This window comes from Engystomops pustulosus, chromosome 10 (genome assembly GCF_040894005.1).
Source record: "Engystomops pustulosus chromosome 10, aEngPut4.maternal, whole genome shotgun sequence".
NCBI lineage: Eukaryota > Metazoa > Chordata > Amphibia > Anura > Leptodactylidae > Engystomops > Engystomops pustulosus.
In genome coordinates, this window is record NC_092420.1 from 92,469,501 (window position 1) to 92,757,858 (window position 288,358).

Here is a 288,358-nt window from a genome sequence, read left to right on the forward strand (position 1 = left end):
ATATTAGTAGTTTCTTCTCTATCCTGCGAACGAGCCGGCACAAGAACCAGCTCTTGTTTGTGAATAACGTGAGCCGGCTCCCGTCAGTGAGCCGATAGCTAACTAAGAAGAGCCGGATTCCGATCACTACATCATATAACAATGTATCAGTCTTCCTGCCTGGACACATGACAATAGTCAGGGGATGTCCGGGGCTCGGCAGGATTACCAGTGACCTGTGACTGTAATAGTTAATTCCTCTGGTTTGCAGATCTATTGAGCGGGTGTTTTGGATGTACGATATAATTACACGGCGCGGCCGGCGCCAGCCATACATCAGGGACGGTGGCATTTGTCTCTCCACAGGTTGCAATTGATCTTGTGCCAAAGTGGCATAATGTGTCTCTTACTCCGCTCACCGGCGGAATGCGAAAATGTCAGCGCATACACGACACCGCGACATTTACTGCACCGCAATCACGTGAGATCTGATCTATAAAACTCAGGAGACCACGTCTTCTTCCGCACCATGAGCCCCAGACACAAATATCGTAAGAGGAGTCTATGCTGCGGCTTGTACTTCCAAAATTATCTAGTGATCTTAGATTAGTAACAGGAAACTATCAGCAGGTGTTACCATGTAGACTACAGCCAGTGTTAGGTATTCTCCAAGTGCACTGGGGGCGTCCTCACACTGCTGTGCTCTGTGCTCTCTGTAGCCAATGATAGGTATTGTCTCTGGAGAGATGTGTAATCAGACCTCACACTGCTGTGCTCTGTGCTCTCTGCAGCCAGTGTTATGTATTGTCCCTGGAGAGATGTGTAATCAGACCTCACACTGCTGTGCTCTGTGCTCTCTGCAGCCAATGTTAGGTATTGTCTCTGGAGAGATGTGTAATCAGACCTTTGTGTATGGGAGTAGCAGGACTGTGATATATGGATTTATATTGCAGGATTGTAGCTTCTCCAAGTGCACTGGGAGCGTTTACTCGCACTGCTGTGCTCTGTGCAGGAAGTGTTAAAGGGAACCTGTCACCAGGAGAGCCATTTTTAGCACTCCCCCAGTCCCCACAGAGCATAGTACATGCACTGCCAAAGTGTTTTTGTATTAAAAATTGGTTTTACAGAAAAAAGATATGTTATATTGTACCTTTCATTAGCAACTGCTGTGTGACTAGGAAGTTGCCAATTGGGAGGGGTTGGAAAGGAGCAGTTTCCCCCCCACCCTTGGGAAACAGCTTCTCCATGTGAACTTTTCAAATATATGAAAACACCCATCACTGGGCTTTGCGACGCCCCCTGCTCCTCTACAGCCAATCCCGAGTGAGGGGAGTTATTCATATATTTGAAAAGGTCACATGTTTCCTAAGGGTAGGGGGGAACTGCTCCTTTCCAGCCCCTCCCAATTGGCAACTGCCTAGTCACACAGCAGATGCTAATGAAAGGTACAATATAACATATCTTTTTTTCTGTAAAACCTACTTTTTATACAAAAACACTTTGGCAGTGTATGTACTATGCTCTGTGGGGACTGGGGGAGTGCTAAAAATGGCTCTCCTGGTGACAGGTACCCTTTAAGTACTATCCCCGTAGAGAAGCGTAAATCAGACCTGTTGTATGTTGTTAGTAGCAGCAGTATTCGGAAGCATCCAATCCGGGTGTGTTTATCCTCCCCTCCAATTCTGGGACGTAATAACGGCGCTGGCTTGCTCGAAAGGTTTTTGTTTAAAAAACTTTTTTATTCAAGCCATAGACGGCAATAAAATTGATTTAACAATAAGAGGTTGTTAAAAGTTAAAAAGCGGAATGACGTGTTTCACGTTTGAACTAAGCTCTTCCTCAGATAGTTAGTAGCAGCAGGACTGTGTTATATGGATTTTTATTCCTGGATTGTAGCTTTTCCAAGTCTACTGGGGGGTGTCCTCACACTGCTGTTGCAGCGAATGTTATGTACTATCCCCAGAGAGAAGTCTAATCAGACCTGTTGTATGTTGTTAGTAGCAGCAGGACTGTGATATACGGATTTCTATTCCTGGATTGTAGCTTCTCCAAGTGCACTGGCGGGACGTGTCCTCACACTGCTGTGCTCTGTGCGTCCAGTGTTATGTACTGACTCCGGAGAGATGTCTAAAAAGAGCTTTGTGTATGTGGTTAGTAGCAGCAGGACTTTTTGGCAATGCCAGGACTTGTGTCTGTATCTGGTATTGGATTCATAAAGATCCATATTTATACTTCATACTATTTATCCCTATGAAAGAGCTGACAATTGGATTCGGAGAGTTGCTTACTGTGGTTAACCAGAAGATTAATTAACCAGTATTAATCACAGCCATAGTTTGTTGTGATGCAGTTCCCCCCTCTGACCACTGGGGGGGGGGGGGGGGTAACATTTGCAGCATAGCCTCCAGTTACTGTCTTGTCTCGAGCGCTTGATACAAGAATGCTATCCGTGCACTTCCCGCGCCTCCTCCGTCACCACAGTAAATATCAGGGATTATATCTTTAGCAATCACTTGGCTCCTGCTTTCATCCGGCTGCAATGTCCGGGGGCAGAGATGATCCATCCTACCAGCTCCTGCACGTATAACCTCCATCTTTATAAGGGGGTCAGGACATCTCCTCATGTGCAGGATGACCTCAGCACCTGCCGAAGCCTCCGAGGTGCCGCTGACGCCCCGATCATGTCATATTTATGTAAAGCAGAGACAAAACACAGGCTAGAAAAAAATGAATTTGGAAAAGGGATGGAGAGCGGAGCCGGTCCTCTACCTCCCGTCACCATAGCAACGCTGCAACCTGACGAGATGCTCGGTCTGATAGATGTCAGCGCGCACCGTCCTAGCACTGCCGCAAAACTCCGGACTCTAATATGCTTCATCGTGGAGATTTTTCATTTCATCCCCCCCATCCTCTTCACATAAGCCGTCCTGCTGGTTATGCTCGTTGACGTAAAAAGGGAATGGACGCCATCTTTCATACTGTCGCCTTGGACACGAGAATCGTGGGGGGTGCCCAGAGGGTGTCGACAACCAGCAGGGCCAGAGGTGGAACGAAATGTCCAGCAGCAGATATCTACATACTGAATGGACGGAACCACAGACACAAGGCTGGACCGTAAGGATTGGACCTGTAATGGCTGCCTATATCCATGTAGTCCAGCAATAAACAACAAGAATGCTACACTGGAAAGGACTATGGGTTGTCCATGGGTTGCGTCTGGTATTGAATGTGGATGAGCAGCACCGAAGCACACAACCTGTGGACTAAGGGGGAATCCAGATTCTGCTTGACTTTGTGAATACTATGAACCAACAAGTTTCACTGCAAAGTTGGGGTAAAGCAGCAGAATTCCTTGCTGTGATCCTCAGCTCGGCCACGTATCCTCACCCACATGGGTCTATCATGAAATAAATGAATATTTAGTGGATAAAGCAATGTATATAGAGTGCCTACTGCAGGTGCAGAGGTGGCAGTCACAACCAGACTCTTCTGCTGGCATAAGAAGCCGCCACATCAGACGGAACCTCCCTGTATGGCCTTATCCTCCTCCGGAGGTGGTACTTTGCCTGGGAGATGCGTTCCCACTACTGGATGATTCCCCACTTTCCCCCGACAAGACAACTAAGTTCTGGTTCATGATCGTTAAAACACATCCAACATGAGATAGGGGCCTATATCCATTATAGGGCGAAATATGCCTAATGTGAGAAGAGTAGAGCGAAGGACCAGCAGAGGAAGAGACTGTGAGAAGAGTAGAACGAAGGACCAGCAGAGGAAGAGACTGTGAGAAGAGTAGAGCGAAGGACCAGCAGAGGAAGAGACTGTGAGAAGAGTAGAGTGAAGGACCAGCAGAGGAAGAGACTGTGAGAAGAGTAGAGCGAAGAACCAGCAGAGGAAGAGACTGTGAGAAGAGTAGAGCAAAAGACCAGCAGAGGAAGAGACTGTGAGAAGGGAAGAGCGAAGGACCAGCAGAGGAAGAGACTGTGAGAAGAGTAGAGCAAAAGACCAGCAGAGGAAGAGACTGTGAGAAGGGAAGAGCGAAGGGCCAGCAGAGGAAGAGACTGTGAGAAGAGTAGAGTGAAGGACCAGCAGAGGAAGAGACTGTGAGAAGAGTAGAACGAAGGACCAGCAGAGGAAGAGACTGTGAGAAGAGTAGAGTGAAGGACCAGCAGAGGAAGAGACTGTGAGAAGAGTAGAACGAAGGACCAGCAGAGGAAGAGACTGTGAGAAGAGTAGAGTGAAGGACCAGCAGAGGAAGAGACTGTGAGAAGAGTAGAGCAAAGTACCAGCAGAGGAACAGACTGTGAGAAGAGTAGAGCAAAGGACCAGCAGATGAAGAGACTGTGAGAAGGGAAGAGCGAAGGACCAGCAGAGGAAGAGACTGTGAGAAGGGAAGAGCGAAGGACCAGCAGAGGAAGAGACTGTGAGAAGAGTAGAGCAAAAGACCAGCAGAGGAAGAGACTGTGAGAAGAGTAGAGCGAAGGACCAGCAGAGGAAGAGACTGTGAGAAGAGTAGAGCAAAAGACCAGCAGAGGAAGAGACTGTGAGAAGAGTAGAGCGAAGGACCAGCAGAGGAAGAGACTGTGAGAAGAGTAGAGCAAAAGACCAGCAGAGGAAGAGACTGTGAGAAGAGTAGAGCGAAGGACCAGCAGAGGAAGAGACTGTGAGAAGAGTAGAGCAAAAGACCAGCAGAGGAAGAGACTGTGAGAAGGGAAGAGCGAAGGACCAGCAGAGGAAGAGACTGTGAGAAGAGTAGAGCAAAAGACCAGCAGAGGAAGAGACTGTGAGAAGGGAAGAGCGAAGGGCGAGCAGAGGAAGAGACTGTGAGAAGAGTAGAGTGAAGGACCAGCAGAGGAAGAGACTGTGAGAAGAGTAGAACGAAGGACCAGCAGAGGAAGAGACTGTGAGAAGAGTAGAGTGAAGGACCAGCAGAGGAAGAGACTGTGAGAAGAGTAGAGCAAAGGACCAGCAGAGGAACAGACTGTGAGAAGAGTAGAGCAAAGGACCAGCAGAGGAAGAGACTGTGAGAAGGGAAGAGCGAAGGACCAGCAGAGGAAGAGACTGTGAGAAGAGTAGAGCAAAAGACCAGCAGAGGAAGAAACTGTGAGAAGGGAAGAGCGAAGGGCCAGCAGAGGAAGAGACTGTGAGAAGAGTAGAGTGAAGGACCAGCAGAGGAAGAGACTGTGAGAAGAGTAGAACGAAGGACCAGCAGAGGAAGAGACTGTGAGAAGAGTAGAGTGAAGGACCAGCAGAGGAAGAGACTGTGAGAAGAGTAGAGCAAAGGACCAGCAGAGGAAGAGACTGTGAGAAGGGAAGAGCGAAGGACCAGCAGAGGAAGAGACTGTGAGAAGAGTAGAGCAAAAGACCAGCAGAGGAAGAGACTGTGAGAAGGGAAGAGCGAGGTGCCAGCAGAGGAAGAGACTGTGAGAAGAGTAGAACGAAGGACCAGCAGAGGAAGAGACTGTGAGAAGAGTAGAGTGAAGGACCAGCAGAGGAAGAGACTGTGAGAAGAGTAGAGTGAAGGACCAGCAGAGGAAGAGACTGTGAGAAGAGTAGAGTGAAGGACCAGCAGAGGAAGAGACTGTGAGAAGAGTAGAACGAAGGACCAGCAGAGGAAGAGACTGTGAGAAGGGAAGAGCGAAGGACCAGCAGAGGAAGAGACTGTGAGAAGAGTAGAGCAAAAGACCAGCAGAGGAAGAGACTGTGAGAAGGGAAGAGCGAAGTGCCAGCAGAGGAAGAGACTGTGAGAAGAGTAGAGTGAAGGACCAGCAGAGGAAGAGACTGTGAGAAGAGTAGAGTGAAGGACCAGCAGAGGAAGAGATTGTGAGAATAGACCGAAGGAGCAACTTCTCCTTCACTTCTCGGCTCTGTACAAACAGAAGACACTTAATAAGGAACACTGATAAGATAAAGATTTACTTCCCTGAGATCAGAGTCCTTTTAAGCTTTCATTAAGTCACCGCTTTGTGCTTTTGCCCGTCACATGCCTCCTCATGGCACAATTTGCAGCCATTTACAGGAGAACACAAGTTGCTCCGAGAGCTGCGTCGAGTCAATCTCAAGCTCAGCCGCTTTCATCTACCTGCACTCGTGAAGGATCATTTCTCAAATTCTGCCATTTGTGGCACTCCAAGACCACAGTATGACACCGCGGAAAGCAATTCCGACTGTCAACATCTTCTGTGCCGGAGCGTCAGAGCCGATATTACTGCCTGCTCCCAAGTAGTAAAAAATTACTTATGCCACGTACAGAAATCCATGCACTTGGCCTCACTAAACCCAGAGCTGCTTCTCAGATTCAGTCTTATATTCAGTGCCCTCCACAAATCCCACAAGGAGAGAAGCCTCCTGCTCCGACAGCTCAGATGAGTCAACTGGTTACCACCTGATGCTAAAACCTTAGGACTCACAGGTGGAGCTCTACCAGTGTGCACACAGCACAAACTGGAAAACATTCCCATCCGGTCTCTTAAATGATGTCCATGCCTGTTGAGTTCAGATGGAAGACCCTGGAGTCAACATGTCATCGTTGACTGCTGAAGAAAAGGCTTCAAAGAAGAAAAAGAGTCTCGTCCAACATTGACTTTCCACAACGAGCTGTCATTACATAATCATCACCAGGTGTGACCACCTCTATGAAAACAGAGGTTTGCTCCTCGTCACAAGCATTTAGGAACATGAAGGAACTATAGACCTTGACTACTGAAGAAAGGGCTTTATAGAAGAAAAAAAGGAGTCTTGTCCAACATTGACTTTCCACAAAGAGGCAACAACTTTGTACTTGCAGAATCCATTTTTGGTAGTACTTGGTTACATGCCATTCATTACATGATCATCACCAGGTGTGACCACCTCTATGAAAACAGAAGTTCTAAGAGTTTGCTCCTCGTCACAAGCATTTAGGAACATGAAGGAACTATAGACTATAGACGTTGACTACTGAAGAATCTCGTCCAACAATGACTTTCCGCAACGAGCCGTCATTACATGATCATCACAAGGTGTGACCACCTCTATGAAAACAGAAGTTCTAACAGTTTGCTGTCACAAGCATTTAGGAACATGAAGGAACTATAGACGTCGACTACTGAAGAAAAGGCTTTATAGAAGAAAAGTCTCGTCCAACATTGACTTGTAATGAATGCTATGTAACCATGAATTCTGCAAGTACAAAGTTGTCTTTGGACACCTCTTTGTGGAAAGTCAATGTTGGACGAGACTTTTCTTCTATAAAGCCTTTTCTTCAGTAGTCGACGTCTATAGTTCCTTCATGTTCCTAAATGCTTGTGACAGCAAACTGTTAGAACTTCTGTTTTCATAGAGGTGGTCACACCTGGTGATGATCATGTAATGAATGCTATGTAACCATGAATTCTGCATGATCATCACCAGGTGTGACCACCTCAATGAAAACAGAAGTTCTAACAGTTTGCTCCTAGTCACAAGCATTTTAGGAATATGAAGAACTATAGACGGGGGAGGGGGGGCGTGTACTTTCTTATCTCGTGATTGTTTTTACGTCAGCGCTAATCATTTCCTCTTCACCTACATTTAATCACGAGGCCTCTGGGGATAATTCTGTGGTTTCTCCTTTCATGGTAAAATAATTTTCAGCTCTTTATAGAATATCTTCAGGAATCCTCGCAGTGAACTATTTATAGTAAGAATCTTCCCCAAATCTATAGCAATGTGCGGCGGATTACAGTGTCTGCAGCGAGACCACAGATCGGGGGCCACCGTGGAGCGCAGTATGATATGCAGAAACAAGTTATACTCCATTTGTCCTCATTAAACATCCTCTTTGATGTATAATAGTCGGGTTTTATCAGGCGTGATTGTCAGGGAGCGGAATTCCACTTGTCCCCCGGGAAGACCGAGGGAAGGCTCCGTAACATCGGCTTCTCAGGAGACGGATGGAGCCAAGTATAAATAATAAAAGGCATCAAGACTCAAACAGGAAGCCGGTGACTAATGAGGGCAGCAGCAAAACTATGTTACAAGTTTTGTAAGGAAGGAGGAAAACATTTCGGCTTATGGAGTTTTTATCGAAACCCTACGATCTACAGGACCATGTGTCAACCATGAGGACCAGGAGAGGACAATGTTTTGGTCTGCTAGGCACAATGTCACATTATAAGATCTCACAAGGGCTGCACTTGTTCCCTCCACCCTACTACAAAGCACAACATAATACGACCCTAGAAGTACCAACTACAGAAGTGCTCATAATACCACCCCAGAAACCCCAAATACTGGAGTGCTCATAATACCACCCCAGAAATACCAACTACAGGAGTGCTCATAATACCACCCCAGAAATACCAACTACAGGAGTGCTCATAATACCACCCCAGAAATACCAACTACAGGAGTGCTCATAATACCACCCCAGAAACCCCAAATACTGGAGTGCTCATAATACCACCCCAGAAACCCCAAATACTGGAGTGCTCATAATACCACCCCAGAAACCCCAAATACTGGAGTGCACATAATATCACCCAGAAACCCCAAATACTGGAGTGCTCATAATACCACCCCAGAAATACCAACTACAGGAGTGCTCATAATACCACCCCAGAAACCCCAAATACTGGAGTGCTCATAATACCACCCCAGAAACCCCAAATACTGGAGTGCACGTAATACCACCCCAGAAACCCCAAATACAGGAGCGCTCATAATATCACCCAGAAACCCCAAATACTGGAGTGCACATAACACCACCCCAGAAACCCCAAATACTGGAGTGCACATAACACCACCCCAGAAACCCCAAACACTGGAGTGCACATAATATCACCCCAGAACCCCCAAATACTGGAGTGCACATAACACCACCCCAGAACCCCCAAATACTGGAGTGCACATAACACCACCCCAGAACCCCCAAATACTGGAGTGCACATAATATCACCCCAGAACCCCCAAATACTGGAGTGCACATAATACCACCCCAGAACCCCCAAATACTGGAGTGCACATAATATCACCCCAGAAACCCCAAATACTGGAGTGCACATAACACCACCCCAGAAACCCCAAATACTGGAGTGCACATAATATCATCCCAGAAACCCCAAACACTGGAGTGCACATAATATCATCCCAGAAACCCCAAATACTGGAGTGCACATAATATCATCCCAGAAACCCCAAATACTGGAGTGCACATAATACCACCCCAGAAACCCCAAATACTGGAGTGCACATAATATCACCCCAGAAACCCCAAATACTGGAGTGCACATAATATCACCCCAGAAACCCCAAATACTGGAGTGCACATAATACCACCCCAGAAACCCCAAACACTGGAGTGCTCATAATATCACCCCAGAAACCCCAAATACTGGAGTGCACATAATATCACCCCAGAAACCCCAAATACTGGAGTGCACATAATACCACCCCAGAAACCCCAAACACTGGAGTGCACATAACACCACCCCAGAAACCCCAAATACTGGAGTGCACATAATATCACCCCAGAAACCCCAAACACTGGAGTGCACATAACACCACCCCAGAAACCCCAAACACTGGAGTGCACATAATATCACCCCAGAAACCCCAAATACTGGAGTGCACATAACACCACCCCAGAAACCCCAAATACTGGAGTGCACATGACACCACCCCAGAAACCCCAAATACTGGAGTGCACATAATACCACCCCAGAAACCCCAAATACTGGAGTGCACATAATACCACCCCAGAAACCCCAAATACAGGAGTGCTCATAATATCACCCAGAAACCCCACATACTGGAGTGCTCATAATACCACCCCAGAAATACCAACTACAGGAGTGCTCATAATACCACCCCAGAAACCCCAAATACTGGAGTGCTCATAATACCACCCCAGAAACCCCAAATACTGGAGTGCACGTAATATCACCCCAGAACCCCCAAATACTGGAGTGCTCATAATATCACCCCAGAAACCCCAAATACTGGAGTGCTCATAATACCACCCCAGAAACCCCAAATACTGGAGTGCACGTAATACCACCCCAGAAACCCCAAATACAGGAGCGCTCATAATATCACCCAGAAACCCCAAATACTGGAGTGCACATAATACCACCCCAGAACCCCCAAATACTGGAGTGCACATAATATCACCCCAGAAACCCCAAATACTGGAGTGCACATAACACCACCCCAGAAACCCCAAATACTGGAGTGCACATAATATCACCCCAGAAACCCCAAATACTGGAGTGCACATAATATCATCCCAGAAACCCCAAATACTGGAGTGCACATGACACCACCCCAGAAACCCCAAATACTGGAGTGCACATAATACCACCCCAGAAACCCCAAATACTGGAGTGCACATAATACCACCCCAGAAACCCCAAATACAGGAGTGCTCATAATATCACCCAGAAACCCCACATACTGGAGTGCTCATAATACCACCCCAGAAATACCAACTACAGGAGTGCTCATAATACCACCCCAGAAACCCCAAATACTGGAGTGCTCATAATACCACCCCAGAAACCCCAAATACTGGAGTGCACGTAATACCACCCCAGAAACCCCAAATACTGGAGTGCTCATAATACCACCCCAGAAACCCCAAATACTGGAGTGCACGTAATACCACCCCAGAAACCCCAAATACAGGAGCGCTCATAATATCACCCAGAAACCCCAAATACTGGAGTGCACATAATACCACCCCAGAACCCCCAAATACTGGAGTGCACATAATATCACCCCAGAAACCCCAAATACTGGAGTGCACATAACACCACCCCAGAAACCCCAAACACTGGAGTGCACATAATATCACCCCAGAAACCCCAAACACTGGAGTGCACATAATATCATCCCAGAAACCCCAAATACTGGAGTGCACATAATACCACCCCAGAAACCCCAAATACTGGAGTGCACATAATACCACCCCAGAAACCTCAAATACTGGAGTGCACATAACAACACCCCAGAAACCCCAAATACTGGAGTGCACATAATATCACCCCAGAAACCCCAAACACTGGAGTGCACATAATATCACCCCAGAAACCCCAAATACTGGAGTGCACATAATATCACCCCAGAAACCCCAAATACAGGAGTGCACATAATATCACCCCAGAAACCCCAAATACTGGAGTGCACATAACACCACCCCAGAAACCCCAAATACTGGAGTGCACATAATACCACCCCAGAAACCCCAAATACTGGAGTGCACATAATATCACCCCAGAAACCCCAAATACTGGAGTGCACATAATACCACCCCAGAAACCCCAAATACTGGAGTGCACATAATACCACCCCAGAAACCCCAAATACAGGAGTGCTCATAATATCACCCAGAAACCCCACATACTGGAGTGCTCATAATACCACCCCAGAAATACCAACTACAGGAGTGCTCATAATACCACCCCAGAAACCCCAAATACTGGAGTGCTCATAATACCACCCCAGAAACCCCAAATACTGGAGTGCACGTAATACCACCCCAGAAACCCCAAATACTGGAGTGCTCATAATACCACCCCAGAAACCCCATATACTGGAGTGCACGTAATACCACCCCAGAAACCCCAAATACAGGAGCGCTCATAATATCACCCAGAAACCCCAAATACTGGAGTGCACATAATACCACCCCAGAACCCCCAAATACTGGAGTGCACATAATATCACCCCAGAAACCCCAAATACTGGAGTGCACATAACACCACCCCAGAACCCCCAAATACTGGAGTGCACATAATATCACCCCAGAAACCCCAAATACTGGAGTGCACATAACACCACCCCAGAAACCCCAAATACTGGAGTGCACATAATATCATCCCAGAAACCCCAAATACTGGAGTGCACATAATACCACCCCAGAAACCCCAAATACTGGAGTGCACATAATACCACCCCAGAAACCTCAAATACTGGAGTGCACATAACACCACCCCAGAAACCCCAAATACTGGAGTGCACATAATATCATCCCAGAAACCCCAAATACTGGAGTGCACATAATACCACCCCAGAAACCCCAAATACTGGAGTGCACATAATATCACCCCAGAAACCCCAAACACTGGAGTGCACATAACACCACCCCAGAAACCCCAAACACTGGAGTGCACATAATATCACCCCAGAAACCCCAAATACTGGAGTGCACATAACACCACCCCAGAAACCCCAAATACTGGAGTGCACATAATACCACCCCAGAAACCCCAAATACAGGAGTGCACATAATATCACCCCAGAAACCCCAAATACTGGAGTGCACATAACACCACCCCAGAAACCCCAAATACTGGAGTGCACATAATACCACCCCAGAAACCCCAAATACTGGAGTGCACATAATATCACCCCAGAAACCCCAAATACTGGAGTGCACATAATACCACCCCAGAAACCCCAAATACTGGAGTGCACATAATACCACCCCAGAAACCCCAAATACAGGAGTGCTCATAATATCACCCAGAAACCCCACATACTGGAGTGCACATAATATCACCCCAGAAACCCCAAATACTGGAGTGCACGTAATACCACCCCAGAAACCCCAAATACAGGAGTGCTCATAATATCACCCAGAAACCCCAAATACTGGAGTGCACATAATACCACCCCAGAACCCCCAAATACTGGAGTGCACATAATATCACCCCAGAAACCCCAAATACTGGAGTGCACATAACACCACCCCAGAAACCCCAAACACTGGAGTGCACATAATATCACCCCAGAAACCCCAAACACTGGAGTGCACATAATATCATCCCAGAAACCCCAAATACTGGAGTGCACATAATATCATCCCAGAAACCCCAAATACTGGAGTGCACATAATACCACCCCAGAAACCCCAAATACTGGAGTGCACATAACAACACCCCAGAAACCCCAAATACTGGAGTGCACATAATATCACCCCAGAAACCCCAAACACTGGAGTGCACATAACACCACCCCAGAAACCCCAAACACTGGAGTGCACATAATATCACCCCAGAAACCCCAAATACTGGAGTGCACATAACACCACCCCAGAAACCCCAAATACTGGAGTGCACATAATACCACCCCAGAAACCCCAAATACAGGAGTGCACATAATATCACCCCAGAAACCCCAAATACTGGAGTGCACATAACACCACCCCAGAAACCCCAAATACTGGAGTGCACATAATACCACCCCAGAAACCCCAAATACTGGAGTGCACATAATATCACCCCAGAAACCCCAAATACTGGAGTGCACATAATACCACCCCAGAAACCCCAAATACTGGAGTGCACATAATACCACCCCAGAAACCCCAAATACAGGAGTGCTCATAATATCACCCAGAAACCCCAAATACTGGAGTGCTCATAATACCACCCCAGAAATACCAACTACAGGAGTGCTCATAATACCACCCCAGAAACCCCAAATACTGGAGTGCACGTAATACCACCCCAGAAACCCCAAATACAGGAGCGCTCATAATATCACCCAGAAACCCCAAATACTGGAGTGCACATAACACCACCCCAGAAACCCCAAATACTGGAGTGCACATAACACCACCCCAGAAACCCCAAACACTGGAGTGCACATAATACCACCCCAGAAACCCCAAATACTGGAGTGCACATAATATCACCCCAGAAACCCCAAACACTGGAGTGCACATAATATCACCCCAGAACCCCCAAATACTGGAGTGCACATAATATCACCCCAGAAACCCCAAATACTGGAGTGCACATAACACCACCCCAGAAACCCCAAATACTGGAGTGCACATAATATCATCCCAGAAACCCCAAACACTGGAGTGCACATAATATCATCCCAGAAACCCCAAATACTGGAGTGCACATAATACCACCCCAGAAACCCCAAATACTGGAGTGCACATAATATTACCCCAGAAACCCCAAATACTGGAGTGCACATAACACCACCCCAGAAACCCCAAATACTGGAGTGCACATAACACCACCCCAGAAACCCCAAATACTGGAGTGCACATAATACCACCCCAGAAACCCCAAATACTGGAGTGCACATAACACCACCCCAGAAACCCCAAATACTGGAGTGCACATAATATCACCCCAGAAACCCCAAACACTGGAGTGCACATAACACCACCCCAGAAACCCCAAATACTGGAGTGCACATAACACCACCCCAGAAACCCCAAATACTGGAGTGCACATAACACCACCCCAGAAACCCCAAATACTGGAGTGCACATAACACCACCCCAGAAACCCCAAATACTGGAGTGCACATAATATCACCCCAGAAACCCCAAACACTGGAGTGCACATAACACCACCCCAGAAACCCCAAATACTGGAGTGCACATAATACCACCCCAGAAACCCCAAATACTGGAGTGCACATAACACCACCCCAGAAACCCCAAATACTGGAGTGCACATAACACCACCCCAGAAACCCCAAATACTGGAGTGCACATAACACCACCCCAGAAACCCCAAATACTGGAGTGCACATAATATCACCCCAGAAACCCCAAATACTGGAGTGCACATAATATCACCCCAGAAACCCCAAATACTGGAGTGCACATAATATCACCCCAGAAACCCCAAATACTGGAGTGCACATAATATCACCCCAGAAACCCCAAATACTGGAGTGCACATATCACCCCAGAAACCCCAAATACTGGAGTGCACATAACACCACCCCAGAAACCCCAAATACTGGAGTGCACATAATATCACCACAGAAACCCCAAATACTGGAGTGCACATAACACCACCCCAGAAACCCCAAACACTGGAGTGCACATAATATCACCCCAGAAACCCCAAATACTGGAGTGCACATAATATCACCCAGAAACCCCAAATACTGGAGTGCACATATCACCCCAGAAACCCCAAATACTGGAGTGCACATAATACCACCCCAGAAACCCCAAATACTGGAGTGCACATAATATCACCCCAGAAACCCCAAATACTGGAGTGCACATAATATCACCCCAGAAACCCCAAATACTGGAGTGCACATAACACCACCCCAGAAACCCCAAACACTGGAGTGCACATAATATCACCCCAGAAACCCCAAATACTGGAGTGCACATAATACCACCCCAGAAACCCCAAATACTGGAGTGCACATAATATCACCCCAGAAACCCCAAATACTGGAGTGCACATAATATCACCCCAGAAACCCCAAATATTGGAGTGCACATAATATCACCCCAGAAACCCCAAATACTGGAGTGCACATAATATCACCCCAGAACCCCCAAATACTGGAGTGCACATAATATCACCCCAGAACCCCCAAATACTGGAGTGCACATAACACCACCCCAGAAACCCCAAATACTGGAGTGCACATAATACCACCCCAGAAACCCCAAATACTGGAGTGCACATAATACCACCCCAGAAACCCCAAATACTGGAGTGCACATAATACCACCCCAGAACCCCCAAACACTGGAGTGCACATAATACCACCCCAGAAACCCCAAACACTGGAGTGCACATAATATCATCCCAGAAACCCCAAATACTGGAGTGCACATAATATCACCCCAGAAACCCCAAACACTGGAGTGCACATAATATCATCCCAGAAACCCCAAATACTGGAGTGCACATAATATCATCCCAGAAACCCCAAATACTGGAGTGCACATAATACCACCCCAGAAACCCCAAATACTGGAGTGCACATAATACCACCCCAGAAACCCCAAATACTGGAGTGCACATAACAACACCCCAGAAACCCCAAATACTGGAGTGCACATAATATCACCCCAGAAACCCCAAACACTGGAGTGCACATAACACCACCCCAGAAACCCCAAACACTGGAGTGCACATAATATCACCCCAGAAACCCCAAATACTGGAGTGCACATAACACCACCCCAGAAACCCCAAATACTGGAGTGCACATAATACCACCCCAGAAACCCCAAATACAGGAGTGCACATAATATCACCCCAGAAACCCCAAATACTGGAGTGCACATAACACCACCCCAGAAACCCCAAATACTGGAGTGCACATAATACCACCCCAGAAACCCCAAATACTGGAGTGCACATAATATCACCCCAGAAACCCCAAATACTGGAGTGCACATAATACCACCCCAGAAACCCCAAATACAGGAGCGCTCATAATATCACCCAGAAACCCCAAATACTGGAGTGCACATAATACCACCCCAGAAATACCAACTACAGGAGTGCTCATAATACCACCCCAGAAACCCCAAATACTGGAGTGCACATAATACCACCCCAGAAACCCCAAATACAGGAGCGCTCATAATATCACCCAGAAACCCCAAATACTGGAGTGCACATAATACCACCCCAGAACCCCCAAACACTGGAGTGCACATAATACCACCCCAGAAACCCCAAATACTGGAGTGCACATAACACCACCCCAGAAACCCCAAACACTGGAGTGCACATAATATCACCCCAGAAACCCCAAACACTGGAGTGCACATAATATCATCCCAGAAACCCCAAATACTGGAGTGCACATAATATCATCCCAGAAACCCCAAATACTGGAGTGCACATAATACCACCCCAGAAACCCCAAATACTGGAGTGCACATAATACCACCCCAGAAACCCCAAATACTGGAGTGCACATAACAACACCCCAGAAACCCCAAATACTGGAGTGCACATAATATCACCCCAGAAACCCCAAACACTGGAGTGCACATAACACCACCCCAGAAACCCCAAACACTGGAGTGCACATAATATCACCCCAGAAACCCCAAATACTGGAGTGCACATAACACCACCCCAGAAACCCCAAATACTGGAGTGCACATAATACCACCCCAGAAACCCCAAATACAGGAGTGCACATAATATCACCCCAGAAACCCCAAATACTGGAGTGCACATAACACCACCCCAGAAACCCCAAATACTGGAGTGCACATAATACCACCCCAGAAACCCCAAATACTGGAGTGCACATAATATCACCCCAGAAACCCCAAATACTGGAGTGCACATAATACCACCCCAGAAACCCCAAATACTGGAGTGCACATAATACCACCCCAGAAACCCCAAATACAGGAGTGCTCATAATATCACCCAGAAACCCCAAATACTGGAGTGCTCATAATACCACCCCAGAAACCCCAAATACTGGAGTGCACGTAATACCACCCCAGAAACCCCAAATACAGGAGCGCTCATAATATCACCCAGAAACCCCAAATACTGGAGTGCACATAACACCACCCCAGAAACCCCAAATACTGGAGTGCACATAACACCACCCCAGAAACCCCAAACACTGGAGTGCACATAATACCACCCCAGAAACCCCAAATACTGGAGTGCACATAATATCACCCCAGAAACCCCAAACACTGGAGTGCACATAATATCACCCCAGAACCCCCAAATACTGGAGTGCACATAATATCACCCCAGAAACCCCAAATACTGGAGTGCACATAACACCACCCCAGAAACCCCAAATACTGGAGTGCACATAATATCATCCCAGAAACCCCAAACACTGGAGTGCACATAATATCATCCCAGAAACCCCAAATACTGGAGTGCACATAATACCACCCCAGAAACCCCAAATACTGGAGTGCACATAATACCACCCCAGAAACCCCAAATACTGGAGTGCACATAACACCACCCCAGAAACCCCAAATACTGGAGTGCACATAATATTACCCCAGAAACCCCAAATACTGGAGTGCACATAACACCACCCCAGAAACCCCAAATACTGGAGTGCACATAACACCACCCCAGAAACCCCAAATACTGGAGTGCACATAATACCACCCCAGAAACCCCAAATACTGGAGTGCACATAACACCACCCCAGAAACCCCAAATACTGGAGTGCACATAATATCACCCCAGAAACCCCAAACACTGGAGTGCACATAACACCACCCCAGAAACCCCAAATACTGGAGTGCACATAACACCACCCCAGAAACCCCAAATACTGGAGTGCACATAACACCACCCCAGAAACCCCAAATACTGGAGTGCACATAACACCACCCCAGAAACCCCAAATACTGGAGTGCACATAATATCACCCCAGAAACCCCAAACACTGGAGTGCACATAACACCACCCCAGAAACCCCAAATACTGGAGTGCACATAATACCACCCCAGAAACCCCAAATACTGGAGTGCACATAACACCACCCCAGAAACCCCAAATACTGGAGTGCACATAACACCACCCCAGAAACCCCAAATACTGGAGTGCACATAACACCACCCCAGAAACCCCAAATACTGGAGTGCACATAATATCACCCCAGAAACCCCAAATACTGGAGTGCACATAATATCACCCCAGAAACCCCAAATACTGGAGTGCACATATCACCCCAGAAACCCCAAATACTGGAGTGCACATAACACCACCCCAGAAACCCCAAATACTGGAGTGCACATAATATCACCACAGAAACCCCAAATACTGGAGTGCACATAATATCACCCCAGAAACCCCAAATACTGGAGTGCACATAATACCACCCCAGAAACCCCAAACACTGGAGTGCACATAATATCACCCCAGAAACCCCAAATACTGGAGTGCACATAATATCACCCAGAAACCCCAAATACTGGAGTGCACATATCACCCCAGAAACCCCAAATACTGGAGTGCACATAATACCACCCCAGAAACCCCAAATACTGGAGTGCACATAATATCACCCCAGAAACCCCAAATACTGGAGTGCACATAATATCACCCCAGAAACCCCAAATACTGGAGTGCACATAACACCACCCCAGAAACCCCAAACACTGGAGTGCACATAATATCACCCCAGAAACCCCAAATACTGGAGTGCACATAATACCACCCCAGAAACCCCAAATACTGGAGTGCACATAATATCACCCCAGAAACCCCAAATACTGGAGTGCACATAATATCACCCCAGAAACCCCAAATATTGGAGTGCACATAATATCACCCCAGAAACCCCAAATACTGGAGTGCACATAATATCACCCCAGAACCCCCAAATACTGGAGTGCACATAATATCACCCCAGAACCCCCAAATACTGGAGTGCACATAACACCACCCCAGAAACCCCAAATACTGGAGTGCACATAATACCACCCCAGAAACCCCAAATACTGGAGTGCACATAATACCACCCCAGAAACCCCAAATACTGGAGTGCACATAATACCACCCCAGAACCCCCAAACACTGGAGTGCACATAATACCACCCCAGAAACCCCAAACACTGGAGTGCACATAATATCATCCCAGAAACCCCAAATACTGGAGTGCTCATAACACCACCCCAGAACCCCCAAATACTGGAGTGCTCATAACACCACCCCAGAACCCCCAAATACTGGAGTGCACATAATATCACCCCAGAACCCCCAAATACTGGAGTGCACATAATATCACCCCAGAAACCCCAAATACTGGAGTGCACATAACACCACCCCAGAAACCCCAAACACTGGAGTGCACATAACACCACCCCAGAAACCCCAAATACTGGAGTGCACATAACACCACCCCAGAAACCCCAAATACTGGAGTGCACATAATATCACCCCAGAAACCCCAAACACTGGAGTGCACATAACACCACCCCAGAAACCCCAAATACTGGAGTGCACATAACACCATCCCAGAAACCCCAAATACTGGAGTGCACATAATATCACCCCAGAAACCCCAAACACTGGAGTGCACATAATACCACCCCAGAAACCCCAAACACTGGAGTGCACATAATATCATCCCAGAAACCCCAAATACTGGAGTGCACATAATACCACCCCAGAACCCCCAAACACTGGAGTGCACATAATACCACCCCAGAAACCCCAAATACTGGAGTGCTCATAACACCACCCCAGAACCCCCAAATACTGGAGTGCTCATAACACCACCCCAGAACCCCCAAATACTGGAGTGCACATAATATCACCCCAGAACCCCCAAATACTGGAGTGCACATAATATCACCCCAGAAACCCCAAATACTGGAGTGCACATAACACCACCCCAGAAACCCCAAACACTGGAGTGCACATAACACCACCCCAGAAACCCCAAATACTGGAGTGCACATAACACCACCCCAGAAACCCCAAATACTGGAGTGCACATAACACCATCCCAGAAACCCCAAATACTGGAGTGCACATAATATCACCCCAGAAACCCCAAACACTGGAGTGCACATAACACCACCCCAGAAACCCCAAATACTGGAGTGCACATAACATCACCCCAGAAACCCCAAATACTGGAGTGCACATAACACCACCCCAGAACCCCCAAACACTGGAGTGCACATAATACCACCCCAGAAACCCCAAATACTGGAGTGCACATAATACCACCCCAGAACCCCCAAACACTGGAGTGCACATAATACCACCCCAGAAACCCCAAACACTGGAGTGCACATAATATCATCCCAGAAACCCCAAATACTGGAGTGCTCATAATACCACCCCAGAAACCCCAAATACTGGAGTGCACATAATACCACCCCAGAACCCCCAAATACTGGAGTGCTCATAACACCACCCCAGAACCCCCAAATACTGGAGTGCACATAATATCACCCCAGAACCCCCAAATACTGGAGTGCACATAATATCACCCCAGAAACCCCAAATACTGGAGTGCACATAACACCACCCCAGAAACCCCAAACACTGGAGTGCACATAACACCACCCCAGAAACCCCAAATACTGGAGTGCACATAACACCACCCCAGAAACCCCAAATACTGGAGTGCACATAATATCACCCCAGAAACCCCAAACACTGGAGTGCACATAACACCATCCCAGAAACCCCAAATACTGGAGTGCACATAATATCACCCCAGAAACCCCAAACACTGGAGTGCACATAACACCACCCCAGAAACCCCAAATACTGGAGTGCACATAACACCACCCCAGAAACCCCAAATACTGGAGTGCACATAATACCACCCCAGAAACCCCAAATACTGGAGTGCACATAACACCACCCCAGAAACCCCAAATACTAGAGTGCACATAATACCACCCCAGAAACCCCAAACACTGGAGTGCACATAACACCATCCCAGAAACCCCAAATACTGGAGTGCACATAACACCACCCCAGAAACCCCAAATACAGGAGTGCACATAATATCACCCCAGAAACCCCAAATACTGGAGTGCACATAACACCACCCCAGAAACCCCAAATACAGGAGTGCACATAATATCACCCCAGAAACCCCAAATACTGGAGTGCACATAACACCACCCCAGAAACCCCAAATACTGGAGTGCACATAACACCACCCCAGAAACCCCAAATACAGGAGTGCACATAATATCACCCCAGAAACCCCAAATACTGGAGTGCACATAACACCACCCCAGAAACCCCAAATACTGGAGTGCACATAATATCACCCCAGAAACCCCAAATACTGGAGTGCACATAATATCACCCCAGAAACCCCAAACACTGGAGTGCACATAACACCACCCCAGAAACCCCAAATACTGGAGTGCACATAATATCACCCCAGAAACCCCGAATACTGGAGTGCTCATAATATCACCCCAGAAACCCCAAATACTGGAGTGCTCATAATACCACCCCAGAACCCCCAAATACTGGAGTGCTCATAATATCACCCCAGAAACCCCAAATACTGGAGTGCACATAATATCACCCCAGAAACCCCAAATACTGGAGTGCACATAATATCACCACAGAAACCCCAAACACTGGAGTGCACATAATATCACCCCAGAAACCCCAAATACTGGAGTGCTCATAATATCACCCCAGAAACCCCAAACACTGGAGTGCACATAATATCACCCCAGAAACCCCAAATACTGGAGTGCTCATAATATCACCCCAGAAACCCCAAACACTGGAGTGCTCATAATATCACCCCAGAACCCCCAAATACTGGAGTGCACATAATATCACCCCAGAACCCCCAAATACTGGAGTGCACATAATATCACCACAGAAACCCCAAACACTGGAGTGCTCATAATATCACCCCAGAACCCCCAAATACTGGAGTGCACATAATATCACCCCAGAACCCCCAAATACTGGAGTGCACATAATATCACCACAGAAACCCCAAACACTGGAGTGCTCATAATATCACCCCAGAACCCCCAAATACTGGAGTGCACATAATATCACCCCAGAACCCCCAAATACTGGAGTGCTCATAATACCACCCCAGAACCCCCAAATACTGGAGTGCACATAATATCACCCCAGAAACCCCAAATACTGGAGTGCACATAATATCACCCCAGAAACCCCAAATACTGGAGTGCTCATAATACCACCCCAGAAACCCCAAATACTGGAGTGCACATAATATCACCCCAGAAACCCCAAATACTGGAGTGCACATAATACCACCCCAGAAACCCCAAACACTGGAGTGCACATAATATCATCCCAGAAACCCCAAATACTGGAGTGCACATAATATCATCCCAGAAACCCCAAATACTGGAGTGCACATAACACCACCCCAGAACCCCCAAATACTGGAGTGCACATAATACCACCCCAGAAACCCCAAATACTGGAGTGCTCATAATACCACCCCAGAAACCCCAAATACTGGAGTGCACATAATATCACCCCAGAAACCCCAAATACTGGAGTGCACATAATACCACCCCAGAAACCCCAAATACTGGAGTGCACATAATATCACCCCAGAACCCCCAAATACCGGAGTGCACATAATACCACCCCAGAAACCCCAAATACTGGAGTGCACATAATATCACCCCAGAAACCCCAAATACTGGAGTGCACATAATACCACCCCAGAAACCCCTAATACTGGAGTGCTCATAATACCACCCCAGAAACCCCAAATACTGGAGTGCACATAATATCACCCCAGAACCCCCAAATACCGGAGTGCTCATAATACCACCCCAGAAACCCCAAACACTGGAGTGCACATAATATCACCCCAGAAACCCCAAATACTGGAGTGCACATAATATCATCCCAGAAACCCCAAACACTGGAGTGCACATAATATCACCCCAGAAACCCCAAATACTGGAGTGCACATAATATCACCCCAGAAACCCCAAATACTGGAGTGCACATAACACCACCCCAGAAACCCCAAATACTGGAGTGCTCATAATATCACCCCAGAAACCCCAAATACTGGAGTGCACATAACACCACCCCAGAAACCCCAAATACTGGAGTGCACATAATACCACCCCAGAAACCCCAAATACTGGAGTGCACATAATACCACCCCAGAAACCCCAAATACTGGAGTGCACATAATATCACCCCAGAAACCCCAAATACTGGAGTGCACATAACACCACCCCAGAAACCCCAAATACTGGAGTGCACATAATACCACCCCAGAAACCCCAAATACTGGAGTGCACATAATATCACCCAGAAACCCCAAATACAGGAGTGCTCATAACACCACCCCAGAAACCCCAAATACTGGAGTGCTCATAATATCACCCCAGAAACCCCAAATACTGGAGTGCACATAATATCACCCCAGAAACCCCAAATACTGGAGTGCACATAACACCACCCCAGAAACCCCAAATACTGGAGTGCACATAATACCACCCCAGAAACCCCAAATACTGGAGTGCACATAATATCACCCAGAAACCCCAAATACAGGAGTGCTCATAACACCACCCCAGAAACCCCAAATACTGGAGTGCTCATAATATCACCCCAGAAACCCCAAATACTGGAGTGCACATAACACCACCCCAGAAACCCCAAATACTGGAGTGCACATAATACCACCCCAGAAACCCCAAATACTGGAGTGCACATAATACCACCCCAGAAACCCCAAATACTGGAGTGCACATAATATCACCCCAGAAACCCCAAATACTGGAGTGCACATAACACCACCCCAGAAACCCCAAATACTGGAGTGCACATAATACCACCACAGAAACCCCAAATACTGGAGTGCACATAACACCACCCCAGAAACCCCAAATACTGGAGTGCACATAATACCACCCCAGAAACCCCAAATACTGGAGTGCACATAATATCACCCCAGAAACCCCAAATACTGGAGTGCACATAACACCACCCCAGAAACCCCAAATACTGGAGTGCTCATAATATCACCCCAGAAACCCCAAACACTGGAGTGCTCATAATATCACCCCAGAAACCCCAAATACTGGAGTGCACATAACACCACCCCAGAAACCCCAAATACTGGAGTGCACATAATACCACCCCAGAAACCCCAAATACTGGAGTGCACGTAATACCACCACAGAAACCCCAAATACTGGAGTGCACATAACACCACCCCAGAAACCCCAAATACAGGAGTGCACAAAATATCACCCCAGAAACCCCAAATACTGGAGTGCACATAATACCACCCCAGAACCCCCAAATACTGGAGTGCACATAATACCACCCCAGAAACCCCAAATACTGGAGTGCACATAATACCACCCCAGAAACCCCAAATACTGGAGTGCTCATAATATCACCCCAGAAACCCCAAATACTGGAGTGCACATAATACCACCCCAGAAACCCCAAATACTGGAGTGCACATAATACCACCCCAGAAACCCCAAATACTGGAGTGCTCATAATATCACCCCAGAAACCCCAAATACTGGAGTGCACATAATACCACCCCAGAAACCCCAAATACTGGAGTGCACATAATATCACCCCAGAAACCCCAAATACTGGAGTGCACATAACACCACCCCAGAAACCCCAAATACTGGAGTGCTCATAATATCACCCCAGAAACCCCAAATACTGGAGTGCACATAATACCACCCCAGAAACCCCAAATACTGGAGTGCACATAACACCACCCCAGAAACCCCAAATACTGGAGTGCACATAATATCACCCCAGAAACCCCAAATACTGGAGTGCACATAATACCACCCCAGAAACCCCAAATACTGGAGTGCACATATCACCCCAGAAACCCCAAATACTGGAGTGCACATAATACCACCCCAGAAACCCCAAATACTGGAGTGCACATAATATCACCCCAGAAACCCCAAATACTGGAGTGCACATAATATCACCCCAGAAACCCCAAATACTGGAGTGCACATAATACCACCACAGAAACCCCAAATACTGGAGTGCACATAATACCACCCCAGAAACCCCTAATACTGGAGTGCTCATAACACCACCCCAGAAACCCCAAATACTGGAGTGCACATAATACCACCCCAGAACCCCCAAATACTGGAGTGCACATAACACCACCCCAGAAACCCCAAATACTGGAGTGCACATAATACCACCCCAGAAACCCCAAATACTGGAGTGCTCATAATATCACCCCAGAAACCCCAAATACTGGAGTGCACATAATACCACCCCAGAAACCCCAAATACTGGAGTGCTCATAATATCACCCCAGAAACCCCAAATACTGGAGTGCACATAATATCACCCCAGAAACCCCAAATACTGGAGTGCTCATAATACCACCCCAGAAACCCCAAATACTGGAGTGCACATAATACCACCACAGAAACCCCAAATACTGGAGTGCACATAATACCACCCCAGAAACCCCTAATACTGGAGTGCTCATAACACCACCCCAGAAACCCCAAATACTGGAGTGCACATAATACCACCCCAGAAACCCCAAATACTGGAGTGCACATAATATCACCCCAGAAACCCCAAATACTGGAGTGCACATAATACCACCCCAGAAACCCCAAATACTGGAGTGCACATAATACCACCCCAGAAACCCCAAATACTGGAGTGCACATAATATCACCCCAGAACCCCCAAATACTGGAGTGCACATAATACCACCCCAGAAACCCCAAATACTGGAGTGCACATAATACCACCCCAGAAACCCCAAATACTGAAGTGCACATAATACCACCCCAGAAACCCCAAATACTGGAGTGCACATAATATCACCACAGAACCCCCAAATACTGGAGTGCACATAACACCACCCCAGAAACCCCAAATACTGGAGTGCACATAACACCACCCCAGAAACCCCAAATACTGGAGTGCACATAACACCACCCCAGAAACCCCAAATACTGGAGTGCACATAACACCACCCCAGAAACCCCAAATACTGGAGTGCACATAACACCACCCCAGAAACCCCAAATACTGGAGTGCACATAATACCACCCCAGAAACCCCAAATACTGGAGTGCACATAATATCACCCCAGAAACCCCAAATACTGGAGTGCACATAACACCACCCCAGAAACCCCAAATACTGGAGTGCACATAATACCACCCCAGAAACCCCAAATACTGGAGTGCACATAATACCACCCCAGAAACCCCAAATACTGGAGTGCACATAATATCACCCCAGAAACCCCAAATACTGGAGTGCACATAATACCACCCCAGAAACCCCTAATACTGGAGTGCACATAATACCACCCCAGAAACCCCAAATACTGGAGTGCACATAATATCACCCCAGAAACCCCAAACACTGGAGTGCTCATAATACCACCCCAGAAACCCCTAATACTGGAGTGCACATAATACCACCCCAGAAACCCCAAATACTGGAGTGCACATAATATCACCCCAGAAACCCCAAACACTGGAGTGCACATAACACCACCCCAGAAACCCCAAATACTGGAGTGCACATAACACCACCCCAGAAACCCCAAATACTGGAGTGCACATAACACCACCCCAGAAACCCCAAATACTGGAGTGCACATAACACCACCCCAGAAACCCCAAATACTGGAGTGCACATAACACCACCCCAGAAACCCCAAATACTGGAGTGCACATAATACCACCCCAGAAACCCCAAATACTGGAGTGCACATAATATCACCCCAGAAACCCCAAATACTGGAGTGCACATAACACCACCCCAGAAACCCCAAATACTGGAGTGCACATAATACCACCCCAGAAACCCCAAATACTGGAGTGCACATTAATAATACAGACCAAACAGTAAAAATAATGGAGACCCCTGAAGCAGATAATAATATGAACCAAGGTCCAGACAATGTATAACACAGACCAGTGCAGAGCGCCACTTGGAGCAGAAGACCAGGGATTGGTTATTTTTTTACTAGACCCGAGACCCTTGGGCGGCAGGAGGGGTGAAGGGCGGTTGCTGCATGTATTGGTTAGAGGATGGACTCACTTGAAGGTACAAGTGACTTATGTGGCTACAAAGCCTTCAAGGACATCTACCACCAGGATGAAGGATTGTAAACCAAGCACACTGACATACTGGTGTGAGCCCCATCCGACAGCATCTGCTCTTCATGTAGCTTCTTATGTCCACATTTCTACCAAAAAAAAGCATTTTAAATTTATGCAAATGAGACTGAGGGGCTCTGGGCTCCATAGGTGTTAATGGAACCTGGAGCCCCTTAGACTATTTTGCATCATTTTAAAGCCATTTTTTCCTAAAAACAAGAGTATACGAAGCTGAAAGAACAGCAGATCCTGCCAGATGGGGCACACACCAGGAGGCCTGTGTGCTTGGTTTACAATCCTTCATCCTGGTGGTAGATATCCTTTAAGATCTCCAAAATTATCATCGGATGTAAATTTCAGATTATTTTTGGACATCAAGATATTTAAAAAATATCCTCTCAAACCCCTAAAGCGTCTCCATCAGTGACAGGAGAGTTAGCAGGATCCTCAGCCTCGTCTATCTGTAAGTCATTTCCCGCACCCCAGGAGACATTCTCCGTACTCCCTCCATCACATAAGGGGAGTCAGGACTTGTTAGCAGTCCTGCCAGTCCCGGCAAACATTAGGTGAGCAAGGTGTGAACACGAGAAATTATAAAAAGCTGCTCAAGACAAAAGGAGCAGATGTTACACGCTGCACAATGCGGCGGGGAATGGTGAGTGCACCATGACGAGATTCAACGAGACAAGAGTCATCCCAGGTCACGCTGTACGTGGGAAACCTGTGAATGGAAACATTGGGAGAGCAAGCAGAGGAATTACTGCACAACATCACATCTCATAGACTGAGGAACAAGGAGATTGTCAGAGGAACCAAGAGGAGACTTCCCAACACTTTACCTTCTAACAAGTTGTATCTTCTAATTGTGGATAATTGACGAAACATGAGACAATGGAACATTACTTATCCTTTACTAACCTGGAGTTACATCCTGTATTATACCCCAGAGCTGCACTCACTATTCTGCTGCTGGTGCAGTCACTGTGTACATACATGACATTACTTATCCTGTACTGATCCTGAGTTACATCCTGTATTATACCCCAGAGCTGCACTCACTATTCTGCTGGTGCAGTCACTGTGTACATACATGACATTACTTATCCTGTACTGATCCTGAGTTACATCCTGTATTATACCCCAGAGCTGCACTCACTATTCTACTGGTGCAGTCACTGTGTACATACATGACATTACTTATCCTGTACTGATCCTGAGTTACATCCTGTATTATACCCCATAGCTGCACTCACTATTCTGCTGCTGGTGCAGTCACTGTGTACATACATGACATTACTTATCCTGTACTGATCCGGAGTTACATCCTGTATTATACCCCAGAGCTGCACTCACTATTCTGCTGCTGGTGCAGTCACTGTGTACATACATGACATTACTTATCCTGTACTGATCCTGAGTTACATCCTGTATTATACTCCAGAGCTGCACTAACTATTCTGCTGCTGGTGCAGTCACTGTGTACATACATGACATTACTTATCCTGTACTGATCCTGAGTTACATCCTGTATTATACCCCAGAGCTGCACTCACTATTCTGCTGCTGGTGCAGTCACTGTGTACATACATGACATTACTTATCCTGTACTGATCCTGAGTTACATCCTGTATTATACTCCAGAGCTGCACTCACTATTCTGCTGCTGGTGCAGTCACTGTGTACATACATGACATTACTTATCCTGTACTGATCCTGAGTTACATCCTGTATTATACCCCAGAGCTGCACTCACTATTCTGCTGCTGGTGCAGTCACTGTGTGCATACATGACATTACTTATCCTGTACTGATCCTGAGTTACATCCTGTATTATACCCCAGAGCTGCACTCACTATTCTGCTGCTGGTGCAGTCACTGTGTACATACATGACATTACTTATCCTGTACTGATCCTGAGTTACATCCTGTATTATACTCCAGAGCTGCACTCACTATTCTGCTGCTGGTGCAGTCACTGTGTACATACATGACATTACTTATCCTGTACTGATCCTGAGTTACATCCTGTATTATACTCCAGAGCTGCACTCACTGTTCTGCTGCTGGTGCAGTCACTGTGTACATACATGACATTACTTATCCTGTACTGATCCTGAGTTACATCCTGTATTATACTCCAGAGCTGCACTCACTATTCTGCTGCTGGTGCAGTCACTGTGTACATACATGACATTACTTATCCTGTACTGATCCTGAGTTACATCCTGTATTATACTCCAGAGCTGCGCTCACTATTCTGCTGCTGGTGCAGTCACTGTGTACATACATGACATTACTTATCCTGTACTGATCATGAGTTACATCCTGTATTATACTCCAGAGCTGCACTCACTGTTCTGCTGCTGGTGCAGTCACTGTGTACATAAATGAGATTACTTATCCTGTACTGATCCTGAGTTACATCCTGTATTATACTCCAGAGCTGCACTCACTATTCTGCTGCTGGTGCAGTCACTGTGTACATACATGACATTACTTATCCTGTACTGATCCTGAGTTACATCCTGTAAATCTTTTATTTTATATATAAAAATGAAAAACATTACAACAATAAACATAAATCAAGCCATAACTTCTGGCAAAACAAAACAATAATAATAATAACAAAACAATAATACAAACTAAAAGAGACTTACAAAAATCTCCTGGCCCAGCCACACACACACCACACAATCAGCATTATAAAACAAAACCTTCACCCAATCCCACCACCTAATTTTTTTTTTTTTTTTTTTTTTTTATATATAACTTTTTATAATAATTTTTTTTTTTTTTTTTTTTTTTTTCATAAATAACTAAAGAATACACAGCAAAAAAAAGACAAACAGGAAATAAAAACATTAAATATAACTAACTAAATCCCACGCCCATCACCCTCCCACCCAGACACTGGTCTAACGTCCAAAGTTCGCGCTATATAGTCCAGACCAGTGCCCAGGATCATATTGTCCAAATCCCGTCCACCCCCCTCCCAACCTAACACCCTAACACCAACACCCCAAAAACCAACCAAGCTATATACACATCAACTATAACTACATAAATACACACTGTACACAAAATACAAACACATTAAACATATCAACATATAACAAACCAACCACATAAAGCCCAGGTTCGGCGCCTGCAAGCCGCTACATCTCTATAACCTCAGATACAAAACAAAAATCTACAGTGTCAGCTTCAGCCCATCACCAGGAAAGGAGATGACAGACTAAGGGACACTAAAGGAGAACCCCCTCCAAAGGAGAGAGGCCCTCCCCGTGCCCCGCCTCTCATACTCCAGAGAGCGCACCTTCACCAGGTCACCCAGAATGTTCCTAACCACCTCATCCACCGGGAGGATTTTACGCTGCGTCGATACTAAACACCGTGCGTTCCACGTGTGGTACCTGACCACTAGACTGACTAAGAATAACGTGCAGCGGTCCCGGCCACCCAGGCCTCTGAATGCTCCATAGGCCCACTCCGCATAGGAGAGACCGGCCAACCCGGGCCAATGGATGGAAGCGCCCACCCGGTTGTACACCTCTGTGTTAAAGGGGCACTGAAGCAGGAAGTGGTCCATGCTCTCCAGCAGGCCACCGCACTCCTCCCGGGGACAACCCCTTTCCTCAGAGCTCCTACACTTCAGATTGTCCCTCACACACAGCTTTCCATGGAAGCAGCGCCAAGTCAAGTCCCAAAACTTCAAGGGGATCCTGATGGAATTCAAAAGACCTAAACCCACCCCAAGATCCCGACTTGGGCAATCCCTGAGGGCCAGAGGCTTCTGGAAATGGGTCAACAGAACCCTTTTGTCAAGGACTTTCCTCGACATGGTCCTGATCTCCCACATTCCCAGACCCCACCGGCGAATCACCTTCAGAACCGGGGTAGCGTAAGCCGGAAGATGCCCATGTGGTGTACGGAGATCCTTCACTCGCCCTCCTGTCTCCCATTCCTGGAAGAAAGGCCGAAACCATCCCCTGCAGGAGTATACCCACGGAGGAGCCCTCTCTTTCCAGAGGTTTGCAACATTGATCTTAAGAAAGGTATTCACTAGGAACACCACAGGGTTGACCATACACAACCCTCCTTGTCTCCTCGTGCGGTAAGTAACCTCCCTCTTGATTAGGTTCAGCCTATTCCCCCATAACAGCTGGAAGAACAGACTGTAGACCCGAGTCCAGAGGGGTTCTGGCAACATGCACACACTGCCCAGATATATCAGCAATGGGAGCAGGTAAGTTTTAATCAAGTTCACCCTTTCCCTGAGGGTCAAAGACCAACCCTTCCACTGGTCCACCTTCTGAGCGGCGATCTTAAGCCTGCCGTCCCAGTTTTGCATGGGGTAATCCCCCTGGCCAAATTCGATGCCGAGAACTTTGGCAGAGTCTTGGGGCCCTGGAAGAGTGTCCGGGAGATCAAAGCCTGGATCCCCCTCTCCCAGCCAGAGACTCTCACACTTATCCCGGTTGATCTTGGACCCAGAAGCCTCTGAGTAGCGGTCAACCTCTGACATCACCCATTGCGCCTCCCCTCTCGAGGACACAAAAACGGTGACATCATCAGCGTACGCTACCACCCTTAGAGTGGCTTCCGGTGCCGCCTGGTCCATCCCGACTCCCACCAACGGCCCACGATCAACCCTCCTAAGGAATGGGTCAATCGCGAACACGTATAGAAGTGGGCTCAGAGGACAACCCTGGCGAACACCAGACCCAACCTCAAAAGAGCGGCCAATCCAACCGTTCACAAGCGGGAAACTCTCTGCCCCTGCGTACAAAACCTTTAGCCAATTGACAAACTCCCCCGGCAGGCCATACCTCAGAAGGACAGACCAGAGGTACTCGTGGTTAACCCGATCAAACGCTTTTGCCTGATCCAAGGACAGCAAGTACCCCTTCCAGTTACCAGCCCTGCCCTGCTCCACTGCCTCCCGGACACAAAGCACAGCACTAAATGTACTGCGGCCTGGAACAGAGCAGTGCTGGGTCCCCGAAAGGAGCCGGGGCGCAAACTGCACCAGCCGATTAAACAGCACCTTTGCCAAAACCTTTCTGTCCGTATTGAGAAGCGCTATGGGACGCCAGTTCTCAATACGAGATCGGTCCTTACCCTTTGACAGGATGATCAGGGCTGACCTCCTCATTGACTTCGGCAGAGCGCCCGAGGAAAGACACTCATTGAATACCTCAGTCAAGAGGGGAACCAAGGCGTCCTTAAAGGTCTTATAAAACTCAGATGTTAAGCCATCCGGACCCGGCGATTTCTTGAGGGCGAGCCCTTCAATCGCCCGGCTGACTTCCTCTTCCCTGATCATCTCTGTCAAAACATCAAGAGAGGGGTCTACTCCTGGCTCAGGGACAGTTTCAGCCAGGAAATCCGACATCACATCCCGATCTAGATCCTTCCTGCCCAAGAGGTGTGAGTAGAAGGATCTGACGACCTCCAGAATCCCTGATCTGGACCTTTTCAGGGATCCCGTACTGTCAACCAGTCCCGTGACAACTTTACCATTCACTGACATCTTGCAGTTTCTGTAAGGGTCGGGCGAGCGGTATTTCCCGTAATCCCTCTCAAAAACCAAAGATGCGTGTCTATCGTACTGACACCTCTTCAGCAAGGATTTCACTCTGGAGATGTCCTCACGACTACCTCCAGTCGAGACGAGATGCTCGAGTTTCCTCCTCAGGCCCTGATACAGGCGGTACCTGTCCAGGCTCCTGAGGCTCGAGAGCTGGCGGAAGAATCTCGCCACCCTTTTCTTGAGCATCTCCCACCACTCTGACTTACTGCTACAAAGGCCCAGCAATGGTACCTGGCTCTGAAGAAAGTCCTCAAAGGATTGTCTTATCTCTGCTTCTTCCAGGAGAGACGAATTGAGCTTCCAGTAGCCTCTTCCCATCCGGGGGGTCTCTGTAACATTCAGAGAAAACAAAATTAGACAGTGGTCGGAGAACTCCACCTCAACAACAGAAACTGGTGAAGAAATGGCTTCCTCCTTTAAATAAAACCTGTCTATTCTAGACCTGCAGCTACCCCTATAATAGGTGAACCCCGCGTGGCCTGGGGTGTGCCGGATGTGGACATCCACCAGGCGAGCCTCACTAGCTATGCTATTAAGAGCGACGCTATCATAAGTCAGCTTGTCTCTGGAACCTCCCCTATCCTGGGACCTCGTGACAGCATTGAAGTCCCCTCCAAAGACCACCTGCCGACTTGTAAAAAGGTAGGGCTTGATCCTCATAAAGAGACACTTCCTGTCCCACTTGGACTGGGGACCATAGATGTTAATTAGGCGAAGTTCTTGTCCCTTCATGAGGACATCCAGGATCAGGCACCTCCCCATTTCTAACTCAATAACTCGTCGGCATTCTACCGGTGCGGTAAAAAGTACCGCCACTCCGCTATACGGCTCGGCCGCAAGAGACCAATAGGAAGGCCCGTGTCTCCATTCCCTCTTAGCTTTAAACACGGCCGCCAAATCTGGCAGCCTGGTCTCCTGCAAAAATAAAATGTCGGCTTCAACACGGCCGAGAAAATCAAAGGCCGCAAATCTAGCCGCATCAGACTTAATGCTGGCGACATTAATGGACACCAGCGTCAACGGAGTGGGTGCCGCCATCATGAGTGATTGAGTTAGACGGCTTTTTTCTTACTACCTCCCTTCCCTCTACTGTCCTCTGAAGATGATCCCTTTTCCCTTTTACCTTCAGAATTGGGGCAGCTTCTCTTTAATGAGATTGTGGTGTCCATATTATTACTGGCCCCCAAGGACCCACCCGGACCACCCTCTCCTTCGTCCTTGTCTCCTGACTCTGAGTCAGTCTCCCACTCTGAGGACCCAGCTTCCCCAGAGGATAGAGACTCGGCGCCCCCTGCAGGCTGCTCCGCCGCCACCTCCAGAACCCCACCCTCAGCTTCTCCTTCCGAGGAGGCGATCTCATCGAGGGTGAGGAACCGGTTGGAAAGCTCAACCAGAGGGGAGGAAGTTTTCCCTTCCTTAGGTACCTTAGATGCGCCGCGCTTTTTCTTTTTCTGCTTGCGCTTATTTTCTAGCCAAATCCTGTTATCCTCATCCATACTTTCATAATGGGAGGACGTGGAGGACATGGCACCTTTCTCGCGTTCCATCCTCCTGACCTCCTCATCCAACTCATCATCCCTCAGGGCCTCAGTAGCAAGACCAGCCTCTGAGGAAGGACCCAGGGTCACCCCAGCAACCTGAGGCTTCCCCAGTTCTCTCCCTTTTTGTCTGGCTTCAAGCCGCCTCAACTGAGAAGGTGACTTATTCTTGCTTTTCTTCACAGGCCCCTCAGCTCCTCCACCTCTGCTGGTACCTTCCCCAGCAGAAGCAACCTCATGGCTCTCCTCCACTGGGGTCACAACCGCATTGGCAAAGGAGCGAGGACAACGGCTGAAAGGGTGACCGAGCTCACCACACAGGTTACACCTAATGTCCTTACAGGATGCAGCGAGATGACCTAGCCCACCACACAAAGCGCACTTCTGCACTTGGCAGCTGGCGCTAAAGTGTGTGGGGTCACCGCACCCGTGACAGACCTTCGGCTGCCCCTGGTAGAAAATCAGGATTCTGTCCCGTCCAAGAAAGGCTGAAGAAGGAATGTGGGCGACTGTGCCGCCTGAACACTTCAACTTCATCATGAAGGTCCAGGCCCCAGACCAAATGCCAAATTCATCGCGGTTTTTCTGAGGTACCTGAACTACTTCGCCATAACGACTTAGCCAAGTCATGATGTCCATGCAAGAAAGTGACTCGTTACGGGTCAAAACGGTCACCTTCTTGACTGCGTTTTGGCGAGACACTGCTTGCACAGCAAAGTCTCGCCATGCGGGCTCGTTCTTTGCCAGCTCATAATTCGACCAGAAGAGCTCTAAGCCCTCCGGCCGAACAAAGCTGACATCGAACTCCGGAGTACCATAAGGATGTATCAGGGCAAAGATGTCACTAGCCCTGAAGTTCATCTTCAGGAGGAGCTCCACCACCCTTGACCTGGGTGGGCATGCGTCACTGCCCCTCCAGCGAAGACGAACCACATTCCTACGGGAAGCTCCGGGCCCAGTTGTGGGTAAAGACCATACAGTCTCTCCCCCCCTTTTCTCTTGGAAGGCTGCCAGGCCATGCCTGTCTGTCCAGAAGGACAGATCAACCTCTCTCCCCTCTACAGTGATTGACTTTTCCCCTCTCCTGAGAGCCTCCAGAAGACGCCTTTGCAAAACGCTGTTCCCAGAGCCAGGAGACAAGGAGTTAACTCCACTTGCCCCAGCAGTGACACTCGCATAGCTCCTTATGGGAGCGGCCACCACTGGGGGTGCAGAAGGTCCAGCACGCACAACAGGATCACCCCCCTCAGCACCATTCACCACCCCCACATTCACCACACTATGTGCATTACTGCCTCGCTTCCTTGCATCACTCACACCAGCTGGGCCAGGAGGACCTGGGGTTGCCTCGGCGTCACTGGGCACTGGGGGTAGAGCCACCTCCATAGCTGATACAGCCTGAGAAGAGGCAGCTCCAACCCCGATCTTAAAGGTGCCCTCTGCCTCATTGGCATTAACCCCTTGTTGTCCAGTAGTTTTTTTAATATTTCTGCTCTGCTGCTCGCTGGATGCAAGAGGCCACTTGCCCTTGCAGACTCCGGACAGTCTTTTTGTGCCCTCTCCAGGGTCTGATGATCCAATGCAAAACAACACTTTTCCTGCGCCTTTCTCTGCAGGCTGTTCGGGATGCTTGGGAGGCGCCGCACCACAAGCCCCAGCAGCCCCATCACACTGCCGCTGCTCACCGGAGCTAGATGCAGCCACAGTGCTAGGGGCCACAGGAGCCACCGCCACTGCCCCTGGCACCGGGCCACCCCCCCCTCCCACTGGGGGGCAGCACACAGTACCAGGACCTGCTGGATCGCCCTCACTGTCCGGCCTTTCGGCCGATGCCTTCCCTGCACCATCCTTGCTACTGCAAACAAGGCTGGTGCTCTGCGCCATGATGGAACGTGGCTTTGCACTCTCCCCGCACCCTGGCACCGAGTCCACTGCAGGATTCGTGCTGGGCTGGGTAACGGGGCCTACACGACAGGCTGGCACTGCAGCCCGCCCGGAGGGAACAGGGAGGGGACGAAACACCAGATTCACCTCCTGAGACGCCTTGGTCTTCTTGGGTCTCGTCTTCTTCCTCTTTTGGTCGTCACTCGGGATATCATCACCAAAGGAAAAGTTCTGGAGGTGAACTGGAGACTCAAGCTGACGTATCTGAGCCATTAGCGCCCCCCCCTGGCCGCTGTCATCACTTTCCTCCTCCAGGTTGGCAGAGCCGCAGCCTGATGGTAATGGCGCTTGCTCCGCAGGCAGCCTGTCGTGCGAGGCCTGCTGGTGTTGGTGCAGGCCACCAGACGGACACGGCTGGTCTTCCTCATCCTCCTCATCATCGCCATCATCCGCCTGGATCTGAAGCCCCTTCAGTTTTCTTAACTGCTCCTGGCGCATGTCATCAAACCGGGCATCATTCTCCAACTTTTCACGGAACGGACCGCTGTGCTCGCGGATTAGATGTCGCTTCTCCTGCAGAGCGGTGACCTCGGCTTTTAGTCTGTCTATGGTGGTAAGTAGATCAGACTTTTTCTTTCTCTGCGTAGCCACCCCCGCTAGGGCCAAGGTCTCCCTTATCTCCTCCTGGAGCCTCCTCAGCGCTTTTCCAGCTTCCTCGTACTCACGGAGGTGCTCAGCAATCCGGGAGCCATAGATGGTAGCAGACTCCCGGGCCTTAAGATCACCCCATGCTTTTTGCACACCTCCGTGAGCACCCAGCTTTCCAGCTGAACCACCCAGCTTTCCCGCACATACATCCAGCTTTCCAGGAGGAGCACTCAGGCTGATGTCACTTGCCTTGATCTTCTGTGTTCCGGAGACCTTGCGGCTTCCCTGGGTCTTGGGGGTGGCAGCCGAGGTCACATCGCTGCGTCCTTGGCTCCGGGCAGATCTTCTTACACCCTCCGATTTGGCCGGTAACTGGCTTCTCCTGCCCCCCGCCGGCCTGGTCCGGGAGACAGGAGCCTGGGATTTTCCTGCAGGATTCATCCCACAGAACCCACTCCCTCCCTGGGGAGGAGAGAGCAGGCCTGGGTGGATGGAGATTGCTCCAGGTGGTGCAGGAGCTCAGCAGCACACAACCACACCCGTCAGTAGCTCACAGCAAAATGAGTCAGCACGAACTATTCTGCTGCTGGTGCAGTCACTGTGTACATACATGACATTACTTATCCTGTACTGATCCTGAGTTACATCCTGTATTATACTCCAGAGCTGCACTCACTATTCTGCTGCTGGTGCAGTCACTGTGTACATACATGACATTACTTATCCTGTACTGATCCTGAGTTACATCCTGTATTATACCCCAGAGCTGCACTCACTATTCTGCTGCTGGTGCAGTCACTGTGTGCATACATGACATTACTTATCCTGTACTGATCCTGAGTTACATCCTGTATTATACCCCAGAGCTGCACTCACTATTCTGCTGCTGGTGCAGTCACTGTGTACATACATGACATTACTTATCCTGTACTGATCCTGAGTTACATCCTGTATTATACTCCAGAGCTGCACTCACTATTCTGCTGCTGGTGCAGTCACTGTGTACATACATGACATTACTTATCCTGTACTGATCCTGAGTTACATCCTGTATTATACTCCAGAGCTGCACTCACTGTTCTGCTGCTGGTGCAGTCACTGTGTACATACATGACATTACTTATCCTGTACTGATCCTGAGTTACATCCTGTATTATACTCCAGAGCTGCACTCACTATTCTGCTGCTGGTGCAGTCACTGTGTACATACATGACATTACTTATCCTGTACTGATCCTGAGTTACATCCTGTATTATACTCCAGAGCTGCGCTCACTATTCTGCTGCTGGTGCAGTCACTGTGTACATACATGACATTACTTATCCTGTACTGATCATGAGTTACATCCTGTATTATACTCCAGAGCTGCACTCACTGTTCTGCTGCTGGTGCAGTCACTGTGTACATAAATGAGATTACTTATCCTGTACTGATCCTGAGTTACATCCTGTATTATACTCCAGAGCTGCACTCACTATTCTGCTGCTGGTGCAGTCACTGTGTACATACATGACATTACTTATCCTGTACTGATCCTGAGTTACATCCTGTATTATACTCCAGAGCTGCACTCACTATTCTGCTGCTGGTGCAGTCACTGTGTACATACATGACATTACTTATCCTGTACTAATCCTGAGTTACATCCTGTATTATACCCCAGAGCTGCACTCACTATTCTGCTGCTGGTGCAGTCACTGTGTACATACATGACATTACTTATCCTGTACTGATCCTGAGTTACATCCTGTATTATACCCCAGAGCTGCACTCACTATTCTGCTGCTGGTGCAGTCACTGTGTACATACATGACATTACTTATCCTGTACTGATCCTGAGTTACATCCTGTATTATACCCCAGAGCTGCACTCACTATTCTGCTGCTGGTGCAGTCACTGTGTACATACATGACATTACTTATCCTGTACTGATCCTGAGTAACATCCTGTATTATACTCCAGAGCTGCACTCACTATTCTGCTGCTGGTGCAGTCACTGTGTACATACATGACATTACTTATCCTGTACTGATCCTGAGTTACATCCTGTATTATACCCCAGAGCTGCACTCACTATTCTGCTGCTGGTGTAGTCACTGTGTACATACATGACATTACTTATCCTGTACTGATCCTGAGTTACATCCTGTATTATACCCCAGAGCTGCACTCACTATCTGCTGCTGGTGCAGTCACTGTGTACATACATGACATTACTTATCCTGTACTGATCCTGAGTTACATCCTGTATTATACCCCAGAGCTGCACTCACTATTCTGCTGCTGGTGCAGTCACTGTGTACATACATGACATTACTTATCCTGTACTCATCCTGAGTTACATCCTGTATTACACCCCAGAGCAGCACTCACTATTCTGCTGCTGGTGCAGTCACTGGGTACATACATGACATTACTTATCCTGTACTGATCCTGAGTTACATCCTGTATTATACTCCAGAGCTGCACTCACTATTCTGCTGCTGGTGCAGTCACTGTGTACATACATGACATTACTTATCCTGTACTGATCCTGAGTTACATCCTGTATTATACCCCAGAGCTGCACTCACTATTCTGCTGCTGGTGCAGTCACTGTGTACATACATGACATTACTTATCCTGTACTGATCCTGAGTTACATCCTGTATTATACCCCAGAGCTGCACTCACTATTCTGCTGCTGGTGCAGTCACTGTGTACATACATGACATTACTTATCCTGTACTGATCCTGAGTAACATCCTGTATTATACTCCAGAGCTGCACTCACTATTCTGCTGCTGGTGCAGTCACTGTGTACATACATGACATTACTTATCCTGTACTGATCCTGAGTTACATCCTGTATTATACCCCAGAGCTGCACTCACTATTCTGCTGCTGGTGTAGTCACTGTGTACATACATGACATTACTTATCCTGTACTGATCCTGAGTTACATCCTGTATTATACCCCAGAGCTGCACTCACTATCTGCTGCTGGTGCAGTCACTGTGTACATACATGACATTACTTATCCTGTACTGATCCTGAGTTACATCCTGTATTATACCCCAGAGCTGCACTCACTATTCTGCTGCTGGTGCAGTCACTGTGTACATACATGACATTACTTATCCTGTACTGATCCTGAGTTACATCCTGTATTATACCCCAGAGCTGCACTCACTATTCTGCTGCTGGTGCAGTCACTGTGTACATACATGACATTACTTATCCTGTACTGATCCTGAGTTACATCCTGTATTATACCCCAGAGCTGCACTCACTATTCTGCTGCTGGTGCAGTCACTGTGTACATACATGACATTACTTATCCTGTACTGATCCTGAGTTACATCCTGTATTATACCCCAGAGCTGCACTCACTATTCTGCTGCTGGTGCAGTCACTGTGTACATACATGACATTACTTATCCTGTACTGATCCTGAGTTACATCCTGTATTATACCCCAGATCTGCACTCACTATTCTGCTGCTGGTGCAGTCACTGTGTACATACATGACATTACTTATCCTGTACTGATCCTGAGTTACATCCTGTAAATCTTTTATTTTATATAAAAGTGAAAAACATAACAATAATAAACATAAATAAAGCCATAACTTCTGGCAAAAGAATTACAAAAGAACAAATATAAACGAAAATAAACTTACAAAACCTCCTGGCCCAGCCACACACACTCAGCATGAAAACAAACAAAACCTTCACCCAGTCCCACCACCTAAATTTTTTTTTTTTTTTTTTTTTTTTTTTTTTTTTTTATATCAAAATACACAGCAAAATACACATAAATAAATAAACAAAAAAATAAACACAGAAATAACAATGAATATAACGGAAATAACATTAATAACAATAAATAACATAAAATATAACTAACTAAATCCCACGCCCATCACCCTCCCCCCCCAGACACTGGTCTAACGTCCAAAGTCCGCGCTATATAGTCCAGACCAGTGCCCAGGATCGTATAGTCCAAGTCCCGTCCACCCCCCTCCCAACCTAACACCCTAACACCAACACCCCAAAACCAACCAACCTATATACACACAAGAACTATAACTACATATAACTATATCACACTGTACACAAGATACAAACACATTAAACATATCAACATATATCAAAACCACATAAAGCCCAGGTTCGGCGCCTGCAAGCCCCTACATCACTATAACCTCAGATACAAAACAAAAATCTACAGTGTCAGCTTCAGCCCAACACCAGGAGAGGAGATGACAGACTAAGGGACACTAAAGGAGAACCCCCTCCAAAGGAGAGAGGCCCTCCCCGTGCCCAGCCCCTCATACTCCAGAGAGCGCACCTTCACCAGGTCACCCAGAATGTTCCTAACCACCTCATCCACCGGGAGGATTTTACGCTGCGTCGAAACTAAGCACCGTGCGTTCCACGTGTGGTACCTGACCACTAGACTAACTAGGAATAAAGTGCAGCGGTCCCGGCCACCCAGGCCTCTGAATGCTCCATAGGCCCACTCCGCATAGGAGAGACCGGCCAACCCGGGCCAATGGATGGAAGCGCCCACCCGGTTGTACACCTCTGTGTTAAAGGGGCACTGAAGCAGGAAGTGGTCCATGCTCTCCAGCAGGCCACCGCACTCCTCCCGGGGACAACCCCTTTCCTCAGAGCTCCTACACTTCAGATTGTCCCTCACACACAGCTTTCCATGGAAGCAGCGCCAAGTCAAGTCCCAAAACTTCAAGGGGATCCTGATGGAATTCAATAAACTCAAACCCACCCCAAGATCCCGACTTGGGCAATCCCTGAGGGCCAGAGGCTTCTGGAAACGGGCAAACAGAACCCTTTTGTCAAGGGTTTTCCTCGACATGGTCCTGATCTCCCACATTCCCAGACCCCACCGGCGAATCACCTTCAGAACCGGGGTAGCGTAAGCCGGAAGATGCCCATGCGGTGTGCGGAGATCCTTCACTTGTCCTCCTGTCTCCCATTCCTGGAAGAAAGGCCGAAACCATCCCCTGCAGGAGTATACCCACGGAGGAGCCCTCTCTTTCCAGAGGTTTGCTACATTGATTTTAAGAAAGGTATTCACTAGGAACACCACAGGGTTGACCATACACAACCCTCCTTGTCTCCTCGTGCGGTAAGTAACCTCCCTCTTGATTAGGTTCAGCCTATTCCCCCATAACAGCTGGAAGAACAGACTGTAGACCCGAGTCCAGAGGGGTTCTGGCAACATGCACACACTGCCCAGGTAAATCAGCAATGGGAGCAGGTAAGTTTTGATCAGATTAACCCTTTCTCTGAGGGTCAAAGACCAACCCTTCCACTGGTCCACCCTCTGAGCGGCGATCTTAAGCCTGCCGTCCCAGTTTTGCATGGGGTAATCCCCCTGGCCAAATTCGATGCCGAGAACTTTGGCAGAGTCTTGGGGCCCTGGAAGAGTGTCCGGGAGATCAAAGCCTGGACCTCCCTCTCCCAGCCAGAGACTCTCACACTTATCCCGGTTGATCTTGGACCCAGAAGCCTCTGAGTAGCGGTAGACCTCTGACATCACCCATTGCGCCTCCCCTCTCGAGGACACAAAAACAGTGACGTCATCAGCATACGCTACCACCCTTAGAGTGGCTTCCGGTGCTGCCCGGTCCATCCCGACTCCCACCAACGGCCCACGATCAACCCTCCTAAGGAATGGGTCAATCGCGAACACGTACAGTAGTGGGCTCAGAGGACAACCCTGGCGAACACCAGACCCAACCTCAAAAGAGCGGCCAATCCAACCGTTCACAAGCGGGAAACTCTCTGCCCCTGCGTACAAAACTTTCAGCCAATTGACAAACTCCCCCGGCAGGCCATACCTCAGAAGGACAGACCAGAGGTACTCGTGGTTAACCCGATCAAACGCTTTTGCCTGATCCAAGGACAGCAAGTACCCCTTCCAGTTACCAGCCCTGCCCTGTTCCACTGCCTCCCGGACACAAAGCACAGCACTAAATGTACTGCGGCCTGGAACAGAGCAGTGCTGGGTCCCCGAAAGGAGCCGGGGTGCAAACTGCACCAGCCGATTAAACAGCACCTTTGCCAAAACCTTTCTGTCCGTATTGAGAAGCGCTATGGGACGCCAGTTCTCAATACGAGATCGGTCCTTACCCTTTGACAGGATGATCAGGGCAGACCTCCTCATTGACTTCGGCAGAGCGCCCGAGGAAAGACACTCATTGAATACCTCAGTCAAGAGGGGAACCAAGGCGTCCTTAAAGGTCTTATAAAACTCAGATGTTAAGCCATCCGGACCCGGCGATTTCTTGAGGGCGAGCCCTTCAATCGCCCGGCTGACTTCCTCTTCCCTAATCATCTCTGTCAAAACATCAAGAGAGGGGTCTACTCCTGGCTCAGGGACAGTTTCAGCCAGGAAAGCCGACATCACATCCCGATCTAGATCCTTCCTGCCCAAGAGGTGCGAGTAGAAGGATCTGACGACCTCCAGAATCCCTGATCTGGACCTTTTCAGGGATCCCGTACTGTCAACCAGTCCTGTGACAACTTTACCATTCACTGACATCTTGCAGTTTCTGTAAGGGTCGGGCGAGCGGTATTTCCCGTAATCCCTCTCAAAAACCAAAGATGCGTGTCTATCGTACTGACACCTCTTCAGCAAGGATTTCACTCTGGAGATGTCCTCACGACTACCTCCAGTCGAGACGAGATGCTCGAGTTTCCTCCTCAGGCCCTGATACAGGCGGTACCTGTCCAGGCTCCTGAGGCTCGAGAGCTGGCGGAAGAATCTCGCCACCCTTTTCTTGAGCATCTCCCACCACTCTGACTTACTGCTACAAAGGCCCAGCAATGGTACCTGGCTCTGAAGAAAGTCCTCAAAGGATTGTCTTATCTCTGCTTCTTCCAGGAGAGACGAATTGAGCTTCCAGTAGCCTCTTCCCATCCGGGGGGTCTCTGTAACATTCAGAGAAAACAAAATTAGACAGTGGTCGGAGAACTCCACCTCAACAACGGACACTGCTGAAGAGATGGCTTCCTCCTTTAAATAAAACCTGTCTATTCTAGACCTGCAGCTACCCCTATAATAGGTGAACCCCGCGTGGCCTGGGGTGTGCCGGATGTGGACATCCACCAGGCGAGCCTCACTAGCTATGCTATTAAGAGCGACGCTATCATAAGTCAGCTTGTCTCTGGAACCTCCCCTATCCTGGGACCTCGTGACAGCATTGAAGTCCCCTCCAAAGACCACCTGCCGACTTGTAAAAAGGTAGGGCTTGATCCTCATAAAGAGACACTTCCTGTCCCACTTGGACTGGGGACCATAGATGTTAATTAGGCGAAGTTCTTGTCCCTTCATGAGGACATCCATGATCAGGCACCTCCCCATTTCTAACTCAATAACTCGTCGGCATTCTACCGGTGCGGTAAAAAGGACCGCCACTCCGCTATACGGCTCGGCCGCAAGAGACCAATAGGAAGGCCCGTGTCTCCATTCCCTCTTAGCTTTAAACACGGCCGCCAAATCTGGCAGCCTGGTCTCCTGCAAAAATAAAATGTCGGCTTCAACACGGCCGAGAAAATCAAAGGCCGCAAATCTAGCCGCATCAGACTTAATGCTGGCGACATTAATGGACGCCAGCGTCAACGGAGTGGGTGCCGCCATCATGAGTGATTGAGTTAGACGGCTTTTTTCTTACTAACTCCCTTCCCTCTACTGTCCTCTGAGGATGATCCCTTTTCCCTTTTCCCTTCAGAATTGGGGCAACTTCTTTTTAACGAAATTGAGGTGTCCATGTTATTACTGGCCCCCAAGGACCCACCCGGACCACCCTCTCCTTCGTCCTTGTCTCCTGGCTCTGAGTCAGTCTCCCACTCTGAGGACCCAGCATCCCCAGAGGATAGAGACTCGGCGCCCCCTGCAGGCTGCTCCGCCGCCACCTCCAGAACCCCACCCTCAGCCTCTCCTTCCGAGGAGGCGATCTCATCGAGGGTGAGGAACTGGTTGGAAAGCTCAACCAGAGGGGAGGAAGTTTTCCCTTCCTTAGGTACCTTAGATAGGCCGCGTTTTTTCTTTTTCTGCTTGCGCTTATTTTCTAGCCAAATCCTGTTATCCTCATCCATACTCTCATAATGGGAGGACGTGGAGGACATGGCACCTTTCTCGCGCTCCATCCTCCTGACCTCCTCATCCAACTCATCATCCCTCAGGGCCTCAGTAGCATGACCAGCCTCTGAGGAAGGACCAAGGGTCACCCCAGCAACCTGAGGCTTCCCCAGTTCTCTCCCTTTTTGTCTGGCTTCAAGCCGCCTTAACTGAGAAGGCGACTTCTTCTTGCTTTTCTTCACAGGCCCCTCAGCTCCTCCACCTCTGCTGGTACCTTCCCCAGCAGAAGCAACCTCCTGGCTCTCCTCCACTGGGGTCACAACCGCATTGGCAAAGGAGCGAGGACAACGGCTGAAAGGGTGACCGAGCTCACCACACAGGTTACACCTAATGTCCTTACAGGATGCAGCGAGATGACCTAGCCCACCACACAAAGCGCACTTCTGCACTTGGCAGCTGGCGCTAAAGTGTGTGGGGTCACCGCACCTGTGACAGACCTTCGGCTGCCCCTGGTAGAAAATCAGGATTCTGTCCCGCCCAAGAAAGGCTGAAGAGGGAATGTGGGCGACTGTGCCGCCTGAACACTTCAACTTCATCATGAAGGTCCAGGCCCCAGACCAAATGCCAAATTCATCGCGGTTTTTCTGAGGTACCTGTACAACCTCACCATAACGACTGAGCCACGTCATGATGTCCATGCAAGAAAGTGACTCGTTACGGGTCAAAACGGTCACTTTCCTGACTGTGTTTTGGCGAGACACTGCTTGCACAGCAAAGTCTCGCCATGCGGGCTCGTTCTTTGCCAGCTCATAATTCGACCAGAAGAGCTCTAAGCCCTCCGGCCGAACAAAGCTGACATCGAACTCCGGAGTACCATAAGGATGTATCAGGGCAAAGATGTCACTAGCCCTGAAGTTCATCTTCAGGAGGAGCTCCACCACCCTTGACCTGGGTGGGCATGCGTCACTGCCCCTCCAGCGAAGACGAACCACATTCCTACGGGCAGCTCCGGGCCCGGTTGTGGGTAAAGACCATACAGTCTCTCCCCCCCTTTTCTCTTGGAAGGCTGCCAGGCCATGCCTGTCTGTCCAGAAGGACAGATCAACCTCTCTCCCCTCTACAGTGATTGACTTTTCCCCTCTCCTGAGAGCCTCCAGAAGACGCCTTTGCAAAACGCTGTTCCCAGAGCCAGGAGACAAGGAGTTAACCCCACTTGCCCCAGCGGTGACACTCGCATAGCTCCTTATGGGAGCGGCCACCACTGGGGGTGCAGATGGACCAGCACTCACACCAGGATCCCCCTCAGCGCCATTCACCACCCCCACATTCACCACACTATATACATTACTGCCTCGCTTCCTTGCATCACTGCCTCGCTTCCTTGCATCACTCACACCAGCTGGGCCAGGAGGACCTGGGGTTGCCTCGGCGTCACTGGGCACTGGGGGTAGAGCTACCTCCATAGCTGATACAGCCTGAGAAGAGGCAGCTCCAACCCCGATCTTACTTGTGCCCTCTGCCTCATTGGCATTAACCCCTTGTTGTCCTGCAGTTTTTATAATGTTTGAGCATCGCTGCTCGATTGGTGGTAGAGGCCTCTTGTCCTTACAGACTCCAGACAGTCTTTTTGCCCCTTTCATATCTTCAGAGTTTGATGCACCAATACAGAATAACACTTTTCCTGCGACTTTCTCTGCAGGCTGCACGGGATGTTTGGGAGGCGCCGCACTACAAGCCCCAGCAGCCCCATCACACTGCCGCTGCTCACCGGAGCAAGCAACAGCGCTAAGGGCCACAGGAGCCACCGCCACTGCCCCTGGCACCGGGCCACCCCCCCCTCCCACTAGGGGGCAGCGCACAGTACCAGGACCTGCTGGATCGCCCTCACTGTCCGGCCTTTCGGCCGATGCCTTCCCTGCACCATCCTTGCTACTACAAACAAGGCTGGTGCTCTGCGCCATGATGGAACGTGGCTTTGCACTCTCCCCGCACCCTGGCACCGAGTCCACTGCAGGATTCGTGCTGGGCTGGGTAACGGGGCCTACACGACAGGCTGGCACTGCTGCCCGCCCGGAGGGAACAGGGAGGGGACGAAACACCAGATTCACCTCCTGAGACGCCTTGGTCTTCTTGGGTCTCGTCTTCTTTCTCTTTTGGTCGTCACTCGGGATATCATCGCCGAAGGAAAAGTTCTGGAGGTGAACTGGGGACTCAAGCTGACGGATCTGAGCCATTAGCGCCCCCCCCTGGCCGCTGTCATCACTTTCCTCCTCCAGGTTGGCAGAGCCGCAGCCTGATGGTAATGGCGCTTGCTCCGCAGGCAGCCTGTCGTGCGAGGCCTGCTGGTGTTGGTGCAGGCCACCAGACGGACACGGCAGGTCTTCCTCTTCCTCCTCATCATCGCCATCATCCGCCTGGATCTCAAGCCCCTTCAGCTTTCTCAGCTGCTCCTGGCGCATCTCATCAAACCTCGCATCATTCTCCAATTTTTCACGAAACGGACCGCTGTGCTCACGGATAAGATGACGCTTCTCCTGCAGAGCGGTGACCTCGGCTTTTAGTCTGTCTATGGTGGTAAGTAGATCAGACTTTTTCTTTCTCTGCGTAGCCACCCCCGCTAGGGCCAAGGTCTCCCTTATCTCCTCCTGGAGCCTCCTCAGCGCTTTTCCAGCTTCCTCGTACTCACGGAGGTGCTCAGCAATCCGGGAGCCATAGATGGAAGCAGACTCCCGGGCCTTAAGATCACCCCATGCTTTTTGCACACCCCCGTGAGCACCCAGCTTTTCAGCTGAACCACCCAGCTTTCCCGCACATACATCCAGCTTTCCAGGAGGAGCACTCAGGCTGATGTCACTTGCCTTGATCTTCTGTGAACCGGAGACCTTGCGGCTTCCCTGGGTCTTGGGGGTGGCAGCCGAGGTCACATCGCTGCGTCCTTGGCTCCGGGCAGATCTTCTCACCCCTTCTGCTTTGGCCGGTAACTTGTTTTTCCTGCCTCCCGCCGGCCTGGTCCGGGAGACAGGAGCCTGGGACTTTCCAGCTTGATTCATCCCAGAGAACCCACTCCCTCCCTGGGGAGGAGAGAGCAGGCCTGGGTGGATGGAGATTGCTCCAGGTGGTGCAGGAGCTCAGCAGCACACAACCACACCCGTCAGCAGCTCACAGCAGAATGAGAATGCACTCACTATTCTGCTGCTGGTGCAGTCACTGTACATACATGACATTACTTATCCTGTACTGATCCTGAGTTACATCCTGTATTATACCCCAGAGCTGCACTCACTATTCTGCTGCTGGTGCAGTCACTGTGTACATACATGACATTACTTATCCTGTACTGATCCTTAGTTACATCCTGTATTATACCCCAGAGCTGCACTCACTATTCTGCTGGTGGTGCAGTCACTGTGTACATACATGACATTACTTATCCTGTACTGATCCTGAGTTACATCCTGTATTATACCCCAGAGCTGCACTCACTATTCTGCTGCTGGTGCAGTCACTGTGTACATACATGACATTACTTATCCTGTACTGATCCTGAGTTACATCCTGTATTATACCCCAGAGCTGCATTCACTATTCTGCTGCTGGTGCAGTCACTGTGTACATACATGACATTACTTATCCGGTACTGATCCTGAGTGCACTCCAGAGGTGCACTCACTATTCTGCTGCTGGTGCAGTCACTGTGTACATACATGACATTACTTATCCTGTACTGATCCTGAGTTACATCCTGTATTATACTCCAGAGCTGCACTCATTATTCTGCTGCTTATGCAGTCACTGTGTACATACATGACATTATTTATTACATAATACAGGATGCAACTCAGGATCAGTACAGGATAAGTAATGTCATGTATGTACACAGTGACTGCACCAGCAGCAGAATAGTGAGTGCAGCTCTGGGATATAATACAGGATGTAACTCAGGATCAGTACAGGATAAGTAATGTCATGTATGTACACAGTGACTGCACCAGCAGCAGAATAGTGAGTGCAGTTCTGGAGTATCATACAGGATGTAACTCAGGATCAGTACAGGATAAGTAATGTCATGTATGTACACCGTGACTGCACCAGCAGAATAATAGTGAGTGCAGCTCTGGAGTATAATACAGGATGTAACTCAGGATCAGTACAGGATAAGTAATGCTATGAGAATAGTGAGTGCAGCTCTGGAGTGTAATACAGGATGTAACTCAGGATCAGTACAGGATAAGTAATGCTATGAGAATAGTGAGTGCAGCTCTGGAGTATGTGCACATTATCTGTAGCAGCACTGACCACCCCTCTTCTGGGCTCCTCCTGTAGGATACACATCATGGCCGGTCGGGTACCTTTAGGCATTGAAAGGGCATCCATTGAAAAAGAGATGGAGGAGACGTTCATAGAGAACCTGAGATACGCGGCTGATGTATTAGAGCAGGTAAGTTGGGTGAGGTAGGTGGACATGCTGCTCCGTGACTTGCAGTGACCTCCGTAGTTTCCTGCCCCCATGTACCGCGCTGTGCATTGGGTGTCGCACTTCTGTGGGGTAACTTCCTTCTCGCCCTCAGGCTGGGATTGTCGGTCTCATTGAACCTATAAACTGCCGCATTTCGGAGCCGCGCTATTTCCTGAACACCCCGCAGCAGGGTAAGTGAGGGGCCGGGGGCTCCTGCTGTCACGGTTTCCCGTTACTTCATGCGTCTCGTGTTCTTATTCCAGGGGCCACAATCTTAGAGAAAGTGGGGAGCCCCAGTGTGAAGCTGCAGCTGGTGAGGACGGGGCACGATTTTCTCCTTCTAGGGGTAGAACCTGCGCTGACACACTGTAACGGCTGCTTCTACGTTGCAGGATGTTTATCACTGGCAGATAATGGATGGAAATCTGACGGAGAACATTAAGAAGTATTTTCCACTGATCGGTAAGAAACGCGTCGTTACTATTATCACATTCACGGGGGGGAAACTTACAGAATGGACCGGGAGAAGAGGAGCACGGACTACCCCTCCAGAGGTAACCCCCTAGGCTGACACATTTCGGGTCAAAAACTTGTGTGCGTAATCTTCACATTTCAGGTACCAAATGTCTAAGACTTCAACATGATCTCCCCTTGTAATCCAGCACAAGGGCAATGTATTACGACTGTATGATCTTTCGGCCTGTCTGCAGTTCTGTGCTTTCCACTCCTGACCCATGATCTGATTTCCACTCCTGACCCGACTCCTGATCTGACCACTGACCCAAGATTTGAGTCCTGATCCATGATCTGATTCCTGACCTGACCCATGATCTGATTCCTGACCCGACTCATGATCTAAATCCTGACCCATGATCCGATTCCTGACCTGACCCATGATCCGATTCCTAACCTGACCCATGATCCGATTCCTGACCTGACCCATGATCCGATTCCTGACCTGACCCATGATCGGATTCCTGACCTGACCCATGATCCGATTCCTGACCTGACCCATGATCCGATTCCTGACCTGACCCATGATCCGATTCCTGACCTGACCCATGATCCGATTCCTGACCTGACCCATGATCCGATTCCTGACCTGACCCATGATCCGATTCCTGACCTGACCCATGATCCGATTCCTGACCTGACCCATGATCCGATTCCTGACCTGACCCATAATCTGACCTTGCTATAACTGTGCCCGCCCTGACCTCGGCTTGTATCCAACTCTTTCCTACCCCTTCGACGCTTCACACTCATGACTCTCATCCCTAAATAGTGGCGATCATGGAGGTCTCCGAGGTCCGATCTGTAAGGTGACCCGGGGTCACGGAGGTGTCACAGTGGATTCCTGGCGACTTGTGACGTTCTCTTGGCTGAGTGTTTGGTTCTGTGTTGGTGATTAGTGCGCTGTTGCGGTTTCCATATCCTCTGTTGTGCTGCTGTTGCAGGATAATGGCGCCTGCTAGTCAGGAGATAGATGCGCTGCGTCGCCCTCCGGGAACAATTTTCCGAGATTTATCCATGTAAATCAGAATAGTTTGTATCTGTATTGGCTCCTTTCTTCTGTAACTTCTCCTCCTCCCGTATCTCTGTGCAGGTCACGTCCAGGTGGCTCAGGTCCCACATCGCAACGAGCCAGACAGTCCCGGAGAGCTCAGCTACCCGTATCTCTTTGACCTGCTGCAGGAGCTGGGATACCAGGGCTACATCGGATGCGAATACAGACCCCGGGGTGAGTCACCGCTTTACATTTCCATCACTGGAGGGAACCCGGCAGTCACTGAAATACCCGGAATCTCCTGTGGACGGAATCCTCGTTTGCCAAACGGGAGAGGACACATCGGGGGTCATTTACTAAGGGCCCGATTCACGTTTTCCCAACGTGTTACCCGAATATTTCCGATTTGCGCCGATTTCCCCTGAATTGCCCCGGGATTTTGGCGCACGCGATCGGATTGTGGCGCATCGGCGCTGGCATGCACGCGGCGGAAATCGGGGGGCGTGGCCGAACGAAAACCCGACGGATTTAAAAAAAGAAAAGTGTTGCGGAGCTTGCACTTACCTTCACTAGGAATAGGTTGGTGAACTCCAGTGCATTCCGATGCTCTTCAGCGCAGCAGCGCCACTTGGTGGACGGCGGAGGAACTACCTTGATGAATCCCGGGCGGACCCGAATCCACCGCAGAGAACGCGCCGCTGGATCTTGAATGGACCGGGTAAGTAAATCTGCCCCATTGTCTTATAGGATTTGTCCCTAGATTGCATATTATCCCCTATGCACAGGAGTAGTGGGTTCTGACACTACTCAGGTCCGGTATAAAATGTTCTTCCTAGAATTTCCTCTCTTATGTGAAATCTCACACGTTTAACAATAAAACGTCTCCTCCAAAGTCAGGCAAATATGACTCTTCTCCCCTCAGTCTCACATGAGATGAGCTAAGTTTAGTGGTTGCAGGGGTAGTGTTACTTCAGAATCCACTTCTGTTCTATAGCACCTACAAAGCATGCTGCTGGTGCCATATTACAGGTAACAATCTCATTTTTCAGGCTTGTGGTTTGTGAGGTACTGGACATACAGGCAATGAAATAAGAGGTGGGAACTGTATCTTTATCTTACATAACCAACTATGTTTTTAGGTGCCTGTATCTCCAGGTCTGCAGATCACAGAACCATAGTCACCTGATGTGATTTGAAAGATGTAAATCTTATCTTTAATATGACACCAGAAATATATTTCTAGGTACTATAGAATACAAGAGAGGGGCTTCTGAAGTAGCATTACCCCCTGCAGTCCTTAAACTTGACTCATGAATATGCGGTGAGAAGAGTCATATTTGCCTGACTTTGGAGGGGATTTATTTCAGATAATATTTCATAAAATAGGGAATTCCAGAAAGTACACTTTATACCCGACCAGAGGAGGCTGCTAGTTTAGTGGTGCAAATCCATAATCCTCTTCACTGTCAGAGAGGAGGTGTGTGTTATCATAACATGCAGCCTCCTCTGCTCTGGCACCTCCTCTCTGACAGTAGAGAGGATTATAATGGTATCTCAGCAACCGTGAGGGCTATAAAGAAAATTCTAAGTGCCCCGGTAAATTATAGCATGTTGATCGCCATGTGACATAGCAAAATATCCTCTTTAAAGGATTCTTCAGACTCTGAGGTTAATGAATGGTGTTTGCTTAAAGGACATCTACCACCAGGATGAAGGACTGTAAACCAAGCGCTGACATACTGGTGTGTGCCCTGCTATTCTTTTAGCTTCTTATGCCCTTGTATTTAAGAAATAAAGGATTTAAAAATTTAGCAAATGAGCCTGGAGCCCTGCAGAGTCATTTGCATAATTTTTGAAACATTTATTTTTATAAGAACAAGGTCCTAAGAAGCTAAAAGCAGACCAAATCCTGCCAGGGTGGGAACACACCAGTATGTCAGTGTGCTTGGTTTACAAACCTTCATCCTGGTGGTAGATGTCCTTTAAGATACATAATCAGTATCAGATCAAGGGGGATCCCGGCGCTCTTCACTGATCAGCTGACCCCTATACCGTGGAGATGCTGTGCTGTTATAGGTTCATTGTCAGCTTCTTTCATTCCCCCAGGAGATACAGTGTCAGGACTCGGGTGGATGGAGGCACAAAGGAGGAGGCGCAGGAATCAGGACACAGCCGTGTAACCAGCCACAACCTCAGCTCGGTGTCTTTTATTGGGAAAGTTGGGTGCACGTTACAGCTCCAGCTTTCCCAGTGCCCTGTGTCATCTCCCATCAGACTCTTCTATAAGAGAACATCATTTATTCATATAATTAAGGTTCTGTTACATTTACATATCATTTACATAAAATCTTACAATTAATTTTCAAATTATCTCCACAATTGTCTTCATCAGTTTTATGCCTAAAAATAAAATAAGTCTCAGTCACTTGTGTAGCAGCAGTGTCGGGGGGTGCATGTCCCCCTTTATGTTTTCGGGTGCTATCACAGTAAGCCACTCCATAGGTTGAAGCAGGCGGTGTTGATCACAGACTCCAGGTGGTGGTAGGTGGACACCAGCTGCGGTAACGGACTCTCGCTATTCTGCGGCTGCTCCGGAAACGGCTCCCGAAACACGACCTTCAGACTCTGCGCCAAGAGACAAGCAATGGGGAAGATTAGCAACAAAAAGACAAGACGTGGCCACAACCCCCCCTCCCCGCCCCCCCCCTCCCCGTGCCAGAAATAAGATCAGTGCTGCAAAAGAGGCGGCACTGGTGGATATGAACATCTCAGCTGTGATGATGTCACTAGTGACTCCATGCTTTACACTGCAGGCTGCATCCAGCACAAGACAGACAGAAGAGCTTGTAGAGGGGTCATAACATGTGGAGCCCCTTCATCCATGTGACCAATAGCAGCTCTTTTTTTGGAGGACCCCAGTGCAATGTGGTAGTGATTTTGTATCAATTTCCAATTTTCAGAAAGTTGACTTGCCAGCATAAACTCTTAACGGAATAACCACCAAACTTTCCAAGACTCCTGCATAGCGATCTGCCTATATCTGCAGCAATACTGGGGGTAGTGCAGCACATAAACAAGGCTGGGAAAGCTGGGTGACCAGCAATAGGGTGACTTTTACAGTTGTACAGAGGTCATAGCAATTCAAAACTAGGCAGGCCTCCCTTTCAAGAGTCTGGGAAAGCTGGGTGATCAGACATACGGATGCTATAAGGCTTTTCCTTATACTTTATGGCTCTGGGAAAGCTGGGTGACGGTGACTCCTCTATTAGCAGGACGCTCTTTGTTCTGCATCTATATGGTACAATGTGTCAGTGCTGATACAGATTAAAGATAAAGATTCTCCACAGGACACAAAATAAAATGGCGACTCTGGGGCCCCCTCCTGTCAGGGGTCAGATTTCCCTGTATAAATGTACAGGACCCCTATACTGGTGATCAGTGGGGTCTTGGCAGACGCTCCAACACTTATCTACAGGTTAATCAATATTCTGTCTATAATGGATAGCTTTAACCGTCTAACAGTCACCTGTGAAAAGTATTGGGCCTGTACTAATGAGCAGTGCTGTTCTCTGGCAGCAAGCAGAGATCTTGGGGTAGAGCAGAACATGTGTGTCCAGATCAACCACCAAAATTTACTGCCAAGCCGACAACCACCCGCAATATAATCACCAGGATAAGAAGGAAACTAACCAAGTCCTTCAACTTTCTACAATTGGAATATTTTTACATTTTCACCATCTAGAAGATCTCTGCTTGCTGTGTATGAATGGAAACACTCCTACATCCCATAGTTGAAGTCTTCCACTACCCCTTACAGCTGAGAATCTGTTAGAATTGTCCTCAGTGTTTACACTTTCTGTTCCTAACGTCACTCACCGTTTTACCAGAATGAGAGTCCAGGAAAACCAGCACAAAGCAATCTGTGAATTTCTGGTTGAGGACGACCTGGAAAATTGAACGATGGTGTCAGTGCCCGAGACTGGAAACAACGCGACAGGAGAAGCAGCGCTCATTGCTATCAATAACATTCTACAGTACCGGCTTCCACCACCAGGGGGTGGATGTGTATGCAGCTCCATACACTGATGAACACAGATCTCCCCCTAGTGGTGGAAACAAGCAGCAGAAATATTTACATGTAAATGGCAATGAAAGTACCTTTACCTCTCCGGACACTCACCAGGTACTGGGTGCCACTGTCCGAGCTGAAGAAGTGCCTGCAGCTCTGCGGGAAGCGGCTCAGGAGAACCTTGATGAGGCTCTGATACCACTGGACATTCATGGACAAGAGGAAATCCTACAGAGCCAGAAGAAGAGTCAGTCATAGACAATGTCACATACAGCTCTGCTGTGCAGCACTACAGGGGAAGCAGTGTATGGGGATGTCATATACAGCTCTGCTGTGCAGCATTACAGGGGAAGCAGTGTATGGAGATGTCACATACAGCTCTGCTGTGCAGCACTACAGGGGAAGCAGTGTATGGAGATGTCACATACAGCTCTGCTGTGCAGCACTACAGGGGAAGCAGTGTATGGGGATGTCACATACAGCTCTGCTGTGCAGCACTACAGGGGAAGCAGTGTATGGAGATGTCACATACAGCTCTGCTGTGCAGCACTACAGGGGAAGCAGTGTATGGGGATGTCATATACAGCTCTGCTGTGCAGCACTACAGGGGAAGCAGTGTATGGGGATGTCATATACAGCTCTGCTGTGCAGCACTACAGGGGAAGCAGTGTATGGAGATGTCACATACAGCTCTGCTGTGCAGCACCACAGGGGAAGCAGTGTATGGGGATGTCACATACAGCTCTGCTGTGCAGCACTACAGGGGAAGCAGTGTATGGGGATGTCACATACAGCTCTGCTGTGCAGCACTACAGGGGAAGCAGTGTATGGGGATGTCACATACAGCTCTGCTGTGCAGCACTACAGGGGAAGCAGTGTATGGGGATGTCACATACAGCTCTGCTGTGCAGCACCACAGGGGAAGCAGTGTATGGAGATGTCACATACAGCTCTGCTGTGCAGCACTACAGGGGAAGCAGTGTATGGGGATGTCACATACAGCTCTGCTGTGCAGCACAACAGGGGAAGCAGTGTATGGAGATGTCACATACAGCTCTGCTGTGCAGCACAACAGGGGAAGCAGTGTATGGAGATGTCACATACAGCTCTGCTGTGCAGCACCACAGGGGAAGCAGTGTATGGGGATGTCACATACAGCTCTGCTGTGCAGCACTACAGGGGAAGCAGTGTATGGGGATGTCACATACAGCTCTGCTGTGCAGCACTACAGGGGAAGCAGTGTATGGGGATGTCACATACAGCTCTGCTGTGCAGCACTACAGGGGAAGCAGTGTATGGTGATGTCACATACAGCTCTGCTGTGCAGCACTACAGGGGAAGCAGTGTATGGGGATGTCACATACAGCTCTGCTGTGCAGCACTACAGGGGAAGCAGTGTATGGAGATGTCACATACAGCTCTGCTGTGCAGCACTACAGGGGAAGCAGTGTATGGAGATGTCACATACAGCTCTGCTGTGCAGCACTACAGGGGAAGCAGTGTACGGGGATGTCACATACAGCTCTGCTGTGCAGCACTACAGGGGAAGCAGTGTACGGGGATGTCACATACAGCTCTGCTGTGCAGCACTACAGGGGAAGCAGTGTATGGGGATGTCACATACAGCTCTGCTGTGCAGCACTACAGGGGAAGCAGTGTATGGGGATGTCACATACAGCTCTGCTGTGCAGCACTACAGGGGAAGCAGTGTATGGAGATGTCACATACAGCTCTGCTGTGCAGCACTACAGGGGAAGCAGTGTATGGGGATGTCACATACAGCTCTGCTGTGCAGCACTACAGGGGAAGCAGTGTATGGGGATGTCACATACAGCTCTGAGGTGCGGCACTACAGGGGAAGCAGTGTATGGGGATGTCACATACAGCTCTGCTGTGCAGCACTACAGGGGAAGCAGTGTATGGGGATGTGCGGATGTGACTAGAGGCACCATATAACAGCAGACCTGTGTATGCAGCTCTGGATGTGACTAGAGGTATAATATAACAGCAGACCTGTGCACAGAGCTCTGGAGGATACATATGGATGCAGCTTTGGGGGTGACTGGAGTGTAAGGCATAATAATCAGTGCAGTTACCAGCTGTGGGTCGATCTCGGCCACGCTCCGTCCGTGCACGGCGTCCAGCAGTTCCTTCAGTTCGCTGGAGCTGAGCTTCCCCAGGCGCAGCTTATCGGAGGAGAGCGGCTCCAGCAGGTACAGGCGCTTCCATAGGTTGTCCCTGCGGCAGTGGCACTTGGCGAGCTGCACCATTTCCATCAGCTGCCTCTTGGCGGCGCTCACCTCTGTACACAGCAGCGGGAAGAGGTGTGGATTATAGAGATTTGTGGAGCCGTTCCTGCTGGGGTCTCCCTCCCGGACGTCCTCTGGGCTCTCGATCTCCATCCTTTGGCACTTGAGCAGCTCCGGGGCCCCATCCACATCATGAGCGTCTCTCTGCAGCCGGGGAGGTTTCCTGAAGCGTCTCATGTCAGCCGTGAGACGTGGGAACAGCTCACGCTGACTCGTCATGATGACGTAGAACCGGAGTCTAACGAATGGAGGAGCAGAAAGGGTTAGTGAGGATAAAAGGAGTATAATACTCGGCGGTCACTGGCAGTCCCATAGACCGGCTCGCTGCTCTGGATGTGAATGGAGTAAGTATAGAATCATATCGGTGCCTACTCAACCTATTGCTCCATTCATTAAAGGGGAACCCTATGACGACAAGTTATTCTCTATCCACAAAATAGACATTAACAGCTAAGGGGGACAAATGTGCGTCCGGCAGCTCCAGGGGGTCCCCTGTCCCTCTATTGATCCATATAAAAATAACTTGCTAACAGTAGGATGCCCCTTTAAGGAGAATTGGATGCTGATCTTGTGATATGTGACCTGCCCCTCAGATAGTTCTTCCTGGTACCTCAGGACGTGTCTCTCCTGCTCCGTTTGCTCCTCGAATGGCGCGGCGCTGTGGCAGACCAGTAGCGATACATCAAAGTCGTCGTGGTGTTGGGTGCCCTCCGAATCCTTGTACAAACCCGAACTACAAAGGAAGGAGGAGGATCCTCATCATCATTCATGAAATGGACCTGACCCCAGAATCTGCCCCCTGGTGTGACCGCGGCACCTACCTGTTCCAGATGGACACCAGGCCGTACTCGTTCTGCTCGCTGCCACCGCCGCCGCTCTTCTTGCCGTTGCTGCCGTGGACAGAGGGACGGACCATGCGCAGGGGCTTCATGTGGTAGGTGCTGGCGTGGTCTGCGATGTAGTTGTACAGCTGGTGGGCAGCGATGATCTCGGTGGGCACGGACAGCAGGCCCTGGTACACGTGGTTGCGGCCGTACTTGGGGATGTCGGGGTGCTGGGAGATGAAGAGCTGCAGGAAGCTGGCCAGGTCGTAGCCCTGCCGCAGGGACATGCTGGACCCCAAGAGGTACTGGTGCACCACCCGCAGGTGGAAGTCATAGCTGAAGGAGTGCACGTGCATCAGGTCCCGCACCTTGTCACACTCCTCTGTGAAGAGCATGGAGAGCTACGGGGAGAGAGTAGAGTCACAGTCATCACCTCCGACACCTGACCCAATATTCATCAGCATGAACCTCGGCCTGCGCTACTCATCCTGGACCTCCAGTCTCTATTAACATCCAAAGCTGCATTCAGAACCGTATGACTGGACCCGACCTGTCCCCTCTGCTGTAATGCATACAGGAGATGTAGCGGCAACTCATTGTATATCCCCGGCATCACCATCCACAATGCACTGCAACTCAACTAAAATTACAGGGATGCAGCTCTGGATGTAACTGGAGTATAAGATATAATGTGATTTATATATCAGGAGTGTAGATTTACCAAGTGCACTGGGGTTGTGTGCTCACACTACTGTGCTCTGTGCAGCCAGTGTTATGTATAGTCCCTGGATAGATGGGTAATCAGACCATTGTGTATGTTGTTAGTAGCAGCAGGACTGTGAAATATGGATTTATATTCCATTTATTCCTCACACTGCTGTGCTCTGAACAAAAACTATTTAAGAGGGCTATGCAGCTGCTCAATGAAGAGAGCACAGAGGAATCTCCAGAGATAATACCCAACACTGGCTGCACAGAGCTCATCAGTGTGAGAACACGCTCGTAGTGCACTTGGAGAAGCTACAATTCTGGACTATAAATTCATATATCACAGTCCTGCTGCTACTAGCAACATACACAAAGGTCTGATTATACATCTCTCCAGGGACAATACATAACACTGGCTGCAGACTGTACATTCACACCTGCTGACGGGTTCCCTTTAATAGTATACTTAGCGATACTCCACGTCATATGTGTTTCTCCACATGTTTGGCCAATCAGGAGGCAGGAGTTGTGTGTACCATCACCTTGTGATGTCCTTGAGGCGCCAGATCCCTCTCAGACGGATTCCTTATGAATATTGGATCACCTAGAAGAAAGCTCTACCAAGCAGCACCGATGCCTCTCCCATGGGCATCCATACTGCCCCATCACCGGTCCACCACAGCGCCCCCTGTGATACTGATTGGAGCAGTATCAGAGCCATCACCGGTCTCCAGGCACTGCTTACACCATCCAAGCAGCCAAGATGGCAGATCCATCCCTCACCATCTGTGCAAAGAACCAGAACCAACACCAAAACGATGCGCAAAGCCCAGCACCAAGGAGGCAAAACCCGCCCCAACAAGCTCGGGGGAGAAGGAAGAGGCGGGCGGAGGTGCAGCGCTACATGAAGGGTTAACGTGACACCAGACAGGACGAGAGGTGAAAGCGGGAAACAGACCAGGGGGACGTACCGCGGACTCAGAGGCGCTCTCTATGGTACTCCTGCAATGGGACCGGATGGAGAACGTACCCTGACAAGAGAGGACGGAGACATGTACACAGGACAAAGCATCAACAATGCACAATCCGGGGAATCCTGCGCCTCCTTAAAGGGGCTTCTAGATGTAACACAAATATACAAGAAATACTCATCCTCCTTTGTTGGAAAAGACCTGGTTTACAGTCCTGGCTGGACTAGAAGTGAGGAGGGTCCAGTGACCACTCTGGACGGGTTATGCTGAGAGGTCACCAGAGCCTCCTAGATGCTCCTCAGCTCTCATACTGGGAGGTCACCAGAGCCTCCTAGATGCTCCTCAGCTCTCATACTGGGAGGTCACCAGAGCCTCCTAGATGCTCCTCAGCTCTCATACTGGGAGGTCACCAGAGCCTCCTAAATGCTCCTCAGCTCTCATACTGGGAGGTCACCAGAGCCTCCTAGATGCTCCTCAGCTCTCATACTGGGAGGTCACCAGAGCCTCCTAGATGCTCCTCAGCTCTCATACTGGGAGGTCACCAGAGCCTCCTAGATGCTCCTCAGCTCTCATACTGGGAGGTCACCAGAGCCTCCTAGATGCTCCTCAGCTCTCATACTGGGAGGTCACCAGAGCCTCCTAGATGCTCCTCAGCTCTCATGCTGAGAGGTCACCAGAGCCTCCTAGATGCTCCTCAGCTCTCATACTGGGAGGTCACCAGAGCCTCCTATATGCTCCTCAGCTCTCATGCTGAGAGGTCACCAGAGCCTCCTAGATGCTCCTCAGCTCTCATACTGGGAGGTCACCAGAGCCTCCTAGATGCTCCTCAGCTCTCATGCTGAGAGGTCACCAGAGCCTCCTAGATGCTCCTCAGCTCTCATACTGGGAGGTCACCAGAGCCTCCTAGATGCTCCTCAGCTCTCATACTGGGAGGTCACCAGAGCCTCCTAGATGCTCCTCAGCTCTCATACTGGGAGGTCACCAGAGCCTCCTAGATGCTCCTCAGCTCTCATACTGGGAGGTCACCAGAGCCTCCTAGATGCTCCTCAGCTCTCATACTGGGAGGTCACCAGAGCCTCCTAGATGCTCCTCAGCTCTCATACTGGGAGGTCACCAGAGCCTCCTAGATGCTCCTCAGCTCTCATACTGGGAGGTCACCAGAGCCTCCTAGATGCTCCTCAGCTCTCATACTGGGAGGTCACCAGAGCCTCCGAGATGCTCCTCAGCTCTCATACTGGGAGGTCACCAGAGCCTCCTAGATGCTCCTCAGCTCTCATACTGGGAGGTCACCAGAGCCTCCTAGATGCTCCTCAGCTCTCATACTGGGAGGTCACCAGAGCCTCCTAGATGCTCCTCAGCTCTCATACCTCGGCTGGTTTTAGTTGTCTAATGAGAGGTCTAGTGTATCCCACTATATGGTCCATTCAGTAGGACGCAGCCACAGAGGTATACAGCCAAAGTCCTCATGGTATACACCTCCATCAGATGAGCGCATGTGAACAGAGCCTAACATTTACCTGTACTGATACAATGTATCAGTTCCAGGTCCAGTGAGGATGATTCGGAATGTAACAAATCTCCCCTCTGATATCATCCGCTCCCTGGATTGGGGACACAACACTCACACTCTGACCCCCTGCTAGAGCACATCAAACATAAAGCATAAAATAGGAAGACACAAAGAGCCGCGAGGTACAGGTACAGGACAATCAGCCGAATAGAAGATCCTTACTAGTATATAACCTTGTAACACACATCAAAACAGGGCAGCAACCCCAGAATATTACACTAATAGAGGATACACAGAAAGTAAATCCCTGGTGCTGATCTCCATACACAGAGCGATAATCAACAGAACCAAAAATCCAAGATTACAACATCTGTACAGCCTATCCGTCACTAGAGAGCAGCGGTGCCATCACTGAGAATACAGCCTATCCATCACTAGAGAGCAGCGGTGCCATCACTGAGAATACAGCCTATCCATCACTAGAGAGCAGCGGTTACATCACTGAGAATACAGCCTATCCATCACTAGAGAGCAGCGGTGCCATCACTGAGAATACAGCCTATCCATCACTAGAGAGCAGCGGTGCCATCACTGAGAATACAGCCTATCCATCAGTAGAGAGCAGCGGTGCCATCACTGAGAATACAGCCTATCCATCACTAGAGAGCAGCAGTGCCATCACTGAGACTACAGCCTATCCATCACTAGAGAGCTGTGGTGCCATCACTGAGAATACAGCCTATCCATCACTAGAGAGCAGCGGTGCCATCACTGAGAATACAGCCTATCCCTCACTAGAGAGCAGCAGTGTCATCACTGAGAATACAGCCTATCCATCACTAGAGAGCAGGGGTGACATCACTGAGAATACAGCCCATCCATCACTAGAGAGCAGCGGTGCCATCACTGAGAATACGGCCTATCCATCACTAGAGAGCAGCGGTGCCATCACTGAGAATACAGCCTATCCATCACTAGAGAGCAGCGGTTACATCACTGAGAATACAGCCTATCCATCACTAGAGAGCAGCAGTGCCATCACTGAGAATACAGTCTATCCATCACTAGAGAGCAGCGGGGACATCACTGGGAATACAGCCTATCCATCACTAGAGAGCAGCGGTGCCATCACTGAGAATACAGCCTATCCATCACTAGAGAGCAGCGGTGTCATCACTGAGAATACAGCCTATCCATCACTAGAGAGCAGCGGTGCCATCACTGAGAATACAGCCTATCCATCACTAGAGAGCAGCGGTGTCATCACTGAGAATACAGCCTATCCATCACTAGAGAGCAGCGGTGCCATCACTGAGAATACAGCCTATCCATCACTAGAGAGCAGCGGTGCCATCACTGAGCATACAGTCTATTCATCACTAGAGAGCAGCGGTGTCATCACTGAGAATACAGCCTATCCATCACTAGAGAGCAGCGGTGCTTCCAGTACCTGAGAGTTGACGGACTGTCCCATCGGTATACGTGAACATTCAAGAGCATACTGCTTGACACAAAAGTAACATCCCTGTAATACAAACATAATGTATTAAAACAATGATTCCAGCACCACTATTCCCAGCATTCCCAGTCACTTCCCACTCTATAACCTGGAATGAGAGCTCCATGAGTACGATTCCTCCAGGCAGCGCCCTCTGCAGGTGATACGTGGTCACTGAAGAACTTGTACTCTGCTGGATAGAAACACAGTATAGATATAACTGAGGGTGGATAAAAAAAATCAGTGAGATAAGGAGCAGACACTAGATATCTCTTCACCTACTACACAACATCTTGCTGTAGGACTTACCTTAGGACTACCCTCAGTCCTAGGCTTGGCGGTTCTGTTCTCTGGAGCCAGGGAGACCACTGCCCTGATCCGCGCCGCGCTGTAAATAGGAGTAGATAATAAATGAAGAGCAGAAGACTGATGTGTCTCATTTGGTGTCTGGGACCCCTTTTTCAAGTAGGACCACCTAAATCTGCTCCTGGGATCCCCCATGAACAGATTGTTATCAAGTCAAATCACATAACTTTACAATGTGCAGACACTGAACAAGCAGAGGGTGCAGTAAGAAGTGTGAATACAGCTCTGGAGTTGCCTGCTCCTTCTTATTGGTCACCATGCAGTCACATGACGTCGCTTACCTGCGTGCAGGTGAGGCAGGACGAAGCTGCACCAGTATGAAGCCAATGCTCTGGAGGTACTGGATGTATTGCTGCATGAATGCAGTGCACAGCTCCTGCAGCCAGGGCTCCTCCTTAGCTTTGCTGGGGGGCATGTCTGCCGAATCACAGCTGTGACTACGATCTCTGCCGGATGCTCCCGAATCGTTAGATCGGTGTCTCTTCTAGAGGGAAGGAATATTAAGTGTAGGATTACCCTGTATACTGTGTATGTAACAGGCTGCCTGGTACTGGAAGGAAAGGATGAGAGTTGTAGTCCCCACCTTTCCTTCACTCCTGCCCTGGTCACTTTGGACTTGTGCTTGGAACGAAGGGTCGAATAGCAGCGGTGTGGCGCAGTAATGGACCAGCCGGGCCGATTGCTTCAGGGTGTCCAGGTCTGCAGCCTGCAAAAGACAAGTATCTGTAAAATAGTGCCGCCATAGTGCAGCATGGACTCTTCCCGGATGTATAGAATACAACGTCAACTATATAGCGCACACCATCACAAGGCTGAAACAAAGTTACACAAAGTTGCATTTATTAGAATACATTGATACATTTATCTTGCGAATATTTTGTAATCATTTAACTATGTACTGAGGGCAGTGTGCTGGATACCTATATACTGAGGGCAGTGTGCTGGATACCTATATACTGAGGGCAGTGTGCTGGATACCTATATACCGAGGGCAGTGTGCTGGATACCTATATACCGAGGGAGGTGTGCTGGATACCTATATACCGAGGGCAGTGTGCTGGATACCTATATACTTGGGGCAGTGTGCTGGATACCTATATACCGAGGGCAGTGTGCTGGATACCTATATACTGTGGGCAGTGTGTTAGATACCTATATACTGAGGGCAGTGTGTTGGATACCTATATACTGGAGGCAGTCTGCTGAATACCTATATACTGGAGGCAGTGTGCTGAATACCTATATACTGGGGACAGTGTACTGGATACCTATATACTGGGGGCAGTGCGCTGGATACCTATATACTGGGGGCAGTGCGCTGGATACCTTTATATTTGAAGGGGGGTTTATCATGTTTTTAAGCGGCCGTTCTGAATATTCATTGTTTAGGTTCTCTAGAATTTGTCCTTGGGGTGTGTCCAAACTGCTGTGCCCATAGGCTCCTCCCTAACTACTCTGAGTAAAAGCTGAAACAAGTTTCTGGTACTCTGAGTACACCGCACAAAGTGAAGGGGTTGTTAAGCATCTCAATGCAGAGAGCTGAGGGCACAGCTTTAGGAGGACATTGCCTCATTGCGCCTAAAGAAGCTACAAATCTATATATCACAGTCCTGTTGCTACTAGCAACATGCACAAAGGTCTGACAACACAGCTCTCCAGAGACCATACATAACACTGGCTGCAGAGAGCACAGCAGTGTGAGGACAAACCCCAGTGTACTTGGAGAAGTTACAAATCCATATATCACAGTCCTGCTGCTACTAACAACATATTTAAAGGTCTGATTACACATCTCTCCAGGGACAATACATAACACTGCTTTCAGAGAGCACAGAGCACAGCTGTGTGAGGACACCCCCCAAGTGCAGTTGAAGAAGCTACAATCCTGGAATATATCACAGTCCTGCTGCTACTAACAACAGGAGGCAGAAGTGTTACTCACACTGATCGGCATGTTAGACTGCGCTGATCTCTGCTGCCACGTCACAAACAGATTTTCGATCTTAAGTTGTTTCTCCACCTCTGTAAAAAGAAATGAGAACATTACATTAATGTAGCAATTACTTATTTGTATAAAGTTTACTCATTGTATCATCAATACTTCTGCAACTTGGGATAATTGCAAATGTTTATGCAAAAATGTGATTAATTTACAGAAAATGTAAATGCAAAACCATCGCAGCTTCTACAGCCCCCTCTGAGATCATTACTGGATCATTACGAGATCATAGATATTAACTTCTCACTGCTGAGGCTTTGTTACAGTTGTACAACATGTAGACAATGCTGAGGTGAACAGCTGAGAACAGCCTCACACACTGTAACTGCACTGATACAGAGTAACAAACAGGGCAGGAGAGAGATTTTAGCGGCTGATGTATTAACTCGCAGGTTTGTCTATACAGGATGCAACAGTAGCAAAGCTTCAGCTGTGTATGAAAGTATGAAAGTTTCACTAGTTTTTCACAGTGGTTGCTGTAGTCTGTGCTTGTAGTGTGAGGGAGAGGACGCGCTATGTGTGATGGGTCTCATCTGATCTTCTCTCTCACCTCGTCTTTCTGTACTTTTAATATCCAGAAACTGCGCCCCGTGTCGTGAGACGGTGTCCACCTCCGGGGACTGGTGCATCGGCTTCACTGGTAGAACGTCCCGGAGAACTTCATCAAAAGGCACAATGTCCGGGGGGAAGTGCAGGGAGGGGAGGCTGCGGCCGGAGGTCCCCAGCCTCGTCTGCTCCTTGTATGGAGGAGGCGTGGGGCTCCTGATCAGGGCGTCAACTTCCAATGTAGAATTTAGGAACAGGTTGGGATCCTGGGGAGAGGGAGAACACACGAATCATAAAGCCTGTATGTAATGTATATGTATACAAGTATAAAGCCAGAATCAAGATGGGGAGTTCCCATCTCCCTGGACATTACTTTCATGATGAATGGTGTCCAATATTTAGGACTTCACAGAACCAATTCACATTGTGGCCCCCTTACTGTACAGAGGATGGGGACCCCCACACAGCCCAAGGAATAGACATAGGACCACTGCACTGAACCCAGCATTGCCTCCCAAATCCCAGGACCAGTTTGTGTACCCACAAGTCCCCATTATTCATTAATTTAACCGATTGAACCACCATTGAACCTGGAAATTAGTGGAAGTTAGTTCTTTGGTCCTCTTTGGGGTGTTGTTTTACATATGACACTTATTCCCAATCCACAGGATCAAGGATAAGCATCTGAGTCCAGTGATGGGAACAGAATCTCATCTATAGATAATGGGACACCATAGCACATGATCGGCCTGCTGTCCAATGACTTCTATGGAGTTTCAGGAATACCTGGAGTTCCATAGAATTGTATGGAGCTGAGGTCACACATGCACATCAGTCCCCCCTACAATCACTATGCAGCACTGTGGGGGCCCTCAACACCCTGTTCTCCTCATCAATGTGGGTTCCAATGGTCAGGATGCAAAATCATACACCTATTATTCCGTGGATAGGTCATGTGTATCAATTAACGCACAACCCCTTTAAGGGACTGAATAAGCCCTTTTTCTGGACTAGTGAGTGTTCCAGAAGTCAAATCCCCACCGACCACAAGCTGAAGGTTTATCCCAGGGAATTCCATACAATCACTAAATAATGAAAAAGTTTTATAATTTTCTAATCGACCATTTTCAGGATCTCTGCTTGCTGTCCATAGCTCAATAAAGCGCCATAGTTATCTCCTGTAATGATCCTATGTCAGCACAAGTTTAGGTCAAACAGAAATCCTACATTTTTAAAGTCACTGACACCAAGAAGAGATTTTCAAAATCATTAAGAATTTGATGCAACGTCTATTAGAAAGCTGCTGACCCTTTAACAATGTAGAATACACTTTATCACATCTGTGAAGTTGTTACCTGTTTGCTCTCCTCGTGCCATGGGGTATCCGAAAAACAGTAGTGGTGGAAGAGCCCCAACTTCTGACTCAGGAGACAATGCACCACGTGTGACCGCGCATTCTGCCACTGGATGAGACGCACCAAGGAGCGGCTCAGCGATGCCCCCAGGTCTGGAGACCAGTTGTACGTGTACAGGGTCAGCTGACCAACAAGAGAAATAGAGGAGTGAATCCACGGGGGGAGAGGGGGCAGAGAAAAGAATGTTTGCAAACAATTTATTGCAGCGTTACCTTCTTGTCTTGGATGTCGATGATCAGGAACCGTTGACGAGGGACCAACCCGCGCGGTGCCATAGCCAGGTCCAGCGGCCGCTCACAGGAGTCCAGATCCATGGCCTCAAATCTCTGGAAACCCTTCTGAGCTACATGTACAAAAATCCAAAAAGAGGTTCAATGGGATTGTGATTATATTCCCATGACTGTAAGGCTACATTCACACAAATGTACATACGTCCCCTATAGGCCGGCAAAGGGCGTACGGAGCGATATGGTGCTGCACACGTGCGGCACCGTACTGCTCCGCACACTGGAAAAAGATAGGACACGACCTATCTATCCCTAAGTTACAGCGCCGTGGATTGCTGTGGAGAGGGGAAGGGTCACCCCTCCTCCTTTCCAGGGCCCCGGACGCATGCCCAGCTACAGCCCGGTGGGCATATGTTCGTGTGAATGCGGCCCAAGTCTGGATACCGCATGGTGCGTCTCCTGGAGTTTCAGCACTTCCATGCAGACTAAATGTAGGTCCAAATCACCTTCCCATTAAATGCCCACAGTAATGTGAACTAAAGAGTTAATGAATTGTAAGGATGGGGTCTCATTATGATAAGAGGATCATCAGGTGACGTACCAACCTTGCGCTGGCAAGGCAGGCTTGGTCACAATGGGATCCGTTTATTCAATAAGTACATGGGAAAAAACATGTTTTGGTGCTTCCTCAGGTCTGCATGGGACAAAAAATGGGGCTTGAGGTTCATATGATAAGAGGGAGGCGACCCTTTCATCAACCTTAGTCTCTGGGGAAGGGGCTGCATCTTTCTTAGGTGTAATCTTTACATACATTTGTTGTTTGGACTTTATGTATCTTCTATTGTGTGATCTTTGTATGGTGCAAAGCGATCACTGTAAATGAGGCTAAAAAGTATCGGTACAAGAGTGTAACAATATCACAAATGTATCACACATATTATATAACATACGGTCCCTGGAAAGCAAACCCGGTGCAGAAACATAAACACCTTATCCCTGGCAAAGTGCTGCCAGACACTGACAATGTGAGGAAATCTACAGGAATAAACCGTGCACAACCGTCTGTGTGTCTCATACCACAACCAACACCCAGTGCCGGACGACAAATACAAACTTACACTTTTTCTGCTTGTTGCCCTCATCATCATTTTTATCCTCCTCCCAATCCTCATCCTCATCACTTGAATAAACTGAGAGTAAAGAAATAGTCACCACCTGCTGCTAACTACATCATCCTATATCACACACAAGATCTCATCTCCACTGTCACCGGTACATACATGGCATCACTGACACTACAGAGTTACATCCTGTAATATACTTCAGAGCTGCACTCACTATTCTGCTGCTGGTGCAGTCACTGTGTACATACATGACATTACTTATCCTGTACTGATCCTGAGTTACATCCTGTATTATACCCCAGAGCTGCACTCACTATTCTGCTGCTGGTGCAGTCACTGTGTACATACATGACATTACTTATCCTGTACTGATCCTGAGTTACATCCTGTATTATACTCCAGAGCTGCACTCACTATTCTGCTGCTGGTGCAGTCACTGTGTACATACATGACATTACTTATCCTGTACTGATCCTGAGTTACATCCTGTATTATACTCCAGAGCTGCACTCACTATTCTGCTGCTGGTGCAGTCACTGTGTACATACATGACATTATATATCTTGTACTGTATCATTTTTACAACACGACTTGTAGATTTATTCCATATATAAGCTGCATAATGGTTGCCATCCTGGAAAATTTAAATGCACATATCGGAGAATCTCCAGGTGGAGCATCAATGGCTATAAGACTGCACAAGCCGGCAAGGCGGCCTTAATTGGCAGAGGCTCTTCCTCCAGAAAACCCAATGCTGGACATGTAATTCAGGCTTCAGAAGCTGATACCTATAACTACTGGGATACTCACCCTGTTCAGTGTTGTATCTCCACTGACGAAAGTTACGCCCCAGTAGGATCAGCTCACGGGCTGCTGCAGGTTGGGATGGGATATGCTGCGTGATGGAGAAAGGTACAAATGCTGGTCCTTCTGGGCCACTGGTAAAGAAAATAAATAAAATTATAATAATTAAATAATAAAACAAAATTATATTTAAAATAAATGTAAAGTAAATTCAAATGCTAATTCACTTCATGACTTACTTGCTTTTTTCGAAGACTCTGACGCTGGTGTCGCTCGCCAGGGATGTGATGATGTTGAAAAGCTCAGTCAGGACTGAAGAGAGAAGGAACCGAGAGACGGTCTGTGCGGAGCAGAGCTGGATGGAAGGACAACCTGCAGGGACAGGAACCAAGATTTACCATTCATTCTAAGATGTAAAGTAATCACAGCACAGCGACAGCACAATGTGCACAGAAGAGGGACGGGCGCGCAGCAGATCATATAATCTACAAATGTTACATGTGATTTAGCGGAGGACCGTTTATAATACAACAATGAGGTTTTATTCGGCGTAGACTGCCCTTTTCTTGCACTTGGTATAAGGATCGTATGGTTAATCTAATCCTGCTACGTTATAGATCCAGTCTCTTTGGCACTTACCCAGCTGATTCATGAAGTTCATCCACTGCAGGCAGGTGTGGCTGTATAAGGGGTGCAGGGTGCCCACCTCCCCCTCCTCCAGCTGTGCCTGGCGCTTCCTGCATGGAGCAGAGACAAACAGATTGTGACTGTGGTCAGACAAGGTTAGTGGAGGCTTGTGGAGCGCAGCGTTACCTCTGAGCATGCTCCAGACTGATACCGGGCCGGTCCGGATAGGTCTGAACCTTCACACTCTCAGTCTTGTGCCGCCGCCTTGTTCGCGGTTCTTCTGTCCGTTCACAGACAATGTCGTCAGTGGTTTTCGGGGGTCCCAGCTCTGCACTATCTGGTTTACTCTGAAATAAGATATTAGTATGATTATACGGGAGGAGCTCACTTTTGCAACCTTTGACTTTTTTATTCTTTTAAAATTAAACAACAAAAAAAATTAAACAAATTTGCTAAATATTCTCGTGTTGAACATTTCCACTGTTATTTTTACAAAAGGTCCTATGTGCATCGATTTTTCTCCATGGTTACAGACTACAAACAAACTCTGTGCAGTCTGATCTTGAATTACGTTTAAAGGGGTTGTCCAGTCACAACAAGTTAGTCCCAATACATATGATAGGGGCCAACTTGCTGATGGTGGAGGGGTCTCTGTGACTGAACCCCCATGGATCATGAGAATGAACACAGAAAAGGCAGATGTGTCCTGCTGCTCTATTCATGTCTATGGCACTGATGGAAATAGCCGAGAGCCGTTCATGGCCATCATCATCTTGGGGTGCTAATAGGGTGCCACAGAGAGCTCCACCTATAAGCAAGGTAGCCGCAATCATGTGGATACGGGAAATCCCCTTTAAGTCCACTCTTTATACCTTCTCTTCTAGAGGATGGAGTGGAGTAACTACAACATCCAACTACAATGGATTTGTTTGTAGTCTGCTACCATGGAGACACATAGATATGTATTGGAGCTGTAGACACAAGACGTCAAGTTCTTGACCATAGAGCTAAATAAGCAAAATTATAGGAATGAAATATGTACCAAAACCTTGTTTTTTATTACACCTTTTGGGAAGCAAAGCCTTCAGCTTTGTGGATGCCCTTACCAGCATATCCCAGAAGCTCCTGCGCCCGGCCTTGTTGGGAGGGGTACTTGGCTCTGTGCTGGGGGGAGATACTGAAGGTGGAATATTTACAGGCGAAGGACGCGGCTTGCTGGATGACTGAGCCAATCCCTTCATATCTGGGAGGGATTGAGATGGGCCCTTTCCTGAAACAGGAACATACAAGACAAATCATAATCTAGTCTGGGATTAGAACATTTTGTAAATATGTTAATACATTATGCAATAAAAACAACCCCAGTGTCACTCGGGGTCCCAAAGCGACTAATTCCTTTCACATAGACACCACTAGGGGGAGCTCATGAGTGACTGGCGAAGATCTCAGACCTTAATGGCCACATGGACCTTCTTCTACTTTGGGCCATTACCATTATTTGTTGCTTCTAGTTCTCTTGGGCTCATTGGATCCACACAGAGCGGCATCTGCAGGATATGAAACTCTATAATGACATCACAGAGCGCGTGGCGCAACGAATTGGAGAGACGCTCTGACAGCTGTAAAGAGCTGATGTTTCCCTTCTCCCAGACATCAAATCTCACCAAAGTGAGAGGAGCTGAAAGTGAGAAAGAAACAGAACAAAGTCATCATCCAGCAAACTGTGACTGGAGTCCATAGTGAGGAGCAGCGCCCCCTACCTGAGCTGGGAGAGCCAGGATCTGCCGTGTATCTGCTGACTTTGGTCAAAGACTCAAAAGTGCTGACACTGAGAAGGTGAGATGTAGTAGGGCAGACGAGAGGACGCCCTGGGCGCTCGCCATAAGCTTGTATCACCAGGGCGCCATGCTGATCCACGAATGACAAGGCAATGCAGGCAATACCTGAACGAGAGGAACACAATATACAATCATAAGAAGAAATAAAAGGAAAACTGAGTAACAATGAGATACCCATCAGGTAGTGACACATGAGGCCGGAGCACACGTCTCACCTTTCCCTCCAGTGCCCTGGCCGCCCGGCTTATTATACAGGAACAGGTCCAGCTCCGAGAGGGAGTTGTGGTAGAAGTGCTGCAAAACAAAGGATTCAGTGACCATCCCAGGGTAGAGACGAAGGGATCTGACAACATAAATGTGCCAAAAAATTGCTGACTCTGCACTAACAGAGCCTGAACAATGTGACCATGGTCGGATCTATCTAGGAAAAAAATATTCCAGCACTACCAAAGGATCCAGTGTAATAATCTTACTTTATTTACTTCTGTTTAAAAAAAATGTTTGCTTTCAGCTTGTGTGAACAGCGCTGCAACAGATTTATACATAAGAAATCTTGGATCAAGGTCTAGTGAGCTGGAACCCATCCAGCTATCCCTCAAGTATCCATACATCTATCATCTATCCCGCACCCAACAGTCCCTCCGTCCCGCACCCATCCGCCCCTCACCCATCCGTCCCTCCATCCCCCACCATCCGTCCCTCCATCCCCCACCATCCGTCCCTCCATCCCCCACCATCCGTCCCTCCATCCCCCACCATCCGTCCCTCCATCCCCCACCATCCGTCCCTCCATCCCCCACCATCCATGCCTCCATCCCCCACCATCCATGCCTCCATCCCCCACCATCCATGCCTCCATCCCCCACCATCCATGCCTCCATCCCCCACCATCCATGCCTCCATCCCCCACCATCCATGCCTCCATCCCCCACCATCCATGCCTCCATCCCCCACCATCCATGCCTCCATCCCCCACCATCCATGCCTCCATCCCCCACCATCCATGCCTCCATCCCCCACCATGCCTCGGTCTGATATCAGACACAATATAATATTTCCTTATAGTATTTGTATAGTATCTCACCTGGAAGTGGTGCTCCCCGTTACTATCTGTGTACTTTGGGGTGTGGAGGAAGATGAGGAGGTTCTGGCGCAGGTAGTAGGCCATGGCTTGTAGACAGGGCAGTGAGGTCTGGGGGATGGTGAACTGCAGGACCTCTGTCGGGGGGGTTCCTCTTGGTTGGACAAACTGAAAAAATAAATGATGGAGATCAGCGGAGGAGGCGCCACATTCAGGACCTGTCCTTCTGTCATGCCAGGTCCTCACCTCCACATCCGCCGGCGTTAGCTTACAATTCCTTTGCAGCATGACGGTAATAATGTCCAGCGTGGCCTCATCCAGACGCTTCCGCAGGACCTTCACCAGGTCGTCCGTGATCTCGGAGCCTGAAGGCATTAACACAGGGGATCAGTCTGTCGTATCATGATATGTCCGAAGACATGCAAATTCTTATGATTTAGTTTTATATTGTAAAGAATGGAGGCCGTCACTCTAGTCATCATGGCTATTGTTCAGGCTACTACATGTATACAACTCGTTACATGTATCGGTTTGGGGACCCATGGCACCATCTAATGGGCCTGGCTTTCGGTCCGTCCTATGGGCGATATCTGAATGGCTTCCCATTACATTGACGTGGACTTTGTTAAAGAGAAATCACTGTGTCACTACTTCTTTAAATGGATCTGATGTAGCCTGGGTCAGAACAGGAGATCAGGTCATGGATAAGAAACTAAAGGGAAGTCAGGACACAAGCAACAGGTAGGAGCAAAGGAGACCGTCAGGGCTGACTCAGGAGACGAATAAGGGGCTAAAACCCTTGGAATCTTTACTGTGAGGGAAGGTCTCTTATATAAACAGGGGTCACTCAAGTTTGGTTGGGGACAAAGTAATAGGCATGGACCTTTTAAGAAACATTAAGAGGAGGAAAGGAGCAAAGGGCTGACCGCAAAGAAGAAATTAAAATAGAGAAACGGAAGAAGCAGCACCTTGTCCATATACCTCTGGCACTAGATCCCTCCTGGCCCATTCTCTACATTGCAGGTTGAATGCAGTAAAACAGAAGGCAGGTCCATGTTACACAACACCTAATGTATTGTATCTGTGCTCACCTGCCTCCCCGACGCCATGGACCAGGAGGAGAATGTGCTTGTCCATCTGACCCACGGGCCTTGTAGAGTCTGTGCTCCGGGAGGACGTCAGGTCCAGAGATAAGCGGCTGCCCTGGAAAATCACACAGGAGTCATGAACAAGCTTCCAGCAGATCTACTATCTGGGCTCGGCTATCAGATGTCACCTCACCGCCATATCCTCTGTGAAAATCGGTTCCTGACTTCGGGAAAGTGCCAAGGAGCGAGACATCATAGACTGGGATAAGTCCAGGTCCCACAGCCGGCCAGTGCCCGACGTCTCAGAGAGCCTAAGGGGATGACAGGGGGCAAGTTTAGTGCTGGGGAGATGTTTCACTTCTTCCTATAAAGTTCTGCACTCAGTTACTTTTGTTACAATTCCTACCGGTCTAGACAACACAATTCTAGCTCAGCACTGATACAAGTGCAGGATTCTAGGAGGTGAAAGGTGCTACTGTTGTGTTTAGCTCACAGAGCATTGTCTAGATAGGGTGCAATTGTTTCCATTCCCTGTACATAGCCGTCCTGCTCTCAGCTGGGAAGTGAAGACAATTGTATCCATTGAGGACTCCAGACTGAACAGAATATTTTGTAGCTGTTGTTGCTGATGTTAGATCACAGAGCATTGTCTAGACTGGATACAATTGTCTCCACTTGTACAGGGACTGCTTGATGATTGTATCCAGCCTAGACAATGCTCTGCGAGCGAAACACACAAGGAACTACACACATTTCTATGCTAGTTTGTTACAATGTATCACTCTAGAGTTCACAAAGCATTGTCTAGCTTTAAAACAATTGTCATAAAATCCTAGCGGAGAGCAGGGCTAGCTATGTTATTTGCATTCAAATGGAAACCTCAGCGTTCTCATTCACAGACATTTTTTAAAAATTAAAGAACTAAAACAAAAAGTATATTAGAAAGTTTAGGATTATCCTCCATATGGATAATGAAGCGCATCTCATTCATATTTCACATGACTGGTTGTTATGAGAGCAGGTTACGCAGTACGCACCGGAGATAGAAGACGGATTTGGTGGAGCGTTCCTGATACACAAACATGTTCTTGCGGTTGACGACAGAGAAGGCGTTGAGCACGGAGCGCAGGGACTGGATGGCTGCAGATAGATGAGGAATCAGTCCCTCTCTCTTAAAGATCCATAGACCAGGATACAGAGAACGACACCTACCTCTAGAGACCCCCATGTGGGGTCCCATCTTCAGCCGGGGGTGGATGTGAATCACTGTGCTCCACACCATATCACAGGCAAAGTGTCCCGGCATGAACTGCATGGTTGCCGCGAGGTAATCGCGAGGCTGGTAACTCTCCTCCCCGGAGAAGTCTGCAGAGACAATATGATAAATATGTGAGAGAAGGGAAGAAGCCCCAAATAATGGGACACACTGCTGTGCCCCTGCAGCACATATTAGAGGAACTTTTGGGGGATATCATGTAATGATCACCTTCGGTAGTGGGCAGCCGGGGCCGGTACGAGGCGTAGGGACTCTCATTCTTCCAGATATCCTCCTCGCTCTCAGCCACCAGCAGGGTGTTACACAGGTGCGTGTCGTGCAGGTCCTGCAGCAGGAGGCGCTATAAGGGGAGATTAGAGGGCCATTACAGGAGGAGAGGCCAGAAGATAAATTATGCATATCATTTGGACCTGCTCCAGGACAGTAAGAGGGAGGTGGAAGTCCGATCATTCATAACCCCAGTGATCTGCTACAGATACAGTATCCCCCAGGGAAAATCAGATTCTTCAGAGTCTTCAGATTCCCCCATTAACCTCTTACCCCAGGACATTACCATCATGCAGTTATGATAAAAATCACATCATGAAAACATCACGTTCACATCTAAATTAATGTCCTTTCTCTATTTCTCAACTAATGTAAATATCTCTGCTTTTTGCCAGTGAATGGATACAGATCAGCAGCCCATCCTGAGCTTTTGTGAGGGATTTATCCAGTTGGCGCAAACTTCTATAAGTCAAACAAATCAGCATCACAAATGCCGCCTCCTGTTTGTCACCAAGTATCAGCGCATGAAAAATCCGCTGAATCTTTAGCTGGATTGTCTGGACTGGGTAGAGATCCAGCAAACTAACAGAAATTTGGGGACCTGTACAGGTTATCAGACATCACTTTGTTTCCATTCACTGCAGGACACGTATCTTGATGTTAACTTGTTTTTATAATTTCTTTTGGAAACTTTTGAGTGCATATTTGCGACTATGTCAAGGTGTAAAGTGGTTCCCTAGTGGTTGTGACTGTTGCATTGTTCCTAATGTATCTTCGCAAGACAGAGGTTTTCTTTGATTTGCAACTTTATTTTAGAGATATTACAGACTTTTTAGGAGAAAATTGAAGTCCATTCATCCATGCTTTAAAAAATAAAAATAAAAAATCACCTAATTAGGTTCACTTCTTCCTATAAAGTTCTGCACTCAGTTACTTTTGTTACAATTCCTACCGGTCTAGACAACACAATTCTAGCTCAGCACTGATACAAGTGCAGGAGTCTAGGAGGTGAAAGGTGCTACTGTTGTGTTAAGCTCACAGAGCATTGTCTAGACAGGGTGCAATTGTTTCCATTCCCGCGGAAAATCAAAAAAAATTGCAAATCAGAGACCAGGAGAAAAAAGAAGACCTGCATCACAACAGCAAATTTAGAGAGGTACTCTGCACTGCTATAATATCCCGACTTCAGACAAATTTAAAGAGGACTATAGAGCGAGCGGGGCAGTCCGGGGAAGAGGCAGCGCCTCCGACCGCCCCTACATGAATATGTCGGACCACTTTGCGAGCGTTCCACCGTTTCCATTGTACTCCACAGCAGTGTTAAATAGCGTTATCGGAGGTTTCCGGTAACGCTATCACTCGAACACTGTGGGGTTTGTTTAAGCACTAGGAGCTGCTTACTTTAGCAAGCAGCTCCTAGTGCCCAATTTATGGGTGACAGGTCCTCTTTAAAAAGTGGCAAAAGAAAAGACACTAAACATGTGCCCCGCTCCCTGAAAGCAGAGATCTTGGGAAGATATTAGAAGATGATCGAATTTTTCGTTCTATGTAAAAAAAAAACTTTATTTACAGAAAATTGGACGCAGACAATGTAATTAAAGTTGCAGGTTTCTTAAAGGCATCCATCTCCGCACACTACAGTCTAGGGCGCTGTGCAGACAATGATGGAGCGGCAGGCTAATTCTTTGGAGAAATATTACATTTAATATCCTCTGTTATGATGATGTTCTGCTCTACATCACAGTCTGGACCACTGAGGTTTCAGGCTGCGGGTTTTATATCCTCTTGGGGGGCTCTTTGGAGGAGATGAGGGGTTTGCGACGCTCCTTTGTTTCCTCTGCTCTTACATTATTAAACGTGGATGGTAAATAGGTGCTGCGATTTCCGCATCGCTGATCCGCCGCTGCCTGTTTACGAGATGTTATCTGATAGATTGGCCGGCCGCCGCTATCTTGTTTTACGCTCATTGCCGTTTAATGCCCGGCACAAAAGTTTAAGTGTCGCAATTTGGAGGATGCATTTTGTATTTTAATGCCTCAGCAAGAGACAAGCACTTACTGCACGGGCGGCCGAGGAGGAGGCAGTCGCTCTGTACTATAAGATGGGAAAAGAGGCAACTGCGAAAGAAAGTGAGCGTCCATTATAAAGAGCGCGCTGCAATAAAGACTGACATGTGGGTGAGCACGCAAGAGGCCCCTGAAAATCATTGAAGGTTTTTTATTTATTAATATGACACTGCTTCATGCCATTTACAATATATTGGAATTTTATTTATCTGTAAGGGTGGAGCTTCATCAGCTGGGGTGGGGCTGAGCAGCAAAGGAGCTGAGCAGGGGCGGGGCTCATTAGAGAAGCTTAGAAGGGGTGGGGCTCAGTAGCAGAGGAGGAGAGCATGGGTGGGGCTCAGTAGCATAGGGCCTGAGCAGGGGTGGGGCTTAGCAACAGAGGAACTGAGCAGGGGTGGTGCTCAGAGAAGCTCAGTAGGGGTGGGTCTCCTTCGTGTCGCTCAGCAACAGAGGAGCTGAGCAGGGGGGAAGCTCAGCAAGGATGGCTGCATGGTTCATTAGTGAAGCTCAGCAGGGGTGGGGCTCAGGAACAGAGAAGCTGAGCAGGGGTGGGGCTCAAGGGGTATGCTTTATTAGAGAAGATCAGCAATGGTGGAGCTCATCAGCAATCATGCTAGTAACACCCAATGTAAGCTAAAATGGAGTGCAAGTCCTGAAAGACTTGGTCTGTCTATGCACTTCTTTGGTCAGACATTCACCATTAATCTATCCATGCAGCTGAAGGGGAGATACACGCCCTGGTGCGGCCTTCCCCAGCTTACTCTGCTGTCATCAAATCATAGACCCCTTTCAGTACTAATTTCAGTGACATACCTGTCACATATCTCAGCAATGTGCTGCTTGAGCCTAGGAGAGCATATTGTATGGATGTGCTGTACCTGTACAAGATATAATGTACCATTACCTGGTTGACCACTCGGCAGATCTCGCCCACCTTCCTCACCACCAGCTGGTGCAGCCGCTGACTCTCCCCTGGCTCCTCCACCTCTTGAGCAGTCACCGCACTGCAGAAGACACGGCAGGTAGGAGACATAAGAAAAGGAACTATCAATAAGATAAAAGAAACATCCACAAGGCGACGGGTACCTGGCATGGGTGCAGACTTCCACCCTGTCTTGGTGAATCTTCACAATCAGCCAAAATTTAGGCATGACCGGGCAGCGCGAGTCCTGGTCACTGATGAGAGCGTCCTCACACTCCGAGTCGCTGCTCCCGCCATCATACCCTGACGAGTGACAACATAGGTCAGGAATCTACGAAAACTTCTGCAACTTTCTAATTTACCATTTTCAGAATTTCAGTTTGTCGTCAATAACTGGAACCACAAACATCTACGTTCAGAGGCTGAAAGACAAGCGCAGAACTCACCTAAATGATCAGAGTCCATGCTGCCATGACTGGAGACCAGACTCTGCACACGGCTGGGACGCTGCCGAGACCCTCCTACAAAGGACAACAGATGCAGTAACATCCTCATACTCTTCCCATTGTCTAAATCTACATAGTAACTCACTTGGCTGAGAAGCAGTTTGTGCTCCAGAGCTGCACTTCTTTATGGAACTAACCAAAACTAAAGTAGTTAAACATCGGTGTAAAGTCGGTGTGTAAGACGTCTTAAAGGGAAAGTCCACTCTTAATTTACTTGATCTTAACCAACAAATAATGAAGAGTTCCTAAGGCTCTGTTCAGACAGGACTTGCTGTGCTCATGGTGCATACACTATATGGCGGTATCTGTACATGATGACCCCCCCTGGCCGCAGATAAGGTAACCTACCTGTACTAGTTATGGTGCTGGACTGCACAGACTCGGGGAGACTGACCACAGATGAGGTTTTAGGGGGTGAATGGGATTTGTCCACCAGTAAAGAGTCATTTGCACTTTTACCCCCGTGGTCTTGGGCAGAGATTCCCGATAAGACTGAGGACACTTCACTATCGGACACTTCCAGCGCTGCCAGGGCCCAGTCACCAGGATCCTCTTCTGCCTGATACAAAGATGGACCGAAGATAAAAGAAAGAAGCAGTAAGATACAAAGGCAGGTGTATTAATATTGTCCAACAAAACAAGAGAATAAGTCAAGAGGAGAGAGGCAGAGAATGCACCAGATACATCCGTTCTGGCATCTACCTTGTCCACAGGTCGGCCATTTTTTGGTGCAAGCTTTAGATCATTGCTGTCCTCCAGAACCTCAGGGGCCGGGTTGATATCAGGCTCCTGCCAGGGGGCCCCTGTCTGCACTTGGAGATGACTTGAGCGGTCGCTTTCTACCCTTTGAGCATGAAGTCGGTTCAAGGAGACGTAATAATAATCTTCCTCTTCTTCATTCAGCTGGTAGCCCGGCAGCGAGAGGCGGCGAAACTCCTGTATTAATAGAAGAGAGAAGTGATGAGAAAGATCCGCTGCAGGGGGGTTCTGATGAACTGCAGGGGGTGGCTGATCCGCTGATCTGATGGAGATAACACAAAATTTAACTTGACCTTTAACACAACTGATACTCTGGAGACTAACCGTATATAATGTTTTCAAACTCCAGTTAACCTTTGCTACTTTTGTATAACTCAGCAAATTGTTGTTTTCAGTTTGGCAAAGCTCAGGACGACCTCTGCAGGAGCTGCCATGTACCCAGCTTCGCTAGAAAGGGATCATTAATCCTCAATATTGGGTCAGGGACATATCCCAGAGCATTAATATATTATATAATACATGGGATTGATGGGGGGTCTGATGGTTTGTAGTATCCAGTGGACACCAGTTCATAGAAATTATCCTTTAATTGTTTAGACGAGGACAACGTAGCAGAGAAACGCAAATAAACTATGTTGTAAATTCATTTGCATAGTTGCAGACCTGGTGGTAAGTGGCCCTTATAGAGGATATTCATAGTGGCAGTGCAGGGAGAAGAGGGTTAGAACAGGACGGGGCCCTTATAGAGGATATTCATAGTGACAGTGGAGGGGGGGGGGAAGAGGGTTAGAACAGGACGGGGCCCTTATAGAGGATATTCATAGTGACAGTGGAGGGGGGGGGGGCGGGAGGGTTAGATCAGGACGGGGCCCTTATAGAGGATATTCATAGTGACAGTGGAGGGGGGGGGGGGAGAGGGTTAGAACAGGACGGGGCCCTTATAGAGGATATTCATAGTGACAGTGGAGGGGGGGGGGGAGAGGGTTATAAGAGGACGGGGCCCTTATAGAGGATATTCATAGTGACAGTGGAGGGGGGGGAGAGGGTTAGAACAGGACGGGGCCCTTATAGAGGATATTCATAGTGACAGTGGAGGGGGGGGGAGAGGGTTATAAGAGGACGGGGCCCTTATAGAGGATATTCATAGTGACAGCGGAGGGGGGGGAAGAGGGTTAGAACAGGACGGGGCCCTTATAGAGGATATTCATAGTGACAGTGGAGGGGGGGGGGAAGAGGGTTATAAGAGGACGGGGCCCTTATAGAGGATATTCATAGTGACAGTGGAGGGGGGGGGGGGAAGAGGGTTAGAACAGGACGGGGCCCTTATAGAGGATATTCATAGTGACAGTGGAGGGGGGGGGGAAGAGGGTTAGAACAGGACGGGGCCCTTATAGAGGATATTCATAGTGACAGTGGAGGGGGGGGGAAGAGGGTTAGAACAGGACGGGGCCCTTATAGAGGATATTCATAGTGACAGTGGAGGGGGGGGGGGGGAAGAGGGTTAGAACAGGACGGGGCCCTTATAGAGGATATTCATAGTGACAGTGGAGGGGGGGGGGGAAGAGGGTTAGAACAGGACGGGGCCCTTATAGAGGATATTCATAGTGACAGTGGAGGGGGGGGGGGAAGAGGGTTAGAACAGGACGGGGCCCTTATAGAGGATATTCATAGTGACAGTGGAGGGGGGGGAGAGGGTTATAAGAGGACGGGGCCCTTATAGAGGATATTCATAGTGACAGTGGAGGGGGGGGGGAAGAGGGTTAGAACAGGACGGGGCCCTTATAGAGGATATTCATAGTGACAGTGGAGGGGGGGGAAGAGGGTTAGAACAGGACGGGGCCCTTATAGAGGATATTCATAGTGACAGTGGAGGGGGGGGAGAGGGTTATAAGAGGACGGGGCCCTTATAGAGGATATTCATAGTGACAGTGGAGGGGGGGGGGAAGAGGGTTAGAACAGGACGGGGCCCTTATAGAGGATATTCATAGTGACAGTGGAGGGGGAGAAGAGGGTAAGAAGAGGACGGGGCCCTTATAGAGGATATTCATAGTGACAGTGGAGGGGGAGAAGAGGGTAAGAAGAGGACGGGGCCCTTATAGAGGATATTCATAGTGACAGTGGAGGGGGAGAAGAGGGTAAGAAGAGGACGGGGCCCTTATAGAGGATATTCATAGTGACAGTGGAGGGGGGGGGGAGAGGGTTATAAGAGGACGGGGCCCTTATAGAGGATATTCATAGTGACAGTGGAGGGGGGGGAAGAGGGTTAGAACAGGACGGGCCCTTATAGAGGATATTCATAGTGACAGTGGAGGGGGAGAAGAGGGTAAGAAGAGGACGGGGCCCTTATAGAGGATATTCATAGTGACAGTGGAGGGGGGGGGAGAGGGTTATAAGAGGACGGGGCCCTTATAGAGGATATTCATAGTGACAGTGGAGGGGGGGGAAGAGGGTTAGAAGAGGACGGGGCCCTTATAGAGGATATTCATAGTGACAGTGGAGGGGGGGGAAGAGGGTTAGAAGAGGACGGGGCCCTTATAGAGGATATTCATAGTGACAGTGGAGGGGGGGGAAGAGGGTTAGAAGAGGACGGGGCCCTTATAGAGGATATTCATAGTGACAGTGGAGGGGGGAGAAGAGGGTTAGATCAGGACGGGGCCCTTATAGAGGATATTCATAGTGACAGTGGAGGGGGAGAAGAGGGTTAGATCAGGACGGGGCCCTTATAGAGGATATTCATAGTGACAGCGGAGGGGGGGGGGGGGAAGAGGGTTAGAACAGGACGGGGCCCTTATAGAGGATATTCATAGTGACAGTGGAGGAGGGGGTTAGATCAGGACGGGCCCCCCTTCCGCTGCCTGTCTGTTTATACACAGAGGAGGGTAATGGTCCATAAGGTGGGATATAAAGACAGAAATTAAGATACAACAAAATCATTTACAACTTAAAAAGACTGTGTACTTCATTTATAAAAAAAAATCCATCATTGTAAAACCCTAAAATCCTCTCGCGGGATCATTAAAGGCTCAGATCTGCGGGACGAGCGCGCGTCGGCTGACATTAGCGGAAAGCGAGACATAAAAGGATAATTGTTTCTAAAAATACCGCCCCACGCTCCTAGACGGGGCGCAGAGAAGTGCAAGCTCAGTCATTCCTCCCGCAGCCAATCCCTCAAGGGTTACGAGGAATCGGGGCCAAAAACACTCGGCTCTGGATACAGATTTAGGAGGAGACTTTACTTTTATTATAAACTGGAGAAATTAACATTTGCTAAATATATGTTTAGTGAGAACCATTATGAGGTCTCGCTGGCTCTGAGCAGTGATAGACACAACGTTATGACCCTCTGATAACATCGCTATATGCAGATATTCCCCCGTCATCACACTGCTGTGCTCTGAGCGGAGCAGTGCTCAGATCCAGGAGCACAGCCGTGTGAGCAGAGCACCACACATATAGGAGGACATGCAAGCTCTGCGGTGCTCACATCAGAGATGGACTGAATTTTCTAAGACCAAACTCAGTGCTTGGCCCTGCAAGTCTTATCCACAGCCATTTACTGTAGAGTATGAGAGGGAGTTGTTCAATCCTGTATGCAATAAGCTCCCCCTACTGGTGACTGCAGCCACAACAATATCACACAATGGGGCACATTTACTTACCCGGTCCTGTCGCGATTCCCCTATCCGCACGGTTCCGACGAAGATGAAGTCCAACACGATTCACCAACATTGTGCGTCCGAGATCCTGCATCTGTCGCTTCCGCGCTCAGGTCCGCCGGAGTTCACCTTCCTCTTCCTGGTGTATGTAAGGGTGTGCCTTGCAACACAATTTACGACGTTAACTCCTGCGCGTTGTCTGAATCCGTCGGATCGTCTGACGGCCCGCCCCCTGATTTGTGCTGCGTGAAAGCCGGTGCCGATGCGCCAAAATCCGATCGAAAACCCCTGTTAAATTCGGCGCTAATCGGAAATCGTTGGGAAACCCGACGAAAATGTAGTCCGTGGACCCTTAGTAAATGAGCCCCAATGGGTCTAGACAGAGAATTTGGAACTCTGATAAAGTAAAACAAAGCACAACTATAAAAATACTATACAATGAATAAAGTTCTCACCTCTTTGAATTTCTGCAGGGAATTTTCTGGACCAAACACGAACTGCAGCTGCACCAGCTCCCTGTGACAATGCGGCCGCCCGTCCGACTCGCAGACGTGAGACAGCACCTTCCTCAGGATGGAGCGGGTGATGACACGGGAGTGACGCAGGGCCGACACCAGCTCATCCTCAAGGAGCCAGCGGATCTAGAAGTCAAATGATAGCAAATAAATCAGCGAAAAAATGATAATCAAAACCACATTACAAAATATATGAGAGAGAGGGGAAGAACCTACCTCACTCATGGTGAACTCGATAGCCTGCCGGTGCTCTGCTGGGAGCCGCGAGAGAGCAGGGAACCTACACAAGAAGAGATCGGAATATAAAACCCGTACGACAGTAATGGATGCACATTGCAACCTGCTGCCCCACCAGGGGTTAATGGCAGGGATTAGATATTTCTCTATCAGGAGTGATACAGGAGGATTCTCACGCTTAAGGATATACATATAGGATTTATTTTGATGCCTTTATCCGCCATTCATCCTTAGGGGAGGAAAGTGACAACCGCCAAGAGGAATTTATGGCTGGGATCATCCGCTGTCACCGCTGGCGATTACACGGCAGATAAAGTCTTATTCACACAACACATCACAGACCGGGCCAGGAGGAACATTGCCTTAGGGTGGAAAGAAACTTCTAGCATTTTGTCTACTGAACTATGCATTGCTTCCAGGGCTCTAAGTGTCCTACAATAATACCCCCACCACATCATGACACACAGTGACAACAAATCATCCAGATTATAGAAGGAATAAGGATAAAGAAATCTAATAAACTGATCAAAATAAGCAAGAGGGTATCAGTACAGGATAAGTAATGTCATGTATGTACACAGTGACTGCACCAGCAGCAGAATAGTGAGTGCAGCTCTGCAGTATAATACAGGATGTAACTCAGGATCAGTACAGGATAAGTAATGTCATGTATGTACCCAGTGACTGCACCAGCAGCAGAATAGTGAGTGCAGCTCTAGAGTATAATACAGGATGTAACTCAGGATCAGTACAGGATAAGTAATGTCATGTATGTACACAGTGACTGCACCAGCAGAATAGTGAGTGCAGCTCTGGAGTATAATACAGGATGTAACTCAGGATCAGTACAGGATAAGTAATGTCATGTATGTACACAGTGACTGCACCAGCAGCAGAATAGTGAGTGCAGCTCTGGAGTATAATACAGGATGTAACTCAGGATCAGTACAGGATAAGTAATGTCATGTATGTACACAGTGACTGCACCAGCAGCAGAATAGTGAGTGCAGCTCTGGAGTATAATACAGGATGTAACTCAGGATCAGTACAGGATAAGTAATGCCATGTATGTACACAGTGACTGCACCAGCAGCAGAATAGTGAGTGCAGCTCTGGGGTATAATACAGGATGTAACTCAGGATCAGTACAGGATAAGTAATGTCATGTATGTACACAGTGACTGCACCAGCAGCAGAATAGTGAGTGCAGCTCTGGAGTATAATACATGATGTAACTCAGGATCAGTACAGGATAAGTAATGTCATGTATGTACACAGTGACTGCACCAGCAGCAGAATAGTGAGTGCAGCTCTGGTGTATAATACAGGATGTAACTCAGGATCAGTACAGGATAAGTAATGCCATGTATGTACACAGTGACTGCACCAGCAGCAGAATAGTGAGTGCAGCTCTGGTGTATAATACAGGATGTAACTCAGGATCAGTACAGGATAAGTAATGCCATGTATGTACACAGTGACTGCACCAGCAGCAGAATAGTGAGTGCAGCTCTGGTGTATAATACAGGATGTAACTCAGGATCAGTACAGGATAAGTAATGTCATGTATGTACACAGTGACTGCACCAGCAGCAGAATAGTGAGTGCAGCTCTGGAGTATAATACAGGATGTAACTCAGGATCAGTACAGGATAAGTAATGTCATGTATGTACACAGTGACTGCACCAGCAGCAGAATAGTGAGTGCAGCTCTGGGGTATAATACTGGATGTAACTCAGGATCAGTACAGGATAAGTAATGTCATGTATGTACCCAGTGACTGCACCAGCAGCAGAATAGTGAGTGCAGCTCTGGTGTATAATACAGGATGTAACTCAGGATCAGTACAGGATAAGTAATGTCATGTATGTACACAGTGACTGCACCAGCAGCAGAATAGTGAGTGCAGCTCTGGAGTATAATACAGGATGTAACTCAGGATCAGTACAGGATAAGTAATGTCATGTATGTACACAGTGACTGCACCAGCAGCAGAATAGTGAGTGCAGCTCTGGGGTATAATACTGGATGTAACTCAGGATCAGTACAGGATAAGTAATGTCATGTATGTACACAGTGACTGCACCAGCAGCAGAATAGTGAGTGCAGCTCTGGTGTATAATACAGGATGTAACTCAGGATCAGTACAGGATAAGTAATGTCATGTATGTACACAGTGACTGCACCAGCAGCAGAATAGTGAGTGCAGCTCTGGGGTATAATACAGGATGTAACTCAGGATCAGTAACAGGAGAAGTAATGTCATGTATGTACACAGTGACTGCACCAGCAGCAGAATAGTGAGTGCAGCTCTGGAGTATAATACAGGATGTAACTCAGGATCAGTACAGGATAAGTAATGTCATGTATGTACACAGTGACTGTAGCAGCAGAATAGTGAGTGCAGCTCTGGGGTATAATACAGGATGTAACTCAGGATCAGTACAGGATAAGTAACGTCATGTATGTACACAGTGACTGCACCAGCAGCAGAATAGTGAGTGCAGCTCTGGGGTATAATACAGGATGTAACTCAGGATCAGTACAGGATAAGTAATGTCATGTATGTACACAGTGACTGCACCAGCAGCAGAATAGTGAGTGCAGCTCTGGAGTATATTACAGGATGTAACTCAGGATCAGTACAGGATAAGTAATGTCATGTATGTACACAGTGACTGCACCAGCAGCAGAATAGTGAGTGCAGCTCTGGGGTATAATACATGATGTAACTCAGGATCAGTACAGGATAAGTAATGTCATGTATGTACACAGTGACTGCACCAGCAGCAGAATAGTGAGTGCAGCTCTGGGGTATAATACAGGATGTAACTCAGGGTCAGTACAGGATAAGTAATTTCATGTATGTACCCAGTGACTGCACCAGCAGCAGAATAGTGAGTGCAGCTCTGGGGTATAATACAGGATGTAACTCAGGATCAGTACAGGATAAGTAATGTCATGTATGTACACAGTGACTGCACCAGCAGCAGAATAGTGAGTGCAGCTCTGGAGTATAATACAGGATGTAACTCAGGATCAGTACAGGATAAGTAATGTCATGTATGTACACAGTGACTGCACCAGCAGCAGAATAGTGAGTGCAGCTCTGGGGTATAATACAGGATGTAACTCAGGGTCAGTACAGGATAAGTAATTTCATGTATGTACCCAGTGACTGCACCAGCAGCAGAATAGTGAGTGCAGCTCTGGGGTATAATACAGGATGTAACTCAGGATCAGTACAGGATAAGTAATGTCATGTATGTACACAGTGACTGCACCAGCAGCAGAATAGTGAGTGCAGCTCTGGAGTATAATACAGGATGTAACTCAGGATCAGTACAGGATAAGTAATGTCATGTATGTACACAGTGACTGCACCAGCAGCAGAATAGTGAGTGCAGCTCTGGGGTATAATACAGGATGTAACTCAGGATAAGTAATGTCATTTATTTACAAACAGATCTTTGAGATGAATTCTATATGTAACACACTGAAGTGAATATAAGATAATGCATAAGGCACAGTGTAAGCAACTTAAACGTTGATGCAATAATACAGTAAAATTCCTGAATTCTGACATTTAATGTCTAAAGTTCTCATAAAATCATTATCTGTTTCCGTCAGAGAATTACGTCGATAATTCCGTCGATAAACCGGAATCTTGCAAAACCTTCCCAAAGAGTAGAAGATGATTGTCCCATGTGCAAAGTGTATGACCATGGTAGGGCATACCAGGTCGGGATCTATGGCCGCTCTGATAATCAGGAATTTTGCTGTATTGAAGCAAAGCTGTGATGAAGCATTAGTGGCAGAGGGTAACGCCGGTATTTCACCTCTGGTCCACATTGGATGGGAATCTCTCTAGCGCTGGTGCTATCTCCTCGTCAGAGCGGTATGAGGATGGCTGTGCGGGGGAACGAGGGAAGGACACGCTGCTCTCCGAGGTGTACCTGGGGTAAAGGAGAGGATATGGAGCAAACTAAAAATCACAACACAATGGAAGGAGAGCAGAGATGGTGCAAGCGGGGAGAGCAGGAGAGACATGCAGGGGAGGGGAGATCGACCGCAACATAAAGATAAGGTGCACACAATGTGGCAAGAAATACAACCAGCATAACACGTCCCACGTGGCTTTTACATCTATCTGCTACAACAAATGTTACGTGAATGTTCACCAAACTTCTCCCACAGTGATATTTCATGGATTTAAGTCTTGACCTGATTCTTAAGTGCTTCATTGTGTAAATCTGCCTTAATAGGACGGCGCCGCTTATCAATCAGACAGTGGGCGGTCTCTCTGCTGGACCCAGCCAGGTCCGTGTATCATAAATACTGATATTAAGGTGCACTGTACAGGTCTTCATCTCCCGTGTGGGGGGATGTCTGCGGACCACTCCCCTTACTCAAGTGAACATCTTATGGTGGTCACGAATTAATAATTGATAACAATCCAATTGTTCCATCCCCACAATCGCGATAACTAGTTGAGGATGTGTCCGGCGGCTGCATTTCATACTATTTAGGTGTTATAAATTGGGATCGCCGGTCTATAATGATCCCCTATGATTAGTGATATAGGACCCCCATTTATGTGATCATTGGGGTACCCAGCAGTCAGATCCCACCAATCAGATTGTTATTCCCTATCCTGTGGGGGCCGGAAATTTTTAGGGGTTTAAGTTCTGGTGTATGACATAGGGCTCATGCACACTAACGGGTGGCCTTAGCTGTATGGGCACACGTCAGGCACGCTAGAGAGGAGGAGAAGCGAGCGCTGCTTGCCCCTCCTCTCTCCATAGAGAATAGAGCCCCAAGGCCGCTCTTACGGCCAAAGAGCGAGCGCCCGTTTTTTTTTTTTTTGCAGCCACGGCACACGTTGTGCTCACTGCTCGGAGCCCAGGCATCAAAGACAACTATGGGGAACGTATATGCGGCAGTAAATTTGCAGCCGTACATATATATCCCTCATACGTTAGTGTGCATAGACCCTTAAAGTTAAAGTTTGGGTTTTCTGGTGCACGGATATAATCACATTTTCAGGGAAATCTTTCCATGTGTTGCACCAACCTAGAAAGCCAACAGTCACATGACAAGACAAAAAAATATTGAGTGTGAGCTTCTGAGACCAGTGCACACCCTGGACTGATTGCATGGCTAGCTTCCTACCGGGTATGTTGTGTGTCTTCATTCACCCCCTCAATCTCCAGGGGTAGAGTCAGGACATAGATATCCAGCATCACACTCAGATCCGCCAGTGACAGGCTCTGGAGATTCTCGCTGTTCTCCAGGCAGCTGATCACTTCACCTGTGAAGGAGGAAGCACCATGTGATGTTATTAGAGAGCACAATATCAGATCATATATTCACTCTCCACCCTGCATTTAAAAGGAAAAGTTCTTCTCTTCCCACCCTTGAGAGTCTTCTGCACCTCCTACCCTACATGTGAAGGGCATGGGCTGCTGACGTACCCAGGCAGGTGGGAAGTGTCAGGACCGGCATGGATCCGTGCTGGTTCTTGTGTGTGACTGAGCAGATGAGGTGCACGAACAGAGGAGGCATCTCCAGCTCAGACACCTCCTGACCATTCAGCGAATCTCCCAGAACACTAAATGAATCGTCGTCCTGATTGACAGTCTCTGACTCTGACATGGATTCTGCGTTATCCGAGTGCTCACGATACTCCACCTCCAGGTCAGGGTCACTCTCTGTAGCGATGCCCCCTGTTGATGTATTCCCTGTGGATGTAAGGGGATATTTACAACTCAATGAGTATGTACTAGTGTTAAAGAGATATCCTCTTCCTATAATGGGAATATTATTGATAGGATACGATCAGTGGGGGTCTGACCTCTGGGAAAGAATATGCAGAATGAAGGGTCAAACTGGATTCAGTGATGGAGCCTCTTCAGGCTGCGGAGGAGCAGCATAGCACCACTCCTGTAAATGGAGCTGTTCTGTAGTATCCAAGGCAGAAGCGACCCCATATCTAATCCCTGGGCCCATCACTCCCCGGATTAATGGGGTTTCAGAGGTCAGCCCCCACTGCCATATTCTAATGATACGTCCGCACATTATTAGGAGGGATAACATCATTCATTCGCCTTCACCTTCCTCAGTGACCTGTTCGGCTTCTGAGATTTCCATGTCCTCGCTGGGCTTCCTGTCCCCGGTGTCCTGGCTGATGTCCTCCTATCAATAAGAGGTGGGAAAGAATTTATCTACACAAATCCAGGGATATTGATTCCCGAACAATTCCTGAGTGCAGTGTAATAATTGGGATTTCTAGTTACACTTGAGAATTTCAGGGCAGGAGAAAACTTGATAAGTGCAGGTCTCGTTACTACAGAACTGCTGGAGATAGCAGAGTTATACTCGCCATCTATGAGAAACCTAAAGAAGAGAATGGAGAGGCCGCACCGGCACCACCAGACCCTCCATTCGTATCGGATATAACACTGGTCTCATGGGCAATGGGGTCTAACCAGTCAGACTTTCCTCTATTCTGTGGATAAAGAACTAAATAAAACCACAATGGGGCAGATTTACTTACCTCGCCCATTCGCGATCCAGCGGCGCGTTCTCTGCTCTGGATTCGGGTCCGGCCGGGATTTAAGAAGGTAGTTCTTCCGCCGTCCACCAGGTGGCGCTGCTGCGCTGAAAGTCATCTCATCGCGCCGGAATGCACCACCTCGGACCAGGTGAAGGTAGGCGCTCCCCAAGCGACACTTTTTCGGTTTTTAAATGCGGCGGTTTTTCCGAATACGTCGGGTTTTTGGTTTCCGTCGCGCGCATGCCGGCGCCGATGCGCCACAATCCGATCGCGTGCGCCACAATCCCGGGGCAATTCAGGTACAATCGGCGCAAATCGGAAATATTCGGGTAACACGTCGGGAAAACGCGAATCGGGCCCTTAGTAAATGACCCCCAATATCTCTAGAAGTCTTTGTTTTACTGGAGAGAAACGCAGACTATGTAATGGAGACTTACCTCTCTTCTCTGAGAAGATGGAAAATAGAAGAAGTAATGGGGGTTTGAGGGAACCGTCTTGAAGTGAAGACTTCCGATAGCAAGAAACTTATCCTACAAAGCAGAGAATAAAAAACATGGAAGAAATACTAACTAGAAGGAATCACAGTTACGTGGGATGTCCCAGGATGAGCAGGTAGGTGGCAGTGGGATGTAGGTACCTGGATGATTCTGTGCAGGTCTGGAGACACCTCACAAGGCAGCCCTGTCTCCAGGTGAGAAAGATGAAATTCTGAACAAAGCTGACGACTCGGCTCCGGGGGAGACACCTCAATGACTTCCTGCTCCGCACACTCCTCTGTATCCACACTGAGAGAAAAGGGGTTGTTAAAAAGAGTTCAAAATGCTTTACCATCAATTCATAATATTCACTGAAAGGGCTCGTCCACTTTCAGCAAGTAATTGATACTGTTTGTGTAATGAAAAGTTATACAATTTTCCAATATACTTTCTGTATCAAATCCTCCAGGTTTTCTAGACCTTTTTTTTTGCTGTCATTCTATAGAAAGTTTACTTCCAGTTGAAAAAAATCTGTTCATGGTCATGTGATGGACGTGTAGGTGCCAGAGTGTAACCAGAGCCGTGTGGATATATCGTGCACTGTGATTTGCATAATCTGTATGTAGTGATCTCCCCCTAGTGGTGACTGTATAATCTGTATGTAGTGATCTCCCCCTAGTGATGGTGTATAATCTGTATGTAGTGATCTCCCCTTAGGGGTGGTGTATAATCTGTATGTAGTGATCTCCCCCTAGTGGTGGTGTATAATCTGTATGTAGTGATCTCCCCCTAGTGGTGGTGTATAATCTGTATGTAGTGATCTCCCCCTAGTGGTGGTGTATAATCTGTATGTAGTGATCTCCCCCTTGTGGTGGTGTATAATCTGTATGTAGTGATCTCCCCCTAGTGGTGGTGTATAATCTGTATGTAGTGATCTTCCCCTAGTGGTGGCTGTATAATATGTATGTAGTGATCTCCCCCTAGTGGTGGTGTATAATCTGTATGTAGTGATCTCCCCCTAGTGGTGATGTATAATCTGTATGTAGTGAGCTCCTCCTAGTGATGGTGTATAATCTGTATCTGAGGAGCTCCCCCTAGTGATGGCTGTGTAATCTGTATGTAGTGAGCTCCCCCTAGTGGTGATGTATAATCTGTATGTAGTGATCTCCCCCTAGTGGTGGCTGTATAATATGTATGTAGTGATCTCCCCTAGGTCCATTACCTTGACTCTGAGTGTAATACAGCGCTGTCTCGCACGCTCGGCTCGTCCTCCTGCTCCAGGCTGCCGATGCGGAAACTAGCCTTCCGCAGCCGCGCATTCTGGGAGGAGCCGTCGTCCATCTGTGTCTCACGGAAGCTGCGCAGGTGTCCACACAGGGTCATTAGGAAGTTAGTAATATCGATCTCCTGCAGCTGCTCCTCGCAATAATCCACTGCAGTCAGGAGGTCCTGGTGGGACACCCAGAGGGACTGCTGCAGAGCCTTGAACAAGCCTGGAAGTACACAGAGAGACAAGATAGTTATATAAGTGGTCCCCCGAGTAACACATGGCAGCATTGCCCATACAGCGCCCCCTCTGACCTCTCACATAGCACTGGTGGTAGTGCTCCTGCAGCAGGTTGCAGTAGTTCACCAGTTCCTTTTGTCGGTGATGGATGAATGGATTTGTGGATGGTCGCTCCAGGGTCTGAGACCTGAGACAGGGGTAAGAGAATATGAAATGCAATACCCAATACAACCACTGGACAGGTGTGGCGCTGGTCCTGGAAGAAAGCAGACATTTAATGAAGCTTAGACACATCAACAGACGTGACCATAAGCAAATGAATGCACCGATCCTGCACTCATGGCAGCCGCTGCTGCGTGGGTGACATCGCGGACCAAAGAGGCTGGAACGTCACTGCCTCCCGGCACAGGACATTAGTCATCAGCAGCGCAACGGTAACACAAAGCAGCACATAACAGCAGATTATGATTGGCTTAGTACATAAAGCCCAGTCACCTCCGACCCCGACAGGTGCGGGATGAAGGTCCCACACATCAGGCTGCAGGTCAGGAGGCTTAGATTATATAAAAGAAAACTAAATCTTTGGAGTCCGGGTTCTGGAAATAGTCCAGTAAACATCGGCCTACAGAGCCAACCAAGAACAGCGCCACAGACTGCACTGTGGCTGTATCTGGAATTGCAGCTCAACCACAGTCATTCAAAAAGGGTTGAAATGCAAGAGTGGAGATGAGGGTGCAGGGGTGTGGACCTCCACCGATCACATACTGATCAGCCACCCCAGTGATAGAGGATCAACATAAAGATTATGGAGTAACTCTACAACAACCCTCTATTGTGAACTTGTTACAATGTATCATGGCACGGAACACATCAGTCAAAGGTCAAAAAGGAACCGTCTGCACTGGATACAACGGTGCGGCTGCACCTATATGGATCCTATATGGGTTCCCCAGTGAAATGAAGGCGTTCGGTAAGTAGCAGTGTGAATGCAGCCCAACGACCCCGCAGCTGTGAGAAGTATCAGGACAGAGAAGGGTTTCACCCATCTTACCCGCATGCCCCTTAGACTTAGCCACCCTGAATCTCACCAGGAAGAATTCCCACAGGCACAGCAATGTGAACACAACATACCTTACACACATTCAGCACATGCAGCACAAGCGCAGGTTAGGCCCACGTCCCCTCACCCCCACACCCAGCACCCCAGACCTGCACAGGCAAAGCATCGCTCGGACCAGGTACTACCTGCCGCTCCATTCCTGGAAGATTTCCCACGATGCAGAATCCTGTTTAAACTCACTAAAGGAGAGATCAGGGAGTTAGCAGCGGCCGCAGCACCGAGGCCTCCGCCGCAGCTACAGGAGCAACATCTTTACTATTTATAATTTACCGAAAAATGGCAGATCTCCCACCTGGACCCATCTCTTCGGACCAGAGCCCCCATTAACTCTTCACAGTGACAAAGGCAATGAGATGGGCTCAGTGTACAATGATAGCAACAATGGACTCACCTGAAGAACACATCACAGGACGCTCTGTGCTGCCGGGAGCTCACTAACTGCTCTCGCAGCGCCTCCAGTGGACAGTTATACACATAGACAGGACAGCGGAGGCGTCGTCCAGAGATCAAGTCTTGAAGGGAGGACTGACGACTGAACGAGATGTGCATCTCCCTTTTATTTTCAATGTCATGGCCATTACCTGTAGGACAATGTGAGTTAATGGTAAATGCACTCACTATTCTGCTGGTGCAGTCACTGTGTGACATTACTTATCCTGTACTGATCCTGAGCTACATCCTGTATTATACCCCAGAGCTGCACTCACTATTCTGCTGCTGGTGCAGTCACTGTGTACATACATGACATTACTTATCCTGTACTGATCCTGAGTTACATCCTGTATTATACTCCAGAGCTGCACTCACTATTCTGCTGGTGCAGTCACTGTGTGACATTACTTATCCTGTACTGATCCTGAGCTACATCCTGTATTATACTCCAGAGCTGCACTCACTATTCTGCTGCTGGTGCAGTCACTGTGTACATACATGACATTACTTATCCTGTACTGATCCTGAGTTACATCCTGTATTATACTCCAGAGCTGCACTCACTATTCTGCTGGTGCAGTCACTGTGTACATACATGACATTACTTATCCTGTACTGATCCTGAGTTACATCCTGTATTATACTCCAGAGCTGCACTCACTATTCTGCTGCTGGTACAGTCACTGTACATACATGACATTACTTATCCTGTACTGATCCTGAGTTACATCCTGTATTATACTCCAGAGCTGCACTCACTATTCTGCTGCTGGTGCAGTCACTGTGTACATACATGACATTACTTATCCTGTACTGATCCTGAGTTACATCCTATATTATACTCCAGAGCTGCACTCACTATTCTCCTGGTGCCTGCGCAGATATCTAGCTTTATACATATAATATTATTTGGTATCCCCCTTACCCCCTGCAGGAGTGATGCTCAGTGTAGGGATGCTGCCATTGGTCAGGACACTTTCAGACTGAGAGTTTCCATCTGTGGACATGGAGGGGTCTGGTGGGGTCATCAATTTCTGGACATCTGTGGTTAGAATCAATAGATAAAATCGTATCTTGTATATATAAATTTGAAAAATCAAGACACATGAGGTAGCATCACTGTGTACCTGTATAGGTTGCTGGCAGGAAGGTGAGGAGCAGGTGCTGTGCATTCACCAGCCGGGCGTAGCAGTGCCAGCGCGGGGGCTCCTCCTGGTGTGACAGCGCTCGGCTCTCCTCCGTCTCCTCTGTGGGACATGGACTCTAAGGAAAAAAACATCTGTATAGGAACAGCAGGGACACAACTCGTACTATGAAGATGCAAAATGGGGATGAGTAGGGATTGGGAAGATATTTACAGTGACCATGAGACTGCAGCCTTATGCATTGTCCCTGGAGAGATGTGTAATCAGACCTTTGTGCATGTGGTTAGTAGCAGCAGGACTGTGATACATGGATTTTTATTCCAGGCTTGTAGTTTCTCCAAGAGCACTGGGGGTGTGTCCTCACACTGCTGAGCTCTGTACAGGTGCAGTGGGGGACTGACCTCACACTGCTGAGCTCTGTGCAGGTGCAGTGGGGGACTGACCTCACACTGCTGAGCTCTGTGCAGGTGCAGTGGGGGATTGACCTCACACTGCTGTGCTCTGTGCAGGTGCAGTGGGGGATTGACCTCACACTGCTGTGCTCTGTGCAGGTGCAGTGGGGGATTGACCTCACACTGCTGTGCTCTGTGTACTGAGTTTTTCTGCTGTAATGTCTTTCAATGCATCAACTTTTATTTTTTTCTATATTTTTTATCTATATTTTGACAGACATTCGCAAATTATATACTTTATGAATGCATTGTCTTATGCCTCATGCTCTAGTCACATCAAGAGCTGCATTCAGAGTTTTGTAGTGGACTATATCCCATCTTGACGTGCTCTGGGGTGTGGACTGTACTTATAGTGTAGCCGAGATGGATGGAGATTGCAGAATCTGTCTATGATACAAAGTAATTGTTTCATATCCATGTAAATTTATGTTGTATTTTATGTTGTGTTTTTATTCCAGGTCTCTGATGTCTCGTCTATCGCCTGCTCCTAGGGAAATCTCTACAGGACTGAGGCAGATATTTCCAATCCAGCCATGCAAATCCTTGTATGTAAATGGCAGAGAGATCCGATATCTACCGCCATACGACGCCTGCGATACACAAGGACAGGGGATTTGTATATCTAAAAATAAATATATTTGCAAAGATCAGGAATATAAAAGAGAAGGTGGAGATCAATCATCCTACAGCCTACAGACAGTAGGACCCTCCTCCATAAAGAGATCCAGTCCTGCTGAAGAGAATCCCACCCCTCCGCTCCGAGTAAATACTGGAGGCTTCTGGTTATATACCACAGCAGAGGGGCTGTACAGCAGTTCAATGCTTAGAGCACAACAGTGTGAGGACACGCCCCCAGCGCACGTGCAAAAGCTAATAACCTGGAATAAAAAAAACCACAGTCCTGCTGCTACTAACAACATACACAAAGGTCTGATTGCACATCTCTCCAGGGACAATACATAACATTGGCTGCAGTTCACACAGTCACTCCCGGTACTCTCGTCTTTTAGTCTAAACTTATTGATGACACATAGGGGCAGAATTACTTACCGGCCCATTCGCGATCCAGCGGCGCATTCTCTGCGGTGGATTTGGGTCTTCCGGCGATTCACTAAGGCAGTTCCTCTGACGTCCACCAGGTGTCGCTGCTGCGCTGAAGAGCATCGGAACGCACTGGAGTTGACCAGGGCATCCTGGGTGAAGGTAAGCGAGTGTCCCGGGACACTTTTTTTTTTTTAAATGCAGCGGTTTCTCCGAATCCGTCGGGTTTTCGTTCGGCCACGAACCCCCCCCCCCCCCCGATTTCCGTTGCGTGAATGCCAGCGCTGATGCGCCACAATCGGATCGCGTGCGCGAAAATCCCGGGGCTATACAGGGAAAATTAGCGCAAATCGGAAAAATTCGGGTAACACGTCGGGAAAACGTGAATCAGGCCCTTAGTAAATGACCCCCATTGATATTAGCAGGTAATCCAGATGAAACTGCGGAAGTGTGATATTCTGTATGCAGGGCTGTAATATGGGCTGGGGACCAGTCCGTAATGCCTGCCCGTTGCTGGGGATCAGTCCGTAATGCCTGCCCGGTGCTGGGGATCAGTCCGTAATGCCTGCCCGGTGCTGGGGATCAGTCAGTAATACCTGTAAAGTGCTGGAGACAGTCCGTAATACCTGTAAAGTGCTGGAGACAGTCCGTAATACCTGTAAAGTGCTGGAGACAGTCCGTAATACCTGTAAAGTGCTGGAGACAGTCCGTAATACCTGTAAAGTGCTGGAGACAGTCAGTAATACCTGTAAAGTGCTGGAGACAGTCAGTAATACCTGTAAGGTGCTGGAGACAGTCAGTAATACCTGTAAGGTGCTGGAGACAGTCAGTAATACCTGTAAAGTGCTGGAGACAGTCAGTAATACCTGTAAAGTGCTGGAGACAGTCAGTAATACCTGTAAGGTGCTGGAGACAGTCAGTAATACCTGTAAGGTAAAACAGTCTGACCGGAGCTCCTTGTGTGTCCTTTTATATATCCTTTGATAAATCGATGATTTCACTCCTTTCCCAACTATGTTCCAAATTCTTCAGTACACTTCCACACAAACGGTATTTGGATGGGAATAGATCGCTATTCAGACAGTTTTAAGCTGCGTTTTCTTGCATCCTGTAGCCAAATAGTGTACAGCTACTATAGAAGAGATTAAGCAGCAGATAGGGTAGTATGTTCAAATATATGGAGTTTATTTTATTAAAACATACTCACAAAATAGAATAAAAACATGCGCATATAAAATCCACCATGTGGACGCCAGACTCGCTAGTTCGCCCACGAACTAGCGAGTCTGGCGTCCACATGGTGGATTTTATATGTGCAGCTTAAACCTGTCTGAATAGCGATCTATTCCCATCCAAATACCGTTTGTGTGGAAGTGTACTGAAGAATTTGGAACATAGTTGGGAAAGGAGTGAAATCATCGATTTATCAAAGGATATATAAAAGGACACACAAGGAGCTCCGGTCAGACTGTTTTATTTTTACTAATTGCTAGATGTGGGATCCATCTGTGACTGTTTGGCAGCTCCTATAGGGGATAGTGTGCATCACAAAAACACTTTTTCTTTAATACCTGTAAGGTGCTTGCTGAACTTCCCGATTCATGGTGACTATTATGTGATGAATGAGAAGAATCTGTAGTGTCATGTGGGGCGCTGCTCCGCGACACCTCCTCTGTAACACAAACATTAATAAAACAAATCAATTATGTTAATTCAATTTCCAGGCTCCTCCCTTCTATTGTGGCTCCTCCTCTATAACGATTTGAGCAGTTTCCCTTCAAAGCATTTCTTTCCCCTTCCAGCTTTGTTTCGCGGTCTAATAATATGCCTTGGCTTCTCTAGGACACCATGCTATACACTATACAGAGCACAGCAGTGTCAGGAAATACCCCTGTACAATTCTGGAATAGAAGACCACAGTCCTGCTGCTACTACAACACACACAATGTTCAGCTACATAAGCTCATACAAGAAGTTGTGTGGTTGTGGACATACCTCGTTGGTAAGTAAATGGAGCAGGATGTCCATCACGGTCACGTTGTAGGACTTGCTCCATAAATGTCAGGTGGTCCTGATCATCAAGTGGGATCTCCTGGTCATTGAGGTCTCCCTGAAGGCAGGTGTGGAATAGGCTGAGCAGCATATCGTTCGGCACAGAGGCTTCTATAGAAGAAGTTTCGGCTTCAGCTTTGCAATAGAAGAAAATAAATTTTCAAATTCACTGTTTAGTGACGGCTGGAGCTCCATATCCTCCATATCGAGCTCCAAATCCTCTACTTGGTATGTTGTAAAATGATGGCTTCCTGGAGCCACCACTAGGGGGAGCTCACTGAATACAATACTTCTAATATTAGCTACAGAAGTCACCACTAGGAGGAGCTCACCGAATACAATACTTCCAATATTAGCTACAGAAGTCACCACTAGGAGGAGCTCACTGAATACAATACTTCTAATATTAGCTACAGAAGTCACCACTAGGGGGAGCTCACTGAATACAATACTTCTAATATTAGCTACAGAAGTCACCACTAGGAGGAGCTCACTGAATACAATACTTCTAATATTAGCTACAGAAGTCACCACTAGGGGGAGCTCACTGAATACAATACTTCTAATATTAGCTACAGAAGTCACCACTAGGGGGAGCTCACTGAACACAATACTTCTAATATTAGCTACAGAAGTCACCACTAGGGGGAGCTCACTGAATACAATACTTCTTATATTAGCTACAGAAGTCACCACTAGGGGGAGCTCACTGAACACAATACTTCTAATATTAGCTACAGAAGTCACCACTAGGGGGAGCTCACACTGCATGAATTTATTTTATGACGTAGAGGATTTGGTGCTGTGTATCAGATATTAGAAATGACAGGTAAATGAATATCAGATATTTCAGCATTTTTAAAGAAAACTGGAAGGATTCAGAATCATCTGAAATTTACAGCATTTTCTTACCTCTGCTCAGCGTCAAAAAGAACATTTCGATCTGTTGGCATTTGGGCAGCAATTTCATCAGGTCAAACTGAAATGGGACCTCATTGATGCAGAGGCCGCTGCTCTCTGGGGGATCTGCAGCCAAGTAACACAAAGTCAATGGTGAGTCCATGCAGAGCACCCAGGGACAGGTGGACATTACACACACACAGAGGGACGGATGGACGTTACACACACACACACACACACACACACACACACACACACACACACACACAGAGGGACGGATGGACATTACACACACACACACAGAGGGACGGATGGACATTACACACACACACACAGAGGGACGGATGGACATTACACACACACAGAGGGACGGATGGACATTACACACACACACACAGAGGGACGGATGGACATTACACACACACACAGAGGGACGGATGGACATTACACACACACACAGAGGGACGGATGGACATTACACACACACACAGAGGGACGGATGGACGTTACACACACACACAGAGGGACGGATGGACATTACACACACACACAGAGGGACGGATGGACGTTACACACACACACACACACACACAGAGGGACGGATGGACATTACACACACACACAGAGGGACGGATGGACGTTACACACACACAGAGGGACGGATGGACATTACACACACACACACAGAGGGACGGATGGACATTACACACACACAGAGGGACGGATGGACATTACACACACACACACACACACAGAGGGACGGATGGACATTACACACACACAGAGGGACGGATGGACATTACACACACACAGAGGGACGGATGGACATTACACACACACACACAGAGGGACGGATGGACATTACACACACACACAGAGGGACGGATGGACATTACACGCACACAGAGGGACGGATGGACATTACACACACACACAGAGGGACGGATGGACATTACACACACACAGAGGGACGGATGGACATTACACACACACAGAGGGACGGATGGACATTACACACACACACAGAGGGACGGATGGACATTACACACACACAGAGGGACGGATGGACATTACACACACACAGAGGGACGGATGGACATTACACACACACACACAGAGGGACGGATGGACATTACACACACACAGAGGGACGGATGGACATTACACACACACACACACAGAGGGACGGATGGACATTACACACACACAGAGGGACGGATGGACATTACACGCACACAGAGGGACGGATGGACATTACACACACACACAGAGGGACAGATGGACATTACACACACACAGAGGGACGGATGGACATTACACGCACACAGAGGGACGGATGGACATTACACACACACACACAGAGGGACGGATGGACATTACACACACACACAGAGGGACGGATGGACATTACACACACACACAGAGGGACGGATGGACATTACACACACACACAGAGGGACGGATGGACGTTACACACACACACAGAGGGACGGATGGACATTACACACACACACAGAGGGACGGATGGACGTTACACACACACACACACACACACAGAGGGACGGATGGACATTACACACACACACAGAGGGACGGATGGACGTTACACACACACAGAGGGACGGATGGACATTACACACACACACACAGAGGGACGGATGGACATTACACACACACAGAGGGACGGATGGACATTACACACACACACACACACACAGAGGGACGGATGGACATTACACACACACAGAGGGACGGATGGACATTACACACACACACAGAGGGACGGATGGACATTACACGCACACAGAGGGACGGATGGACATTACACACACACACAGAGGGACGGATGGACATTACACACACACAGAGGGACGGATGGACATTACACGCACACAGAGGGACGGATGGACATTACACACACACACAGAGGGACAGATGGACATTACACACACACAGAGGGACGGATGGACATTACACGCACACAGAGGGACGGATGGACATTACACACACACACACAGAGGGACGGATGGACATTACACACACACACAGAGGGACGGATGGACATTACACACACACACAGAGGGACGGATGGACATTACACACACACACAGAGGGACGGATGGACGTTACACACACACACAGAGGGACGGATGGACATTACACACACACACAGAGGGACGGATGGACGTTACACACACACACACACACACACAGAGGGACGGATGGACATTACACACACACACAGAGGGACGGATGGACGTTACACACACACAGAGGGACGGATGGACATTACACACACACACACAGAGGGACGGATGGACATTACACACACACAGAGGGACGGATGGACATTACACACACACACACACACACAGAGGGACGGATGGACATTACACACACACAGAGGGACGGATGGACATTACACACACACAGAGGGACGGATGGACATTACACACACACACACAGAGGGACGGATGGACATTACACACACACACAGAGGGACGGATGGACATTACACGCACACAGAGGGACGGATGGACATTACACACACACACAGAGGGACGGATGGACATTACACACACACAGAGGGACGGATGGACATTACACACACACAGAGGGACGGATGGACATTACACACACACACAGAGGGACGGATGGACATTACACACACACAGAGGGACGGATGGACATTACACACACACAGAGGGACGGATGGACATTACACACACACACACAGAGGGACGGATGGACATTACACACACACAGAGGGACGGATGGACATTACACACACACACACACAGAGGGACGGATGGACATTACACACACACAGAGGGACGGATGGACATTACACGCACACAGAGGGACGGATGGACATTACACACACACACAGAGGGACAGATGGACATTACACGCACACAGAGGGACGGATGGACATTACACACACACAGAGGGACGGATGGACATTACACACACACAGAGGGACGGATGGACATTACACACACACACACAGAGGGACGGATGGACATTACACACACACACAGAGGGACGGATGGACATTACACACACACACACAGGGACGGATGGACATTACACACACACACACACAGGGACGGATGGACATTACACACACAGAGGGACGGATGGACATTACACACACACACACACACACAGAGGGACGGATGGACATTACACACACACACACACACACACACAGAGGGACGGATGGACATTACACACACACAGAGGGACGGATGGACATTACACACACACAGAGGGACGGATGGACATTACACACACACAGAGGGACGGATGGACATTACACGCACACAGAGGGACGGATGGACATTACACACACACACAGAGGGACAGATGGACATTACACACACACAGAGGGACGGATGGACATTACACGCACACAGAGGGACGGATGGACATTACACACACACACACAGAGGGACGGATGGACATTACACACACACACACAGAGGGACGGATGGACATTACACACACACACACAGAGGGACGGATGGACATTACACACACACACACACACACAGAGGGACGGATGGACATTACACACACACACACAGAGGGACGGATGGACATTACACACACACACACAGAGGGACGGATGGACATTACACACACACAGAGGGACGGATGGACATTACACACACACACAGAGGGACGGATGGACATTACACACACAGAGGGACGGATGGACATTACACACACACACAGAGGGACGGATGGACATTACACACACACAGAGGGACGGATGGACATTACACACACACACAGAGGGACGGATGGACATATCACACACACAGAGGGACGGATGGACATTACACACACACACAGAGGGACGGATGGACATTACACACACACACAGAGGGACGGATGGACATTACACACACACACACAGAGGGACGGATGGACATATCACACACACAGAGGGACGGATGGACATATCACACACAGAGGGACGGATGGACATATCACACACAGAGGGACGGATGGACATATCACACACAGAGGGACGGATGGACATATCACACACAGAGGGACGGATGGACATATCACACACAGAGGGACGGATGGACATATCACACACAGAGGGACGGATGGACATATCACACACAGAGGGACGGATGGACATTACACACACACAGAGGGACGGATGGACATTACACACACACAGAGGGACGGATGGACATTACACACACACACACACAGAGGGACGGATGGACATTACACACACACACAGAGGGACGGATGGACATTACACACACACACACAGGGACGGATGGACATTACACACACACACACACAGGGACGGATGGACATTACACACACACACAGAGGGACAGATGGACATTACACACACACACACACACAGAGGGACGGATGGACATTACACACACACAGAGGGACGGATGGACATTACACACACACAGAGGGACGGATGGACATTACACACACACAGAGGGACGGATGGACATTACACACACACACAGAGGGACGGATGGACATTACACACACACACACACACACACACACACACACACACAGAGGGACGGATGGACATTACACACACAGAGGGACGGATGGACATTACACACACACACAGAGGGACGGATGGACATTACACACACACAGAGGGACGGATGGACATTACACACACACAGAGGGACGGATGGACATTACACACACACACACAGAGGGACGGATGGACATTACACACACACACACAGAGGGACGGATGGACATTACACACACACACACAGAGGGACGGATGGACATTACACACACACACACAGAGGGACGGATGGACATTACACACACACACACAGAGGGACGGATGGACATTACACACACACACACACAGAGGGACGGATGGACATTACACACACACACACAGAGGGACGGATGGACATTACACACACACACACAGAGGGACGGATGGACATTACACACACACAGAGGGACGGATGGACATTACACACACACACAGAGGGACGGATGGACATTACACACACACACAGAGGGACGGATGGACATTACACACACACACAGAGGGACGGATGGACATTACACACACACAGAGGGACGGATGGACATTACACACACACACACACAGAGGGACGGATGGACATTACACACACACACACACAGAGGGACGGATGGACATTACACACACACACAGAGGGACGGATGGACATTACACACACACACAGAGGGACGGATGGACATATCACACACACAGAGGGACGGATGGACATATCACACACAGAGGGACGGATGGACATTACACACACACACAGAGGGACGGATGGACATTACACACACACACAGAGGGACGGATGGACATTACACACACACACACAGAGGGACGGATGGACATATCACACACACAGAGGGACGGATGGACATATCACACACAGAGGGACGGATGGACATATCACACACAGAGGGACGGATGGACATATCACACACAGAGGGACGGATGGACATATCACACACAGAGGGACGGATGGACATATCACACACAGAGGGACGGATGGACATTACACACACAGAGGGCGGATGGACATTACACACACACACAGAGGGACGGATGGACATTACACACACACACAGAGGGACGGATGGACATTACACACACACACACAGAGGGACAGGTGGACATTACACACACACAGAGGGACGGATGGGACATTTACATATAGGAAAAACCATGTAATTGTAGCCTCATTGCACATAGCCTCACCTGCCCTCTCCGCTTTTGTCAGGATTGGAGAGCCGCCATCTTTGTTTTGGCAGAGTTGGACGATGTACTCGAATGTCAGCATGATGTTTATACAGCTCTGATCTCTGGGAAACAGCTGCAAGAAAGGAAGAAGAGTCACTGATCCGAGAGGATCCAAAAGGATGCAGGAGGATCCAGGATCATTGTGAAAAGCACCAGGCCCAAAGCCAAAACAGAAACAACACGTTTACATCTGGATTCTGCTGCAGTGAAATATCCACCATGAACTATAGGAATGGATATCACTTGGGATCTCACTGGTGGGACCCCACAGATTCAAAGAATAGACGTGTGCTAATAGATAATTACTGTTGCTTCTTGTCACTTAAAGGGGTTTTCCCATGTGATGTTTACACAATAAAGATCATTTTTAACCCTTTACTTTACAATTTTACTCAGTTTTGCTGTTTTAGCTCCTATCACTCAGTGATGGTCAGCGTAAGATTCCAGAGTGTGAGCGGGGACTCTCTGAGCAGACGCTTCATGATTCCTCTAGTTCTTTGAGCTGAAAATGTGGTTAGATTATCAGGGTCTAGGTTTATATACACTTTCGTTTAGCTTCTGAACATTGTACTAGTATCTGAGACATAGATGAGAGATGAGACAGATAAGAGATGATGAGATCCATGAGATGCATATTACACACAATAACATACTTTCAGCTCTGCAACATATTCCTTCTCATACTATGAGATTTCCTGTGTCTCCCAGATAAAGAACTCATCTGCCTATAGCTTGCGAGGAAGCGAGCGAGTGTCTGTGAGCTCCGGGAATGCAGGGGAGCGGGTCTAGAGACAGAAGAGCAATTTGGCTTCTCCGACCCCAAGTCAGAAGTTACAGGGTCATGTCTAGGGACAACTGAAATTGTGTACAGCAGGACTGATAGAGACAGGTTGGACTTATCTGTGAAATGCTGTATTTTTGTCAATTACAATATATAAGAGTATGTGTTATTTTGTTATTCTGAGTACATTTAAGAAACTTGTCTTCGTGGGAATAACATCTATAATCCAACTTCATCTTGATAAACCAGGGACATTACTCAAAGATGCAGGCACCGAGACAGTGGTAATCTTATATTTGTTATCCATGGCCTCCTTTATTCTAAAATCTAATTTTAAAATTATGCTAATGAGACAGAAGGGCTCTGGGGGCGTTACCGGAGCCCCTCTGTGCTGAAGATTCTGCTACACTATCCCCCTAATGCTCCCTCAGAAGTTCTCCTGCACAGTGTAACAGTATGTGAATCTTCAGCACGGAAGGGCTCTGGCAACAACCCCAAAGCACGGCTAAATAGCATAATTTTAAAAGTTGATTTTAGAAGAAACGAGGCCATGGATAACAAATCTAAGAAGATTACAACAGTCGTGGTGCCTGGATTCACTACAATGTAACCTTGCTGATGTTGCCAGCCATTTTCAGGATTCCAGTGATTTGCCGACACTCACCGCCTGAGGGATCTCCGAGTATGTAAGACCCTGTAGATGCTTCCATTTCTCAGAGGTTCCCATGGCGCATCCGCTCTGAGGTTCCACCCAGCATTCAGACACCAGATGCAGCTCCGTGTCCTGCTCTATGGCCTCCACCTCCGTGTCATTGTCTTCATCTGTAGAAAAGCTGCACGTGGACAGGAGAGGGAGGTTTGCGTTCAGTGACTATTTCGTCCTCTAGCTACAGTAAATATCGAATAGTATGGGAAAGCACAACGCACCTGTCCTTGGTGGACGTCACATGCGGTGGGAAGAGAATATACTGGATGATACAGCTGTGCTTCTCTATGCTGCCTTCATCTACACAATCATCCTGCAAGAGAGGTGCACAGTGACCGTACAACCCACAGCCCACCCTGTGTAATGACAAGATGAGGCTCTGGATGCTACATTAATGTGGCAATGTGCAGAGGTTCAGACTGTGTAGCTCATAGGCCTTACTACACTGATACATTAAATAGTTTTTTGGCTCTTGAAGCCACTTCAAGTCTCACTGCACCATAGTATACAGATGGTCGTCTGAGCAGAAGCTGTATGTTCATGGGGAAATGAAGGCGGCTTGTGGTCTGTTGCACATGGATATGAGAAGGTAAGACACTCACCTGAATGGGGACCTCCAGGACCATGTTAATGATGCCTTCTCCACTGGATGCAAAGTGGAAGCCTTCAGAGAGTCGGATCCTGCACAGGACGATATGAGAGTAAGTAACAGAACCCTATGTGCGCATAAAGAAGCAAAATCCACAATACACCAGCCGGATATACAGGCGGTACCCTATTTAAGAACACCTGACTTACAGACAACCACTAGTTACAAACGGCCCTATGGCGGTAACTTACTGTACATTAGCTACAAGCCACAATAAAACTATAATAGTTATCAGAGGTGTCTGCAAGTAAGCTTTATTACTAATCCCGGTTCTGATGACAATCGAACATTTTTAAAATCCAATTGTCACAGAGGCCAAAAAAAATTTGCCTAGGGTTACAATTATAAAATATACAGTTCCGACTTACATACAAATTCAACTTAAGAACAAACCTACAGAGCCGATCTTGTACGTAACCCGGGGACTGCCTGTACCACCTGCCTAGACCTAGTCTGAAGGTCACTATTCTACAGAACAGACTTGGAGGTTGTGATATTTACTGCTTTGCATGCACTTAACAGGACATAAAAACATTGCCTTTTAGAATTATTTGAGTTCTTGACTCTTATCTTCTCCCCCTTTAACACAGGAGAAATGAGAGAGCGACTGTGCTGTGTTTTTACAATCTAATTGGTAAATTTTCAAACACTTCTTCCTTAAGCCTCACCATTAAAGGGTTAATCTTGGAGCACTTCTTAATGTTGGTATGTACCTAGTGTTGGCTTTTCTGCTCTTTATATCTATGTATAGAATAGTATACCTTGTATTTAGCAATAAGTGGGACAAGAGGACACAAAGTACGGGAGAGTCAATGGTAAAAATATCTACTTTCAATATTAATAGAAGAAAACCTACTCTGTCAGTGTAGACAGGATCTGTGCCAAGGCCGTAGTGGGTACATTGGTCGCCAGCCCAGATTGCACGGACCAGATCCATCTTTGATGGTAGAAGTAGCGGGATAGGGAGGCTAAAGTGGAGGAGGCTGAGCGATTGCTAATCAGAGGCCCGGGAACAGAGGCGTGCTGTGCCAGGCTCTCCAGGTTCAGGATAAAGGGAGTCCTGTAATCCAGAGGAAGCTTGTCGTACCTATGGGAAAGAAAGAAAAGTGTAATGTCAACGGTCAGCAGGTCAAATGGAGTCAATGCTTACCTAGCATTAAAGGGACAGTCCTGTCCTGTAAGTCCTGGGAGAAATGTGGAGCTAAGGTTCTACTCTTGTCTCAATTTGAAGATCTTTACATGCTGCTTATATGTGGGGTAGATGTACATGAAGAGACCACAGTAACCCCAGAGCGCACTCATGATTCGCACTCACTTGATGAGCAGCTTCTCCAGGGGTTTGTGTAGCAGGACCAGGCAGCAGCGGTCAGAGAAGGCAGGAGGTGAGACCTGGGGAGGAGGCGACTTGGAGGGAGAGCTGATCCCAAACATCTTCCTCTTGACCCGAGGCGTGCTCTCTTTGCTTTGCACTCTGTGGGGGAAACGCAGCTGAAGGATCCGGTCTCTCAGCTCCACCACGATCTGTGAGGACGTATAACAGGTCATTGATTTGGAATCAAGTCTACAGTTTTCTATCTCTGCTACAAACGATGTTAAAGGGAGCTCCCAAAAATAACTTTAACTAAGAATCCACATAAGTCCAGGACATCCCCTGATGAAGAATATCGATGTACCTATTCCCACGGCACAGCCACGTTGCATAGATAGAGATTAAGACTGAGATTACTCAATAAAACACTGCAGAGCAGCGCTCGCTATTCTGTTCAGTCAGCAAGATTGTGGACAGAAAGGACAGGTGACAATGTCTGGTGCAAAGATGACACAGAAATATCATCTGCACAAAGCTCTGTGCAGACAATGAACAAGCAGGAGGTGCTATGAGATTTCAGCTCTGAAGCCTGCAGGATAGTGAGTGCATCTCTGGACTTATAACACAACATTCATAACCACAGAGTTCGTAAATTTAAACATGAAAAAAAAGCAGATAGATGAGACATTTTCTGGAATTCACCTTGTTCCTGCAGTTTGCAGAAGTTCCCAGGGGGAATCCCAGCCGCAGGACCATGCAGGGGGCTTTCCAGATGATGCGGACCACGCAGAAGGATGAAGGCGTCTGAGCAGGATCGCTACGAAAAATTAAAAGGAGCAGCTGAGACTTTGAACATTAGAAATTATTGCTTGTAAATTCACTACTTTTTCTATTATTCAAGATCTCTGCACCCTTTCAGTGAATGGGAAAATTGCAATTTACATATAGGAGCCTAAAAACTGCAGATACTCACAATTATACTTTTAACTTTGCTATAATAGGACCCCAGGGGGGGGTATGATTACCAGGGCATATTTACCACCCATTCCTTGTGTCTGCGGGATTTACCATCCTGATAGAAGAACTAGTCAGACCAAATCACTACAAGGTGCGGCCGGTGAATCCCACAGGCTGTGTAGCCCTCATTGACAGTATATACTAGTCACAAGTAATTGGTAAGAATTTGGAAGATGTACACATCTAGGTTCATATATAAGGCGCACCGGATTATAAGGCGCACCTGATTATAAGGATGAATGACCAGCAGGTGGCAGACCTGTGCACAGTTCAAGACAGCTGTTGTCTGTAAGTACGGTTCATACATATGAGGCACGCCGGATTATAAGGCGCAGCTTTGATTTCTGAGAAAATCAAAGGATTTTTTGTGCACCTTATAGTCCGAAAAATACGGTAAATTGAAGAAACTACATAGCACAAAGGCTTTATAGATAAGCAGATCCTTGGTCAGTGCGGTTACCTCTGCATTAACTTGACATAGGAATAGCTCTCCACCAGCACGAAACTGCTCCAGTCGCGGAGGAGAGAGGTGAGCGCCGTGTGAGAGATGCGGCACAGCACCGTGCTATAGCGCCCATTGTTCCCAGGAGTGTGGAGGTGCTTGGGGACCGGCCTGCAAGACAAGAACAAGTCATCATAAATTCTACTACTGGGTACAACCAGTGTGGCTCCTATGCCAAATTATAGAGGCTTTCTAACCCCCTAAAGGGGGCTGCATTACATATACTCAATGTCCTGGGGTCCACCTATGGTTCTATCACCAGCTCTTCCATGGTTTCCGATTCCACCTTCATAGTCACATACAATGTGCATTATCACTTCTGGAGAGACACCACTGCAGCTGTGGGGGGTCTCCGGGGAGATGATTGTATGGTGAATTTTTATTATTGTATAACAAAGTCCCCTAAGTGTGCCTTCAAGAGGTCAGAAATCCCTTAAAAAGGACATAGCTCTCATATTGCAGCAAAACTACAGGAATTTGCCTTCCATTATAGATAATTAAAGAATTCATGTTTGGGGGTACGGGTGCAGAATAAGAAAGGTAAAACATGTCCCGATGCTGCATATGTGTCCATCACACTCACATGTCATGCTCCAGCAGTAACACAATGCGGTGCACATGTAGCCAGCGCTGCCAGACATTGGCGTCCATGGACAGGATGGGCTTCCAGTACGATGCAAACTGTGAATGGCTGGAGTCAGAGTCGCTGTGCTGCAAGGACAACACCTGGAGAGAGAACATAGGAACAGAGTCTGCAGGTAACAGCAAATACCCAGCGCCTAATACACTGCACCGCAACTAAACTTACCGGGGTTGTAGAGCCTGGAGGGATGTAAAAGAGGGGGACACCATTCTTTGTGCTCTCTGGGATTTTGAAGTGTTCAGGTACACTGTCAAATGATTTCAGGTGAACCAACATCTGATCTGTCTGACTGATGCTGCAAGACAAGAGCCAAGAGAATAGTGAGTGCAGCTCTGGAGTATAAAACAGGATACATAATGTCATGTATGTACACAGTGACTGCACCAGCAGCAGAATAGTGAGTGCAGCTCTGGGGTATAATACAGGATGTAACTCAGGATCAGTACAGGATAAGTAATGTCATGTATGTACACAGTGACTGCACCAGCAGCAGAATAGTGAGTGCAGCTCTGGAGTATAATACAGGATGCAACTCAGGATCAGTACAGGATAAGTAATGTCATGCATGTACACAGTGACTGCACCACCAGCATAATAGTGAGTGCAGCTCTGGGGTATAATACAGGATGTAACTCAGGATCAGTACAGGATAAGTAATGTCATGTATGTACACAGTGACTGCACCAGCAGCAGAATAGTGAGTGCAGCTCTGGGGTATAATACAGGATGTAACTCAGGATCAGTACAGGATAAGTAATGTCATGTATGTACACAGTGACTGCACCAGCAGCAGAATAGTGAGTGCAGCTCTGGGGTATAATACAGGATGTAACTCAGGATCAGTACAGGATAAGTAATGTCATGTATGTACACAGTGACTGCACCAGCAGCAGAATAGTGAGTGCAGCTCTGGGGTATAATACTGGATGTAACTCAAGATCAGTACAGGATAAGTAATGTCATGTATGTACACAGTGACTGCACCAGCAGCAGAATAGTGAGTGCAGCTCTGGAGTATAATACAGGATGTAACTCAGGATCAGTACAGGATAAGTAATGTCATGTATGTACACAGTGACTGCACCAGCAGCAGAATAGTGAGTGCAGCTCTGGAGTATAATACAGGATGTAACTCAGGATCAATATAGGAAAAGTAATGTCATGTATGTGAACAGTGACTGCAGAATAGTGAAAAAAGCTCTAGGATTACATTGCTCTGCCCTAGGTCACAGCACTGCATTACCTTTGTAATGTGTTCCAGAAGCGGCGTATAACACTGGTCCTGTACATGCTGGTGATGGGTTTTTTCAATGTGCAGCTGATGTCATGCAGGATGTCATAGCTCCCTTCCATCACCACTTCCACCCTGGTGCTGCGCTTGGTGAGATCCAGAGGCCACGGGGATGCAGCAAGGTACTCAACACGCATGTTATGTTTCCACAACAGAATCAGCTTCACCTCCAGCAATCCTTAGAATGGGACAATACAAATAAGAAATGAACTGAGTCATTACCTGTAGTGCCTGCCCAAAAACATTAACAGGATCTGTCCCCTCTCTTGATATATCTGGGCACATTCTAGCAATTTGGTGACATCATTTCATATAACTCTGCAATGTACCTTTTGTTATACGGATCTCCCGTACGCTGTAGCCCTCCCGGAGCCGCACTGACACCACGCTAATGATGTCTGCGTGCAGCTCTTTTTCTGCGTGCTTCCTCCTGCGCATGGCGAGGGCAGGGTTACTGCTGGCCGACACTAGGTGCTCATTGAAAAGCTTGTGCTGAGATACTGAGAACACAAAATGTGATTAAAAATCAGCAAAAAATCTTTAAAAGTTATTGTGCTTTAGTAACCAACCATTCACAGTACAAGGAATAAAAGTCTGAAAGCTGGAGGTTCAAAAACCCCTAAAATGATGCTATGGGAAACATGCTCAACCTGTGCTCCATATACTTCTCTGGGAGGTCCAGGTAAGTTCCCCTGGCGGTTCCATAGAAGTAAATAGAGACTGAGGTTGAGCATGTGCATCAGTCCTTAATTTGGTAATCGTCACCAAAGTCAGGGGACTTTAAAGGACGTCTAGGACCAGAATAAAGGACTGTATGCAAATGAGCCTGAGGGGCTCCAGGCTCCATAGGTGTTAATGGAGCCATGAGCCCCTCAGGCTCATTTGCATACAGTCCTTCATTCTGGTGGTAGCTGTTCTTTAATCAGACCCCAAGTAATAGGATTCTTACATCTTGTCTTTGTGTCTATTAAGCCTAAAATCCATCAAAGTTCTGGAGACGAGCAGCACTCACCGCAGTAATATTCTGGGTTCAGGGCCTCCCCGGTCCGCAGAAAGGAATACAGTAAGAACGCCTTGTGATAAACATTCATGTCCGTCTGTCCGGAATCTAGTTCGGGGCAGGAGGAGAGATAGGATCCTAAGGTGCCCATGGCAATGAATTTCATCAGCTCCACATTGGGGATGAAGCCAAAGCTGCAGTCATAGGAGTAGACGCCGCCAACCTGTAATGAAGGGCACAGGAATCAAGGAGGACTGTCAGAGTTTTGGATCAGAACCTCTCTTACCAATATGCAGTGCTTGATGTATAGCACATCACATTACACACATGCTTATTAATATTGTAATTCTGTATCACTGGCATAGTGGTCGCGTCCAATGGCATGTGTCCATGTGACTAACTGGCTCAAGGAGGCTTCTCCAAACAATGGCCACATCCGTTACCTGGACGAAGGAGCAGGCGATGGTTCCACTGCGCAGCTGATTCAGTAACGTCTCACACACCGCAACGTCTGGGACACTGGTGACTCCATCTGTGATCACAATTATTCCTAAGGGAATAACGTAAAATATAAGAATTTGTCCTGCTGGAGTCTATCATGATCAGGCAGTCTGAGGAGCACTCACCTGCGCTGGAGTTGGCTGGCAGCAGCTGTAAAGCGAGAATCCCCTGACGTATCATACTGACCAGTCCGATGTCAGCTGTGACCATAGAGACACCCATCTTCCTGCCTGGCTGCTGGTTCCCATAATGAGGTATACAATCCTAACAGAGAGAAATGACACTTAATGGGGATGCTTATACCTAGAAAAATAACTCTGCAATCCTAGACATAACCCACATATAGGAGAAGCGGCATCACTCCCGGAAAAAGGTAGCAACAGAAAGAACCTGTCAGCAGGTGTAACCATACAGACTGCAGCCAGTGTTATGTACGGTCCTTGGAAAAATGTGCAATCGGATCTCTGTATGCTGTTAGTAGCAGTAAGACTGTGAAATATGGATTTGTATTTCAGGATTGTAGCTTCTCCCGGTGGGTGTTTCCACATGGATGTGTACTTTTCAGTTGGCTATAGTGTTTAACCGGGAGCCCACACAGAGGATGTTACCCCACTGCATTTGGAGAAGTGGCAATCCAGGAATATAAACCCATATATCACAGTCCTGCTGCTAATAATAATCTTTGTTTATATTGCGCCATCATATTCCACTAACAACATTCACAATCATCTGACACAAAGGTCCAATACATAACACTGTCTGTATGGTCACAACCCTTGGATGGTGATCAGATGATCAGTAGGGGATGTCAGTGTAAGACCCCATCCATCTGATACAATCCCCTCTCCTAAGAGAAGTCTATAATATCTATGTCCAGAAATACTCCTTTAATAAATCCAACAATGTCATGTCTATGATTCGCTGTTGATTTCTTCCGTCCTTGCTGCGCACCTGAGAGAAGGGACGGTATTGCTGCTGCAGAGTCTCTGCGATCTTATTCTCGAAGGCTCCCAGCTGCAGGTAGACCCGTTGGAGGAACGCCGGGAGTTTCTGCTCATCCAGCCGACAGCCCTGCACCAGCACCTGCGGGGGAGGGTGAGACACGTGTTACCAGCACCGGAGACAAGACAATGGCGCAGCCGCTGCCGCACATCACTACCTGGTGACTCTGCAGTCCGATAATTGAAGAATAGGCCTGGATGGTGACGAAGATCTCCGGCTGGAATACCAGGCTAGATCCCGGAATACGGAAAGGTCTTAGGAGCCCGAGCAGACAACGAGACAGAGAGTGGAAGATCTCATCAAATATGATCTCCTCCGTGGAGTCGTCCTAGAGACAGAGAATACGGATCGTAAGGTACAAGTACAGGGACGGATTGTATCATCCACAGAACTGCAGATTATCTCCTCTATTACACAGAACAGATATAACATCTGTAAATCTAGAGAATTGTAACAATGTGTACTGATCCAGCATCTGTACTGTGAGCACCAATAATTCATTATATTGGATGATTTGGCACACATCAGGTGTAAGGAAAGGCAGTAATCCAATATATATATATTATAATCTGACAACCATAAAGTGCCATTAAAGGCGTTGTCCCAAGACTTGAAGTTATCACCAATCCACAGGATATCTATCTAATAGGTGAGAGTCCAACTGCTGGGAAAACCACAGATCATGATAATGGGATCCCCAGCTCTCCAGAGAACGGGGATCCCGTGCTCACTGATGCGCTGCTCCATTCAGATACATGGGACTGATGGAAATAGCAGAAACTTGGGGTGTCTCTAACTGCTCCCACCGACAGTGATTGGAGCAGAAGGGCACATGCCCATCGTAAACGATCCACCTTTTAAAAAGTGGGATGACTGTTCTCTGGAGATCTGGGGTCCCATTCTCATGATCTGTGGGTGTCCCAGCAGTCAGACCCTCACTGATCAGCTATGTATCCCCTATCCAGTTGATAAAGGATAAAGCATACACTTTGGGTGATCACTACAATGTGAATAATGCAGAAAATTACCACAATCACGGTGGAAGGACTGAGGTCAAGCTCTATAACAAAGCGGTACTGCCGCGCCAGGAAGGTGACCCAGGTGGATGGCACCAGAAGGAACGGGCCGGGCCGCACAGGCTCATCGGGCTGCCAGCCATGGGGTATGACGCTCACCACTTCTAGTTCACTGTCATGTAAACCCTAAAAGGCAAAAAAAATGTAAGTAACAAACATCGTGTAATACTGGGATGTCTGTGAAGATCTCTGCTTGCTGTCAGTGTAATCGGGCGAGAGCTGTCTACACTAGCAATGTAAAAGCTTCAGGCATTCTCTGTACTGATACAGTGTAACAAACCTGAGAAGCTTACAATATAGATTGCCACATTTCCAGGAGGAAAACAATTCGCTCCTTCAGGACTCGGGCCTATGTTGGCCTGTTATTTTGTATTTTTTTTAAAACACTTTTTAATGCATTTTTTAAAGGGTATTAATTAAAAATGATCTTTTTGTCTGGGCATTTTTTTTTTTTTTTAATGGGGTTCACGGTGCGGGTCCAGTAACGATTCTGTTTTATTATTCAGAACGTTACGGGCACAGCGATACCAAATATGTGGGGGCTTTGCGTATTTTATTGAATAATAACTAATTTGGAGAAAATCTTGTTAATTTTAGCATCACCATCTTTTCATATGCATAACTTTTTTTTTTCATTTTTCAGCTAAGGAATCTGTTTAAGGGCTTATTGTTTGCGGAAAGAGTAGTTCTCTCTATATAGAGTGTATAACTTTTTTTTATAATTTTTTAGAGCATTTTTTTAAGGCATTACGTTTTTTTTGCGTTTTTTTTTCTTGGGAATGCCAAATATTTGTTTTTTATATTTTATTAAGTATTTGTATGGGAAACTGACATTTTAGGGGCTTATATTTTTATTTTTTGTAGAGCAGTGTAAACTGTCTGGCACGCAGACGCATGCGCAAACAGTTTACATTCAGATCCGGAAGGGGTCTGATTGCAGAAGAGATCTAGCAGCCCCGAGGCACTCGGCAGACCTCAGGGCTGCTTAGAAGTTGATCAGATCCCCCGGTATGCGGCACAGGGAAAAGACCCTTGCCAGTAGTGTGTAAGGAGTTAACACTCAAAATCGGAGGCAGTGCCAGAAACTGGACATAATAGATCGTCCCGGTGCGGGAAGTATCTTCCCACAGGGACGTACTATTCGTCTAGGTGCGCGTAGGGGTTAAGTAAAGGGGTTTTCCACAGTAGACAAATCATAATAGGGCTTCAATTTCATATAGAAGTGGGTCCAACACCGAGCACCCCTGCAGATTTGGTGTTATCAGCAGCAGATACAAAGCAGGTGGACCTGGAAGCAGACAGCAACATTCTCTTTGGAATGGCTGAGACAAGTAATTGCAGTTAAGTTCACATTGAAATGAATTAACAGTGATCTGCAGAGCCCTGGTCTGACCACTACACAGAGAATGGCGCTGTCTGCTTCCTGCTCTATTTTCAGCGTATCGGCTGTTGAGGACATCTGATCTATGGGGGCGCGAGATCCTGGACCCCACTAATCAAAGATAGATTTATTTTTCTCCCTTTTTCAATAGTCAATCCTCACTCACCAGCACAATAAAAACATACAGGTGTATTCAGTGCAATATCAGTCCTCATGTAGCCCAATAATAATCATCTTTATTTCTGTAGCTCCATCATATTCCGTAGCTGACAGTCATATAGAGTGAGGGCCCTGATCAGAAGAGCTTACAGTCTATGAGGATGAGGGGGTGACACAAGAGCTTACAGTTTATGAGGATGAGGGGGTGACACAAGAGCTTACAGTCTATGAGAATGAGGGGTGACACAAGAGCTTACAGTCTATGAGGATGAGGGGGTGACACAAGAGCTTACAGTCTATGAGGATGAGGGGGTGACACAAGAGCTTACAGTCTATGAGGATGAGGGGGTGACACAAGAGCTTACAGTCTATGAGGATGAGGGGGTGACACAAGAGCTTACAGTCTATGAGGATGAGGAGGTGACACAAGAGCTTACAGTCTATGAGGATGAGGGGGTGACACAAGAGCTTACAGTCTATGAGGATGAGGGGGTGACACAAGAGCTTACAGTCTATGAGGATGAGGGAGTGACACAAGAGCTTACAGTCTGAGGATGAGGGGGACACAAGAGCTTACAGTCTATGAGGATGAGGGGGGACACAAGAGCTTACAGTCTATGAGGATGAGGGGGGACACAAGAGCTTACAGTCTATAAGGATGAGGGGGGACACAAGAGCTTAAAGTCTATGAGGATGAGGGGGTGACACAAGAGCTTACAGTCTATGAGGATGAGAGGTGACACAAGAGCTTACAGTCTATGAGGATGAGGGGGTGACAAGAGCTTACAGTCTATGAGGATGAGGGGGTGACACAAGAGCTTACAGTCTATGAGGATGAGGGGGTGACACAAGATCTTACAGTCTATGAGGATGAGGGGGTGACACAAGAGCTTACAGTCTATGAGGATGAGAGGTGACACAAGAGCTTACAGTCTATGAGGATGAGGGGGTGACACAAGAGCTTACAGTCTATGAGGATGAGGGGGTGACACAAGAGCTTACAGTCTATGAGGATGAGGGGGTGACACAAGAGCTTACAGTCTATAAGGATGAGGGGGTGACACAAGAGCTTACAGTCTATGAGGATGAGGGAGTGACACAAGAGCTTACAGTCTATGAGGATGAGGGGGAGACACAAGAGCTTACAGTCTATGAGGATGAGGGGGAGACACAAGAGCTTAAAATCTATGAGGAAGAGGGGGTGACACAAAAGCTTTCAGTCTATGAGGGTGAGAGGGTGACACAAGAGCTTACAGTCTATGAGGATGAGGGGGTGACACAAGAGCTTACAGTCTATGAGGATGAGGGGGTGACACAAGAGCTTACAGTCTATGAGGATGAGGGAGTGACACAAGAGCTTACAGTCTGAGGATGAGGGGGACACAAGAGCTTACAGTCTATGAGGATGAGGGGGGACACAAGAGCTTACAGTCTATGAGGATGAGGGGGGACACAAGAGCTTACAGTCTATAAGGATGAGGGGGGACACAAGAGCTTAAAGTCTATGAGGATGAGGGGGTGACACAAGAGCTTACAGTCTATGAGGATGAGAGGTGACACAAGAGCTTACAGTCTATGAGGATGAGGGGGTGACAAGAGCTTACAGTCTATGAGGATGAGGGGGTGACACAAGAGCTTACAGTCTATGAGGATGAGGGGGTGACACAAGATCTTACAGTCTATGAGGATGAGGGGGTGACACAAGAGCTTACAGTCTATGAGGATGAGAGGTGACACAAGAGCTTACAGTCTATGAGGATGAGGGGGTGACACAAGAGCTTACAGTCTATGAGGATGAGGGGGTGACACAAGAGCTTACAGTCTATGAGGATGAGGGGGTGACACAAGAGCTTACAGTCTATAAGGATGAGGGGGTGACACAAGAGCTTACAGTCTATGAGGATGAGGGAGTGACACAAGAGCTTACAGTCTATGAGGATGAGGGGGAGACACAAGAGCTTACAGTCTATGAGGATGAGGGGGAGACACAAGAGCTTAAAATCTATGAGGAAGAGGGGGTGACACAAAAGCTTTCAGTCTATGAGGGTGAGAGGGTGACACAAGAGCTTACAGTCTATGAGGATGAGGGGGTCACACAAGAGCTTACAGTCTATGAGGATGAGGGGGGACACAAGAGCTTACAGTCTATGAGGATGAGGGGGTGACACAAGAGCTTACAGTCTATGAGGATGAGGGGGTGACACAAGAGCTTACAGTCTATGAGGATGAGGGGGAGACACAAGAGCTTACAGTCTATGAGGATGAGGGGGACACAAGAGCTTACAGTCTATGAGGATGAGGGGGGGACACAAGACCTTACATAAGGGATGAGTAACCTATGAGGGATGTGAAATGCCTGGACCTAGACACCACACACACTACACCGAGGCTGGACTTCACAGAAAATTAAACATCAGCTCCGATTCCTGCCTGACAACGTGCTGGGCCCATCCGCTTTCTATTAAAATTAGCGCTGCTTGCACAGACAAAAACCAAAAATGCATGAGGCCTTATATTGTTTTATCCCGAACCAAAAACTGCAACATTAGAGCAATACAGTGAGAAAATACAGCATAAGGCTAAATTCACACTGCCGTGAGCCCGCCGCACCGTAGTACGGCGGGCTCACGGCAGCGCGGGGAGAGGAGGAGGAGGTGAGCGCAGCTCACCCCCGCCCCTCTCCATAGAAACTAATGGCGCACGGCGCCGTAATACGGGGAAAGATAGGACAGGTCCTATCTTTCCCCGGGCTACGGAGCGGTACGGTGCCGCACGTGTGCTGCACCGTACCGCTCCCGTACAGGGCCGTGAGCCCATAGGAGTGTATGGGGGACGTATATCGGCCGCATATACGTCGGCCGTATATACGTCCCCCATACTGTAGTGTGAATGTAGCCTAACACAGATAGACTAACCCTGCACCTACCAGCTCAGACTCTGGGACAGGAGAAATGGACTGGTGAAGGTTACTGAGGAACCACGCAAGACGGACATTGCGTGAGATCCGGTAATCCTTCTTCATCAACAGAAAGACCTGCCCGGCCTCCTCCACCTGCAACAACAAGATACAGTATACAGTGTACATAGGCGGCAGTACTATAGTAGTTATATTCCTGTATATAGGGGGCAGTATTATAGTAGTTATATTCTTATACATAGGGGGCAGTATTATAGTAGTTATATTCCTGTACATAGGGGGCAGTATTATAGTAGTTATATTCCTGTACATAGGGGGCAGTATTATAGTAGTTATATTCTTGTACATAGGGGGCAGTATTATAGTAGTTATATTCCTGTACATAGGGTGCAGTATTATAGTAGTTATATTCCTGTACATAGGGGGCAGTATTATAGTAGTTATATTCCTGTACATAGGGGGAAGTATTATAGTAGTTATATTCTTGTACATAGGGGGCAGTATTATAGTAGTTATATTCCTGTACATAGGGGGAAGTATTATAGTAGTTATATTCTTGTACATAGGGGGAAGTATTATAGTAGTTATATTCCTGTACATAGGGGGAAGTATTATAGTAGTTATATTCCTGTACATAGGGGGCAGTATTATAGTAGTTATATTCCTGTACATAGGGGGCAGTATTATAGTAGTTATATTCCTGTACATAGGGGGCAGTATTATAGTAGTTATATTCCTGTACATAGGGGGCAGTATTATAGTAGTTATATTCTTGTACATAGGGGGCAGTATTATAGTAGTTATATTCTTGTACATAGGGGGCAGTATTATAGTAGTTATATTCTTGTACATAGGGGGCAGTATTATAGTAGTTATATTCTTGTACATAGGGGGCAGTATTATAGTAGTTATATTCCTGTACATAGGGGGCAGTATTATAGTAGTTATATTCCTGTACATAGGGGGCAGTATTATAGTAGTTATATTCCTGTACATAGGGGCAGTATTATAGTAGTTATATTCCTGTACATAGGAGGCAGTATTATAGTAGTTATATTCTTGTACATAGGGGGCAGTATTATAGTAGTTATATTCTTGTACATAGGGGGCAGTATTATAGTAGTTATATTCTTGTACATAGGGGGCAGTATTATAGTAGTTATATTCCTGTACATAGGGGGCAGTATTATAGTAGTTATATTCCTGTACATAGGGGGCAGTATTATAGTAGTTATATTCCTGTACATAGGGGGCAGTATTATAGTAGTTATATTCCTGTACATAGGGGGCAGTATTATAGTAGTTATATTCCTGTACATAGGGGGCAGTATTATAGTAGTTATATTCCTGTACATAGGGGCAGTATTATAGCAGTTATATTCCTGTACATAGGGGCAGTATTATAGTAGTTATATTCCTGTACATAGGGGCAGTATTATAGTAGTTATATTCTTGTACATAGGGGGCAGTATTATAGTAGTTATATTCTTGTACATAGGGGGCAGTATTATAGTAGTTATATTCTTGTACATAGGGGGCAGTATTATAGTAGTTATATTCTTGTACATAGGGGGCAGTATTATAGTAGTTATATTCTTGTACATAGGGGGAAGTATTATAGTAGTTATATTCCTGTATATAGGGGGCAGTATTATAGTAGTTATATTCCTGTACATAGGGGCAGTATTATAGTAGTTATATTCCTGTACATAGGAGGCAGTATTATAGTAGTTATATTCCTGTACATAGGGGGCAGTATTATAGTAGTTATATTCCTGTACATAGGGGCAGTATTATAGTAGTTATATTCCTGTACATAGGGGCAGTATTATAGTAGTTATATTCCTGTACATAGGAGGCAGTAATATAGTAGTTATATTCCTGTACATAGGAGGCAGTATTATAGTAGTTATATTCCTGTACATAGGGGCAGTATTATAGTAGTTATATTCCTGTACATAGGGGCAGTATTATAGTAGTTATATTCTTGTACATAGGGGGCAGTATTATAGTAGTTATATTCTTGTACATAGGGGGTAGTATTATTGTAGTTATATTCTTGTATATAGGGGGCAGTATTATAGTAGTTATATTCCTGTACATAGGGGGCAGTATTATAGTAGTTATATTCTTGTACATAGGGGGCAGTATTATAGTAGTTATATTCCTGTACATAGGGGGCAGTATTATAGTAGTTATATTCTTGTACATAGGGGCAGTATTATAGTAGTTATATTCTTGTACATAAGGGGAAGTATTATAGTAGCTATATTCTTGTATATAGGGGCAGTATTATAGTAGTTATATTCCTGTACATATGGGATAGTATTATAGTAGTTATATTCTAGTACATAGGGGGCAGTATTATAGTAGTTATATTCTTGTACATAGGGGATAGTATTATAGTAGTTATATTCTTGTACATAGGGGGCAGTATTTTAGTAGTTATATTCTTGTACATAGGGAGCAGTATTATAGTAGTTATATTCTTGTACATAGGGGGCAGTATTATAGTAGTTATATTCCTGTACATAGGGGGCAGTATTATAGTAGTTATATTCTTGTACATATGGGGCAGTATTATAGTAGTTATATTCTTGTACATAGGGGGCAGTATTATAGTAGTTATATTCTTGTACATAGGGGGCAGTATTATAGTAGTTATATTCTTGTACATAGGTGGCAGTATTATAGTAGTTATATTCTTGTACATAGGGAGCAGTATTATAGTAGTTATATTCTTGTACATAGGGGGCAGTATTATAGTAGTTATATTCTTGTACATAGGGGGCAGTATTATAGCAGTTATATCCCTGTACACAGGGGGCAGTATTATAGTAGTTATATTCTTGTACATAGAGGGCAGTATTATAGTAGTTATATTCCTGTACATAGGGGGCAGTATTATAGTAGTTATATACTTGTACATAGGGGGCAGTATTATAGTAGTTATATTCCTGTACATAGGGGGCAGTATTATAGTAGTTATATTTGTGTACGTAAACAAAAAAAAATTGTGTGAACATGAAAAAGCAATGAAAAACTATATACAATTGTAATACATTTCTGTTACATGATCCTCTAAATGTCCTGGAGGAGATAGTTACCATTTCCCAGACACAGTAAGCTTCAATCATAAGATGAAGGTTTTGCTGGAATCAATTATTAATTAATGAGAACATTTACAAAAAAGACATTGATTTCCTCTCTTATTTTTTTCTTTTCTAAGAAACAGTCAAGCCGGATTCTCTCCTTTTCATGCATATAATGTATTTAGTCAATAAGCGCCAAAGATATTTTTAAGAAATACGTCTGAAACACTGAATATTAAAACCTGACTTCAGAAGGGGAAAAAGGATTCAAAAAAGGACATTCTGAATGTAAAGTTGGATCAGAATCAAACTCTTAATTTAAAAAAGCAAAAAAATCTATTTTAAACCTCAAAAATCTGTGTGTATTTGTGTGTGTGGGGGTTACTATTAATTTAAAAGTGACATGATTTTTAGTCCAAAATGGCGCGTGGTGGTACCTGCTCTACAGTTACGCTGCAGGATCAGACTACACCGGGTTTATTCGTCGTCTGTTACTATGGAGATACATGGGTCCGGATAGTTATTATTAAGAATGAGAGAAATCACATCAGGGATGACACAAGTGCTACAAGGCAGAGCCCCAGGAGGGCAGACCCCCCCCCCCAAATAGTCATGGGGGAGAAGCTGTACCCTGCTGTGTTAGGGCGATGCCACACATGGCGTTTTTGATCCGTTTTCAGCATGAGTTTTCAGTCCGTTTAAAAACGCATGCTTAAAAACGGACTAAAATCGCAATGTGTGGCATCACCCTTATTGTCAGGGTCACAATATTACAGACCCAAAATATGTCTATATACATTGGGGGGGCAAGTGTTGTTCCTGTATGTATGTGGGGGTGTATATACATTGGGGGGGAAGTGTTGTTCCTGTATGTATGTGGGGGTGTATATACATTCGGGGGGGGGGGGGGTTGTTCCTGTATGTATGTGGGGTGTGTGTATATACATTGGGGGGAGGTGTTGTTCCTGTATGTATGTGGGGTGTGTATATACATTGGGGGGAGGTGTTGTTCCTGTATGTATGTGGGGTGTGTATATACATTGGGGGCAGGTGTTGTTCCTGTATGTATGTGGGGTGTGTATATACATTGGGGGCAGGTGTTGTTCCTGTATGTATGTGGGGTGTGTATATACATTGGGGGCAGGTGTTGTTCCTGTATGTATGTGGGGTGTGTATATACATTGGGGGGGCAAGTGTTGTTCCTGTATGTATGTGGGGGTGTATATACATTGGGGGGGAAGTGTTGTTCCTGTATGTATGTGGGGGTGTATATACATTCGGGGGGGGGGGCGGGGGGGTTGTTCCTGTATGTATGTGGGGTGTGTGTATATACATTGGGGGGAGGTGTTGTTCCTGTATGTATGTGGGGTGTGTATATACATTGGGGGGAGGTGTTGTTCCTGTATGTATGTGGGGTGTGTATATACATTGGGGGCAGGTGTTGTTCCTCTATGTATGTGGGGTGTGTATATACATTGGGGGGGGGGTTGTTCCTGTATGTATGTGGGGTGTAGGTGTTGTTGTTCCTGTATGTATGTGGGGGTGTATATACATTGGGGGGGGGGGTTGTTCCTGTATGTATGTGGGGTGTAGGTGTTGTTGTTCCTGTATGTATGTGGGGTGTGTATATACATTGGGGGAGAAGGTGTTGTTCCTTTATGTATGTGGGGTGCGTATATACATTGGGGGGAGGTGTTGTTCCTGTATGTATGTGGGGTGCGTATATACATTGGGGGGAGGTGTGGTTCCTGTATGTATGTGGGGGCGTATATACATTGGGGGAGAAGGTGTTGTTCCTGTATGTATGTGGGGTGTGTATATACATTGGGGGGAGGTGTTGTTCCTGTATGTATGTGGGGTGCGTATATACATTGGGGGGAGGTGTTGTTCCTGTATGTATGTGGGGGCGTATATACATTGGGGGAGAAGGTGTTGTTCCTGTATGTATGTGGGGTGTGTATATACATTGGGGGGAGGTGTTGTTCCTGTATGTATGTGGGGTGTGTATATACATTGGGGGGAGGAGTTGTTCCTGTATGTATGTGGGGTGTGTATATACATTGGGGGGGGATGTGTTGTTCCTGTATGTATGTGGGGTGTGTATATACATTGGGGAGAGGTGTTGTTCCTGTATGTATGTGGGATGTGTATATACATTGGGGGGAGGTGTTGTTCCTGTATGTACGTGGGGTGTCTATATACATTGGGGGGAGGTGTTGTTCCTGTATCTATGTGGGGTGTGTATATACATTGGGGGAAGGTGTTGTTCCTGTATGTATGTGGGGGGTGTATATACATTGGGGGAGGTGTTGTTCCTGTATGTATGTGGGGGCGTATATACATTGGGGGAGAGGTGTTGTTCCTGTATGTATGTGGGATGTGTATATACATTGGGGGGAGGTGTTGTTCCTGTATGTACGTGGGGTGTCTATATACATTGGGGGGAGGTGTTGTTCCTGTATCTATGTGGGGTGTGTATATACATTGGGGGAAGGTGTTGTTCCTGTATGTATGTGGGGGGTGTATATACATTGGGGGAGGTGTTGTTCCTGTATGTATGTGGGGGCGTATATACATTGGGGGAGAAGGTGTTGTTCCTGTATGTATGTGGGGTGTGTATATACATTGGGGGGAGGAGTTGTTCCTGTATGTATGTGGGGTGTGTATATACATTGGGGGGAGGAGTTGTTCCTGTATGTATGTGGGGTGTGTATATACATTGGGGGCAGGTGTTGTTCCTGTATGTATGTGGGGTGTGTGTATACATTGGGGGGAGGTGTTGTTCCTGTATGTATGTGGGGGTATATATACATTGGGGGAGAAGGTGTTGTTCCTGTATGTATGTGGGGGTGTATATACATTGGGGGGGAGGTGTTGTTCCTCTATGTATGTGGGGTGTGTATATACATTGGGGGGGAGGGGGGGGGGTTGTTCCTGTATGTATGTGGGGGTGTATATAAATTGGGGGGAGGGGAGGTGTTGTTCCTGTATGTATGTGGGGGTGTATATAAATTGGGGGGAGGGGAGGTGTTGCTCCTGTATGTATGTGGGGTGTAGGTGTTGTTGTTCCTGTATGTATGTATATGTGGTCACGTGGGGTGTACATATGGAGTTGTGTATATTTGTGGTGTCCGTGCAGACAATGCAGTTATTTTTGGATACCTCGGCGTCTCCTTTCTCCGCCATGTCCCCGGCGCTCCCCCCGCCCCCCTCCGGGTGTCTCCGCTCTGGGGGGCTGCTCCTCGTTAGTGGGTCTCTTTGGCCCCTCCCATTACACCCGGAAATCAGCCTTTGAACCCGGAGATGGTTTCTGCTGCCCCGGAAGTTCTTGGTATCTATAGTAACCGGCGACCGAGAGAGACGAGGAGATGCAGGTATGAGCCCGGAGCGGGAAATATGTCCATATAATGATTATACTGCCCTGTAATATACTACTGTGTGTGTATATACCGCCCTACACGGTACCGCTGTATGTGTATATACCGCCCTATACTGTACTGCTGTATGTGTTTATACCGCCCTATACTGTACTGCTGTATGTGTATATACCGCCCTATACTGTACTGCTGTATGCGTATATACCGGCCCGTACTGTACAGCTGTATGTGTATATACCGCCCTGTACTGTACCGCTGTATGTGTATATACCGCCCTATACTGTACCGCTGTATGCGTGTATACTGCCCTGTACTGTACCACTTTATGCGTATATACTGCCCTGTACTGTACCGCTGTATGTGTATATACCGCCCTATACTGTACCGCTGTATGTGTATATACCGCCCTATACTGTACCGCTGTATGCGTGTATACTGCCCTGTACTGTACCACTTTATGCGTATATACTGCCCTGTACTGTACAGCTGTATGCGTATATACCGCCCTATACTGTACCGCTGTATGCATATATACTGCCCTGCCCTGTACTGTACCGCTGTATGTGTATATACCGCCCTGTACTGTACCGCTGTATGTGTATATACCGCCCTGTACTGTACCGCTGTATGTGTATATACCGCCCTATACTGTACCGCTGTATGTGTATATACCGCCCTATACTGTACCGCTGTATGTGTATATACCGCCCTGTACTGTACCGCTGTATGTGTATATACCGCCCTATACTGTACCGCTGTATGCGTATATACCGCCCTATACTGTACCGCTGTATGCGTGTATACCGCCCTGTACTGTACCACTTTATGCGTATATACTGCCCTGTACTGTACCGCTGTATGCATATATACTGCCCTGCCCTGTACTGTACCGCTGTATGTGTATATACCGCCCTGTACTGCACCGCTGTATGCGTATATACCGCCCTATACTGTACCGCTGTATGCGTATATACCGCTCTACACTGTACCACTGTATGTGCATATACCGCCCTACACTGTACCGCTGTATGCATATATACTGCCCTGCCCTGTACTGTACCGCTGTATGTGTATATGCCGCCCTACACTGTAACGCTGTATGTGTATATACCGCCCTGTACTGTACAGCTGTATGCGTGTATATATTGTACCGTACATTGTGTGTATATTCCGCCCTCTACTGAGCTGCTGGATGTGTGTATACCGCCCTATACTATACTGCTGCCCCTATATAATGTGTATACTCTGCTGTATGTGTGCAGCCACTCCCTGCTTGCAAGAGCTCACAATATGTGTACCTATGGCTTGCTACATGTAGGGATCTCCTTTGTATATGCAGCCCCTCCTGTACAGTAAATGGCTTACCCCTGGATGTATACCCCTTATATCAGTAGCTCCTCTCCCATCTGATATATATTAATATATATCTTCTTATTTTCCTACAGCGGGAGGAGAAGCAGCTGGAAACCAGTTTGGAGACGCTGATCGCCCAAGTCGCTGATCTGAAGAACTCCCTGGGAGGATTCATCTATAAACTGGAAAACGAGTATGAACACCTGACCTGGTGAGTGCGAGGTCTGCCACATCGGGAGGTCTCGGACATGGTGGATCAATCCGAGATTCATGTCACTGCCATAAAAACCCACAGATCATTAAAAATTATACATGAGAAAAGGAGGTTCAGAACTCACTGGGCAGAAAAACTATCAATGTGGAATGTCCGATACGTGAGATAATCTGTGTCATATACTGGATGGAGACTATGCTACATTTCATATGACATGCACCATACATTACATATATATATATATATTTGTATATGGATGATCTATACAGTACAGCTTCCATTATTACAGGATACAGTACACATTTAGTCCTTCAGCTCTGACATCCTAGACCAGGGGTCAGGAACCTTTTTGGTTGAGAGAGCCATGAACGCCACATATTTGAAAATGTTTTTCCGTAGGAGCCATACAATATGCACATGCTCCCCAGTAGATAGGTAGCCACAGAACATGTCCCCCAGTAGATGGGTAGCCACAGCAAAAAAAAAAAAAAAAAAAAAAGAATATTCACCTACCTGCGCTCCCTGCAGCCAGCTCCTGATCGCTCCCACGCTCTTCTCTTTGACCCAAGCTTAGACGATGGTGGCGATGGGTCGCACAAAGGATGCACACAGCAGCCATCACTATTTATTAAAGATCTGTCTGAGAGCCAGATGCAGGCAACAAAAAAGCCATATCTGGCTCCCGAGCCATAGGTTCCCTACCCCTGTCCTAGACCCTGTCTACTGGCATCTCATCATAGGTTTCACTCACAAAATGGACAAATAGACTTAAAGGGATTCTCCAGTTTAATAAGAAAATTTAATGTAGATTTGTGACAATTCCCCTGCCATAAAGTTACCGCCATTCCTGTTCTCTGCAGCACTGCACTTCTGAGCGTCTCAGGATCTCACTAGGGAAAGACTGCATATCATTGGTTGTGGTGCTGATGACTGAGCTTCAGGGAAGCAGGAAGTGCCGTAACATTATATTACTGACACCCTAGAGAAACTATCATTCCTGCTGGAAACCCCCTGAATATCTCGTACAGCAATAGGTAATCTCCCTGGTAAATTTCAGTATCATCATTGATGGGCAGGCGGGTGCCATTCCTGTTGGGTCTAGGGCTGAGGTGATATTAGGTATCTCTGGTGGTCTTGAGTGTAGTGAGGGAGTTGGTTGGGATGATACGGTGTGTATTGTATGGTGGAGGTAACATGTATTGGTTGTGAGTGCAGCCTGAACAGGTTGCAAATCTATGTTCAGCAGCCAAATCCAGGCAGAAAACCCATGCATGTCTGGTCTTTCCATATTCTGATGTTAAAACCCAATGCCAAAAATGGCCGCATTGAAAATAATAGGATCAGTTGTAACATTATTTTTCTTGCGTTATTGTATACTGGGATGGCAGAGATAGTGAGAGGGGAAGGTGCTGAAAAGCGGAGCTCCTTTCCAATGTGTGCTTCTACTCACTAATCCATAGCCTCGGTGCCTCACGTATCCTTACACACTGCATCACTACAAGGACCTATGCAGATGGCCGGTACTAGAGGGAGGTTAGTATTTCCTATATTCACCACACGTGATCCAGGCTGTACCATGACTATAATAATTCCTTTCTATAGCACTCACATATTCCGCAGCTCTGCACAGAGTTTGCCCCTGTCCCCATTGGGGCTCACAATCTAATCAACCTACCAGTATGTTTTGGAGTGTGGGAGGAAACCGGAGGACCCAGAGGAAACCCACGCAAACACGGAGAGAACATACAAACTCTTTGCAGATGTGTGGCGGTATTAGCCCACGTTTATTACTTTTAGTTTTTTGTCCGGCTTTGCACATTGTTCTCAGTGCAAACTGCTTATACATCTATTTATAAAGTGTTGCAATGCAAAATTCTGGACTGCAAAGGGCGTTTCGGTGCTTAGTCGGACCATGCGCCACATTTATCTTGTGGTGTCTGACAGAATGTTGACAGAAACGTTAAAGGTGGACCGAAAAAAAAAAAAGTGGTGTACTCTGTGGAGGCAGTGCAGGGGGCGCCAGAAATCGTGAATCTGGCGCCCCCTGCAGACTACACAGGCAACTACACATAGTACACACTGCACTGTTTTTGATAGGTGTGTGTGTGTTGGTGATCAGTTGTAGTGGGGCATCCTGTAGATTGTAGACGGTTTTACTTCCGCAGATGAGGCTTATTAACTTTTCATGTGTCTTCTAGTTTGGCTTCCTGGCAGATATCACAGACGTTACTCTCCTGCTTTTTATCCCATACTTACATCTGCAATTAACCTTTATAAATAATAAAACAGGAGGGAAGTTCTGGGCGTCCGGCAGAGGCTGAGCAATGTTCTGGCCGGGTCCATTGCGGAAGGTCCTGGTGTAATTATGCAGATGTCTCTTAAAGTGCCTCTGTGTACTTATATCTCTGGATACATCACTTAATGATCCTGAGGGCGATGATGATTTGCTATCAGAGCACAACTAATCATCTCCATAAATGTAATGAACATTGCAATGAATGGGAGTAGCCAAGATCATGTGACCTCACTCATCACTTTCACATTTTGAGAGGGGAAGTAGATGTGATGTCTAGTAATCCTTATAGAAGTCTCATTCTCTTCTTAAAGGGAACCTGTCAGAAGAAATTGACCCAATAAACCACTACTAGTATGTTGTAAAGCAGATTCACAACTTCCAGATCATGTTTCTTGCAGTCTGGTGGCATCAGCCAAAAGAACAAATGTGAAGTGAGATGTAAAGCGCTTGTATAAAGTGACTGAGGCAGAGAGTTTAGCACGGAAGTCAAGCTCTCCCCACCGCACATCACGCCCTCTGCTGTGATTGACATCATAGAGCAGTTATCAGGAGAGCCGCATGCTCAAGGGTGCAGGGCCATCACTTTCAGCAGGGAAGGCATTCGAAGCGGGGAGAGCTTGACTTCAGTGTTAATTTCTCAATCTCTGTGACTTTATACAACCAATTTACATCTCACCTCAAAGTCCATTTTCTGTATGATGCCACAACACAGGTCCCTGAAAAGGAAATGATCTGGAAGGTGTTTAGCTGCTTTACGACATTCTAGTAGTGATTTATACGGATAATTTCTGCTAACAGGATCCCTTTAATGTCCATGTTTCTGCCATCTATGTTTTCTCCATGATCTCATCCTGCGTTCGCATGTCGTCTTCCACCTTGATATTGATAACGCTTCCCTTCGTCTCCTGAGGTCACACGCTCGTCCGCCTTATATCACTCCATCCTGGGAGCGCTCCCCCTGATCCTCACCTCCCAGATCTCTCTCCTAGGCCCTCTGTGCTGGACAGTTTTGCGCTGCTCTCGGGTCAGTTGAACACTCTAAACAAAGTCCTTAAAAATGAGAAGACTCCACTGCTCAAAAACCAGGTCATCATCCCCCTGGTCCTATCACCTGACAGAGATGAAGAGGTCACAGTAAGTGTCATAATCTATCACTTCCTACAAGACGTCTCTACTATCAGTAGACCTGCTACTTACCATGTCCTATGTGTGCAGCGTCTCACCGAGGGGAGGGTCCCAGTATTCAGCCATGAAGTGGTCCCCGATCACCTGAGAACCAAACCAGACCCTGACGTGGAGGAGCAGGAGAAGCAGCTGAGCGCAGAAGCATCTCGTATCACCCCAGAAGCGGCACAGGTAAGACACAATCTCCAATCTATGCCAACCTCCATTACCCTCACTGCTCTTCTGGCCTTATGTACTCATCCAGCGTCTTCTCTCCAGAAACAAGTCCAGACTATGAATAAGCTGTGCAACAACCTGCTGGAGAAACTAATCAAAGAGGAAAGGGAGTCAGAAGTTGGAAGTGAGTGTATGAATGTATTGCTCTATGCACAATCAGTGATTTTGCACCTGCAGACTAGTGAGTGCAGCTCTGGAGTATAATACAGGATAAGAAATGTCATGTATGTACATAGTGAGTGCAGCTCTGGGGTATAATACAGGATGTAACTCAGGATCAGTACAGGATAAGTAATGTCCTGTATGTACACAGTGACTGCACCAGCAGCAGAATAGTGAGTGCAGCTCTGGAGTATAATACAGGATGTAACTCAGGATCAGTACAGGATAAGTAATGTCATGTATGTACACAGTGACTGCACCAGCAGCAGAATAGTGAGTGCAGCTCTGGAGTATAATACAGGATGTAACTCAGGATCAGTACAGGATAAGTAATGTCATGTATGTACACAGTGACTGCACCAGCAGCAGAATAGTTCGTGCTGGATCATTCTGCTGTGAACTGCTGACGGGTGTGGTTGTGTGCTTCTGAGCTCCTGCACCACCTGGAGGAAGATCAATCCACCCAGGCCTGCTCTCTCCTCCCCAGGGAGGGAGTGGGTTCTGTGGGATGAGTGAGCCAGGAAAATCCCATGCTCCTGTCTCCCGGACCAGGCCGGCGGGGGGCAGGAGAATCCAGTTACCGGCCAAAGCGCAGGGGGTAAGAAGATCTGCCCGGAGCCAAGGACGCAGCGATGTGACCTCGGCTGCCACCCCCAAGACCCAGGGAAGCCGCAAGGTCTCCGGAACACAGAATATTAAGGCAAGTAACATCAGCCTGAGTGCTCCTCCTGGAAAGCTGAGTGACTGTGCGGGAAAGCTGGGTGGTTCAGCTGGAAAGCTGGGTGCTCACGGAGGTGTGCAAAAAGCATGGGGTGAACTTAAGGCCCGGGAGTCTGCTACCATCTATGGCTCCCGGATTGCTGAGCACCTCCGTGAGTACGAGGAAGCCGGAAAAGCGCTGAGGAGGCTCCAGGAGGAGATACGGGAGACCTTGGCCCTAGCGGGGGTGGCTACGCAGAGAAAGAAAAAGTCTGATCTTCTTAACACCATAGACAGACTAAAAGCCGAGGTCACCGCTCTGCAGGAGAAGCGACATCTAATCCGCGAGCACAGCGGTCCGTTTCGTGAGAAATTAGAAAACGACGCCCGGTTTGATGATATGCGCCAGGATAAGCTGAGAAAGCTGAAGGGGCTTCAGATCCAGGCGGATGATGGCGATGATGAGGAGGATGAGGAAGACCTGCCGTGTCCGTCTGGTGGCCTGCACCAACACCAGCAGGCCTCGCACGACAGGCTGCCTGCAGAGCAAGCGCCATTACCATCAGGCTGCGGCTCTGCCAACCTGGAGGAGGAAAGTGATGACAGCGGCCAGGGGGGGGCGCTAATGGCTCAGATCCGTCAGCTCGAGTCCCCAGTTCACCTCCAGAACTTCTCCTTCGGCGATGATTTGCCAGATGACGAACTAAAGAGAAAGAAGACGAGACCCAAGAAGACCAAGGCGTCTCAGGAGGTGAATCTGGTGTTTCGTCCCCTCCCTGTTCCCTCCGGGCGGGCAGCAGTGCCAGCCTGTCGTGTAGGCCCCGTTACCCAGCCCAGCACGAATCCTGCAGTGGACTCGGTGCCAGGGTGCGGGGAGAGTGCAAAGCCACGTTCCATCATGGCGCAGAGCACCAGCCTTGTTTGTAGTAGCAAGGATGGTGCAGGGAAGGCATCGGCCGAAAGGCCGGACAGTGAGGGCGATCCAGCAGGTCCTGGTACTGTGCGCTGCCCCCCAGTGGGAGGGGGGGGTGAACCAGGGGCAGTGGCGGTGGCTCCTGTGGCCCCTAGCGCTGTTGCTTGCTCCGGTGAGCAGCGGCAGCGTGATGGGGCTGCTGGGGCTTGTAGTGCGGCGCCTCCCAAACATCCCGTGCAGCCTGCAGAGAAAGTCGCAGGAAAAGTGTTATTCTGTATTGGTGCATCAAACTCTGAAGATATGAAAGGGGCAAAAAAACTGTCTGGAGTCTGTAAGGAAAAGAGGCCTCTACCACCAATCGAGCAGCGATGCTCAAACATCATAAAAACTGCTGGACAACAAGGGGTTAATGCCAATGAGGCAGAGGGCACAAGTAAGATCGGGGTTGGAGCTGCCTCTTCTCAGGCTGAATCAGCTATGGAGGTGGCTCTACCCCCAGTGCCCAGTGACGCCGAGGCAACCCCAGGTCCTCCTGGCCCAGCTGGTGTGAGTGATGCAAGGAAGCGAGGCGGTAATGTACATAGTGTGGTGAATGTGGGGGTGGTGAATGGTGCTGAGGGAGATCCTGGTGTGAGTGCTGGTCCATCTGCACCCCCAGTGGTGGCCGCTCCCATAAGGAGCTATGCGAGTGTCACCGCTGGGGCAAGTGGGGTTAACTCCTTGTCTCCTGGCTCTGGGAACAGCGTTTTGCAAAGGCGTCTTCTGGAGGCTCTCAGGAGAGGGGAAAAGTCAATCACTGTAGAGGGGAGAGAGGTTGATCTGTCCTTCTGGACAGACAGGCATGGCCTGGCAGCCTTCCAAGAGAAAAGGGGGGGAGAGACTGTATGGTCTTTACCCACAACCGGGCCCGGAGCTGCCCGTAGGAATGTGGTTCGTCTTCGCTGGAGGGGCAGTGACGCATGCCCACCCAGGTCAAGGGTGGTGGAGCTCCTCCTGAAGATGAACTTCAGGGCTAAAAGGACATCTTTGCCCTGATACATCCTTATGGTACTCCGGAGTTCGATGTCAGCTTTGTTCGGCCGGAGGGCTTAGAGCTCTTCTGGTCGAATTATGAGCTGGCAAAGAACGAGCCCGCATGGCGAGACTTTGCTGTGCAAGCAGTGTCTCGCCAAAACACAGTCAAGAAGGTGACCGTTTTGACCCGTAACGAGTCACTTTCTTGCATGGACATCATGACTTGGCTCAGTCGTTATGGTGAGGTTGTACAGGTACCTCAGAAAAACCGCGATGAATTTGGCATTTGGTCTGGGGCCTGGACCTTCATGATGAAGTTGAAGTGTTCAGGCGGCACAGTCGCCCACATTCCCTCTTCAGCCTTTCTTGGGCGGGACAGAATCCTGATTTTCTACCAGGGGCAGCCGAAGGTCTGTCACAGGTGCGGTGACCCCACACACTTTAGCGCCAGCTGCCAAGTGCAGAAGTGCGCTTTGTGTGGTGGGCTAGGTCATCTCGCTGCATCCTGTAAGGACATTAGGTGTAACCTGTGTGGTGAGCTCGGTCACCCTTTCAGCCGTTGTCCTCGCTCCTTTGCCAATGCGGTTGTGACCCCAGTGGAGGAGAGCCATGAGGTTGCTTCTGCTGGGGAAGGTACCAGCAGAGGTGGAGGAGCTGAGGGGCCTGTGAAGAAAAGCAAGAAGAAGTCGCCTTCTCAGTTAAGGCGGCTTGAAGCCAGACAAAAAGGGAGAGACCTGGGGAAGCCTCAGGTTGCTGGGGTGACCCTTGGTCCTTCCTCAGAGGCTGGTCATGCTACTGAGGCCCTGAGGGATGATGAGTTGGATGAGGAGGTCAGGAGGATGGAGCGCGAGAAAGGTGCCATGTCCTCCACGTCCTCCCATTATGAGAGTATGGATGAGGATAACAGGATTTGGCTAGAAAATAAGCGCAAGCAGAAAAAGAAAAAACGCGGCGTATCTAAGGTACCTAAGGAAGGGAAAACTTCCTCCCCTCTGGTTGAGCTTTCCAACCAGTTCCTCACCCTCGATGAGATCGCCTCCTCGGAAGGAGAGGCTGAGGGTGGGGTTCTGGAGGTGGCGGCGGAGCAGCCTGCAGGGGGCGCCGAGTCTCTATCCTCTGGGGATGCTGGGTCCTCAGAGTGGGAGACTGACTCAGAGCCAGGAGACAAGGACGAAGGAGAGGGTGGTCCGTGTGGGTCCTTGGGGGCCAGTAATAACATGGACACCTCAATTTCGTTAAAAAGAAGTTGCCCCAATTCTGAAGGGAAAAGGGAAAAGGGATCATCCTCAGAGGACAGTAGAGGGAAGGGAGGTAGTAAGAAAAAAGCCGTCTAACTCAATCACTCATGATGGCGGCACCCACTCCGTTGACGCTGGCGTCCATTAATGTCGCCAGCATTAAGTCTGATGCGGCTAGATTTGCGGCCTTTGATTTTCTCGGCCGTGTTGAAGCCGACATTTTATTTTTGCAGGAGACCAGGCTGCCAGATTTGGCGGCCGTGTTTAAAGCTAAGAGGGAATGGAGACATGGGCCTTCCTATTGGTCTCTTGCGGCCGAGCCGTATAGCGGAGTGGCGGTCCTTTTTACCGCACCGGTAGAATGCCGACGAGTTATTGAGTTAGAAATGGGGAGGTGCCTGATCCTGGATGTCCTCATGAAGGGACAAGAACTTCGTCTTATTAACATCTATGGTCCCCAGTCCAAGTGGGACAGGAAGTGTCTCTTTATGAGGATCAAGCCCTACCTTTTTACAAGTCGGCAGGTGGTCTTTGGAGGGGACTTCAATGCTGTCACGAGGTCCCAGGATAGGGGAGGTTCCAGAGACAAGCTGACTTATGATAGCGTCGCTCTTAATAGCATAGCCAGTGAGGCTCGCCTGGTGGATGTCCACATCCGGCACACCCCAGGTCACACGGGGTTCACCTATTATAGGGGTAGCTGCAGGTCTAGAATAGACAGGTTTTATTTAAAGGAGGAAGCCATCTCTTCAGCAGTGTCCGTTGTTGAGGTGGAGTTCTCCGACCACTGTTTAATTTTGTTTTCTCTGAATGTTACAGAGACCCCCCGGATGGGAAGAGGCTACTGGAAGCTCAATTCGTCTCTCCTGGAAGAAGCGGAGATCAGACAATCCTTTGAGGACTTTCTTCAGAGCCAGGTACCATTGCTGGGCCTTTGTAGCAGTAAGTCAGAGTGGTGGGAGATGCTCAAGAAAAGGGTGGCGAGATTCTTCCGCCAGCTCTCGAGCCTCAGGAGCCTGGACAGGTACCGCCTGTATCAGGGCCTGAGGAGGAAACTCGAGCATCTCGTCTCGACTGGAGGTAGTCGTGAGGACATCTCCAGAGTGAAATCCTTGCTGAAGAGGTGTCAGTACGATAGACACGCATCTTTGGTTTTTGAGAGGGATTACGGGAAATACCGCTCGCCCGACCCTTACAGAAACTGCAAGATGTCAGTGAATGGTAAAGTTGTCACGGGACTGGTTGACAGTACGGGATCCCTGAAAAGGTCCAGATCAGGGATTCTGGAGGTCGTCAGATCCTTCTACTCGCACCTCTTGGGCAGGAAGGATCTAGATCGGGATGTGATGTCGGGTTTCCTGGCTGAAACTGTCCCTGAGCCAGGAGTAGACCCCTCTCTTGATGTTTTGACAGAGATGATCAGGGAAGAGGAAGTCAGCCGGGCGATTGAAGGGCTCGCCCTCAAGAAATCGCCGGGTCCGGATGGCTTAACATCTGAGTTTTATAAGACCTTTAAGGACGCCTTGGTTCCCCTCTTGACTGAGGTATTCAATGAGTGTCTTTCCTCGGGCGCTCTGCCGAAGTCAATGAGGAGGTCAGCCCTGATCATCCTGTCAAAGGGTAAGGACCGATCTCGTATTGAGAACTGGCGTCCCATAGCGCTTCTCAATACGGACAGAAAGGTTTTGGCAAAGGTGCTGTTTAATCGGCTGGTGCAGTTTGCACCCCGGCTCCTTTCGGGGACCCAGCACTGCTCTGTTCCAGGCCGCAGTACATTTAGTGCTGTGCTTTGTGTCCGGGAGGCAGTGGAGCAGGGCAGGGCTGGTAACTGGAAGGGGTACTTGCTGTCCTTGGATCAGGCAAAAGCGTTTGATCGGGTTGACCACGAGTACCTCTGGTCTGTCCTTCTGAGGTATGGCCTGCCGGGGGAGTTTGTCAATTGGCTAAAGGTTTTGTACGCAGGGGCAGAGAGTTTCCCGCTTGTGAACGGTTGGATTGGCCGCTCTTTTGAGGTTGGGTCTGGTGTTCGCCAGGGTTGTCCTCTGAGCCCACTTCTATACGTGTTTGCGATTGACCCATTCCTTAGGAGGGTTGATCGTGGGCCGTTGGTGGGAGTCGGGATGGACCGGGCGGCACCGGAAGCCACTCTAAGGGTGGTAGCGTATGCTGATGATGTCACCGTTTTTGTGTCCTCGAGAGGGGAGGCGCAATGGGTGATGTCAGAGGTTGACCGCTACTCAGAGGCTTCTGGGTCCAAGATCAACCGGGATAAGTGTGAGAGTCTCTGGCTGGGAGAGGGGGATCCAGGGTTTGATCTCCCGGACACTCTTCCAGGGCCCCAAGACTCTGCCAAAGTTCTCGGCATCGAATTTGGCCAGGGGGATTACCCCATGCAAAACTGGGACGGCAGGCTTAAGATCGCCGCCCAGAAGGTGGACCAGTGGAAGGGTTGGTCTTTGACCCTCAGGGAAAGGGTGAACTTGATTAAAACTTACCTGCTCCCATTGCTGATATATCTGGGCAGTGTGTGCATGTTGCCAGAACCCCTCTGGACTCGGGTGTACAGTCTGTTCTTCCAGCTGTTATGGGGGAATAGGCTGAACCTTATCAAGAGGGAGGTTACTTACCGCACGAGGAGACAAGGAGGGTTGTGTATGGTCAACCCTGTGGTGTTCCTAGTGAATACCTTTCTTAAGATCAATATCGCCAACCTCTGGAAAGAGAGGGCTCCTCCGTGGGTATACTCCTGTAGGGGATGGTTTCGGCCTTTCTTCCAGGAATGGGAGACAGGAGGGCGAGTGAAGGATCTCCGTACACCACATGGGCATCTTCCGGCTTACGCTACCCCGGTTCTGAAGGTGATTCGCCGGTGGGGTCTGGGAATGTGGGAGATCAGGACCATGTCGAGGAAAGTCCTTGACAAGAGGGTTCTGTTGACCCATTTCCAGAAGCCTCTGGCCCTCAGGGATTGCCCAAGTCGGGATCTTGGGGTGGGTTTAGGTCTTTTGAATTCTATCAGGATCCCCTTGAAGTTTTGGGACGTGACTTGGCGCTGCTTCCATGGAAAGCTGTGTGTGAGGGACAATCTGAAGTGTAGGAGCTCTGAGGAAAGGGGTTGTCCCCGGGAGGAGTGCGGTGGCCTGCTGGAGAGCATGGACCACTTCCTGCTTCAGTGCCCCTTTAACACAGAGGTGTACAACCGGGTGGGCGCTTCCATCCATTGGCCCGGGTTGGCCGGTCTCTCCTATGCGGAGTGGGCCTATGGAGCATTCAGAGGCCTGGGTGGCCGGGACCGCTGCACGTTATTCTTAGTCAGTCTAGTGGTCAGGTACCACACGTGGAACGCACGGTGTTTAGTATCGACGCAGCGTAAAATCCTCCCGGTGGTTGAGGTGGTTAGGAACATTCTGGGTGACCTGGTGAAGGTGCGCTCTCTGGAGTATGAGAGGCTGGGCACAGGGAGGGCCTCTCTCCTTTGGAGGGGGTTCTCCTTTAGTGTCCCTTAGTCTGTCATCTCCGCTCCTGGTGTTGGGCTGAAGCTGACACTGTAGATTTTTGTTTTGTATCTGAGGTTATAGAGATGTAGGGGCTTGCAGGCGCCGAACCTGGGCTTTATGTGGTTGGTTTGTTATGTTGATATGTTTAATGTGTTTGTATTTTGTGTACAGTGTGTATTTATGTAGTTATAGTTAATGTGTATATAGCTTGGTTGGTTTTGGGGTGTGGGTGTTAGGTTGGGAGGGGGGTGGACGGGATTTGGACAATATGATCCTGGGCACTGGTCTGGACTATATAGCGCGGACTTTGGACGTTAGACCAGTGTCTGGGTGGGAGGGTGATGGGCGTGGGATTTAGTTAGTTTATATTTAATGTTTTTATTTCCTGTTTTTCTTTTTTTGCTGTGTATTTTTTTAGTTATTTATGGAAAAAAAAAAAAAAAATTATTATAAAAAATTATATATAAAAAAAAATAAATAAATAAATTAGGTGGTGGGATTGGGTGAAGGTTTTGTTTTATAATGCTGATTGTGTGGTGTGTGTGTGTGGCTGGGCCAGGAGATTTTCGTAAGTCTCTTTTAGTTTGTATTATTGTTTTGTTATTATTATTATTGTTTTGTTTTGCCAGAAGTTATGGCTTGATTTATGTTTATTGTTGTAATGTTTTTCATTTTTATATATAAAATAAAAGATTTACAGGATGTAACTCAGGATCAGTACAGGATAAGTAATGTCATGTATGTACAAAGTGACTGCACCAGGAGCAGAATAGTGAGTGCAGCTCTGGAGTATAATACAGGATACATTTTAGGTGTATTTGTATGTTTGTAATTGTTGCTTCTGGGAGGAATAAAGTTGTATGTTATCTTATAAGTAATGTCATGTAACTGGGAGTATTTAATATTTGATTTTTGATTTTTTTTTTAGGGGACTTTGAGATTTTTGTATTTACGCGTTGTTGCTTTTTCCCCATTTTAGACCTCCGACAAAATAAACCGACCTATAATCCAGCTGACACAAACGCTCTGGTAGTTGCTGTAGCCTTTGGAAAAGGCCTTTCAAATCGTCGTCCTCCGGGACCTGGGGGCCCTATGGGTCCAGGGCAGCCTGCAGGAGGGGGGATGCTACCAGGGGCTGCAGGCATGCAGCAAGTTCCTATGAACCTACCTCCCAACCAGCAGCATATGCCTGGGGGGGTTCCCATGGCACAGGGCGGACAGCCAGGTAAGAATTGGGGAAACCAGGTAAATGATTTGTAGCTCTCTTCTTGTTTGCCTGATCTGACCATGGGCTCACTATCTCCTCCCAGGTAAGATGCCCAGCAATATCAAAACCAACATCAAGTCGGCCTCGATGCACCCGTATCAGCGATGAGGAACATGGGGGGGATCATTGTCCGTCAGATACCTGCGCCAGCAGATGGAAATAACTCTACTGCCACACTCCTAGGACTCCTTCACTTGTACAGATGGTTTGGATGCAAATAATTGAGACTCGGATTATGAAGCTTCTTTACTAAACTGGGTAGAAGACCCGGAAAAGAGAAAACTCAAAACCTACAAAAATGTCCATAAGCTGCCAGGGCATGCTGGGAGCTGTAGTGTGACTGAAGCCTGGAGATTATTTTATAACCCACTGTGCTGTCCATGTACAGATAAGAGGCTTATAAATGAGTTTTCTACAGAGCACTTACTCATGTCTGTGTCATTTCATTATATCACTATAACATATATCACAGTCACACGCCTATAGGAACCTCATGACCACGATACGCGCGGCGTCGCCAGATGCATGAGTATTGATCTGCTGCTTCTCTTCTGTCTGGTTATCATTGTTTTATGACTGCTGCGATCTGTGCTGCAGGGTAAAGACGATCGTGAAGCCTCATATGCTTCCATTATAAGTCAGTGGTATGAAAGGAAATGGATCACGAGGCCTCAATTATTTCCAACAACGATCCCGTGCAATCGATAGGTATGTTCTAAAAATAACATCGGTAGCGAACCCCGGAAATGTCAAGCACTTAGATCTTCTCCAATGCAAATACTAGTTTACCAGTTAGGATCTATTTATATCTTATATTCTTGCTTCAATATGTTCAGCACACCCCAAAAAGCTCTTTATTCCCCAAGTGCTTCATAATAATAATAATTAATAATAAATCCTTTATTTATATAGCGCACACAGATTATGCAGCGCAGCACAGAGCTAGCCAAATCAGTCTCTGCCCCCAATAGGGCTCTCAATCTAATCAACCTTCTAGTGGGTTTTTGGAGTATGGGAGGAAACTGGAAGACCTGGAGAAAACCCATGCAAACACGGAGAGAACATACAAACTCTTTGCAGATGTTGACCATGGGACTTGAACCCAGCACTACAAGGCTGTAATGCTAACCACTAAGCCACCGGGCTTCATGTATGCTACCACAATGTACTTGATACGTGCATTGTGCTGGTGAGTGCAGCCATAACCAGGCTCCTGCACCTGCCTACAGTGCTGTGTATGGGAGTAGCACCCGGCGACCTCGCAGACATAGGGCTCCCCTACATGCACACCTTAGCGGCAGCTCTGTGCAGGGACAACACAGGTTAAGAAATAGTAGAAAAAATAAATAAAAATAACCATGGAAATAGGAATATGGTGGTATACTGCCCCAAATCTACAGTATGAAAAAAAAAAAATAAGACTCCTCATTAACCTAAGATTAATTGGCACTCCTGATAATATCATAAGTGGTAGTAAATGTTTCATCATCAGAAACTTGAAGAAGGTAATAGAAGAGAAACAAGGGCGGGTCACACATACTGACAAGAAATACCAGAAACCTCAGCGGGTGGGTGAGGGGGGGGGGATTAAAAAGTTGGATGTGATTGATAACAGATCGGTCAGGTTTACAAATCAATATCACCCGCATCCTCTACAGGCTATTGTCTTGTTCTGCTATATTATAGTGTGTGTATATAGTCACACATTTATATGATCTTTTAGATTTGACGTTGTTTATAAACACTGGACTTCCGCTTTCTATACGACCATTGTCACTTACCCCTATAGATGGGATAGTGGATACGTCTCCAAATAGTGGGGCTGCTAGAACCCTGGTGCTCATGGACACCTCATGGAATTTTGTGCTCCGACACTTAGATGCAATAAAGGAGCATTCACACAGAGGCCTCAGTAATGTCGCTCAGCTTTCAAAGGCTTCTGGCAGGAAGATACAGGAGCAGGAGATGAATCCTGACTGGACCAGTTATGTGAACCGGAGCCCGGGCTGAGAACGCTCCACACCTTCACCCTCACTTCCTGCCATTATTATTAATCCACCTCACAGCCAGGGATCATCCGGACATTATCCACATTCCTTAGAACCTTAAATGTGGAATAACTTATTTTTACTTTCCTACTCAGTTGTAATTTACCCTGTGTAACTGAATTTTTTTCCATCCACCTTACTTATTTGTAATACTACTCTTTGAATCCAAGGTGAGAAAAGGGCATTTTTAAGTATAACTACAATAATACTGCCCCTATGTACAGGAATATAACTACTATAATACTGCCCCTATGTACAGGAATATAACTACTATAATACTGCCCCCTATGTACAAGAATATAACTACTATAATACTGCCCCCTATGTACAAGAATATAACTACTATAATACTGCCCCCTATGTACAAGAATATAACTACTATAATACTGCCCCCTATGTACAGGAATATAACTACTATAATACTGCCCCCTATGTACAAGAATATAACTACTATAATACTGCCCCCTATGTACAGGAATATAACTACTATAATACTGCCCCCTATGTACAGGAATATAACTACTATAATACTGCCTCCTATGTACAAGAATATAACTACTATAATACTGCCCCCTATGTACAGGAATATAACTACTATAATACTGCCTCCTATGTACAAGAATATAACTACTATAATACTGCCCCCTATGTACAAGAATATAACTACTATAATACTGCCCCCTATGTACAGGAATATAACTACTATAATACTGCCCCCTATGTACAGGAATATAACTACTATAATACTGCCTCCTATGTACAAGAATATATCTGCTATAATACTGCCCCCTATGTACAAGAATATAACTACTATAATACTGCCCCCTATGTACAAGAATATAACTACTATAATACTGCCCCCTATGTACAAGAATATAACTACTATAATACTGCCCCCTATGTACAGGAATCTGACTACTATAATACTGCCCCCTATGTACAGGAATATAACTGCTATAATACTGCCCCCTATGTACAGGAATATAACTACTATAATACTGCTCCCTATGTGTAGGAATATAAATACTATAATACTGCCTCCTATGTACAAGAATATAACTACTATAATACTGCCCCCTATGTACAAGAATATAACTACTATAATACTGCTCCCTATGTGTAGGAATATAAATACTATAATACTGCCCCCTATGTACAAGAATATAACTACTATAATACTGCCCCCTATGCACAAGAATATAACTACTATAATACTGCTCCCTATGTGTAGGAATATAAATACTATAATACTGCCTCCTATGTACAAGAATATAACTACTATAATACTGCCCCCTATGTACAAGAATATAACTACTATAATACTGCTCCTATGTACAAGAATATAACTACTATAATACTGCCCCCTATGTACAAGAATATAACTACTATAATACTGCCCCCTATGTACAAGAATATAACTACTATAATACTGCTCCCTATGTACAAGAATATAACTACTATAATACTGCCCCCTATGTACAAGAATATAACTACTATAATACTGCCCCCTATGTACAGGAATATAACTACTATAATACTGCCCCCTATGTACAGGAATATAACTACTATAATACTGCCCCCTATGTACAGGAATATAACTTCTATAATACTGCCCCCTATGTACAGGAATATAACTTCTATAATACTGCCCCCTATGTACAGGAATATAACTACTATAATACTGCCCCCTATGTACAGGAATATAACTACTATAATACTGCCCCCTATGTACAGGAATATAACTACTATAATACTGCCCCCTATGTACAGGAATATAACTACTATAATACTGCCCCCTATGTACAGGAATATAACTACTATAATATGGCTTCTATTACTGTAGATTACTTTTAGTACTTGTTCCTTTTTGCTTCTCTTAGGTTACACTGAGTTGTATTGTTCTTATATGTTTAGAAACAATAGATTTTGGTATTTCTGTCAGATATTTCAGTACATGACATCGCGCTGTTCCCGGGGTCGTTGCCTTGGTCTCTCTGATCAATAGATGGGAGTCAGGCTCTTGTTTGCAGTGTCTTCTCTCGGCTCATGAGTCTCTTGTGACCTGCAGGTTATCGCAGCGGTTTGTCATGAATTGTGCGGTCACGATTAGATCACCAGTCTCTGCCGCTGATAACCTAGAAGCCACGGGATGGTTCACATCTCCCCCAGGGTAATGATTAGCCAATCACACTTCACACTGGGTTCAGATTCATTGCAAGAATTACACAATCTTATCTGAAATCAGCAGTAAAACTTAGGAGCAGAATTTATAGTCCTGGGAGAAGATATCTTCATGTTGACATCCTGGTTACAGAGCAGGTTATGTAGAAGTGATTTGGACGCGGAGACCATCGCCTAAATTCTGGAGAACGATCGATTCACTAGGAAATAATGACTTCACTTACACCAGGTTGTAGGTACAAAGGTAGCAGCTGCATCGCAGGATGGAGACATCATAGTGATTGCTGCGGCAGAAACCAGGGATTAGATAAGGTGCAGGTCGTGTTCTCGGATTGAATGGGTTCATATATGGAGCAAGTAGAACCTCATGTGCATGTAGTCGTAATGGGGACGGTCCATGCCAGCTACTGTGTCACCGGTTCTGACCCCATCACTTCCTGGAATGTTGAACAATTCAGATTCTGTTGCCCAACTCTGTTCTGGTGACATCTTTTCTTGACCTAACCCTAAAGTATTACCAGCCTTCAGCTACTTTTCATTCTATATGTTTTCTGCCCGCTCTGACTTGTGGCTTCTATATGACTGAACACTAACTAACTGCTCTAACCCTGGACTGTGGATGACTCTTCGCTGCCCGATCAGACATGCTTTGTACCTGCCTAAACACTAACTGCTCTGCCCCCACACTGAAATTGATTCTTCTCTGCCCACTTTGATGTTCGGCTTGTACGTGCCTGAAAATGTTCCACCCGGACCACGGACTGCTTTACACTCTTCTCTGCCCACTCTGACCTGCAGCTTGCACCTGCCTGAAGACTAACTGCTCCGACCTCAGACTGCGGATGACTATTCTCTGCCCACTCTGACCTCGAGATTGTACCTGCCAGAATACTAACTGCTCTGATTGTCTCTGACCTGCGACTTCTCTTTCTGACCACTCTCACCTCGGGCTTGTACCTGCCAAAACACTAACTGCTCCGACCTCTGACTGAGGATGACTATTCTCTGCCCACTCTGACCTCGAGATTGTACCTGCCAGAATACTAACTGCTCTGATCGTCTCTGACCTGCGACTTCTCTTTCTGACCACTCTCACCTCGGGCTTGTACCTGCCAAAACACTAACTGCTCCGACCTCTGACTGAGGATGACTCTTCTCTGCCAGCACTGACCTCGAGATTGTAGCTGCCTGAATACTAACTGCTCTGATCTTCTTTGCCCATTCTGACCTGTGACTTTTCTGTCTGACCACTCTCATCTCAGGCTTGTACCTGCCTGAATACGAACTGCTCCGACCCAGGACTGCAGATGACTCTTATCTGTCTAAACCCAATGTCCACTAACCCACTTGCACCAGTTGTTACCTAAATAAGGACTACTCCTAGAGGTAGCCATTGTGTTCTGGTGTGTTTATAAGCTTGACTACTGATGAGTCCACTTAAAAATTGCCCTCGGAATTAGCCCAAAGCTAAAACATGTAGGTGATATAGTGGGTGCACACCCCGTCACTTATAATCATCAGTTGTAACTGGTCCTCGCGTGGGCAATAGTCTTAATTGAGAATGTTGTATCTTTTGGTCCCTTCTACTTTTTTTTTGGTAATGGTTTACCATTAAAGGCCAATAAACCTGGTCTTCCCAATTCCCAAAGTATAATGCCTTGGGTCCGTTCTGTAGGGTTTTGTCCAGAGGCCTCTGAGAACCATAACCTGGGACCAATCCAATGGCAAAGTCCATCCTGCTCAAAGGTTACGAGTTAGAACCAGAGTTCACCCGCTGCAGCCACTTGGATTTACACCGTTGACGTCTTTCATGAATGATTTATCCAAAAAAGTTAATTTCCATTGAAAGGTTTTTCTTTGTCAATGACAGGAAAGACAAAGAGCCTCTAAGGAACAGATGTCACCCCCACAGTCCATAGGACGGGCATCAAAGCTAAGTCATTGAATAATACATGGTGCAGGGTCTGATGGGAGGAGCAGGACTCATTGTATTCCTAGAACCTGGGGGTCCCGCTCCTCTCTTCAGACCCTGCACAAGGTAGAATTCAATAAATAATCTGTTACTGGATTGTTCCTTTAAGATCTGAATCTCTCTGACAGCTCCAGTATCTATAAGTTCTTTTAGCCATAGAGTAACTTCAAGTACCGAGATGTTTCTGAGCTATTCGCCTTCACTTGCAACTAAACTTTGTCCTTTGCAGGGAGCACAGAACACAGCAGTGTGAGGGCACTCATTAGTGCACTTGTTGGAGCTTCAATTCTGAATATAAATCCATATTTCACAGACCTGCTTCTACTAAAAACATACACAAAGGTCTGATTACACATCAAGGGACAATACATAACACTGGCTGCAGAGATCACAGAACAAAGCAGTGTGAGGGCCCACACAAGTGCACTTGGAGGGGCTACAACCCTGGAATATAAATCCATTTTTCAAAGTCCTACAGCAGTGTGAGGTATGGTTATACATCTCTCCAGAGACAATACATAACACTGGCAGCACAGAGCACAGCAGTGTGAGGTATGGTTACACATCTCTCCAGGGACAATAGATAACACTGGCAGCACATAGCACAGCAGTGTGAGGTATGGTTACACATCTCTCCAGGGACAATACATAACACTGGCTGCAGAGAGCACAGGGCACAACAGTGTGAGGTCTGATTACACATCTCTCCAGAGACAATACATAACACTGGGTGCAGAGAGCACAGAGCACAGCAGTGTGAGGTCTGATTACACATCTCTCCAGGGACGATACATAACACTGGCTGCAGAGAGCACAGGGCACAGCAGTGTGAGGTTTGATTACAGATCTCTCCAGGGACAATACATAACACTGGCTGCAGAGAGCACAGAGCACAGCAGTGTGAGGTCTGATTACACATCTCTCCAGGTACAATACATAACACTGGCTACAGAGAGCACAGAGCACAGCAGTGTGAGGTCTGATTACACATCTCTCCAGGGACGATACATAACACTGGCTGCAGAGAGCACAGGGCACAGCAGTGTGAGGTTTGATTACAGATCTCTCCAGGGACAATACATAACACTGGCTGCAGAGAGCACAGAGCACAGCAGTGTGAGGTCTGATTACACATCTCTCCAGGTACAATACATAACACTGGCTGTAGAGAGCACAGCAGTGTGAGGTGGTTACACATCCCTCCAGGGACAATACACTGGCTGTAGTGTTATGGTCACTGGGTTTACATGGGGGTCTTGGGGATGGTCCTGATACAATGATGCTGAACCCCAGTGCTAGGTGTTTTGCTCGCCTCCTCTTGCAGAGCACCAGACATCACACCGCATGGGTTTTGCTGGAGGGGTTTGCACTAGACTCATCAGTATGATATTTACTAATCCTCAGAGCTGACACATAAGAATGTACTTTATATATATTCATAACATCCCCCCTCGTAGCAGTGGAATAACCCTCCTCCCTGGCTGCAGATGTTGGCATCAGGCGGAGAACTGGACTGTATAAATAAGTGCGGCCGGGGCTATAAATACTGAGGAATATGATGGAAATACTTCATCTGACTGCGGGGTCATGGAGCATTCCCTCTATCCCGGGGCTGGATCTGCTCAGCAACGTCATGGAGGATTTATGTTACCAATCTCTGGAATACAGGGCCGGGTCTGGGAGCAAATAAGTGCTGGATGCCCAGATACAGGAGAAGTCAGGGAAAAGACAGTATATTCATGTTACAATGCTGCGCCCCTGCAGCTGGACATTACCTACCCCTAGATACACTTTCATAGAATGTAACAAATTACAGGCAACACGTTAAACTGAAGTCTATAGAGAGGGGAGGGGGATTGAGAGACATCCACATGGACAGAGGCTGCGGGAGATAATAGGAAGCTTCTATCTCACCCCAGGTGCTTTATTTCCATTAATACATGCCAGTACTTCTCTATACTGTTTTATATGATTCTTCTGAGTGATAGTGAAGACACAGGCAGAGACAGAGGCTGCTGGAGATGATAGGATGTTTTTATCTCACCCCAGGTGCTTTATTTCCATTAGTACAGGCCAGTACTTCTCTATACAGTCCTATATGATTCTCCTGAGTGATAGAGGAGACACAGGTATAGACAGAGGCTGCTGGAGATAATAGGAAGTTTCTATCTCACCTCAAGTGCTTTATTTCCATTAGTACAGGCCAGTACTTCTCTATACAGTCCTATATGATTCTCCTGAGTGATAGAGGAGACACAGGTATAGACAGAGGCTGCTGGAGATAATAGGAAGTTTCTTTCTCATCCAAACTGTTTGATGTCTATTTGCACCATGGAATAAATGGTGCTCTATAAATAAACGATAATAATAAAAGGTGACTGTCATGGGACAGGAGTCAGTAGTCACAGATAAAGCTGCGGGTGATATCCTGCTGTGCTTTGCCTCAGGAATAAGGGACGACCGACTCGTTACCTTTAAACAATGAATCTTTATATACACAGACAGGGGGGATGTGCTGCAGACAGATCATACATAATGGACTGTCGGCCCCTCCATACAGCATACAGTGTGTGTATATAAATGCCTCTATTGAGAGGTCTGTCCATCATGGACTAGGACCGCCCATTGGACTCCTAAGCTAAATAAACTACAGGTTAGGTTGTGCCTAGATGGCCTTGTTTAGACCTAGATATAGGTCCTGTATGTCTGACTCATAGTATTGTACAGCCTCCTATGATGCTAGGAGTCACTGCCTGACTACTGTCCTGTTATATACATGCTGACAGTTTCCTGGTAGTCAGTAATTCTGTACTCTCCAGGATGCATGTCGGTACCAGCAGGCTGTATGGTATGTGGCAGAGCACGGGTATGTCGCGGGCAGAGGTTGGTACTCAGTAGGAGTCCTCTCTTGTCTGCAGACAGACTGGTTACTGTTCTTTAGGTCCTGGAATATGACATGACATCTATATAATGGAGCAGTGTTACATTTCACTGTCCTCAGAACAATGGGTCTGCCTGTAGAGTCCTCAGATGTCCCCTCCCTGCACTGGCATGTGAGTGCATTCCTACCGGGTCCATACACCGTGCAGAACCGGCCCACACAGCAGACACAGAGCAGTCATCCCACCCATCCATCACAGACAGGCGCATACCTTTACCACCCCAGCTCCTTACACACCTTAACCCTTATCTTGGCCGTCTGCCCCATTCCCTAGGATACCAGGAATGTGCAGCTCTAGACCTTTCACACACTTGGAGGGTGCAGGCAGCAGCCCACTTGTACTGTCAGAGGGGCGGGGGCAGGACAGAGAGGTATTTGAGAACTCTTATATGGGCTTTGTCACCGACACAGGAATTTGTCCCTGTTTTCAGGACTGAGCTGCATGAAATAAAAACGTCCTGCTCTCTAGTGTCTGTTCACGCTCTTGACACAGAGGATAGACTCAGGATATACTGCGAGATATCAACCCCATCCGTGGCCAGATACACAGGGGCCAACCTCCATATTATACAGTCCATGTTACCGCAGCATATCCTGCCCCGTCTGTGGATCCGGCAGCAACATAAGTTTCCAACATACAATAAATCAGGGTCATTTAATGGGGGGATGTTAGAACTGTCATTCTGAATTCGGTTGCGGGTGTCAGCATTCAGGTGGAATGTTAGGATGCATCAAACTTGCTTGTGTGTAAGCAGCCTAATACAGTATAACAGGGACACCTAATATCTGTCTATAAGCAGCCTAATACAGTATAACAGGGACACCTAATATCTGTCTATAAGCAGCCTAATACAGTATAACAGGGACACCTAACATCTGTCTGTAAGCAGCCTAATACTGTATAACAGGGACACCTCATATCTGTCTATAAGCAGCCTGATACAGTATAACAGGGACACCTAATATCTGTCTATAAGCAGCCTAATACTGTATAACAGGGACACCTCATATCTGTCTATAAGCAGCCTGATACAGTATAACAGGGACACCTCATATCTGTCTATAAGCAGCCTAATACTGTATAACAAGAACACCTAACATCTGTCTGTAAGCAGCCTAATACAGTATAACAGGAACACCTAACATCTGTCTGTAAGCAGCCTAATACAGTATAACAGGAACACCTAATATCTGTCTGTAAGCAGCCTAATACAGTATAACAGGAACACCTAACATCTGTCTGTAAGCAGCCTAATACAGTATAACAGGAACACCTAATATCTGTCTGTAAGCAGCCTAATACAGTATAACAGGAACACCTAACATCTGTCTGTAAGCAGCCTAATACAGTATAACAGGGACACCTAACATCTGTCTATAAGCAGCCTAATACAGTATAACAGGGACACCTAACATCTGTCTGTAAGCAGCCTAATACAGTATAACAGGGACACCTAACATCTGTCTATAAGCAGCCTAATACAGTATAACAGGGACTCCTAATGTCTGTCTGTAAGCAGCCTAATACAGTATAACAGGGACACCTAACATCTGTCTATAAGCAGCCTAATACAGTATAACAGGGACACCTAATATCTGTCTGTAAGCAGCCTAATACAGTATAACAGGAACACCTAATATCTGTCTTTAAGCAGCCTAATACGGTATAACAGGGACACCTAATATCTGTCTGTAAGCAGCCTAATACAGTATAACAGGGACACCTAATATCTGTCTGTAAGCAGCCTAATACAGTATAACAGGAACACCTAACATCTGTCTGTAAGCAGCCCAATACAGTATAACAGGGACACCTAACATCTGTCTGTAAGCAGCCTAATACAGTATAACAGGAACACCTAACATCTGTCTGTAAGCAGCCTAATACAGTATAACAGGAACACCAAACATCTGTCTGTCTGTAAGCAGCCTAATACAGTATAACAGGGACTCCTAACATCTGTCTATAAGCAGCCTAATACAGTATAACAGGGACACCTAACATCTGTCTATAAGCAGCCTAATACAGTATAACAGGGACTCCTAATGTGTGTCTGTAAGCAGCCTAATACAGTATAACAGGGACTCCTAACGTCTGTCTGTAAGCAGCCTAACACAGTATAACAGGGACACCTAATATATGTCTGTAAGCAGCCTAACACAGTATAACAGGGACACCTAACATCTGTCTATAAGCAGCCTAATACAGTATAACAGGGACTCCTAACGTCTGTCTGTAAGCAGCCTAATACAGTATAACAGGGACACCTAACATCTGTCTGTAAGCAGCCTAATACAGTATAACAGGGACACCTAACATCTGTCTGTAAGCAGCCTAATACAGTATAACAGGAACACCTAACATCTGTCTGTAAGCAGCCTTATACAGTATAACAGGGACACCTAACATCTGTCTATAAGCAGCCTAATACAGTATAACAGGAACACCTAACATCTGTCTGTCTGTAAGCAGCCTAATACAGTATAACAGGAACTCCTAACATCTTTCTGTAAGCAGCCTAATACAGTATAACAGGAACTCCTAACATCTTTCTGTAAGCAGCCTAATACAGTATAACAGGGACTCCTAACATCTGTCTATAAGCAGCCTAATACAGTATAACAGGGACTCCTAACGTCTGTCTGTAAGCAGCCTAACACAGTATAACAGGGACACCTAATATATGTCTGTAAGCAGCCTAATACAGTATAACAGGGACTCCTAACGTCTGTCTGTAAGCAGCCTAATACAGTATAACAGGAACACCTAACATCTGTCTGTAAGCAGCCTAATACAGTATAACAGGAACACCTAACATCTGTCTGTCTGTAAGCAGCCTAATACAGTATAACAGGAACTCCTAACATCTGTCTGTCTGTAAGCAGCCTAATACAGTATAACAGGGACTCCTAACATCTGTCTATAAGCAGCCTAATACAGTATAACAGGGACTCCTAACGTCTGTCTGTAAGCAGCCTAATACAGTATAACAGGGACACCTAACGTCTGTCTGTAAGCAGCCTAATACTGTATAACAGGGACACCTAACGTCTGTCTATAAGCAGCCTAACACAGTATAACAGGGACACCTAATATATGTCTGTAAGCAGCCTAATACAGTATAACAGGGACACCTAACATCTGTCTATAAGCAGCCTAATACAGTATAACAGGGACTCCTAACGTCTGTCTGTAAGCAGCCTAATACAGTATAACAGGGACTCCTAACGTCTGTCTGTAAGCAGCCTAATACAGTATAACAGGGACTCCTAACGTCTGTCTGTAAGCAGCCTAATACAGTATAACAGGGACTCCTAACATCTGTCTGTAAGCAGCCTAATACAGTATAACAGGGACACCTAACATCTTTCTGTAAGCAGCCTAATACAGTATAACAGGGACTCCTAATGTCTGTCTGTAAGCAGCCTAATACAGTATAACAGGGACTCCTAACGTCTGTCTATAAGCAGCCTAATACAGTATAACAGGGACACCTAACATCTTTCTGTAAGCAGCCTAATACAGTATAACAGGAACACCTAACATCTGTCTGTAAGCAGCCTAATACAGTATAACAGGGACTCCTAACGTCTGTCTGTAAGCAGCCTAATACAGTATAACAGGGACTCCTAACGTCTGTCTGAATGCGGCCTTAGATTCCTATACAGGGGCAATGTCCACTCCACAGACTGACATCATCCCATGACGTCTCCATATAAATATTATCGGGTACAGGAGGTTTATCTCGCTGCAGGTTTTGCTTCCTTGTAGGTTGTAACAATTCTGTCCTTGTGCTCATGGAGCTTTCCATCTACTGTACCTGCTGAACTTATATGCAGCTTTCAGTCTGAGCTGCAGTATAAAGCATGGGGGGTATGCATGTTATATATGGGCAGAAGGTGGTCTTACTCTTTGTGGCAGGATGGAAATCCCGCAATTTTGTAGGGTCAACCACTTATAGTGCAAACCATGACTTTTAAAGGACCAATCATGGGGATTGTTAGTAAAAATTCAAAGGTTCACCTCAAATTTGAGGCTATAGAAAATACATAATTAGGGTTTGTTTTTTTTGGATGTAAATGACCTGAAGTATTCATATGTACTATCTGCAGAAGAGTGCAGTTAGTCATCGCTCTACAATCTCTGTGTGACCACTGGCCTGCTTGCCCTCTACTTGCACTACAAGGCATGCTGGGAGTTGTAGTTGCAGAGCACCGACATAAAGAAAGCAGATATTTCCTGCCCTTGATCCTGTAAGAGGACAGCCAGATTGAGACATGAGCCTGACAGCAATTCTCTCTGTGGACCAATTATACCAGAGTGGTGCAATCGTTAATGCAACGTCATGCGGATGGGAATTTAGAAATCCCCCTCGGTAACTGGACACATCTGGGCCCCCGCTGTACAATACTAGAGAGACAAGTGTGTTTCATCATTTCTGCCACCGTCATGGAATAGCCAAAGTAAACAAACTCCAATAATGGCCGCACGTGATCTGCGTCTACATTCAATCACAGGTAAGTACAAAATCACTATGATATGTGAACACTTCTTAAAGGGAATCTCACCATACAGACAGCAGCCAGTGCTATGTATTGTCCCTGGAGAGATGTGTAATCAGACCTTTGTGTATGTTGTTGGTAGCAGCAACAGGATTATTATGTATTCCAGGATTGTAGCTGCTCCAAGTACAATGGGGGTGCGTCCTCATAATGTCGTGCTCTTTGCACTCTGCAGCCAGTATTATGTTTTGTGATACCTTTGTGTATGTTGTAAGTAAAGGCAGAACTGTGACATATGTATTTATATTCCAGGATTGTCATTTCTCAAAGTGCACTTGGGAATGTATACTCACACTGCTGTGCTCTGTGCAGCCAGTGTTATGTACTGTCCCTGGAGAGATGAGGGACAGACCTTTGTGTATGTTGATGTTAGCAGCAGAACTATGATACATAGAATTATATTCCAGGATTGTAGCTTCTCTAAGCATTGTAGTAGTCTATTGAGCCCTACCATATACATTGGGTATAACTTATGGCTTTATAGTGTTAGCCTAAGGGCTCCCTCTCCCCCTGCGTTAGGTCTACATTCTGCATCTCCCTGCACATTCTTATTATAACATCTCTACGATGGGTTAATAGACAACCTGCGCTGTTAATGATGGATCCTCTGAGTTAACACTCCAGAGCTTCATATTAATGTCCGGCCCCTGGAGAACAAGCATTTGTAAAAAGCGCATCACGTTGTCTGTTTTCACACATCAGCGCTGCCCCAGAGCTCCTCAGACGCTGCCTCTTTACTGCTAAGGAGCATCCAGGGACCTGATACTTTCTATTCCGGAGTACAAACGTAGAAACATGGCAAGGAAGAAAGTATAGTATCAGAGAAACATTGTAACAATTACCGGGGGTCTACACATTGTATACAAGCAGAAAAAAATTGTAATAATTACCAGGGGTCTACACATTGTATAAAATCAGAGATACATAGTAACAATTACCGGGGGTCTACACATTGTATAGAATCAGAGACAAATTGTAACAATTACCAGGGGTCTACACATTGTATAGAATCAGAAAAACATTGTAACAATTATTGGGGGTCTACACATTGTATAGAATCAGAAAAACATTGCAACAATTATTGGGGGTCTACACATTGTATAGAATAAGAGAAACATTGTAACAATTACCGGGGGTCTACACATTACATAGAATCAGAGATACATTGTAACAATTAACAATTATTGAGGTGGTCTACACATGATATAGATTTAGAGGAACATTGTAACAATTACTGGGGGTCTATACATTGTATATTTACAGGGGTAGAAGCTTTACAAACATCTGCAGGTTTAACACAAGGATTACTGGGGGGGGTCTACACATTGTATACATACAGGGTAGTAGGGGTTCTATATGTAACATTTGCATTTTGCTGGGAAGCAGTTTTCTTAATTTTTCCATGTGTTTTAATGTGTTTCTCAGGGCGCGTTCACACGTTGCGTTTTGACCTGCGTTTTCATTGCGTTTGAAACGCATATACAACAGCTGAGGAGAGGCGATTTGCCTAATTTCATCACTGTTAACGCATGCGTTAACAAAACGCATCGTAAACGCGATGTTAACGCATGCGTTAACAAAGCGTTAACACATGCGTCTTGTTAACGCATGCGTTAACATTGCGTTTACAAACGTAAACGGTAATGTAATTAGGCAAATTACCTCACATCAGCTGTTGTATATGTGTTCCAAACGCAATGAAAACGCAACCAAAACGCAACGTGTGAACGCGCCCTCAGGGTATGGTCACACACTGCACAAGCGCAGAGGGCCGTGCTTAGGCCCAACCTTATTACCATTTCCAGTGAAATGCATTAAATTGTTTACCGATCGCATGCGTTTCACACCAAATGCAAATGCTCTCACAAATTTTGATCCACACCCGCTTTTGGCTATATAAATTGCATCAGAAAACCTGAACATGTGAATGTAGCCTTATGGGGTATTAACAAATATGCAAATGAATATAGAGAGGCTTCTCACCTGTTGCTGCGCACTGATACATTGTATATGTTGTTACTATTGTGGCAGGTAACACTCTGCACTGATACATTGTATATGTTGTTACTATTGTAGCAGGTAATGTACTGCACTGATACATTGTACATGTTGTTACTATTATAGCAGGTAACACTGTGCACTGATACATTGTACATGTTGTTACTATTATAGCAGGTAACACTGTGCACTGATACATTGTATATGTTGTTACTATTATAGCAGGTAACACTCTGCACTGATACATTGTATATGTTGTTACTATTGTAGCAGGTAATGTACTGCACTGATACATTGTACATGTTGTTACTATTATAGCAGGTAACACTGTGCACTGATACATTGTACATGTTGTTACTATTATAGCAGGTAACACTGTGCACTGATACATTGTATATGTTGTTACTATTGTAGCAGGTAACACTGTGCACTGATACATTGTATGTGTTGTTACTATTGTGGCAGGTAACACTGTGCACTGATACATTGTATATGTTGTTACTATTATAGCAGGTAACACTGTGCACTGATACATTGTATGTGTTGTTACTATTGTGGCAGGTAACACTGTGCACTGATACATTGTACATGTTGTTACTATTATAGCAGGTAACACTGTGCACTGATACATTGTATGTGTTGTTACTATTGTGGCAGGTAACACTGTGCACTGATACATTGTACATGTTGTTACTATTATAGCAGGTAACACTGTGCACTGATACATTGTATATGTTGTTACTATTATAGCAGGTAACACTGTGCACTGATACATTGTATATGTTGTTACTATTATAGCAGGTAACACTGTGCACTGATACATTGTACATGTTGTTACTATTATAGCAGGTAACACTGTGCACTGATACATTGTATATGTTGTTACTATTGTGGCAGGTAACACTCTGCACTGATACATTGTATATGTTGTTACTATTGTAGCAGGTAATGTGCTGCACTGATACATTGTATATATTGTTACTATTGTAGCAGGTAACACTCTGCACTGATACATTGTACATGTTGTTACTATTATAGCAGGTAACACTCTGCACTGATACATTGTATGTGTTGTTACTATTGTAGCAGGTAATGTGCTGCACTGATACATTGTATATATTGTTACTATTGTAGCAGGTAACACTCTGCACTGATACATTGTACATGTTGTTACTATTATAGCAGGTAACACTGTGCACTGATACATTCTACATGTTGTTACTATTATAGCAGGTAACACTCTGCACTGATACATTGTACATGTTGTTACTATTATAGCAGGTAACACTGTGCACTGATACATTCTACATGTTGTTACTATTATAGCAGGTAACACTCTGCACTGATACATTGTATGTGTTGTTACTATTGTAGCAGGTAATGTGCTGCACTGATACATTGTACATGTTGTTACTATTATAGCAGGTAACACTGTGCACTGATACATTGTATATGTTGTTACTATTATAGCAGGTAACACTGTGCACTGATACATTGTATATGTTGTTACTATTATAGCAGGTAACACTGTGCACTGATACATTGTATGTGTTGTTACTATTGTAGCAGGTAATGTGCTGCACTGATACATTGTACATGTTGTTACTATTATAGCAGGTAACACTCTGCACTGATACATTGTACATGTTGTTACTATTATAGCAGGTAACACTGTGCACTGATACATTGTACATGTTGTTACTATTATAGCAGGTAACACTCTGCACTGATACATTGTACATGTTGTTACTATTATAGCAGGTAACACTGTGCACTGATACATTGTATATGTTGTTACTATTATAGCAGGTAACACTGTGCACTGATACATTGTATATGTTGTTACTATTATAGCAGGTAACACTGTGCACTGATACATTGTATATGTTGTTACTATTGTGGCAGGTAACACTCTGCACTGATACATTGTATATGTTGTTACTATTGTAGCAGGTAATGTGCTGCACTGATACATTGTATATATTGTTACTATTGTAGCAGGTAACACTCTGCACTGATACATTGTACATGTTGTTACTATTATAGCAGGTAACACTCTGCACTGATACATTGTATGTGTTGTTACTATTGTAGCAGGTAATGTGCTGCACTGATACATTGTATATATTGTTACTATTGTAGCAGGTAACACTCTGCACTGATACATTGTACATGTTGTTACTATTATAGCAGGTAACACTCTGCACTGATACATTGTACATGTTGTTACTATTATAGCAGGTAACACTGTGCACTGATACATTGTATATGTTGTTACTAATATAGCAGGTAACACTGTGCACTGATACATTGTATATGTTGTTACTATTATAGCAGGTTACACTGTGCACTGATACATTGTATGTGTTGTTACTATTGTAGCAGGTAATGTGCTGCACTGATACATTGTACATGTTGTTACTATTATAGCAGGTAACACTCTGCACTGATACATTGTACATGTTGTTACTATTATAGCAGGTAACACTGTGCACTGATACATTGTACATGTTGTTACTATTATAGCAGGTAACACTCTGCACTGATACATTGTACATGTTGTTACTATTATAGCAGGTAACACTGTGCACTGATACATTGTACATGTTGTTACTATTATAGCAGGTAACACTGTGCACTGATACATTGTATATGTTGTTACTATTATAGCAGGTAACACTGTGCACTGATACATTGTATATGTTGTTACTATTGTAGCAGGTAATGTGCTGCACTGATACATTGTACATGTTGTTACTATTATAGCAGGTAACACTGTGCACTGATACATTGTACATGTTGTTACTATTATAGCAGGTAACACTGTGCACTGATACATTGTACATGTTGTTACTATTATAGCAGGTAACACTCTGCACTGATACATTGTACATGTTGTTACTATTATAGCAGGTAACACTGTGCACTGATACATTGTACATGTTGTTACTATTATAGCAGGTAACACTGTGCACTGATACATTGTACATGTTGTTACTATTATAGCAGGTAACACTCTGCACTGATACATTGTACATGTTGTTACTATTATAGCAGGTAACACTGTGCACTGATACATTGTACATGTTGTTACTATTATAGCAGGTAACACTCTGCACTGATACATTGTACATGTTGTTACTATTATAGCAGGTAACACTGTGCACTGATACATTGTTGCTATTGATGTGCAGCAGGTAAGGCGCAGGACTCCCGGATTTGGCTGCTCTTCTCCCACTCCAGCTGCTGGAGGGTGTGGTGGGATTAGTGCTGTAGGAAGGGTGTGTCTGTGGCTCCTCTCCCTGCTCGGCCTGTTGTGCAGGCCCTGCCTCCCTGTGAGTGGGGCTGCTGCTGCTGGAGCTCTGATGTTTGCAGAGTGAAGTTGAGTCACCCAGGGGTGTGGTTACCCAGATCTCCCTCTCTTCTCCTTCCTTCCTCCTTTCCCTCTTTCACCCTCTCTCTGTCAGGCTTGGGAGTGTCAGGAATCCACCTCACAACATCAGGTAAGCAACTTATTTTGCGTTGGGTAAAGTTGGTAGATTAGGGGCTGGTGAGGTGCGCCTGCCTGGCTTGTAGAGGTTGTGAGGTCTGGGGTTGTCTTGTTCCATGTGGCATGGCGAGGACTGACAGGCCTGTAATGTGACGACTCTGGGCAAGAAAGTGTTAAGCACGGGGTAGATGGATGTGCCAGTCACTGAGTGTGCCAGGCACCGGATGGAGGGAAGGTCACCCTACTCCATCATCCCACCCACTGCACTCGCTGACACATCTGGAGGGGCTAGAGAAAGGGGAAGGATGGGGGTGATAGTCCGTGGTGTAATCATCAGGTGGGTGTGATAGTCTGAGCGGCAGAAAGTTTACGGCAAGACTCCAGGTTCTTGCTTGTAGTATGAGAGTTGATGTAGCAGAGCTGAGATTGTCATTCATTACTCAGCGGGTCACCTGCAGTCCTATGTAAATGTTAAGCGGCAGATAACAACTATCAAGGTGAGTATCAGAGATTACACCTCAGCAATGTCAGGCAGAGTCCTGGAGGCATCGTGTAGCCTCAGCAGTTAGTAATTAGGTAGAGGCCCAGGAGGGGGAGCTGCGCTCAGGACCACCCATGTGCCAGGGACCACTAGTCACAGGGACTATGGACTCCGCAGGGGGAGGGGAGGCTCCTCTGAACTTGGAGCTGTGCCCGAGGAGACTTAAGTTCTTTGTTAAAGAGTGACTCCGGAGAGGACGCGGCACCTCTGGGTCAGACGTAAGTAGGTGAGAGGTGAAGGCGGGTGACAACCTTCCCTACCTACGATTCTGGGGGTGGGGGATAGTCGTAGAATGGTACATATTATTCATAGAGTCGTATGACATCCTGTGTATGATGGAGCGCCTCATGTGACTGGTTTCTTATGACATGACGGAGCCCGGCGTGCCGTCTCATGCTCGCTGATGTCAGCGCTGAACACGCCTGTGCTCCATGACACCCTGTCACTACTGGAGTAATGTTATGGGTCCCGTAAGGTCAGAAGCCGAGAAATCCATCCACAGCTTCCTTCCTGTGCAATGTGTTTCCGCTGCGTTGGTCAGTGACGAGCTGGAGCTTAAGGGGTTAATGTGTGAAAACCGGAGAGTCGCTTTACTCTCAATGGCTGATAACGGACAGTGACATTGAGGCTTTGTGTGGATAGTTGGGTAGTCGCTGAGATTCGGCACTAGCCCACCCATCAGTATGTTACCAGGAAGCCGCTGTAGCCCACTCACCTCTGGCATGTTCATCGTAAAGTATCGTAGCCTGAACCAGTGCTGAGCCCCCCTTTACATTGTGAAAGTTATTGGAATTCAGACCAAGCCCACCCATCTCTGGCGCCTCACCTGAAAGTCATTGTAGCCAAGTCCAGTACGAACTGCCCCTTTACACTGTGAAGCTGGAGTTGGTATGTCATGTTGTAGCCCACCCATGCCTGGCGTGTCCCATAGCTGCCTTTGTAACCCACCCGTGCCTGGTATGTCCCCTGGCTCCCCTCGTAGCGCACCCGTGTCTGGTGCATCCTCTGGCTCCTCTAATAGCCTACGCCTGGCGTGTCCCCTGGCTCCCCTCGTAGCCCACCCGTGCCTGGTATGTCCCCTGGCTCCGTTCGTAGCCCACCCGTGCCTGGTATGTCCCCTGGCTCCCCTCGTAGCGCACCCATGCCTGGCGTATCCATAGCTGCCTTTGTAACCCACCCGTGCCTGGTATGTCCCCTGGCTCCCCTCGTAGCGCACCCGTGTCTGGTGCATCCTCTGGCTCCTCTAATAGCCTACGCCTGGCGTGTCCCCTGGCTCCCCTCGTAGCCCACCCGTGCCTGGTATGTCCCCTGGCTCCGTTCGTAGCCCACCCGTGCCTGGTATGTCCCCTGGCTCCCCTCGTAGCGCACCCATGCCTGGCGTATCCATAGCTGCCTTTGTAACCCACCCGTGCCTGGTATGTCCCCTGGCTCCCCTCGTAGCCCACCCGTGCCTGGTATGTCCCCTGGCTCCCCTCGTAGCGCACCCGTGTCTGGTGCATCCTCTGGCTCCTCTAATAGCCTACGCCTGGCGTGTCCCCTGGCTCCCCTCGTAGCCCACCCGTGCCTGGTATGTCCCCTGGCTCCCCTCGTAGCGCACCCGTGTCTGGTGCATCCTCTGGCTCCTCTAATAGCCTACGCCTGGCGTGTCCCCTGGCTCCGCTCGTAGCCCACCCGTGCCTGGCATGTCCCCTGGCTCCCCTCGTAGCGCACCCGTGTCTGGTGCATCCTCTGGCTCCTCTAATAGCCTACGCCTGGCGTGTCCCCTGGCTCCCCTCGTAGCCCACCCGTGCCTGGTATGTCCCCTGGCTCCCCTCGTAGCCCACCCGTGCCTGGTGCATCCTCTGGCTCCTCTAATAGCCTACGCCTGGCGTGTCCCCTGGCTCCCTTCGTAGCCCACCCGTGCCTGGCATGTCCCTTGGCTGTTCATCCTGCACTATGGGTGGTTATGTCACCTTTTCCTTGTATTGCAATAAATTCCTGGGTGTGAAAGTGTTTGTGTGACATTTTTGCTGGGTGGTTGTTATTGTGCAGGTACAAGGGCTGTGCCAGGTATAATGTATTGGGAGGACACCTCAGCTGGAGGAGTCAGACGTAACCAAGTTGGAGTAAATTTGAGGGTTCTGGTAGCAAAGTAGTGCAGAGAACCTGAAAATATGTGAATGCTCCAGGAGCATGACTGTGTTGTAGAACTACAAGTCCCAGATTGTTAGATGACACCTGCCACAGTCATAGGTTACACAAAGAAATGCAAATTGTTGGTACTTCTCCTAGTGGGGTCCGGGTGACTAGGCGTCTGTACGTGCTCGGCCAAAGGGTTGCTGGAATATCTGACTTTCCTATATATATATATCTCATTTGAGGTAAAGGGTTAGTTACTCAGATAACTGGGCTGACACTACAACCCCTAGTATGACCATAGAGCCAGGCTGAGTGACTCTACAATCCCCCAGAACAACCAGCCAGCCACAGGCAGCATACAACCCCCTACATGAACTTACAGTCAGCATGACTGTACAGATATCTGGGGTTACCCCTCAGCAACAGCTAGGCCCAGAGACCCTGCAACCCCCAGCATGGCCTTACCTATAGCTTTGGTGACCCTGCAACCCCCAGCGTCACCTTACAAATAGCTGGGACGACCCTGCAACCCCCAGCATCGCCTTACCGATAGCTGGGGTGACCCTGCAACCCCCGGCGTGCCCTTACCGATAGCTGGAGTGACCCTGCAACCCCCGGCGTGCCCTTACCGATAGCTGGAGTGACCCTGCAACCCCCGGCGTGCCCTTACCGATAGCTGGGGTGACCCTGCAACCCCCGGCGTGCCCTTACCGATAGCTGGGGTGACCCTGCAACCCCCGGCGTGCCCTTACCGATAGCTGGGGTGACCCTGCAACCCCGGCGTGCCCTTACCGATAGCTGGGGTGACCCTGCAACCCCCAGCGGCGGGCCTTACCGATAGCTGGGGTGACCCTGCAACCCCCAACGGTGCCTTACCGATAGTTGGGGTGACCCTGCAACCCCCAACGGTGCCTTACCGATAGTTGGGGTGACCCTGCAACCTCCAGCTTCGCCTTACCGATAGCTGGGGTGACCCTGCAACCCCCAGCGCGGCCTTACCGGTAGCTGGGGTGACCCTACAACCCCCAGCGGGGCCTTACTGATAGCTGGGGTGACCGTGCAACCCCCCGCGGGGCCTTACCGATAGCTGGGGTGACCCTGCAACCCCCAGCAGGGCCTTACTGATAGCTGGGGTGATGATACAACCCCCTAACGGCCTGATTCATGTCGTGATGACCTCTCCTGACTGTCTGTCCTTAATGTGACAAATTCTTTGAGCTCACACATTTTGTGTCATTCACCCCCAGAGAAGATAAATCACAGGGACAGTGACCCTTCCCCATGCTGATTGTTTCCATAATCTGTACTGACTCTTGTTGTAGCAGATGTAGCAGTGCAGAGTTTGTTACCTTTGCACCCTGGTGTATGGACTGAATATAACAGGATTCTCAGATTTGCCTTATTACAGTTTAGGGATGACATGTGTAGCTGTGGTGGGATCTGCGCTGACCTGCCGCATTATTTGCTCTACCGGTTTATGACTTCAACTTTTTCCTGCACAGATAAACAAAAATAAGGAAAAAAAAATTCTAGATAAAAATAATCTTTAGATAAGGTTTTCTGCTGACGTCTGGTCGGATCACCTGCGCGGCTACCGATTATTGCATTAGCCGATTTAGATATTCGCGCGTCCTCCTTGGGGCCTAGAAGGCGTCTTCAATGTTTGCTTGTATTTCTGTTCCGTACCAGGGTTTTTCAGGTGTTTTTGATGTCCAATAGAGGATTTTATACACAAATTCATACCTGGAGCATGCAGACATTAATGATGAGATGTGTCACCCAGCTTTCCCGACTACTGAATGTTCGCACCGCGCTTTGTGAACATGTATGTGCCCTTATTCAGTGTGAATACAGTAAATAAACACTTGCAGGAATGTATCCTCTAACGCTAGGGGCGGAGCTCTGTGTCTAGGGGCGGGGTCTCATCCAACTGACGCAGTGCAGTCGGGTTGTTGCAGCAGTTTGGGGCACTTGTCAGTAATGAGGTACCTGGTGTTGGGGAAGGGGGGTCCTCATGATGTTGTTGTTCTGCCCAAAAACCTCCAGGCCTGCACTTAGTATGGATCGCTAGGGTCGGGGTCCTCGACAAGGGGCTGGACACCTTATTACCAGACAAAGCGAGTCAGTAGTCAGAGCCTCCAACTCCCGAGCAAATATTGACAGATCAGACCCTTGGAGAGGAACCCATTTACATTACTGCTGCCGATGTTGACCCCTAGGCGGGGTAAATGCAGCTTAGGGGAGCTATAACGTGACTCTGGTCAGGGGGGTACAGGCAATATAGGGGAGCTATAACGTGACTCTGGTCAGGGGGGTACAGGCATTATAGGGGAGCTATAACGTGACTCTGGTCAGGGGGGTACAGGCATTATAGGGGAGCTATAACGTGACTCTGGTCAGGGGGGTACAGGCATTATAGGGGAGCTATAACGTGACTCTGGTCAGGGGGGTACAGGCAGCTTAGGGGAGCTATAACGTGACTCTGGTCAGGGGGGTACAGGCAGCTTAGGGGAGCTATAACGTGACTCTGGTCAGGGGGGTACAGGCATTATAGGGGAGCTATAACGTGACTCTGGTCAGGGGGGTACAGGCGGCATAGGGGAGCTATAACGTGACTCTGGTCAGGGGGGTACAGGCAGCATAGGGGAGCTATAACGTGACTCTGGTCAGGGGGGTAAATGCAGCTTAGGGGAGCTATAACGTGACTCTGGTCAGGGGGGGTACAGGCAGCATAGGGGAGCTATAACGTGACTCTGGTCAGGGGGGTACAGGCATTATAGGGGAACTATAACGTGACTCTGGTCAGGGGGGTACAGGCATTATAGGGGAGCTATGACGTGACTCTGGTCAGGGGGGTACAGGCATTATAGGGGAGCTATGACGTGACTCTGGTCAGGGGGGTACAGGCAGTATAGGGGAGCTATAACGTGACTCTGGTCAGGGGGGTACAGGCATTATAGGGGAGCTATAACGTGACTCTGGTCAGGGGGGTACAGGCATTATAGGGGAGCTATAACGTGACTCTGGTCAGGGGGGTACAGGCATTATAGGGGAGCTATAACGTGACTCTGGTCAGGGGGGGTACAGGCAGCATAGGGGAACTATAACGTGACTCTGGTCAGGGGGGGTACAGGCATTATAGGGGAGCTATAACGTGACTCTGGTCAGGGGGGTACAGGCAGCATAGGGGAGCTATAACGTGACTCTGGTCAGGGGGGTACAGGCAGCTTAGGGGAGCTATAACGTGACTCTGGTCAGGGGGGTACAGGCAGCTTAGGGGAGCTATAACGTGACTCTGGTCAGGGGGGTACAGGCGGCATAGGGGAGCTATAACGTGACTCTGGTCAGGGGGGTACAGGCAGCATAGGGGAACTATAACGTGACTCTGGTCAGGGGGGTACAGGCAGCATAGGGGAGCTATAACGTGACTCTGGTCAGGGGGGTAAATGCAGCTTAGGGGAGCTATGACGTGACTCTGGTCAGGGGGGTACAGGCATTATAGGGGAGCTATGACGTGACTCTGGTCAGGGGGGTACAGGCATTATAGGGGAGCTATGACGTGACTCTGGTCAGGGGGGTACAGGCAGTATAGGGGAGCTATAACGTGACTCTGGTCAGGGGGGTACAGGCATTATAGGGGAGCTATAACATGACTCTGGTCAGGGGGGTACAGGCATTATAGGGGAGCTATAACGTGACTCTGGTCAGGGGGGGTACAGGCAGCATAGGGGAACTATAACGTGACTCTGGTCAGGGGGGGTACAGGCAGCATAGGGGAGCTATAACGTGACTCTGGTCAGGGGGGTAACATGAGGGGTACAGCCACAGAAGGTCTTTCAGCCTCGGAGGCCCCACATGGAGTCTTTTATGAACACTACACATCACACTTTAGGGCCTGATAAATATTTTTGGATTGGGGTCCAGCATATTTGTTGCACCTCCTACAGAGTGGTGATAGAGGGCACCCAATACTAACACCACAGGCTGGGGGTGGCTGTATTGCCAGAAAACTCCCCAAAATATTGCAGCGCGATTTAAGGATTCACCATCAGCCCTATTATATGTGTACAACCTGGGAGCCTGGGTGCAGATTGTCTAAAGATGTATAGATGACAAACTCATCAGTGCCCGCACTTGTGTATCCAGCCCTGCATAGAGATCAGCCAGAGCCCACGCCATGCAGGTCAGGGCAGTTCTTAGTCATGATGATTGACAAGTTGAGCTCTGCTACATCTGTCTACACATGATATAAGAGCATTGCTCATTTGCATAGATAAAGAACCCTGCCCTGTATTCCCACGAAACCTGTGGACTACAGTAGAGATGCAACTTCATCATCCACCGTGTGAGACTTAATATTATTCAGAAGACGGGTCTTTGGATCGCTGTGTTATCAGGGGCTTGATGCGGGTGCTACCTCTGCACCATCTGTAGCTACGTCCCTGCCCATCATGATGTTACTGTGAATTCCTTACCCCTTACAACTATCTCGGCAGATGTGGGCATGATGGGAGTTGTAGTGCTGTAGGCAGAGCCGCCCCCTGGGTTTTATGGCACAGGTGTTACTGGGTATAAGCTACCATGACAGGTCTACTTTGGAAACTCATGTGACCTGCACCAAAATAGAGTCAATGTGTGCGGCGTTGTGTGCGCTGCAGGTGGAGGCGACTCCTCTGCCGCCCCGAGGACGCTGTGCGCCCTGCGCTGCACAGACAAGTCTGCTATCAGATGGGAATATGGAAATCCCATAATTACCGTGAGACTGAAAACCTCCCCGACACGTTTCCCCACCTGTCCTCCAGAGGTGCGGGAGGGTCACATGCTCCTATCTAGGAGGGATCCCGCCGCAGGCCGGTGACACGTTACTATGGATGGTGTTATCCAGCGCATGTCAGGGGTTGGCAGAACCCCCTTTATAAGCTCCGCCATGTAAAGACAGATTAGTCATATTCTAATGAAATATTTAGTAAGATCTCTGTTTGCTTTCAATGACTAAGAGCTCCTGGAAGATAAAATCACTTGGACACAGCTGAAGGATTGTTACAATGTTACCCAGACTGAAGAGTCATCTGTGAGGCTAACAGTGTGAAAGTCTTGAGTGATAGATTGTTACAGCAGTAGAGATGTGTTCTCTACACTGATACATTGTAACCAACCCTCAATTACGTCATGAAGAAGTTTAAAGGAAATCTTCCATCACAATCCATCCTGATAAACCAGGGACATTACTCATAGATTCAGGCACCGGGACTGTGGGAATCTTCTTATATCTGTTATCCATGGCCTCCTTCCTTCTGAAATCCACCTTTAAAATTATGCTAATGAGCCTGTAGGGCTCTAGGGCTTGTTACCAAAACCACTCTCTGCTGTAGTTTCACAGGCTGTTACATTATAGCAGGTAGAGGGTGGGGGAGACAATGTAACAGCCTGTGAAGCAACAGCGCAGAGGGGCTGAGGTAACACCCTCAAAACCCTCCCGCTAATTAGCATAATTTTAAAAGTTGATTTAAGAAGGAAGGAGGCCATGGATAACAAATATAAGATTATTACCGCAGTCCCGGTGCCTGGATCTATGTGTAAGTGTTCCGTGGTTTATCAGGATGGTAGATTTCCTTTAAAAGGGATTTTCTTGGGATAGTTGGGGTGACGGACAAAAACTTCTAGGCTGCTCCTGTTGCGTCCAATGCCTTCTATTCCACCATTGCAGGGGTCTAGTTTGGCTATGGGTGTTTGGGTAGTGGTAGCTCCCCCTACAGTGATGTGATAGAGGAGGATGATGTGGTGGTAGTCGGGGATGAAGGAAGAATCTGTCTCAAAAGTTTAGGTTCATATCTAAGGTATTTTCCTGGATAACCTATGTACGCCTTTAGCTTTCCATGAAGCAAGCAGAGTTCTTGAACACGGGGCTGATCTGATGCATCAGTCTGTCCTGCCCTCCCCGTGTCCCTGCGTGACCTTGTCGCTGCACACGGGGGATGATTGTCATCTCGCCGGCCTGTGTTACTCTGCTCTGTCTCATCTATGTGACAGCCGCTTATCACTGATCAGCGGCACATCACCTCACGCGTGGCGGGTACCAGGTCACCAGCGCCATGACGCTCCTGATGAGGAGGAGAAATTTTGTTTAAAAATTGTTAAATAATTCTGAGATGTGAATCTATGATCCATCTGTACGAGCAGAGCAGCAGGGTAAAGTACAGAACCAGCCATAACCTCTGACCTCAGGGGTCATTCTGCATGACAGATTTGGGTTTGGATGTGAAGGGGTCTTTTTTTTTTGCACATTTTTTCATAATAATAAATTCTCAGAGCAGGAGAGATGTGTTCTCTACACTGATACATTGTAACCAACCCTCAATTATGTCATCCACCCTGATAAACCAGGGACATTACTCATAGATCCAGGCACCGCGACTGTGGGAATCTTCTTCTGATATTTGTTATCCATGGCCTCTTCCAACTCGCCTCAAATCCTCTGTCTCCTCAGGTTGTGAACAGCTGTAAAGATGGAGGTGCTCTCAGGATGGTGGCAGCGCTATGAAGAATTCATGAAGGGAGCAGGTACAGTACAAGCATCACCATCGAGCTGGGGGGGGGGGGGGGTCTATTAAAAGGGAACCTGTCAGCAGTGACCATGCAGACTGTAGCCATGTTTAAACTAAACGTACTATCCCCGGAAAGATGTGCAATCAGACCTCACACTGCTGTGCTCTGTGGTCTCCGCAGCCAATGTTAGGTATTGTCCCTGGAGAGATGTGTAATCAGACCTCACACTGCTGTGCTCTGTGCTCTCTGCAGCCAGTGTTATGTATTGTCCCTCAAGAGATGTGCAATCAGACCTCACACTGCTGTGCTCTGTGCTCTCTGCAGCCAGTGTTAGGTATTGTCCCTGGAGAGATGTGTAATCAGACCTCACACTGCTGTGCTCTGTGCTCTCTGCAGCCAGTGTTATGTATTGTCCCTGGAGAGATGTGTAATCAGACCTTTGTGTATATTGTTAGTAGCAGCAGGACTGTGATATATGGATTTATATTCCAGGATTGTAATGGGGATGTGCCCTCACACTGCTGTGCTCTCTGTAGCCAGTTATGTATTATCCCTGGAGAGATGTGTAATCTGACCTTTTTCTATGCTGTTAGTAGCAGCAGGACTGTGATATATGGATTTATATTCCAGGATTGTAGCTTCTCCAAGTGCACTGGTGGTGTGTCCTCACACTGCTGTGCTATTTGTATTGTAATGTTCCACAGTTCCTCCCCCCATAAAAGCTGTAGTTGGCTACTGGATGAATACTCCAGCAGTTTCTTAGAACAGAGGGGAGGAGTTCTGGAACAGTTCAATGCTTAGAGCACAGCAGTGTGAGGACACACCCCTAGAGCACAGCAGTGTGAGGACACGCCCCTAGAGCACTTGGAGACGCTACAATCCTAGAAAATATATCCATATATTACACTCCTGCTGCTACTTACAATATACATTGGCTACACTATACAGTCTTTGGAGGTCACACCTGCTGACAGGTTCCCTTTCAGCATCAGGCTGGCCATTTCTTGGTAATATCACATTATGGGAAAGCTGGGTGATGATCAGTTGGCTCAGACTCGGCCCTTACATCAGTAGATTGAGCAGCAGCCGCGGCTTTCCTCGTGCTCCGTGCTGTATGTCGCACAGATAAGTTACTATAGGGAAGTGATCCGAGGAGATGCAAATCGCATGCAGCCGCCTGGATACAGAATGAGAGGCATGAAGCGCGTGGGTGCGTGTAATGATCCTCCGCCAGCGCTGATTATGGCTCTTCTCTTATTCCTCCATCAGTATCATCGGGAGGCAGTAATTACCCCGTCTGTCCCCGCAGTGCGGATATACCCTGCAAGATTAACCCTTTGTGCATCCTCTATCCTCAGATCCCAGAATAGGACATTACCCCCTGATGCACTCCCCGTTCCTGCCCGGGGCCATCCTGCTGGGATACGTCTACTTCGTTCTGTCCCTGGGGCCAAGGCTGATGGCCAACCGCAAGCCCTTTGACCTCAAGCCATTGATGGTGATTTACAATTTCAGTCTGGTCGGGCTGTCTGCTTATATCGTATACGAGGTGAGTGGGGTCTGGTGGGATGGGAACGCAGGTTGTCACCCGGCCCTGGCCGCATCAGTCACGTGGCCTCTGGGCAGCTCAGTCCTATTCAAGTGAATGGGGCTGAACTGCAATACCAAGCACGGCCACTATACAATGTGTGGCGCTGTTGACAGGCGGTAAAGAGGCTGCAGCGCTCACGCAGCTTCATAATATTCACATTAGTAAATCTGTATATCCATGGGGTGGCACCGCACCCTATTTTAAGCCCCATCTTTCTAAGGAACTCCTTTAAAAAAGTTGAGAGCGTTAAAAAGTCACAAACTGGAGCCCGAATTGCACAATAGATTCCTGGTCCGGTGTGTGGCGCCGGATGTGACAGCATGCAGGCCTGGTCACTATCAGTCCCCGATAACATTTACAGCGACCATAAAGCGATAACGCTGCAGTCCCTGTGCACTGACTCATCTCTTTCTCTGGCGCAGTTCCTCATGTCGGGATGGCTGACCGGATACACCTGGCGGTGCGACCCAGTGGACGTCTCGGATTCGCCAATGGCTCTGAGGGTGAGTGTGTCCCCGGTGCGCTGCCTGGCACCACGCCAACTGTAATCATTGTCAGGTGTGTGCACCGAAAATCCATAGTGACCCCAAATACACCCCCCTTCCTCTGCTGCGGGGACCGTACCACCTGCTGCGGGGACCGTACCACCTGCTGAACTTTACTCTGTAAACACAGGGAGATGCCGGGCGCTATCTCCGTTATCTCCAGCTACAGCGGGGAGGGGGGGGGATCTCCTGCAAAGCATGATCCAAAATACGTCACACAGGGCACCTCATGTCTATCAACCGGACCCGGAGTGTAACTTGGAGGAGAGAAAATCCATCAAATTTAAAGGGATTGTCCGGAGGTTGATAAACATGCCTGCTTTCTTCTAAACACAGCACCACACCTGACAGAGACGAACCACCCATGGTCTCTGTGTAACCCCTGCAGATCGCACATCTGTCTTCTGCTGCAGATCCACAGTAGATTCCTAAAAATGAGAGACGTGAAATTCTCTGCACAGTTCACTGCCAAATCTGCAAGAAAATAGTCTGTAAATCCGCCTGTGTGACAGGGATTTTCTTCCAGATTTGTCGCTGAATGTGTAGATCTTCTGTCGCGATGCAGGGAACCCCTAGGACCATAATCGTATGGGCAGCTTTGTAGGTGTTGGGAGTGATGTCCTGTCCAGCCCCTGGGGCTCCGTCTGCTCTCAATTCAGGGGCCAATGACTGCAGCTGATACAATGTATCCAGCACCGACTCTGATCACATGACCTTCTGTTTCTCTTCTTGTAGATGGTCCAGGTCGCGTGGCTCTTCCTGTTCTCCAAGTTTATAGAGCTGCTGGATACGGTAAGTGCTGCCACACGCTCCTGGCCCTGCTGAGAGAGGTTGTTGTGCCTTAAGATGACAATCGCCAGTAATAAAATGTATCCACAGATCATTAAATGTGGATCCCAAGGTCCCATCTGACCTCTCTCTTGCGCTGCGCCTCCTCTCGGGCACCACTCTCTCTCTCTCTCTCTCTCTCTTGCGACGCTCCTCCCCTCGGGCCCCGTTTTCTTTCTCTTGCGACGCTCCTCCCCTCGGGCCCCGCTTTCTCTCTCTTGCGACGCTCCTCCCCTCGGGCCCCGCTTTCTTTCTCTTGCACCGCTCCTCCCCTCGGGCCCCGCTTTCTTTCTCTTGCACCGCTCCTCCCCTCGGGCGCCGCTTTCTTTCTCTTGCGCCGCTCCTCCCCTCGGGCGCCGCTTTCTGTCTCTTGCGCCGCTCCTCCCCTCGGGTGCCGCTTTCTCTCTCTTGCGCCGCTCCTCCCCTCGGGCGCCGCTTTCTTTCTCTTGCGCCGCTCCTCCCCTCGGGTGCCGCTTTCTCTCGCGCCGCTCCTCCCCTCGGGTGCCGCTTTCTCTTTCTTGCGACGCTCCTTCCCTCGGGCGCCGCTTTCTTTCTCTTGCGCTGCTCCTCCCCTCGGGTGCCGCTTTCTCTCTCTTGCGCCGCTCCTCCCCTCGGGTGCCGCTTTCTCTCTCTTGCGACGCTCCTCCCCTCGGGCCCCGCTTTCTTTCTTTCTCTTGCGACGCTTCTCCCCTCGGGCCCCGCTTTCTTTCTCTTGCACCGCTCCTCCCCTCGGGTGCCGCTTTCTCTCTCTTGCGCCGCTCCTCCCCTCGGGTGCCGCTTTCTCTCTCTTGCGCCGCTCCTCCCCTCGGGTGCCGCTTTCTCTCTCTTGCGCCGCTCCTCCCCTCGGGTGCCGCTTTCTCTCGCGCCGCTCCTCCCCTCGGGTGCCGCTTTCTCTTTCTTGCGACGCTCCTTCCCTCGGGCGCCGCTTTCTTTCTCTTGCGCTGCTCCTCCCCTCGGGTGCCGCTTTCTCTCTCTTGCGCCGCTCCTCCCCTCGGGTGCCGCTTTCTCTCTCTTGCGACGCTCCTCCCCTCGGGCCCCGCTTTCTTTCTTTCTCTTGCGACGCTTCTCCCCTCGGGCCCCGCTTTCTTTCTCTTGCACCGCTCCTCCCCTCGGGTGCCGCTTTCTCTCTCTTGCGCCGCTCCTCCCCTCGGGTGCCGCTTTCTCTCTCTTGCGCCGCTCCTCCCCTCGGGTGCCGCTTTCTCTCTCTTGCGCCGCTCCTCCCCTCGGGTGCCGCTTTCTCTCTCTTGCGCCGCTCCTCCCCTCGGGTGCCGCTTTCTCTCTCTTGCGACGCTCCTTCCCTCGGGTGCCGCTTTCTCTCTCTTGCGACGCTCCTCCCCTCGGGCCCCGCTTTCTTTCTTTCTCTTGCGACGCTCCTCCCCTCGGGCCCCGCTTTCTTTCTTTCTCTTGCGACGCTCCTCCCCTCGGGCCCCGCTTTCTTTCTCTTGCACCGCTCCTCCCCTCGGGCGCCGCTTTCTTTCTCTTGCGACGCTCCTCCCCTCGGGCCCCGCTTTCTTTCTCTTGCGACGCTCCTCCCCTCGGGCGCCGCTTTCTTTCTCTTGCGACGCTCCTCCCCTCGGGCCCCGCTTTCTTTCTCTTGCGACGCTCCTCCCCTCGGGCCCCGCTTTCTTTCTCTTGCGACGCTCCTCCCCTCGGGCCCCGCTTTCTTTCTCTTGCACCGCTCCTCCCCTCGAGCGCCTCTCTTGCTCCCCTGAATTTATAGATAACTTAGCAGTAGTGTGAGTTCTCAGGGGTGACTGGATTAAGCTTGCAGGTGTGTACAGGGGGTTACGTGGAGTAGCTGACTGCCTATTGACAATGTGTAGCCATGTTTTGGGCCTGGTTATTTTGTTCCACCTCTGACACTGCCCTGACGGATATCGCATCAGTGTAGATCGTTCTTGGCTCCATATTTCTCAATTTCTGCCCCGTGTCCTTTTGCTGCAGGTTTTCTTTGTCCTGAGGAAGAAGAACGGTCAGATCACATTCCTGCACATCTTCCATCACTCTGTTCTGCCCTGGAGCTGGTGGTGGGGGGTAAAGTTTGGTCCAGGTGAGGTCTCTAGACGTCCGTCTTGATGTTGTGAGTCCGTGTCTCCGGTTCTTGTGACTGATCTCCGTCTCTCCAGGTGGTATGGGATCCTTCCACGCCATGATCAACTCCCTGGTCCACGTCATCATGTACTTCTACTACGGGCTGTCTGCTGCCGGGCCGCGCTTCCAGAAGTATCTATGGTGGAAGAAGCACATGACTGCCATTCAGCTGGTGAGGGTGGCTACAACATGAGCTCATGGCACATCATGTGTGCACCTCAGGTTCTCTCATCCCTCTCTGTTTTCTTCCTCTTCAGATCCAGTTTGTCTTGGTCTCCATCCACATTACTCAGTATTACTTCATGTCCTCCTGCGACTACCAGTACCCAATCTTCATCCACCTCATCTGGATCTACGGCACCGTCTTCTTCGTCCTCTTCTCTAACTTCTGGTACCAGGCCTACACTAAAGGACGCCGTCTCCCCAAGTCCAGCATCGCCTCCAACGGAGCCGTACACCAGAACGGCAAAGCCAAAAACGGCAAAGCCAAGGAAAACTAAAACCTCCACCCGACCGACGTCCGAAATTCTCCCGAGACCTGTCCCAGGTGGAAATGTGGGAAGATGATGTCATCAATTTTTTTTTTTTTGTTAATTATTATTTTAGCCAGCGGTGTGATGGCCAGGACGAGCTGCCAAACTGGCTTCCGACTTCCCCCTGGGGGCTTCCACCAGCCAAAAAAAAAAAAATTAAGTGCCTAAAGAGACTGTTTGTATGAAGCGAGTGTCTGACTCCCTACGTCCAGCATCGAGCGCCTCCGGCTCCTTCCAGGACCTTCCCTCCTGCCTGTCCTCATTCTGTACTGTAGTCCCACATCGATCTCCAAGGATCCGGATTCCTTTGCATCACATTCCAGTCAATGTCGTGACCTGGGGGCGCGGGCCGCGGGGGCAGCTCCTCTAAACTCTGGTCTCCCGGCCTCGCCCCTTTCTTTTTAAGGTTTTTGTTTTTGGCACTGGGTTTCCTTGTTCACAGACATCAGTACCCAGCCTGTTAAAGGTGCAGGAATCCTGAAATACTTGAATATCGGGACGTTTGCGTCTTTTTTTAGCTTTCTAGGTCCAGGTTTGTTTGAAGGAGACGACAGTATTTGTAATTTTTGTATGTTTGTTTTAGGCTAAATTTAACTCCATTCGCCTGATTTGGAGGAGGTGCGTTGTCTGCTCTTTCGCTCACGTTCACTGTCCCGTCCATGCTGTTCTTTCCGAGGCGTTTCACAGGTTTTCTCTCTATAGTAACACTGTAATCCCGAGGTGCAGGCTGCCGCTCCGGTTTTGTATAGGGGGAGGGATTGGCGCCCTGATCCACACGTGATGCTGGCGGTCCGGGGCAGGAGACGCTGCGCCGGGCTGGGACCCCCCCTCGTAACTTATCCGCACGTCTGCCAGAATATTTATCAGTTTTGTGTAATACTATTAATAAAAAGAGACTTATTGCACATTGTTTAATTCCAAAGCTAAAGCTGTTGTAGATGATACTGTTCATGTGGGGGCGCTCTCGGTCAGGTACGTACTATGCAGAGAACAGCGTCTGTCTGATCCTACCATCTCTGTAGTAGCGGCGTGTGGGCCAATCCGTGGCGAGATACTGAATTCTATACATGGACTTGGATCAGACGGTTCCCTATGGCTGTAGGGAGTGATCCGCAGCCTGTGGTCAGCTGACCGTTGCACAACTACTACCCCCAGCATGGCCTGACCGCTGCAGGAGAGGGGCCTCAGGGTGCATCTAGGTCTTGGCCAAACCATTTAAGCTTCCTCCCCCGCAGGTGCCTTAAAGGGGAAGTTGAGAGTGGACGACTGTGGAGACGGTAACATGAGGACTTCTGGTTGGCTGTGATGTGCAGCCGCTTGCACTGATCCTAACTCTCCCGCCGTCAGGGGGTTTGGCCTATCTATGCGCCCTCTCAAGTTTCGAGGGGTAACAAAATAAAGTTTGGGTTTTTTTTCCCCCTGAGATGTGTCTGGAGAGTTTTGTCTGGTAACATTTTATATACATTATAAGATGAACATAGAATAACTGATAAATGTATAAGCACTGGGGGTCCGATCACATCAGAACAGGGGCCACTGGGGGGGAGGGGGAATAGAGAGGTAATTCACAAGTTCAGCCAATTCTTACATTCACTTCCATGAGACTGATGGGAATAGCCAAGCACCGCACGTAGATGTGACCCCTATTCTTGTTATAAATGTGTCCCAGCACAGTCATTGTGGGGAGATATGTAAGCAAAAGCTTGTCTGCTGTACAGTGTAGGTGCTGGGGATCTGCAGTACAAACAATGGGTGCAGAGCTGTCCTACCTGTCTCCTTCCACAGTATAAACTCTGCTGCTGGGAGGATGTGGGAACAGCTGATGGCCTCCCCATGATCACATACATACAACCACATATCTTTGAATCATGTAACCACACCATCAGAATAGTGAGTGCAGCTCTGGGGTATAATACAGGATGTAACTCAGGATCAGTACAGGATAAGTAATGTCATGTATGTACACAGTGACTGCACCAGCAGCAGAATAGTGAGTGCAGCTCTGGGGTATAATACAGGATGTAACTCAGGATCAGTACAGGATAAGTAATGTCATGTATGTACACAGTGACTGCACCAGCAGCAGAATAGTGAGTGCAGCTCTGGAGTATAATACAGGATGTAACTCAGGATCAGTACAGGATAAGTAATGTCATGTATGTACACAGTGACTGCACCACCAGCAGAATAGTGAGTGCATCTCTGGGGTATAATACAGGATGTAACTCAGGATCAGTACAGGATAAGTAATGTCATGTATGTACACAGTGACTGCACCAGCAGCAGAATAGTGAGTGCAGCTCTGGGTTATAATACAGGATGTAACTTGGGATCAGTACAGGATAAGTAATGTCATGTATGTACACAGTACTGCACCAGCAGCAGAATAGTGAGTGCAGCTCTGGAGTATAATACAGGATGTAACTCAGGATCAGTACAGGATAAGTAATGTCATGTATGTACACAGTGACTGCACCAGCAGCAGAATAGTGAGTGCAGCTCTGGGGTACAATACAGGATGTAACTCAGGATCAGTACAGGATAAGTAATGTCATGTATGTACACAGTGACTGCACCAGCAGCAGAATAGTGAGTGCAGCTCTGGATGTACATACACATGTGTACATTAGGATTCACAATCTGAAATCTATGCTTCAATTATAATCGGTGCCGATTATCTGGAATTAATGATGGAGATGTTGGAGTTGGATAAGTGTTGCGATTTATTTTTTGGCCTTGTCCGTGAAATGAAGTAATTTCTATGCCAAATGACTCTTATAGCAGAATAGTGAGTCCTCATGCAGTGACCAAATAAAAGATGAAGATGACTCATAGCGGTAATTGGAGGGATTCCCCCGCCTCTCCTGGGACAGGAAACAACTTGGAATCTTTGGGTCCCTCCTCCTCCTTGTTCCTCTGTCTTTTCCGAGGAGTTTAGATGCTGGAACTTTAGTTAACAAATATGCAGAATAACATGACTCACTAGCAATATTAAGGGTGGGAAAACTCTGGGCTGGTCCGGAGGGCATGGAAATTCCAATCACCGGTGAGTGTAATCTTCATTTTTTCCTAACACCTCCACCGCGGCGCTGGACAGGAGACATAACATGGAAGTTCTATCTAGGACCGGAAAACTGCCCAGAGAACTTTCCTCCCGAAAGAGAGATCGGAACAAGAACTAATATCCAATTTAAAATGACTGAAAAATGGATAATAACTCGTATATATTATAGCGCACACAGATCGCGCAGCGCTGCACAGAGTTTGCCATATCAGGGTTTCCTCCACGCGGCCGCCTTGCAGATCCGGTCTCTCTCCCTAGAAGTGGAGGCTGCTCTTACTGAATGAGGTCTCAGGTTTTTCGGTTCAGATAATCCCTGGAGCTGGTGGCAGCTTTAACTGCTGCAGCTCCTTTATTTATCCTTTAAAATTGTATGAGTACAAACGCACATTGTAATGAATGGGTAAAAAGGACCCGAGGCTGTAATGGCGACCGATCATGGCCCCACCTCCCCCGATGACATCACAGGGAGCGATGGTCTTCACCAAGATGGCGGCAGCTTTGCCGGGGGCGATGGACGGGATAACATCCGCGATCGGCCCAAGCAATATGCAGAAAAGACTTACCGGCCAGGGCCGTAACTTGAGGGGGTGCAGGGGTTGTGATCGCACCTGGGCCCAAGAGGTTTAGGGGACCCTTATGGTGTCACTTTCCCATATGAGAAGACTATTACTATATACCATACATTATAGTCGGGGGTCCGGCACAGACTTTGCACTGGGGCCCATCAGCTTCTAGTTACGCCACTGTTACCGGCTATTACGGCTTGCGTCGTTAAGGGGGTAAGACACATGGCAAAGAGTCATGCGAGCCGCAGTCATGACGTCTCGGTCAATTAACATTCAATTCAAGGGACAGAGGACACCAATCACTGTACCTTTTCTATTAATAGGACAGGAAAATCACTGGGGGGGCAGTTGGTCTACGGAGAAGGCGCTAATTACATTATCTTATAAGTTGACTTACTTCCCCTCGGCACATAACATAAGATGGGACCTTTTAGCTCATAATTTATTACAAGGACTAAGAAAAGGTCTGTCGTCCAAGATGTGAAGGTGAGGCGGTTTGCAAGAAAAAGCTTGGACCTATTCTTCTAGCCGAGGTGACGGCCAACAAAAACGCAGTTTAAGGGAAAGGCATCTCGAAGGGATTTCTTGTACGGGTTCAGATCCCAAGGTGGAAGACTGGAGCGGACAAAGGGATGTATTCTCTCAGAAGCTTTCAGAAACCTCTGAACTCAGCAGTTCTCCACGAGTCTTGATTCACCAGCCAACCTAAAGAGGAGAAGGTTTTTAGGGTGAAGTCCAGATTTTGGAGTAGGATCGATGGGGCCTGTGTTACCAGTAGGAAATCGTCTAAATAAGAGATACTTTGTATCAAGTGCAGAAAAGCTGATCCTTCCGCCATCACCTTGGAGTTGCTGATAGGCCAAAAGGAAGTACCCAAAACCGAAAGTGCTGTACTATCCCCTTCTATGCGTCATTTCTGAGAACTCTCTTGGATTGGAATATGATAATACACATCTCGCAGATCCACCGGCGCCAGCAGACAAATAGTTGACTTTATTGTTTCCATTTTAAATCTTTCTTATTGGTTCAACTGATTCAAATTGATTATAGACCTGAAGGTCCCATTAGTTTTTTTCCTCAGGAAAATTGAAGAGTAATATCCCAGTCTTTTCCTGTTCTTGGGGAACCCTGGATAACACTTTCTCGCTCAACAGTGATGAGACTTCCTTTACTAGGGATTGATCTTCATCCGGAAGCAGTTGTACCAAGGACAATCTGTCTGGAGGGGTCAGAGCTGAAGATTCCAAGCAGTAACCCTGCCTGATGAGATCCAGGATCCAAGGAGGTGAAAAGCTTCACCAGTCTGCCCCCCACTGGATGACAGGCGTCATTGTGGATTTTGCTTGCTGGTGGATGGTTTATTGAAGAAGATATTCCTGTTTCTGTATGTCCGGTGTCTCAAGTAAGTGTCTTTTTTGCTGGTATCAGTTTGAATCTTCCTCTGGTTATAGAATTTCTGTTCTTGAGGAAAAATCCTCTTTTCTGAAGCCTTTTCTAGGATATTGTCCAAACTTGACCCGAATAGACAATCACCTTTGGTCTTCCGCCCAGTTTATTTTTAGAGCCGGTGTCCCCCGACCATGTCCTCATCTTGTCGAGATAGCATAGACAACTTTATAAGGTCGGCTGAAGCATCCGCCACATAGTTAGCTGCTTTCTTATAATAATGGTAGAGATGCAATCACATCTTCTCTTGGTGGTTCTGATGAGACTCGTTCCCCTAACTGGTCCAGCCACGTAGACATTGATCTCACGGTACAGGTTGCCGCTATACTAGGTCTGAGCATAGCCGTGATCTTTTTACCTATGATTCTGCCTAGTTATCCATAGGATCTTTAGGAGCCCGGCCTCTGGGAATGGGAGAAACACTTTCTTTTGGTATTTTTTTGAAGAGAATGGGAATTTGTGTTTTTAGCTTTCTGTAACTGAATCTTTTCCATTCTTTACAAACTCTTCCTTGTATATTCATGTGGATTGAGAACACCTTGGATTTTTTCCCCCCCTAAGCCTTGAAACATGCGGTTCTGTATAAAGAACGGTTCCACCAGATTCATAGTGCTCCTCACCACCCCAAGTATTTCTTCTGGATCTTCCATAGGACATAACGGTCGCCCCGCCATCGCCCTCATCTAAGGGAATAGGATCCAGCGTCATGAGGGTGTCCTCCAGTAAGGCTGCGATACGTCTGGGAGATTCTTTCAGTTTCCTCACAACAAATTTTGGAGATTCTTCCGCTGTCACATTTGGAGCACCTTGTAGGAGGGAGATTTCTTCTAAATTCCACATTTCTTGGGAGTTAACGAAACAGTCTCAAAAAATAAAAAAGTTAAGGACATATTTACCTTTCTTTTTGCACCATCCCTTTGAGGAGGCTCCAGAAATCTGTATGTGTCACCTAGTACAGACATTCTGCCTGGAAGTCACGAAATTAGACAACCACATTACCTTGAACGCTTCCTAATTCCCGGACAGCGAGTGACTTCACAGGTCCTCAGCTTCCAGTCTGATGCGATCCATTGTGAAACAGACAGCTGCCCCGGGACATAAGCACCTGAGATGCTGAGCCAAGGATATCTTCTGCAGGGAGGGATTGTTCTATACCTTCCTGATCTGTCAGCGTAATGGCCACAACCTGTGTCCACCTGCTCTGCACTCCTTAGAGGGCTACAGCCTGATTTATTAGGTCCCGATTCATTAGGCAGGTGTCATTCCTTATTGAAATGAAGACCTGTCTAAAACAGTAAGAGGCCTATTACTGGAGCAGTACAAGGCTTGTTACCAAGGGCTTGGATTAGCAACTCCACATCCCTGCTACACCCCCCATGTAATACAGTGCCCACCCAAACACCTCCCATGTGACACCGCACCCTCACCAATACCTCCCATGTGACACAGCAGACCCAATGAGCAGCCACAGCATCACTTGTCACAGCTTTATTACACTGAATACATACACATAGAGGGGGCCCTGCACACAGGACTGTGTCAGGTATAAGACCCCCAGTGTGGGGGAAGAGGTGAGGACAGTGAAATGCTACAGCTCACAGTGATAAGAACAACTCATTTATTTCCGGTCTGACATCACACATGATGATTACAGTCATTTATCACATTCTGTACATAAAACCAGTTTACTAACAGGACAAGGCACAGTGGTATAAATAGTCCCATCAGTACAGCACCCCCTCACGACATTACAGACAACATCCCATAAAAAAACCCTAAAAATGCATTTACAAGTCATAAGTACAAAATACAATTTTTTATTCTAAGATACAAATGTACACAAAGGGTTAAAACCGGCACGGTGGGAGGTCAGCGGATGCTTTGGTGGATGATGCTCTTGCTGCTCCGCGCCTTCTCCTTTTCCTTCTTGGTGACTGGATCCACCTCAAAGCAATTCCAGAGTCTCAGGGTCTCGTCTGCTGCAGCAGAGGCCACGGTGCTGCCATCCGGGCTCATGGCCAGGCTGAGGACCCGGGCGCTGTGCCCTGCAGGGGGAAATGAAAACGCATGAATGGTGCTCTGGGATAGGTACGGGCACATCTCATACTCATCACTTACCTTTCAGCTCCGCTACCCGGGACATGGTTGGGTACTTCCAGATCACCAGCTGGTTCTGTGCAAAACCGTGGCCAGAGATTAACTCCTTGTAGTTTGTGGACCAGAGGATGGAGCAGACCTGGAGGAGGCAGAGCTATTAGTATAGCAGATTGCACAGCGCTACATGGTGGAGCATCCCAAGACTCACACTTACCTGCGAGTGCGTGTCCACAGCGTTCAGGCAGCTGCCGGAGCACACGTTCCAGATTCTGATGTGTCTGTCACTTGTTCCACCACCAGTTGCAAGGACATTAGACTGCCAGGGGCACCAGGACACGGCCTACGGAGGGACAGCAGTCAGTCTACACTTACAATAATTTCCATTATGTGCAAACCGTCAGTAAGCTGGGCAGACATTACTATGCCATATAGGGCTCACATTTGCAATTAAGAAATGGCAGTCTTATAATCCAACAAAGTAAAAAAAAAAAAAAAAAAAAAAGTCCAGAGAAAAGGTGGGGTCTATACAACATTTGAGTAAAGGCTGCGTCTGCATGGAGCAGATCTTTGACCGCCAGGAACTTTTTAATAGGCACCAGAATTCAATTATATTTTAATGTCCAAATATGAGCTTAATCTGATAGCAATTAGTCTTTATATTACGGGTCAGAGAGTGAAGCTTTGTCATAAAAAGGGCAGTTTTATAAAAACAATCCTAACACAGACAGTTTCCCAGTCACACTGCAGACTACAGTACATTTTCCTCACCTTGATGGCTCCCTGGTGGTGTGTGAAGGTCTGCACAGGTGTGAACTCCCCGGAGTCTCCTTGGACACTGGGCCAGATATTTACCAGATTATCATTACCCCCACTGGCTAGATGGCGGCCATCAGGGGACCACTTCAAGCCGCAGACCTCTTGTGTGTGACCTGCAAGAGTGGCGACATGATGCTGAGCAACTCTGACATCGTGGTGGTGGATGTGTCCTGTCCGGGAGCCACTGAAACAGTCAATAAGGAGGAAGTGTTAGAGAACGAGGACATTGCTGTTGTGCAACACCTACTGTGCACCCCATGAGAACAGGGAGGACTGTACAAGAACCGACTACACTCACCTGGACAGGATGTGGTTGTTCCAGCTGAGGGCGCCGACGCGGGACGAGTGACTGACCATGTTCCGTAAACGCTTCTGCTGCTGAACGTCCCAAAGCTGGAGGAGAAGAGGAAGCCATTAGACATTCAGGGCCAGAACCATGTAACCCAAGGTAAGAGTCATCCCCAGACTCACCTGTACTTCAGCATTGCTGGTCCCCACTGCCAGGTAATTCCCTTCCTTGATCCAGGAGACAGATGAGATGTATTCCTCAGAGTTCTCCATCTGTAGCAGTAGGACAATGTCTCCGCTCAGGTAATTCCAGAGGTAAACAGTCTCGCTCAGTGCCACGGCCAGAAGATTCTGGGAACTCCAGTCTATTAGGTTCAGGTCTGGGAGGAGACGAGGGGGTTATCCAGGATTAGTAACTACATTACCCCAAGACGTTTTGGCGCTTAGTCCTAGACACATACAAACCAGTGACGCAAGATAAGCAGCCATATCACCCCCCACCCAATACTCCAACACCAGAAGCTTTACTCCCAATGTCCTGGAAGGGTTATCACATTCATGGTCATGCGATTGAATGAACAAGATGCCAACAGAACCTACTGGAGAGTAGTTCAAGTTCTGGAGCTGCAGAGGCTCCGTTTATTTGAGAGAAATCCCTTTAATGTCACATGACTGCAGGTCCAGAACTTACAGTAATCATTCCTGATCTCAGGGGCATCGAGGACTCTGTCAGGAACGGACGGGATGTATCTGCTGGGCTTCTTGCTGGATCCAGGAGTCGTCTTTTGACTGTACAGAACCTTTAGATTGTTCTGATAACCTGGAGGGGAGACAGCGAGGGATGAGAAAAGTCCAAGTCAAGAGCAGAAGCGTCACCCTACAGCGAGATCTCAACCAACCTTCAGGGGCATTCAGAGACTTCCCACCAAGCCGCAAGATTTTGGCTTCTTCCATATCAAATCCATTGAGGTTGACAGCCCAGGCCTTCTGCTGCTCCTGCAAGAGAAACAGACAAGTCAGGTCATGGGCACCCGGCACCCCATGACATCAGACATGATTAGTAGATAGGCAATCACCTTTTTTGTGGGAGATTGGTCCTCAGGCTCATTCTCCTTACTGAGCAGGAAGCTGGCCACATCCATCTGCATGGCACTGCGGTTGGGAATGAAGCGATCCCCTCCGGCCCGGGACGGCGTTCCCTGCAGCTTACCCTGCGACTTGCCTGGAGAAGATGTATATACATTACACATGCAGGTAGAGAAGTCGCCTCCACTCATTGCAGATTTCTGCCAGAATGCCGGAGGGGAGACACTAAGGCACCACTGGTTCGTGTAGCTAGCAGGAGAGCTTGGAGCCTGCAGAAGTCTCATCCTTTAGGAGTAGTGAGGGGCTCCATGTACCCCATTCTGGACCAGTGTCAGACTCCTGAGCAGCCCTTTAGTTCTGCAAGCCCCAATATCTGAGCTACAGTAACATGCCCGCTGAACATTAGGGCAGCAGTTCCTTCATGTAATGATGCCATATCTGAAAATGGCCAATAACAGGATGACCCAGTATCCTGCCTAGGGCACAGGCTCACTGCTGTCTATTGCACTTCTGGCCTATATATCACAGCCGTGTTCAACCCATGAAAGCGGACTGTGCCCTCCAGACCATGGACTGATGCAGGGGGGTCCTGCACCATGGTGGACTAACTGAAGGAGTGCTGCCTCCATGTGGGACAGTGGTGACCTGCTGTAGCGATTCATGCATGTCACTTGGAAGCTACGAGTCCAAGCATCTAAGCTGACATCCAAGTAGGACGCCGCACCTGAGACCTGGGGCACCCCAGCATCTACCAGGCCGCAGCCTTAGTATACCATACAGAGTGGACACTGCACCTGGAGTCCTGGACGGAGTCTTGCTGGAGCTGTGGGATCGGTTTGCTGCCTTCATGGGCGTCAGGACGCTGGAGTTCACCGATGTGTTAGCGGACGAGCAGGAGCCCTCCTTGGCTTTGCGCTGCCACCTCGCCATTGGGGCGTTAACGATGGGCGCATCCAGCTTCAGGATGCTGTTCAGGTCATTCTCAAACACAAACTGCGCCATGATCCTCCAATCTGCAGAGACAAGGAATGGTATAGGGAAAATTCATGGGAGATCACTAATTTTAAAAGTTGATGTTTAGAAGGGAGACCATTGGGAGGCGGGTACTGGAGCAGTTAAAAGGGGAGCATAGACCCCCCCCCCTAATTAACAGGAGGGCAGAAGATACTGGAGCAGGTATAGGGGGAGCACAGAGCACAGGCCGTGGACCCCTAATACACAGGAGGGAGGCAGATGCTGGAGCAGGTACGGGAGGGCACAGGCCATGGACCCCTAATACACAGATACTGTAGCAGGTATAGGGGGAAGCACAGACCATGGACCCCTAATACACAGATATTGGAGCAGGTAGGGGGGGGGGGCACGTAGCATGTTCCAGGGACCCCAATACACAGGAGGGAGGGGGATACTGGGGCAATTACATGGAAAGCACAGACTGGGGACACCCCATACACAGAAGGCAGGCAGATGGGGGGAGCACTGGCCATGCATCCCCAATACACAGTAGGGTAGCAGATACTGGGGAGCACAGGCCAGGACCCCCCAATACACAGGAGGGCAGTACTGGAAAAGATGGGGGGGGGGGGGGCACATCCTGGGGACCCCCTAACATACAGGAGGGAGATACCAGAACAGGTCGGGGAGCACAGGCCATGGACCCCCCCAATACACAGGAGGGAGAGGGATACTGGGGGAGCACAGGCCAGGGGAGACCCCCCTCCCCAATACACAGGGGGATACTGGGGCAGATGGAGGAGCACAGGCCATAGACCCCCCCTCCCCAATACACAGGAGGGACGGGGAGATACTGGGGGAGCACAGGCCAGGGGAGACCCCGCTCCCCAATACACAGGGGGATACTGGGGCAGATGGAGGAGCACAGGCCATAGACCCCCCCTCCCCAATACACAGGAGGGAGGGCGATACTGGGGGAGCACAGGCCAGGGGAGACCCCCCTCCCCAATACACAGGAGGGACGGGGATACAGGGGGAGAACAGGCCAGGGGAGACCCCGCTCCCCAATACACAGGAGGAAGGGGGGATACTGGGGGAGCACAGGCCAGGGGAGACCCCGCTCCCCAATACACAGGGGGATACTGGGGGAGAACAGGCCAGGGACCCCCAATACAAATCAGGGGATGAGGGAGACCCCAGGACAGATCTTGTAGCACCCAGCAGTGAGGAGACATAAGGTCTGTACACACGCGGCTCCTGATAGGCGGCAGCTATACGGAGGAGCCCGCACACCCGCCACTCACCTGTCACTACACGGGGAGAAGCCAGTAACGGTCACACTCCGGACGCTGTTTCTTTTAAACCCCCAGCGCCGCGCCTTCTGATTGGACGTCTAGGCCGTAGCGTCTCCATAACGACGGCTAGACAACGTCCAGGAAGTACCAGAATCTGCGCTCTGATTGGCCGAGACGATCCCATTACTAGGCGGGGATTCGTTCGAAGTAACCAGCAGCCGCTCTGGCCGATGCGACGTCACCGGAAGTCACCGCGCCGCCATTTTTTGTTGAGGACAAAAGGTGCTGGAGTCCATCTTTGTTGAGGGCGCGAGCTTGCCCTCAGGAGGCGGAGGCGGCTTCTTAGCTCCCAGTGACTTTGTGGTACATGTGTAGAGATCAGTTCACCACACAGGAAGCTTCTAGAAGTGTGTAAAGTCTGAAATTACCGGAAGGTATGTTTAGGGTTCCTGGTCACCCTTCACACCTGAGGTAAAGTGACTATTTGCGGCGTGATGATGTCGAAAGCTGACAAGTGATGTCATACACTGAAACCCCGCCCACTATCAACAAACATGGCGGCCCTTTCCCCTCAGGGTGTGTGTGACTGACAATGTGGAGGGACAGTCTCATAGAAGAGTTTGCACACTTTTTGCACCCCCCATGTGGACCTCCACCTTGGGGTCACCATCTTCTCCAAATTAACCATATTAAAGGACATCTACATCCAGATTTAGGGGGGGGGGTTAGACTGTCACCACAGCAACGCTCGTTACCCGAGACCGAATAAAGTACTTTATAAAAAATATGCAAATGAGCTGAATTCACACGTTCCGCTAGCGCACAGGGGGCGGGGCTCGATCGTGTAATCAATCGCATGCGTTTCCCTGGAAATGTATGTGCGTTCGGGCCGAGGACCGCCCCCTTTGCGCTAGCGTCGGGTTATGAACAGACGCCTAGTAGAACGTGTGACCGCAGCCTAAATCCGGTGGTAAATGAAAGATGATTTCAATGGGAGACGACTTACCTGCCCTATTCCGCCCCGGCCATAATATGTGGCAGTTCCTCTGAATATCTGACGCACATTTTGGCGCTGAGCCAGTGCCGGGGGCAGGCTTCTACGGGATATTTGCTGTGTCAATCCTTTAGCGGTGGATTATGTATGGTCGCCACCCCTATATTAGAGATACACAGGGGACCTCATACTGGAAGGGTTAAAAATTTTGTGGGAGCTAAACCCCCTCTTTGTCTCCCGTAAGGGTGGTGTCACACGTGGCGTTTTGAATCTGTTTTGGCCCGTTTTAAGCATGCGTTTGTAGTCAGTTAAACGCATGCGGTTATAATCGTTTTTGTCCGTTTTTCCCAATTATCTTAATTAAGCCATTAATCCGCGAGATCGTGTGCCCGATATCCTGCATGTGTCGCTTCCCCGCTCAGGTCCCCGGAGTTCACCTTCTTCCTGGTGCATGTAAGTGCATTGTCCGTGTATAATGCGCTGTGCGGGGAGTCACTGAGATCCTGTGCCCGATATCCTGCATGTGTCGCTTCCCCGCTCAGGTCCCCGGAGTACTCCTTCTTCTTCCTGGTGCATGTAAGTGCATTGTCCGTGTATAATGCGCTGTGCGGGGAGTCACTAAGATCCTGCCCCCGATATCCTGCATGTGTCGCTTCCCCGCTCAGGTCCCTGGAGTTCACCTTCTTCTTCCCGGTGCATGTAAGTGCATTGTCCGTGTATAATGCGCTGTGCGGGGAGTCACTGAGATCCTGTGCCCGATATCCTGCATGTGTCGCTTCCCCGCTCAGGTCCCCGGAGTTCACCTTCTTCTTCCTTGAGCATGCAAGTGCATTGTCCATGTATAATGCGCTGTGCGGGGAGTCACTAAGATCCTGCACCCGATATCCTGCATGTGCCGCTTCCCCGCTCAGGTCCCCGGAGTTCACCTTCTTCTTCCTGGTGCATGTAAGTGCATTGTCCGTGTATAATGCGCTGTGCAGGGAGTCACTAAGATCGTGCGCCCGATATCCTGCATGTGTCGCTTCCCCGCTCAGGTCCCAGGAGTTCACCTTCTTCTTCCTGGTGCATGTAAGTGCATTGTCCGTGTATAATGTGCTGTGCGGGGAGTCACTAAGATCGTGCGCCCGATATCCTGCATGTGTCGCTTCCCCGCTCAGGTCCCAGGAGTTCACCTTCTTCTTCCTGGTGCATGTAAGTGCATTGTCCGTGTATAATGTGCTGTGAGGGGAGTCACTAAGATCGTGCGCCCGATATCCTGCATGTGTCGCTTCCCCGCTCAGGTCCCCGGAGTTCACCTTCTTCTTCCTGGTGCATGTAAGTGCATTGTCCGTGTATAATGTGCTGTGCGGGGAGTCACTAAGATCCTGCGCCTGATATCCTGCATGTGTCGCTTCCCCGCTCAGGTCCCTGGAGTTCACCTTCTTCTTCCTGGTGCATGTAAGTGCATTGTCCGTGTATAATGCGCTGTGCAGGGAGTCACTAAGATCGTGCGCCTGATATCCTGCATGTGTCGCTTCCCCGCTCAGGTCCCTGGAGTTCACCTTCTTCTTCCTGGTGCATGTAAGTGCATTGTCCGTGTATAATGCGCTGTGCAGGGAGTCACTAAGATCGTGCGCCTGATATCCTGCATGTGTCGCTTCCCCGCTCAGGTCCCCGGAGTTCACCTTCTTCTTCCTGGTGCATGTAAGTGCATTGTCCGTGTATAATGCGCTGTGCGGGGAGTCACTAAGATCCTGCGCCCGATATCCTGCATGTGTCGCTTCCCCGCTCAGGTCCCAGGAGTTCACCTTCTTCTTCCTGGTGCATGTAAGTGCATTGTCCGTGTATAATGCGCTGTGCGGGGAGTCACTAAGATCGTGCGCCCGATATCCTGCATGTGTCGCTTCCCCGCTCAGGTCCCCAGAGTTCACCTTCTACCTGGTGCATGTAAGTGCATTGTCTTGTGACACAATTTGAAAGTTACATCCCGAGCTCAGTCCGAATCAGTTAGATTGTCCGACGCCCCCCCCCCCCCCCCCCCCCCACGATTTCTGTTGCATGGAAGCAGCGCAGCTGTGCCAAAAAAGGATCACGTGCGACACAATCCCAGCGCAGACACTTGTTAAATACCTTTGTAATCCCTGAAAAAGGTGAACAGTACAACGAAAGTGTGGAGCGTGACCCTTAGTAAATGAGCCCCTGTGTGTCTTATATCACTATATATCAATGGGCAGCGAGCTGTCTGAGTGGGTAGCACTTCTGCCTTGCAGCGCTGGGGTCCTGGGTTCGAATCTCACCCAACATCTGCAAAGAGTCTGTATGTTCTCTCCGTGTTTCCTCTGGGTCCTCCGGTTTCCTCCCACACTCCAAAAACATACTGTTAGGTTGTTTAGATTGTGAGCCCCATGGGGACAGGGAATAATTTGCTGTGCTTTGTGCAGCGCTGCGTAATCTGTGTGCGCTATATAAATAAAGAATTATTATTTATTATTTGATGGTCCAAGCCACTGTAGTGTGGTCGGTCCGCAAAACAGGACACAACACAGTTTGTGATTTACAGACTGACCACGGCCATCAAACTTTATTTAAATAAATGGGGCTGAACTACAGTACCAGACACAGCCACTGGACCGTTGTGGCGCTCTTTATCTAATACGGGACATCTACTTTACATGAGGTTTTGTATAAATAAGTCATTTTTATACTTTTTTCAGTTAGTGACTATTGGTAATACCTCTGCTTGCTGTATGGAACACCTTCTATTGTTATACCCAGAGTGTGATAATAAAGTGGAATAATCCCTTTTCATCACCAGAGATTCTTAATAATTAAATTACTTTATTGAATGATTTACAGTAATGTACAGACATTTTCAAGTTTTAATCAGATCTGGAAATAAATTATGATATAAACACATTGATATGAATATTTCCCGAATGGCTCTTCATGACGCGTCTGGTCCTGGACAAGGGGGAGGAGCTCTGACATGGTGGTATACAGGTCAGCTGACTTGGAGATCTATCCCTGTGGATAGATTGCGGATCAGAGAGAAAATCAGTGATGTCAGGGGGGACAGTTATGTAGTATCATCTTACGCTAAGGCCTCCTGCACAAGATCATGTGCAGTCGGTTGATTCGGCCCGAAAGTCAGCCTGGTCCAACAGACTGCACACCTTGCACAGGATGGAAGTCCCTGTATTATATGAAAATACAATGCAAAACTGTATAAGTGGCGGTGCATTAGTCTTGTCTGCAGTTCAAAGTCCTTATGTCATATTTTAATATAATGCAAGGACTTCCACCCTGTGCCAGGTGCACAGTCCATGAGGTTGGCCTGACATACGGGCCCGAATCCAGGGACTGCTCACGATCAATTATAAGTCAAGTTTCTGTTTAAAAAAATCACAGAAAACATCAGAATTTAGCATTTTCCTTAATTATTACCCCAAGATTATTAATGGGGAAAAAATGTCCAATGTGGCTCCATATAGCATTGAAAACTACATCTTGTCTTGCAAAAAACAAGCCTGCATACACAAATTACAACCCGTCCTGCAACAAACAAGCCTGCATACACAAACTACAACCCGTCCGGCAAAACACAAGCCTGCATACAAACTAACCAACAACCTGTCTTGAAAAAACAAGCCTGTGTACATACACCTCCACCTGCCCTGCAAAAAACTAGCCTGTGTACATAAACTACAACCTGCCCTGTAAAAAAACAAGCCAGTATACAAAAACTACTACCTGCCCTTGCAAAAAACAAGCTTTTGTACAAAAAGAAATGTTGGAGGGAGTTCTAGTGTTCCTGTGTGGGTGCAAGTCTGAAAATGCAGGTGCGAGTGGGAACTCTGGTCTCACTACCCCACTGACTGCCTTCGCTGATGGAGGTAAGGTGGCCGCCATACATGCCGCGCTCTCAGCAGGAGACTTGCCCTGCCTCCGGATGCTGACGCTGTCAGGTAGTGAAGCCAGAGCAGACATCGCCAGCATCCGGAGGCAGGGCGACTTTCCTGATTAGTAGTGGATCCAAGTCTAGGATCCAAGCCTTCTAGGGCAGTGATTTTCAACCAGTGTTCCGCGGTCCGGTGTGCCGCGGGGGAAAGTTCCCCAAACTATGGTGCCCCCTGTGTTTTGTTTCCCGGCAATGCGCAGCCACGGCTTCTTACAATGTAGGAGACGTGTACAATAACACATGCGCAAGCTTTGAACCTTGCGCGACAAAATGACGTCACCGAGGCCGGTGCATCATCCTGAGGGTGCGGTCACACGTTGCAGTTAAAACTGCATCACAATTAGTTTTGGGTTGGTTTTAAGTGAAAGACATCAAATCAACAGGTGAATAACATTTGTGGGACACGTTTCTCCTTCAAAATCAAATTCACCCATTCAGTTCATGTCTTTCACCTTTGAAATTGACAAAACTGCACCTAAATCCACCTCAGAACTAATTGGGATGCAGTTTTAACTGCAACGTGTGACCGCACCCTGAGAGCGGAGAGACTCTCGCATTTGCCCACCGCCAAGGTAATACCCACTAATAATACTGACTATATGAGCTTTTGCCTGACTATATGAACTGTTGGCAGAATACTCAGCATATGAGCTGGTACTTGTAGTACTCCAGCAGTATACTGCATATAACAATGAGAAATACTATAGTCATGAGGCTGGAGTACTACAAGTACCAGCTCATATGCTGAGTATATGAGCTGGCACTTGTACTCTGGCCTCATGGCCATAGTACTTCTCATTGTACCCCTTTATTTTGCAGTATATGAGCCACATAATAATCAGCACCGTATACTGTGACGCTGTACAGTGCACATCACCACAGTATATGATGCTGATAATCATGTGCTCATATACGTGGGACCGTATTTATGAATACAGTCTTATTTCATGCAGAAGCTATGAATAAGGTATAACTACCAAAACGCGTAAGCTTTGACGCTACTTTTACTCCTTATGCTGTGTCATGCATTATTTGTGTCATTTTTAATGGATTCCAAATAAATTTTGCTATATTTTATCCAAACCGACTTCTTTTTTTTTTGTTTTTTTTTTTGTTTTTAAAAAAAAAAAATAAAGAAATTTTTCTTCTTTTTCTCTTTGAAACCAATACCACCCCCCCCTACCCTCCCACCCCCTCCCCCTCCCACCCTACCAGGAGGATGATGGGGAGACTCGAGACTGACCATCTAGACCAGAACTAAACAAGAGAGGAGAAAGAAAAAAAGGAAGAAGAAGAAAAAAAAAAAAAGGGAAAAAGAAAAAAATATATATGTATATAAAAAGTAAATAAAAAGAGTAAAACATGAAAATAAGATAAAAAAAAAATAATAATAATAGTAATGATAACAAAAAAACCTGTCTTATATACCCACACACCAGATCTTCTTCCATTTATTTATAAATCCACCTCTTTCTGCGGTAAGTTTCTCGTAGCTTTTACATTTTTGTACCTCTGCCATAAATTCTCCACAAGACGGGGTTACTGCACTACCCCACTTCCTGGCGATAATCAATCTAGCCAGGAACAGAAGTTTATGAATAGAGATGAGCGAACATGCTCGTCCGAGCTTGATGCTCGGTCGAGCATTAGGGTACTCGAAACTGCTCGTTGCTCGGACGAATACTTTGCCCGCTCGAGAAAATGGCAGCTCCCGCCGTTTTGCTTTTTGGCGGCCAGAAACAGAGCCAATCACAAGCCAGGAGACTCTGCACTCCACCCAGCATGACGTGGTACCCTTACACGTCGATAGCAGTGGTTGGCTGGCCAGATCAGGTGACCCTGGGATAGACTAGCCGCTGGCCGCGCTGCTCGGATCATTCTGTCTCTGGATGCCGCTAGGGAGAGAGCTGCTGCTGGTCAGGGAAAGCGTTAGGGTGTTCTATTAGCTTACTGTTAGGCAGGAGTGATTCTCAAAGAACCCAACAGCCCTTCTTAGGGCTACAATAACGTTCTACTTTTTTTATTTTAATTTGCATCTTTTACCATTTTGTGAGGAATTAGCAGGGGGACTTGCTACCGTTGTGTTTAGCTCTTAGTGGCACACATATCCATAGCAAAGACCGAAGTGGGAAAATTCAGTAGGGGTTGGATTTCTATTAGGCAATAACTCAGTGTCATCTCATCTGGCATAGTAGTGTGCTTCCTTTGATACTTGGCTAGAAAATAGCCATAGGAGAATACAAATAGCTTCTTGAAGCCTACAGTAGCGTTCTATATATTTGATTTCTGGTTGATCTGCTGGTGGCTGTAGTTTCTGCAGTGCATGTACTTGCCAATTCTGAGCAATTTGTAGTGAGACTTGCGACCGCTGTGTTCTGCGCTTAGTGGCGCACATATCCATAGCAAAGGCTGAAGTGGGAAAATTCAGTAGGGGTTGGATTTCTATTAGGCAATAACTCAGTGTCATCTCATCTGGCATAGTAGTGTGCTTCCTTTGATACTTGGCTAGAAAATAGCCATAGGAGAATACAAATAGCTTCTTGAAGCCTACAGTAGCGTTCTATATATTTGATTTCTGGTTGATCTGCTGGTGGCTGTAGTTTCTGCAGTGCATGTACTTGCCAATTCTGAGCAATTTGTAGTGAGACTTGCGACCGCTGTGTTCTGCGCTTAGTGGCGCACATATCCATAGCAAAGGCTGAAGTGGGAAAATTCAGTAGGGGTTGGATTTCTATTAGGCAATAACTCAGTGTCATCTCATCTGGCATAGTACTGTGCTTCCTTTGATACTTGGCTAGAAAATAGCCATAGGAGAATACAAATAGCTTCTTGAAGCCTACAGTAGCGTTCTATATATTTGATTTCTGGTTGATCTGCTGGTGGCTGTAGTTTCTGCAGTGCATGTACTTGCCAATTCTGAGCAATTTGTAGTGAGACTTGCGACCGCTGTGTTCTGCGCTTAGTGGCGCACATATCCATAGCAAAGGCTGAAGTGGCAAAATTCAGTAGGGGTTGGATTTCTATTAGGCAATAACTCAGTGTCATCTCATCTGGCATAGTAGTGTGCTTCCTTTGATACTTGGCTAGAAAATAGCCATAGGAGAATACAAATAGCTTCTTGAAGCCTACAGTAGCATTCTATATATTTGATTTCTGGTTGATCTGCTGGTGGCTGTAGTTTCTGCAGTGCATGTACTTGCCAATTCTGAGCAATTTGTAGTGAGACTTGCGACCGCTGTGTTCTGCGCTTAGTGGCGCACATATCCATAGCAAAGGCTGAAGTGGCAAAATTCAGTAGGGGTTGGATTTCTATTAGGCAATAACTCAGTGTCATCTCATCTGGCATAGTAGTGTGCTTCCTTTGATACTTGGCTAGAAAATAGCCATAGGAGAATACAAATAGCTTCTTGAAGCCTACAGTAGCGTTCTATATATTTGATTTCTGGTTGATCTGCTGGTGGCTGTAGTTTCTGCAGTGCATGTACTTGCCAATTCTGAGCAATTTGTAGTGAGACTTGCGACCGCTGTGTTCTGCGCTTAGTGGCGCACATATCCATAGCAAAGGCTGAAGTGGCAAAATTCAGTAGGGGTTGGATTTCTATTAGGCAATAACTCAGTGTCATCTCATCTGGCATAGTAGTGTGCTTCCTTTGATACTTGGCTAGAAAATAGCCATAGCAATAGGATAGGATTGTTTGGTTCTAAAAACTCAAAAAAAAACAAAAAACACAAAAAAAAACAAAAAACACAAAAAAAACACACAAAAAAAAAAAAAAAAAGTAAAAAAAAAAAAAAGTTATAACTCTCATTTTAAAAATGTTTAACCCCAGGGCTAGGGGTAGAGGACGAGGGCGGGGACGTGGGCGTCCAACTACTGCAGGGGTCAGAGGCCGTGGTCCTGGGCGGGGTGAGACACCACCTGCTGATGAGGGAGCAGGGGAACGCCGCAGAGCTACACTCCCTAGGTTCATGTCTGAAGTTACTGGGACTCGTGGTAGAGCACTGTTGAGGCCAGAACAGTGCGAACAGGTGATGTCGTGGATTGCTGACAATGCTTCGAGCAATTTGTCCACCACCAGTCAGTCTTCCACGCAGTCCACCCATGTCACCGAAATCCCCACTCCTCCAGCTCCTGCACCTCAGCCTCCTCCCCCCCAGTCTGCCCCCTCCCAGGAAAATTTGCCATTTGAACCGGCATACTCTGAGGAACTGTTTTCTGGACCCTTCCCACAGTCACAAACCACTTGTCCGGTTGCTGCTGAGCAATTTTCCGATGCCCAGGTTTTCCACCAGTCACAGTCTGTGGGTGATGATGACCTTCTTGACGTAGTGGAAGTGTGTAAAGAGGTGTCCGACGATGAGGAGACACGGTTGTCAGACAGTGGGGAAGTTGTTGTCAGGGCAGGAAGTCCGAGGGGGGAGCAGACTGAGGGATCGGAGGATGATGAGGTGACAGACCCAAGCTGGGTTGAGAGGCCGGGTGAACACAGTGCTTCTGAGACGGAGGAGAGTCCTCGACCTGAACAGGTTGGAAGAGGCAGTGGTGGGGCCAGACGGAGAGGCAGGGCCAGAGCTGGTGCATCAGCGCCACTGTCAACTAGTGAAGCTCCCGTGGTGAGGGCTCTTGCGGCGAGGGCTAGATCTTCAGAAGTGTGGAGGTTCTTTAAGGAAACACCGGATGACCGACGGACTGTGGTGTGCAACATTTGCCAAACCAGGCTCAGCAGGGGTTCCACCACTACTAGCTTAACTACCACCAGTATGCGCAGGCATATGAATGCTAAGCACCCCACTCAGTGGCAACAAGCCCGTTCACCTCCGGCCGTGCACACCACTGCTCCTTCCCCTGTGTCAGCTGCTAGTCAGCCCCCTGCCCAGGACCCTGGCCCAAAAACCCCATCGTCGCCTCCACGATCCTCCACAGCATCCACCAGCGTTCAGCTCTCCATACCCCAGACGCTGGAGCGGAAACGCAAATATAGTGCAACCCACCCGCACGCCCAAGCCCTTAATGTGCACATCTCCAGATTGCTTAGCCTGGAGATGCTGCCCTATAGGCTAGTAGAGACCGAGGCCTTTCGCAACCTCATGGCGGCGGCCGCCCCTCGGTATTCGGTCCCCAGCCGCCACTACTTTTCCCGATGTGCCGTCCCAGCCCTGCACCAGCACGTGTCAGACAACATCATCCGTGCCCTGACCAACGCCGTTTCTGACAAGGTCCACCTGACCACGGACACGTGGACGAGTGCTGCCGGGCAGGGCCACTATATATCGCTGACGGCACATTGGGTTAACTTGGTGGAGGCTGGGACCGAGACTGACCCTGGGGCTGCTCATATACTGCCGACGCCGAGGATTGCGGGGCCTACCTCGGTCCAGGTGTTTCAGGCCTACTATGCCTCCTCCTCCTCCCACCCCTCCTCCACCTCCTCCTCCGAACTACCATCCGTGGGCACGGCGCCATCAGTCGGTAGCTCTAGGCACAGCAGCAGTGCCGTCGCTAAGCGACAGCAGGCGGTGCTCAAACTGCTGAGCCTAGGCGACAAAAGGCACACCGCCCAAGAGCTATTACAGGGCATCACGGCGCAGACTGATCTGTGGCTGGCACCGCTGAACCTCAAGCCGGGAATGGTTGTGTGTGACAACGGCCGTAACCTGGTGGCGGCTCTGCAACTCGGCAGACTGACACATGTGCCATGCCTGGCCCATGTGTTAAATCTGATAGTGCAGCGTTTCCTCAAGACATACCCCAATCTGTCTGATTTGCTCACGAAGGTGCGCCGCATCTGTGCGCATTTCAGGAAGTCCAGCCCAGATGCTGCCACTCTCAGGGCAGCGCAGCGCCGCCTCCAACTGCCCGCTCACCGACTGTTGTGCGACGTGCCCACGAGGTGGAATTCAACACTGACCATGTTATCCAGAGTTTACCAGCAGCGCAGAGCGATTGTAGACTGCCAGATGTCAACTTCCACCAGAACTGGTAGTCAGGTCAGTCAGCTTCCTCAAGTCTACAATGAGGAGTGGACGTGGATGTCTGATATCTGTCAGGTGCTGAGTAACTTTGAGGAGTCAACACAGATGGTCAGTGGCGATGCCGCCATCATCAGCCTCACCATCCCGCTGCTTGGCCTGTTGAAAAACTCTCTGGTCAGCATGAAGTCGGAAGCTTTGCGCTCGTCACAAGAGACGGGGGAAGAATATTCCCTTGTTGATAGCCAAAGCACCCTGAGGTCTGTTTCTCAGCGCATATCGGAGGAGGTGGAGGTGGAGGAGGATGAGGAGGAAGAGGAGGAGAATGTTGGCGAGACACAAGAGGGGACCATTGTTGAGTCCTTCACTGTTCAGCGTGTATGGGCAGAAGAAGAGGAGTTGGAGGAGTTGGAGGAGGAGGAAATGGACAGTCAGGCCAGTGAGGGGAGTGAATTCTTACGCGTTGGTACTCTGGCGCATATGGCAGATTTCATGCTAGGCTGCCTATCCCGTGACCCTCGCGTTCAAAGAATTTATTCCAGCACCGATTACTGGGTGTTCACTCTCCTGGACCCACGGTACAAGCAAAATCTTGCCACTCTCATCCCTGCAGAGGAAAGGAGTGTGAGAATGCATGAATACCAGCAGGCCCTGGTGCACAAGCTGAAACAGTATTTCCCTTCTGACAGCGCTAGCGGCAGAGTGCGTAGTTCTGCGGGACAAGTAGCGAGGGAGAGTAGGCGAGCAGGCAGCTTGTCCAGCACTGGCAAGGGTACGCTTTACAAGGCTTTTGCCAGCTTTATGTCACCCCAGCAAGACACTGTCACCTGTCCCCAGTCTCGGCAGAGTAGGGCTGATCTTTACAGAAAGATGGTGAGGGAGTACGTAGCTGACCATACCATCGTCCTAAATGATCACACAGCTCCCTACAACTACTGGGTTTCAAAGCTGGACATGTGGCACGAACTGGCGCTGTACGCCTTGGAGGTTCTTGCCTGCCCTGCCGCTAGCGTCTTGTCCGAGCGGGTTTTCAGTGCAGCTGGTGGCATCATCACCGATAAGCGTACACGCCTGTCGACTGACAGCGCTGACAGGCTGACGCTTATTAAAATGAATAAAGGCTGGATTTCTCAGAATTTCCAATCTCCACCAGGTGAAGGAAGCTCAACCTGAATAATTGATCCACTCCTCCTCCTCCTCCTCATTTTCCTCCTTCTCCTCCTCTTTGTACAGTAAAGCAGAGGAAAATGGCTATTTTTTGACAGGGCCCACTGGCTCTTGCTATACTTCATGCATTTAATTTTTCTGGAGGGCCACCTACCCGGTCCTCTGTTTGAAACAATTTTTGTGAGTGCCACATACAGGCACTCAATCTATTCCATTTTTCTGGAGGGCCACCTACCCGGTCCTCTGGTTTGAACAATTTTTGGGACTGCCACATACAGGCACTCAATCTATTCCATTTTACTGGAGGGCCACCTACCTGCTCCTCTGGTTTGAAGAATTTTTGGGACTGCCACATACAGGCACTCAATCTATTCCATTTTACTGGAGGGCCACCTACCTGCTCCTCTGGTTTGAAACATTTTTGGGACTGCCACATACAGGCACTCAATCTATCCCATTTTACTGGAGGGCCACCTACCTGCTCCTCTGGTTTGAACAATTTTTGGGACTGCCACATACAGGCACTCAATCTATTCCATTTTACTGGAGGGCCACCTACCTGCTCCTCTGGTTTGAAACATTTTTGGGACTGCCACATACAGGCACTCAATCTATCCCATTTTACTGGAGGGCCACCTACCTGCTCCTCTGGTTTGAAACATTTTTGGGACTGCCACATACAGGCACTCAATCTATCCCATTTTACTGGAGGGCCACCTACCTGCTCCTCTGGTTTGAAACATTTTTGGGACTGCCACATACAGGCACTCAATCTATTCCATTTTACTGCAGGGCCACCTACCTGCTCCTCTGGTTTGAACAATTTTTGGGACTGCCACATACAGGCACTCAATCTATTCCATTTTACTGGAGGGCCACCTACCTGCTCCTCTGGTTTGAAGAATTTTTGGGACTGCCACATACAGGCACTCAATCTATTCCATTTTACTGGAGGGCCACCTACCTGCTCCTCTGGTTTGAAACATTTTTGGGACTGCCACATACAGGCACTCAATCTATCCCATTTTACTGGAGGGCCACCTACCTGCTCCTCTGGTTTGAACAATTTTTGGGACTGCCACATACAGGCACTCAATCTATTCCATTTTACTGGAGGGCCACCTACCTGCTCCTCTGGTTTGAAACATTTTTGGGACTGCCACATACAGGCACTCAATCTATCCCATTTTACTGGAGGGCCACCTACCTGCTCCTCTGGTTTGAAACATTTTTGGGACTGCCACATACAGGCACTCAATCTATCCCATTTTACTGGAGGGCCACCTACCTGCTCCTCTGGTTTGAAACATTTTTGGGACTGCCACATACAGGCACTCAATCTATTCCATTTTACTGCAGGGCCACCTACCTGCTCCTCTGGTTTGAAACATTTTTGGGACTGCCACATACAGGCACTCAATCTATCCCATTTTACTGGAGGGCCACCTACCTGCTCCTCTGGTTTGAAACATTTTTGGGACTGCCACATACAGGCACTCAATCTATCCCATTTTACTGGAGGGCCACCTACCTGCTCCTCTGGTTTGAAACATTTTTGGGACTGCCACATACAGGCACTCAATCTATTCCATTTTACTGCAGGGCCACCTACCTGCTCCTCTGGTTTGAACAATTTTTGGGACTGCCACATACAGGCACTCAATCTATTCCATTTTACTGGAGGGCCACCTACCTGCTCCTCTGGTTTGAACAATTTTTGGGACTGCCACATACAGGCACTCAATCTATCCCATTTTACTGGAGGGCCACCTACCTGCTCCTCTGGTTTGAAAAATGTTTGGGACTGCCACATACAGGCACTATCCAAATTAAATTGTCTCCATAGCAGCCTCCACACGTTGTCTCCATTCCTACCTCCAAAAGTCGTCCATATAGCTGCCTCCATACATCGTCCCTTTATCAAACGAGGTGTGTCAGGCAGAAATTTGGGTTGTTTTCATGGATTCCACATCAAAGTTGTTAACTTTGTCGCCACCCTGCTGTGTAATCCACAAAATATACTTGCAAACTTTTACCATTTAGGGATATTATTTCAGCGCTTCTTGCGCATCTGTTTACATTCCCCTCACCCGCCATATCCTAAACTTATAAGAACGCTACTACACTTGATCTTATACAAAAGTGCTGTTTGGGGAGTAGCCTAGAGACAGGGGCTTGGATTTGCGAAAGCTCGCCTGGCAGCGGAGCGCCAGCTCCATGCGCATCATGCGCTTCTTGCGCATCTGTTTACATTCCCCTCACCCGGCATATCCTAAACTTATAAGAACGCTACTACACTTGATCTTATACAAAAGGTTCTTAGAAGTGCTGTTTGGGGAGTAGCCTAGAGACAGGGGCTTGGATTGGCGAAAGCTCGCCTGGCAGCGGAGCGCCAGCTCCATGCCAAGATCCAACTAACATAGTTTTAACTGCAGCACCTTTAATCTACTACTAGTTCACTGCCTCCATACATGGTCCCCTTATCAAACGAGCTGTGTCAGGCAGAATTTTGGGTTGTTTTCATGGCTTCCATGTTAACTTTGTCGCCACCCTGCTGTGTAATCCACAAAATATACTGGCAAACTTTTATCATGTAGCGATATTATTTGAGCGCTTCTTGCTCACCTCCTTTGGTTCCTCTCTGCCACCCATTGGTTTGAAGCCTGAGTCCATTTAGGGTATGTCGCCATGACACTCTCTAGCCTGCTGCCGCTGCCTCTGCATGCCGTCCCCTATAGTGTCAGGGTCAATTATTGCATGTTTTAGATGCTATCTAGCTTCATTCTGTCACTCTGTCATGGCCATGCTGTTGCCCATAATTTTGGCATAATGGTGCGTTTAAGCAGCCTCAGAGGCATCCATGCATGCTGCCCCTGCTGTTTCCTGTCCATTTCCGTGGTGTTTCCATCCTTTTCTGAGGTTCCCAGGTGTTTGGCCAAGCTTCCCTGTGCAGAGCCTTGGTCCCCTTGAAAAATGCTCGAGTCTCCCATTGACTTCAATGGGGTTCGTTATTCGAGACGAGCACTCGAGCATCGGGAAAAGTTCGTCTCGAATAACGAGTACCCGAGCATTTTAGTGTTCGCTCATCTCTATTTATGAACTATCAGCCTTTTCCTAGACTCATCTCTCCCCAAGTCTATAAGACCTAGGAGCAGGACCCGGGCTGAAAAAGTGAGTCTCAAATTATAAGTACCATTTATAAAATCCAGTATCTCATTCCAATAGTCCCACAACTTCTGACAACCGAAAGCTACATGAAGAAAGTCCGCATTCTCCAGGGCACACCTCCGACATCTAGAATCGGCCCTAAGTTTCATTTTAAATAAACCCCTGGGCGTATAATATAACTGGTGAATAAAATTAAATTGAACTATCTTATGGTTCCAAGACTGAGAGGACAATCCGATACCTTTACAACACAATTTTCAGTGCTCTTCCGATATCTCCCCAACTTGCATGTGCCATTTATTTCTCGAGGGATGAACCACCCCTTTCTCAAACCCGTGCATAACATGTTTATACATCTGTGAAGTCACCTTCTTCCTAAGACTAGTGCTGATCAAAAATTCTATTCCTACATCAGTGCATAAGGTGAATCTATCTTTACACCTCACCGCATTAAATGCGTGCTGCAACTGCATAAATCGAAGAAAACTCGAATCCATCCCTGTGAAACGATTCCCAAACATCATATAATCACATAAGTGAAACCCATCCAAAATCTGTGAAAAAAATCGAACCCCCTTCTTAAACCAGTGCTCACTATCTGGAATAGATTTAAATTCATCAAAGTGAAAATTCTCCCATATTGGGGTAAACCACAAAATACCCCTTATACCCTTTAACTTTTTATATGTTCCCCAACATCTATCCAATAACTTCGCCATGTGAATATTCTTATAATTATTAAATCTAAATTCCCCACTTTCTAACAAAGAAAAAATGGAATCCCTGCTTCCCACACTAAGCTCTATTAACCTACCATATGCGCTGCAGTTCTTTCTTATAACTAAGAAAGCAAGTTGGGAGGCCAAAAAATAACCAAAGAAATAGGGAACCCCCAGCCCCCCATCCTCCAGAGAACAATAGAGAGAGGGTAACCCGATCCGTGCCCGCCTTTTCCCCCAAATCAAATCTCTGACCAAACCTTCAAGAATTCTGAACAGTTTCCCGGAGAGCCAAATTGGGGACACCGCTAGAGGGTAAAGGAGCTGTGGGAGGAGGATCATTTTGACAATAGCTACCCTATCAGCTCTAGAAAAGGGCATTTTTATCCACCCCGAAATGTTCCTTCTTAACTTATCAATGAGCGGGGTTATGTTTAATTCCACAAACCTCCCAAAATCCCCAGAAACCCATATACCTAAGTATTTAAAGGAAGCACCCCTTTCTAACCGGGAAATAGGGAGGTCTTCCTCTCTTCCCACTTCATCCAACGGTAGAAGAACTGATTTGCCCCAATTGATCTTTAATCCTGAAAAGAATCCGAACCCATCCACCAATTTAATGGCCTCCTTTATAGAGTCATCTGAACTCTGGATCGTCAACAAAATATCATCCGCATAAAGCGAAATCTTGTCCCCCTCTCCCCCACACCCCCAGCCCTTGATGTGGTTGGACTCCCGAATCAAAATAGCCAACGGCTCAATAAATAGGGCAAAGAGGAGGGGGGAGAGGGGGCATCCCTGCCTAGTCCCTCTATACAGTTGGAAAGGTTCAGAAAGCAAACCATTAACACACATCCTCGCTATGGGGGAGTGATACATGATCTTAACCCACCTAGCGAAATCCCCACCTAACCCAAATCTGTCCATCACCTTCCATAAGTAAGGCCACTCCACCCTGTCAAACGCTTTAACAGCGTCTAATGACAGGATGGAGCGGTCCCCCCTACTTCCCAACTGCATATCTGAGAACAGCCTATGGAGATTGTGTCCCGTACTCCTTGACGGGATAAACCCGTTTTGATCCGGGTGAACAATGACGGAGATTACCTTTTTTAATCTGGAGGAAAGAATTTTTGCTAAAATTTTTATGTCGGAATTCAATAGAGAAATTGGTCTATAAGAGCCCATCTCAGCTCCATCTTTATCCTTCTTAAGGATCAGTACTATGGCAGCCTCCGTCATTGATCCCCGTATCGCCCCCTCTACATATGCAGCTGTAAACACCGATTCTAATATTGGAGACAGAACATTTTGATACTTTCTATAGAAGGCGGAGGGTAAACCATCTAGTCCGGGTGCTGAGTCTGATGTTGAAGTCCTAATGGCCTCCAAAATCTCTTCTACCCCTATAGGGTCATTCAAAGGGAGCCTCTCTTCTTCTGACAAACTAGGGATAGGGATCGATTCCAGAAAGCCATTTAACTGACCATCCATATACCTTACTTCAGATGCGTAGAGCGCCTCATAAAAGAGCCTAAAGCTCTCCAGTATTGCTCTTTGATCTTGGACCAGTTTCCCAGTATGGTCCAGAATAGCATGAACCCCTTGGTTACTCTCTTTTTTTTTAAGAAAGTTAGCCAAAAGTTTACCCGGTTTACCCCCCTCCGCATAATTTCTATATCCCCTAAAGAAAGCTCTATGTTGGGATTTCTCTGTCATGAAGGTGGTATAAGCCAGTTGGGACTCCAGGAACTTATCTCTATCTGCTTCCGTAGAGGTAGCAGCCCAGGTTTTTTGGTTAAGGTCTAATTCTCTTTTAAGTTTAAGCTCCATCTGTCTAAATTCCTTTTTCTTCCAGTTAATCTCTGAAAAAAAAATGCCACGCAGATAAGCTTTCAGTGAATCCCACACCCTCCATGGTTCCCCGCTCCCCGAGTTACGAGACCAGAATTCTTGAATCAGTCTATTGATCTTCTCCTCATTATTCAGGATTGCAAGCCAATGAGGGTTAAGTCTAAAAAAGCTTCCTCTTTCCAAACATGATCCCTTCTGTAACCTCAATAAGAGGGATATCCCACCATGGTCAGAGACCGCTATAGGCTCATACTTCATTCTCTCAATAAAGCCAAGGAAGGCATCATTAGCCAAGCATAAGTCAATCCTGGAGAGAGATGAATGAGTCCGACTAAAACAAGAGAACGCAGGTTTATCCAAGTATTTAGTGCGCCAGACATCCTTAAGTGACCAACTCTCGCAGAAAGTTCTTAAGCCTGAGGACCCCCTATCCCTATGCCCGGCAGAACTGCTCAGGCTACGTCTGTCCAGATCTCCATCGAGAACTGCGTTAAAATCCCCTAGGACCAGAACCGGATTGTCCTCTCTATCTCTAGTAAACTGGGTTAACTCATTTAGAACTTCCATTGAAAAGGGGGGCGGGATATATATAAAGGCCAGGACACACAGGATTTTATATAAAGAGCAGAATAAGAAGATGAATCTCCCCTTTTTATCTGTCTTAACTGCTAAAATTTTAATATCCACCCTATTATGAATAAGAACGGATACTCCCCTGGAGAATGCGGACCCGCAAGAATGAAAGACAAAAGATGTCCACCTTCTATCTAACCAGGCCGTAGTGTCGGGAGTAAGGTGTGTCTCTATTAAACAAACAATACCAGGCAAATGACGGGCCACTATATCATTTACAATACATCGCTTACGGCGATCATTCAGGCCCCTGACATTCCACACATAAACCTGAGTAGACATAGATTAAAAAAAAGAAAAGGAAAAGAAGAAAAAAAGAAAGAGAAAAAAAAAAAAAATTTTCCCCCCAGCTGACTCGATATGTCTCTCTGTCCCCCCATCCCACCCACTCTCACCTCCCCCCTCCCCCCCTGCCTTCTGACCTGCCACTAAGAGCAGGACTCAAAAAACCTCCTAACTTCCATTCCAACCCCCCCCCTCCTCTCCGCCCAAAACCGCCCAAAGTGATAGATGATACAACTTTATTACAAAATATCCACCAAGGTAAACCATCATTCTTAGAAGCCCTTTGATTCCAGCCAATTAGAGGCTTCAGCAGAACTATCGAAAAAGACAGTGTGATCATTATACACCACCCTCAGCTTGGCTGGATACAACAATGAAAACTTCATCCCTGCCTCCTTCATGCGCATTTTAACATCTTTAAACTTCACTCTCTTCTGCTGTGTTGCTAGTGAAAAATCAGGAAAAATTGAGACCCTGACCCCATTATAAGTCAAGTCTTGTTTGGAACGTGAAAACCTTATAATCCTATCCCGGTCCTGGGAGCACAAAATTTTAGCTAGAATGACCCTAGGGGGGGCACCTGGTATCGGAGGTTTGCCAGGGACCCGGTGGGCTCTCTCAATCATAAATAGAGAAGAGAGCTCATCGGGGCCCATTATTTCTTTGAGCCACACTTGAACCCATTCCGTTAGGGAATCTTCCCCAACCTCCTCGGGGAGACCAATTATCCGGATATTGGAACGCCTAGAGCGGTCCTCTAAATCCGTCAACTTCTCCCTCAGGAGAGTCTGTATTTTCCCCAAACCCCCAACTTCCTTCTTCAGACTTTTGGTTTCCCCCTCCAGGGTCCTAACTTGACTCGCTACATTAGAGACCTTGTCCCGGATCTTAACCACTTCCTCCTTCACTAGACCTATTTCGGTTGATAGGGCCGAGACCTGTTTGTCCAACCCCTCCACCGTTATCCCTGTCTTCTGTACAGTTGTCAAGATTTCCACCCAGATTGGGTTGGTAGCATCTTCTGTAGTCTCTATAACACCCTCCGGGGTAGGTTTAGCAGGGCCTTCACCCTGGAGGGGGGGAGAGGGGTTACCACTTTTTGCATTTTGACGAGTTTTTGTAATTGGAGAGTTCCATATTTTTTCCAGTTTTCCAGACGAATCTAATTTCCCACCACTCCGATCCTTCCCCTCCTTCGGGGACCCTCCGCTCCCTCCCCCAGATTTTCTCCCTGTAGATTTTGGGGGCATTTTTTTCCCCTTTTCTTTCCTTTTTCTCTCTTTTCTCTTTCCCCCTTTTCTCCCTTTCTGCTTTCCCTTCTCTCCTTCCTTCCCCTTCCCCCTTTTCCTTTCCCCCTTCCTCCCTTTTGGTCCCCTTTCCTGCTCTCTGTTCCCGGCCCTCAAAGCTAAGCCAAGTTATATATACACACTTATCAACACAATTAATATACAGCACTTCAGTTCAAATACAGAAAAGCAAAGAGAACAATATTATAAACTGCTGTGGGGGGGGGGGTAGAACCCAAAAACGCCACCTGGGGGGCCTATAGGAGCCCTGCAGATGGAGTAGCCGGGGATAAAATGGGTGGGGTAGACGGGGAAAGCAGCCAGCGAGATGTTATCAGAGTCCACTCCAACAAGGAGTAAAATAGTCCAGAGAGGGGACAAGGTCAAAAGGCGCCCAGGGCAAAGCCCCTTCTTTTTTTTTTTTTTTTTTTAATCCTTCCCTCTCCTCTTCCACTTTCCTCCTTCTCCTTCTTCGCCGCAGAAAGGACACAGTTAATTAGTAAGTGTAATTAGTAGGGAGAAGGCACTGACCAAGGTTTTTCGGGCGGAAAGCGTAAATTAGCAGCACAGTCAGAATAGTAGAGTTTTAGTAGGCAACAAACAGAAAGGAGTAGCAGTTATCTATCGTTAGAGAGGGCGCAAGCCAGCGACCAGGGTTTTTCGGACAAATAGCATTAATTAGCAGCACAGTCAGATTAGTAGAGTTTTAGTAGACCACAAGCAAAAGGAGGTAGCAGTTATCTATCATTAGAGAGGGCGCAAACCAGCATAGGGAACCTCCACACAATAGGCCCCGAAGGGACCACAACTCCTGCGACACGAAGGTATCTCACCACCAGCTGTTCAGGCGACCCTTGAATCTCCACTGGCTCTCCGGATCCATACCGTGGTTCCAGGCACGGGACGTTGTGTAGACCACCGAGATAGCAGCGACGGGCCCTCCAACCAAGCCCTCCAAGCAGCCGCCTCTGGTCTGCCCAACAGGTCGATATTTCGGACCACTACAGCTCTCACCTGGTGAATCCGTCTTAGAATGAGGCCCTCGGCTCCTGCTCCACCTGGTACGCCCAGCTCTCACCTGGAGTATCCGACATGGAGTGTGACCCCCGGCTCCTGCCTCACCTGGAGTGCTCAATCTCCACTGTCAGCCGGCTTCAGCTCCAGCTCTCACCTGGAGCTGAAGCTCTTTTCTCTCTGAGCGCCGGACCAGAGAAGCCGTCTCGGTGCAGCGCCACCCCGAACGGTCAGGACCCACACGGAGCCGGCACCAGGCTGGGGCAGTAGCTTGGCGGGGGAGGCGGTGGAAGCGGCCTCCGTTACCTTGGCGGCATCGGCGGGGCGGCTCGCGGTCAGAGCCGAGGAGAGGGGGCGGATCCGGACGTGCGTGCATGTGTCACGTGTCACGTCATGCCGATGATCCAAACCGACTTCTGATGTCCAGCTGGAAACCGTTTCCTTTTTACTTCATAGTTGTATGCACCTGTGGCCGAGGGTTGTCCGTGCTGGAGTGTCCAGAGTCAAGACCATGTGGATTTGTTTGAACGGAGTGGTTGAGCTGATTTCACAAGATTCATTCCTGTGACTGTTTGTGTGACTGTATTTATGAGGTTACATGGGATTGAATATATGAGGGGGTTATCCTTTTTTATTAGAATCTATATTATTAACTAGATGTATGATATGACTGTTTTAGTGTCATTTTGTGCTATTTTGGTTGGTGGTGTGCCCCAGGATTTTCTAAGTATAAAAAGTGTGCCGCAGCTCAAAAAAGGTTGAAAATCACTGTTCTAGGGGACCCATGGCCACCCAAACCACCCACCAAATTTTATACTGTGAAGGACCTTTGCCCATGAAATCCTTTTACATCTCATCCTGCTACCAATACACATGTTCCACTTTAGGACCTTTAAAGGTCCTCCAAAGGTTCGGAAACCACAAATAGAAAGCAGAAGAAGGGACTCATCTTCAGTTCCCCAAGAAGCTGATTCTAGTACCAGATGCAGGAAGTGATTCCAGACCTGTAGGGGCAATAATATTCCTACAGCCAAGGGCCCAGGGCAGTCTTAATCCACCACGACTCCTTTTGAGCCCGTGGTGTGAACAGCGGCTATCTAACCTCCGCTAGATAGCCCCACCTCCCGGAACTGTCAGCTTGCTGCGCGTCATAGATTATCCATCACAGGATTGGGGATAACAATCTGATGGCTGGTGGACTGACTGCTGAGACCCCCATCAATCACATGTACCTGCATATATATATATATGTTCTGCTGCTCCATTCAATGCTATAGAAGTGTTTCCTATACACTGCCTATGAGAGTACTGGAGATACCCCAGCACTGCGCTCAGCAACTTGCAATGCTCCTATGCAATCCTTATTTTAATACTGTTCTCAGGCCTCCCACCACCTCCGGCGTGTGTTACTATACAGAGACTGTATTGTTTGTGGGCTGTCAATGCACTGAGCTTCGGTATAACAACAGATAATGGAAGGTGCAGAGCTGGAGCTTCTTCTTTTTACACCACCTGGGTCCACTACTAAATACATTCGTGATCCCAGACATGGAAAATGAGGTGTCCACATAAACATGAGTCTTAAAATATGTGAAGTAAATCTGATCTCCCCCACTTTCATATTTCAGGGTCACCTCTCCCCATCTATAGTGACTGCAGCAGACAGACGCGGCCTCCATCACTGACATCACTATGGACGTTGCAGTTCTGGTAAGTCTGCAATTTTCTAGCATTATTTTCATCAGAATCCATCATGATGAACCAGGGACATTACTCATAGATGCAGGCACCGTGACTGATAATCTTCTTATATCTGTCCTTCTAAAATCCACTTTTATAAAATGAGCCAGAATGGCTCTGGGGTTGTTACCAGAGACCCTCCGTGCTGCAGCTTCACAGCCTGTTACACTTTGCTGGAGCACTTCCCCCTCGCACTGTGTGAGATGACAGCAGGTGGAGAGAGGGGGAAACAGTGTTACTGTCTGTAAAGTTACAGCATGGACGGGCTCTGGTAACACACCCAGAGCCTTTCAGCCTCATTAGCATAATTATAAAAGTTGACTTTAGTAGGAAGGAGGCCGTATAAGATCCAGTCCCGGTGCGTGGATCTATGTGTAAGTGTTCCTGGTTTCTCATGTTATTTTTTGATGGTAAATTTCCTTTAAAGAGAGAAAACTCTATTACGACTTTAGAGGTAAGTCCCGGCCTCCTGCACTTTTCCTACTTTTTGGCTTCTCCCTTTTTTGTTCTTCACTCACCGTTCCTGGCGTCTTCATATAGGTAGGTCTCCGCTGATATTCACCACTGTGCTAAGAAAGTTGGTCTGCAAAGCCTGGAGGACGAGGAAAGAGGAAAATAATCCCAACATAACAATGAGTGGACAATGATTAATACTGACAATCTGTTAAATTCTGTGCAGTAAACTCTCTGACCGTCGCAGCTTAGAATTCTCCTGGCGGCCATATTTAGTTTCTATCTGTGCAATTACCTAATAATATCAGCTTAAAGGGACCTCTCACCACCTCTAACAAGTCCCACACTTTGCCTTCTTTAATAGGTGCTCTCTAGCCCCCACTCTCCCTTAGTAATCAGTTTCATTATTTTTACTGCTCTTCTGTCAAATGGGTGGGGCCATGCCCTCTACTTCAGCCCCGGACCACCCATATGTCTGTACAGAGCTTAAAATATTTCCATTGATTAATCAGGAATGGTGGTGGATAGAGAAATGATTTTGCAGAACTTGAGTGGATGAATGGATCTGCTCTGTGTCAGAGTCTACATTGATATTGTACATCTCTCTTTCCTCTTCTGTCTTGTTGCTAGCAAGATAGAAGTCAGCAGAGATCAGCTGAGTAGGAGAGAAGATAAGTGGAGAAGGAAGCGATCGCTTTTCATTCATTCAATTTGAAGTCATTTGTTCTGGTGATTTATACAAAAATACCGACCACTAAAATAATGATTCAACTACAGATAAAACTTCCTGCCCCGTCCCTCACTCTCCCCTTCACTACACAGTTAATAGAACAATAAGCTATCTAGAGGAGAAGGGGGTGGCAGGAATGTTACCTCCTCCACTGGACTTTTTACCAAGGTGTTTGTTATAAAATGGACTCAATTGTTACCGTGTGGATTATATACAGGCGGTCCCCTACTTAAAGGAAATCTAACACCAGGATAAAGAATTGTAAACCAAGCACACTGACATACTGGTGGGTGCCCCCTCTGGCAGGTTCTACTTTTCTTTTAGCTTCTTAGGACCTTGTATTCACAATAAAAAGGTTTCGCAAATGAGCCTCAGGGGCTCCAGGCTTTATTGATGTCAATGGAGTTTGGAGCCCAGAAGCCTCATCTGCATAATTTTCAAAACCTCTTTTTCTTAAAAACAAAGGCATACGAAACTACAAGAAGAGCACATCCTGCCAGAGGGGGCACACGCCAGTATGTCAGTGTGCTTGGTTTACAATCCTTCATCCTGGTGGTAGATGTCCTTAAGGGCCCCCGACTTACAGACGACCCCTAGTTACAGACGGAACTCTCTGCCCAATGTGACCTCTGGTGAAGATCTCTGGATGCTTTATTTTAGTCCCAGACTGCAATTGTCAGCTGTAAGGTGTCTGTAATGACATTTAATGGATAATTCTTGTTCCCATTACAGCAAAAAATTATCACCGGGACAAAAAAAAAAATTTGCCTGGAGCTGCAATTATAAAATATACAGTTCCGACTTACATACAAATTCAACTTAAGTACAAACCTAAAAAACCTATCTTGTACGTAACCCGGGAACTGGCTTTACTGTGATGCAGTGAGAGGGTAAGTGGATACTCACCAGACAGATCCCTAGGGGGATGAGGATAACTACTACCACCATCAAGCCAATCAGAACGCCGGCGTACACTGGGATTGCCCCGTCCGCAGCAGGAACTCCTGCACAAAACATATAATTCAGCATAGTGAGGGCGAGGTATTAAAGGCTGTGGGGAATGTACAATAAAGGGGAGACCCACTAATCTACAATGTTGCAACGTTCAGAATAAACCATAACAGTGCGATAGTTCTCCAGTCATCGCTGTGGATGTCGCTGGTCCCATTGGCAGCAGTGACATCATATAAGGCAGTGATCACAGGAGTCTCCGTAGTGTGGGGGCTGTGCCAAGGGACCCTCTAAAAGAGGGCTACACGGGAAGGGATTTTCAGGAATTGTGGAAAACCACTTGGGGGTGACAGCTCATAAATCACGTATTCAGGCCGTACTGAATGCACACCTACAACCCAGGAGTCACGGGACCCTCTTTGTCGAATCTGTGACCTCCTCGGACAACGGGACGTCAATTACACAGCCCCCAAAGGGTTTTCCTGAATTCCTAGAAAACACAGTAAAACACATGCATGCTTGGCTACCACACCATACAATCCCCTTCTCAGAGAGAAGTTGGGGTCCCGATTCTAATGATCAGTTATTACCCGGATACAACAAGTTTGGCGCACGGTCACTGCCTGGTGCTCCTGATCCATGTGGTGGGAACAACACCTTCCCTTGCACTGGGTGCCTGCTGGGTCAGGTGTCAGAAGAGATGCTGATGTTCCCAGCACAGCAGTAACAGGTGTAGTCCCTGAGATTCTCCAGCAGGGGGAGTGGTAGTATTTATCTCACGGCTACTTGTAGCATTGGAATAAAGTGATTGATGTAGAGACACTAGTACCAGGAGTGACTGTACCTGCTGTAGTCTGATCGCTGAGCAGCGCGGGGTCTCCAGCAGCGTCTGTCACTGTCTCTGCACCTATAAGACCTTCTACACTTGTTTCTGTTATTATGGGAGCAGCAGTTGTCAGATATTCTATAGAGATGGTAATAGCAGAGGTTGTCAGAGTTTCTGAAGGTATGGATGAAGCACTTGTTAGGTGCCCTGTAGTTATGGGATTAGTAGTTGTCAGTGTTCCTGTAGTTATGGGAGCAGTAGTTGTCGGTGTTCCTGTAGTTATGGGAGGAGTAGTTGTCAGTGTTCCTGTAGTTGTCAGTGTTCCTGTAGTTATGGGACCAGTAGTTGTCAGTGTTCCTGTAGTTATGGGATTAGTAGTTGTCAGTGTTCCTGTAGTTATGAGATTAGTAGTTGTCAGTGTTCCTGTAGTTATGGGATTAGTAGTTGTCGGTGTTCCTGTAGTTATGAGATTAGTAGTTGTCAGTGTTCCTGTAGTTATGGGATTAGTAGTTGTCAGGGTTCCTGTAGTTATGGGATTAGAAGTTGTCAGCGTTCCTGTAGTTATGGGATTAGTAGTTGTCAGTGTTCCTGTAGTTATGGGATTAGTAGTTGTCGGTGTTCCTGTAGTTATGGGATTAGTAGTTGTCGGTGTTCCTGTAGTTATGGGAGGAGTAGTTGTCAGTGTTCCTGTAGTTATGGGAGTAGTAGTTGTCAGTGTTCCTGTAGTTATGGGATTAGTAGTTGTCAGCGTTCCTGTAGTTATGGGAGTAGTAGTTGTCAGTGTTCCTGTAGTTATGGGAGTAGTAGTTGTCAGTGTTCCTGTAGTTATGGGATTAGTAGTTGTCGGTGTTCCTGTAGTTATGGGAGCAGTAGTTGTCAGTGTTCCTGTAGTTATGGGAGCAGTAGTTGTCAGTGTTCCTGTAGTTATGGGATTAGTAGTTGTCGGTGTTCCTGTAGTTATGGGAGCAGTAGTTGTCAGTGTTCCTGTAGTTATGGGATTAGTAGTTGTCAGTGTTCCTGTAGTTATGGCATTAGTAGTTGTCGGTGTTCCTGTAGTTATGGGATTAGTAGTTGTCGGTGTTCCTGTAGTTATGGGATTAGTAGTTGTCGGTGTTCCTGTAGTTATGGGATTAGTAGTTGTCAGGGTTCCTGTAGTTATGGGAGCAGTAGTTGTCAGTGTTCCTGTAGTTATGGAATTAGTAGTTGTCGGTGTTCCTGTAGTTATGGGAGCAGTAGTTGTCAGTGTTCCTGTAGTTATGGGATTAGTAGTTGTCAGTGTTCCTGTAGTTATGGGAGCAGTAGTTGTCAGTGTTCCTGTAGTTAGTGGATCAGTAGTTGTCAGTGATCCTGTAGTTATGGGATTAGTAGTTGTCAGTGTTCCTGTAGTTATGGGATTAGTAGTTGTCGGTGTTCCTGTAGTTATGGGAGTAGTAGTTGTCAGTGTTCCTGTAGTTATGGGATTAGTAGTTGTCAGTGTTCCTGTAGTTATGGGATTAGTAGTTGTCAGTGTTCCTGTAGTTATGGGAGCAGTAGTTGTCAGTGTTCCTGTAGTTATGGGAGTAGTAGTTGTCGGTGTTCCTGTAGTTATGAGATTAGTAGTTGTCAGTGTTCCTGTAGTTATGGGAGCAGTAGTTGTCAGTGTTCCTGTAGTTATGGGAGCAGTAGTTGTCAGTGTTCCTGTAGTTATGGGAGTAGTAGTTGTCAGTGTTCCTGTAGTTATGGGATTAGTAGTTGTCAGTGTTCCTGTAGTTATGGGATTAGTAGTTGTCGGTGTTCCTGTAGTTATGGGATTAGTAGTTGTCAGTGTTCCTGTAGTTATGGGATTAGTAGTTGTCAGTGTTCCTGTAGTTATGGGATTAGTAGTTGTCAGTGATCCTGTAGTTATGGGATTAGTAGTTGTCAGTGTTCCTGTAGTTATGGGAGCAGTAGTTGTCAGTGTTCCTGTAGTTATGGGATTAGTAGTTGTCGGTGTTCCTGTAGTTATGGGAGCAGTAGTTGTCAGTGTTCCTGTAGTTATGGGATTAGTAGTTGTCGGTGTTCCTGTAGTTATGGGAGCAGTAGTTGTCGGTGTTCCTGTAGTTATGGGATTAGTAGTTGTCAGTGTTCCTGTAGTTATGGGATTAGTAGTTGTCAGTGTTCCTGTAGTTATGGGATTAGTAGTTGTCAGTGATCCTGTAGTTATGGGATTAGTAGTTGTCAGTGTTCCTGTAGTTATGGGAGTAGTAGTTGTCAGTGTTCCTGTAGTTATGGGATTAGTAGTTGTCGGTGTTCCTGTAGTTATGGGATTAGTAGTTGTCAGTGTTCCTGTAGTTATGGGATTAGTAGTTGTCGGTGTTCCTGTAGTTATGGGAGCAGTAGTTGTCAGTGTTCCTGTAGTTATGGGATTAGTAGTTGTCAGTGTTCCGGTAGTTATGGGATTAGTAGTTGTCAGTGTTCCTGTAGTTATCGGAGCAGTAGTTGTCGGTGTTCCTGTAGTTATGGGAGCAGTAGTTGTCGGTGTTCCTGTAGTTATGGGAGCAGTAGTTGTCGGTGTTCCTGTAGTTATGGGAGCAGTAGTTGTCGGTGTTCCTGTAGTTATGGGAGCATTAGTTGTCGGTGTTCCTGTAGTTATGGGAGCAGTAGTTGTCGGTGTTCCTGTAGTTATGGGAGCAGTAGTTGTCAGTGTTCCTGTAGTTATGGGATTAGTAGTTGTCAGTGTTCCTGTAGTTATGGGAGTAGTAGTTGTCAGTGTTCCTGTAGTTATGGGAGCAGTAGTTGTCGGTGTTCCTGTAGTTATGGGAGTAGTAGTTGTCAGGGTTCCTGTAGTTATGGGATTAGTAGTTGTCAGTATTTCTGTGGTGTTTGTAGTAGCAGTTGTCAGGGCTGCTGTGGTTGTCAGAGGTCTTGTTGTTTCCTGACTTCCCGCAGAAGATGAAGATGTATTTTCTCCTCCTGTTTTATCTACAGTTGTAGATTTGCTTGTAGATTGTAGGTCGGCTGCACTTGTGTGGTCAGTAGTCGGGTCGGTTGCACTTGATGATGATGATGATGTCAGTATCTGCCCATCCGGAGAGGAGGGTGAATCTGCTGCTGATGTTGGAGCTGTAGAAGAGAACATCACACCAGAGTTATTCTGTTACAGGACAATAATTTCTGCTGTCACTTATTGGGTTATGATTGCACTGGGTCTATGTTCTGTCCCATATGGTACTGATACATATAATCATCCACAAGGGGAAAAATTAATATTCAAAATAAAACTTCTAAAAGTAAAATAAACTTCATATGTAACATCTGTATCTGCATCGTCCTCTGTTCGTGATACACGGCTGAGGAGGCACCGAGTGGATCTTTGCACCCTTCTTAGCTACTGCAATGTGAACATGGGTTTAGCTGGCTGTGCTTTTTGTATTGATTAGCGCCACATCTGTCACTTTCCTGCAGCATTAGCTCTGGTGCACCGCTACTTTGTGATTGACAGCTTCTCTACTGCTCCCTGTACTGTCATATCTTTGAGTTCTGGTCCAATCACTGTTGAGGCTCTGGCTCTTATATCACATAAGAATCCTGCGCACCCTTTTTGGGGTGCTGACCATATTTTTAGCTTCATACTTTCTTGGTGACTTTGATGAATGTTTTCCTGGTATCCTGTCCTTTGGCTCTTGTTCTGACCACTCTTCTGTTGTGTGATTTTTCCCCTTTGTTGTGAGCTGACTCTTCTCGACTTGACTATTGTTATCTGTTTGTACTGTTTTATATTTGTGTTTTCCACTTTGGCACAGGAAGAGATTGTCGACCAGTTACTGGGCACCGCCTAGGGTGGTTGAGTAATTAGGAAGGGTGAGATTGTTAGGTTCAATATTAGAGCAAACTGTACTGTACATTTTTCTGTTCATTTCCCCCCCATCACATATTATATTTAAAATTAAGGGCCATGCAGAAATCTCTGATTGTTAGGAGGCCGTCACAAGAACAGATGTTGGTAAGTGTCCATTAGCATCGGCTATGAATCGAATTGTCACGGGTGACCAGGCCCCCGGTCTGGAGTCTCCATGTTGCGGATTGTGGGTGCACCCGTGCTGGGCTGTCTGCCGCTGCCCAGCTCCCCCGGGTCAGTACTTACCTGTCCCGGGTCGTGATGGCTCCGGCTCCTGGCTCCGGTCCCGCTCCTGCTCGCGGACTAGGTCGTGCGCGCCCTCGACTCTTCAAAAATTTAAAGGGCCAGCGTCCTCCTTATTGGCGCTGGCAGTCCCGGCTCAGCTATTTAGCCTGGCGACTCCCAGCATCCCCTGCTGGATTTTCAGGTCATTCTACTGAAGAGAAAGCATCCCTGAGCATTTCCAGATGCCTCCGAGTTTCCTGAGCGTTTCCAGACGCCTCCGTGTTCCTGTGGTATTCCCTTGTTCCAATCCTGTGGTGTTCCCGTGTTCCAATTCTGTGGCGGTCCTGTAATATTGTGGCGGTCCTGTAATATTGTGGCGGTCCTGTAATCCTTTGGCGGTCCTGTTATCCTGTGGCGGTCCGGTATCCTTGTGGTCTTCCGAGATCCTGCCAGCCGTCCATCCAAGGTCCTGCAAGCCGTCCTTCCGAGGTCCTGCCATCCCGTGGTCCTGCCTGCCCAGTGTCCCAACCTTGGCTGCCACCGTGGGCCTAGTCGCACCCATGGAGCGACCTGGTGGCTCCCCGCCGCAGCAAGTCCATCCCGCTTTGTGGCGGGCTCTGGCGAAGACGCTCCCGCGTTGCGGCTGGCATCTTTATCTCCCGTGGTGGTCCAGGGAGTCCACAGACTTTAGTCCCAGGGGACTATTCCCATAGACTGTGACACAAATGATACTGCACATATACACTACGGATCCGTTCACATGGGGCGCTCCTGGTTACTTGTGGATCTCCATCTTCTGGTTACCGGTTGCAGCAGTGGGATCCCCAGCATTTACACTCCAGCCCCGTCACTTGTGGATACCTGGGTGACTGTCTATAGTGGTAAAACCCATGTAATAAAGTCCTGGAGGTCACTAATAACTTCACACCGGACCCTGGATATCTCACCTGTAGATGTGGTGTTCATAGGTAACAGCTGCAATTCTTCCACCATTCCTCCATCTTCTTTTACCGCTTCTAAAAATCCACTCTGCAGTTCCTCACTAGAGGGCACCACCGAGGTATTGGGGAATCCGGCCGCTGCGTCAGTCACCACTGACCCGTTCCTGGGGGTGAGGAAAACGTGTGGACTCTGAGGACTCATTCCAGAGAAATATCCACATCCCCTTCCCCACCAAAACCCCCAATCCTTCATTAACAGAACCCAAACTGGTGACAAGATGTCAGGAACCGAGGATGGAGACGTTTCCACTAGAGCTGAAGTCCTCCTGTCTAATAATCGGTTCCCTCTGTATCCTCATCCTCTCCCAGATTCCCGCATTTCATGTACTAATATCTATAATCATATTTATAACCACTTACCTGAATGCTCGGATCTCCACGGAGCGGCAGGAAGGGTGAATCCTTGTGATCACCGGGAATATCTGTGTGATGGATACAATAGGAGATATCAGGGGGATCGCAACGTACAGTGCAGAGAAATAATACATAGATGAAGAGTCCCAACACCCAACACCATGATATTCTCTATATATTCAAGTATAAGCCAAGTTTTTCAGCACAAAAAATGTGCTGAAAAACCTTGCCACGGCTTATAGTGGAGTCAAGAAAAAAGCAAACAGTGTACTCCCCTTCCGACACCCCCCGGCAGGTCCTCTTCTATACAGCGATGCTCCGGTATCTTATCCGTGTCCCTGCGCCATCCATCGCAGGGATCGTGATGTCAGACGCTCGCTGACGTTCTACTATGTGTCTCTCATCGGCATACACTATGATGTCAGCGAGCGACTGACATGATCCCTGCGATGGACCGTGCAAGGATACGGAGCCAATGCCGGGGCATCGCTGTACAGAAGAGGACCTGCCGGGGGAGCCTCGGAAGGTGAGTACACTGTTTGTTTTTTTCTTACAGGCATTATATTGGGGGCAGGGGCTGCAGGCTACATACTAGGGGGCTGACTGGCTATATACTACAGGGGGCTGGCAGGTTATATACTACAGAGGTCTGGCTGGCTGTATACTACAGGGGCTGCAGGCTACATACTAGGGGGCTGACTGGCTATATACTACAGGGGGCTGGCAGGTTATATACTACAGGGGGCTGGCAGGTTATATACTACAGGGGGCTGGCAGGTTATATACTACAGTAGCTGGCCGGCTATATACTACAGGGGGCTGGCAGGCTATATACAGGGGTCTTGCTGGCTATATACTACAGGGGGCTGGCAGGCTATATACTACAGGGGGATGGTAGGCTATATACAGGGGTCTTTCTGGCTATATACTACAGGGGGCTGGCAGGCTATATACAGCGGTCTTGCTGGCTATATACTACAGGGGGCTGGCAGGCTATATACTACAGGGGGCTGGCAGGCTATATACTACAAGGGCTGGCAGGTTATATACTACAGGGGGCTAGCAGTCTATATACTACAGAGGTCTGGCTGGCTGTATACTACAGGGGCTGGCAGGCTATATACTACAGGGGCTGGGAGGCTATATGCTACAGGGGGCTGGCAGGCTATATACTACAGGGGGCTTGCTGGCTATATACTACAGGGGGCTGGCAGGCTATATACTACAGGGGGCTAGCAGTCTATATACTACAGAGGTCTGGCTGGCTGTATACTACAGGGGCTGGCAGGCTATATACTACAGGGGCTGACAGGCTATATACTACAGGGGGCTGGCATGCTATATACTACAGGGGGCTGGCAGGCTATATACTACAGGGGGCTTGCTGGCTATATACTACAGGGGTCTGGCAGGCTATATACTACAGGGGGCTTGCAGCTATATACTACAGGTGCTGGCAGGCTATATTCTACAGGGGCTAGCTGGCTATATACTACAAGGGCTGGCATGCTATATACTACAGGGGGCTGGCAGGCTATATACTACAAGGGCTGGCATGCTATATACTACAGGGGGCTTGCTGGCTATATACTACAGGGGTCTGGCAGGCTATATACTACAGGGGGCTTGCAGCTATATACTACAGGTGCTGGCAGGCTATATTCTACAGGGGCTAGCTGGCTATATACTACAAGGGCTGGCATGCTATATACTACAGGGGGCTGGCAGGCTATATACTACAAGGGCTGGCAGGTTATATACTACAGGGGGCTAGCAGTCTATATACTACAGAGGTCTGGCTGGCTGTATACTACAGGGGCTGGCAGGCTATATACTACAGGGGCTGGCAGGCTATATGCTACAGGGGGCTGGCAGGCTATATACTACAGGGGGCTTGCTGGCTATATACTACAGGGGGCTGGCAGGCTATATACTACAGGGGGCTAGCAGTCTATATACTACAGAGGTCTGGCTGGCTGTATACTACAGGGGCTGGCAGGCTATATACTACAGGGGCTGGCAGGCTATATACTACAGGGGCTGGCAGGCTATATACTACAGGGGGCTGGCATGCTATATACTACAGGGGGCTGGCATGCTATATACTACAGGGGGCTGGCAGGCTATATACTACAGGGGGCTTGCTGGCTATATACTACAGGGGTCTAGCAGGCTATATACTACAGGGGGCTTGCAGCTATATACTACAGGTGCTGGCAGGCTATATTCTACAGGGGCTAGCTGGCTATATACTACAAGGGCTGGCATGCTATATACTACAGGGGGCTGGCAGGCTATATTCTACAGGGGGCTGGCTGGCTATATACTACAAGGGCTGACATGCTATATACTACAGGGGCTGGCAGGCTATATACTACAGGAGCTGACTGGCTATATACTGGGGAGGCTGTGACCAATGCCACCCACCCTCGGCTTATACCCGAGTCAATAGGTTTTTCCATTTTTTTGTGTTAAAATTAGTGGTCTTGGCTTATACACAAGTATATATAATACTGTATATACTGATCCGACGGAATCACCACGAATGTGCACTCACCAGGACTTCAATCCTGGTCTTCAAGTGTATGTGATATGGATCATCACGATGCAAGAGACTGGAATTAAACCTTATATTCAGAATTGTGAAGGTGAATAGCACAAAGGTAAGAGGAGGGGACTCTGTAGTTATGGGAGCAGTAGTTGTCAGTGTTTCTGTAGTTATGGGATTAGTAGTTGTCAGTGTTCCTGTAGTTATGGGATTAGTAGTTGTCAGTGTTCCTGTAGTTATGGGATTAGTAGTTGTCGGTGTTCCTGTAGTTATGGGATTAGTAGTTGTCGGTGTTCCTGTAGTTATGGGAGCAGTAGTTGTCAGTGTTCCTGTAGTTATGGGAGCAGTAGTTGTCAGTGTTCCTGTAGTTATGGGAGCAGTAGTTGTCAGTGTTCCTGTAGTTATGGGATTAGTAGTTGTCAGTGTTCCTGTAGTTATGGGAGCAGTAGTTGTCAGTGTTTCTGTAGTTATGGGATTAGTAGTTGTCAGTGTTCCTGTAGTTATGGGATTAGTAGTTGTCAGTGTTCCTGTAGTTATGGGATTAGTAGTTGTCGGTGTTCCTGTAGTTATGGGATTAGTAGTTGTCGGTGTTCCTGTAGTTATGGGAGCAGTAGTTGTCAGTGTTCCTGTAGTTATGGGAGCAGTAGTTGTCAGTGTTCCTGTAGTTATGGGAGCAGTAGTTGTCAGTGTTCCTGTAGTTATGGGAGTAGTAGTTGTCAGTGTTCCTGTAGTTATGGGATTAGTAGTTGTCAGTGTTCCTGTAGTTATGGGATTAGTAGTTGTCAGTGTTCCTGTAGTTATGGGAGCAGTAGTTGTCAGTGTTCCTGTAGTTATGGGAGCAGTAGTTGTCAGTGTTCCTGTAGTTATGGGATTAGTAGTTGTTAGTGTTCCTGTAGTTATGGGAGCAGTAGTTGTCAGTGTTCCTGTAGTTATGGGAGCAGTAGTTGTCAGTGTTCCTGTAGTTATGGGAGCAGTAGTTGTCGGTGTTCCTGTAGTTATGGGATAAGTAGTTGTCAGTGTTCCTGTAGTTATGGGAGTAGTAGTTGTCAGTGTTCCTGTAGTTATGGGAGTAGTAGTTGTCGGTGTTCCTGTAGTTATGGGATAAGTAGTTGTCAGTGTTCCTGTAGTTATGGGAGTAGTAGTTGTCAGTGTTCCTGTAGTTATGGGAGCAGTAGTTGTCAGTGTTCCTGTAGTTATGGGAGTAGTAGTTGTCAGTGTTCCTGTAGTTATGGGATTAGTAGTTGTCAGTGTTCCTGTAGTTAGTGGATCAGTAGTTGTCAGTGTTCCTGTAGTTAGTGGATCAGTAGTTGTCAGTGTTCCTGTAGTTATGGGAGCAGTAGTTGTCAGTGTTCCTGTAGTTATGGGAGCAGTAGTTGTCAGTGTTCCTGTAGTTATGGGATTAGTAGTTGTCAGTGTTCCTGTAGTTAGTGGATCAGTAGTTGTCAGTGTTCCTGTAGTTATGGGATTAGTAGTTGTCAGTGTTCCTGTAGTTATGGGATTAGTAGTTGTCAGTGTTCCTGTAGTTATGGGAGCAGTAGTTGTCAGTGTTCCTGTAGTTATGGGAGTAGTAGTTGTCAGTGTTCCTGTAGTTATGGGAGTAGTAGTTGTCAGTGTTCCTGTAGTTATGGGATTAGTAGTTGTCAGTGTTCCTGTAGTTATGGGATTAGTAGTTGTCAGTGTTCCTGTAGTTATGGGAGCAGTAGTTGTCAGTGTTCCTGTAGTTATGGGAGCAGTAGTTGTCAGTGTTCCTGTAGTTATGGGAGCAGTAGTTGTCAGTGTTCCTGTAGTTATCGGATTAGTAGTTGTCAGTGTTCCTGTAGTTATGGGAGCAGTAGTTGTCGGTGTTCCTGTAGTTATGGGATTAGTAGTTGTCGGTGTTCCTGTAGTTATGGGATTAGTAGTTGTCAGTGTTTCTGTAGTTATGGGAGCAGTAGTTGTCGGTGTTCCTGTAGTTATGGGAGCAGTAGTTGTCGGTGTTCCTGTAGTTATGGGATTAGTAGTTGTCGGTGTTTCTGTAGTTATGGGAGCAGTAGTTGTCAGTGTTCCTGTAGTTATGGGAGCAGTAGTTGTCAGTGTTCCTGTAGTTATGGGAGCAGTAGTTGTCAGTGTTCCTGTAGTTATGGGAGTAGTAGTTGTCAGTGTTCCTGTAGTTATGGGAGTAGTAGTTGTCAGTGTTCCTGTAGTTATGGGATTAGTAGTTGTCAGTGTTCCTGTAGTTATGGGATTAGTAGTTGTCAGTGTTCCTGTAGTTATGGGAGCAGTAGTTGTCAGTGTTCCTGTAGTTATGGGAGCAGTAGTTGTCAGTGTTCCTGTAGTTATGGGATTAGTAGTTGTCAGTGTTCCTGTAGTTATGGGAGCAGTAGTTGTCAGTGTTCCTGTAGTTATGGGATTAGTAGTTGTCAGTGTTCCTGTAGTTATGGGAGCAGTAGTTGTCAGGGTTCCTGTAGTTATGGGATTAGTAGTTGTCAGGGTTCCTGTAGTTATGGGAGCAGTAGTTGTCAGTGTTCCTGTAGTTATGGGAGCAGTAGTTGTCAGGGATCCTGTAGTTATGGGAGGAGTAGTTGTCAGTGTTCCTGTAGTTATGGAAGCAGTAGTTGTCAGTGTTCCTGTAGTTATGGGAGCAGTAGTTGTCAGTGTTCCTGTAGTTATGGGAGTAGTAGTTGTCAGTGTTCCTGTAGTTATGGGAGTAGTAGTTGTCAGTGTTCCTGTAGTTATGGGAGTAGTAGTTGTCAGTGTTCCTGTAGTTATGGGAGTAGTAGTTGTCAGTGTTCCTGTAGTTATGGGAGTAGTAGTTGTCGGTGTTCCTGTAGTTATGGGAGCAGTAGGTGTCAGTGTTCCTGTAGTTATGGGAGCAGTAGTTGTCGGTGTTCCTGTAGTTATAGGAGCAGTAGTTGTCAGTGTTCCTGTAGTTATGGGAGCAGTAGTTGTCAGTGTTCCTGTAGTTATGGGAGTAGTAGTTGTCAGGGATCCTGTAGTTATGGGAGCAGTAGTTGTCAGGGTTCCTGTAGTTATGGGATTAGTAGTTGTCAGCATTTCTGTGGTGGTTGTAGTAGCAGTTGTCAGGGCTCCTGTGGTTATAGGAGGTCGAGTTGTTTCCTGACTTCCCGCAGATGAAGATGTATTTTCTCCTCTTGTTTCATCTACAGTTGTAGGGGATTTGGTTGTTGTTTGTTCAGTGTCTGCACTTTTGGGGTCAGTAGTTGTATCTGTTGCACTTGATGATGTCAGTATCTGCCCATCCGGAGAGGAGGGTGAATCTGCTGCTGATGTTGGAGCTGTAGAAGAGAACATCACACCACAGTTATTCTGTTACAGGATAATTATTTTTGCGGTCACTTATTACTCTATGATCACTCTGGGTTCTGCCCCATCTGGTAATGATACATATCATTATCCACCATGGGAAAAATTAATTTACGAAACAAAATTTCGAAAAAAAAGCTTCATTAGTAACATTTGTGTCAGCATTATTTTTGTGAGATGTGGCTGAGGAGGTGCTGATTGGATTTTTGTGCCTTTCTCAGGGCCCTGGAGTCGGAGTTGATGACTATTTTAGTGCACAACCGCGCCCTTCTCCGGACTTACCTTTCCACGACCCGGCTCCGGCCTCGACTTGGCCGTGCGTGTCTCCCTGCTCCCTATGGCGCGTGTGCGCCGGCACCCTGGAATTTAAAGGGCCAGCGCACTGCTCACTTCCTGCTCCACTATATAATCCGGCCGGATCTTCATTTATTCCCCGGTGAAGTGAAAGTCTTCTGTGTTCCTGTTTTCTGTGTCTCCTTAGTGTTCTAGTTCCTGCGTTCCTGTCCCGTGTGCCAACTCCTGTGTTCAAGCTGTGTTTCAAGCAACACTGCCGTGAGTTCCAGTGTTCCTTTCAGCGCTGTTCTCCCGCTGTCACCCCAGGTCTGGACTATGGCTGCCACCATATTACCTTGGATGCCACCGTGGTCTTGTCGCACCTGTGGAATGTTCTGGTGGCACCCCGCCGCAGCAAGACCATCCCGCTTCTCGGCGGGCTCTGGTGAAGACCAGGTGCCACTTAGACTCCGGTCCCAGGTGTCAGCGAGTACCATCTCCCACAGTGGTCCAGAAACCTGACAGTAAGATCCAGCCATGGACCCCGCCAAGGAGTCACATCAGGAATGGGCTGATCTTTCCAGCATTGTTGCCCAGCAGTCTCAACAGATTGCTTCTCAAGGAGAACTACTAGGCAAAGTTCAACAGCTGCTTGACTCCCAGCAACAGGCTCCTGAGACGACTCCTGCGTCTTCTCCAGCTACTCCGGCATGTCCTCCGGCAGCAGAACCCAGACTCAGACTTTCTATGCCCGATAAATTTAATGGCGACCCCAAACTGTGCAGGGGCTTCATCACACAGTGCTCGCTGCATATAAAGCTGATGCCATCTCAGTTTGTCATCGAGCTCTCAGAGGTGGCATTCATCCTCCTCTCCGGGAAGGCCCTGGCCTGTAAGGACATTAGGTGTAACCAGTGTGGTGAGCTTGATCACCCTTTCAGCCATTGTCCTAGCTGCTTTGCCAATGCGGTTGTGACCCAAGCTGAGGAGAGCCATGAGGTTGCTTCTGCTGAGAAGCCTTTGAAGAAAAGCAAGAAAAAAATCACCTTCTCAGTTGAGGCGGCTTGAAACACAGCAAATTGGGAGAACACTGGGGAAGCCTCAGGTTGCTGGGGTGACCCCTGGTCCTTCCTCAGAGGCTGGTCATGCTACTGAGGCCCTGATGGATGATGAGTTAGATGAGGAGCTCAGGAGGATTGAGCATGAGAGAGTTGCCATCTCCTCCTCATCCTCCCGTTATGATAGTATGGATGAGGAGAATAGGATCTGTATAAGCAAGCAGAAAAAGAAAAAAAGTCGGCCATCTAGGGTACCTAAGGAAGGGAAAACTTCCTCCCCTATGATTGAGCTTTGATCTCCTGGACACTCTTCCAGTTCCCCAAGACTCTGCTAAAGTTCTCGGCATCGAATTTGGCCAGGGGGATTACCCCATACAAAACTGGGACGGCAGGCTTAAGATCGCCGCTCAGAGGGTGGACCAGTGGAAGGGTTGGTCTTTGACCCTCAGGGAAAGGGTGAACCTTATTAAAACTTACCTGCTCCCATTGCTGATATATCTGGGCAGTGTGTGCATGTTGCCAGAACCCCTCTGGACTCGGGTGTACAGTCTGTTCTTCCAGCTGTTATGGGGGAATAGGCTGAACCTTATCAAGAGGGAGGTTACTTACCGCACGAGGAGACAAGGAGGGTTGTGTATGGTCAACCCTGTGGTGTTCCTAGTGAATACCTTTCTTAAGATCAATGTAGCAAACCTCTGGAAAGAGAGGGCTCCTCCGTGGGTATACTCCTGTAGGGGATGGTTTCAGCCTTTCTTCCAGGAATGGGAGACAGGAGGACAAGTGAAGGATCTTCGCACACCGCATGGGCATCTTCCGGCTTACGCTACCCCGGTTCTGAAGGTGATTCGCCGGTGGGGTCTGGAAATGTGGGAGATCAGGACCATGTCGAGGAAAGTCCTTGACAAAAGGGTTCTGTTTGCCCGTTTCCAGAAGCCTCTGGCCCTCAGGGATTGCCCAAGTCGGGATCTGGGGGTGGGTTTAGGTCTTTTGAATGGGTGGGAGGATGATGGGCGTGGGATTTAGTTAGTTATATATATATATATATATTTTTTTTTTTTTTCTGTTTATGTCTATTTTTGTTGTGCATTGTTCATTTATTAGAAAATTATTGGGTGGTGGGACTGGGCGATGGTTTTGTTTGTTTTCATGTTGAGCGTGTGTGGTGTGTGTGGCTTGGCCGGGAGAATTGTAAAAGTTTATTTCAGTTTATATTATTGTTCTTTTTGTATTTCTTTTGCCAGAAGTTCTGGGATGTAACGTATGGGAGGATCAGATGGCTTAATACACAATGAGACTAATAATAGCAGATACGTCATGTTATTTTTAGTGTCATAAATTTCCTCATTATATTCATGGGCAGATTAATCCTTTCAGACTAAAAATCCATCCTCTGTTTCTTTTATATGAAATTGTCTTGTAATTTCCCCATTCCATGTTTATTAGTCACAATCTGCATCTCACCTGGAAGAAGCACCAGACACAGCGGTAGCAGCAGGCAGGTAAGTCTGTCCATCCTGGAGCCGCTGCCCCGTCACTCCCTGTGGATGAAGAGACAAATCTGTTACTATACAGTCTTGTGATATTGAATTGCACATGACTTTCTCTCCATTTTGATGGGGCACATGTAGAGTCCCAGCATCTGGACCTTCACCAGTCACACAATTACACTTTGTAATGAGGTAGGCTGTCTCTCCAGCTGGCCATGGCTGCCTGGTGCCCTCTCCACCTTCTGGTGGGCTTCACTCTGTGTATGGGTTGGCTGTTCTGCCGGTAGCTACCCACGGCCTTCCTCTTTCCCCGACACCCACTGGCACTTGAGTAAATTCTTAAAGGGAACCTGTCATAAGAAATTGGCCTAATACACCACTAGCAGTATGTTATCAAGCAGCTGAGCAGCTTCTAGATGCTGTTTCTTTCATGGCCTGGGGTGGTGGCATCATCCAGAAAATTAACTTTGAAGTGAGATGTAATTTGGTTTTCTAAAGTCAAGGAGGCGGAGAGTTTAACACTGAAGTCAAGCTTTTCCTGCCTTAAAACGTCCCCTACACTGTAATTGATGGTCCTGCATCCAGGGACATCATTGATCTGATCTCCTGAAGTCCGGCGCATGATGTCAATCACATGAGAGAAGGTTCAGAGGCAGGGAGAGCTTGACTTCCATGTTAAATTCTCCGCCTCCCTGACTTTATACATCCAACTTACATCTCACTTCAGTGATACCATCCAGCTGGACCATGAAAGAAACACGATCTGGAAGGTGTTCAACTGCTTGACAACATACTGGTAGTGGTTTAAACTATCAATTTCTGATGACAGGTTCCATTTAAAAACCATTGTGCACCTTTTATCCTGTTCTTGACCAATCTCAGTGACACCTGGTTATATAAGGCACCTTCCCACTCTGGAATGTGCCTGAAAATCAAGGTTTATTGCCCACATGTGTTTGCTGTTTGCCTAACGACTCCTGTGCTCTGACTTTTGGTTTTCTCCTGGATACAATGGGTGGAATTTATTAAGAATGTCAGTCATAAAAGTCCCCCCGTGGGTGGTCCTGCGCCTGTATCCATTTAAGTAACTCCGGCCTCTTAGTAAATACGGGCACAGATTTCTGTCTTTACACCCTTAAAGGAAACCTACCACTTGTAGTGGCAGGTTTCTGATGGGAATACCGGGCACCAGCTCAGGGTGAGCTGGTGCCGGAGCCTATTTTCGTTAGTGTTTTAAACCGCGGTATCGCGGTTTAAAACACTTTTTAAACTTTATAGCCGGCGCAGGCAGGTACGCGCTCGGCGCTTACCGTGCGCGCGGCTACATAGGAAGTGAATGAGAGCCGCGCGCATGGTAAGCGCCGAGCGCGTACCTGCCTGCGCCGGCTATAAAGTTTAAAAAGTGTTTTAAACCGCGATACCGCGGTTTAAAACACTAACGAAAATAGGCTCCGGCACCAGCTCACCCTGAGCTGGTGCCCGGTATTCCCATCAGAAACCTGCCACTACAAGTGGTAGGTTTCCTTTAATGTAAGACTTGTGTCTTTCTTTCAGTTCTGCCTGTGTTGTTTAGTGGTAGTAATTGCATCTTTGCCTCATTGCACCAAAAACGTGAGTTTAGCCCCAGTTTTACACAATGTAGTAGGGTGGTTCTGGGTACAAACCAACATATCGACTGTTGCCTCTTCATATCCAGTTGTACGGCCAAGAACCATCATGTCTTACACAACATAATGAGCCAAACCCCAGTAAAAACATGCAGGGAATTCCTCGTGACGTGACTTGTGCTGATATCTTTCTGTTTCTCTTGTATTTCTGTAATCAGTTTGTGAGTCACTTGTTTCTGGTTTTGGATGATCTTCAGTTTATTTTTTACTCCTAGTTGTGGCTCAGAGACAAACCAATTAGAGAATTAGGAAAAGTAGAATGTTAGCCCGAGGGTTGGCGTCTAAGAGCGTTGTCTCAGTGATCTCCCCGGAGTTCACCTTCTACTGCAGAAAGATCACCTGGTCTCACCCCTTGTAGTGATTGGGGTTCAGTGACATCACTGGCACTAGGGGTCAGACAGCAGAGTAGTCAGGGATAAGCACAGGTCAGGGTTGGGGGAGTATGTGCAGAGATACCAGCCCAGATACAAAGTCAGCGGCTAACAGGGGGTCAACACCGGGGATCAGCAGATCAAGGACGTGTAATAATTAGGAAGAGACTTTGGGGATAGTGGGACAAGGCTACCCGGCTCATCCATAGTCACACCTCCGCTTACAGGCATTAGATGGAGATATAGGGGGTCATTTACTAAGGGCCCGAATCACGGATTATCCGAATATTACTGTTTTGCGGCGATTTTCCCTGAATTGCCCCGGGTTTTTGTCACACGCGATCGTATTGTGGCGCATCAGGGCCAGCATGCACGTGACGGAAATCGGGGATGTGGCTGTCGGAAAACCCAACGGATTCGGAAAAAAACGCCTTATTTAAAAAAAAAAAAAAAAGTGTCACTTGACACGCGCTTACCTGCACCCAGCAACAGATCGTGAACTCCAGTGGACTCCCACAGACTTCAGCGCAGCAGCGACACCTAGTGGACATCGGGCGCACTACCTTAGTGGATCGCCAGAAGACCCAAATCCTCCACAGACAACGCGGCGCTGGATCGCGACTGGACCGGGTAAGTAAATCTGCCCCTTACTGTATTGTAAGGAGATCGCATAGAAGGTGTTGGGAGGGAAAAATCAGAATAGGAACCCCTGAGGCCCATTCATCCCTATGACTCCTAAGACCCAGGAGATGTTTAGGGGGAAGACTGAGAGTTGGTGACACTTAGTAGTTTTGAGCAGGGTGCCCTGTGCCATCCCGCTGTTGTGGTAATGATATCTTTTAATGTCGGATGTCTTTTATATCATGTTATAGGTGTTAAGATGAAGGATAAGGTAAATTTTTTCACCCAGGACCATTAAAAAATGTGTACAGGTCATAACATATATGCCCTAGCAGATGCCTGCCACTCATCTCCCACATCCTCATACCCCTGTCATCCATCCATCAACCCATGGAAGTACCCGAGGGACAAGGAGGCACCTGCCCCACACTGATAGAGTGTAGAAACCAGAATATATAAAATGATATAAAGTACAGTAACAGCTGAATAGAAGCCAAGTATAATAATATATTAATTAGGATACACAATGACAATAAAACAAGGTAATAATTAAAGTCGTCCTGTAGAACAAGATTAGAGACCAAATGAGGAAATAGTAACTTCTGGTGACCACACACCTCTGATATTTAACAATCATTCTTGGCCGAGTCACCCCAAAAGTAAAAATAACATTGTGTAGGATTGTGTAGCACATAAATTCCATTTATCTTTCCTCGCAATTTGTGATTTTTGCAAAAAAATTCAGTTTTTCTTTATGCAAATGAGTCTCCTGGTGCTCTGAGGGCGGGGCCTGCAGACTGGTGCACCAGTTTTATTTTTACTTGCTTAAAGGACATGTACCACCAGGATGAAGGATTGTAAACCAAGCACACTGACACAGTGGTGTGTGCCCCCTCAGGCAGGATCTTTCACTTTTAAGATGCTGACAGTAAATATTCCTAACATGGAACAAACAGATTTGGGGTAGTGGTTCCCTGCAATGAGGAGTTGTACTTTGTGATTATGTGGGGAACGTCTTCCCAACGGATTTTGCTATATCCATCTCTCTCCACACAGAATAGAAACTCCGATCTCCATGTCTCGTGTTTGATCCATCCCAAGTCTTAACTCCCTGAAAGCTGAAAACTTACCTATCGTGCATGCTCTGGTGTTATGAATAGAATACTTTATTATCCCCATAGGAGAGATTTATTGTGTCATAATAACACCATCCGCTTAACAGTAAAAAACACAATAACATATATATACATGCAATAAAAATTAGTACACCAATTACAATCAGCTACAATCTATAACAGTGGTGGAGAACCTATGGCACGGGTGCCAGAGGTGGCACTCAGAGCCCCCTCTATGGGCACCTGCGCCATCACACCAGCACAGAGTTTGCCAGACAGGGCTCAGGACCCTAGAAGGAAGCTACAATGATAATGCAAACTTCTTCTCCTTCTTTCTACTGTATCGGTGTCCCTCAGGTGCTTATACAATTTAAACAATTGACAGAGCAGGGAGTAATAAGTTACTGCTTAAATTGTTGCATCGGCACTTTGAGAAAATTTTGTGGGTTTTGGTTGTAGTTTGGGCACTTGGCGTCTAGAAGGTTTGCCATCACTGACCTATAACAATATAATCCCAGCGATTGCCCGGGACCCCAGAGGTCACAGGGGCCCACACTGACCGTCTGCAGGAATATAGTGGAAAGCTATGGCAGAGCAGGGGGATTCAGAGGGGGGGGGGGGCCCTGGATATATTGGGGCTCATTTACTAAGGGTTGCGGGGGGAACTTTTGTCAGACTGTTTGCCTTTTTCAGGGATTGAACGGCTTGCATGGGTATTTAACAGGTGTCTGCGCTGGAAGTGGGTCACATGCGATAGTTTTTTGGCGCAGCTGCGCTGTTTCCAGGAGGCAGAAATCAGGGGGCGGCCATCGGCTGATTCGGACTGTGCTCGGGATTTAACTTTAAAATTGTGTCACAAGACAATGCACTTACATGCACCGGGAAGAAGAAGGTGAACTCCTGCGGACCTGAGCGGGGAAGCGACATATGCAGGATATCGGGCACAGGATCATAGTGACTCCCCGCACAGCGCATTATACACGGACAATGCACTTACATGCACCAGGAAGAAGAAGGTGAACTCCGGGGACCTGAGCGGGGAAGCGACACATGCAGGATATCGGGCACACGATCTTAGTGACTCCCTGCACAGCGCATTATACACGGACAATGCACTTACATGCACCAGGAAGAAGAAGGTGAACTCCGGGGACCTGAGCGGGGAAGTGACACATGCAGGATATCGGGCACAGGATCTTAGTGACTCCCCGCACAGCGCATTATACACGGACAATGCACTTACATGCACCAGGAAGAAGAAGGTGAACTCCGGGGACCTGAGCGGGGAAGCGACACATGCAGGATATCGGGCACACGATCTTAGTGACTCCCCGCACAGCACATTATACACGGACAATGCACTTACATGCACCGGGAAGAAGAAGGTGAACTCCTGCGGACCTGAGCGGGGAAGCGACACATGCAGGATATCGGGCACAGGATAATAATAATAATAATAATTCTTTATTTATATAGCGCACACAGATTACGCAGCGCTGCACAAGCATATCAAATTGGTCCCTGTCCCCATGGGGCTCACAATCTAAACAACCTAACAGTATGTTTTTGAAGTGTGGGAGGAAACCGGAGTACCCGGAGGAAACCCACGCAAACACGGAGAGAACATACAAACTCTTTGCAGATGTTGACCTGGGTGGGATTCGAACCCAGGACTCCAGTGCTGCAAGGCAGAAGTGCTACACACTCAGCCACCGTGCCGCCCGATCTTAGTGACTCCCCGCACAGCGCATTATACACGGACAATGCACTTACATGCACCAGGAAGAAGAAGGTGAACTCCGGGGACCTGAGCGGGGAAGCGACACATGCAGGATATCGGGCACACGATCTTAGTGACTCCCTGCACAGCGCATTATACTCGGACAATGCACTTACATGCACCGGGAAGAAGAAGGTGAACTCCTGCGGACCTGAGCGGGGAAGCGACACATGCAGGATATCGGGCACAGGATCTTAGTGACTCCCCACACAGCGCATTATACACGGACAATGCACTTACATGCACCAGGAAGAAGAAGGTGAACTCCGGGGACCTGAGCGGGGAAGCGACACATGCAGGATATCGGGCACATGATCTTAGTGACTCCCTGCACAGCGCATTATACACGGACAATGCACTTACATGCACCGGGAAGAAGAAGGTGAACTCCTGCGGATCTGAGCGGGGAAGCGACACATGCAGGATATCGGGCACAGGATCTTAGTGACTCCCCGCACAGCGCATTATACACGGACAATGCACTTACATGCACCAGGAAGAAGAAGGTGAACTCCGGGGACCTGAGCGGGGAAGCTACACATGCAGGATATCGGGCGCAGGATCTTAGTGACTCCCCGCACAGCGCATTATACACGGACAATGCACTTACATGCACCAGGAAGAAGAAGGTGAACTCCGGGGACCTGAGCGGGGAAGCCACACATGCAGGATATCGGGCGCAGGATCTTAGTGACTCCCCGCACAGCGCATTATACACGGACAATGCACTTACATGCACCAGGAAGAAGAAGGTGAACTCCGGGGACCTGAGCGGGGAAGCTACACATGCAGGATATCGGGCGCAGGATCTTAGTGACTCCCCGCACAGCGCATTATACACGGACAATGCACTTACATGCACCAGGAAGAAGAAGGTGAACTCCGGGGACCTGAGCGGGCAAGCGACACATGCAGGATATCGGGCGCAGGATCTTAGTGACTCCTTGCACAGCGCATTATACACGGACAATGCACTTACATGCACCAGGAAGAAGAAGGTGAACTCCGGGGACCTGAGTGGGGAAGCGACACATGCAGGATATCAGGCGCACGATCTTAGTGACTCCCCGCACAGCGCATTATACACGGACAATTCACTTACATGCACCAGGAAGAAGAAGGTGAACTCCAGGGACCTGAGCGGGGAAGTGACACATGCAGGATATCGGGCGCAGGATCTTAGTGACTCCCCGCACAGCGCATTATACACGGACAATTCACTTACATGCACCAGGAAGAAGAAGGTGAACTCCAGGGACCTGAGCGGGGAAGTGACACATGCAGGATATCGGGCGCAGGATCTTAGTGAATCCCTGCACAGCGCATTATACACAGACAATGCACTTACATGCACCAGGAAGAAGGTGAACTCCAGGGACCTGAGCGGGGAAGCGACACATGCAGGATATCGGGCGCACGATCTTAGTGACTCCCCGCACAGCGCATTATACACGGACAATGCACTTTCTGTGAACTACAGCGGACGGGTAAGTAAATGTGCCCCATCTAATCAGCCCCTTATTTCACCAGGGTCGGTGAGGAAGACTTTGCCAGTAATGGTCGCCTTGCTGGCGTGTGGAGGCTTTAATGCTCTATTGGGAAATAGGCAGATACATTTTCCAGAATGCAATGAGAAAATTCCAATCAGTATTAATCAATTTTTTTGGGTAAAATCCAGTATACCAGCATTAGATCTTGGCTTGTGCCTGAAGTTGAGGCTGCCCAATTCCTCACCAGTTGTGTGGGGATCAAAGTGACCCCCGTTATGATATAGGTCCAAGAGATAGAATCTGTATCTATCATGTGGAAAGGCCATAAGATTCTCTGGCACGAAGATAAAGCAAAAAATAAAGGTATTTCCATCATCATACATATTCATGGCAAATCTGCAGGACACCTCATCGGGGTCTATAACTGGACCCCTTGGCTGTCTCCACAGAAGAGAGCACATACATGACCATTTTATCTCTACTCAGAGACCTCTTCCTCACCAGGTGGGTGGTCAGCGCGCCCCTGTTTGCGACAGAGCTGCATGTTCCAGGATGGGGATATGTGTCTACCATGTATCTATGTATCTACCAGACATTGCTGCTATGAATATCTATAGTGGGAAGACCCACTGAAGATAAAAAAATGTTCAAATCAATAATTCTTCTAAAACTGCGGCCACTTACCTGACCCTCTGTCTTTGAGTCGCCCAATGTAGTTCCTCTCTCTACAGGCACAACCAAGTGACAGACATGGCAGACGGAGGTGACTCTTATAGGGGGTTGTCCCAGGTGCCAGCTTCTCTGGGATGGTTGATCTTTCACGTTGGTCCATTGTTAATTTTAATGCGGTGCGATGAGTAATGGAGAAGAATGTGAGGCATGAGACAGGTGGATTAGTGGAGGTCATTGTGTCACCGGCTCCTCATATTAACAACATTTCATGAAATACACATTATTTTTCTAATCTTAATTTGCAATATATAATTATTTTCTTTGTGTTGACGATCCACCCGTCATGGCGCCTCCCTCATGACGTCTCCTCCATACTGTGTCCTGTCTCTTCTCTCTAAGGCTACTCTACATAAAATATATCCAATGAAGGTTCTCCAGTCCTGCTGTACCACCAGATGTCCACACTGATGGAAGACGACAACCCATGGGACCAGACAATTACATCCCAGACTCAATGGGGGAATTCAGGGATTCTGCTGATCGCAGGGGGTCCAATCAGTCAAAACCCCTGTGATCAGACATTTATCTCATGGATACGTTATAAATGTCTTAAATGACTCAACCCCTTAAAGATGGGGACCCAAGAGGGGGACCTCCAGTACCAAACAGCTGATGGGTGCGGGGTCCAGATGTAAGACCCCCACTGTCATTACAAATGACCCCCAGCCAGAGACAGATGATAAAATGACTGCACCCGTCCTAATTGGTTTCTGTCCCACATACTTCACAGCTTCACATCTCACTCATATTAGAGCTATTTATTTCCGCATCAAACCTTCTCCCCCCCCCCTCCCCAAACCTGTCTACTGTACATCAACCAGGATCAGGGAAATAAAATCCAAGTGACTATTAGAGAAGATATGACTATTACACCACACCGAGCACGTTCTGCTAGACTGGTTCATCCAACTCAAGGAGAGGCACTTGTAAGACTAGGACATCTCCACAGAGGTGGGCACAAGGAGCGGGCACATGTATGACTAGGACATCTCCACAGAGGTGGGCAATCAGTGGGCACAAGGGAGCAAGGAGCGGGCATATGCACGACCAGAAGATCTCCACACAGGCGGGCAATCAGTGGGCACAAGGAGCGGGCACATGCATGACCAGAAGATCTCCACAATGGCGGGCAATCAGTGGGCACAAGGAGGGCACATGCATGACCAGAAGATCTCCACAAAGGCGGGCAATCAGCGGGCACAAGGAGCGGGCACATGCATGACCAGAAGATCTCCACAATGGCGGGCAATCAGTGGGCACAAGGAGCGGGCACATGCATGACCAGAAGATCTCCACAAAGGCGGGCAATCAGTGGGCACAAGGAGCGGGCACATGTATGACGAGGACATCTCCACAGAGGCGGGGAATCAGTGGGCACAAGGAGCGGGCACATGTATGACGAGGACATCTCCACAGAGGCGGGCAATCAGTGGGCACAAGGAGCGGGCACATGTATGACTAGGACATCTCCACAGAGGCGGACAATCAGTGGGCACAAGGGGGGCAAGGAGCGGGGACATGAATGACTAGGACATCTCCACAGAGGCGGGCAATCAGTGGGCACAAGGGGGCAAGGAGCGGGCACATGCATGACCAGAAGATTTCCACAGAGGCGGACAATCAGTGGGCACAAGGGGGGCAAGGAGCGGGGACATGAATGACTAGGACATCTCCACAGAGGCGGGCAATCAGTGGGCACAAGGGGGCAAGGAGCGGGCACATGCATGACCAGAAGATTTCCACAGAGGCGGGCAATCAGTGGACACAAGGGGGCAAGGAGCGGGGACATGTATGACTAGGACATCTCCACAGAGGCGGGCAATCAGTGGGCACAAGGTGGCAAGGAGCGGGCACATGTATGACTAGGACATCTCCACAGAGGTGGGCAATCAGTTGGTACAAGGGGGCAAGGAGCGGGCACATGTATGACCAGAAGATCTCCACAGAGGCGGGCAATCAGTGGGCACAAGGTGGCAAGGAGCGGGCACATGTATGACTAGGACATCTCCACAGAGGTGGGCAATCAGTTGGTACAAGGGGGCAAGGAGCGGGCACATGTATGACCAGAAGATCTCCACAGAGGCGGGCAATCAGTGGGCACAAGGGGGCAAGGAGCGGGCACATGTATGACTAGGACATCTCCACAGAGGCGGGCAATCAGTGGGCACAAGGGGGCAAGGAGCGGGCACATGTATGACTAGGACATCTCCACAGAGGCGGGCAATCAGTGGGCACAAGGGGGCAAGGAGCGGGCACATGTATGACTAGGACATCTCCACAGAGGCGGGCAATCAGTGGGCACAAGGTGGCAAGGAGCAGCACATGTATGACCAGAACATCTCCACAGAGAGGGGGTAAGCAATGGGCACAAGGGGGAAAGGAGCAGGCACATTTAGACTCTTGACTACCCATTCTAGCAATTGTGAGTGTCCCAATGATTAGCCGTTCATCACACATAAGTAACTGCATGTAGCTAAATAATAGGGTGCAGTAGTTTAGTTTGAGCCCCTGAACAAGTTCTCTTCATACCAGTGACCTGCCAGTACTGTTTAGCAGGATCTCATGACACATTCATGTGGCCGAATGCATTGTTAGGGTCTTAGAGGGCATCTACCACCAGGATGAAGGACTATGCAAATGAGCCTGAGGGCACCTATGGAGCCTGAAGACCCTCTGGCTCATTTGCATACAGTCTTACATCCTGGTGGTAGATGTCCTTTAAAAAGTTAGGGGCACAAAATGTGTAAATATTTGGAAGATGTATGGTGGTTACCTCTATAATGGCAGCTTGGCTACAGCAGCTCAGCTCTTTTTGGTAGAAAGCTATAAAATGGCAGCTTAGATACATCAATTTTTTTACTGATGACATCTTCTCTTTAGGGCATTACTAGACCATATGCTGACCTGCTTCTCCTGGCATTACATGATCATTGGTCTGAAGGGGCGTGGGTACTATTTTGGAGCTGAGGTATTATAAATCTCCGTACAGAGAGCAGGAGAGAGGATTTATGATACTTATACTGCCAGACATTAGAAGTGGCCTCTGCCCCTTGATAAAGGATATAGTTGCCACTATAATTGCAAAGCCCACAGTACACAGGGTAGTAATGTCATTTAAGATCTAGTATAATCTCATTTTTGCATCACTAGCATACCCTGAAAAGATGATGGAGGTTATACTCCTCAGACCCCATGATTAGAGATGCTGGGGCATAAACACTGAGGCTCTGTTGACTATATACAGGACTGGACTGTTTCCAGCAGCTTCATCCAGGCATTACACGGAGGAATGCACCTTAATGAGGACGATCCATGTATTCTCACTTTCTGTCAGGTTGGCATCTGCTTTTATTACACCTTAATTGGATAAAAGCAGATTAATTAGTGCTGCGCCTCTGTGTTATTCTATGTGTGCAATGTGTATGACACGTTCCAGACCGTGGGAGGATAGGTTAATCACTAGGCACCAAGTTTAGATGGACCTTTCTGCTTACATCTCCCCCAGCATCCTCTGCTGACATCTCTCCCAGCATCCTCTACTGACATCTCCCCCAGCATCCTCTACTGACATCTCCTCCAGCATCCTCTACTGACAGCTCCCCCCAGCATCCTCTACTGACATCTCCTCCAGCATCTTCTACTGACATCTCCTCCAGCATCCTCTACTGACATCTCCCCCAGCATCCTCTACTGACATCTCCTCCAGCATCCTCTACTGACATCTCCCCCAGCATCCTCTACTGACATCTCCCCCAGCATCATCTACTGACATCTCCCCCAGCATCCTCTGCTGACATCTCCCCCAGCATCCTCTACTGACAGCTCCTCCAGCATCCTCTACTGACATCTCCCCCAGCATCCTCTACTGACATCTCCTCCAGCATCCTCTACTGACATCTCCCCCAGCATCCTCTACTGACATCTCCCCCAGCATCCTCTGCTGACATCTCCCCCAGCATCCTCTGCTGACAGCTCCCCCAGTGTCCTCTGCTGACAGCTGCCCCGGTGTCCTCTGCTGACAGCTGCCCCAGCATCCTCTACTGACTGCTCCCCCGGCATCCTCTGCTGACATCTCCCCCAGCATCCTCTACTGACATCTCCTCCAGCATCCTCTACTGACATCTCCTCCAGCATCCTCTGCTGACATCTCCTCCAGCATCCTCTACTGACATCTCCCCCTGCATCCTCTACTGACATCTCCTCCAGCATCCTCTACTGACATCTCCCCCAGCATCCTCTACTGACATCTCCCCCAGCATCCTCTGCTGACAGCTCCCCCGGTGTCCTCTGCTGACAGCTGCCCCAGCATCCTCTGCTGACAGCTGCCCCAGCGTCCTCTACTGACATCTCCCCCAGCATCCTCTACTGACATCTCCCCCAGCATCCTCTGCTGACATCTCTCCCAGCATCCTCTACTGACATCTCCTCCAACATCCTTTACTGACATTTCCCCCGGCATCCTCTACTGACATCTCTCCCAGCATCCTCTACTGACAGCTCTCCCAGCATCCTCTACTGACATATCCTCCAGCATCCTCTACTGACTGCTCCCCCGGCATCCTCTACTGACAGCTCCCCCCAGCATCCTCTACTGACATCTCCTCCAGCATCTTCTACTGACATCTCCTCCAGCATCCTCTACTGACATCTCCCCCCCAGCATCCTCTACTGACATCTCCCCCAGCATCCTCTGCTGACATCTCCCCCAGCATCCTCTACTGACAGCTCTCCCAGCATCCTCTACTGACATCTCCCCCAGCATCCTCTACTGACATCTCCTCCAGCATCCTCTACTGACATCTCCTCCAGCATCTTCTACTGACATCTCCCCCAGCATCCTCTACTGACATCTCCTCCAGCATCCTCTACTGACATCTCCCCCAGCATCCTCTACTGACATCTCCCCCAGCATCCTCTACTGACATCTCCCCCAGCATCCTCTACTGACATCTCCAGCATCCTCTACTGACATCTCCTCCAGCATCCTCTACTGACATCTCCCCCAGCATCCTCTACTGACATCTCCTCCAGCATCCTCTACTGACATCTCCTCCAGCATCCTCTACTGACAGCTCTCTCAGCAACCTCTACTGACAGCTCCCCCAGCATCCTCTACTGACAGCTCCCCCAGCATCCTCTACTGACAGCTCTCCCAGCATCCTCTACTGACATCTCCCCCAGCATCCTCTACTGACATCTCCGCCAGCATCCTTTACTGACAGCTCCCCCAGCATCCTCTACTGACAGCTCTCCCAGCATCCTCTACTGACATCTCCCCCAGCATCCTCTACTGACAGCTCCCCCAGCATCCTCTACTGACATCTCTCCCAGCATCCTCTACTGACATCTCCCCCAGCATCCTCTACTGACATCTCCCCCAGCATCCTCAACTGACAGCTCCCCCAGCATCCTCTACTGACAGCTCTCCCAGCATCCTCTAATGACATATCCCCCAGCATCCTCTACTGACATCTCCCCCAGCATCCTCTACTGACAGCTCCCCCAGCATCCTCTACTGACAGCTCCCCCAGCATCCTCTACTGACATCTCCTCCAGCATCTTCTACTGACATCTCCTCCAGCATCCTCTACTGACATCTCCTCCAGCATCCTCTACTGACTGCTCCCCCAGCATCCTCTACTGACAGCGCCCCCGGCATCCTCTACTGACAGCTCCTCCAGCATCCTCTACTGACATCTCCCCCAGCATCCTCTACTGACAGCTCCCCCAGCATCCTCTACTGACATCTCCCCCCAGCATCCTCTACTGACATCTCCCCCCAGCATCCTCTACTGACATCTCCTCCAGCATCTTCTACTGACATCTCCTCCAGCATCCTCTACTGACATCTCCCCCAGCATCCTCTGCTGACATCTCCCCCAGCATCCTCTACTGACAGCTCTCCCAGCATCCTCTACTGACATCTCCCCCAGCATCCTCTACTGACATCTCCCCCAGCATCCTCTACTGACATCTCCCCCAGCATCCTCTGCTGACATCTCCCCCAGCATCCTCTACTGACAGCTCCCCCGGCATCCTCTGCTGACATCTCTCCCAGCATCCTCTACTGACAGCTCCCCCAGCATCCTCTACTGACATCTCCTCCAGCATCCTCTACTGACATCTCCCCCCAGCATCCTCTGCTGACATCTCCCCCAGCATCCTCTACTGACAGCTCCCCCAGCATCCTCTACTGACATCTCCCCCAGCATCCTCTACTGACAGCTTCCCCAGCATCCTCTGCTGACAGCTCCCCCAGCGTCCTCTGCTTACCGCTCCCCCCAGCGTCCTATGCTGACAGCTCCTCCGGCATCCTCTACTGACACCTTCCCCCAGCATTCTCTACTGACATCTCCTCCAGCATCCTGTACTGACATCTCCCCCAGCATCCTCTACTGACATCTTCCCCAGCATCCTCTACTGACAGCTCCCCCAGCATCCTCTACTGACAGCTCTCCCGGCATCCTCTACTGACTGCTCCCCCGGTGTCCTCTGCTGACAGCTCCCCTGGTGTCCTCTGCTGACAGCTCCCCTGGTGTCCTCTGCTGACATCTCCTCCAGCATCCTCTACTGACATCTCCTCCAGCATCCTCTACTGACAGCTCCTCCGGCGTCCTCTACTGACATCTCCTCCAGCATCCTCTACTGACAGCTCCCCCGGCATCCTCTACTGACAGCTCCTCCGGCGTCCTCTACTGACAGCTCCCCCAGCATCCTCTACTGACAGCTCCCCCGGCATCCTCTACTGACAGCTCCTCCGGCGTCCTCTACTGACATCTCCCCCAGCATCCTCTACTGACAGCTCCCCCGGCATCCTCTACTGACAGCTCCCCTGGTGTCCTCTGCTGACAGCTCCCCTGGTGTCCTCTGCTGACAGCTCCCCTGGTGTCCTCTGCTGACATCTCCCCCAGCATCCTCTACTGACAGCTCCCCCGGCATCCTCTACTGACAGCTCCTCCGGCGTCCTCTACTGACAGCTCCCCCAGCATCCTCTACTGACATCTCCTCCAGCATCCTCTACTGACAGCTCCCCCGGCATCCTCTACTGACAGCTCCTCCGGCGTCCTCTACTGACAGCTCCCCCGGTGTCCTCTACTGACAGCTCCCCCAGCATCCTCTACTGACAGCTCCCCCGGCATCCTTTGCTGACATCTCCCCCGGCATCCTCTACTGACAGCTCCTCCGGCGTCCTTTGCTGACTACTCCCCCGGCATCCTCTACTGACAGCTCCCCCAGCATCCTCTACTTACAGCTCCCCCGGCATCCTCTACTGACAGCTCCTCTGGCGTCCTCTGCTGACTACTCCCCCGGCATCCTCTACTGACAGCTCCCCCTGCATCCTCTGCTGACATTTCCCCCGGCATCCTCTGCTGACAGGACAGAGCCCAAAAACCGGGTCTCTCCCTCCGGGCGCAGAACAGTTAGAAAGTATGTATAACCTTGTGCACGATCCCCCACCGGGGCCTAGCCTTTTTTGGGGGGCATGGAGGCAGCCGGGGCCCAGAATACCGGAGTGGCTGGCGGTTGCAGCCTAGGATGCGCTGATGTCACAGTGCTTGGTATGGGGACCAGAGGGTTGTGCTATAGCCTGGCAGGTCTCCAGCAGGGGATGTGTACAAGAAATATGGAGGGAGAGGCTCATGCAAGGGTTTCTCCCTGGGGCAACCCCTGAGTGTCTGTATGATGAATCCCGGGGTAATGGATGGGGAAGCCCGTGGTAGTAGACAGCCGTATCCAGGCATCAGACGGAGGCAACTTTGTGCAAATCAACTTACAGTTCTTTATTGAACAACAGCAGACAACAGCCAAACCATAACAGCAGATTTAGCAGCAGATTCGGCAAGCTGGAGGAGACATGGAGAGCCGGTCCACAGGAAGGTTACACGCAGCCTGGTAGTAGCTTCAGGCTAGGCTGGTAAATGGAGTCCGGGTGGTGGATCTCAGCTCTGGGCTTAAGTCTCCTGACTTGCCCTGGGCTTGGCAGGGGCTTGAGGGACCTGTGGTATTAGGACACTGGCCGGTGCAGCTCTGTCATATGCTGCCCACTCCTTTGCTCACATCTCAGACAGACCATAAGGTTATTTTATTAATAAAGAATAAAAGTTATATTTTAATCTAAAAAAATTTTTTCTTCTAAAATACCTCCACCAACAGTGAACTAGACCATAAGGTCTGGTTCTCTTAGAAGACCATAACTGAAGAGCTTAGACATGAGACCATTTGCTCCCGCCCACCAGGGGTTTATATACTGGTCAGCTGGTAGCACTCGTCCAATCAGCATCCAGCTTGCTTTACATGAACATCTTTGGACAACCGCATTTCAAAGTATTAACTCTTGCCTTACCAGGCAGTGGCTACAGCTGCGATCACTAAGTTCTCCTAGCAGTAGCTTCTGAATGAGCTGTACAGGCTCACTAGATAGATCCTGACAAGGAGAGGGCGCTATATGCAACAACCACCGTGCCTATGCATCGGGCGCCATGTAAACAAACATGGCTGCCGGAGCAGCGCTGGACTCAGCTTCCGGCCGGACCCGACAACCTTCTGACCCACATTCACAATGCTGTGAATAGGGACGGGTAGGCGTGGCCAGCCACGGCTGGCCGGAAGCTGAATCCAGCGCTGCTCCGGCGGCCATGTTTGTTTACATGGCGCCCGGAACGGAGCGACAGCAGCGCGGGACACCGGAGGGCACCGGAAGGTAAGTATCTTTATTTTTTTAAGCAGCCCCCTCCCAGCCACCTTTAATTTACATAACTCTCGGACAACCCCTTTGAGGCCTTGTCTTGAATCCAAAGATGGCAGGGTTTCCTCTATCAATCTTCACTCACTGAGCATACAGCCAAGGCAACACAGGAGCCACAACTCAGTGAATGGGTCTTTCAGCGGCCCCCAGCCCAGACCTGAACCCTGAAATGTCAATGGGGCTCATTTACTTACCAGGTCACTGGAATTCACTGTAAGTGCATTGTCCGTGTATAATGCTGCATGCGGCGATTCACTAAGATCGTGAGCCACAAATCATGAATCTGGCGCTTTCCTGCACTGGCCTCACAGAGTTCACCACAGAGTTCAGCACTTCCAAAAAATTATCCCAGCGTACACACTTCTTAAATACCTGTGCTAGCTGTTTTAGCCCCGAAGATGGTGCACTGCCTGCAGAGGTCTGAGACTTTACATCAGAGTAGAGGGGTACTAACTACAGAAAAATGGGGACCTCTCATTGAGTGCTCAGAGACAAAGGGGCAGATTTACTTACCCGGTCCATTCGCGATCCAGCGGCGCGTTCTCTGTGCTGGATTCGGGTCCGGCTGGGATTTATTAAGGTAGTTCCTCCGCCACCAGGTGGCACTGCTGCGCTGAAAAGCATCGGAACGCGCAGGAGTTCACAGAGCGGGGCTGAGTGAAGGAAAGTGCAATTTTCGCAACACATTTTTTTTTTTAAATGCGACGGTTTTTCCGAATACGTCGGGTTTTCGTTCGGCCACATCCCCCGATTTCCGTCGCATGCATGCCAGCGCCGATGCGCCACAATCCGATCGCGTGCGCCAAAATCCTGGGGCAATTCAGGGGAAATCGGCGCAAATCGAAAATATTCGGGTAAAGCTGAACACTGTTATTGATCACCAATGGGGACCACTGTCTATGAACACTGGACAAGGTAAGTGAATCAAGGTAGGTGAATTACAAAGGCTTTTACTAGTGGAGGGGATGGCGACTGGTAATATGAATGCAAAAGTTCAAAGAGGCTCCATGTGCCTCCATGTCATGAGGTATGAGCCTCTCATCGCCTTCTCCACTGTAGCTCTCAGACTATGGGGAGATGCCCAGAGCTGGGCAAATGTTGCCAAAACTGACGTCTGCTGCCACCTCACTTATTATCTGGCCCCCGGGGTAGCCCAGAAGTATTTTATTGGGGGCTTTATCTACTAACATTGCACAAATCCCTCTGAGCACTAGTAAGAGAGCCATATTGTTTGGGAAATCGCTTTGGTGGTGATTTAGTGGTTATTCCCAATCCATACGCGTGCACTCGATATCTGCACCCCCCCCCTTCCCCAAATATTGTACAAAAATTGACATTAATTAATAACACTGTGATTGTGTAAAATAAATAAGATCGACTATACAGCAATGGAAAAAACAGACATGAAATACTGGTCAGAATCCAGCAGTAAGGGTGATGTCACACATGGCGTTTTGCCGGGATTCACTAAGGTAGTTCCCCCGATGTCCACCAGGTGTCGCTGCTGCGCTGAAGTTCGTCGGACTGCGCTGAAGTTCACCAAGCCGGGCCAGGTGCAGGTAAGCGCGTCAAGCGACGCATTTTTTTAAAAATTATGGCGGTTTCTCCGAATCCGACGGGTTTTCTGACGGCCACCCCCCCATTTCTGTCACGTGCATGCCGGCGCTGATGCGCCTCAATCCGATCACGTGCGCCAAAATCCCGGGGGCAATTCAGGGAAAAATGCAGCAAAACGGTAAAATTCGGGTAAAACGGCGTAAAAACGTGATTCAGGCCCTTAGTAAATGACCCCTATAGACAAGCAGTTTCCATGTTCTTTTCAGTGCAAAGTCAGACAGAAGACTGGCGCAAACGCTTTCATATATATGGGCCGGCATCTTTGCGCTCTACATTTGTCTTTGTGTTTGCATTCACTGTTACACTCTAGTTTCTACATTGTAGCAATTTGTGTCCACTGCCTCCAGCCAGTTACTATGTATTAATGCATCTCAGCTGCTGAGCGCTGGCAATCATGTGACAATAGGCTCCGCCCATAAAAAAATTAAAGACCATGGGGGTGAGATGTATCAGAAGTGCTGCTCATGCCAACCAAGCTCCGCTTTTATTTTCCCATCTCTGTTTTAAAGACTAACACAGGGCGCTGATTGGTTGCTATGAGGAATTAGAACAGTTCTGCTCTCAGACACTTCTGATGAATCTCTCCCCATGAAAAATCATAAAAAAAATAAATCTTGTACTTTCTTTACTCTCTGGGCGTGTTCACATGTTCAGTTTTTCAGGGGCAGTTTTCGATGTCCAAACCAGGAGTGCAGTGAAAATAGTGGAGCAGCTTCTCCCAGTGATAAGTTCTCACCCATTATGATCCACACCTGATTTTGGATTCAAAAACTGCATCTGAAAAACTGAACACGCGGCTGCCCCCTCCAGGTTTTTGGTCTCCTGTAAAGTTGCTTTGTATGTGTCCGTCTTCCCATGGAGTCCAGCAGCAGTGGTGTCTCTGGTGGCTCCTCTGATGATGGATTTGGCTGATGCTGTATATTTCCGGCTCACTGGGTGATGACTAGAAGACTCTGAAACACAAGTATCGAGGGTTTATGATGAACAGTGTAGAACTCTTCAAGTCCGATATTTATCTTTCCAGGAAAATTGGAGCTTTAGATGACATTCAGCGTGTGACACATGCAGGGGCGTAACTACAGCGGTAGCAGCCACAGCAGCCGCTATGGGGCCCGCAGTGTCAGGGGGCCCCAGCATCCGACCTGACAAAATAAAGAAAGGAGGATGTGCACCATTATATCTATATTGTACTGAACATTATCCAGCATAATATGTATATAACATATACAGTCATTTATATATGCAGTATCTGTGATGTGTATATGGTGTCTGTATACACTGTATGTGTGTGTATATGCTGTGTGTGCACATGAGTGTATATAAGTGGGAAGGGGGGCCCCATGCTAGGGGGCCCTGTCTCTCCTAGTTACGCCACTGGACACATGCACAGATATTGGGCCAGGATGCATTTACCATCAACACCCATCATGATAACCCAGGGACATTACTCACAGATTCAGGCATCGGGACTGCGGGAATCTTCTTATATTTAAGAGGAAGCATATAACATAAAGTTCCCACTAGTTTTTCTTAATCCTCTTATATTTGTTATCTATGGCCTCCTTCCTTCTAATAACAACATTTAAAATGATGGTAATGAACCAGAAGGGCTCTGGGAGTCCCTCTGTTCTTCACAGGCTGTTACACTGTTCACCTGCTCCCTCAGCATTTCCCCCCATCCTCTGCCTAATGTAACCTCAAACAATAGGAGCAGAAATGCTTCTACACAGTTTAACAGCCTGTGAAGGTACACCACAGAGGGGTTCTAGTAACCCCCCCCCCCCACCCCTCACTAAAAGTTGATTATAGAAGAAAGGAGGCCATGGACAAGAAATATAAGAAGATGCCACATGATGGATTTTGATGGTAAATTTTCTTTAAAGGGTGAATAGTAGTAGTTACAACTTATTGCATTACACTGTGTACATAACAGGACTGAAGAAGGTGCTCCGGTATTTATCTGGTGTCTCTGGCTCCTTTTATTTTATGGTACATTGTACAGGGCTCTGAGAAAGATCCTGGTTATACACAGACAGTGATTCACATCTACTAGCAAAGTCTAAGTATTACCACAATGCACTGGGCTACATGTATCAGAACTTGTGCAGTGTGTACTATGTGCAGTTACCTGTGTAGTGTGCAGGGGGCGCCAGATTCATGGATGGAGGTGCTCGGTCTGCGCTGCTCGGGAAGTGGGCACCATTTTTTGGTGCACTTTGCTGCAGAATTGTGGCGCACGTCAGTAATAAATGTGGCGCATTGATAAATTTGGCGCGCTGTCCGGCTAAGCAGTAACAGCCGCTTTAGGTGACATTTTTCTGTCTTGTCGGACACAGAGCAGCCGCGGCACAAAACTGGCGCAGACACTTTATAAATACATGTGCAAGGAGTTTCCATGTACTTTTTAGCGCAAAGTCAGACAGAAAACTGCCGCAAACGTGTTAATAAATATGTGTATAAATAATACCGTCCTAGCGTTCCCTAATAAGACCTCCATACACTTAGCAATGTCTAAACGCTATCTCCTTTCTCCTGTAATAAGGATCTCTACAGATATCTGTGTAAGAGTTGTACTTACTCACCCACACCGGCACCTCATGATCTGACAGCACTAAGAAAATCTTCCCAACCTGTTTGCGTACGACACCTGCAAGAGAGAGATATAGCTCAGCCGCCTATAGCCCCTGTATATCACATAATAATAATAATTCCTTTATATAGCACACACAGATTACGCAGCGCTGCACAGAGCTTGTCACATCAGTCCCCTTCCCCATGGGGCTCACAATCTAAACAACCTACCAGTATGTTTTGTAGTGTGGGAGGAAACCAGAGGACCCGGAGGAAACCCACGCAAACACGGAGAGAACATACAAACATAACTCCGGAGCACCGCACCCGTCCATCGCTTGTTTCCTGTACTCAAACAACTCCATTGAATTAATTAGAGCTGATTGCTATCAATCCCATGATGCTTTGGGACAGCATTATATGAGCCGCCAGAGGCAGAACCATCTCTGCTTGTTCAGGATGCTCTGTGATATTCTCCATACCATAAGTATACAGTCAGGGAGGCTGAACTGTCAGCTCCTTATCTATAACTGTGTATTATAATATGTGTATAATATGATAGAAGTTTCTGACCCCTTCCAGAGAGCCTGACAGTCCATTGTGCAGGAAAATGTGATGCATGTGATAGGTGACACCCCATAGTATAGAAAACACATCACCGTATTCACACTGACGCCAAGTGTCCATAGAAAAACTGCTACAAAACTATAACTTAGTGATAATGATAAGACAATGGGACATGAAGTGTGTAACTCCTGCAGTATTGTACTCACCACACAGATAATTATCGGAACCAGGACAAAGGCAGCCGCTAACAATCCTAGTAACACGCGACCATACACGGGGAACGAGCTTCCTCTAGAATCTGCTGGGGGGAAGATGGGGAAACATAAAGGACTTCTCACTGTGTGAATCAATATCCCATGCAGTGTTATGGTCGTCATACTCTACTCGTTTAATAGCAGCACTTGTGATCCGCATCGATGAACACAAAACTGTACGAGTCCATTCATTCCTACTAAAAAGCAGAAATTTCAGGATTTGTGCGGCTTGGACAGGTATTTAACAGGGTTCTGCGCTGGGATTGTTTCGCACACAATAGGATTGTGTTGCAGCTGCGCTGCTTTCATGCGTCAGAAATCGAGGGGCGTGCCGTGGGACGATCCGACTGATTCAGACTGAGCGCAGGATTTAACTTTCAAATTGTGTCACAAGACAATGGGGGTCATTTACTAAGGGTCCGATTCGCGTTTTCCCGACATGTTACCCGAATATTTCCGATTTGCGCCGATTTCCCCTGTATTGCCCCGGGATTTTGGCGCACGCGATCGGATTGTGGAGCATCGGCGCCGGCATGTTCGCGACGGAAATCGGGGGGCGTGGCCGAGCGAAAACCCGACGGATTTGGAAAAACCGCCGCATTTGAAAAAAAGAAATGTGTCGCTTGGGACGTGCTTACCTTCACTTGGTCCGGCCCGGTGAACTCCAGCGCGTTCAGATGCTTTTCAGCGCAGCAGCGCCACCTGGTGGACGGCGGAGGAACTGCCTTGATGAATCCTGGCCGGACCCGAATCCAGTGCAGAGAACGCGCCGCTGGATTGCGAACGGACCGGGTAAGTAAATCTGCCCCAATGTTCTTACATACATCGGGATGAAGAAGGTGAACTCCGGGGACCTGAGCGGAGTAAGCGACACATGCAGGATATCGGGCGCAGGATCTTAGTGACTCCCCGCACAGCGCATTATACACGGACAATGCACTTACATGCACCTGGAAGAAGAAGGTGAACTCCGGGGACCTGAGCGGGGAAGCGACACATGCAGGATATCGGGTGCACGATCTTAGTGATTCCCCACACAGCGCATTATACACGGACAATGCACTTTTGGGGAATTCCGCAGACTGGGTAAGTAAATGTGCCCCATAATATTTATACAAAGTATCTCCTGTCCTGATTGTGAAAAGAAATCTTCCATCAAAATCCATCCTGATAAACCAGGGACATTACTCATAGATCCGGGCACCGTGGCTGTGGGAATCTTCTTATATTTGTTATTCTGTTACGCTGTGCAGGAGCACTTCCCCCCTCTCCCTGTGTGAGATCACAGCAGACAGTGAGAGGGGAAAGTGCTGAGGGAGCAGGAGGGGAAGACAGAATAACAGCTTGTGAAGCCACAACACAGAGGGGCCCTGGTAACACCCCAGTGCTCTTCTGACTCATTAGCATCATTTTAAAATTTAATTAGGAAGGAAGGAGGTCATGGATATCACAAGGAGGTTATGGATTACACATATGAGAAGATTATTACGGTGCCCGGTTTATCGTGGATTTTGATGGTAGATTCCCTCTAACAATTCTTCTATATTGCAGCGCATTACCATCTGCTGCTGGGGTTGTGGTTGTTGATGCAGTTGTAGTTGTCGCTGTAGTGGTTGCACTTGTGGTTTTGGATTTGTCAGTGGTTCCAGCACCTCCTCCTCCTCCTGTTGCTGTTGTAGCGGAAGGTACAGTGTTTCCACCCTGGGTTTGTCCTCCATCTGTGGAATCATCCCAGGATGATATGTTACTTGTTTCATTCAGTTATAAGCATTTTCTGTTACACATAATGTAATGATGTATTATGCTCCATCTTGGTGATATTCTTATATCTTTTTTGCTGACATTTAGTTGCATTACATAATAAAAAATGCCACATGTTACAACACTCACAAATGTCTAAAATGAAAAAAGAATACAGTCTCTATGTACATGCATATGGTTTGTAAACGCATACAGTATATGCATGTAGAAGAGAATGGGAGTCACATAATTGGCATGTTACGTTTCTATTTTCATCATGATTCACTCACACAACTTACCTGTAGTTACCTGTGCTGTTAGTACAGGTGCATAAATAATTGTTAATCATCAGACATCGTAGAATAAGAGAAGTCACAGAACCACCGGACCGGCTGCTTGCTTTTCAGGAACTGTTACTATACCAGAACACTGAATGTTTAGGTGCCTGAACAAGTTCCATGGCCAATCTGTTTGCGACCCAGGGCACTGGTGGTTTAGTATTAGATACTAATTTCTAACCTAAGATGAACAGGTTTTGTAGAGTAGATAAGATGTAAAATAACCATTTGAAGTCGATGGGATGGTCAGTCCAGGTAATGATGGACCCATTACACCAGGTGAGCTTATCACCATTAGTGAAAACACCAGTAGCCATCCCAGCACCTAGCGAACCGCTTATTCCAGGTACCGCTCCAGATCTGGAAGTAGCTATGCCATGAGTAGTTATGTCAACTGAACCATCTGTCTTCAATCCCTGACTTTGAGAAGTTGCCAGTGCACTTGGCACCAAATCTGCAAAATGGTCAAAATTGTTTTTTTCTGCTGGTATAAGATTGGACTCTGATACCGAGAGCCACCAGCGGCACTTAGGTTGTCAGTACAAGTAAAGTGATTGTTAAGTGGTTGTTAATCCTTAAATTATAGAAAAGAAAAGTTCTAGAATCACCATTTAAAGTAGATGGATAAACAGGTACAGAAGGACCCAATTCTATTCAGGCTTTCTTAAGGACTAGGGCAGTGGTAGCGAACTAATGGCACTGGTGCCAGAGATGGCCTCTCTGTGGGCACACGGGCTGTCTCCTGGCATGGCATCTTCCTGCAGTCTCGGGCAGTCCAAGTAGTGCCCTGCTATTTTAAAGTGACCCATTCTGTGCTGCTTGGTCCTGCTCGAAGAGTGAAAAGGTGAGGACAGGGTCGGATTGGAGCTCCAAAACTCTGGTAGCAATAAGTTTGTTACTGCCTAAATTGCCGTGTTGGCACTTTGGGAAAAGCTAGTGTTTTTTGGGTCTCATTTTGGGCACTCGATCTCTAAAAGGTTCGCCATCACTGGGTCATAGCAAGACCTTGAGAACTGCTTATTCCTGGTAGTTCTGGAAGTGGCTAAGACCCGGTTATGGGAACTTAACCATCAGTTTTTGGCCCAGGACTTTGAGATGTCACCATGTCATTTGGAATAAAATCCTCAAAGTATTCAGAAAATATTTTGTCTAGTGGTCCTAAGACACTGATAACCAGAAACCATATTTAGTTTGTTAATAGATGCCGTGAAATAACTGTTAATGGACAGGTGTTGTAGAGAAGATGAGAAATCACCATTTGAAGGAGATTGTTTAGTTGTTCTGGGTATAGAAGGACCGAATACACCAGGTGTGCTTTTTGGGATTTCATTTTGAACAATGGTGAAAAGATTTGAAGATCCGGTGGCCATTCCAGGGCCTTGGCATTTGCTTATTCCAGGTACCCCTTCTGACTCAGTGGTGGCTGTGGAGCCTGATAGGGCAGCTGAACCATATGTTTTTGACCCAGGACTTTGAGAAGTTGCCAGGTCATTTGGCGCCTGCAAATTTGTCAAAAATGTATTTTTCTCGTTGTCTAAATTCGATTCAAATACTTAGAGCCACAACCCATTTTTAGGTTGTTAGTATAAGGGTAGTGATGATTGTTGATCTTCAGATATTATAGAAAAGAAAGGTTGGTTGGATCTCTATTTGAAGTAGATGGGGTCATTCAGGGACAAAGAAGAACCCAATACACCAGGTGCACTTTTCATACTTTCACTTGGACCAACACCATTTGATATAGAATGGATAGTCATAACAGGAACGGAAAGAACCCAATACACCAGGTGCGATCGTGAGCCTTTCATTTGACCCAACACCATTTGAAGGTTCTGAAGATTTGTATAATTGGTTATTCCAGGTAGCCCTCCGGATTTGGAAGTGACTATGTAACCTTTTATGACGGCTGAACTTTTAGCTTAGTCAGCATCAGCAAAATGGTCAGAAAATGGTCTATGGTTGGGCCCAGATACTAATAACAAGGAACTGCATTTAGGTTGTTAGAACAGATGCAATGATAGTTATTAACAACAAGGTATTGTAAAATAGAGAAGAATCACCATGGGAAGTACATGATGGTTATTCCAGATACAGAAGGACCCAATACACCAGCTGTGCTTTTCAAGCTTCCATTTGGACCATTTAATGGTCCTGTAACCATATCAGGACCTTGGGAACTGCTTATGCCAGGTACCCCTCCAGATGTGGAAGAAGCCAAGGAACCTGTTGTGACATCTGGACCATCTGTTTTTGACCCAGGACTTTGAGTTGTTGCCAGTGCATTCGGGACACCACCTACAGAATGGTTTCTCTATTGGTCTCAGATTCAAGCCAAACTATTTCTACGTTTTCAGTGAAGGAACACAAAGAATTATTATTAGTAAGATATTTTAGAATACAGAATATATGGAATCACCATTTGAAGTTGATGGGATAGTCATTCCAGGTACTGAAGGACCCACTCCACTGGGACTGCTTTTCAGGCTTTCATCTGGACCCACGGAAGGTCTTGTAGCCTCACCAGCGCTTGTTGAGCCACTAATTCCTGGGGCTCCTCCTGATTTGGAGGTGACTATGGGACGTGTTGTGGCAGCTGAAGACTCTCCAGGGTTTGGGGTTATTGCAAGGGCACTTGGAGTGGCAGCTGTAAAATAGAGAACAACTCTTTTATTGATTACAGTCCTTATTACTTGTATGGTTCAGTCATATTTTTGTACCTTTTATCTATTTTTATACTAGTTCCTCAGATCTGAATTAGTGTGATGGAACCATTCAAGGGGATCAGTGTAAAGCAAATCAGTCCTAATCTGATGTAACCAGTAGGGTGGACCTGGATGAGCTTGTGGGTATTGGAAGTGGTGAATTTGGCACCACGTTTAGGATCTCACTTGTATTATGCAGACTGATTACTTGCTTGATCTGTTAGTTACTCTACACTATGTTCTCATGAGCTGCATAAAAGCAGCTTGTATAAAGACTTATATGAATACAATGTAACAATTTGTGAACATTCGAATATTCCATTCTTCCTGTATGAGTGTCCATTCTGTGAGACCCCTGCGGCTTCTCAGCATGCGGTAAACAACAAGTACATCATACACATTGGATCCCATGTGTATGGATAGCTTTTGTCATTTCTACACTTTTCTAAATATTTCTTGGCAGGATTTCGGAAAATCTGATATCTAAGGTGATTTATAGGCTCTACCTTGTTTGCAGAGTCCACTAAAAACCACTATCCATGGAGTCCTGATATAAGTCATAGGACCTTCCACAATAAGTCTTCTGGAATGGGATACAAGTTCCTCCTTACCTTGTCCAAATGTGTTGTATGGGGCTTAGTTCCCGGCAGTGGAAGCTTTGTACATTCTTACTTCACTTACCTCCAGATCGAATGCTAAAAAGATCTATCTCATAGGGGCCAAGAAACAGGTCGCGAGGCTTCAGATATTCATAAATAACATCTACAATCTCCTGGTCGGGCGGAACGCTTTGTGAGTAGAACAAGTCGCTGGTGACATACACTGATCCTGCTCTGTGACAACAGAAATGTAAGAAGGTCAGATATATGACTGATAACATCTAGAGATGATATGGTCACACCTGTTATGACCATAGGGCTGGATCTATGCACAATGGACACCAATTTCACCAGATGGAGTCCATTACGTGAACCACATTGGAGTCCTTTAGGTTCCTTCATTGTGCCTGCTGTTATGTTCGGATAAGTTGTGCATGAAATATATAACGTGCGATGGAAGATGTGATAATATACTGCAATGCAGATGTGAACACACCAGTGCTTAGGTATGGAGAGAAGTTGTAGCAAAGCAGTTAAGACACTTTACTAAGAAGCCCCCTATTGTTTTGTGTATGCAGCCCCTATCTCTGGGGGTACACACTACAAACCCTAAAGTTTAGTGGGAATAGAAGCAGATATGGGAAAAGAGTAACACATGATGGCAGAATCTGACTACACAGTTAGTCGTTAGATAGTAGTCTGTAACCATGGAGACACATGGGGCAACATGATAGCCCTGTAGAGGAGGTACTATAAATTTTAAGAGGTATGACCGAACATTCAAAGGTTTTCAAATGATAGCTTACTGCCACATGGACAATTTTATCATATAACGTTGGCTCCGTTCTGCCACCGGGACAGTCACCTCTTCTTTTGAAATGTATTTTGGTACGGGAAATCATTCTCGAGTATAAGCCTAGTATATAAGTATATAAGCCTAGTATATAAGCCTTATATACTCGAGTATAAGCCTAGTTTTTAAGCACAAAAAATGTGCTGAAAAACCCAAACTCGGCTTATACTCGAGTATAAAAAATAAATATATCTAAACTCACCTTTCCGGTGACCCCTGTATATCTTCTGTGCGATCTGTCCGGCAACGGCGGCAGGCTATATACACTGGGGCAGGGTCTGGCAGGCTATATACACTGGGGCAGGGGCTGGCAGGCTATATACACTGGGGCAGGGTCTGGCAGGCTATATACACTGGGGCAGGGTCTGGCAGGCTATATACACTGGGGCAGGGTCTGGCAGGCTATATACACTGGGGCAGGGGCTGGCTGGCTATATACACTGGGTCAGAGCCTTGTTGGCTATATACTGGGAGGCTGTGACCAATGCATTTCCCACCCTCGGCTTATACTCGAGTCAAAAGGTTTTCCCAGTATTTTGTGGTAAAATTAGGGGCCTCGGCTTATACTCGGGTCGGCTTATACTCGAGTATATACGGTAGATATGATTTCAACTCCGGACCCTATATCTCTAGGAAACTATACTTGTATTAATAACCAGTGAGCCACAAGGGTCCTAAGTTCAAATCATGTCTGAAACGCTTTCAATGACTTACACTCGATCCTCTTCGAAAATTTAGGAATAAGTTGGCCGTGATGATGTGAGTGCTAAGAGGAGACTGTCCCTGACATAGAGGAGAACGGGAAACATTTCCTACCTCACCAGGATAGAAGGCTATATGAGGAAACATATTTACATGTCAGGATGCTACCAGTGTCCATGGACTTGACAAACCCCACCAGGTACCACCAGGGTTCATCACATTTGCTTTATAAAAGTTATTTTATCCACTAACTGATCACCAAGACCCCAATAGTAATGAGAACAAGCGGTCTCTAAAGTTACATGTGAATGAAGTGGCAATGCCTTAACATGACTGATGGAGATAGCGGAGTGCAGGGCTCCTATGGTGCAAGGCTCCATCCAGACACCAAGACCTAGTAGAGCACATTTTGTATTTGACAATACGAGAAACTTACCTCAGTAGGACAATTTTTGCAGCTATGAACCTGGGATCTGCCATAAAGACTAGGAAAAGCTGCAAAGACAAAACGCTACAAGTTAGTTTGAGCTCTTAAGGAATCCTCAATGTTGGTACCACTTTTTCATTGATTTTTCATTGTGTTTTCCAATTTGTAGTTTTAATAAAATAACTAAAAGAGAACAGGTTGTGCTCACTAACTGTAAATATGGGGAAAAGAGTGGGTGCCAGATGCTATCCCCGGTATCATGGATGGGGGAGAGAAAATTTGTAATAATAGTAGTAAAAGTAGTAGGCCCCTTCCACACTAGCGAGTGTGATGCAATGAACTCGCATCACACTCGCAACGCAAGCTGCCGGGAACGCACGGCCCGAACGCTGCACCGCGGGAGTGAACTGACATGCTGAGTTCACTCCCGCGGTGCAGCGTTCGGGCCGTGCGTTCCCGGCAGCTTGCGTTGCGAGTGTGATGCGAGTTCATTGCATCACACTCGCTAGTGTGGAAGGGGCCGTAATCTGCAACACCACAGATTTCACGATGATTTCTTAGTAAAATAACTGTATATTTTTATAGGCTTTGGTGTTCTAGTTTACTGATACAGACCTGTAGTCCCCATTAAAAGGAGCTCATTGCATTGGTATTTAGATAGTTCCCCTAGTGGTGGCAGCAATCAAGTAAAAAATTGATCATGAAATTCATTTTAGGGAATTGCCGTGAATAAAAAGAAAATCCCTTGGTATTACACAATTGCCCCTGTGGATGTAACTTTTGATACTTGCCAGGTATTCAACAGATGTCTTAAAGCTTTCCATGTTATCGCTCATGTCCACATTCAGAACTCTGAACTGAAGAGTAGCAACAAATAATTCTCCCGGTGGTGGAAATGTTCTAGTCATTGGTGTAGTTGATGAAAAGATCTGGGTAGTAATGCTGGTCAGTGTTTGATCTGTTGTACCTTGTTGACCGGTTGGGTTGGGTTGAGCTGTTTCCATGTTTGTACCTTGTTGACCGGTTGGGTTGGGTTGAGCTGTTTGCATGTTTGTACCTTGCTGACCGGTTGGGTTGGCTTGGCTCGTTGCATCGTTTGTACCTTGTTGACCGGTTGGGTTGGCTTGGCTCGTTGCATCGTTTGTACCTTGTTGACCATTGGTTTTGTCAGGTCTAACAGATCCACTGATGGTGTTAGATCCTGGAGCTGCACTGTATCCTGTGTTTGGTGAAGCAGTTGCTCTCTCAGTGATAGTCCATGGCGTGGTACTAGATCTCGTAATGCCAGGTGAGGATGCTGTGCTATATCCGAGGGGTCCCGCTGTTGTACCAGAGCTTGCCATGCTAGTGGTGGGTCCCGCTGTTGTACCAGCGCTTGCCATGCTAGTGGTGGGTCCCGCTGTTGTACCAGCGCTTGCCATGCTAGTGGTGGGTCCCGCTGTTGTACCAGAGCCTGCCATACTAGTGGTGGGTCCCGCTGTTGTACCAGCGCTTGCCATGCTAGTGGTGGGTCCCGCTGTTGTACCAGCGCTTGCCATGCTAGTGGTGGGTCCCGCTGTTGTACCAGCGCTTGCCATGCTAGTGGTGGGTCCCGCTGTTGTACCAGCGCTTGCCATGCTAGTGGTGGGTCCCGCTGTTGTACCAGCGCTTGCCATGCTAGTGGTGGGTCCCGCTGTTGTACCAGTGCTTGCCATGCTAGTGGTGGGTCCCGCTGTTGTACCAGCGCTTGCCATGCTAGTGGTGGGTCCCGCTGTTGTACCAGCGCTTGCCATGCTAGTGGTGGGTCCCGCTGTTGTACCAGCGCTTGCCATGCTAGTGGTGGGTCCCGCTGTTGTACCAGCGCTTGCCATGCTAGTGGTGGGTCCCGCTGTTGTACCAGCGCTTGCCATGCTAGTGGTGGGTCCCGCTGTTGTACCAGCGCTTGCCATGCTAGTGGTGGGTCCCGCTGTTGTACCAGCGCTTGCCATGCTAGTGGTGGGTCCCGCTGTTGTACTGGGTCTGCTGCAGATGTTTTCGGTATTGGGAGTACTGGGGCTGATGGTTGTGCTGGAGTCGGATATTGGGGGCAGGGCTCTTGTACTGGCTCTGGCTGTGGTACGTGGACAACATGGATAAGCTCTACTGGGTTTGCGTCCAGGTTTATTTTCTGGGGTTGTAGGTGTTGCTGAATGAATATAATATAGAAAGTATAACATGTAAGTATAACATCCAGAATAAATGATGTTGGCAAACAAAAAATTCTATCTTTTTATCCTTCAGCATGAGGACGTCTTCACAGATGTGTATAAGACGCTGCCTGGTTTGATGCTTGCCTCACCCTCATATCAATCACTGTTGGCTGCACTTTAGCTCCGCTATATGCAGTGACATGTTGTCTGGCAGTGTCCTGGCTCCTATCTCCTGACTACTGTAGATTGCAGTCATCTGTTATGTCACCTATTCCCCCCAACCCAACAACCCAGACCACTACCCCTCCTATTCATGATTTTTTTGAGTTTCTTGTGTGCTTGCTTATATGTAGTCCCGCCTCGGACACTGCATGTACTATGCAATCTCCTGACAGGGATCAATAAAGTTATATTGTATTGTATTCTAAATCTGTCGGCAGCACGTTGTAGAGAAATGTACTTTGATTTCCAACATATCTTTATTATTTCTGTCTGTTATGCGGTTTCCCAGTTGAATCCTTATGCTAATGAGGCAGTTAGTACACCTTGGATGTGTCGTCAGCACCTGCTATTCCCACCTAAGTCCTTCTGTCTTCTTCCAGTGGCACCTCATGCCTCTTACAAGACGAATCTCCTGCTTATCTGACAGAGATGGGATTGTCCAGGCAGGAATAGCAATGCTCTGGGTGCTAAGGACACCACCTGGGTGCACCAACTGCCTCATTAGCATATAGCCGAACATGGGAATTTCTCAGAAATGACATGATGGATGTAGAAAAATCACAGGGCATCTCTCTATAATGTGGTACCAACAGATTATAACCTGTGGATGAGGTGGTAGATGCCCAATAAACCCAGAATTTGCACCTTTTTTTTGCTCTTGGAATGTTATGATAAAAAACAACTTTTTGGCATTTGCTCAGTAGCATCTGGTGTCGTATTAGACTGCATTCACACGTTGTGTTTGCTAAAGCATTGTAAACACAATTCAATGGCATTTACAACATGTTAACATTGGGTTGACGTTATGGTTTAATCGCATCAACATTCAGTTTACGCATCTGTGATGTTTACATAATGTAAATGCGATGGTGGACGCAATGTTGTTGCTGTGTAAATGTGTGAACGCAGCCTTAGGTGGACTGAATATCACCTCTTAATTCAATCGAGGGTCTGCGACTCCTCCGTGCTTTATACTGCAGCTCTGCTTGTCCATGCTGTCTGATGTGTACGTCCACAAGTCACACAATCCACAAGTGAGGCTAAGATCACACCTCCGTTAAAAAAGGGTAAATAACGAAGGTTTAACGTATCAGTAAAAAATCCCATTGTCATCAATTTTATCTCATCCGTTAGGGTCAGTGGAGAAAATAGACTGCAGCCACCGTCATTTTTTCCGTCCAAAAAACGCATGGATAATGGATACCAGCCTAAACACAACATAACGGATGACACAAAGTTAACATTGATGTCAGTGGGATTTTTAATGGATACGTTTAACCTCTTTTCCTTCCTTTTTTTAACGGAGGTTTGGACAGTGGTGTGAGCTTATCCTGACCAGACCATTATATGGCAGTTCTCTAAATGGGTGGCTAATTCGGTTTATAGCTCCATGTATAAGGTATATGCCCCGGTGTCTCTGCTATTACCCACCTGTAGTGGTCGGGTTATTGAGGAGGACTTTAATGTCTCCCATCGTGCTGGAATTCCTCATGACCGCCTGATCATACGTCCGCTGCACTTCCTCATCCGTGTGTCTGTTATTCGGGAATGTCGCCAAACAAGAAGCAACGACAGATCCTTCCCTGCGGACAGAGAAAGCGAGGGGATAAAATCTACATCTTATCTATCGGTTTTCAAATCACCCTACAAGTTACTACAGCGCAGTACAGGCGGTCCCCTACTTAAGAACACCCGACTTACATACGACCCCTAGTTACAAACAGACCCCTGGAATTTGGTAATTTACTGTACTTTAGTCCTAGGCTACAATAATCAGCTGTAACAGTTATAAATGATGTCTATAATGAAGCTTTAGTGTTAATCCTGGTTCTTATGACAATCTAACATTTTTAAAATTCAAATGTCACAGAGACCCAAAAAATTGTGGCTGGGTTTACAATTATAAAGTATACAGTTCCGACTTACATACAAATTCAACTTAAGAACAAACCTACAGAACCTATCTTGTATGTAACCCGGGGACTGCCTGTTTAGACAATATAATTCAGGCAGGACTGACTGCATGGACTTGGAGCTGAGCCCCCATAGCGTAATACCCGGTGGGAAGTGGATTCTGACCGGAACCCCACATTGAGGTCGTGCCGGTTTATCTTCTACTGTTTGGACCCGCTGTATAGAGCCCTGTATCAGCTTTCCAAACGTTCCCTTTCCCAGCGATCTCTCATTATAGAGGAAACTCAATTATATTTTTATGAGAAATCTGGTGCACTGGGGGCGGGGCCACATCTGCTTCTGGTGCTCCTGATTTCTTCTCTCTTCCTTATTTATACAGGTCATGTCATTTATTCGGAAAATTGTCCCGTGCTGAAAAGGACTGCACAAATAAAAGAAACCGAGTGAACCAGAAGCCAAAGTCCCTTCCCCCGTCCTTCATCTATATAAAGATAAGAACGTATCCGATTAATAGGAAAGGTTTTTAGAAACATTTTGCAATAATTTAGAGTGTCCGGCCACGATTTGGAGGTGTTTTTTTATCCTCTTGTTTTATAAGGTTGCAAGTAGAGAAGGACGCCAGTGCACATAATGGCTGGCAGTGAATGGGTTAAAGAGGGTCCGTGTATGGGAAGCGACACTTACGTTAGGTTGGATACAGTCACTTTCGTGCAGTCCGGTAACAGGGTCTGTATCAGTTGTAGCCCCTGCAAGAGGAAAATACAGAAATGTTCTTGTAGACGAGATGTTTCGCTTGTAGATATAACAGCGCCGGGTCTGGGCTGTGATACGGATGATAGGGGATTGTTTGTTCTGATCCAAAGACTGACAGGCGCTCAGCACAGACTTACGTAAAGCTCCACCCTCTTGACCAGCTCTTGGCGCTGTGCGGAGTCCTGCCGGGACAACTCTGCAGTGAACGTCAGGTCCATTCTGATGGTGAAGGGATAATTCGTCGTGAGTTCTGCTGCTCTTATCGTCTTACTTGACATCCGCGCTTCACCCGTCGCTCTTAAACCTGTGATAAGTGAATTGATAAGGAAATGTCATATATTAGTATTTTCTCCCAGAAGTGATGGAGAACACAATGGGGATCATTTACTAAGGGGCCGATTCGCGTTTTCCCGACGTGTTACCAGAATATTTCCGATTTGCGCCGATTGTACCTGAATTGCCCCGGGATTGTGGCGCACGCGATCGGATTGTGGCGCATCGGCGCCGGCATGCGCGCGACGGATATCGGGGGGCGTGGCCGAACGAAAACCCGACGTATTTGGAAAATCGCCGCATTTAAAAACCGAAAAAGTGTCGCTTGGGGAGCGCTTACCTTCACCTGGTCCGAGGTGGTGCATTCCGGCGCGATGAGATGACTTTCAGCGCAGCAGCGCCACCTGGTGGACGGCGGAAGAACTACCTTCTTAAATCCCGTCCGGACCCGAATCCAGAGCAGAAAACGCGCCGCTGGATCGCGAATGGGCCGGGTAAGTAAATTTGCCCCAATGGGGCATATTCGGGTAACACGTCGGGGAAAACGCGAATCGGGCCCTTAGTAAATGACCCCCAATGTATATGACAACAGGGGGCACCATAACAAGTATGCAACACCAGGGGGCACCATAACGTGTATATAATACCAGGGGCACCATAAGGTATATATAATACCAGGGGGCACCATAAGGTATATATAATACCAGGGGGCACCATAAGGTATATATAATACCAGGGGGCACCATAACAAGTGTGTAACACCAGGGGGCGTCATAACATGTATCTGACAACAGAGGGCACCACAACAAGTATTCAACATCAGGAGGCATCATAAGTACAGGCAGTCCCCGGGTTACATACAGGATAGGTTCCATAGGTTTGTTCTTAAGTTGAATTTGTATGTAAGTCGAAACTGTATTTTTTATAATTGTAGATCCAGACAAATGAGTGTCTGGAATGTCCAGTGACAATTGGAGTTTCTGCATTTTGGCTGTAATTGGACCAAGGATTATCAATAAATCTTCATTATAGACACATTACAGCTGATCATTGGAGTCTGAGACTAAAGTAAAGCTTTCAGACAGCTTCACCAGAGGTCACAGTGGGAAGAGTGGTCTGTCTGTAACTAGGGGTCATCTGTAAGTCAGGTGTCCGCCTGTATATAATACCAGGGGGTGTCATAACATATATTTGACAACAGGGGACGCCATAACAAGTATGTAACATCAGGAGGCATCATAAGTATTTAACACCAGGGGGCACCATAACAAGTATGCAACACCAGGGGGCACCATAACAAGTATGCAACACCAGGGGGCACCATAACAAGTATGCAACACCAGGGGGCACCATAACAAGTATGCAACACCAGGGGGCACCATAACAAGTATGCAACACCAGGGGGCACCATAACAAGTATGCAACACCAGGGGGCACCATAACAAGTATGCAACACCAGGGGGCACCATAACAAGTATGCAACACCAGGGGGCACCATAACAAGTATGCAACACCAGGGGGCACCATAACAAGTATGCAACACCAGGGGGCACCATAACAAGTATGCAACACCAGGGGGCACCATAACAAGTATGCAACACCAGGGGGCACCATAACAAGTATGCAACACCAGGGGGCGCCATAACAAGTATGCAACACCAGGAGGCGCCATAACAAGTATGCAACACCAGGGGGCACCATAACAAGTATGCAACACCAGGGGGCACCATAACAAGTATGCAACACCAGGGGGCACCATAACAAGTATGCAACACCAGGGGGCACCATAACAAGTATGCAACACCAGGAGGCGCCATAACAAGTATGCAACACCAGGGGGCACCATAACAAGTATGCAACACCAGGGGGCACCATAACAAGTATGCAACACCAGGGGGCACCATAACAAGTATGCAACACCAGGGGGCACCATAACAAGTATGCAACACCAGGGGGCACCATAACAAGTATGCAACACCAGGAGGCGCCATAACAAGTATGCAACACCAGGGGGCACCATAACAAGTATGCAACACCAGGGGGCACCATAACAAGTATGCAACACCAGGGGGCACCATAACAAGTATGAAACACCAGGGGGCACCATAACAAGTATGCAACACCAGGAGGCGCCATAACAAGTATGCAACACCAGGGGGCACCATAACAAGTATGCAACACCAGGGGGCACCATAACAAGTATGCAACACCAGGGGGCACCATAACAAGTATGCAACACCAGGGGGCACCATAACAAGTATGCAACACCAGGGGGCACCATAACAAGTATGCAACACCAGGGGGCACCATAACAAGTATGCAACACCAGGGGGCACCATAACAAGTATTTAACACCAGGAGGCGCCATAACAGGTGTGTAACACCAGGGGGCACCATAACAAGTATGCAACACCAGGGGGCACCATAACAAGTATGCAACACCAGGAGGCGCCATAACAAGTATGCAACAGCAGGGGGCACCATAACAAGTATGCAACACCAGGGGGCACCATAACAAGTATGCAACACCAGGGGGCACCATAACAAGTATGCAACACCAGGGGGCACCATAACAAGTATGCAACACCAGGAGGCGCCATAACAAGTATGCAACACCAGGGGGCACCATAACAAGTATGCAACACCAGGGGGCACCATAACAAGTATGCAACACCAGGGGGCACCATAACAAGTATGCAACACCAGGGGGCACCATAACAAGTATGCAACACCAGGAGGCGCCATAACAAGTATGCAACACCAGGGGGCACCATAATTATACAACAACAGGGGGCGCCACTGTAACATGTATGTAATGTAAGGTTGTACTGTGATGTGTATGTATCACCAGGCGACATCGTAACATGTGAGAAACGTAAAGAAATAACAATAATTTTGCTGTTGGGATAATTTAAAAGAGAAATGTATTCTGCCAAACCCTCAACTGCTGAAATATATATGTTTGTATATATGTTATGTTAACATGAGAGAGACAGCGCTCATGGGTCCGGTGTATGTGCTGGTCCAATCCCATATCTGATTGTATATAAATATAAAATCTGAGCAAAGTCCACATGTCATTCCATATTCCACCACATGGTGTCACTGCTCTCTATAGGAACCTTCTGCTGTCTCTCAGCCCCTGTGATACTTTCCTATAATTATGAAGATGTTCCGCAGCAGCTTAGAGTGACAGCTCACGTGTGGCTTGGTACATATCTATGTGATCTGATGGAATATGCTGCTGATAATATCACAGACATGGACGGCGAGGTTATATGATGACGTTACTATGGATATTGTATACATGGAGTAACTATTCTTATTATATTATTTTGGATGCAAGGATGTTCTAGCTGTATCACATAATGCAGCGCGGTGACCATGGTGCCACGGAGGAGGGAACACTGCCACTGATGTGACTTATTCTGTGCCCTGCAGCTCATTGCAGAATAAGTCATGTCGCCTTAAAGGGCAGCTCTATTATTACCGTGGATACAGAAAGTATTCAGATCCTTTTACATTTTTCATTTGTCTCGTTGCTGCCAATTGGTATTATCAAAGAAGTTATTTTTGTCCTCATTCGCTCACTCTGCCCCCCCCCCCTTACCAGTAATGTGCACTATGCCCCCCCATAGTATACATGAGATTGTATTTGGCAGGTGATGAGCGGCGCCTGGTTTTCTCCACCGCTTAGAATTAACACCAAAAAGTCCAATCTTCATCTCATCAGAGCAGAGAATCTTATTCCTCATAGTCCGGGTGTGTTTTGCACACCATATGTGGCTTTCATATGTCTTACACTGAGGAGAAGCTTCCAGACTCTGCCATATACCCCCTGACTGCTGGAGGTTGCAGTGATAGGTGACCCCCATCATAGTGATTTTGGGGTCTTCTTTACCTCTCTCACCAAGGCTCTTCTCCTACGATTAGTTTGGGTGGACGGCCAGGTTGAGGATAAGTTCGGTTATCCCAAAGGATTATGGAGGCCACTGTGCTCTTAGGAACCTTGAGTGCTGCAGAAATTCTTCTATAACCTTGGCCAGATCTGTGCCTTGCCACAATTCTGTCTCTGGGCACCTTGGGCAGTTCCTTAGACCTCATGATTCTCATGTCCTCTGACATGCACTGTGAGGTCTTATATAGACAGGTGTGTGTCTTTCCTAATCAAGTCCATAGATTTTAATTAGCACAGCTGGACTCCAATGAAGGAGTAGAACCATCTCAAGGAGGATCAGAAGGAAATGGACAGCATGTGATTTACATAAGATTGTCACAGCAAAGGGGCCGAATACTTATGACCATGTGATATTTCAGTTTTTCTTGTTTAATACATTAGCAAAAACATCTACATTTCTGTTTTTTTCTATCAAGATGTTGCAGAGTGCACATTAATGAGCAAAAAAAGAACTTTTTGGCTGGAATGAGTAAAAACTTTAAGGGGATCTGAATACTTTCGGTACCCACTGTATATTTTATGACATGTCACTTATGTATACAACCCCCTCTGGCAACCAGAGACGTAGTTACAGCTCACACCGTCCCAGGCACAATCCTAGGAGGTGGTTTTAGAAAAAAAATCCCACTCCTTGGAAAAACCTATATACGGGACCCAAAGTGCCCAATGGCAGATATGACAACATGTCAGGATTAATATTCTGGTAATTTATGTAGATTAGTAGATTAGTTGCTATGGGGCCCCTCACGTGTGACTGCCATCTCTGCTTTTGGAGGTTCAGAGGTAGATCTGGTGATTTTAGGGATCCAGCTGCCACAGTTTATAGAGTACAGGCGGTTCCCTACTTAAGGACACCCGACTTACAGACAACCCATAGTTACAGACAGACCCCTGTGACCTCTGGTGACCTCTCTGGATGTTACTATAGTCCTAGATTGCAATAATCAGCTGTAAGGGGTCTGTAATGAAGATTTATTGATAATCCTTGGTCCCATTACAGCAAAAAATGTTTAAACTCCAATTGTCTCTGGGACAAAATTTGTTTGGTCTGGATCTACAATTATAAAATATACAGTTTCGACTTACATACAAATTCAACTTAAGAACAAACCTCCGGACCCTATCTTGTACGTAACCCGGGGACTGCCTGTAATCGATTTTTCCCCATAAATTTGACTATATCCCCCTCCACTTACCAGAATGGGCTTTCTGGCCATTAACCATCAGCACGGACCCTTTATCAAGGAAGAAAATGATATAAAAATTACAATTAGAATACGAGTAAACCAGACATTATTATACAGTACAGGTGATTGATGCAGTTTTATGTACATAGTTTTATTATATTATTATATGATATTCATGGATATGGTAACTTTCCAACATATAATTCACTAGTTCGGCCACAAATTGTGCCAGAAATATTATAATGAACAGTAAAAATTGCTAAACTTTATACACTCACCGGCCACTTTATTAGGTACACCATGCCAGTAACGGGTTGGACCCCCTTTTGCCTTCAGAACTGCCTCAATTCTTCGTGGCATAGATACAACAAGGTGCTGGAAGCTCCTCAGAGATTTTGCTCCATAGTGACATGATGGCATCACACAGTTGCCGCAGATTTGTCGGCTGCACATCCATGATGCGAATCTCCCGTTCCACCACATCCCAAAGATGCTCTATTGGATTGGATCTGGTGACTGTGGAGGCCATTTGTGTCCAGTGACCTCATTGTCATGTTCAAGAAACCAGTCTGAGATGCTTCCAGCTTTATGACATGGCGCATTATCCTGCTGAAAGTAGCCATCAGATGTTACAGGGTACATTGTGCTCATAAAGGGATGGACATGGTCAGCAACAATACTCAGGTAGGCTGTGGCGTTGTACCAAGGGGCCCAAAGACACCATGACACCACCACCACCAGCCTGAGCCGCTGATACAAGGCAGGATGGATCCATGCTTTCATGTTGTTGGCGCCAAATTCTGACCCTACCATCCGAATGTCGCAGCAGAAATCGAGACTCATCAGACCAGGCAACGCTTTTCCAATCTTCTACTGTCCAATTTCGATGAGCTTGTGCAAATTGTAGCCTCAGTTTCCTGTTCTTAGCTGAAAGGAGTGGCACCCGGTGTGGTCTTCTGCTGCTGTAGCCCATCTGCCTCAAAGTTCGATGTACTGTGCGTTCAGAGATGCTCTTCTGCCTACCTTGGTTGTAACGGGTGGCGATTTGAGTCACTGTTGCCTTTCTATCAGCTCGAACCAGTCTGCCCATTCTCCTCTGACCTCTGGCATCAGCAAGGCATTTCCGCCCACAGAACTGCCACTCACTGGATGGCCGGTGAGTGTACATTTGGTATTTTTGCAATTGAATCAGTCCAAAAAGTAAATCATAAATAACATTTAATGACAAGGCACAAAATATGGGGCTGAATTGCTGTTTTTTTTCCTTTTCCCTCCAAAAAAGAATTAAAGGGGTCGTCTGGTGGATAATAGAATATAACAACCAACCCTGTAACTACCTCGCCTCTGCAGCGCCCCCTGTCACAGATAATCACTGACAACACATTCATAAAAGTTCATTAATGATTTATTTACACCTCACATTGTGCCAAACCTGCAACTTGTCCTGCAAAAAACAAGCCCCCACACAGTTACATTAATGGAAAATATCAGAATGGAAACACACAAAATCACTGGCGATCACTTACCTATTAGGAGTAGCAGAGGGGTCATTGTCAAAGCCATTGTCCTGTTTAATTTGGGACCAGGGTGTCAACCCCAACGTCAGATGCCTGCGATGCAAAAATCATTATTTTAGTCTCAAATTCATCCTGGAAAGAGGAAGGGGGTGCTCCAAGACATTGCATAATTTCTACTATTCTAAAACCCTCCCACTTCAAATTTGTTTTTAAAAACTTATGAAATGTGCAATGAGAGTTGTCGAAGTTGCCCCCTGTCTATGGTGATGGTAGAACCTCCTCTCCTCTAGGTGTAGAGGATGCCCCCTGTCTATGGTGATGGTAGAACCACCTCTCCTATAGGTGTAGAGGATGCCCCCTGTCTATGGTGATGGTAGAACCGCCTCTCCTCTAGGTGTAGAGGATGCCCCCTGTCTATGGTGATGGTAGAACCTCCTCTCCTCTAGGTGTGGAGGATGCCCCCTGTCTATGGTGATGGTAGAATCGCCTCTCCTCTAGGTGTAGAGGATGCCCTCTGTCTATGGTGATGGTAGAACCTCCTCTCCTCTAGGTGTAGAGGATGCCCCCTGTCTATGGTGATGGTAGAACCACCTCCCCTCTAGGTGTAGAGGATGCCCCCTGTCTATGGTGATGGTAGAACCTCCTCTCCTCTAGGTGTAGAGGATGCCCCCTGTCTATGGTGATGGTAGAACTGCGATTCCTCTAGGTGTAGAGGATGCCCCCTGTCTATGGTGATGGTAGAACCTCCTTTCCTCTAGGTGTAGAGGATGCCCCCTGTCTATGGTGATGGTAGAACTGCGATTCCTCTAGGTGTAGAGGATGCCCCCTGTCTATGGTGATGGTAGAACCTCCTTTCCTCTAGGTGTAGAGGATGCCCCCTGTCTATGGTGATGGTAGAACCTCCTCTCCTCTAGGTGTAGATGATGCCCCCTGTCTATGGTGATGGTAGAACCTCCTCTCCTCTAGGTGTAGAGGATGCCCCCTGACTATGGTGATGGTAGAACCTCCTCTCCTCTAGGTGTAGAGGATGCCCCCTGTCTATGGTGATGGTAGAACCTCCTGTCATCTAGGTGTAGAGGATGCCCCCTGTCTATGGTGATGGTAGAACCTCCTCTCCTCTAGGTGTAGAGGATGCCCCCTGACTATGGTGATGGTAGAACCTCCTCTCCTCTAGGTGTAGATGATGCCCCCTGTCTATGGTGATGGTAGAACCTCCTCTCCTCTAGGTGTAGAGGATGCCCCCTGACTATGGTGATGGTAGAACCTCCTCTCCTCTAGGTGTAGAGGATGCCCTCTGTCTATGGTGATGGTAGAACCTCCTCTCCTCTAGGTGTAGAGGATGCCCCCTGTCTATGGTGATGGTAGAACCACCTCCCCTCTAGGTGTAGAGGATGCCCCCTGTCTATGGTGATGGTAAAACCTCCTCTCCTCTAGGTGTAGAGGATGCCCCCTGTCTATGGTGATGGTAGAACTGCGATTCCTCTAGGTGTAGAGGATGCCCCCTGTCTATGGTGATGGTAGAACCTCCTTTCCTCTAGGTGTAGAGGATGCCCCCTGTCTATGGTGATGGTAGAACTGCGATTCCTCTAGGTGTAGAGGATGCCCCCTGTCTATGGTGATGGTAGAACCTCCTTTCCTCTAGATGTAGAGGATGCCCCCTGTCTATGGTGATGGTAGAACCTCCTCTCCTCTAGGTGTAGATGATGCCCCCTGTCTATGGTGATGGTAGAACCTCCTCTCCTCTAGGTGTAGAGGATGCCCCCTGACTATGGTGATGGTAGAACCTCCTCTCCTCTAGGTGTAGAGGATGCCCCCTGTCTATGGTGATGGTAGAACCTCCTGTCATCTAGGTGTAGAGGATGCCCCCTGTCTATGGTGATGGTAGAACCTCCTCTCCTCTAGGTGTAGAGGATGCCCCCTGACTATGGTGATGGTAGAACCTCCTCTCCTCTAGGTGTAGATGATGCCCCCTGTCTATGGTGATGGTAGAACCTCCTCTCCTCTAGGTGTAGAGGATGCCCCCTGACTATGGTGATGGTAGAACCTCCTCTCCTCTAGGTGTAGAGGATGCCCCCTGTCTATGGTGATGGTAGAACCTCCTGTCATCTAGGTGTAGAGGATGCCCCCTGTGTATGGTGATGGTTGAACCTCCTCTCCTCTAGGTGTAGAGGATGCCCCCTGTCTATGGTGATGGTAGAACCTCCTCTCCTCTAGGTGTAGAGGATGCCTCCTGTCTATGGTGATGGTAGAACCTCCTCTCCTCTAGGCGCAGAGGATGCCCCCTGTCTATGGCGATGGTAGAACCTCCTCTCCTCTAGGTGTAGAGGATGCCCCCGTCTATGGTGATTGTAAAACCTCCTCTCCTCTAGGTGTAGAGGATGCCTCCTGTCTATAGTGATGGTAGAACCGCCTCTCCTCTAGGTGTAGAGGATGCCCCCTGTCTATGGTGATGGTAGAACCTCCTCTCCTCTAGGTGTAGAGGATGCCCTCTGTCTATGGTGATGGTAGAACCTCCTCTCCTCTAGGTGTAGAGGATGTCCCCTGTCTATGATGGTGGTAGAACCTCCTCTCCTCTAGGTGTAGAAGATGTCCCCTGTCTATGAAGATGCTAGAACCTCCTCTCCTCTAGGTGTAGAGGATGTGCTCTGTCTATGGTGATGGTAGAACCTCCTCTCCTCTAGGTGTAGAGGATGCCCCCTGTCTGTGGTGATGGTAGAACCTCCTCTCCTCTAGGTGTAGAGGATCCCCCTGTCTATGGTGATGGTAGAACCTCCTCTCCTCTAGGTGTAGAGGATGCCCCCTGTCTATGGTGATGGTAGATCCTCCTCTCCTCTAGGTGTAGAGGATGCCCCCTGTCTATGGTGATGGTAGAACCTCCTCTCCTCTAGGTGTAGAGGATGCCCCCTGTCTATGGTGATGGTAGAACCTCCTCTCCTCTAGGTGTAGAGGATCCCCCTGTCTAAAGTGATGGTAGAACCGCCTCTCCTCTAGGTGTAGTGGATGCCCCATGTCTATGGTGATGGTAGAAGCTCCTTTCCTCTAGGTGTAGAGGATGCCCCCTGTCTATGAAGATGCTAGAAGCTCCTCTCCTCTAGGTGTAGAGGATGCCCCCTGTCTATGGTGATGGTAGAACTGCCTCTCCTCTCGGTGTAGAAGATGCCCCCTGTCTATGATGATGGTAGAACCTCCTCTAGGTGTAAAGGATGCCCCCTGTCTATGGTGATGGTAGAACCTCCTCTCCCCTAGGTGTAGAGGATGCCCCCTGTCTATGGTGATGGTAGAACCGCCTCTCCTATAGGTGTAGAGGATGTCCCCTGTCTATGGTGATGGTAGAACCTCCTCTCCTCTAGGTGTAGAGGATCCCCCTGTCTATGGTGATGGTAGAACCTCCTCTCCTCTAGGTGTAGAGGATGCCCCCTGTCTATTGTGATGATAGAACCTCCTCTCCTCTAGGTGTAGAGGATGCTCCTGTCTATGGTGATGGTAGAACCTCCTCTCCTCTAGGTGTAGAGGATGCCCCCTGTCTATGGTGATGGTAGACCTCCTCTCCTCTAGGTGTAGAAGATGCCCCTGTCTATGGTGATGGTAGACCTCCTCTCCTCTAGGTGTAGAGGATGCCCCCTGTCTATGGTGATGGTAGAGCCTCCTCTCCTCTAGGTGTAGAGGATGCCCCTGTCTATGGTGATGGTAGAACCTCCTCTCCTCTAGGTGTAGAGGATGTCCCCTGTCTATGGTGATGGTAGAACCTCCTCCCTTCTAGGTGTAGAGGATGTCCCCTGTCTATGGGGATGATAGAACCTCCTCTCCTCCAGGTGTAGAGGGTGCCCCCTGTCTATGGTGATGGTAGAACCTCCTCTCCCCTAGGTGTAGAGGATGTCCCTGTCTATGGTAATGGTAGAACCTCCTCTCCTCTAGGTGTAGAGGATGCTCCTTGTCTATGGTGATGGTAGAACCTCCTCTCCTCTAGGTGTAGAGGATGCTCCTTGTCTATGGTGATGGTAGAACCCCCTCTCCTCTAGGTGTAGAGGATGCCCCCTGTCTATGGTGATGGTAGAACCTCCTCTCCCCTAGGTGTAGATGATCCCCCTGTCTATGGTGATGGTAGAACCTCCTCCCCTCTAGGTGTAGAGGATGCCCCTGTCTATGGTGATAGTAGAACCTCCTCTCCTCTTGGTGTAGAGGATGCCCCCTGTCTATGGTGATGGTAGAACCTCCTCCCCTCTAGGTGTAGAGGATGCCCCTGTCTATGGTGATGGTAGAACCTCCTCTCCTCTTGGTGTAGAGGATGACCCCTGTCTATGGTGATGGTAGAACCCCCTCTCCCCTAGGTGTAGAGGATGTCCCCTGTCTATGTGGATGATAGAACCTCCTCTCCTCCAGGTGTAGAGGGTGCCCCCTGTCTATGGTGATGGTAGAACATCCTCTCCTCTAGGTGTAGAGGATGCTCCTTGTCTATGGTGATGGTAGAACCTCCTCTCCTCTAGGTGTAGATGATCCCCCTGTCTATGGTGATGGTAGAACTTCCTCTCCTCTAGGTGTAGAGGATGCCCCCTGTCTATGGTGATGGGAGAACCTCCTCTCCTCTAGGTGCAGAGGATGTACCCTGTCTATGGTGATGGTAGAACCTCCTCTCCTCTAGGTGTAGAGGATGCCCCCTGTCTATGGTGATGGTAGAACCTCCTCTCCTCTAGGTGTAGATGATCCCCCTGTCTATGGTGATGGTAGAACTTCCTCTCCTCTAGGTGTAGAGGATGCCCCCTGTCTATGATGGTGGTAGAACCTCCTCTCCTCTAGGTGTAGAGGATGCCCCCTGTCTATGGTGATGATAGAACCTCCTCTCCTCTAGGTGTAGAGGATGCCCCCTGTCTATGGTGATGGTAGAACCTCCTCTCCTCTAGGTGTAGATGATCCCCCTGTCTATGGTGATGGTAGAACTTCCTCTCCTCTAGGTGTAGAGGATGCCCCCTGTCTATGATGGTGGTAGAACCTCCTCTCCTCTAGGTGTAGAGGATGCCCCCTGTCTATGGTGATGATAGAACCTCCTCTCCTCTAGGTGTAGAGGATGTGCTCTGTCTATGGTGATGGTAGAACCTCCTCTCCTCTAGGTGTAGAGGATGCCCCCTGTCTGTGGTGATGGTAGAACCTCCTCTCCTCTAGGTGTAGAGGATCCCCCTGTCTATGGTGATGGTAGAACCTCCTCTCCTCTAGGTGTAGAGGATCCCCCTGTCTATGGTGATGGTAGAACCTCCTCTCCTCTAGGTGTAGAGGATCCCCCTGTCTAAAGTGATGGTAGAACCGCCTCTCCTCTAGGTGTAGTGGATGCCCCATGTCTATGGTGATGGTAGAAGCTCCTTTCCTCTAGGTGTAGAGGATGCCCCCTGTCTATGAAGATGCTAGAAGCTCCTCTCCTCTAGGTGTAGAGGATGCCCCCTGTCTATGGTGATGGTAGAACTGCCTCTCCTCTCGGTGTAGAAGATGCCCCCTGTCTATGATGATGGTAGAACCTCCTCTAGGTGTAAAGGATGCCCCCTGTCTATGGTGATGGTAGAACCTCCTCTCCCCTAGGTGTAGAGGATGCCCCCTGTCTATGGTGATGGTAGAACCGCCTCTCCTCTAGGTGTAGAGGATGCCCCTGTCTATGGTGATGATAGAACCTCCTCTCCTCTAGGTGTAGAGGATGTCCCCTGTCTATTGTGATGATAGAACCTCCTCTCCTCTAGGTGTAGAGGATGCTCCTGTCTATGGTGATGGTAGAACCTCCTCTCCTCTAGGTGTAGAGGATGCCCCCTGTCTATGGTGATGGTAGACCTCCTCTCCTCTAGGTGTAGAAGATGCCCCCTGTCTATGGTGATGGTAGACCTCCTCTCCTCTAGGTGTAGAGGATGCCCCCTGTCTATGGTGATGGTAGAGCCTCCTCTCCTCTAGGTGTAGAGGATGTCCCCTGTCTATGGTGATGGTAGAACCTCCTCCCTTCTAGGTGTAGAGGATGTCCCCTGTCTATGGGGATGATAGAACCTCCTCTCCTCCAGGTGTAGAGGGTGCCCCCTGTCTATGGTGATGGTAGAACCTCCTCCCTTCTAGGTGTAGAGGATGTCCCTGTCTATGGTAATGGTAGAACCTCCTCTCCTCTAGGTGTAGAGGATGCTCCTTGTCTATGGTGATGGTAGAACCTCCTCTCCTCTAGGTGTAGAGGATGCTCCTTGTCTATGGTGAAGGTAGAACCTCCTCTCCTCTAGGTGTAGAGGATGCCCCCTGTCTATGGTGATGGTAGAACCTCCTCTCCCCTAGGTGTAGATGATCCCCCTGTCTATGGTGATGGTAGAACCTCCTCCCCTCTAGGTGTAGAGGATGCCCCTGTCTATGGTGATGGTAGAACCTCCTCTCCTCTAGGTGTAGAGGATGCCCCCTGTCTATGGTGATGGTAGAACCTCCTCCCCTCTAGGTGTAGAGGATGCCCCTGTCTATGGTGATGGTAGAACCTCCTCTCCTCTTGGTGTAGAGGATGACCCCTGTCTATGGTGATGGTAGAACCCCCTCTCCCCTAGGTGTAGAGGATGTCCCCTGTCTATGGGGATGATAGAACCTCCTCTCCTCCAGGTGTAGAGGGTGCCCCCTGTCTATGGTGATGGTAGAACCTCCTCTCCTCTAGGTGTAGAGGATGCTCCTTGTCTATGGTGATGGTAGAACCTCCTCTCCTCTAGGTGTAGATGATCCCCCTGTCTATGGTGTTGGTAGAACTTCCTCTCCTCTAGGTGTAGAGGATGCCCCCTGTCTATGGTGATGGGAGAACCTCCTCTCCTCTAGGTGCAGAGGATGTACCCTGTCTATGGTGATGGTAGAACCTCCTCTCCTCTAGGTGTAGAGGATGCCCCCTGTCTATGGTGATGGTAGAACCTCCTCTCCTCTAGGTGTAGATGATCCCCCTGTCTATGGTGATGGTAGAACTTCCTCTCCTCTAGGTGTAGAGGATGCCCCCTGTCTATGGTGATGGTAGAACCTCCTCCCCTCTAGGTGTAGAGGATGCCCCTGTCTATGGTGATGGTAGAACCTCCTCTCCTCTTGGTGTAGAGGATGCCCCTGTCTATGGTGATGGTAGAACCCCCTCTCCCCTAGGTGTAGAGGATGTCCCCTGTCTATGGGGATGATAGAACCTCCTCTCCTCCAGGTGTAGAGGATGCCCCCTGTCTATGGTGATGGTAGAACCTCCTCTCCCCTAGGTGTAGAGGATGTCCCCTGTCAATGTTGATGATAGAACCTCCTCTCCTCCAGGCGTAGAGGATTCCCCCTGTCTATGGTGATGGTAGAACCTCCTCTCCTTTAGGTGTAGAGGATGTCCCTGTCTTAGGTGATGGTAGAACCTCCTCTCCTCTAGGTGTAGAGGATGCTCCTTGTCTATGGTGATGGTAGAACCTCCTCCTTTACTCTAGGTGTAGAGGATGCCGCCTGTCTATGGTGATGGTAGAACCTCCTCTCCTCTAGGTGTAGAGGATCCCCCTGTCTATGGTGATGGTAGAACCTCCTCTCCTCTAGATGTAGAGGATGCCCCCTGTCTCTGGTGATGGTAGAACCTCCTCTCCTCTAGGTGTAGAGGATGCCCGCTGTCCATGGTGATGGTAGAACCACCTCTTCTCTAGGTGTAGAAGATGTCCCCTGTCTATGGTGATGGTAGAACCTCCTCTCCTCTAGATGTAGAGGATGCCCACTGTCTATGGTGATGTTAGAACCTTGTCTCCTCTAGGTGTGGAGGATGCCCCCTGTCTATGGTGATGGCAGAACCTCCTCTCCTCTAGGTGTAGAGGATGTTCCCTGTCTATGGTGATGGTAGAACCACCTCTCCTCTAGGTGTAGAGGATGCCCCTGTCTATGTTGATGGTAGAACCTCCTATCCTCTAGGTGTAGAGGATGCCCCTTTCTATGGTGATGGTAGAACCTCCTCTCCTCTAGGTGTAGAGGATGACCCCTGTCTATGGTGATGGTAGAACCACCTCTCCTCTAGGTGTAGAGGATGACCCCTGTCTATGGTGATGGTAGAACCACCTCTTCTCTAGGTGTAGAGGATGACCCCTGTCTATGGTGATGGTAGAACCTCCTCTCCTCTAGGTGTAGAGGATGTCTTCTGTCTATGGTGATGGTAGAACCTCCTCTCCTCTAGGTGTAGAGGATGCCCCCTGTCTATGGTGATGGTAGAACCACCTCTTCTCTAGGTGTAGAGGATACCCCTGTCTATGGTGATGGTAGAACCTCCTCTCCTCTAGGTGTAGTGGATGACCCCTGTCTATGGTGATAGTAGAACCACCTCTCCTCTAGGTGTAGAGGATGCCCCCTGTCTATGGTGATGGTAGAACCTCCTCTCCTCTAGGTGTAGAGGATGTCCCCTGTCTATGGTGATGGTAGATCCTCCTCTCCTCTAGATGTAGAGGATGTCCCCTGTCTATGGTGATGGTAGAACCACCTCTCCTCTAGGTGTAGAGGATGCCCCCTGTCTATGGTGATGGTAGAACCTCCTCTCCTCATGGTGTAGAGGATGCCTCCTGTCTATGGTGGTGGTAGAACCTCCCCTCCTCTAGGTGTAGAGGATGCCCCCTGTCTATGGTGATGGTAGAACCTCCTTTCCTCTAGGTGTAGAGGATGCCCCTTGTCTATGGTGATGGTAGAACCACCTCCCCTCTAGGTGTAGAGGATGACCCCTGTCTATGGTGATGGTAGAACCTCATCTCCTGTAGGTGTAGAGGATGCCCTCTGTCTATGGTGATGGTAGAACCTCCTCTCCTCTAGGTGTAGAGGATGCCCCCTGTCTATGGTGATGGTAGAACCGCCTCTCCTCTAGGTGTAGAGGATGCCTCTGTCTATGGTGATGGTAGAGCTGCCTCTCCTATAGGCGCAGAGGATGCCCCCTTTCTATGGTGATGGTAGAACCTCCTCTCCTCTAGGTGTAGAGGATACCCCATGTCTATGGTGATGGTAGAACCTCCTCTCCTCTAGGTGTAGAGGATGTCCCCTGTCTATGTTGATGGTAGAACCTCCTCTCCTCTAGGTGTAGAGGATGCCCCCTGTCTATGGTGATGGTAGAACCTCCTCTCCTCTAGGTGTCGAGGATGACCTCTGTCTATGGTGATGGTAGAACCACCTCCCCTCTAGGTGTAGAGGATGACCTCTGTCTATGGTGATGGTAGAACCTCATCTCCTCTAGGTGTAGAGGATGCCCCCTGTCTATGGTGATGGTAGAACCTTCTCTCCTCTAGGTGTAGAGGATGCCCCCTGTCTATGGTGATGGTAGAACCGCCTCTCCTCTAGGTGTAGAGGATGCCTCTGTCTATGGTGATGGTAGAGCTGCCTCTCCTATAGGTGCAGAGGATGCCCCCTTTCTATGGTGATGGTAGAACCTCCTCTCCTCTAGGTGTAGAGGATGCCCCCTGTCTATGGTGATGGTAGAACCTCCTCTCCTCTAGGTGTAGAGGATGACCCCTGTCTATGGTGATGGTAGAACCACCTCTTCTCTAGGTGTAGTGGTTGTCCTCATCTATGGTGCTGGTAGAACCTCCTCTCCTCTAGGTGTAGAGGATGCCCCCTGTCTATGGTGATGGTAGAACCTCCTCTCCTCTAGGTGTAGAGGATGCCCCTGTCTATGGTGATGGTAGAACCTCCTCTCCTCTAGGTGTAGTGGTTGTCCTCATCTATGGTGATGGTAGAACCTCCTCTCCTCTAGGTGTAGAGGATGCCCCTGTCTATGGTGATGGTAGCACCTCCTCTCCTCTAGGTGTAGTGGTTGTCCTCATCTATGGTGATGGTAGGCAGGGACAGCAATGGATTTTTTGTATTAGAATCTTAATCTTCCTCCTTACAGTTACTATTCTATCTCTGTTACGTATCATTAAATATTATCAAGCGGCTTTTATTTTGGCTCTTTTATCAAAATAATTATATTCAATATAAGAGAAAAGCAACTCAAAATGTTAAAATATAAGGAGCCAATATATTAATAAAGTCTTTAGTGACTAGACCAGTGATGGCTAACCTATGACACGCGTGTCAGTGCTGACACACGTAGCCATTTTCACTGACACACGGCTGCCTTAGAGTTGAGTTTCATCCTTACATGACCAGGTGCAGTAGCCGGGAGGCTGAGAGAGATTGCACTGAGCTTCCAACACTTCCCCCTCCTCCTCCGGGCCGGCCCCTCCCCATGTGTGAGCTGTGCCTAGTGTCTCAAGTCAGCACAGGTATCAGCATGGGGCAGAGCAGGAGAGGTGACCCGGCCATACACCCAGGAGGCTCCTCTGCAGCTCCTGATAGTTGTGGTGGGGGGAGGATGGCAGCACAGTCAGAGGTCACATCGCTGCTGCCTTGTGTGATGTCCCAGCAGCTGCCACCTCTACACTGACCATCAGGGAGGACAACAACTCCCATCATACAGTGAGTAAGGTCACTGTACCTCTGCCACCTCTACACTGACCAGCTCCAGAGCAGGGATGAGGGAGGACAACCACTCTCATCATATAGTAAGTAAGGTCAGTGCACTGTATGATGAAACAGTCATCTGGGCTTGTGTGTCAGTTTTGTGACGTACAAGCCCTGAAATAATCGCAACGCCTTGTAAATCGCCAGACATTCACTAAGCATTTCCACACCTGTCTGATTGTAACTGATCTATTACAATGTGTGATTTGCACATAGTAATAGATGATTGGGAAAATCCCCATATACTGCCATATTGTAGTTTGCCAGTATATGGTTGTATTAGACAACCTACAGTTAAAGTGTCCTAGAAGTTAAATAGTATACATGTTTATTATTTAAACTATAAATCACAAAATTATGTTTTTTTGTCAAGGTGACACACCACCCGAGTTATGCTCGGTTTTTTGGCGAATTTTGACACACCAAGCTCAAAAGGTTGCCCATCACTGGACTAGACCCCACTTTCTGATAATAAAACTGTATTATCGTTGTTTGGAAGGGTCTTTGTGCTGTCACATTCCTCATTTCTATGGGATTTGTTCCATTTAGGTTAAAATAAAACCAAATACAATAATAGTAGAAACCAGTGGAGCCTTGTTCCCTGGCTAACTGAGTATTTTTGAGTATTTTCTTTATACTTTTGAAGCGGTGACCTGCAGTTGTTATTGTTAGAGTTTATTGTATTCTATAAAATGACGTTGTTTGTTCATTATGGAAATAAGCGAGGTAATTGACGGAGAAATCTCAATTATAATTATTTACATAATACCGCCAGGCTCGTAAAACCGGTCTACGGATTGGAATAGATCAATCACAGTTCTTTGTTTTCTTAAGCTTCGGGACTTTTGTCACTGAGAGGTTTCAGCCAAGACAAGAACAATCAGGTTTGGAACCTAATGTAGAATTTCAGCGTATATACAAGTGGAGATATAAAGGTCCGGACTGCGACCTATGCATGCAGTGTACTTTTGGGCTGGCGGGCTACCAAGTGGTTGCTGGCTACTTACAACCATACACACTCTCCCTGTGTGTCTCATAATGGGGCTCATTTACTAAGGGTCCGATCGTCGCACTTTCGTCGGGTTTCTCGAATATTTCCAATTTGCGGCGAATTGCCCCGGGATTTTGGCGCACGCGATTGGATTGTGTCACGTCGGCTTTCACGCGACAGAAATGGGGGGGGGCATGGCTGTTGGAAAACCCGATGGATTCGGAAGAACCGCGGAATTTAAAAAATAATTTGTATCGCAAGACCAGCACTCACATGCACCAGGATGAAGAAGGTGAACTCCGGCGGACCTCGGCGCAGCAGCGACACCCAGATATCGGGCACACGACCTTAGTGAATCCTGGCAGACCCGAATCATCGTCGGACAACGCACCGCGGGATCGCGACTGGACCAGGTAAGTAAATTTGCCCCAATGGGGGTTATTTACTAAGGGCCCGATTCGCGTTTTCCCGACGTGTTACCCGAATATTTGCGATTTGCGGCGATTTCCCCTGAATTGCCCCGGGATTTTGGCGCACGCGATCGGATTGTGGCGCATCGGCGCTGGCATGCACGTGACGGAAATCGGGGGGCGTGGCCGAACGAAAACCCGACGGATTCGGAAAAACCGCCGCATGTAAAAAAAAAAAATTGGTCTCACGGGCCATACTCACATGCACCACGATGAAGACGATGAACTCCGGGGCACCTCGGCAGACCTCGGCGCAGCAGCGCCACCTGGTGGACATCGGGCGCAGGACCTTCATGAATCGCAGGAAGACCCGAACGCTCGTCAGAGAAGCCGTCGCTGGAACGCGAATGGACCGGGTAAGTAAATGTGCCCCAATGTATTGAGTTGACATGAATTTGACATCACTCTTTGGGGCACATTTTCTTACATGTCCGAGGATTCACCCGAAGTGCATTGTTCCGACAATCATGAACTCTGCCACGATTCACTAAAATTGTGTGCCCGAGTTCCTGCATGTTTCACTTCCCAACTCAGGTCCGCCGGAGTTCACCTTCTTCTTCCCAATTTCTGTCACATGGAAGCCGACACCCTGCGCCAAAATCTGATTGCGTGCGACACAATCCCCTTCTAAATACCTGTCCTAGCGACACAAATGCCAAAAACGACAGGAAGTTCGACGGAAATGCGATCCGCGGACCCTTAGTAAATGAGCCCCTTTGTCTTCACAATTCTCATATTTATGAAGGAATAGCATTCGGTTAAAGGGCTCGTCCACTTTCAGCAAATATTTGATATGGTTTGTATAAGGAAAAGTTAAACAAGTTTCCAATATACTTTCTGTATCAAATCCTCACAGTTTTCTAGATCTCTGCTTGCTGTCCTGCTATAGGACGCTCTTTGTTTACTTCCGGTGGATAGAAATATGTCCATGTGATGTGATGGACACCCATGTGCACAAACTGTTATTATCACAGAGAGTAATAGGAGCTTTATCACATGGACACATTTCTATCCACTGGAAGTAGAAATAAAAGCTTGCTTTATAGCAGGAAAGCAAGCAGAGATCTAGAAAAACGTAAGATATTGATACAGAAAATATATTGGACAATTGTATAACACATCATATCAAATATTTGCTGAAAGTGGACGACCCCTTTCACTGTCCTTTCAGCCTTTGCTGTGGTGACGGGTAAAGCAATGTTCCCATTGTAGATGCCGTATGTAAATGCAAATAGCCTCCAGTCATTGGGTTCACTAATTACTAATAGAAGGTATTTGAGGTCATGTGATTTGAATATTGCATGTTCTGATCAATATACAGAACAATTTGATTGATTGTAATGTGGACACGTTTTACACAGAACGCGGGTTATTATCATAACATCCGGGTCTATGATACGATCCTGAGTTATTGGGTCAGCGGGTGATAAGGGCGCAGAGCAACAAACAGTTATGAGAAAGACAGGGACAGCGTGACCTCTAGGTGCATGCATGTATGGTCTACGACCACTTAGTGGACCGCCATTTAGGGACGCACAGCAGAGTTGTGGGGCTCATCTACTTACCCGGTCCTGTCGCGATCCAGCGACGCGTTCTCTGACGAGGATTCGGGTCTTCCGGCGATTCACTAAGGTCGTGCGCACAGTGTCCACCAGGTGTCGCTGCTTCACCGAGGTCCGCTGGAGTTCACCATCCTATTCCTCGTGCATGTAAGTGCGTGTCAAGCTACACTTTTTTTTTTTTTTAAATAGCGCGATTTTTCCGAATCCGTCAGGTTTTCCAAGGGCCACCCCCCCCCCCTTTTTTCATTGCATGCAAGCCGGCGCTGATGCGACACAATCCGATCGCGTGCGCCAAAAACCCGGGGGGAATTCGGCGCAAAACGGTAAAATTCGGAACGTGATTCCGACCCTTAGTAAATGTGCCCCTGTATGTTATGACTGAGATAGCAGAGCTGAGTATGTCATTGTATGTTATACCATCTCATTGATCTCATCATTTCTCATCTCTGATCCGTCTCATCTCTCTCTTTCAATGCGTCAGATACTAGTGCAATGTTCAGGTTGTAAATGAAGGTGTATATAAACCTTGTACCCTGATAATCTAAGCACATTGTCAGCACACCGCATCTCATAGCACAGATGGATCATGAAGTGTCTGCTCAGAGAGTCCCCTCTCACACAGTGTTGTCTTACACCGACCATCACTGAGTGGTAGGGGCTAAAGCAGCAATAACACTGAGTTACATTGTAAAGTAATTGGTTAAAAATGATCTTTATTGTGTAAACATCAATAGGGGATTGAAAATTGAGAATTTTCTTTCCTGGGCCAACCCCTTTAAGGCTAATTATAACTTCCATGATATGTTTTTCTGTGCCTGGAAACTTCAGTAGTGTTATTCACGTTTACAAGTATAAATGACCTAAAAATAGAGATATATCACTATTTAAAGGGAACCTGTCACCAGGAGAGCCGTTTTTAGCTCTCCCCCAGTCCCCACAGAGCATAGTACATACACTGCCAAAGTGTTTTTGTATTAAAAATAGGTTTTACAGAAAAAAAGATATGTTATATTGTACCTTTCATTAGCATCTGCTGTGTGACTAGGCAGTTGCCAATTGGGAGGGGCTGGAAAGGAGCAGTCCCCCCCCCACCCATGGGAAACATGTGACCTTTTCAAATATATGAATAACTCCCCTCACTCGGGATTGGCTGTAGAGGAGCAGGGGGCGTCGCTAAGCCCAGTGATGGGTGTTTTCATATATTTGAAAAGGTCACATGGAGAAGCTGTTTCCCAAGGGTGGGGGGGAACTGCTCCTTTCCAGCCCCTCCCATTGGGCAACTGCCTAGTCACACAGCAGATGCTAATGAAAGGTACAATATAACAGATCTTTTTTTCTGTAAAACCAATTTTTAATACAAAAACACTTTGGCAGTGTATGTACTATGCTCTGTGGGGACTGGGGGAGTGCTAAAAATGACAGGTTCCCTTTAACAAAGAAGCAGAACTCCAGTTTCGTGGATGAGTGCGCGCAGGTCCTCGTAGCTGCGCGCTGAAGCTTTCTAAGTAGGAGCATCAGAGAGGCTACTGGGGTGTGGAGTAGTAGCGCCGTGTAGCCTCAACTCCGGCTACTCCACGCCCCAGGAGCCTCTTTAGAAAATTTGCCTATTACCCTGATTAAAGATTATAAAAGATGGAGGGGAGTAAAGGATCAGCCCTAAAAAGGACTTTCCTTACATATCTTAGATGCACCTACCACTGGATCTACCTTAATAGGTAAATCCGTGGTGGTAGGTTTCCTTTAATGGAACAATGTATAGAGCAGTTCATATGGATCCTGCCCCAGTCTGAATCCTTTTTCATGGATCATATGAGACGTGTGATCATCCACTGCAGGTTTAGCTGTGATTCTGTCACTATCCCGTCTCTAGACTGAAAACACATAGGGGCGGATTGGGATGGGAGGTTTTTGTAATGGATTTTGAGGCAATAAATCATTATGAAATCCTCTGGGTAGATGCCATGTGAACAGGGCCTGGGGGGGGGGGGAATGGCTGGGTATACAATGTATCATTGGCTATGTAGTACCTAGGGCTTGTAGCCACTTACCTGCCCCACGTGTTCTCTTGTCCAGTTCTCTGATGAGACGGAGCTTATATCAGAGACATTGCAGGTGGTTATGACTTTTATAGGGAGGCTCAGCGATTTCTGAGAGATGCCACTAAGGAATGGCAGCGCATTCCCCATCAATGATCACACAAGGCATCTGGAGGGATAATGGACTGACAAGGAGCGCGGCAAAACTGCTGCCAGAGGAATGTCAGCTATGATGTCTGACTCATAGAAGCAGCATGAAGATGAGGATAATGGGAGTCATCCTCCTCTGTACCATCGGCCATGGCTGCGCTGTGATGGGAGCGATATCATTGGCACCCATCTTATTGCCGGTGAGGGTGCTGGTCCTAGCTACACCCTGTGGAAATGGGATAACAGCTGCTCAATGACAGAACAGAGAGTGATTGTTAAAGGTGCAGTTACCAGTGGGTTCCCATAGGGGGAGTCACTATTTCTAGTGAGGGACAGTTTGGGAGGAATCTTCGAGGGGTAAGTAAGGAGTGGATTGAGGAGATCATATTTTCTAGTTTACTGTATCATTGGTCCTTATAAGAGGGAACCACAGGGGGATTATTAGTGCAGCACCACAGATGGTCAGAGTCACCCGGGGAGGGGGTAGTATTAGAAGGGATTATCACATGGAGCAGTACTGGAGGAATCATAGCTTAGAGACTGGTATTGGAGTCCATGATCATTAGTCGTCGGGACTAAAATGGTCAAAAGTAGCAAAACTTTTTGATTCTGGAGTGAGAACACATTGACAAGCAATAGACGAGATCATAGCTTTTTGTAGGATACCCCATGGACATTATAAAAGGGAATCATAGCATAATGTAAGGGACGCAGGTATTACTAATAGGGCTCAGGTGTAGTGGAGGAGATTTCCGTTCCTAACCTACAACAAAATATGGCATTAATCCTCGTATTATCTCACTTAGCTCAAACTATACAGCAGATCACCAACAACAGGGAGCAAGTGATACGTATTCAACACAATGGGGGTCATTTACTAAGGGCTCGATTCGCGGTTTCCCGACGTGTTACCCGAATATTTCCGATTTGCGCCGATTTTCCCTGTATTGCCCCGGGATTTTGGCGCACGCGATCAGATTGTGGCACATCGGCGCCGGCAAGCACGCGACGGAAATCGGGGGGCGTGGCCGAGCGGAAACCCGATGGATTCGGAAAAACCGCCGCATTTAAAACAATAAAAGTGTCGCTTGGGACGCGCTTACCCTAACTTGGTCCGGCTCGGTGAACTTGAGTGCGTTCAGATGCTTTTCAACGCAGCAGCGCCACCTGGTGGACGGCGGAGGAACTACCTTGATGAATCCCGGCCGGACCCGAATCCACCGCAGAGAACGCGCTGCTGGATCGCGAACGGACCGGGTAAGTAAATCTGCCCCAATGGGGTCATTTATCTTTAGTCTCAGACTTTGCGTTTGTTTTCCTTTTTTTGATTTTGGGTCTTGGGCTTGTTTAATTTATCTTAGAGGGCGATACCCATGTCATTCTATTCTCTATGTCTGCTCGGCACTGGGGTTCATTTTATTTTTTTGCGCATCCACATCCACTTTAAATATATATAAGGTGCAACACTGAAATAAAAAGTTGCGGCAAATTTTGCTTGGCAGGTGAAAAAGTTGCAAAGTTTTGCGCAAATATTCAAATGCGCCATATTAGACTTCTCTGATGGTCAGATGTATTTTAGCAGTATTTTTCCTGATTAATATGTGGTAATAAAAGAGAAGCGGCACTTTCCGATGCAAGGGTGCAGTACAGGGATGGAGCAAGGCCTGGCGACGGGCCGTTTCGTGCTAACTAGTGCCTTCTCAAGCTGTTGACATCATCCGTCCGCGTCGCGCACAATATATGTGCGAATACCGGCGGATGTCATCAAGGAGACAGTGTAAACACGAACACATACTTTTATATATTAGAAATATTGGATGTCACGGCAACAAGGGGAGGGACGGAGACTCACAAAAAGACACAGAGGTCATTCCTACCTAAAGCGCCCATGGCGTCAAATCTGATGGTATATTTACTTTCTTGTTGCAAAAGTATCTGGTTTCTGCCCTCTCCCAGGGGATCAGCTCCCCCCTTTTCAATGCCTGCAAATTTTAAGGCACTGGGATTGCCCTCATGGAATTCTCTGACGTGATCAATGAGTCGGGGACATCCATGGATCCTGCTCTATCTCTGTACTGCACCCTCGTGAAATAAAGGATCTTTGGACATATCGGTGAGTGCCACTTCTCATTTCCAGCTGAGCACCACCGCTGATGCCCTTTGGAGCGACTATTACTGCCTTTATGACCATATCTTCACTCGGCACACTTGTTTGATGCCCAGATATGTGTGGACAGTGCCGAGAACTATTGCCTCTTTTTGGATTATATTTTTACTGATTAATACATCCGGTGTTTGAGGAGTTAAGGTCTTTAGGGAACCAGCAATAAACTCTTAAAAACTCTACCAAAAGTTGCAAACAGCTCCAGAAAAGGCAAAGCCAAAAATTAGATACAAATGCTCAAATAAAGTACATGTTTTTAATAGATGTGAAAAAAGTTGAACAAAAGTTGCTAATTTTGGTGCAAATTCACACCTGCCCCTTACCAGGCTTAGGAAATAGATTAATGCTGTTTGTGTTTTTTTGTAGACATTGGGGCTCATTTACTAAGGGTCAGTGGGGCGCATTTTCGTCAGGTTTCCCGATGATTTCCGTTTTGCATGGCGAATTACACCGGGATTTTGGCGCACACAATCGGATTTTGGGGCATCGGCGCCGGCTTGCACGCACCAGAAATCGGGGGGGGGGGGGGGGGGGGCGGTCGGTCGGACAACCGACGGATTTGGACAACGCGCAGGATTTAACATTTAGAATTGTGTCACAAGACACGCACTTACATGCCCCGGGAAGAAGAAGGTGAACTCCGGCGTTCCTTGGCAGGGAAGCAATGGATGCAGGAACTCGGGCGCACAATCTTAGTGAATCCTCGTCGGACAACGCACCTCGGGGATCGCAACAGGACCGGGTAAGTAAATATGCCCCATTATGCTACTTTTGTTTAAAAAGTGACAAAAAGTGAAAAGTGACAAATACTAAAGTAGACAGCTCCTAGCGCTACCACATTTTTAGTAGTGATAAACTTCTAGCTTTATCGGAACCCTCGGATAAAACTAGCAGACACTGCAATGCTCTATCTTTAGGACGCCGGACCAAGCTCAAAGCGGTCGGGCATATTCATGAGGGGGCAGGACTAGGAAGCGGGGATTCTTCCCCAGACCGGAGATATGACAACTGGCAATTGAATTACAAGGAGATAGGATAGTGTTCCTGTTTTCATTTCTCTGATTGACTGTTTGAATACCATAAATTAGCCTGACATTACTGGGGTGTGAGAACCCATAGTTTTTGGGCTTTCACAGCCCAATAATACCAGCCTGTAGCCATCTCAATACCTGACCATCTACAGATGGTCCCATACTGGATTGTACCTGCCTCTTCCTGGCACCCCTGGGAGCGATGGGTACCGGGGTAATTGTAGGTAAGCCCATCTATACAATACACAACCTACGCAACAAAACCAAAAAAGAAAATTGCTATTGATGCTACGGTCAAGAAAAACCCGAGCGAAAACCCGACGGATTCGGAAAAACCGCCGCATTTAAAAAAAGAAATGTGTCGCTTGGGACGCGCTTACCTTCACTTGGTCCGGCCCGGTGAACTCCATCGCGTTCCGATGCTTTTCAGCGCAGCAGCGCTGGACGGCGGAGGAACTACCTTGATGAATCCCGGCCGGACCCGAATCCAGCGCAGAGAACGTGCTGCTGGATCGCGAACGGACCGGGTAAGTAAATCTGCCCCATTGTATACCACAACTCATTGGGGCAGATTTACTTACCCGGTCCATTCGCGATCCAGCGGCGCGTTCTCTGCGGTGGATTCGGGTCCGGCCGGGATTCACTAAGGTAGTTCCTCCGCCGTCCACCAGATGTCGCTGCTGCGCTGAAGTTCCCTGAAGAGGCGCGCTGGAATGCCCTGAAATTCACCGGCCTATTGCTAGTGAAGGTAAGTGCAAATTTCGCAACACATTTTTTTAAAAAAATGCGACGGTTTTTCCGAATCCATCGGGTTTTCGTTCGGCCATGCCCCCGATTTCCGTTGCGTGCATGCCGGGCGCCGATGCGCCAATATCCGATCGCGTGCGCCAAAATCCCGGGGCAATTCAGGGAAAATCGGCGCAAATCGGAAATATTCGGGTAACACGTCGGGAAAGCGCGAATCGGGCCCTTAGTAAATGACCCCCATTATATATGTATATTAGAGAGGTCTGTGTCTGTTATGTGGGTGCAACCAGTCCTGGTTCTGATGCAACCCCCCCAAAAGAACACAACATAAATTGTAAAAATCGAAATAATGGGGTTAGTATATAAATTCAGTGAGGATCCAAAACTTCCTAAAATGCAAAGTAATGTACATGTTGGTGGATAGGGAGCTGCAGGAGACGCACCTCCATGTGCATTACACCAGACATGTGCATGCAGATATTTACTCCCTGTATAGGGTTAGGAAGTAGATATTTTGTTTCCCTGTTATGGATGCAGTCAGATATTTGTCAGAACAGAATTCTCTGCGTATATCTCACTCCTATTGTTCCATATGACTGTCTGCACTCTGTAATGTAGTATTTTATCTGTATATGTCCCCTGTGATTTGTAAAGCTACGGAATATGCTGGCGCTATAGAAATACAGATTATTATTATTTATTTACAAGCAAAATCAGTTGTGTATCAAATCCATATTCCCCGTTGTATCGCCATCTAGTGGTCGGACACGGTGCTGCAGGATAGAACTTTTTCTAGTGCCATATTAGATACTAGTGTTTTGTAGTATGTGTATATTGTATATGTATCATTGCTTATGTGTTATGATAAATATATAAAAAAAACTGATCTCATAGAATGGTTTGTTTTTTGTAGATTTATATGTTTGTTTAAGCGCTAGCTTGTACTTTGTGATACTTTGGAGGCTTCTTTGTTGGTTTATAGAATCCTAAGAATAATCCATCGATATCTGAGCTACGTGGATTCCAACACCCAGCACCGCCTTGGACAAATCATCTAATCTCAGTGGCTAAACCTCCTTAGTGGCTGCACCGAGTAACTGCGGCTTAGGTTCCATTTACCTGTTTGGGAGCTGATCTGCAGGAACCTAGTCTGACCACTACACTGAGGGTGGCGCTGTCCGTTTCATCTTCTTTTCTCTCTGCTAGGAGCTGATCTGTGGGCTTCTGGG

At 47.8% G+C, this 288,358-nt stretch overlaps 5 protein-coding genes and 4 long non-coding RNA genes across 19 annotated transcripts; 3 read left to right on the plus strand and 6 right to left on the minus strand.

Annotated features, from left to right (window-relative positions):
* Positions 1 to 49,404: 49,404 nt before the first annotated feature.
* HYI (hydroxypyruvate isomerase (putative)) lies at positions 49,405 to 53,472 on the plus strand. The gene is made up of 6 exons (XM_072128453.1): positions 49,405 to 49,522; positions 49,653 to 49,731; positions 49,804 to 49,853; positions 49,933 to 50,002; positions 51,147 to 51,281; positions 53,154 to 53,472. Exons 1-6 carry the CDS (start codon positions 49,418 to 49,420, stop codon positions 53,225 to 53,227), a joined length of 513 nt encoding a protein of 170 aa, XP_071984554.1. The 5' UTR covers positions 49,405 to 49,417; the 3' UTR covers positions 53,228 to 53,472.
* A 22-nt stretch (positions 53,473 to 53,494) lies between these two features.
* Positions 53,495 to 127,092, minus strand: SZT2 (SZT2 subunit of KICSTOR complex). Of its 9 annotated transcripts, none has more exons than XM_072128441.1 (74): positions 126,938 to 127,092; positions 120,693 to 120,818; positions 116,179 to 116,352; positions 115,308 to 115,478; positions 115,100 to 115,231; positions 114,274 to 114,412; positions 114,091 to 114,197; positions 113,660 to 113,870; positions 112,977 to 113,147; positions 112,600 to 112,825; positions 111,522 to 111,651; positions 111,297 to 111,439; positions 110,672 to 110,824; positions 109,897 to 110,011; positions 109,201 to 109,406; positions 108,742 to 108,972; positions 107,839 to 107,917; positions 107,458 to 107,549; positions 107,195 to 107,363; positions 105,708 to 105,822; positions 99,950 to 100,063; positions 98,981 to 99,172; positions 98,557 to 98,657; positions 95,475 to 95,610; positions 95,273 to 95,389; positions 94,307 to 94,496; positions 94,041 to 94,094; positions 92,870 to 92,982; positions 92,511 to 92,781; positions 91,450 to 91,597; positions 91,250 to 91,342; positions 90,370 to 90,451; positions 89,731 to 89,997; positions 89,429 to 89,567; positions 88,096 to 88,212; positions 84,235 to 84,298; positions 83,959 to 84,144; positions 79,791 to 80,024; positions 79,437 to 79,647; positions 79,029 to 79,103; positions 78,747 to 78,885; positions 78,565 to 78,664; positions 75,538 to 75,667; positions 75,264 to 75,416; positions 75,089 to 75,191; positions 74,245 to 74,362; positions 74,055 to 74,166; positions 73,210 to 73,328; positions 72,967 to 73,131; positions 72,098 to 72,176; positions 71,805 to 71,987; positions 71,537 to 71,722; positions 71,151 to 71,314; positions 70,231 to 70,391; positions 70,057 to 70,154; positions 69,657 to 69,789; positions 69,424 to 69,551; positions 68,608 to 68,679; positions 67,475 to 67,605; positions 67,203 to 67,385; positions 65,852 to 66,113; positions 65,245 to 65,324; positions 63,886 to 64,008; positions 63,584 to 63,786; positions 63,246 to 63,324; positions 63,046 to 63,126; positions 62,889 to 62,963; positions 59,929 to 59,988; positions 58,247 to 58,650; positions 58,036 to 58,158; positions 57,213 to 57,663; positions 55,228 to 55,344; positions 54,924 to 54,992; positions 53,495 to 53,672 (listed from the first exon to the last, which is right to left on the minus strand). In XM_072128441.1, the coding sequence occupies exons 1-74, from the start codon at positions 126,959 to 126,961 to the stop codon at positions 53,529 to 53,531; spliced, it is 10,746 nt and encodes a 3,581-aa protein (XP_071984542.1). In that variant the 5' UTR covers positions 126,962 to 127,092; the 3' UTR covers positions 53,495 to 53,528. The 9 variants fall into 9 exon arrangements, with proteins under 9 accessions (XP_071984542.1, XP_071984541.1, XP_071984543.1 ...); XM_072128440.1 differs by having other exon boundaries at positions 63,046 to 63,129; XM_072128442.1 differs by lacking the exon at positions 94,041 to 94,094 and having other exon boundaries at positions 63,046 to 63,129.
* On the plus strand, positions 127,011 to 141,625 carry MED8 (mediator complex subunit 8). Its single transcript, XM_072128452.1, has 7 exons — positions 127,011 to 127,149; positions 128,598 to 128,716; positions 132,005 to 132,149; positions 132,231 to 132,371; positions 132,459 to 132,540; positions 140,919 to 141,164; positions 141,250 to 141,625. Exons 1-7 carry the CDS (start codon positions 127,144 to 127,146, stop codon positions 141,312 to 141,314), a joined length of 804 nt encoding a protein of 267 aa, XP_071984553.1. The 5' UTR covers positions 127,011 to 127,143; the 3' UTR covers positions 141,315 to 141,625.
* Positions 128,598 to 176,615, plus strand: ELOVL1 (ELOVL fatty acid elongase 1). Of its 3 annotated transcripts, none has more exons than XM_072128450.1 (8): positions 128,598 to 128,716; positions 169,546 to 169,619; positions 170,963 to 171,153; positions 171,618 to 171,698; positions 172,476 to 172,532; positions 174,513 to 174,618; positions 174,695 to 174,831; positions 174,917 to 176,615. In XM_072128450.1, the coding sequence occupies exons 2-8, from the start codon at positions 169,565 to 169,567 to the stop codon at positions 175,157 to 175,159; spliced, it is 870 nt and encodes a 289-aa protein (XP_071984551.1). In that variant the 5' UTR covers positions 128,598 to 128,716; positions 169,546 to 169,564; the 3' UTR covers positions 175,160 to 176,615. The 3 variants fall into 3 exon arrangements, with proteins under 3 accessions (XP_071984551.1, XP_071984550.1, XP_071984552.1); XM_072128449.1 differs by lacking the exon at positions 128,598 to 128,716 and adding an exon at positions 160,254 to 160,412; XM_072128451.1 differs by lacking the exon at positions 128,598 to 128,716 and adding an exon at positions 164,988 to 165,043.
* A 5,248-nt stretch (positions 176,616 to 181,863) lies between these two features.
* On the minus strand, positions 181,864 to 186,953 carry CDC20 (cell division cycle 20). The gene is made up of 11 exons (XM_072127545.1): positions 186,814 to 186,953; positions 185,350 to 185,568; positions 184,546 to 184,691; positions 184,369 to 184,465; positions 184,161 to 184,289; positions 183,653 to 183,849; positions 183,480 to 183,574; positions 183,134 to 183,365; positions 182,580 to 182,705; positions 182,387 to 182,504; positions 181,864 to 182,313 (listed from the first exon to the last, which is right to left on the minus strand). Exons 2-11 carry the CDS (start codon positions 185,555 to 185,557, stop codon positions 182,138 to 182,140), a joined length of 1,524 nt encoding a protein of 507 aa, XP_071983646.1. The 5' UTR covers positions 185,558 to 185,568; positions 186,814 to 186,953; the 3' UTR covers positions 181,864 to 182,137.
* Positions 186,954 to 190,666: 3,713 nt separating this feature from the next.
* LOC140104524 (uncharacterized) lies at positions 190,667 to 213,313 on the minus strand. Its single transcript, XR_011850348.1, has 4 exons — positions 212,550 to 213,313; positions 211,661 to 211,758; positions 210,090 to 210,163; positions 190,667 to 190,801 (listed from the first exon to the last, which is right to left on the minus strand). It is a non-coding gene; the product is annotated as an uncharacterized lncRNA (long non-coding RNA).
* A 10,191-nt stretch (positions 213,314 to 223,504) lies between these two features.
* Positions 223,505 to 234,412, minus strand: LOC140104525 (uncharacterized). Its single transcript, XR_011850349.1, has 3 exons — positions 234,365 to 234,412; positions 226,611 to 226,687; positions 223,505 to 223,790 (listed from the first exon to the last, which is right to left on the minus strand). It is a non-coding gene; the product is annotated as an uncharacterized lncRNA (long non-coding RNA).
* A 10,519-nt stretch (positions 234,413 to 244,931) lies between these two features.
* On the minus strand, positions 244,932 to 249,876 carry LOC140104704 (uncharacterized). Its single transcript, XR_011850383.1, has 4 exons — positions 249,727 to 249,876; positions 248,120 to 248,214; positions 247,358 to 247,422; positions 244,932 to 245,728 (listed from the first exon to the last, which is right to left on the minus strand). It is a non-coding gene; the product is annotated as an uncharacterized lncRNA (long non-coding RNA).
* A 7,338-nt stretch (positions 249,877 to 257,214) lies between these two features.
* On the minus strand, positions 257,215 to 260,578 carry LOC140104947 (uncharacterized). Its single transcript, XR_011850461.1, has 3 exons — positions 260,517 to 260,578; positions 259,350 to 259,501; positions 257,215 to 257,692 (listed from the first exon to the last, which is right to left on the minus strand). It is a non-coding gene; the product is annotated as an uncharacterized lncRNA (long non-coding RNA).
* Positions 260,579 to 288,358: the final 27,780 nt, after the last annotated feature.

Coding starts and splice junctions, on each gene's coding strand:
- HYI (XM_072128453.1), top strand. CDS start 49,418: ATGGCCGGTCGGGTACCTTTAGGCATTGAAAGGGCATCCATTGAAAAA. Junction 49,732..49,803: donor CCTGAACACCCCGCAGCAGG/GTAAGTGAGGGG, acceptor TTCTTATTCCAG/GGGCCACAATCTTAGAGAAA. Junction 50,003..51,146: donor GAAGTATTTTCCACTGATCG/GTAAGAAACGCG, acceptor ATCTCTGTGCAG/GTCACGTCCAGGTGGCTCAG.
- SZT2 (XM_072128440.1), bottom strand. CDS start 126,961: ATGGCGGAGAAAGGAGACGCCGAG. Junction 114,413..115,099: donor AATACCGTCCCTTCTCTCAG/GTGCGCAGCAAG, acceptor TCTCTCTGTTAG/GATTGTATACCTCATTATGG. Junction 69,552..69,656: donor AGAGTCTTCGAAAAAAGCAA/GTAAGTCATGAA, acceptor TTTCTTTACCAG/TGGCCCAGAAGGACCAGCAT.
- MED8 (XM_072128452.1), top strand. Junction 128,717..132,004: donor GAGTATGAACACCTGACCTG/GTGAGTGCGAGG, acceptor TCTCTCTCCTAG/GCCCTCTGTGCTGGACAGTT. Junction 141,165..141,249: donor GGCACAGGGCGGACAGCCAG/GTAAGAATTGGG, acceptor ATCTCCTCCCAG/GTAAGATGCCCAGCAATATC.
- ELOVL1 (XM_072128450.1), top strand. CDS start 169,565: ATGGAGGTGCTCTCAGGATGGTGGCAGCGCTATGAAGAATTCATGAAG. Junction 172,533..174,512: donor TTATAGAGCTGCTGGATACG/GTAAGTGCTGCC, acceptor CTTTTGCTGCAG/GTTTTCTTTGTCCTGAGGAA. Junction 174,619..174,694: donor GGGGGTAAAGTTTGGTCCAG/GTGAGGTCTCTA, acceptor CCGTCTCTCCAG/GTGGTATGGGATCCTTCCAC.
- CDC20 (XM_072127545.1), bottom strand. CDS start 185,557: ATGGCGCAGTTTGTGTTTGAGAATGACCTGAACAGCATCCTGAAGCTG. Junction 184,692..185,349: donor GACTCCGTCCAGGACTCCAG/GTGCAGTGTCCA, acceptor CATCTTCTCCAG/GCAAGTCGCAGGGTAAGCTG. Junction 184,466..184,545: donor ACCAATCTCCCACAAAAAAG/GTGATTGCCTAT, acceptor TTTCTCTTGCAG/GAGCAGCAGAAGGCCTGGGC.